The 263602-nt window shown below is 45.9% G+C and overlaps 2 protein-coding genes and 1 pseudogene across 4 annotated transcripts; 2 read left to right on the forward strand and 1 right to left on the reverse strand.

Moving 5' to 3' along the window:
- Positions 1-14444: 14444 nt before the first annotated feature.
- LOC117079075 lies at positions 14445-27037 on the forward strand (annotated as a pseudogene).
- Positions 27038-38197: 11160 nt separating this feature from the next.
- ZHX2 (zinc fingers and homeoboxes 2) lies at positions 38198-229232 on the forward strand. Of its 3 annotated transcripts, none has more exons than XM_033202836.1 (5): positions 38198-38794; positions 123702-123764; positions 199301-199457; positions 209274-212010; positions 227960-229232. In XM_033202836.1, exon 4 carries the CDS (start codon positions 209493-209495, stop codon positions 212004-212006), a length of 2514 nt encoding a protein of 837 aa, XP_033058727.1. In that variant the 5' UTR covers positions 38198-38794; positions 123702-123764; positions 199301-199457; positions 209274-209492; the 3' UTR covers positions 212007-212010; positions 227960-229232. The 3 variants fall into 3 exon arrangements, with proteins under 3 accessions (XP_033058727.1, XP_033058729.1, XP_033058726.1); XM_033202838.1 differs by having other exon boundaries at positions 199301-199415; XM_033202835.1 differs by lacking the exon at positions 199301-199457.
- Positions 39035-81124, reverse strand: LOC117079076. Its single transcript, XM_033202698.1, has 6 exons — positions 81039-81124; positions 60053-60169; positions 59544-59692; positions 59376-59449; positions 40226-40318; positions 39035-39809 (listed from the first exon to the last, which is right to left on the reverse strand). The coding sequence occupies exons 1-6, from the start codon at positions 81122-81124 to the stop codon at positions 39213-39215; spliced, it is 1116 nt and encodes a 371-aa protein (XP_033058589.1). The 3' UTR covers positions 39035-39212.
- Positions 229233-263602: the final 34370 nt, after the last annotated feature.

Below are 263602 nucleotides of genomic sequence, written 5' to 3' on the forward strand. Positions count from 1 at the left end.
GTTCTTTGTTCTACCTCACACAGGGTGCAGCCTGGAAGGGGCCGCGGGCAAAGAAAGGATTGGCTGCTTATGGAGTTTTTAGGGGAGAGATATGGGCATTTAAAAAAGAAATATCTCCATCATTTCCATAAAGCCCTACTCTTCTGGTGGAATTCCACTTACTCAAATTTGAGTTGAGAAAGCCCTTGGTAATCAGAAAATTAGTCAATTTTTTATTATGTGCTGGACCATTAACAAGGGCTTCATGGAGAAGATGGGATTGAATTTGGTCTTGAAGAACGTAGGATTGGGGTGCATGGGGAAGAGATGAGCACAGCAATCCCAAGAGAAGATTCCTTCATGCTTCTACTAATCGCTGTCTCAGCTTAGCACCCTTTCTTAGATAAGTCGTTTCTGGTTTCAAGTTAACAAAAATCAACTGAGTCTAGCTCAGTGAAAAGAGGAGGAAGTGTGGGAGAGATAATGGGTGTCTCACAAACTCTCACCTCTGTTCCAACCACTTGCAAAGACTTTGCTCAAGGTCTCCCTCTTTCAATCCTAGTTCTCAGAAACAGATCTGATTGACCCACCTGGAGTCACAGGTTCAATCCCAGCCAGACAACTCTTACTAAAGGTCTGGATCTCATGGAATCAATCTTGCTGCTTAGAGGCCTCCCCCACCCAAAAAAAAAGTCAGCATAAGCAAATTCACTGTAACCAAATTCAGTTCTTTCAGGAGGAGAGAGAATACATCCTTGGGGTTCCTTCTGTCCTAGAGTTCAAGATGCAGCTGAAACTTATGACCAATTAGAAATCTTAATTTGGCGTGGAAAATAGGGTTGCCAGAATCAGCAAATAAAAATACCAGATGCCCAATAAAATCTGAATACTTAACCTAAAAGTGCTTAGTAAAAGTATGTTCTATGCAATATTCAAGACATACTAAAAAATTCTTCATTGTTTATATGAAATTCAAATTTAACTGGGCATCCTGCATTTTATCTGCCAACCCTAGTGGAAAGGCAATACTTTTGCAGGACTCTGAATTCTCGACATTTCCAAAATAATGATCACAACTCTGGGAATGTAAATGCCTGAGACAGATGTAGGGGTTTGCAATATGCCAAATTGAGGACACCGAGAGTGAAGCTGGCACCCTGAGAGCGAGAGGTGGATCTGCATAATTATCTGTGAATTAAATTGCTTTGTTGCAGAGAGTCAGCTTATTAAATGTGCATTTCAATTTTGGAGTGGTTGGCTGAAGAATTTGAGTATCAACAGATGGGAAATCCCTTGCTGCAGCCGCAACCTTTACCTGTCATGCTGGTTCACAGGATCACATGCAAGAAGACATGATTATTATTATTATTATTCTCCCAAGTGTCCTTCTCCGGAGGCTTTGGATAGGGAGCACGAGGCTCCCCTTGGGCAGGCTGGGCTGGGAATGTGGCGAGCCACATAGCTACCTAGATGGGCACATGGCCTTGTTGGCTTATGCTAATCTTCTCATATGACTCGGCTCTTCCCTGTCTGTGAAAACGACACTGTTCTTAGTTTTTAACAAACTTGAGTCCTGGTCCTGCCACTGTCTCTCACAAACTTTATGAGCAGGAGCAAATCACAAAACCTCTCTGAGCCTCAGTGTCTTCAGTTGTTAATTGGGGAAAATGCTACCCATCTAACAAGGTCATTGGCTAGAGTCAATGGCTCCCTGCCTATATAATTGTACCAGTCCCTCAAACTTGCCCTAATCTCCTCCTATTGTCTGTGTTCCCAAGGTTAGCCATTTTAATAGTGTCCTCCTAGCCACATTAAAAGGCATGCTTTGTTAAGCTCTAACTGTAGAGATTTATTATTCCACTGTCTCCACCTCTGAGCCACCCAGCTTGCTGGCATCAAATCATAAAACAGATCCATGTTAGCCAGCCCCAGCAGGGCTCTCCCTGAGCTCAATCATCCTTTTACTCTTTTCCAACAGGGCCATAGCTCAGAGCTTTTATGGCTAAAACACAATGTGAGGTTTTGTTTGCACATTGCACACATGACCAGGAAGAGGAATAGGTTCATGGGATCTTGCCCTGGGAGCCTTATCTAATCCCTAAGAAAAGAAGCGCTTCAAGAGGAGATGAGAAGACTGCCTTAATGAGGGATTTTCTGAGGCATGGGGGCCCTCATAGCACTGCTTTGGAGCCTAGGTGACAAAGTATAACTAAGTGTGTGATAGACGCTAAGATACACCAGGATCCAGTTCCCAGTCCCCTTGTACTTGAGTGAGTGAAATGCTGTGTGTCATCCCCATACACTTAATTGCCCATACAAACCCCTCCAAAATCCTCTTTCTCGGGGAATATCTACAGAGAGGCTGAGCGTTCCAGATGGTGCTGCTCCAGGCCAGTGGAGGCTCTGTGACCCTGGCTTGCAAAGTTGTCACTGAGTTACACAGGATCCACAGCAGGCATTGCAATCCACACACAGATGTAGGTCTGAAAGCGTCATCAGACTAAAGTTTCCAAAATGCACAGTTTACCTTTATTATATTCATTGTGCTCTAAGGTTTTCTATTTTATTTCATTTTGCTTTTTTTTATATTCAGGTCAACTCCACTCAGTAGATTTCATGATATGTGCTGGGACTTCAGACTCCCACTCTATGACTCCCACTCTGCTACTCTCTCTAACAGCACTGACCTGCATTCTGCTGGTCACCCTCTGTAATTTCAGATCAGTTTATGTTCAATTGTTCAGTGTCTGCTTGTCCATCAGGCTGTGATCTCCACAAGGGCAAGGACCACGTCTGTGCTGTTTGCTCCTCAGACCCAGCACTGACACTAAATGAGCCCCCCTAAAACCTTAATGGGCAAGTTAAAAAATATATATATATATATATATATGATATTGCTGCAGTGTCTGTGAATGTATGAGTTAGGGTTCTCCAGAAAAACAGGAGAGAGAGAGGAGATTACAAGGAACTGACTATGTAAGCTGAAAAGTCCCAAGATCTGTAGCTGAGAAGCTGGAGATCCAAGAGAGCTGATGATGTAAGTTCCAGTCCAAGGGCAGGAGAAGATCGAAGTCACAGCTCAAGCAGTCAGGCAGGAGGTATTCTGTCTTCCCTGGGGGAGGGTCGGCCTTTTTGTTCTATTCAGGCTTTTAACTGATTGGATGAAGCCCACCCACATTAGGGAGGATGACCTGCTTTACTCAGTCTACCAATGTAAATGTTAAGTTCCTCCAAAACCACCCTCACAGACACACCAAGGATAATGTTTAAACAAATATCTGGGCACCCTATGACCTAGTCAAGTTGACTGTTAACCATCACAGTGGACAATGTTAAATTTTCTATTATGGACATATCCTGTGGTAGGAAGAATTATGGGCCCCTAAATAGCCACATCCTACTCCCTGGGCCTTGTGAATATGTTACTTTTTATGGCAAAAGAGACTTTGTAGATTGGATTAAGTTAAGGACATTGAGATGGAGACATTATCCTGAATTTTTTGGGTGAGCCCAGTGAAATTATATAGATTCTTAAAAGCTGGAGAACCCTTTCTCAGCTATAATCAGAGAAACTGTGACTATGGAAGAATGGACAATGAAAAGCAATGTGGCTGGCTCTGAAGATAGAGGAATGCCCCTGAGCCAAGGAATGTAGGCAGCCTCTGGAAGCTGGAAAAGGCATGACAACAGCAACAGAAGATTGTCCCCAGAGCCTCCACAAAGGAAGCCCCATCAACACCTTGATTTTATCCCAACAAGACCATATCAGACTTCTACGGAACTATAACATGTTAAATCTGTGTTACCATTAAGCTTATAGAAACTGCTTATGGCAGTGATAGAAAATAATACATATTTATAAGTCTAAATTGTAGCCAATAAATACTGAGCATTTACTGGGTACTTCTCCAAGGGTTCTGCATGTTTTAACTCATTTGATCCATACAACAACTCTATGAGGGCAATGTTAGTTACTATTATCTTAATTTTACAGATGAGGGAACCGAGGCACAGAAAGGCTTCATAACCTGTACGAGGTCAGTAAATGGCAAATCCAGAATTTAAACCAAGACGGTCAAGCTCAGAAACCTAGTGCCTTACCACAAGCTGTGCCTCTACTCTTACAGTGCTAAGAACAGAGGAGACAATGGCAGTGAAAGCCAGTTGTGTTCTTTGGCAGGTTTTTCATTGGAATCCAAATTATTATTTATATTTTACATTATAAATAATATGTTTTATAGCATATATTACTATTACTGGAGTGGGAGCAAGGCATAAGTACAGAGTAGGAAATCATGACATCTAGGCATTATTTTGAAGTCAGTTACTTCTTCTTTTTTTTTTTTGAGACACAGTCTCGCTCTTGTCCCCCAGGCTGCTATCTCATCAAGTTCTTCATCCCAGACCTATGATGTCTAAGTCCTTGGCCTGTCTTTAGCCACATCTTTGATGTCTCCTTTTAATAATTTTCCATCCACTGGCCCTGTACACTGTTCCTTGCTATAAATCCCCACTTGTCCTTCCTGTATTCAGAGTTGAGCCCCATCTCTCTCCCCTATTGCAATAGTCTTGAATAAAGTCTTCCTTACTGTTTTAACAAGGGACAAAATAATTTTTTTCTTAACAGTTAATTTATATCAACTGAGGCTTTTTTTCTTTTTCTATTTTTTTTTTTTTTTTTTTAGTATGAGGAGGCCCAGACCCCACCTAAGACCAATAGAACCAGAATCTTGGGGATCATTCTAATGTGGACCCAGGATTCAGAGCCACTGGCCCAGACATTCTGCATAAATCTCCATCGTGATGGGGAATCTGAAAGCTGGGCTGACTTGCAGACTGGACGACCCTGTAAATTCTCACCAACTAGATTGATCTTCATTCCTTCCCTATATCAGTGTAGTAGTCCATTTTCATTCTGCTGATGAAGACATACCCAAGACTGGGCAATTTATAAAGAAAAAGAGGTTTCATGGAATCGCAGTCCCATGTGGCTGGGGAGGTCTTACAATCATGGCAGAAGGTGAAAAGCATGACTTACATGGCCACAGGCAAGCAAAAGGAACTTCCCCTTATAAAACCATCAGATCTCATAAGACTTATTCACTACCACGAGAACAGTATGTGGGAAACCACCCCCATGATTCAATTATCTCCCACCAGGTCCTTCCCACAATAAGTGGGAATTATGAGAGCTAAAATTTAAGGTGAGATGTGGATGGGGACACAGCCAAACCATATTTATCAGCCTATCCCCACTTGAAACAGGCTCCTTCACCCAGCTACAACAGGCTGCATCTCCTGAAACGCACCATGCTCTGTGTTTCCTTCATATATTTGCTCATACCACCTCCTTTCCCTAGAATGACTGCATACTCCCTACCACATGGGAAAGAATCACTTCTAATTAATATCTCAGTTCAAGCACCCCTTTCTGTAGGTTGTCTTCCCCAATTCTTTCCAAGGATACAGTGATCTCTTTCTCCTTTCTGTCCTCACTGCCTCATCAACAAGACACCATCACATCCTCCTCCATATCACACCTGAAACATTGATTGCCCCTGTGTCCAAATCTGACTGTGTATAGAGCAAACCACTATGCTCTATAGTGAGCATAGCTGAGCTCACTAAAACCAGAAACACAGCTCCCCACCAGATATCCTGGCTAAGGGCACGGTAGGACTTAATATTTATGGGAATGAATTTTCAAACATCACTCATCTGAAATTAATACCAACAACATGAGAAGATAATAACAAAAGCTTTCATCAGATGAAATGAATCTTATTATTTCTGCCAGGAAACCACAAACTTGGGTAAAGCTCTATATTGAACACATAAATTGTTGTTGATATCATCAAATATTAGGAATCCTACAACATGGAGCATTAGATTTACAGTCCAAAAATACCTGAACTATAAATTAACTCAGCAATTTTCTAAATCCGTAACTTTGTGAAAGATACTTAATCTCTCTGAGCCTCAGTTTTCTCATCTATAAAATGGGGATTATAACACTTCACTCACTTCCTCCAACAGGTTGTTTTAATCATTAAATAAAATAACTCATAACAAAACATATTTTATTTAACTCCAAAGCCCTCTACAAATGTAAGAAAGACTTTTAATACTTTTCCTAATTACTTGTGTTTTTCTTTTTCTTAATTAGTATCAACAGTTTTACATTCGCATGAAACAGATTGAGATGTCCATTCAGGAATAATTAAGAAGAAAGGTTTATTTTAGAAGGACTGTAGGATGTTGTTAGAGGAACCGTATTTTTTTTTCTTTTTTCTTTTTAAGGAAAGTATATGCAAATTGCTTTTTCTTGCTAAGATTCTTCCATACAAACTGTGATAAAAAATATGTTGCACCTAAACAATAGTTATATTTAAATTATAAATAATAACTAATGGAAAAGAATAGCTAAAGAGAGTAAGCAAGGGAACTGATGTGTTTGGTTCTCCTACCTCCTCATTCATCATCTCTCTGGGTATAAGCCAGTCTTTTCTTTTCAATAAATAAGGGGTGTGTGTTCACATACATGCAGTGCATATGTAGATGCATGTGAACGTTTATATGAGTGCTTTTTTCTTCTAGTCTTTGCTTGATTGTTTGGTTTGTTTGGGGTGGAAGTAGTTAATTTTATTTTTGACAATGTAGTACACACATAAAGCCTAGAAGGACTGTCAGTACTACAAGAATACTGCTTCACAATTCTTTCTGGGGTTAGACTAGGGGCTCCAGGGGACATAGACTGGTTCCAGATGACAATTCTAGAATTCATAGAGCTAACAAGGGAGATAGCTACTTTTTTTTTTTTAAGTATTCTTGAGCAGAAAGGAGTTTTAAAGCTCATCTTTTCCAACCCTGCGTTTTCCCTCATTTTACAGATAAGGAAATCAAAAATGACCAGAGAGGAAGAGTGACTTGCCTAAGATCACACAACTATTATTTTTACAAGCCTTTCCTAAGCATCTACCATATGCAAGACAATATTCTATTGAGGTGGCTCCAAGAAGAATAAAGCACAGTCTCAGCCAGGCACCATGGCTCATGCCTGTAATCCCAGCACTTTGGGAGGCCGAGGCAGGTGGATCACCTGAGGTCAGGAGTTCGAAATCAGCCTTGCCAACATGGTGAAACCCCGACTCTACCAAAAATACAAAAACTTAGCCGGGCATGGTGGCAGGAACCTTCAATTTCAGCTATTCAGGAGGTTGAGGCAGGAGAATCACTTGAACCTGGGAGGTGATGGTTGCAGTAAGCTGAGATCGCACCATTGCACTCCAGCCTGGGCAACAAGAGCAAAACTCTGTCAAAAAAAAAAAAAAAAGCACACCTCTGTACTCAAAGAGTTGTTAGTCTAATAGAGCCGCATGTAAGTGTCCTATGACACAGGGCAGGATGAAATCAGAGCTAAAAAGAAGTACTTAAGAATGCTGAAAGAACTGAAAATAATTTCTGATTGGGAAACTAGAAAGAGTTTCACCAAGAACATAGCTTCTGAGCTGGGCATTAAGGATAGAAGGATCCAGGTCATGCAGTTCTATACACGTAGCTCCTATACTGGAATATTTTTCATTGTCACCTGCTGTCTCGGGGTACCCCTCTTGGAAAACCACAGAAAAAATACCAGCCCCAAAAAAGATTAGGGCACAAAAGGAAACTGAGAAGAAATACAAGTGGGAAAAGGACAAGTAGAAAGCAGTCACCTTGAGAATGAAAGGCAACATCATTAGGAAAAAACACAATGCACCTGCTTGTGTATAGCATCAATTAAAATGCAAAAAGCAAATCAAAGAGTAAGTATTCCCTGATCACGCTACAAAGTTAAAACAAGTCAGTAGGGTTATTCAACAGATGATTATTGGTGCACTAACCTTCTTACATGTACAAAATATAGACTAGATCCATACTTCACTTGGAGCAAGGCAGGGGAGATCAGATAAGAGAAGAAAGAGAAGCAATTTTAAATTAGAGTCCCAAATGTATAGAGGCTAGAATACATGCCACTGTGCATACTGGAAATGCTAAGCCTCATCACAGGAAGCCAGGTCAGTGCAGAAACAGTAATCTGAGAAATTAAGCAACATGGATGTCATCACCCTAAGTGATTATTAAAAACATGGGGTGGTGAGATGACACAACAAGAGAGTGCAGGGTGAGAGAAGAGCTTGAGCCAATATTCTGGAAACTTTCAACCTTTCAAGGACAGGGTGTAGCAACGAAGAGTCGGTGATAACTTGAGTGATTATGATTTCATGGTGCAATGGGAGTGCAGGGCAGAACACAGTGGGTTGAGGTAGGTGCAAAACAAGGAATTACCCTTAAACCTGTACTCCAGGTAGTTCCATAGAAAGCAGAAGCTACTCTACTGTCTTGCAAGCAAGAGTGTAGAGTGAGTAGATGCAGGGGCACATACTACACAGCAGGACAATGGAAGCTCCCTCCACACAAAGGGGAAAATCTCTCACATAGCTCTTGAAAAATGTTTCATCCCAAGCTGTAGAACTTCACTGAAAGCTTCACTCACCACTCCATTCCCAACCGTACCCTCAGAAATAAAACATTTGATTAGGAGACCAAATATCCCAGTTTACACCTGTTGTCCTAGCATAATAATTGATGGCTTATGGCATCCCCTTCTACTCCCAAAAGTATCCCAGTTTGGAAAGTAGACTAGTGGTTGCCAAGAGTTATGAATGGTCGGGGAAGAGTGGGTAGATGTGACCATAAAGGGCTAGGTAGCAAGAGGGAGATCATTGCTTAAGTGATGGAATAAGTCTATATCTAGTTTGTGGCAGTGATTACACAAATCTGCACATGTGATCAATAACATAGAACAATGCTCACATATTGCTCCCATGTCAATTTTTGAGTTTTGACGTTGTACCCTAGGTATGTCATATGTAATCATTAGGGGAAACTGGGTGAATGGTACACGTGTCCTCTCTATACTATCTTTGCAACTCCTGTGCATCTATAATTACTTCAATATTAAAAAAGAAAAAACAGCTCCAGCAATATTCACTGAGTGCTGGAGCAGGACTTTGCAGACCTATGGAGATTTGTGCAGTCAGTATTTGCTTGGATCCGTACAGTTGCTAATAGAAACGTAGATCACTGTTGCTATAGACATGATGTTGGGGAAGACCCTGTTCTTTGAAGTTTGGAATTACAAGACAGAGAGGCCAAGAATTTTCTGTAACTCTTTTATTAGCTCTGATGCAAGATAGAAACTGTTCCAGCATGAATCAGCAGGGAGAGATGTAGCATGTGGAAATGGATCAGTGCATGCCTCAGAAGCAGCTCAAAGACAGCAAAGGAGATCAGGAAGGAGAACAAAGACATCCCCTGTCTATCAGTTTCATCAATGTTCAGGAAAGGAGAGAATTAGCAGCGAACACCAAGCCCACATCATAGTACAGCTATAAACACATTTAGCTTATTCTATATAGCGACTCCTGTCATTCTCAACCACTCAGTTTATTTTCTCTTTAGTGTCACAAGTTAAAATAATCCTATCAGGTATCTTTAATAACCACTTTTTTATTGAATGTTATGTATCTACATCATTCACGTGTCATTTCACTTCGATCCTCACATAAACTTACAAAGTGTATATTATTACCCTCATTTTTCATATGAGAAAACTGAGATCCAGAGAGGTTAAGTAACTTGCCCAGTGTCACATGGACAATAAGGGGTAAGACCAGGATGCAAGCCCAAGTCACTCCAATGCCAAACGTATGTCATTCCACCATGCTATGCTGCCTCTTGTGGGATGAGATAGTCAAGGGTAGCCAAAGTGACAGGGTCACCTGAGCTGGGTAGAACCACCTGATGACTACAGTCACAGTCCCATTGGTAAAGTGGGCAGAGAATGGCATCTGAGTATTCCCTGTGTTCCATCCACCCCTGGTGTTGGAGGAGCAAGGATTCTCTCAGTTTCTTCCACCTTTCCCTCTCTTCCTTGAAGGTCTGAGTGAGGAAGAGGAATCCTGCCATCCATACCTGGAGCCATGTGCTGAGCCCCTTCTTCAGAGAGCTCCTGCAGGTCCTATGGATCTAGCGCACCCCCACCCCACCCCCACCTGTGCCAACTCACCTGTGGACGCAGGAGCATTAGGCGCTGCATTCATCCATTTTCATGCTGCTGATACAGCCATCCATGAGACTGGGCAATTTACGAAAGAAAGAGGTTTAATTGGACTAACAGTTCCATGTGGGTGGGGAAGCCTCGCAATCATGGTGGAACACAAGGAGGAGCAAGTCACGTCTTACGTGGATGGCAGGAGCAAAAAGAGAGAGCTTGTGCAGGGAGACTGCCATTTTTAAAAACATCAGATTTCATGAGACCCATTCACTATCAGAGAACAGCATGGGAAAGACCCACCCCCATGATTCAATCATCTCCCACTGGATCCCTCTCACAACACGTGGGGATTACGGGAGCTAGAATGAGATGTTGTTGGAGACACAGAGCCAAACCTTTTCAGGTGCCATAAGTTAAACTGAGACCCTCAAGGGATGGCCAATGTCCTCAGCAACTATGAACAGAGAATAGAACCAGAGAAACCAAACTATGAAGTCTCTTTCTCACATCCTTTAGGTGGATGGCATCTGCCTTGCGTTAGAGAACAAAGAACTTTGCTGGCCCGAGGACATCTCCAGCAAAGGGTGCAGCTGGGAAAAGCCTGCAAAACCCACTCTCACAGCAAAATCCGAAGTCAATGGGCCAAGTTATTACATCAGAAATTATGAAGTCAAGACAGCGAGGAAAGCAGCAGAGACATGGCTGACATCTTGACTAAGAGGTTTGGCAAATAGTGCCAAGAATTTTGTCCTCTATTCACAGGACTCTGACAGGCAAATGAGATATCTTCGGGTCAGATCAGCGGAGTGGTAAGGTGAAGTGAAGCAGGTCAGAGGCCTCTCAGTCTCCCCTGTCAGATGCAGTTACAGAAGAAAGAGAGGGACCAGGAACAGTTAGTGGCCTCATAAGATGTGCATAGAAACTAACAGCTATGATTCATTCAAGTTTACACTGCAGTCCCTGAGATAAGTACTTGATACACATTTATCTCACTGGATTGTCACAACAGTCATATAGGTCAGTACAATTATCATCTCCATTTTACAGGTGAGGAAACTGAGGCTGAGAGAGACCAAACAATTTGCCTAAGATTTCATTGACATAAGCAATACAAGCAGAATTTGAACCCAGACAAACTAAATTCCTGAACCCACACTTATAACTACCCTTATTCTGTCTCCTACACAGTTAATGATGGGAAGGGAAGGGGTTTGGGGTGGACAGAACTAGACTCTAGGTCTGTCCAGCTGTAAAACTCTGGCCTACTCAAAACATTGCATACCTGTGGTTTCTTGGAGTGACACACACACACACACACACACACACGCACAATAGCATGCAGGCAATGAGCATGTACCCCATCTCTGCCTTCAACATACGTCCATCTTGCTTTAATGTCCACCTTTTGTATGCATGTCTTTACAATGTCATCTTTGAGGCTGCATGTCCAGGAATCAGAAAAACCGGGAGTTGGGGTCTCAGGGTTCCCTCCATGTGATTTTATATGAGAAGAATCACTGGGTATGGAAGGTGAGACATACACCCCACCTAAGCCACGAGGTAGTACCCCATGAATTCTGGGGCAGGGTCACCCCCAGAATGGGTAAGTGTTCATGGAGGGATCTAAGTCCAGCCAGTCCTGGGACTTGCCCTGGCCTCCCCACCCCACCGCCACACACCATCCTTTTCTGCTGTATGGTACTGGGAAAGTTACAGTCACAGTACTCAAGACCAAAAATTTGCCAGGTTTTCCAGTCAGATACCTAGCATGTTTTGAAAAATCTGGACTCTGAACAAGTGAGGCAAAGCATCACTGAAATACAAGCCTCAGGTATTATTTGTAAAAAATAAAACTCCTAGAAGAGCAGCCGTGGGGTAAGTAAAGTATGGATGACCCCAAGGGGAGGGGAATGGAGAAAGAAACTGATGGCAGAAGAGAAGCCCCAGCTGCATGAGCCATGCACTCCTAGAGGCAGAACTGGGGCACCCCAGGTATGACAACAACAACCTAAAGAAGAACCAGCCAGGAACACAAAACCTGCCCAAAGTGGCACCTGGGAGGTGGACTTTATTAGTTTCTACCTTCCTAGCCTCATCTTAGGACTCTGTGCAAAGGCTTCTCATACAGGCAGAGAGGTTGTTCATCCCAAACATTAGTCTCATGGGTGCAGTGTCATTGGGGCTAACTCATGCACACCTCTTCAGCAGCCCAGGAGTCAGAGGCTACATGCGTCACATTACAGGGGGACAGTGGTGAGACATTCAGGGATCACATTCCTCCTTACCATGGAGCCCCAGGGAGGAGCTTTGGCCTAGGTTAAGGCCCCAGTGACTTCATCAGTGGATCTGAACTGGGTTGTATCAAGTTGTTAATAGTAAACAATAAACAAGACTCATTAAGAGCTTAGCATGTGCCAGTTACTACTCTAAACAACTCATTTAATCCACATACAAGATGGAGATGATGTAATCATTTTCATCACGTTGTGAATATTAAAAGAGATGACATACAGTGTGTGATTTTGCTTTTTGTGAAATTGATGATAACGATGATCATGATACTGATGCTAGTGATGGTGGTGGCAGTGGCGATGATGGTAGTAATGAAGGTGATAGTGATGGTAACATGCTTTATAGTATAGTGAGTAAAGATATTGATTTGGAGTTACACCAAGCCCTAGTTCAAATCCCAGGTCTACCACTTAGTCATTGTGCCACCTTAAGCAATTATCTTTTTTGAATCTCAGTTTCCTTATCAGTAAGATAATATGATGTCTCTCATGGTATTGTTGGAAGAGAAAATGCATGTCAATGCATGTCTTAGCACAGTACCTGGTACTTCATACACTAGTAGCTACTGTGGAGAGAGGACAGTGGCAACAATGGCTGTAGCAACAATGGCAACGATGTCAGAGCTTCCTCACAGTGGAAGGGGAGTTCCTGATCACACTCTACACAGCCCTTCCAGCAGAGACAACCCGAGGAGCCTCCTCTCTAGGGGAATGTGTGTGTGTGTGTGTGTGTGTGTGTGTGTGTTATTTTGTTTGTTTTGAGATGGAGTTTCACTCTTATTGCCCAGGCTAGAGTGCAGTGACACGATCTCAGCTCACTGCAACCTCCGTCTCCTGGGAGACAAGAGATTCTACTGTCTCAGCCTCCCAAGTAGCTGGGACTACAGGCTCGTGCCACCATGCCCGGCTAATTGGGAGAATGTTTTTCACCAGTCACGTTTAGTCCCAAGTGCACAAGAAGGTCTTCTATGCCATTGCAGGCACCACTCACTTAACCATTAACCAAGCTGGCCCTGGCCACACTGGGAAACAGACAAAGGTTATCTCTGGCATTATTGCATCACCTTCTCACCCCTTGCCCTGACTTCCTGGGGCCTTATACCGACCCCTGTCTGCTGGGTCTAGAGTCCCAGCCTTACCACATCTCCTTCTCCTTCCCAGAGCATTGCTTTTATCCTTCTGTGTCCCGTCAACATTTGCCATTTGGGGTTCTATGGCCTTGAAGTTAATAACAATAATAATAGCTAACAATAATAGCTAATGTATATCATGTGCTTACATTGATAGGTTTATGTAATCCTCACAACCACTCTATAAGTTGGGTGAAGGTATTAGCCTTATTTTACAGGTGAAGATGCTGAGACTCAGAAATAGTAAGTAACTTTTCTTGGTCACACAGCTTATAAATTTCAGAACTGATACCTGACTTGAGATGTGTTTGATTTTGGAGCCCAGGTTCATTCTACCATATGATGCTGCCTACCTTAAGCAAAGGCTTAACCCACAGGACTGAGAGTATTGAACACATAGGATGAAGAAGAAGCTGTTGGTGGAATAATGCATTTGACTGGTTCTCAAATCCTCCTAGAAAGGAATCCTCCACCACTCGCTTTTCTCGAGGCCCTGTGCCAGCATTGTCATTGTCCAACTCTCGTGGTTACTATAAATCTTAGAAATGGTGTGTCAGCTCCACATTCTAAAACTTGCTTGCCTATAAAACAGATTTAAAAAAAAAATTTCAACACATGCTTAGTTCCAGTAGTTCCACTTCTAAGAGATTTTGTAGAAACTGAGCAAGAGATAACAGTAAAAAGGGAGCGAATTCAAGCACTGGGACCAATGTTTCCTACATTGGACATGGTCATGACAATTGCTATTGGTAAGATTTAAGAGGCTTTTGTGATCCTGACATCAGCTCTGCCATTTGACCTTCTGGGAGCCTTTAGGATAATAACAGCAAAGGATGATTTCAGCCTCCAGGTAACAGACAAGCTGATGGCGTCGCAGATGCAATGTTGGCTTCTCCAGGCAATCCCAGTGCTCAGTGTATAAATAGAAGGCCCAGGTCATCAGGGAGCATGCGGGGGCTGAGGTCATCCTCCCTTGACACCATCAAGGCAGGCCCCAGGCGAGTGCTGGGTCCACACCTGCTCCCCACAATCAGCCTGAGTCAGAAGAACATGATAGGTGGTGAGCGGGAAGCCAGCAAGTTGACTGGAGAATATCACCTGGGAAAAAGGAAAAGCAATCAGGATGATTCAAAAATGATAGGCAACCATCTACTGTGGACCAGGTGTTGCTTCAAGCTCTTTATATGAATTGTTTCATTTAACTCTCATAATCAACATGACTACTATTATCTCCATTTTATAGATGAGGACAAAGGAGGGGGGTAGTAATTTGCCCAAGGCAGTACACTGAAGAGTCAGGCTTCCCTTGCAGGTGAGTCAAGAGCTTCTAAACTTAACCACTGGGCTTTACTCTATCGGTGTTCCAGCCCTCAGGGAGAAGTGAAGACTGAGAGTCATTAAATAACAATGTTTAGGCCCCTTTGTTATTTCCCCTCAAAATCTCCAGTCATGGAAATCTTTTGTCTACAAGACAGCACTTATTATGTAATGATGGATTCATTGTTTTCTTGAAGTATTGTGTGGCTTTGATCCATGCCCATCAGCATGCACCGCCCCTCCCCCACTCCCCTTCCCCCCCGCCCCCCCCCCACACACAATGCATTTTCATCAAGGACAATTGGGATTTCCACTGGGCTCTTTTACAACCTGTGAGTGATTCTCAAAGCACCCAGATCACCCTTTGGGCTCCAAACTGAGAGTCATCGGCCTAGAAGCAGAGCTCAGGCAGTGTCCAGTTCTCCCCGACACATTACCAGGTCACCTTTTCCACTTAAAACCCAGCCAAGTAGTGTGGGCACAATTATCTGCCTGAGAAATAGAGGTGAGACACAATGTCAACAGCAACAATTATAATTATCATTTATTAAGTGTTACGCCCCTGCAATTTAACTCTACAACAACCCCATGCATTGAAGAAAGTTAGTAGGTATTATTATCCCTGTCTTTCCCATAGGATGCAGAGAGTCAAGGAGCTGAAAGTACGTGCCTCAAGATCCCCAGAGAAAAAGTAGCTGAGTAAGTATTCTCACTCGGGACTGCTTGACTCCAAAGCCCTGCTCCTAACAGCAAGGCCATGGAGACTCTCCTAAGGAGTAATAGGAATGTCCCAGAAGCAGCTCAGTTCAATAGATATTTATTGACCATATACGACATGCCCCATACCATATTAAGCCTTAGAGATTAAATAAGACAGAAATGGTCCTTGACAAATAGGACTTAGAGTTCAGTGAAGACAACTATGGAATTTACTCATCCAACAAATATTTATTGAGCATCTACTACATGCTAGAGCCAGACACAATTCTAAATGTTTGAAGATGCAACAGGGAACAGACAAGGTAGGGATGCTGCCTTCATAGGTTAGGACATTTCAAAACAATGGAATTGAGCATTTTCGACAGGTAGTGAATGAGTTGAAAAAAGAAGAGAAATGCAAATCAAAACCACAATGAGATACCATCTCACACCAGTTAGAATGGCAATCATTAAAAAGTCAGGAAACAATAGATGTTGGAGAGGATGTGGAGAAATAGGAACACTTTTACACTGTTGGTGGGATTGTAAACTAGTTCAACCATTATGGAAAACAGTATGGCGATTCCTCGGGGATCTAGAACTAGATGTACCATATGACCCAGCCATCCCACTACTGGGTATATACCCAAAGGATTATAAATTACTCTACTACAAAGACACATGCACACGTATGTTTATTGCGGCACTATTCACAATAGCAAAGACTTGGAATCAACCCAAATGTCCATCTGTGACAGACTGGATTAAGAAAATGTGGCACATATACATCATGGAATACTATGCAGCCATCAAAAAGGATGAGTTTGCGTCCTTTATAGGGACATGGATGCAGCTGGAAACCATCATTCTTAGCAAACTATCACAAGAAGAGAAAACCAAACACCGCATGTTCTCACTCATAGGTGGGAACTGAACAATGAGATCACTTGGACTCGGGAAGGGGAACATCACACACTGGGGCCTATCAGGGGGAGGGGGGAGGAGGGAGGGATTGCATTGGGGAGTTATACATGATATAAACATTATGCACATGTACCCTAGAACTTAAAGTATAATAAAAAAATAAATAAAGTAAAAAAAAAAAAAGAAACAAGAGTCCTACACTCAGCCCCAGCTGGGATGTGCTAACTGCCTTTCCAGCCCTCCGAGGAGTCATCATGCTCCCAGCTGGAAACCTGACCTGCGGAGGGGTAGTCACCCACCCTGGCAGCTCCTGAGTTCCATCCTGGGAGGGGACTGAGAGGGGCTGACTGGTGTATGGTGCTATGTAGCTAATCCCCAGGTGTGCTGGGTCCTCAGAAACTCTCCAATGAACACAGGGGGCCATGAAGTTCTTCTCCTCACAAGTGCTCCCAAGGAGATGAATTTTAATTCACTTTCCTTTCAAGAGTAACTGTGTTGGCAAGCAACATTTTGTCACGGGAGGATGAGCAGAAGGTGTGTTAAAGGCAACAGGATGATGTTAAATGTTTGCTCCACAATGTTTAGGAATAAGGGAAGCTTTTTTTAAATTAAGTGCCTTAGAACTGGAGGGAGGGAGGAGGGGCATGGTTGGAAGTTTTCGCGTGAACCAACAACAGATGTTCTGTCTACAGTCCGGGGAGTGTGAACTACCATGGAGGCTACGTGGAGCATGTGGCGTCTGTGTTTGGAAAGCTTCATAACCACCTGCTGTGCGCGGGACATGCTTCCTCAGCATCTGAGTTAGGGTCGAGAGGTCAACCTGAACTGATAAGCCCCAGTGATCATTTCTTTCAGGCTGGGCCTGAAACCTCAGAGGGCCCCATGACTAAGTGCTGGTCCTGCGTGTGCTGAGTCAGCACAGCCATCCTCCTGCCAAAGGGCACACGTCCCACAGCAACATGAATTTTCCTCTTTTAAGTGAGTCCATTTGGAGCAAAGTCTTCCGTAAATGAAGAAGCAGGAGGTACTGTCACAGCAAACTCAAGCTGGTGCTCTGTAAATGGCAGAAGTGTAGAAACTCCGAGCTGGTCCATCCTTGTCTTCCCTGAGTTTAAGGTGGAGAAACTGAGGCCCAGGAAGTTGAAATGGATTGCTCGAGGACACACAGCAGGCTACACTGGCTGAATCTTTCTTGGGGCTCTTTTCACATGTCATACTCGAAGTTTCAAACTTTCCCGAAACTTTGCAAACTCAAAAGACAAGCTTGGACACCCTGTGTCAGTGCTAATTGACATGTTCCTTGATTTCTCTAAAAGGGACGTGACTTATGACCCTTTAAAGATCCAGATTAAGCCAAAAGCAGGCCTTCCAGCCAGGATGTCCCTGAAGTGCCCAGTTCCCTTCCTAAGAGCAACTGAATATCCTTTATAAGGCAATGCTAGCATAATCACCATCAGACAGGCTCAAAGTGCTTATGGTAATCCTAGAATCCCATTGTTTGGAGCTTCTGCCTGCAAGATACAACTAAAAACCCTGAGTATTATATGCAAAACAAACATTAAAAGACTCAGGCTTGGAGAGAAGGAAGTGGACCAGCTAGGAAACTTGGGACCTGAGGAACAATGACCAAATGGGCAGTGATTTCCCTGGGTTTTCTCTTGCCTGATACACTCTGGACTTGGAGTTGAAGCCAACTACCTGCAAACACTAACAGGCACAGACAAAAAAAGTCCCAGCAAAACTCAACCAAAATCCACTCTCTCCAGCCAAAGGACCAAGAAAGGGGCAGCCTAGCAAGACAAAAAACTTTTAGATAAAAACCACTCCTCTCCAGCCAATCACCACAGAAAAACACTGTGGTCCTGCCCCCACCCATGCCAACAAAGGCAGACTAAGGAACTGAGACTTCCACCCTTGTGGGGCTATACTAAGGATAGTATCAGAAAAGGCGAAGAAAAGATCAGGACTTTTATCACCATTCATCTCAGTGGAGACCATGTAGAGAGCCTGGACTTCCAACTTCATCCAGTAGTAATGAGGTGTCCCTCCTCTTCCCACTAAAGTGGTAGAGAGGTGAGAGTTTCAGCATAATCCATCAGTAACAAAGTCATTCCCATCACGGTGTCACTGAATACCTACCTGGGCACAGAAGTAACAGGTAGTTCTTCCCTTAGGTACCTACAGAGGCCAAGTGGAGAACCTGGACTTCCGTCATCACCTGGCAGTAACAAAGCAGAGTCCCTCTTCTTTCTTCTGCCAGAGTGATGTCAGAGAAAGCCAGTTAAAGCAGAAGGTTTCAATAAGATCGGAGTCTCATAACCTAATCTTAAAATTCCCATGTTTCAAAAATCACTTGTCATACCAAGTACCAGGAAGATGTCAAATTGAATGAAAAAAAAAAAAATCACTAGATGCCCACATAGAGATAATGAAATTATGTTAGAATTCCCTGGCAATGATTTTAAAACACCCATGATAAAAATGCTTCATAGAGCAAATATGAGCTTGTTGCAAACAAATAAAAAAAAATAGAGAGCCTCAGGAAAGAAATAAAAAGTCTTTGCAAAGAGCTATACAAAATACGAAAGTAAACCCAGTGGAAATTTTAGACCTGAAAATAAAACCTCAGTGGCTGGACTCAAAAGTACAATGAAAGAGCAGAGGAAATAATCAGTGAATTTAAACACAGAATAACCTGAACAAGACAGAAAATAGATTTTAAAAATTATAATAATAAAATTCAGGGACCTGCCAGATGGTAGCAAAAGATCTAACATTTGTGTCATTGGGGTCCCAGAAAGCGATGAGAAACAGAATGGGGATGAAAGATTACCCAAAGAAATAATGGCTGAAAACATCCCAAGTTTGTGAAGAAATATAAAACTAGGGATTCAAAATGCTGAGTCCTGCGTTTTGGACTCAAATAAGATCGTTGTGTATGCACCAAGCAACAGAACTGCAAAACCTGTGAAGTAAAAATTAATAGGATGAAAAGGAGAACTAGACAATTCCACAATTATAGTTGAAGACTTCAACACTGTCCTCTCAACGATTGATAAAAACAATTAGACAAAAATCAAGGATATGGAACTCAAAACACTGTCAACCAATAAAATCTAATAGACATAGCTAGAACACTCTTCTCAAGTAACAGCAGAACACACATTTATTTGAGTGTCCATGGAATATATACCAGGATAAACCATAGACTGGGCTTCAGAAAAAAACTTTAACAAAGTTAAAAGAATGGAAATCATAAACAGTATATTTTCCAAACTCAGTGAAGTCAAACTAGAAATCAATTATGATAAGATAATGGAATAATCTCTAAATGCTTAAAAACTAAGCAACATACTTCTAGATAATCCATGGGTCAAAGAGAAGGTTTCAAAGGAAATTTCTAAAATTATATTGAATTGAATAAAAATTAAAATCAAACATGAAAATTTGTGGGTCACAGCTAAAGCAGTGCTGAGCGAAATTTATGGCATTAAATGCATACATTAGAAAAGAAAGAAAGAAAAGTCTCAAATTAATAAGCTAAGCTTCCATCACAAGAACCTGGAAAAAGAAAAGAAAAGTAAATTCAAAGCAAGAAGAAATCAAATACTAATTGATATGGTTTGGTTGTGTCCCCTCTTCAATTTCATCTTAAACTGTAGCTCCCATAATTCCCACATGTTGTGAGAGGGACCTGGTGGAAGATAATTGAATCATGGGGGCGGTTTCCCTCATATTGCTCTCGTGATAGGAATAAATCTCACAAGATCTGATGGTTTTATAAGGGGAAACCCCTTTCATTTGGTTCTCATTCTCTCTTGCCCGCAACCATGTAAGAAGTCCCTTTGCTCTTACTTCGTCTTCCGCCATGACTGTGAGACCTCCCCAGCCATGTGGAACTGTGAGTCCATGAAAATTTTTTTATTTATAAATTACCCAGTCTTGGGTATGTCTTTATCAGCAGCGTGAAAACGAACTAATACACTAACATAAAACCAGAAACGGATATAATAAAATTGAAAAGAGAAAACCAACAAAGAAAAATCCAATGAAATAAGGAACTAGTTCTTTAGAAAGAACTATGCACTGAAGAGCTTCTGCACAGCAAAAGAAACTATCAACAGAGTAAACAAACAACCTACAGAATAGGAAAAAATGTTTGCAAACTACACATCTGACAAAGGTCTAATATCCAGCATCTAAAAGGAGTTCAAACAAATTTATATGAAACAAACAAACAACCCAATTAAAAAGTGGGCAAAGGACATAAACAGACACTTCTCAAAACAAGACATACATGCAATCAGCAAACATGAAAATAAGTTGATCATTAGAGAAATGCAACTTAAAACCACAATGAGATACCATCTCACGCAAGTCAGAATGGCCATTATTAAAAAGTCAAAAAATAACAGGTGCTGGCAAGGTCCAAAGAAAAAGGAACACTTATACACTGTTGGTGGGAGTGTAAATTAGTTCAGTCATTGTGGAAAACAGTGTGGCAATTCCTCAAAGACCTAAAACCAGAAATACCATTCAACCCAGCAATCCCATTACTGGATATATACCCAAAGGAATATAAATCTCCCTATCATAAAGACACATGCACACGTATTTTCATTGCAGCACTATTCACAATAGCAAAGACATGGATTCAACTTGAATGCCCATCAATGGTAGACTGGATAAAGAAAATGTGGCACATATACACCAGAGAATACTATGCAGCCATAAGAAAGTATGAGATCATGTCTTTTGCAGGAATGTGGATGGAGCTGGAGGCCATCATCCTTAGCGAACTAACACAGGAACCGAAAACCAAATACTGCATGTTCTCTCTTATAAGTGGGAGCTAAATGATGAGAACACATGGACACAGAGAGGGGAACATACACTGGGGCCTACCAAAAGGTAGAGGGCCAGAGGAGGGAGAGGATCAGGAAAAATAACTAATGGGGACTAGGTTTAATACCTGGGTGATGAAATAATCTGTAAAACAAACCTCCATGACACAAGTTTACCTACATAACAAACCTGCACATGTACCCCTGACCTAAAAGAAAAGTTAAAAAAAGAAAGAAAGAGCTATACAACTGTAAAACCTCTAACAAGACTGACAACGGAAAAAGAGAGAAGACACAAATTACCGATATCAGGAATGAAACAGAGGATGTCATTACAGATCCTGAAAACATCAAAGGCATAATAAAGGAATACTAGGAACAACTCTACACACATAAATGTAATAACTTAGACAAAATGGTCCAGTTCATCTGAAAACACAAGCCACCACAGCGCACTCAATATGAAACAGATAATTTGAATAGCCCTATGATATGAAGAAAATTGAACCAATAATTTTTAAACTCCAAAAAAAGAAATCTACAGGCCCAGATGGTCTCACTAAAGAATCTACCAAATGTTTGAAGAAGAATTAACACAATTCTGTACAATGACTCCCTGAAAAATAGAAGTGGGGACACTTCTCAATTGGTTTTATGAGCTAGTATTACCATCATCTCAAACCCAAGGACAATACAAAAAAGAAAACTGCAGACCAATATCCCTCATGAATAAGGATGTAATATTAGACATAGTCATAGAAATTCTTAATAAAATGTTAGCAGATAGAATTAATCAGTATATGAAAAGTGTATGGTGTATACATGACCAAGGGGGCTTTATTCCACAGATGCATGACTGCTTTGATATTTGAGAATCAATGTTCAATCGTGACATAATAAACATAACCCACCATAGTAACAGGCTAAAAGAAGATAATCATATGATCAAATCAATAAACACAGACACCGCATTTGACAAAATTCAGCAGCCGTTCATAGTTTAAAAAAAACCTCTCAGAAAATAAGAATAGTGGAGGATTTCCTCATCTTGATAAGTAGGATTTGCAAAAATCCTATAACGAATATTATGCTTCATAGTGAAAGACTGAAAGCTTTCCCTCTATGATTGGGAGTAAGGAAAGTGTCCGCTCTCACCACTCTTATTCAACATAGTGCTAGAAGTCGCAGCTAGTACAAGAAGGCAATAAATGGTATATATTAATATATTGAAAAGAAAGAAATAATACCATTCCTGCAGAAGAAATGATTGTCTATCTAAAAAAAACTGCAAGGAATCTACCAAACAAATCCTAAAACTAATAAATGGTTCAATAAAGTTGCAGGATACAAGATAAACATACAATCAACTATATTTTTACATATTTATACTAGCAATGAACAAATGGATACCAAAATAAAAAATACCAATACTATGTACAATCACTCAAAACTAATACTTAGGTATAAAAATAGCAAAGCATGTAAGGACTTGTATGCTAGAAACTACACAATGCTAATGAAAAAAATCAAAGAATATCTAAATAATGTAGAGACATACTGTATTCATGGATTAGAAGACTTAACCTAGTAAAAGTGTCAGTTGTCCCCAAATTGACATAGAGGTTTAATGCAGTTCCTATCTTAATCCCAGCAAGGATTGTTATAGACCTAGACAATATTATTCTAAAATATACAGAAACAGACCAAAAAATAGACTAGCTTAAATAATCTTGAAAAAGAAGAATAAAGTGGGAGGAATCTGTTACAAGACTTCTTCAGTTTCAATACTTACTATATAGCTATGGTAATCCAAACTGTATGGTACTGGTATAGGGATACACACATAGAATAATGGAACAGAACAGAGACTTCAGAAATAGACCCACACCTGTATCCCTAACTGATTTTTGACAAAAGTGCAAAATCAATTCAATGAAGAAAAGAGTTCTCTCAATAAATGTCTGGAGCAATTGGACATCCACAGGTGAAAAAGGAACATCAACCTAAATCATACAAAGATTAACTCAAAATGGATCACAGACTTAAATGTAAAACATAAAAACTGTAACACTTTCAGAATGAAACACAAGAGAAAAATCTTGGCCAGGCTCAGTGGCTCATACCTGTAATTCCAGCACTTTGGGAGGCCAAGGTGGGTGGATCATGTGAGGCCAAGACGTGAAGACCAGCCTGGCCAGCATGGTGAAACAAAATCTCTACTGAAAATACAAAAAGTAGCTGGACATCGTGGTGCATGCCTGTAGTCCCAGCTACTCAGGAGGCTGAGGCACGAGAATCGCTGGAACCCAGAAGGCAGAGGTTACAGTGAGCTAAAATTGCGCCACTGCACTCCAGTCTGGGGAACAGAGCAAGACTCTGTCTCAAACAAACAAACAAACAACCTAAAAAAAAAATGTATACAAAATAAGAAAATCTTTAGGATCTAGGGTTTAGGATCTAGGTCTAGGCAAAGAGTTTTTAGACATGACACCAAAAGTATGATACATAAAAGGAAAAAATTCAAAATCAGACTTCACCAAAATGAAAACTCTTGCTCTGTGAAAGAGCATGCCAATAGTATGAAAAAGCAAGCTACAGAGTAGAGAAAATATTTGCGAATCACTTATCCAAGAAAGGACTAGTATCTAGAATAAATAAAGACTTCTCAAAACTCAATAGTATAAACAAATAATTCAATTAGATAATGGGCAAGAGACATTATTTTTCACTTTCAGAGAGACACAGATGGCAAATAAACACATGAAAAATGTTTAACATCATTAGCCATTAGGGAAATGCAAATTAAAACCACAATGAGATATCACTACATACCTATCAGAAAGGCCAAAATAAAAAATATTTACAACAAAATGCAGGCAAGTTGGGTGACTCATGCATTACTGGTGGAAAAGTAAAATGATACAACCACTCTGGAAAATAGTTTGGCAGTCACTTGCAGAATTAAACATGCCTTTACCATGCGACCCAGCAATCATGCTCCCAGGCATTTATCCCAGATAAATGAAGTCATAAGTTCATACAAAAACCTGTACACAAATGTTTATCACATCTTTATTCATAATAAACCCCAAATAGAAATAATTCATTTGTCCTTCAACACATAAATGGTCAAACAAACTGTAATACACCCAAAACAGAGAATACTGCTTAGGAATAAAAGGGAACAAATTACTGAAATATGCAACAACCTGAATTTATCTGCAGAGAATAATCAGAGTGAAAAAAACCCAGTCCTAAAAGGTCACATACTATATGATTCCCATTTATGTAAAATTAGTTCAACCATCGTGGAAGACAGTGTGGCAATTCCTCAAGGATCTAGAACCAGAAATACCATTTGACCCAGCAATACCATTATTGGGTATATACCCAAAGGATTATAAATCATTCTACTATAAAGACACATGCACATGTGTGTTTATTCCAGCACTGTTCACAATAGCAAAGACTGGGAACCAACCCAAATGCCCATCAATGACGGACTGGATAAAGAAAATGTGGCACATACACACCATGGAATACTATGCAGCCATAAAAAAGAATGAGTTCATGTCCTTTTGAGTTCATGGATGAAGCTGGAAACTATCATTCTCAGCAAACTAATACAGGAACAGAAAACCAAACACTGCATGTTCTCACTTATAAGTGGGAGTTGAACAATGAGAACACATGGACACATGGAGGGGAACATCACACACCAGGGCCTGTCGGGGGTGGGGAGATGGGGAGGGAGAGCATTAGGACAAATACCTGATGTAAATGACGGGTAGATGGGTGCAGCAAACCACCATGGCACGTGTATACCTATGTAACAAACCTGCACATTCTGCACATATATCCCAGAACTTAAAGTAAAATTAAAAAAAAAAAAAGATGTCTGAAATGACAAAATCATAGGAATGGTGAACAGATTAATGGTTGCCAGTGGTTTTGAAGGGAACAGGGATGAAGAAGTAGGTGTGGCTATAAAAGGGCAACAAGAGGTACACTCTGCTTGTGAATATGCCATTATCTCAAAATAAAAATCTTAATTAAAAACATAACTACAGGCCCAGCTCAGTGGTGGCTCACACCTGTAATCCCAGCACTTTGGGAGCCTGAGGCGGGCAGATCACGAGGTCAAGAGATGAAGACCATTCTGGCCAACATGGTGAAACTCCATCTCTACTACAAATACCAAAATTAGCTGGGTGTGGTGGTGGGTGCCTGTAGTCCCAGCTACTCAGGAGGCTGAGGCAGGATAATTGCTTGAACCCGGGAGGCGGATGTTGCAGTGAGCCAAGATCGCACCACTGCACTCCATCCTGGTGACAGAGCAACACTCCGTCTCAAAAAAATAAAAAATAAAAACTACAAAAAACTCAAATTTCAAAGAAGCAAAAAGTAATTTTTTTTAAAGAATGCATCAAAAACCAGTGAAATCTAAATAAAGCCTGTACTAGTCTTCACCAACATCAACTTCCTCATTTTGAAAACTGCACTGTGGCTATGTTAGATGTTATCACTGAGGAAAACTGGGTGAAGGGTACGTACGATCTCTGCATACTATTTTTGCAGCTTCTTATGAGACAAACTATTTCAAAATGAAAAGCTGTCACTTAAAAAAACACATTTCAAATTAGCTGGGCATGGTGTTGTGCAGCTGTAGTCCCAACAACCCAGGAGGCTGAGGCAGGAGGATTGCTTGAGCCCGGGAGTTCGAGGCTGTAGGGAGTTATGATCATGCCACTGCACTCCACCCAGGACAACAGAGTAAGACCCTGTCTTTAAAGAAAAGAATAAATTAAATAAAAATTTAAAAACATTTAATCTTCTTGAGTCTTAAAACAGAGCCCACAGGGGCCCCTGCAGCCACCGCAATGTAGAATACGAGAAACTGGAGAAGACTGGGGAAGGCACCTACAGGACAGTGTTCAAGGCTGAAAACCGGGAGACTCATGAGATGGTGGCTCTGAAGTGGATGAGACTGGATGACAATGATGAGGGTGTGCCGAGTTCCGCCCTCCAGGAGACCTGCATACTCAAGGAACTGAAGCACAAGAACATTGTCAGGTTTCATGATGTCCTGCACGGCGACAAGAAGCTGACTTTGGTTTTTGAATTCTGTCACCAGGACCTGAAAAAGTATTTTGACAGTTGCAATGGTGACCTCGATCCTGAGATTGTGAAGTCATTCCTCTTCCAGCTGGTAAAAAGCCTGGGATTCTGTCACAGCTGCAATGTGCTACACAGCAACCTGAAGCCCCAGAACCTGCTAATTAACAGGAATGGGGAGCTGAAATTGGCTGATTTTGGCCTGTCCTGAGCCTTTGGGATCCCCATCCGCTGTTACTGAGCTGGAGTGGTCACACTGTGGAACCGCCCACCAGATGTCCTCTTTGGGGCCAAGCTGTACTCCACATCCATTGACATGTGGTCAGCTGGCTGCATCTTTGCAGAGCTGGCCAATGCTGGGCGGCCTCTTTGTCCAAGCAATGATGTTGATGACCAGTTGAAGAGGATCCTCCGGCTGCTAGGGGCGCCACCGAGGAGCAGTAGCCCTCCATGAGCAAGCTGCCAGACTATAAGCCGTACCCAATGTACCTGGCCACAACATTCCTGGTGTATGTCGAGCCCAAACTCAACGCCACAGGGAGGGACCTGCTGCAGAATCTTCTGAAGTGTAACCCCGTCCAATGTATCTCCGCAGAAGAGGCCCTGCATCACCCCTACTTCTCCGACTTATGTCTGCCCTGAGCCCTGGGACCCCCAGCCACCATGCTGGAGCCTGGCCTATTTAAGCCCCATCTTGGGAGGGGTGGGACTGTGGGGTGCCCAGTGTACTGAGCTCCAGCTATGCTGAGCCCAGCCAGGGTGGGATGCCTGATCCCAAGTTTCTCACTTCCTTTGTAGACTTTATTTAATTTCTTTCTTTCTTTTTTTTTTTGAGACGGAGTCTTGTTCTGTTGCCCACGCTGGAGTGCAGTGGTGCAATCTCGGCTCACTGTAAGCTCCGCCTCCCGGGTTTACGCCATTCTCCTGTCTCAGCCTCCCGAGTAGCTGGGACTACAGGTGCCCACTGCCACGCTCGGCTAATTTTTTGTATTTTTAGTAGAGACGGGTTTTTACCATGTTAGCCAGGATGGTCTCGATCTCCTGACTTCGTGATTCACCCACCTCGGCCTCCCAAAGTGCTGGGATTACAGGCATGAGCCACCGCACCCGGCTGACTTTATTTAATTTCATAAATTGGCTCCTTTCGTACACACACACACACACACACACACAAAATTTAATATTCTTATTTTGCTACCTTTGATCAATTCTTAAAAGACCACAGGCAAATCCTGGTCCAAGTGCCTAGGTTTCCATGTGACCACTATGTAGATACACCCACTGCCCTGGGAAGCACCCTTTCTGCTAAGTGCTCATCAGTTATCAGTCAGAATCCTCAACTCACATGTGCAAGGCTTACCACTTTCTTTACTTTCTATGATGCAACTTCATTTCTGTGTTAAGGTCCTATTCAGCCAATGTCATGAAAATGATCTCAGACAGTTCAACTCCTATCCCTTGCTCATTTCCCCAGGGAGATGGTTCAGGTTCTGGGACACAGACAGAGCCTGATATCAACATGGGAGTGGGTGGTAGGGAGAGAGAGGGGGCAAGCACCCTCCTATGCTCAGAGTGTCATCTGTGCACCCTGCCATCTTGAGGATCCATCACCCCATCATTCCTCATCCACACCATTTGGATGAGTGTCCTATGCCTGCTGTGAGAGATTACCACAAACGTCATGGTTGAAAATGACACAAATGTACGCTCTTATAGTTCCAGAGTTCAGAGATCTAAAATGGGTCTCATCGGATGAAAATCAAGGTGTCCGCAGGGCTACTTCCCTTTGGGAGGCTCCAGAGGAGAGCCCATTGTCTTGCCTTTTCCTCTTTCTAGAGGCTGCCTACTTTAACAGGGTGTGGTGACGTGTGCCTGTGGTCCCAGCTACTGGGGAGGCTGAGGTGGGAGGAACATTTGAGCCTAGGAAGTGGAGGTTACAGCAAGCTGAGATCACACCACTTCACTCCAGCCTGGGTAACAGAGTAAGACCCTGTCTCAAAAGAAAAAAAAAGGTTTAAAGGCTGCCTACATTCCTCACTTGTGGCTGCATCACAGTGACCTCTTGCTTTCATGGTCATGTCTTTTTCTCTAACTCTGACCTTTTGCCTCCCTCTTATAAACAGCCTGGTGTTCATGTTAGAACCACCGGATAATCCAGGATAATCTTCCATCTCAAGATCCTTAACTTAATTATATCTGTGAAGTCTCTTTGCCATGTAAGAGGATACACGCACAGGTTCCAGGGACTAGGACATGGACCTCTTTGGGGCCATTATTATTATTATTATTATTGAGACAGAGTCTTGCTCTGTCGCCCAGGCTGGAGTGCAATGTCATGATCTCAGCTCACTGCAATCTTTGCCTTCTGGGTGCAAGTGATTCTCCTGCCTCAGCCTCCGGAGTAGCTGGGATTACAGGCATGTGCCACCATGCCTGGCTAATTTTTGTATTTTTGGTAGAGACAGGGTTTCGCCGTGTTGGCCAGGCTGGTCTCAAGCTCCTGACCTCATGATCCGCCCACATCAGCCTCTCAAAGTGCTGGGATTACAGGCGTGAGCCACTGCACCGAGCCTGGGGCCATTATTCTATGGACTACACCACCCTGGGCACTTGGGGTCATCCCACATTCATCCCTCACACTGGTTACTCTTGCTGCATCACACACCACCCCACAACTTAGGAGTGTGAGACAACCATTTTATTATGCACACTATTTTGTGGCTCAGGAATTCAGACAGGACACAATGGGAATGGCTTGTCTCTGCTCCAATGATGTCTAAGGCAATAGCTGGTAAGACCTGATCCTTGGGAGTGACTCAACAGCTGGAGGCTGTAATCATCTGCTGGGTTCATCGCTCCCTTGTCTGGTGGTGGATACCAGTTGTTGACTGGGACCTCACCTGAGGCTGCTGACCTGAGGCCTCTTCTCACGTGCTGAGGTCACCTTACAGCACAGCAGCCTCTAGGGAAATGGACTTCTTACACAGTGGCTCAGTTTTCCAAAACTCAAGTGTCCCAGCAGGCACAGCAGAAGCCACATTGCCTTTTGCAACCCAGCCTCAAAAATCACATAGAATCATTCATTTCTGCTGCACACTATTGTTCAAAGCACTCACAAACCCAACCAGGTTCAAGGACAGGGGAAATAGATCTTATGTCCTGATAGAAGGTGGTAAAGTCACTTTATAGAACAGCCAAGGGGAGGGAAGGCAGGGTTTTCTCCACCTGCCTCACTAAGCAACCACTTTTTCTCTGGTGTCTCTCTACCCGCCCCCAGAACTCTACCCGGAAGTGGCTCAGGTCTTCTGATCTGATCCCACAGTCCTGGGGGTGGTGTTGTCACCTCCTTGGGGTTCATCCAGAGAGAAGGAATCTGCAGCATCCTCATTACTTTCCCTCCAACTTTCTCTCTTCTCCTAAACGAAGGCATCCATTCCAGGTGTGGGAGAGGCAGCAGTGAGGCTTCTCTTTTTTATGTTCTCTCTAAACCTTATTACCCACGTCCTAAGTTCTTTCCATCCCCCTAGGGATCCACATTTTTAAAACTAGAAAGCTAAGAATTTGCTCAAAAATGCAATTTTTACCTCGTTCCTTCTCTGAGGGGAAAAGCATCAAAAATTCTTATCTCTACTTGGATGGGGTGAAGAAGAAGGTCAAGGGGTACAAGGATATGGATGGAGGTGATACTATCACTAAACATTTGCAAAAATGTTATCTTGCCACAGGTACAATTCCCACAACAACTTGTGCCTTCTATTGAGGTCTCCAAGGGACTCTCCCCTGAATAAATAATACCCATTTTCCCAATCCAGTATGCAAATAAAATAAGGAGTACATATGGGGTCCAATGAATCATCTATCTTCGTTACTGTTAGTAGCCATGCTGAAGGAGGGGGTCATAGGTCTGTACTGTGCATTAAATGTTTGTGTCCCCTCGAAATGCATATGTTGAGGCCCTACTCCCCAGTGTGTTGGTGTTTGGAGATGGGATCTTTGGGAGGTAATTAGCATTAGATGAGGCCATAAGGTTGGGGTCCTCATGATGGGATTAGTGACCTTATAAGAAAAGATACCAGAGAGCTAGAGAGCTTGCTTGCTTGCTTTCTCTGTTTCTGTCTGGCTTTCACTCTCTCTCTCTCTCTCTCTCCTCTCTCTCTCTCTCTCTCTCTCTGTGTGTGTGTGTGTGTGTGTGTGTGTGTGTATCTCTCTCTGTCTCTCTCTCTCTCCACACACACACACAAAGTAGTCATGAGAGCACGTAGCAAGATGGCAGCTGCCTAAAAATGTTGTTTAAGCTACCCAGCTGGGCATTTTTTATGGCAGCCTGAGCTGAATAATATCATCTGTTAGCCATGTGGGCTGCAAATACACAACCCAGAATGAGGCTGGCATACCCACACAGGTGTAGGCAGTGCTGCGGGGAATGCCCCAACCCATGCTAAGATGCAGAACAAAGGAGACTCAGGGTCTCAGGGGAGTGCTCCGGGGAGGAAGGGTGCAGCTGAGCCAGACACTTCCAGAGTCAGAGAGAAGCTGAAATATCCTCTGGAGAAAACCCCTCCTCCTGGAAACCAGGAGTGGGGAAAGGTGGTCCCCTTAAATGTCATCTATGGCTGCTGAAGGATGCATGTTTTCATTCACTTACTCATTCAGCAAACATTTACTCAGTATCTACCCTTTATCAATTGTTTATTTCTATGGGGGGGGGGGACCTGCCAAAATCCTAGTAGCATAAAATGCCACAAATTCACTATCTCACAATTTCTGTAGGTCAGAAATCTAGTCATGGCCTCACTGGATTCTCTGCTCAGGGTCTCACTGGACTGAAATCAAGGTGTCAGCCAGAGCTGCACTTCTCATCTAGGTCTCAGGGTCTTCTTTCAAGCTTATTGGTTATTGGCAGAATTCATTTCCTTGTGCTTGTAGGACTGAGGTCCCAGGTGTCTTGTTAACTGTCAGCCAGGGTCTGCTCTCAGCTTATAGAAGTGGCTCTCAGGTCCATCTTAGCAACAGAAAACCTCCCTCGTGTAAAATCCCTCTCATTCTTTGAATGTCTCTGACTTTCCCTTCTGCCACCAGCCAGAGAAACCTGTCTGCTTTTAAAGGACTCATACGATTAGATCAGACCCATCCAGATAATCTTCATAATCTCCATATTTCAAGGGCAAGTGATTCGGCACTTTAACAACATCGGCAAAATCTTTTCACAGCAATACCTACATCCATGGTTGAATGAATAACCAGGGACTGGGAATCTTGGGAGCCATCTTTGAATTCTGCCTGCGATATACCCCATGAGAGGCAAGAAAGAAGGACACAAAGATGACTATGGCGAAATACTCATCCACAAGGGATGTATAGTAAAATGGATACAGCAAATACAGAGAAGTAACTAGATTACTGGGCAATAATTGCTAACTCAAGGTTAAGTGCAAAGTTCTGTAGGACTTCAGAGGAGGCAGGATTAACTCTCTTTGGGAGAGTACAGGAAGGCTTCCTAAAGAAAGTGACATTTGATCTGTGTCTTGAAGGACCGAGGAAGAAGGAAGCCATTCCAGGTACAGGGTGCACCGTTTACAAAGATGGAAAGGACCATGGAAAATGTAGGGAGTGACAAGGAACCCAGCGATGCTAAATCGTGGAGGACAAGATTAGAAGAGGCAGAAGACTGGGCTGGGAGTGCTGGTTTGGACAAGTTTACGCAAGATCACACCTGCCACCCCAAAGAAGTAGAAAGCAATAAAAGATTGTAAGCAACGAGGTGACCAAGCAAGATCTGTGTTTGGGTGACAGCATGAATAGTAGAGGTAAAAATTGGAGCCAGGGAAATGAGTTAGTTGGTATTTACAGAATTTCAAGTTCCTTGAACTGTCTTAGTCAGGTAAGGCTGCTATAGAACAAATAACCAGAGACTGGGTGGCTTAAACAAGAGACATTTCTCACAATTTTGGAGGCTTGCAAGTCTGAGATCAGGGTGCCAGCATGATCAGGTTCGGGTGACAGCTCTCTTCCTGGCCATCTTCTTGCTGTGTCCTCACTTGGAGGGAAACAGGGAGAGAGAAAGTGAGTTCTCCGGTGTATCCCTTTATAAGGGCGCCAATCCCATTAAAATGGGAAAAGTTCCCTTGTCCCCCTCACAGGGCATGCAGTGAGGGTGTGGCTTGCTTCTTCAGTGCCCCACTGTTCAAACCTCTATGGGAGTGTACAGATGGGCAGGCCGTGAGGCTTCTGGGGTGAATGTTTGTAGCTCCTAAAGCCCCAGTGGGTGGGTGTTAGAGCGTGCTCTTTTAGTTTAGCTGTCTATAGGCAGCTTGTGTTAACCAGCTCAGTTAGACCCCCTTCCTTATCACAAGGACAGAGGAATTTCTGTATTCCAGGGTTTCTTGCCTTGGTATACCAGAAGAATCTGATCACACGTGGGCTTGGAGAATGAGTGCAAGGTGTTATTGAGTTGAAGTAGCCCTCAGCAGATGGGGGAGCCAGAAGGAAGATGGTTTTCCCCTGGAGTCAGGCTTCTCAGTGGCCCAAATCTTCTCCAACTGCCCGTCTAGTGTGGCTGCCTGTGTCTACCTGAGTCTCGGGTTTTTATAGGACCAGGATGAGGGTGTGGTGGTCCAGGGTGGTCTTGGAAAATGCAACGTTTAGATGCAAAACCAGGAGTGCCTGTCCTCACCTAGTCTGTAGGGGTGGAGCCCTGGCCAGGGACCCACCTTTCTCTACCCAGCACTCCAGTATCACCATCATGAAGGCCCCACCTTCATGATCTAATCACCTCCCAAAGGCCCCACCTACTCCCTAATATGATCACATCGAGGATTAGGATTTCAACATATGAACTGGGGGGCAAGGGAGCACAAACATTCAGCCCTTCAACCCATGGCACTGATTCTTATGCTCTCAGACGGAGCAACATTGTAATAGATTCATACATGAAGAGCTGTGGCAAGCAGCCAGGTGTCAGCCATGTGAAACATGTACCGCTAGTAGCATATGTGGCCATGAGATGGTTTTAAATGATGTGCAGGTATAGACAAAATAGCTCTGACTCAGAGAAAGTTATAACTTTTCAATTCTCTTCCCATCCTTTTAATTAGCTCAAAAAAAGAAAAAAAAAAAAAACTCAGTTTGGTGCTACCCTGTCTCTAATAACTTTCTAACACCTTTCCTCTCCATCTCTACCTTCTGCAAATAAGAGTATCTAGCTAGCTCAATAGTGCTGGGCTTTTTTCCTCGTGTTTATTTTCACTGTTACCTTTCATTGGTTTATTTGAAAATTCAATATTGGATTTTCCTGTTTCTATTGTGACAAAAGGCTTCTTTAGTATTAGTATGAAATAAGTGCATTTAAGTTTTAAAAATGTGAATCAATGTAAATAAAATGTTTTCTTTTCTTTTTTATTTTTTTATTTTTTGAGACGGTGTCTAGCTTTGTTACCAGGCTGGAGTGCAGTGGTACAATCTCGGCTCACTGCAACCTCTGCCTCCCTGGTTCAAGCAATTCTCCTGCCTCAGCCTCTTGAGTAGCTGGGATTACAGGCACTCACCACCAAACCTGGCTTATTGTTTTGTATTTTTTAGTAGAGATGGGGTTTCACCATGTTGGCCAGGCTGGTCTCCAACTCCTGACGTCAAATGATCCACCTGCCTCAGCCTCCCAAAGTGCTGGGATTACAGGTGTGAGCCATGACCCTGGCTGAATAAAATTTATAGGTAGTACCTTTGCTGCTGGGACAAAATTGGTGAAGGTGGTTTGCACATGAGTTAATTTGCAAGCCACAAGTATAGTGGGAAGCAGGCAGGATTTGTAATCAATCAAATGTGGGCTCAAGACCTGCTTCTAACTTATCAGCTGTATGGCCCATGGATAGTTCATAAACTTCTATAAACTTCTGTTTCCTCCTACAAATTAAGGAGATAATATACTATTCAGAAGGCTGTTTAAAAGATTAAATGACATAAAGAAGCACCTCCCAGGCAGCCATGTATATAGTAGGCACTTGCAGTCCCCGTCACAGTGTATATCCTTAAATAATGGAAACCTCTGTTTTTGGCAACACCAAACAGGAACTTAACTCCAGCACCTACTGAGTATCTATGTTTGATAAATGAGTTCTTATTTGCTTAGGATCTGGGACCTGTGGCGGGGGATCCTTCATGAGCAACAACTAAAATCAAGAAAAGCTTTGATTTGGAGAGTGGGCCAGCTCAGGCATCATGCACCAAGAGGCCTCTCTACCCGCTTGTCCTGGCCTCCAATACTTCACAATGCTACCTATACCCTGCAGAGCCCAGGGGGGAGTAGATCTGGAATATTCAGATATATGTATAAATAAAGACACGGATAATAACTCCCATTTTATTTATCTATCACTGTGTAATAAACCACCCCAAAAGTTAATAATGTTAAACAACTACAGTCTTATGATCATCTCATGATTCTGTGGGTTGACTAGGTGGAGTTGGAAGGTTTTCCTCTACATAATGTCAGGTGAGACTAGAGTCAACTGGGAGATCAATTAGGCAGGAGCATCCAACATGGCTAAAGTCTGTGTATTAACCAGGATCTCAGGTGGAGCTATTGTCCCTGTCACCTTGGTTTTCGCTCCATGTGGCCTCTCCATGAAACTTGGGCTTCTCACAGCATGGCAGCAGGACCCTAAAAGGAAGGAAACAGAAACTGCCAGTCTCTTAAGATTTGGATTTAGATGTCTCAGAATATCACTTTCATTGCATCCAAAGCAATCACAGGACAAGTCCAGATTCCAAGGGAGGGGAAGTAAACTCCACCTCTTAATGGTGACGTATTTTTCAAAAAGGGAAGGAAAGGATTGAAAAAATCCATCTTAGAAGACTACCACACCTCCTAAAGCTTTCACTTTTCGCAAAAGGTTTTTATTCTTGAAATATGTGTATATTTCAACCAAGCAAATATGTACCTAGGAATTTATCCTAAGGAAGTAATCACAGATGATTCAAAAGATTTGACACAAGGTTGTTCATTGGAATAAAATTGAAACTACCCAATGCCCAACAACAGGGAACCAATTAAGTCTAAAGGTGGTTGAGGACAGTGTTTTAAAAGTCTACTATCTGGGAAGCAGGTAAAATTAAGCTTAAATCCCAACTCCATTACTTAGCCTCTGTGTGATGTTGAGCAAGGTACAGTACTTAAGCTCTTTAAGTCTCAGTTACTATATCAGTAAAATAAAGATGAAATATAGATTTTTGTGATGATTCAATGAGATGATACATATAAAAGGCTCAGCACATGGTAAATGACCAATAATTGTGAACTGCTATTATTATTTATGATAGTCGTTAGTGCTATCATACTAGTGCAAATCTTTCCCATTCTCTCCATTTCCAGGCACACAATACTTCCATGGATCTTTACAGTTAACTTTTAGTTCTGACCAATGAGTTGTAAGCCAAAGTGGCATATGTTACTTCCTGGCTGAATATTTACTTGTCCAACATTATTGATTCTGAAGCTCCTAAATCCTGTCAGATAAGGGTCTGTCTACTCCATGGATATACTTAAAGCAAACGGGGATCATACCACATAAAGCAAAAACCACCTTTGTCTTATTCCTCGTTGTTTTCTCTTTATACGGTGCAAGTTCAGTCCATGCTAAACTCTGAACAATTTAAAGACACTGCAACACATCAGAAGCCCCTCATCCTTGCTAGTGTCCATGAGCTCCAAGTGCTCTGAAGATATGAGAACCCAGCAGACCATTTAGACGGTTACCCAGCTTCCCTCTGGCCTGGCCCATTCCACCCTATGTACAATCTGTCACCCTGCCAGAAGCAGGTGGCAATGAGGTGGCAACCAGGGAAACTTGGCTTATAGAAAACCCTCCTAAGTGATTGATCATCCAGAGGAGGTGCAGCCTCAAAATAGGAATAGCTTCGTTAAGGTTTGGGTAATTTCCATGGAAACAGACAGAACTAGACTTATTTTAAAGGGGGAGGGGGCAGGGAGTGGAATGGCCTGGAAGGGGCATAATAAGGTAAGCGATGTAAAAATCTTGAAGTTGGTGTGTCCGGGCGGGACGGGACAAGAGGGAGGAATGGGGGTGGGGGTTCCCATATTTTTTTCTTTTCTTTTTACTATTGTGGTTCACCCTGGGTGAGGCGGAGGTGGGGAGGAGATCAGCCATCGGTAAATTCTGATGTTGATGGCAAGTAAATTAGGTTCTTAGATAGCCGGTACCAAATGAGATTGAGAAAGACGTGGCCCAAGCTGGATTACAGTCATCAAGAAGTTAACAGAATCCTGTAAGAGCCCCTCCAGGTCGCCTTTCAGGCCCGAGAGCATCACGCAAGAGACTCCTTCCCAGGATAGAATCTTGTTTTATAGGCGGCTAAAATGCCAACAAACAGACCCTGCATCAGCAATAACCGAACAAACAGGTGCAGACCAGTACGAAAGTCTTGCCCATGAGCTGTTTTTTGTTGCAAAGGATTTCTGGGGAGCCAAGCGGTATGTCAGAAATTAGAGCCCTGGGGCAGAACTTACAAAAACCTTTTAGCTACTTCCTTCTTCCCGGCCTCGGAAATGAAAAAACCAAAAGGTCACTCAGCGCGTCCGCCACCCAGTCAGCCCCAAGGCCAACGGTCCTCACCCCAGTCCGGGTCCTCGCCACTGGCCTCTCCGCTGCACACGGCCACCTGTTGATGCCCTCGCGCCCAGAGCCGAGTTGCAAACGGCCGCTAGAGTTCGTTCTAATTCCCCAGAGCAGAGCTGGCCGGGAAGCCCCGACGCGACGCGCCTGCTAATCTGCAGGGCGGGCGGGGACTTCGCAGAGCCTCTCAGCCCTAGGCTCCCTTTGTTTTCTCGCTGCGCTCGGAGCCTCGAAACTAGCCCCCAGACCGCATCCCCTCGTCCCCGCCCAGGAGCTGCCCAAGAGCCCACAGGCTAGCCCAGGGGAAACAAGGTCCATCTGGGCAGGAATGCGCGGTGCAGACAGGTTGCCGCGTGAGATCCCGAAGTGTGCCCGGATCCCGAATTCCTGAGAGCTCTTTAGCCCAGCACTGTGGCAGGAGCGCGGCGTCCGGAATACAAGTTCATGGTTCCGAGGCCGCAGGCGAAGGGCAGCGCGATCCCGGGCCGCCTTTGCTCTAAGGCGCCGAGGGGAGCCAGGGCGCTGCCGCGGTGAGAGCTCCGCTCCCGCTGGGAACATTGGAGTCCTCCTAGTTGCGAAAGCGACCCGCCTAGCTTCCGAGGGACTTCTCTGCGAGCACCGCAGGCGTGTGCATTTCTTCGAATCTGAGAATTCCAGCGAAAGCGGGCTCTACCAGAGTTTAAGTCGGCCCCTGGGGCGTCTGTTTGTTTATTGGCTCTTAAGGGAAAAAGTTCCAGGATCTTTAACCAGCCTCAGACCTGGCGCAGGCGGAAATCCCGGAATCTCCCCAAGCAAAAGTGATCTAACTTCAAGTCGTTATATAAGTGGGGGCTCCTTCTTCCCCTCCCTACGCCGAGCCTTCTCATTATCATTCCGGGAGTAAAATGTGACTCGCTCAACACAGTTTTAAAATCGTTATTATTATTTTTCCGAGCCTGAAACCGGGCCAAGCCGCAGGCAGCGCACAGGGTGCGTGGTGGCCCCACCCGCGTACAGCCCCTTGCAGAGGGTCCCGGGGCCCTGGTGCCGCCAGAGCCCGGCCTGCAAGCGCGCCCTTCGGTCCCACAGTCCGCCACTCCACGTGGTCAAGATCAACAGTTTGTTGAGCTCATCAGTGACACCTTGAACTTTTCATAAAGAAAATGGGTATTGCACCGAGAGGGTTTGGCTGCGGCCGCCGCGCGGGGTCGTGCTTAATATTCAATGATCTCGCTCGCGCCTCCCCCTCCTCTTCCCGCAGAAATTCCACCGAGTCCGTTACTGGACTCAGACTTTTAAGTTAATTTACTGCCCCCCTACCTTGGCCAGTAACCAGCGCCTTTAGGGCTAGCCTCCCCCCCAGCTCCTGTCTGAAAAATGACATTTCGCCGGTGTCTCCGGAGGGGGCTGAATTTCACTTTGTAACTTTCTGTGGAACCCGAGCCCGGGTGGCAGCTCGGGTGGTGGTATCGTATGCAAATACGCATGCTGACGTTACAGATCATGTGGGTTTTGGCGTAGATTCCCCACTGATCGAGGCATTTTTTTCCCTTTTTTTTTTTTTTTCCTTTTTTTTCTTTTAAAAATTTTGGCCACCGTTCTCCGTACGGGGGCTTTTTCTGTCTGTCTGTCTGGCAGGCTGGCTTTCCCCCTCTTTCCCACGGAGCCCGAGCCGGGCGCCCGGTGGGGAGTGGGGAGTGGGTGGGGGGAGCCAGCAGAGTTCCATTTTGGAACGCCCGTGCCGCGTCTCCGCGTTCCCAGCCCGGGTCCCCGCGTTCCCAGCCCGGCGCAGGTAAGAAACTTCGCCCCGGCGCGGAGCCCCCCCAGCCGGCGCCGGCAGCCCCGAGCCCCGCACGCCGGGCGCCGGCCACTCCAGCCCAACTTTCCCACCGCCGTCGTCGCCGCCGCGGTTCCCGAAAATGTGTTGTTAATGGGACTTGGCCGGGTTTGTGATTGGAAGGGGGGTACGGAAGGGGGGGTGTGCAGGCTCTTTTTGCGGGTGGGAGGAAATGAGCGGATACAGAGAGGGAAGGAGATTTTTTTTTTTAAAGAGTTTTGATTACAAGTTTGGATAAATGGGAGCCAGAGCGAGGAGGAGGAGGAGCAGGAGGAAAAACATGTCTACGTTTCCCTATGTCGACATAAGCCACAAAAAAATATGGCGTCCGCTTTCGACAGGGCGTTACGTAGACCCGACTGTTTTTATTTATTTATTTCGTGGCCGTCTCCCTCCCTTCTTGGCCAAACTGCGGCGCTTTGTGCAAACGGGGCAGGTCCCGCGGGGACTCCACCGGGACGTGGCCCCGTCTCCGCGCGTTTTGGCAGGCGGGGGGCTGCGTGTGTCTGCTCCCCTCCCTCCCCCTCTCCCCTCGCTCCCCTCTCCCGGTGACGATTCGCCGTAATGTGGTGGCAGGAAGCATGACGCCGTGGGCCGAGGCTGCCTCTGCTCTCGTCGCTCCCGGCGGCTGCAGGCAGCGGGCGCGCAGCGCGGGCGGCAGCCGAGCTACCTGGCGGGGGCAGGGCCGGAGCGCGGCGCTGTCCTCACCCCCGCTCAGGTGCAGGGGGAGTCCGCGCGGGGCGGGGTCCCAGGGGGGCCACAGGACCCCCGGCCCTGCTGTCCGCCGCCGGCTGGCCGGAGCCTCTGCCAGCCCGAGCCCACGTTCGTCCCTCTGAACGGCAGCTGGCGCTTTTCGTCTGCCCCACAAGAGGTTAATCTTTGTTGGTGTTGCAGCTTCTTTGTGGCTTCCCCAGGACTCGGTATCCTCGGCTTTGCAAACTTGCCCTTTTCCCAGCCGCTTTGCAGGAGGCTGCGGAGACGAAGATGAGCGGAAAGTTGGAAACCAGCAGGCATCACAGGACGGTCCCTTTGGCCTCGTAGCTGTGCTGAGCCTGGGAGGCGGAGGAGGAGGTGGAGGCGGCGGAGGAGGAGGGTTTGTCAGGCTGGGGAGAAAACTTGATGGGGAAGTCAAATTGTGATTTGTTCAGGTTTCCACCTGATTGATAGGCTTCAAAGCCAGTGGGGTCTCTACTTTCAACTGTTTCGCGGTGGCCTTTTGTTTGTCTGGGGCGTGGAGAAGGAGGGAAGTCGATGCATAAGGACTTTCCCTCGACCCCTCCCCTTTTAAAGAGTGGTTGCTCAGCTTGGCCCCCTGGGAGACTGCCTTTTAGGCCCTGGAGTTCTTCCCCAACCTGCTCTCTGATCACTTTCTCTCTCTTAACTTACCAGATCCCCAGATCTCAGGCAGGCCCCGATGAGCAGAATGGAGGAGTTAGGAGGAGAGGATTCCTTCCCCAGCACTTCTTGAATTGCCCAGACCTCCCACAATTACCCTCTTAAAACCACACACACAAACACACACACACTTACTCACTCTCTCCTTTATATATGGCAGAAATTAATGCCTGTGGAAGTGAAGGGGGTGAGGTTCTGAGAGCTCTTCAAGATTTGAGTCAAAAGGTGATTTTCTGTTTATGAGGGCGGCGAGTTTAAGCAGTTCACTCCCAGGGCAGTAATGTCAAAAAGCGTTTGGATGACGACCAAGTGGAATAAATATCTTGTAAAATGGCATGTTTAATAGTAAAAATAGATTAATGGAGCCGTCAAGTGGTTGAATGGGACTAGCATAAAGGTTTAAGATTAAAGGGAAAGTTACAGAAAGCTGTATACACAGCTGCTTTTAAGGCCAGAAGGGAAAAAAAATCTACAAGTAAGGCTGAAATGTGTCACTGACAATAATTGGACTGGTGATGTGTGGAAATATCATCGCTGTTTAAATGCTTTGCTCCGCGATTGTTCTCTTGTGCTCTTGTACCTTTCCTTCTAGCCAGGTTTGCTGTCAGCTAAAGGATGCACCTGAAGATCGTGCTTCAGGGGAAAATGCAAGAAACCAAGATTTTGGGGCACATCAGCTATATCAACTAATGTCCATTTAAAGGGGAAAAATACCACTGTTTGTTGGCACTGAAGAAAGGGTATTCCTGTGATGTAAGTGCAGTGTATCTTGACTTGCTGAAAGGTGGCCCCACCCCGCGTTTCTCATCCACATCAGGACCATGTGATTCAGCTGGGTGCTATGCACTTATCAAAAGGAATCGTGGCAATGTTTGATAGCAGTTGCTAACACTGTTACAGTGTGTGAGGCACAATGCTGTATATTTTACGTGCTTTGTCATTTAATCCTCACCACAACCCTGTGAGCTAAGTACTACTATTATCCTCCGTTTATGGTTGAGGAAACAGGCTCCAAGAGGTGAAGAACCTTGCCTGAGCGACCCGGCAAAAAGCAAATCCAGGCCTAACTTCATAGCCTTAACCAGTCTATTGTAGCAGCATCCAGCGTCATAGTTAGAATAAAAAAGTAAAGGGTCAGGTCCAGGCAGAAAAGAGGGAAGAGTAGCCACCGTCCCGAGGTCTGAACTCCAGAATTTACCTGGATTTTGTTCCTTTATTCATTTATTTAGCAACTGTGGGTTGATTTCATTTATTCGCTCAGCAACTATAATGTTCATTATACTAATAAGAACCCATAGCCATTAAGCATTTTTGTATGCCAGGCACCATCCCAAGTGCTTATGACTAGACTATTTTGTCTTCATGACAACTCTGATGTAAGTCCTCTCATTCTCCTTTTTCTAGATGAGGCACAAGTCCAGAGAAGTTAGCTAACTTGCCCAAGACCAAACAGCTAATACGTGGAGTGGCAGCCCCCAGAACACACGCACTCTGCTGTTGCAATGCAGAGCGCATAACCAGGTGGAAATGCTGGGGAGACAGAGCCCCCCTGGCAGAAACACAAAGCACTGCATGCTCCAGACATTATGGAGATGCTGGTGGGATACAGACTCCCTGCCCTCTAGGAGTTTGAGCTGACTGCAGGGAAGCACTCATTAAACCAAATCAAGCAGGCTTAGATAACTGCTATAACTGAGAAAACTAACCACTGTGGAAGCACAAGGAAAGGCATGATTCTTCTGCTCTGAGGGGATCACAGAGGGTCTCCTAGAGGTGGGAGCAGCTGAACTGCCCCATGAATGAAGAGGAACAATGTCTGGAGGTGTAGCCAATATCATTGCATTCAGCTGCTAGCAGCAGAATCTTGACTACCAGTGACTTAACCAGATAGGGACTTTTTTGTGTCAGACAACAATGGGGCGGGGAGTAAAGGGGGATGATGCCTCAGCTGTACTATTGGGAACCCAGACTACTTCTTTCTACTTTGCCATGCTTAGAGTGGAGGCCTTGGCCTTAGGTTTATCATCTCGTAGTAGGAAAGTGGTTGCTACGTCTCCAGGCCTCATGTTTGCATTCCAAGAAAGAGAAAAAAGGATGAATGAGGCTCAGAGAGCTTTTTCCCAGTACAGCTTCACTGCTATATCTGGGAAGGGGCACCCCTCTCAGAGACTTCTGTCCTTAGCTCATCGACCAGAGCTGTGCTACGTGGTGACTACTGCCAAGGAAGAGCAGTCAAGTATTTTTAGGTGGACCCGTTGCTGTCATGAGCAAATTGGGGTTCAACTTGTAAGGCAGAAGGGGTGAAAGAAGGAATGGTTGTTGAGTTGGCAGGGAGGGCATGTGCTGCCTAAGATGAGAAAGAAGGGTCCTGGGAGCGGTGGACAGGTACCCTGGGGAGGTGGAGAGGGGGATGCAGGGAAGACTGTGCAAAGAGATGATGCCAGGCTTGGAGGTGGACCAGGAGGAGGTTGGCTTTTAATCTCTAGGTACTGGGAAGCTATGGCAGGTTTCTGAAGAGGGATTGTCACGTGTTTGGGGAAGGGAAGACTAAGACTGACAGCAGAGTACCTTGTGCAGACAAACGAGCTTAGTTCCTATTTGAAATAAAACGAGTGTTCTGGAAAGTTTCAGGCCAGGGGACCAGTTTTGCCTCAGGGCAAAAAGAAGACAGTGTGCAACAAAGAAGTGAGGGATGATTTTCTTTTAGGTCCTGTCAATAAGAATCCAAACTTAACCTGATGTGAGTCAGCTGTTACAGGGAGGCAATCAGCTCTCCTTTCTGGATAATTCAGTTAGCGGGACTGGAAAAACTGGAAGGGGGTGCCATTTACTCTCCAAACACTACTTTTTCCTGACCTTGGGGGTTCCTGGGCCCTAGCTACAGCTGCACCACTCATCAGCAGGATACCTTCAGCCATGACCCTCACCATTGCTTTAAATCAAGGAGATGATATCAGAGGATGCCAGAGGCCTTCCCAGCACCAGATTCCCCAGACTGGATTCCTCCAGCAAGGGCCAGCCTCTCTGATTCTCTTTGCTCAGGGTATTACCTTTATGATTTTGAGCTATTACTTACCTCAGTTTTCTTATCTCTGAAATGGAGATGATTTTAGTAGCTGCTGTATGAGTTGTTAGGAAACATAAGAAAGTTGTAAAAAGGCTTAGCACACACCTCACATATGAATTGTGCTCAACAAATCATCGCTGCAACCACCTCAAGAAAGTGACTTTATTGTAAATTTGAGGTGCCAAGTAATTAGCATGTGTGGATTTCATCATCAATCCCAGGACGCTGACTGTCCCATCTCATTGTCATTCCCCTTCTGCCTCCCCCCACCCCCAGTACACACATGCACTCATTTTGTGGCAAGTCTGAGCAACTATTGAAATGGAAACCTGACCCTGGAATATCACAGTGAGATGCTGGTGCACTGTTCAGATACCATAATGTGCTGTGTCATAGCCACATCCAGACAGCGCAGCTCAGGAAGGATGCTTGGCTGTGCACGTGACCCTTTGATAGACAATAAGGTAGACATTATTTTCTGTAGTGACACGATTATTTCATTTTGAACTGAAAAAAATCCTGATTCCCCTCCCCCACCCTTCTCTAATGCCCCCACCCTACACTGAACAGGTTGTGATTTTAAGAACATCCACCCACAGTCTGCTTCCTGTTCTTACACTTGTAATCATGCAGTTAAGAGGGGCTGATTGGCAGTGGTGTATGTGTGTGTGTGTAACAGACCCCAAGGAGAAAAACAGTCCTGACAACAGTATATCAGTTTCCACCCAAACTTTAAAATGGAATACAGACACCAAGGCCAGAACCTGTTTTCTTGCTGATACCTCTCTTTACCCGCTGGTGGACAATATTTTCTTGTTAAAAGCCACAGTTCACACCCTTTCTTCCTCTTTCTCTCTACCCTACTCCCTAATGTTAGAAACACCTAGTGGAGATTAATCTTGTTACACAATGTTTCACTGCAATGGTATTTAACACATAACAGAATCTGCAGTGAATGAAATTCTTGTGCTATTGATCCATAGGGGATCAATATGAAGGAATGTGAGCCAGGCATTCATTGTGGTGTGAGAGATTTGTGATATATTTTAGGGGTGCACATACCTAGTTTGGGATGGAAGAGCGGGAAGCCCACGCGGAGTTTACCTTTCAGAGAGAAATCAGCAAAATCCAGAGACCATTTCCTGTCAAGTTCAGGGTCAGAGAATAGATTCATGGATCTCTGGGGCTTCAGGGAGTAGCTAGATTGAGTCAGCTCTTTCTTTGAAAGGAAATCTCCCTGTTGGGGGCCCAGGGGTCACTTGTGAGAGACAGAAGGAACCTACTATTGAGGCAGAGAGGAAGAAGGTTATGAATGAGAGTTCCTGGGCTACAGCCTCTCCTTGCCCTGGTTGGATGCCTGCAACTGCAGCTGCTAGGCTCAAAAACATCTGCAGAAAACTGAGGAAGGACCAAAAGTCTAAGTTAAGGAGGCAGCGGCAGGCACTCATGCATGCCTGCGTACGCTGTGCAGAGGTGACCGTTTAAACTAGTGTTGCAGAAAGACTCAAGAAAAACACTCCTCAGCAGGCCTGACATTTGTGCCCCCACAGCCATCTCACCCCCCCGCAGCCTGGTACACTCTGGCTGGTGAAACTGAACAAATACAAAACTCCCTACACAACCCAATGCACAAAGCTCCCCATATACCCAGACACAGCACAGGCACACGGTGTTCACCATGTTAAGAACAGCAACAGCCCCTGAAAAAGCATCTACTATGTGCTAGGCACTCTGCTAAACACTTTCCCTTCACGGTGTCATTTAATCTGACCCTGAGGAGTAAATTGAGAGTGGTGGTGTAATTCCACTTAAAAGGTAGGAAAAATGGGCTAGCGTGGTGGCTCACACCTCTAATCCCAGCATTTTGGGAAGCCGAGGCAGGTGGATTGCTTGAGTTCAGGAGTTCAAGACCAGCCTGGACAACACGGTGAAAACCCATCTCTACAAAAAATAAAAAAGTAAAAAATTAGCTGGGTGTGGTGACACACACCGGTAGTCCCAGCTACTTGGGAGGCTGAGGCAGGAGGATCGCTTGAGCCCGGGTGGTCAAGGCTACAGTAAGCCATGATCATGTCACTGCACTCCAGCCTGGGTGAGGGAGCAAGACCCTGACTCAAAATAATAAAAAATTTAAAAAGATAGGAAACTAAAGCTCAGAGGGGTTAAGTACTTATTCAAGGTCACAGAAAGAAGGTAGCAGAGACAGAATTCAAACTCAGCTCAGTCTGATTCCAGAGCTTTCTGATATTGTACATAAGTCTTCTGGAGGCCTGGCCCACATCAGCCTGGAAGACGTGTGGGGAGAAGGGACGGTTTTAGATCATGCTTTGGGATAGTCTGATTGCTTTTCTGGTAAGGGGTATAGAGGTGCATGCCTGCCTGCATGAATGTGCGTGCACATGTGAGCATGAGAGTTTAGTCAAAACAGGAGCGCATTACAAATCCGTGCCTGTTATCTACAGCTCCCCCAAACCACCCCTCCTCAAAAAGAGGCCACTGTAAAGCCTCTGTTAATGTCTCCAAGAGAACATTCTCCAGGGACTTTGCGCCCTCCGCCCTCTCCTCCCCGATCAGGAAGGAAGGAATCCCCGTGGGCCGAAAGCTGCAAAGTTGGAGCTGGAGGAGAATCTGGGTGCTCCTTTCAGGATGCAGAGTGGCCTCGCCAGCCAATGGGGGAAGGGGGTGGAGGAACCAGGCGGAGGGAGGGTGGAGAATGGCTGTGTTGCTGTTTTTATACAATAAAAGAGGATCATTGTAATTGGGAGCCTTTGAATCATAACACGTCTGCCTATGGCTCTCCCCAGCTGCAGAGCCATTTAGTTAAATAGCGCACAGAAAACTCCTTTCAGCTGATATTACGTTCCCGCTGTTCTTAAAATATGAGACTGGGCTGAATTGCTCTAAGGACAAAGCCATCTCAGGCGCCCCCTCCCCCCCTCCCCAGCCCCTGGGTGCACCAAGAACCCCCCAGGGATCTCCATAGCCTGTGGAGGAGGAAGTTTAGAACTTATTTTCATTTGCATGGCACCCTATCTTTTTGAAAATAGATTAAGATATTTGCACACAGCCTGGTCAGAGTTGGATGTCATAGTGAAGTTGTTTGTGGCAGTGGTGGTCTGGAGGGAGCAGGGAGAAGCCAGGAGGCCAGCACTGGTGGTGATGGGGTGTGCCTTTGCTCTTGTGTAGGGGAGGCAGAGAGGTAGATAATGCAGGGACGTGAACTGACAGTTAGAAGCTAGAGAAAGAGACTGCCCTCTGGCCAAGACATTTAGGGGAAAAGATGGGTTCCAGGCAGAAGAGGATTGAAGTGCCAGCTCTCCCCTAAGCTCTCCTAATAGAGAACTCTGAGGTTTCATTATCTTGTAGAACTGCCTGTTACTTTCTTCTGGGGAACTTTATGCTAGAGAATTGATTCTGAGCATGTGGTGAATTTCTGCCAGAGATACGTAGTCCAGGAGAGCCCGAAGACTTCACGTTATTTCCAAGAACCAGGGCTCTTGGACAGAAAGAGCCACAGAACTGAAACGGTCTTGATCACTTCGCAGTTAATGGTAAACATTCTAAAGAACAGAGAACTTGCATTTGACAGTGTGAACTTGGACAGTGCCTGACTTTGGCGCTTTTAGAATGGGATTTATGGATTTCCTGGTACAGGATATATAATGTCCTCTGGAATCACTGAAAGAGGATTTTGAGAGGATGCGTCTGATAGCAACATGGTGCATTGGTAGGATCCAGGAATGCTCTAGCCGAAAAAAATTTTAGGGATCACGTAGCCCAGCTTAAGGAAACTGAGGCTGGGAAAGGTAAGATAATTGGCCCAAGGTTATACAGTCCTGTGGGCATGTATTATTTTTCTTCTTCTCTACAGTCTAGCTAAGGCCCTTCTGTTTCCTGGGCCAGCCAGCTCATCACAGCATCTTCTCTCCCCACTTCCATTCCTCTTTCCAGTCAGCACTCACTGAGCGCCTGCCAGAGGAAGAAAACAATGTTCCTGCCTTCAGAAAGGTCACAGTTATTGGCACTTAGCCACAACACCTGCTGCCCATCCTCATGCTAGCCCTCACTGACATCACAAGCACAATTCTACGTGTGTTTTGTGGGTGTGCTCGGACAATCCTAAGAGAGGTTGGGATTCTGTTTTGTTGTTGTTGTTGTTGTTGTTGTTGTTGTTGTTGAGACAGAGTCTTACTCTGTCACCCAGGCCGGAGTGCAGTGGTATGATCTCAGCTCACTGCAACCTCCGCCTCCCGAGTTCAAGCGATTCTGCTGCCTCAGCCTCCCAAGTAGCTGGGACTACAGGTGCGTGCCACCATGCCTGGCTAATTTTTGTATTTTTAGTAGAGACGGGGTTTCACCATGTTGGCCAGGCTGGTCTCGAACTCCTGACCTCAAGCAATCCTCCCTTCTCGGCCTCTCAAAGTGCTGGGATTACAGGCATCAGCCACCATGCCTAGCCTGATGTTGAGATTCTGTTATCCCCATTTAACAGACAGGAAAGTACAAAGTGGGGAAGTCCTTTATCCAAGAGTTCTGGAAGCCAGACAGGCTTATGCCACACCTGATGTTCATCAAGCCTGGGCACATTTAACCCCTCCTGCTCTCCATGCACCTATAGCTCCAGCAAAAGGGCTGTGGTCCCTCCTACATGGATTAGAACCTGTGGCTGAGCCACAGTCCAGCATGGAGGATAACAGCAAGGATGGGTGTGCATTCAGTGTCTTCCTCTGCCAACGGTCTCCCTCACCCATGATTTCCCACAATTTATTAGATGCTTCAAGTATCCTCGCAGTGTAGCCCATGTCATTTGCACAGCAACCCTACAGAGTAGATAATACGAAGGTCGGAGCCAGAACTCAACACAGGTCTTTGGAATCCAAGACTTGAAGAGTTTCACCCACATCAAGCAGTTGCCTGCAGCACTCGCTGCAGCCAGAGTAGCTGATTGGGAGACCTGTGTGGGCATGGGCAGGTCACTTAGAGACACAGGATCTTGGGTGACTGCTCACTTTAGTTCCCCAAAGTCCCCCTAAAAATAAAGGCACTTCAAGGGAATTTAGGCAACCTTTCAGTGAGCAACAGATACTTATTTGAGCATAATAATAAGGGTTAAGATGATGTATAGGGGCCAGGCGCGGTGGCTCACACTTGTAATCCTAGCACTTTGGAAAGCCAAGGCCGGTAGATCACCTGAGGTCAGGAGTTCAAGACCAGCCTGATCAACATGGTAAAACCCCATCTCTACTAAAAATACAAAAATTAGCCAGGCGTGGTGGCGCATGCCTGTAATCCCAGCTACTTGGGAGGCTGAGGCAGGAGAATTGCTTGAACCTGGGAGGTGGAGATTGCAGTGAGCTGAGATCGTGTCACTGGACTCCAGCCTGGGCAACAGAGTGAGACTCTGTCTCAAATAAATCAATACATAAATAAGATGATGTATAGGATACTCTCAGGCATTGGGCAATGCTGTGCCATAGGTTTTATCATTAGCCCTATTTTCTAAAATAGCATAATGGAGATATAACTTACGTACCCAAGCGTCACCCACTTTAAATGCACAATTTATTGACTTTTAGTATATTTACAAAATTATGTAACCATTACCACAGTGTGACTTTAGAACATTTTTATCACCCCAGTACGAGACTCTGTGTACCCGTTAGCAGTCACTCTCCATTTCCTTTTTCCACTCCCCACCCAACTTAGCCCAAGCCCTACACAGCCACTAATCTACTTGCTGTCTCTGTAGATTTGCCTTTTCTGGACATTTTATATAGGTGAAATCATATACCATGCAGTCTTTTGTCTGGCTTCTCTTCTTTCCCTTTTGAGGTTCATCCACGTTGTAACACGTGTTAGTATTTTGTTCCCTTTTATATCCTGTTGTGTGGATATACCACATTTTGTTAGCCATTCATCAGTTGATAGACAATCGGGTTGTTTCTGCTTTGTAGTGATTATGATGCTGCTGCTGTGAACATTCATATACAAGTCTTTATTTAGAGATGTGTTTTCATTTCTCTCAGGTAGATACCCAGGAGTGGAATTGCTGGGTCGTATGGTAACTTTATGTTTAACTTTTTGAGAAACTGCCAAACAGTTCCCCAAAGTGGATGCATCATTTTTGTGTTCCCACCAGCAGAGTATGAGGGAGTTCTGATTTTGCTGCATCTCTGTCCACCCTTGGTATTGTCATTAGCCCTATTTTACAGGTGAGGAAACTGAGGCACAGAGAAGGAAGGGTCCCATGGCTAGGGTGGAGGAGCAAGACACACACACCTGCCTGGTCAGTGGACTACCCAGGGCCAGGACTAGAGAAAAGCAAATGAGGTACCCAGCGTGCAAAATTTAAGGTGACACCCACTCTCGGGTTCATACAAGTGCAGGGTGGCACCTGAGAGTGTGTCCTTAAATTTCACTTCCTGGGTAACTGATTTGTAGCGTATCTCACCCTGCCCCAGGCCTTGCCACCACCCTGCTCCTAGTGTACTGTGCTCACTGTTGTGGGGGTGAACACAGAGATGGCCACACCGCTGCCCTTCCCTGGAGGTACTCAGTCTGACTAGAGAACCCATGCATCTGCAGCCCCCATAGCTAGACTGGCTGGACTTGCAGAGCCCGAATCACTGCTCACAGGGTTGCTGTGAGAATTACAGGGGATCATACCTGTGAAGCACTTAGCACAGTGCCTGGCACCTACGCATGCCCCAGAAGTGCTGGCTGGTGTCATTGTTGTCATTGGCGTATGTCTGACCTTACCTCCTGTGAGGATGCCTCTAAGTCCCTATAGGTTGAGGGACATCCCTATGCCTTTCATCTGTGATGGGTGGCCCCATCCCATGAAAGGATAGGACATCCCAGGGACCAGGAAGTGGCCTAGGATGAAGGAAACTGGACATCCAGACCCTTCTCAGCCCCACTGATCCTGACCTGGGCATCACAAGTCCCAGCCACAGAGCCCAGCACTGGCTCCAGTTGAGCTCAGGGGTTCTGCTCTGGGCTGTAGGCACTCCAGGCCTGGCTCTGTTATCTCCAAAGCCGGAGTGCATTGCTGTGCTCCCCACACATGAGAAAACACCTGCCGGATGCTACTTGGGGCAGCCATGGTAAGCCAAGTAGGGGCCCTATCATGGCGTTTTTTGTAACCAGCTTAGTCTGCTGGTCTTCAAGAGTTCAGTTCAGGGAAGGGAGGACTAATTGATCTGTCTTAGGAGATTTGGGAAATCGACTTTGAGAACTCTAGATGAATAACAGATGTGTTGGTTACAAAAATGATAGAAATGATGAGAGCCTTCTTTCCAGTTTGGCCAAAGGCTACGTAGATTCCGCACATGGCTCAAATAGACTCACCCCTCTTAATCACAGAAGCTCAGGAGGCCCTACCTCTGGGAAAGACTGCTTGCTGGCAGGGCCATGGGACCAACGGCATCAGACCTCCTATTGCCGCTCTCCCCAGACCTGTGCACACACCATGTCCTGGCACCCACCTGCTGGCACACCCGGAGTGTGGGCCATCTGTGCTGTAAGGTCCCCTGTTGGGAGATTCCTTTTGTCTTATGCTGTCCACCAGTCATCGTACGTGTGGGTTGGTGCTATGATGAGTCCTTGAGTTTGCTGAACTCTGGAGTTTTATACTTTGATTCTCACCTCCCTACCCTGACCCTCTGCCACCTGAACACCTGAGCACCCAGCTGTCACTGAATGATTGCTCAATAAATAGTTGTTATATTGATGCATAGAATTCAAGAAAAGAGAGTCTGGGTATGTTGAAATAGGAGTGTGACCTCATGTTGGTCCTGACTGCACAAAAGTGAATAGAAACTCTCCCAGAGGTGACTTTTTTTTTCCATCTGTTTTTTTTTTTTCGTATTTTGTTTTTCTAACAAGAGGGAAGGAGGAAATCTTATTGGAAGGAATACATGTTGTGTCATCTGTCACCAACCTCTCCCTTCCTCCACGCTATTGAGGTTCTAAAACACCAAATTTGTTCATGTTTCACTAACCGCCTAAAAACCTCTCCTGGTCACTGCTTTCCTAGGGGTCAGAAACCCAAATGCTTTCAAGAGCTTTGCAGGTAGCATAAAAGAGTAAAGGGGTCAAGTGTAGAATAGTAGGAAGCAGTGGGAGTGGGTCAGACTAGAGAGCATATCTCCAGTCTAAAGATATTTAGATTTTTTAATGGACTCTCCAGTCCACTACAGACTTCCTATTATAATTTCTGAACCATAGGATCAAGTCCACATTCAGGACCCTGGCATGGTGGCTCTTTGAGAGCTGAGCTCTACCCACCAGGCATGTTTTGCTCTAAAAACTTCCACCCCTGCCACATACCCCACACTTTAGTCATATCAGACTGACCCCTGAACCCCAAATGCACTGTCCTCTTTCCCCTTTCATTCCTTCTCTTCAGAAAGACTCCTGTAGTTCCTTCTTCCCAGAAAGAATGTCCCCAAACTTAGCAAAACCTACTTTTTTCTACTCTAGAGATATTTCTTCTCTCCTCTAAGAGGCCAGTGTACCATGGAAATAGCCTGTTAGAAATCTTAGCTGATGGATTTTGATCTGTACATCTGCATCCCTGAAATACTATGAGCCACTCCTCCACCCCAAGGGAAAGCTTCCTGTTTGTCTCCGTGTTCCCAGCACCAGCACAGGGCTGGCCCACTTCATAGGCTTGAAAAGAATGTCTGTACAATGACTGGATGGTTACATGAATGAGGAAGTGGCTCTTTCACTACAGCCTATAGGGAGTTCTAGGCTCCCGGTTGGCACAGGTGCAGAATGAGTTGTTGCTCGCTGCTGCCCCTGGTGGCAGGTCATTACCACAGCCTGGAAGGACCGTCGCTGGACTATTTTAACAGGAAGCATTCAAGGCAGTGTCTATCCCAGGCCAGCTTTATCCCAAGTTCAGGCGCTCTTGGCCTATCTTGGCCAACCTGCCTGCCTCCCTGGCCTACCATGCTCCCTTGTCTGGACCCCTGGCCTCTGGGCGCAAGCTGGGTCCACTTCCTCCCTTGAGCTTGGCCTTATCCCTTGTTTCCTCTTGGGAGTACCATCTCCACCTTCCTTTGTGGCACAGAGAGCAATATCACAACTGTCCTTGCAGGATCTTTCTGCTACTTCCAATAGTAAACTTTTTTTTTATAGAGTCTGAACTTGAGACCAAATGGTATTTTAATGGTGGTAGGAAGGCAGGATGTAAATGTGTTAAGTGTCAGCCATGGAACCAAGCATGTTGTATACTATACCTTGTTTTATATTATTTAATCCCAACTACCCACTTTGGTAGAAAGTTTTGTACTCATTTTACGTATGAGAAAATTGAGGCTTCAAAGAAATTAACCTGCCTGAGTTACACAGTAAAAGGCAGGGCTTGTACACAGTAAAAGGCAGATGCAGGCTGGGCAGGGGGTTCCTTGGCAAATTCCTGGATTTGAAGCCAGGTCTTAGTGACATTTGAGGCTATATACTTGTCCTGTCACATTGTTGGACTGTTATGTATTAAGATTCTTTGTTAAGGCTGGGCGCAGTGGCTCATGCCTGTAATCCCAGCACTTTGAGAGGCCGGAGTGATCACCTGAGGTCAGGAGTTTGAGACCAGCCTGGCCAACATGATGAAACCCCGTCTCTACTAAAAATACAAAAATTAGCCAGGCATAGTGGCAGGCACTGCTGGAGGCTGAGGCAGGAAAATCGCTTGAACCCAGGAGGCAGAGGCTGCAGTGAGCCGAGATCGTGCCACTGCACTCCAGCCTACACGATGGAGTGAGACTCCATCTCAAAAAAACAAAAACAAAAACAAAAAAGATTAAGTCCTTTAGCAAGTAGGATATGTAGACACTGGCCCTGTCTTCCCTGCCAGAGTTTAAGATTTTGTTTATGAGGCTTATGAGAGACCGCACAACCGAAACTAGTAACAGCAGCATCTTTTTCCTTTCCCTTTGGAGGCACTCCTTGGCACTAACACAGCCTCTAATAGCCTCTAATCTAACAGGATTCCTGAATCCAGGCCCGCAAAAACACAGCCTCTCATCCTCAAGACCCTGTCCTCTTGCAGTTTTGTCACTAGTGAGATGGTGGGATTATTAAGATTTAGTAAATCTTAAATCTTAGTGTGCCATCTTGTGTAACAGGAAAATGGGCTCGGGACTCCAGTCTAATATTTGTGTGTGCACATGCACATACTTAAGTGATAGAGAGTAGCAGACCATTCTGTAACAACTGTGTGTAGGGGAGAAAACTTAGTTTCCTTTCTTTCCCTTTTTAGGTTCTTTGTGGAGACGCTCTCCTGAAAACAAAAGTCAGATTAACAGAAGAAAAACAACCAAATGTTTATTAATGCATGCTCTGCCCATCACGTGGGAGAGGCCTTAGTTTAAAAGTGTCAAAGTGGTGGCTTAGGGACCTTACTTAAATAGTATTTTAACAAAGAGCCATAAATCCCGTATAGTGACAAGACAAAGAAGAGAGCAGTTCTAGTCTTTGAAAAGGCGGGAAAATGTGGGAAGCCAGTAAAATCTGTTCCCAGATTCCTCAGGTGCCTGCTGGTGCCTCCTTTGGGCTGCTAAGTCCGTGCTGTCTCCAGTAAGGAAAGATTTGTGTCCTCCCATCAGGCAGATGCAGGCTGGGCAGGGGGTTCCTTGGCATTGTCAATGTCCTTCACTTAACAATCCTCAGTAGTTTGGAGAAAAGTATTTTGGTTTCCTTCAGGTGCAGGAAACCTCTGGGATAGGCATTGGATGAGATAGTGAGTAGTCAGGTTAGGCTAAGCTATGATACGGTGATAGGTAAACCCTGATATCCCAGTGGCTTCATAAGGCAGAGTTTATTTCTTCCTTTCATGAAGTCCACTGAAGGACTACAGCTCTGGAAGGCAGCTTTCCTCCAAGCTGTGACTTGGGGATCCATGCTGCTAAAATTTTGTAGCCACTTCGTTTGAAACAACTGGCTTTCAGGCTGCTGGAGGGGAGGAAGAGAAAAGGAAAGGGGTACATACCCACTTTCTAAAGTTGCCACTTCCGCTCACACAACCCCGCATAGCTGCAAGGAGCCTGGAGACTGTGGGGGAAGCACATGGCCGTCGGACCAGTAGTGCCTGTTTCTGCCCAGAGAACCTTGGGCTGGCTGTGCAGCTTCAGCAGGTATTGTGCCCTGTTTTCTCTTCTGCTTAGCGAGGCAACCAGTTTCCCTTTTACCTCTAACAGGATTCCTGAATCCAGGCCCACAAAGAGTTTCAGGGCAAAGCCCAGACCCAAACAGAAGCTTCCTGACACTTAGTCCAGTACCGTCTTTGACACTAAGGACAGCGCTCAATTGTCCCTCCCAACGGGATATGGAGGAGCAGTCGTGGGCTCTGAACGGCCACCCAGACATTCAAAAAAAAAAAAAATTTCTTTTACAGCCTATTTGCCTTTCTTACATTTTGTAGGATACCATTACTATTTGGTTTTACATTGAGCATCCAGTCTGGCATAAAGAAAATTAACATTTAATGAGCCTCTAATTACTGCCAGCACTAATGATACTGAGCATAACAATAGTCATGCTAATGGCTGACAGTTACCAGGAGGGTTCAGCGTGCCAGGCCGATTCTCAGAACTGCACGGATTAATTAATCTGTATACTCCGCCCAGCTCCTCTGGGAGGGCGTCCCTGTTGTTCTCCTCCTGAGAGAGGCCTGATTATCTCTATGGAATAGAAAAGGAAACTGAGTCTCAGAGAAGTGAAGCAACGCAGCGAGGAAGGGCAAGAGCTAGACTGGTCTTGCTGATTCTAAACCCAGCACTGGAGGGTGCGAGTATGTTGGGGGATACAGAAAAGGCCAGCGCTTGAAAGCTTTCTGTGTATTCTGCTACGCCTATACATTCGGGGTATATCAGAAGTGTTAGGGATGCCGGACACTTTGTTCATTCCTGCAGGAAATACTCAAGCCTCTACTATGTGTCAGGCACCATGCTGATCAGGAGGGACCCTACAGTGCTGAGGGAGATAGTGCTTTCAGTCTAGACTTGTTTATTCTCCATTGAAGTTCCTTGATTTTTAAAAATATCATTTAAAGGTAGCTGCAGAACTTTGATCTCACATCCTGCCAGAGAATGGTGGTGCACTGGAATTTTGACTCTGAATACATTGCATGGGGCAGATGGACTCAACTCAAAAAGTAAGGACCCAGCCGAGCACGGTGGCTCACACCTATAATCCCAGCACTTTGGGAGGCCGAGGCGGGCGAGTCACTGGAGGTCAAGAGTTCGAGACCATTCCAGCCAACATGGTGAAACCCTGTCTCTACTAAAAATACGAAAATTAGCTGGGCATGGTAGTGTGCACCTCTGGTCCCAGCTACTTGGGAGGCTGAGGCAGGAGAATCACTTGAACCTGGGAGGCAGAGGTTGCAATGAGTGGAGGTTACAGTGAGCTGAGATGGTGCCACTGCACTACAGCCTGGGGACAGAGCGAGACTGTCTCAATAAAAAAAAAAAAAAAAAAAAAATGAAAGAAAGAAAAGTAAGGACCTTCTTCAACCAACTGACCCTGTAATTAACCATCCAAGCATTTGTTGGTTACCAGTTTTGCACTAGTTCCTGTGGTGAACTGTCAGCCAACCACTATGAAAGCCAACATTTGAATCACCTAGTCCAATCCCCTGGGGCTTTATAAGAGAGGAAATGAGGCTCTCTCTAGGTTGTGAATTGCCCAGGATTCCTCTGCTACTTTAAAATGTGCCCACGTTAAAGCTCGCTCCAGAACAACAAACCATACCCGTGACACAAACAGCACTCCCCCCTCCTGTACACTTACATGAAGGAGCGAGCATGACAGAATGTTTCACCACTCCCAGCCCTTTTGATGATAATCCTCTACTTTTGATCCTGATCACCACCTACGGTGTGCAGGGCAAGAGAGTCAGCCCAAGCCTCATCTCCCCACACAGCTGCAAGGTTTGAGGGAAGTGGGTTAGGCAGTGGCAGCTCTTCCCTCCATCACAGAGAAAGAAAATGACACATACAAGATCAAATGCTAACTAGCCATGGAACCTGAGGTAGCACCCTTTGTTTTTGGCTTGTGCGCCACAATTTTTTTTTTTTGGCTTGTTTTTTAGTATTAGAATTTCATCCAAAGTTCTCTGACAAAGATCGTTATTTAAAATTGGGGGGGGGGAGGTGAAAATGGGGGAGATAAGAATCCAGAGAAGTTGTCTATTAAATACCTTTTTGGTGAACTTCAACTTTCTTTTTTAGCTTATGTTTTAAATTCTGGAATTTTGTTCCCAGAAAATAATACTGTGACTTGATTATCTCCACAGAGTAGAGGACTTGGTTATAGCTCTTAGCCCACCGATAATCCATGGAGAAAGGCTGAGGGCTCAATTTCTGTGACTGAGGAGCTCCTGGGCAGGTGACCTGGCAGCATCCTGACACCCAGGAAGCATCCTTTTTTCCCAGATTCTGGAGGAGAGTCCTGTCCACCTGACTCTCAGCCTTCTGACTTTGCTTTGTAGGAGTAATGGGCGTTTACATTTACTTTACTTTTCTTTTACCTTTCTTTCTTTTCTTTTTTTTTTTTTTTTTTTTTTTTTTGAGATGGAGTTTCGCTCTTGTTGCCCAGGCTGGAGGCAATGGCATGACTTCAGCTCACTGCAACCTCCACCTCCCAAACGATTCTCCTGAATCAGCCTCTCGCGCAGCTGGGATTACAGGCATGTGCTACCACACCTGGCTGATTTTGTATTTTTAGTAGAGGTTTAGTAGGGGTTTCACATGTTGGTCAGGCTAGTCTCAGAATCCTGACCTCAAGTGATCTGCCCACCTCAGCCTCCCAAAGTGCTAAGATTATAGGCGTGAGCCACCGCACCTGGCCTAAATTTACTTTTGAGAGAAGAAAATGTTTTTTGCTCCCTCCTAGCTCATCTGGTACAGCAGGAGTCAGCTTGTCCAGCAGTTCAGATGGCCTTGATGGCAGAAGACACCAGTCACCGTTACGTCCCTTTCATCCCAGCCCCCATCCCATCTTCTGCCCTCTTCCCCTGTGCTGGATTCACATAGTAGCTATAGCCAGAGTCATGGTCGTCCCTAGTGTTTCTGCTGTGAGGCGCCCCCGCAAGGAAGCCTCAGTGCGGTGCCTTCAAACCCTAGCTTCTGCAAAGACTGGAAGGGAGTATCTGTGTCCTGGACAGCATAGGAGAGCCCCCGAGCTATAATGGCCACCCCTTGTTCAGAGTAGGTGATCAATAAATATCTGTGGAATTTCTGAGCCAGGCAGTGTTGATGGACCCACAGTGACACTTATCCAGGACACAAGCAGTTGGAGACTTGGCACATTGGGAATTTGTTCTGGCAACTGAAGAAACATCTTTGCAACATGTGTTATCAGTAACCCTAAATTCCGGTTAACAGTGAGTGTTTGATTTAATCATGAGAATAGCTGTGGCCACTAAAAAGCCAAGTATTTTCCCAAGGCGGGGGGCAGAGAGAGAGAGAGAGGATGCAGAAGCAGAAGCTAAAGAACTAAGAACATTTTTCTTCTTACAAAACCATGTGGGGAGCTTGCCTGAAAGAGTTGTCAAAACAAAACCTACAACTGGAGTTATGGCTTGTGTAGACAGGTGCACGTGCATGCAAACATACAAATACACAGAGCCAAAACACGGCACAGCTCAAAAGTTAAATATTTGTTAGCCTTTTGCTTGACAGTATATAGGTGTTTGTGTATAACTTTAACAGCATAAAAGGCACATGAAAGCTGATGATCAGTTTTGTAAGTTCCAAGTTGCAGATACTCAACTCTGCAAATCAAGGCTTTCGATGAGCAAAGAGGCTATACATTTTCTGTAGTGTTTGGCAGTTTAAAATAACAACCCATGAAAAAACTCGTAATTCTAGGTTCGTGGAAAGAGACCGTTTATTGCTGATTACCTGCTTCATTATAAGTATCTGTAATAAAATTCTCAGGGCATATTGTACAAATTATCATTTTAATAAAATAATTACTTAAGTAAACATATTCCTGCAAATTTCCCATAATGACTCTTTCTGTGACATGGAGTTTCATAAGTTAGGACTTGACAACTGTCCTCACGAACAGGTTTTTGACATGGGTCTTATATTTGAGGACCCTGGGAACACAGGGGGATGTTTTCCTATCAGAAGATGAGTCAAGAGACTAAGAGGCCCGGCACGGTGGCTCACATCTATAATCTCAGCATTTTGGGAGGCCGAGGTGGGAGGACTGCCTGAGTACCCAGGAGTCTGAGACTAGCCTGGGCAACATAGTGAAACGCCATCTCTACAAAAAAAAAAAAAAAAAAGCCAGGCTTGGTAGCACACACATAACATATGGTTCCAGCTACTTGGGAGGCTGAGGTGGGAGGATCACTTGAGCCTGGGAGGTAAAGGCTGCAGTGAACCATGATTGCACCACTGCACTCTAGCCCAGGCAACAGAGTGAGACCTCATCTCCGAAACAAAAAGAGATTAAAGAGGCAGAGACACTTCGTAATATCCTCACTTGCCCTAAACGCACATCTGGAGGAAGATGACTGCCAGTTCTGGACACTCTGGCTTTCTGTTTGGATGCACTGACTTGGAACTTTTCTACAATTCTGAAATAAGTATGAAGCCTGAGAGAAATTCCACATGCAGACAGGGGTCAGAAGACCTGGGATCACCCTGCCCAGCCACCCACGGCTGCTGACTTTTGGTGGGTCATTTATCCCCTCTCTGGCCTCAGTTTGTCCACTTAGAAAGTGGAGGTGGTTGTACAGTTCCTGGAATCACCTTTCTTTTTTTCTTTTGGCAGAGTCTCACTCTGTCATCCAGGCTGGAGTGCAGTGGCACAATCTCAGCTCACCTCAGCTCATCTCAGCCTCCACCTCCCGGGTTCAAGCGATTCTCCTGCCTCAGCCTCCCAAGTAGCTGGGATTACAGGCATGTACCACCGCGCCCAGCTAATTTTTATTTTTTTAGTAGAAATGGGGTTGCACCATGTTGGCTAGGCTGGTCTTGAACTCCTGGCCTCCAGTGATCCACCCACCTCGGCCTCTCAAAGTGCTGGGATTAGATGCTTGAGCCGCCACACCCAGCCTCGAGTCACTTTTCTTCTCAGCAGTCTGCAGCTGCGTTCACTCTGCCCATCCCCAGGTAGCAGGGTTCCTGCAGGTAAGGCCTGTTGCTGTCAGAGGCCAGTGACTGCCCTTGCATAGCCTGTTGACTCAGGCCTCTCTGGACCTTGTATGTAAGGACTTACCTTTCCACCCAGATTGCCCCCACAGAACTGTCATGATGTTTCCATGGAAAGCCCACGTGGTGTTGAGCAAGCAGGCTGCCTGCGTGGCCCCTGCTCGTCCAAGCCAGGGGATACCAAGGCAGTGGGTCTGCAACTGATTTACAGGGAAGCTTCAGGAAAGGGAAAGAGAAAGGGGACAGGGGAGCGGGGCAGGAGATGTGTTCCGAGTCCCAGCACCTGGCTAGTAAAGTGCATGGGTTGTGTCTGTGACGGGGGCAAGGCTGGCAGGGGCTGCCTTTCCACCCTTCTCCTCTGGGATGCTGTGTTTATTTACTGCTCTGGGCATCCCTGTTTCTCTTGGGAAGTCACTCTTGCCAGAGGTGGAGGAGGCTGGCAGGCTGTCGCCCAAGAATGCTCCCCTGCATCCCACTGCCCCTACTCCCACCCCACCCCACCCCGCCTGCAGTTAGAGCTCTAGGGGACCAGCGGGTTGCAGCAGGAGATGTTTTTGGAAATAAAGAAGAAGTGACCCTGCAGGTGGTGGTGGTGGCAAGGTCTGAGTGGTCAACCCGAATTGAAACTTCCTCTCCATCCCCTGTTCCTGTTCTGAGCCTGCAATGGGGGTGAGGACTTGGGGATTTGGAGACCTAAAAGTAAAGGCAGCAAAGCAAACGCAGCCAGATTTCCCCCTCCCTCTCCCCACCCTACCCCTAACAGACAGCCCCCACTGAAGTAGTGGTGACGTGAGCCAGGCTTGGCAGTGTCACCACGTGGCACCTTTTCATTAAGGACCGTTATGGTGGCCCTGGCCCCACCTCAGACGTGCCACTCTCTGTTGCTCCTCCCACAGGCTTTCACTAGTGGAGTCTGTGTCTTGCCTCTTCAGTCTCAGCTCTCCTGTCACCTCCACCAAGAAGCCTTCTCTGAAGCACACCCTGCCCTGTCTCTAGACCAGAATTACTCCATCTCAGCCCATTCCGGCCTGGATCATTCTTTCATGAGGAGCTGTCCTGTGCGTTGTAGGGTGTTTGGCAGCACCCCTGGCCTCTGCCAACTCCATGCCAGCAGCACCTCCCCTCCAGCTGTGACAACTGAAACTGTCTCCAGATTGTGTCAAATGTGTCCTCGGGGGTGAAACAGTCCCAGTCTCCTCTTCCCCCATGGAGAACCCCTGGACTAAATCACACTCTCTGTTCTGTGTTCTTCACTGCCTTCTTCACTCTCTGAAATGGTTTGGTTTTTCTTCTCTCTTGGTCTCAGTAGTGCACCCCCTGGCAGCTCATTATCCTCACCTGAGCTTTTGAAACTCCCAATGCCCAGCCCCACCCCACATGATGAAATCAGAATCTCTGGAATATGGGTGCACATTAGAGAAGTTTCCCAGGTGAGCCTGCTGGGTGGCCTGTTTGAGGCTCACTGCTGTCTCCCCCCGGAGGAGAAGCCATTAGATGGAGGGCCAGGGCAGGCTTTGGTCACTACATAGAATAGTGCCTTGTGCCTGGCAAGGACTCAGCACTGTAAGAGTCAATGAATAAACAAACACTGCAGAAAACCCATCGTCACTGGTAGATGTTTGCAGGGATTCTTTCATCTTTGCCATTTATTTATGTATTTATTTATTTTTTGAGACAGAGTCTTGCTGTCACCCAGGCTGCAGTGCAGTGGCAGTCTCAGCTTGCTGCAACCTCCACCTGCTGAGTTCAAGTGATTCTCGTGCCTCAGCCTCCCGAGTAGCTGGGACCACAGGTGTGCGCCACTATGCCCAGTTATTTTTTGTACTTTTAGTATAAATGAGGTTTCACCTTGTTGGTTAGGCTGGTCTCCAACTCCTGGCCTCAAGTGATCCACCCACCTCAGCCTCCCAAAGTGCTGGCATTACAGGCGTGAGCCACCATTCCCGGCCCCATTTATTCAGTCATTCATTCAACAAATATTCATTAAGGGCTTGGTAAATGCCTGGTGTGATGCTGAATGCTGGGGAGGCAAGGATGAGGAAAACCTGGCTCCTACCTTCTGGGAGTCTCCAGTCTCCTGGGAGGCACATAGGCGGATGCACAAGGTGGCCCATATAGTGAAATAATTGCTAGGCTGGAGGTATGCAAAAAGCAATTAGGACATAGAATAAGCAGTGCCTGAAAAGACACTAGAAAGGAGCCCAGTGTCTCCCAGTGAGGCGTTTTACTTGCATTCCACACTTGAACGTCATCAAACCCTGCACCATTTCCCAGCTAAAGAAACTGAGGTTCTGGGAGGTCACCTAACTCCTTGGGGTTACCTGCCCGTCTGTAGCCCAGCCTGGTCTCAAACCCAGGTCTGTCTTGCTCCAAAGCCCGTATTCTTTCCAACATACAGTGCCAAAGCTGAAACTAGAATGCAGGGCCGTGGATTCCCTTGTGCACACAGCGGCCACTCTGTTGCCTCAGTACGTGCATAGCATAAAGCCAGCAGCAGCCATCCCCCAGCTGTAGACTCCATGTGTGTTCCTGCCCATGGTAGGTTACCTCTGAAGTCCCTTCATCTAAACTCTTGCATTCTGTGACACTAAGAATCAGGCTGTCTTAGTTTGGAATACCCAGATGCAGACCCCAAGGCAAAGCTTCAAGTGCAAATAGTTTATGTGAGAAGTGAAGGAAGATCTGGGTTGGGGGTTGGGGGTGGCAGGAAGTGAGACCTGGAGAGAAGGAAGCCAGGAAATAGAGCGTTGTCAAGCAGGTGACCACAGTGGGGAGCTCTGGGTGCCAGCACAGATCACACGCCTCAGCGCTGTCCCACTTGAGTACTGAGACGGGCATGGAACCTATTCACCAACTCCCATCAGTCACTGGTCGTGGGCCGCTCCCTGAAGGGGCGTCATTCTCCCGTACTTCAGGCCTGGCATGTGGGGAACAAAGTGGCCACTGAAAATCAGAGACACCCCCACCCCAGCAAGGAAACACAGGTACCAACTGTTAGAAGTGAGGCCGATGTGCACTGAGGTGGGAAGGACAGGGGGTCGTGGGCTAGCCCCACAGCATCTACTACGGACTCAGAGGAACACCTCCTGAAGATCTTTCTTTTTTTAAAAGTTGTCAGTCCCACTTATGGAGCACCTGTGGTATACAGAGCTCCATGCCAGGTTTAAAAGTTCGAAATGAAACATAAGAGCTTCTGTCCTAACGGAGCTGGCTGTCATGGGTAGATTGCCAGAGCAGCTCCGTATAGGCATCACCTCTCTACAAACATTGACATCGAAATGTCTAAGTCGCATCTCCTCAGCCCAGCAGTTGTGGCTCCTCATCACTGGGACCCGGCCTCAGCTCTGTCATTACTCCTCCCTGTCCCCTGCCTCGAGTTCTCTGCTCTGGGATTTTTGAACTGCTTTTAGGTCCTGAACAAAAAGTCCTTCTCTGTTTCCCTCTTCCCTCTAAACCTTTGCATATTCCAGTTCCTCTTCCTTGTTGCCAGAATAGTGCTCCATCTTTCATGAGTCTGGTTAATATCACCTCCTCTGGGAAGCCTTCTCTAACTCCCATTCGCATCCCTAGTTCCCAGGTGAGCTTGGCCTTTGCACAGTTTCTTGTTCTTATTCCTATCAGATTAATCATTACACACACACGACTGTAATTGCCTTTTTACTTACCTGCAAGCTTTCAGGAAATCAAGGATGAATGAGTCACTTTCAATGGCGTTAAAGTAAGGCTTGGGAATGAAAGCTCGGCCTGAATCTGAAACTCAGCTTAACTACTTCCTAATTGTGGGGCTTAGGTTGAACTGTGTGCCTCAGTTTTTCTATCTGTAGAAATGGGCCCAGTAAGACTTCCTTTACAGGGGCATTTGTGGAATTTCTTGGTCCCTACCCAACAGAGCGACCTAGAAAAGCAAGAAGAAACCAGGGAGCTGACAAAGTCATCACAAGTTTTATAATCCAGAAAAGGGATGCATCTGCCCAGGTCAATTTGTATGCATTACAGAAAACTCATGAACACTGCCCAGAACACAGTGTGTGCAGGCACCAATGTTAGGGTCCCAGCAGGAAAGAGATGGTACACACAGAGTAGCGAGGACTGAGTAAATGGAGAGCCTGATTACAGAGAAGAGTGGCCACTGGATCTCAGACAAGGTGTAGCTGTGGGAGAGTGACTGTCCCACATGACACTGAAGAACAGTCATTTTACACAGCTGACATTTACCTTGTGCCGATTATGGCCAGCCATTGTTCTAAGCACAGTAACTCATGTCAGCCTCATTTATGGAGTATTACTCTTTGCCCCATTTCACAGATGGGAAACCTGAGGCACAGAAAGATGAAGTAATTTTCTCTAGGTCTGATGATAGGGGAGGGGGTGTGGGGATATATACCCAGACCTCCCATCCTTAGACCCTCTGATCTCATGCCAGTTCATCCCACTGGTAGAGCTCACTGGTAGAGGGTGGAGGGCGAGGGTGCACTCCCACAGTCCACAGGGTGGAGACGGGTGGACAGTGGAAGGGGATCTTGGTGAGTGGGAGCTCCTATTTTCCCTGCTGCTGCTGCTGTTGCTGTTGTCATTGTTGGATCATCAAAACCTGGGACAATGCCTGGCTCCTACTGGGCAGGCGCGGGTATTTTCCAATCAAATGAATGAACCATTGATCTATTAACCACAAATTATAGCCACATCACTTGCGCCCTGCATAATGTATTTATTGAAAAATGAAATTGAAAATATTATCCTTTTAAGCTTCTGGTAATGGAGGAAATGGTTCATTCCTAAGAGTTTTAATAATATTACATTATTTATTGACTCAGGGAACTCTTTTTGACATTTATTCAGGATTTCTAGACTACATGGGAAGAAAAGCAAAAACACTGTAATCAGCGTTACAGGTAGAAATAAAAAAATAGAGTTCTTTTCAAATTGAAGTGTTAGGCACTTGAAAATAGCCTTTTACTTTAGATGGAGAGCTTAACACTCTGCCTAAGACACCTAACCGGGTTTGTGGAAACCACGTGTTATGCCCTGAGCACAGTGTCAGGACTGAGACTGTGGTGGGTGATGAGCAAAGGGCTTAGGACTGACAAAGGGTGTTGGAGGCCAGGCTGGCCACATACAAGTCAGGAATAAGAACTGATACTTACTGTGCACTTTTATGTGCCAGGCCTTCTCCTCAGATATATAACCATATATAACCACCTTCTAGGGTAGATACTGCCATTAGACCCATTTTGCAGATGAGCAAACCGAGGCACCGGGAGAATAAGTAATTTGCTCAAGGTCACTCAGGTAGTAAGTAGAAGACCCCTAACTCTGGACACTATCTCTTAACTGCTGTGCTTACTCCCTCTTTATTAGAGAATGGTAGAGGTGAGGTCTCAGCTTTACCCCTTTTATTTTACAAATGAGGCTCAGAGAGAGATAGTGCAACTTGTCCAAGGTCACCCAGCCTTGTTGTTGGGAGAGTTCAAATGGCCTTAGTGCCTGCTTCTAATTCAGAACCATCCTGTCACCGTGGGCAGGTCACTTACCTTTTTTCAGTTTATCTGCTCATCTATAAGATGGGGCTAATAATTATGCCTTTAAATACTTTTAAGAGATTAATGATCATTTCTGTCTTGATGCCACTTAGATGTGAGCACCAAATATATATATATATATATATATATATGTGTGTGTGTGTGTGTGTGTGTGTGTGTATGCCTCAGGTCAACTTCAGGGTTTTAAACAACAACAATGCTAGTAGTGTATTAGTCCATTCTCATGCTGCTAATAAAGACATACCCAAGACTGGGTAATTTATAAATGAAAGAAGTTTAATTGACTCACAGTTTAGCATGGCTTGAGAGGCCTCAGGAAACTTACAATCATGGGTGGAAGGGGAAGCAAACATCCTTCTTCACATGATGGCAGGAAGGAGAAGTGCCAAGCAAAAGGGGGAAAAGCCCCTTATAAACCCATCAGATCTCATGAGAACTCACTCACTATCACTAGAACAGCAGCATGGGGGTAATCGCCCCCATGATTCCATTACCTCCCACCAGGTCCCTCCCATGACATGTGGGAATTATGGAAACTGCAATTCAAGATGAGATTTGGGTGGGGACACAGTCAAACCATATCAAATACTAAGTAGTAATAGCATATAGAGCGCGGGCTGTGGTCAGGAGAGTTCAAAGCACAACGGTTAACCCATGTAATTCATTATTTATAATCCATCATTCTCGCCACACTCCTTCCAGATTTACAGCTGAGGAATCCATTACGGAGAGGAGAGTGACCTGTCAGATTACCAAAGATAGTAAGTGAATGCCCTTACCAAGATTTGAACCTGACTAGTTTGAGTTGGAGCTCCAAAGCACTAGCTAGACAATTAACAAATATTGTCAATGTTGTTTCATTTTGTGCTGCATGCACTTTTTCTCCAGCAATAGCTATAGTCACAAAACCAAGGGAGACTCATTTCTTATAAAAGCTGAATCTGGAAGGGATGGGTCTTTTTTGCAACCTCTTAACGGAGATGGTGATAAATGCCATTAGTTCCATCTCACAGGAAGAGAGACCAGAAGCTGTGAGGTTCTTGGAAAGGAATAGAAGGGCCCGGGAGACTCAGACCCTGAAGTGATGTTGGCAGTTGTATCATAACAGAGAGATGGGAGATGTCTGCAGTGGCTGGAGAAGAACAAACGTGAAGACACTAGAAAGAGGAGTTGGGGCCAGGTGCAGTGGCTCACGCCTGTAATCCCAGCACTTTGGGAGGCCGAGGTGGGCAGATCACGTGAGGTCAGGAGTTCAAGACCAGCCTGGCCAAAACGGCGAAACCCCATCTCTACTAAAAATACAAAAAAAATAGCCAGGCATGGTGGTAGGCACCTGTAATCCCAGCTACTAGGGAGGCTGAGGCAGGAGAATCGCTTGAACCTGGGAGGCGGAGGTTGCAGTTAGCCAAGGTGGTACCACTGCACTCCAGCCTGGGCAACAGTGAAACTCCATCTCAAAAAAAGAAGAAAGAGGAATTGGCAACTAACCTCACAGGGAAAAGAAAACTCACTTCTGCATAATCCCATGCTGGTATTTAGTTATGCCTGCTGTGAGTGCTTTTAGACAACAAGCAACCCAGAAACCAGTGTGCCTGAGGGGCCCGAGCCACACCCTTGCCCCACATGTCACGCACAGGCCCTGAACTGTAAGAACAGGACCTGGGCAGAGGCAGAAGTGAGTTTGAATCCTGGCTTTGCCCCATGCCAGCTATGTGACGTTAGGCCACTCTGCTGCCATTTCATCATCTGTAAAGGGAGATCATCATTATATCTACGTCATCCAAATTGTTTGAAGCTTACAATAAATCCTGTAGTTAGAGAAGTCTCTACGAGTTTTCAGAAAGAGTTAGAAAAGGTTGACTTTGGGGAGTGTGTTGGGTAGGGGAGGTGGAGGGCTACTTTTCATTAGAAGATGATGGTTTTCATTATAAGCCCCGGTAGTGCTTGATTTCTTGACCATGGGCATGTATTCCTCTGCTAAAAAAAAAGCCTCCGAAGAGATCATGTAAATCCAGCATGGTGCACAATCTTTGGCAAAGAGTAAGAGCTTAATAAATGGCATAAATGAAGACCTAAGTGCCAGCCCTAGAGGCCGTCCAGTGTGCAGGCTTAAGAACTGGCTCAGCTACTTATGAACTGCAGTGACACATAAATACCCTTCATCTCTGTAAACATCAGTTTCCTTTTCTGTAAAATGGGGGTTAGTAACCCCTGCTTCCTTGGCTTATTTTGAGTATTAAATGCGACAATATAGGGAGAATGCTTGGCTCAATACCTGAGACCTTGTACACATTCAGTAAGTGGTCACTATCATTTCACTGTGGTCAGAGATAATGTGAAGCTGGGAGCGATAGTGAACATGTTGGATGACAGATACAACTTCCTAAAGGATCTCAGCAGACAAGAAGAATGGAGCAAATGCAGCATTTCAGAGAACAGAATCGAGTCCCACATGAGCAGGAAATGTGGCCCTGAGATGTCACGTCCTGTGTGGGTGAGGCTCTGTGGACGGCAGGCCCTGGAAGGGCCAGCAGTGAGGGGCAGGATGTGTATACCTTTTTAAACAGCATCAGCAGCAGAATGGTGTCCAGCCAGTAGCAGCCCCTTTCCCCTGGGGTCACAAACCTCACTGCAGAGTCATGCCCATCAAAATGGGCACGCCAAAGAGTGTTGTATGTGAAGTGGAACATCCACAGACTAGCATGTCAAAAGGGAGTGGCCGGGATTATAGACAACTTGGATCCAGAGTACCGAAAGTTTTACTTTTTAAAATTGGGAATGTTTGATGTTAGAGTTTTAGGGGTCAGTAAATGGCACAGCCTTGTTACCTGACTAGGTTCAGAATCAATGGAGACAGACATAGGAGTTGAACAGGTGGAAATCAAAATATCCACTTTGGGCTGAGTGCAACTTATACCTGTAATCCCGGCACTTTGGGAGGTGGATTGCTTGAGCTCAGGAGTTCGAGACCAGCCTGGGCAACATGGCAAAGCCCCTTCACTACAAAAAAAAAAAAATTAGGTTAGCTGGGTGTGGTGGCACATGCCAATGGTCCCAGCTAATAGGGAGGCTGAGGTGAGAGAATTGCTTGAGCCCAGGAGTTCGAGGCTGCAGTGAGTTGAGATTGCACCACTGCACTCCAGCCTGGGTGACAGAGCGAGACCTGTCTCAAAAAATAATAAAATAAAAATATCTACTTTGTTACTGATAGAACCAGACTAGAGAATATGATGCAGGTTTACTGGCTTGGTGGTCTTTCTAGTGTTTCCTGCCCTGCATCCACGCCATGGAAGAACCCGACAAGGGGAACTGGGAACCTGGAAACCAGACACACTTACCCAGGGCAAAGGCTGCTGCCACCCTCTGATAGGGGCAGACAGAACAGAAAGAGAGGGCCCATCCGTGATGCTTGCAGGAGAGTAATGTTTGAGTTGAGAAATGGTCCAAGAGTGGCCGACACCTGCCAATCAAGCCTTTACTCCACTTTCAGGGGTGAAGAGAAGGAAGGCGGGATGGTAACAGGTCCAGAGCCTTGACATAAGGACCCTTTCTCGTGGAAGGAAAATGTGTGAGGAGTAAGAATCCCCCTTTCACATTTAAGAAGGCTGCCAAGAATTTAATAAGTACTCGCTTTGTGTATCCGTGCTCTTCATGCATTCATTCAATAAATCATCAAATATCTATTGATCACCTATTTTGTTCCCGGTTCTCTTCTCAGGCTCTTGGTTTCAAAACAGAAAGAGATTCCTTCTCTCACGGAACTTACATTTTTGGCCTGGGGAGAGACAGACAGTAAGCAATAATCATAGTAAGTGAGGAAATCATAGACTATGCTAGAAAGCGATCATTGTTATAGAAAAACAATAGTAACCTAAGACTTGAAGGAAGTGGAGGAGTGAGCCCTGGGGCTTTCTGGAGAAAGAGAATTCCAGGCAGAGGACAGCTGGTGCAAAGACCCTAAGGTGGGAACGTGCCTGAAGGGTGTGAGAAAAGCGAGGAGTCCAATGTGTGCAGCAGAAAGGGCCATGCGTTCTGGAGATGTGGGAGCCAGATGGAAAAGAGCCTTATGGGCGATGGTCAGGACCTCATGCCTTTCAGTGAGTGATGTGTTATGTGGTTCACATCCCGTAGCAACTCTGTGATAGTTGTCCTTACCATCCCTTTCTTTACGTGAATACACTGAGATACATTGCCAAAAGCCCCGTTTATTTTATAACTGAGAAAATTCATACCCGGAGTAGCGAAGCAACTTGCCCAAGGCCACAGAGTGGGAAAAATGGCACGGAGCTGGGGTTTGGGTCCCCTGATTCTTGGTCCAGAACCCTTTCTCCCACGTCTCTGCTCCAGAAATGTACTTCCTTTGAAGGAAGTGACTCTGGGCCTCTCTTGAAGATTCAGATATAGATCCTGGAGCTCTTAACACTGTGCTTTGCTGCCAGATCTTCTGTGTTGACTACAATATTTCCTTCCTAGGAAGAGGTTTAATGTGGAAAACCTGAAAGAGGCTAATGCATTAAACACGTATGTTAGTAAATCCTGGAGGAAGGAAGGAAGGCCATTGACCGGTGACATGGTGGTGACATAAGTCATAGTAAATACTGATACCAACTGATTGCTTCCCATGTGCCTGGCCCTGTTGTAAGCTGGTGATGTGTGGCAGTTTAAGTATTCCTTACCACTACTCTAAGAAGCAGGTTCTGGGCCAGATGTGGTGGCTCGCACCTGTAATCCCAGCACTTTGGGAGGCTGAGGCAGGTGGATCACCTGAGGTCAGGAGTTCAAGACCAGCCTGACCAACATGGAGAAACCCCATCTCTACTAAAAATACAAAAGTTAGCCAGACATGGCGGCACATGCCTGTAATCCCAGCTACTTGGGAGGCTGAGGCAGGAGAATCACTTGAACCTGGGAGGCAGAGGTTGCGGTGAGCTGAGATCGCACCACTGTACTCCAGCCTGGGCAAAAAGAGTGAAACTCCGTCTCAAAAAAAAAAAGAAGAAGAAGAAGAAGTAGGTACTGTTACTACCCTCATTTTACAGTTGAGGAAACTGAAGCAAGAAAGATGAGCTAATGTGCCCAAGGTCACTCTGAAAGCCATAGCCAAGAGCATGTGTCCATTTCCCATGGGTGTCTGGGAATGCATCAGAGCCGCCTTTCAGTTTCCTGTGTTGTGACCTGAAAGATGCACCTCCGTTATACCCTCCCATCAGACACAAAGACTTTCAGAGCTCGACTGGCATGATGACTTTCAGACACCTCCCATGAAAGAAGTCGCCGAGTAGATGCCATGTCTTATCCCCTCTGACGCAGAGCATGACCATTTGCTGTTATTTGAGTAGAGAAAGAAGGTATCCCATGGATTGAAAATAGGACTCAGTACAGGTTGAATATCTTTTATCCAACATGGTTGGGACCAGAAGTGTTTCAGAATTTGATTTTTTTTTAAATTTTGGGATATTTGCTGAATACATACCAGTTGAGCATTTCTAAACCAAAAATCCAAAATACGAAATGCTCCAATCAGGATTTCCTTAGAGCATCATGTCGGTGCTCAAAAGTTTTGGATTTTAAAGCATTTTGAATGTCAGATTTTTTTTATTAGGGATGCTTAACCTGTATGTGCTAATCTGCTAATTATGATGATGATTGGCATTTAGGTAGTGCTTATTCTCTCCAACAGACTATCACATACAGTCATTACGTCATTCAGTCCTCCAAGGATTCTGGGCGGTAGACATTCTTGTCCCCATTTTATAGATGAGAAAGCTGAGATGAATTGGTGAAGGCTAAATGATTTGCTTAGTCATACTACTGATAAATTTCACAGAGAGAGAAGACTAGAACCCCAATCCAGACCCAAAGTTCGCACTGCTAATCTATGCTGGCTGAACAGCTGCACTCTGAATATAGCCCTTGCAACTCCCAGAGGCAACAGGTCATGAAGAGCCAAGGCAGCTTCCTGGGGGTATCTACTTAGACTCAAAAAAATATTAAAGAAGCCAGTTGCTAGGACTGGCTCTCTACTAAAAAGGTTGTTTTTATTCTCTGGGAACTGGCTGGCTGCATCTGTTTCACTGTTGGGTTGCTGAAGGGTTGACACCCACTGGCCACATTTACGAGTTCGTGTTGATATTACTGTTGTGCAAAAGCACATATTGGTCCTCACCATCTATATGACTGTGATTATTTTTCTCTCTTCCATTTCACGCAACTTTTGCTCACAGCCTACTTGGCATAATTGACACATTGGCTCAGGCCACCAAGACTGCCAACCTGGAGCCTTGGATTACTTAGCTCAGTTATGACAGATGTGATTATTTACAAGAAAATAGAAGTCACTATAATTAAACCTTCTAAGGAGTACATTTGGGTGGAGAATGAGAAAGCACACGTTGAATCTGGCATGATGTGCTTGGATTTCAGCCCTGAGCAGGTTCTTCTCTAGCCCATGAAAGGAGGTGTTGGGGTGTCTGACACCCTCTGTAGACACTGCCATCTCTCAATTCTCCTGACACAGCTATTGATAAATGGAAAGACCAGGTGGTAGAGCTAGCATTAGATGGGGTACCCAGTAGAAGTGTATTTAGTTCTCAGCTCAGCCACTGGTCCCTGGCATCAATTTGTTTTTTTAATCATAAATGGGGATAAAAACATAACCCCTACCTCATCCTGGATCTGGGAAAATTAGCAGTGATAAAGTAAGACAGGTATCGAGCATTGTGCCCAACATAGGCACTGAGTATTAGATGTTCCTGCCTTTCTTGAGCCTACAACTGAATCTCCTTGAGTCTCATTTTTCCATCAGAAAATATAGATGATAAGCATCTTATACAGTGGATGTGAGGGTTGGAGGAAATGAGGTATATGAAACGGGCTTCATAATCATTTGTTGCTGTTTCACACCTGTCTTTCTGTTATTATTTTTATACATGTCTCTTAATAGTTCCCATTTATTGTATGCACCATGGGCCAGACACTACAGTGGGCAGGGTTGGCTTCTCCGCTAGGTTCAATAGGCACAGTGCCCAGAGTCTGTGATACTTTGAGGGGCCCAAAAAATGCTCATTTTTATTGCTCTTAAAATCAGAAGGAAAAAAGTGAATATAATAACAATGAATATAAAATCAAATATAAAAATAATAAATACAGGCATACCTCATTTTATTGCACTTCGCTGTATCACGCTTCACAGATACTGTGTTTTATAGCAAGAGAACTAGAATTAGAAGTGGAGTCTGAAGATGTGAATGAACTGCTGCAATCTCATGATAAAGTTGAACAGATGAAGATTTGCTCCTTATGAATGAGCAAAGAAAGTGGTTTCTTGAGATGGAATCCACTCCTGGTGAAGGTGAAGATGGTTGTGAACGTTATTGAAATGACAACAAAGGATTTAGACTATGACTTAAACTTAGTTGATAAAACAGCCGCAGGATTTAAGAGGATTGACTCCAATTTTGAAAGAAGTTCTACTGTGGGTAAGATGCTATCAAACAGCATCGCATGCTACCGAGAAAGCTTTTGTGAAAGAGTCAATCAATGCAGCAAACTTCATTGTCGTCTTATTTTTAAAAATTGCCGGCTGGGCGTGGTGGCTCATGCCTGTAATCCCAGCACTTCAGGAAGCTGAGGTGGGCGGAACACCTGAGGTTAGGTGTTCAAGACCAGCCTGGTGAAACCCCGTCTCTACTGAAAATACACAAATTAACCAGGTGTGGTGGCGCACACCTGCAGTCCCAGCTACTAGGGAGGCTGAGGCAGGAAAATCACTCGAACCCGGGAAGCGGAGGTTGCAGTGAGCTGAGGTCACGCTACCGCACTCCAGCCTGGGCGACAGAGCAAGACTCCATCTCAAAACAAAAAAAAACAAAAAAAACAAAAAAATGGAAATTGCCATAGCCACTCCACCCTTCAGCAACCACCACTCTGATCCGTTAGCAGCCATCACCATTAGGGCAAGATCTTCCACCATCAAAAGGCTAAAGGGGCAGATTACTATTAGCATTTTTTAACAGTGAAGTATTTTAAATGAAGGGTGTGCTTTTCTTATGTATACTACTGTTGCTTATTAGACTATAGTACAGTGTAAACATAACTTATTGCACTAGAAAATTAAAAAATTCATGTGACTCACTTTATTGTGATACTTGCTTTATTGCAGTGGTCTGGAACTGAAGTCTCAAGGGCTCCAAAACATAATAATGAATCTGTCTTTTGTTTGTTTGTTTGTTTGTTTTTGAGACAGAGTCTTGCTCTGTTGCCAGGCTGGAGTGCAGTGGAGCTATCTCGGCTCACTGCAACTTCCGCCTCCTGGGTTCAAACGAGTCTCAATAATGAATCTGTCTTATATCCATCTTTATACTGATACAGTTGTAAAGCCTCATTTTTATTTAGTTATTCTTTTTTTTTTTTGAATAGAAGAAGGCACCTACAAAATCAAAGTGCCAAGGGCTCACAAAAGTCGTATGCAGCCTTGGTTGTAGGAGCTTTACAAATATTAGCTCAGTCATTCTCAGAAAGGTTTTTCTAATTCTCATTTTAGAGATGAGGAAACTGAAGCTCAGGGAGGCTAAGAAACTTATCCAAAGCCTATTAAGAGGCTATGTTAGTCAGACTGGGCTAACAGCTGTAACAACCCCAGAATTTAAATGGCTTAACACATTAAGAGTTTATTTGTTATTGCCATAACAATTCAGGGTGTATGTTTGGCAGGCAGTATTCTACACAGTGATTCCGGGACCCAGGCTCCTTTCCTCTGGGGGCTCTTTCTCCTTCGAGTCCTGGGAGCTCTGCATGCAGATGGTGGCTGGAGAAAGAGAGAGAACAAAAAGTGGGGGATTTTTATAGGTCAGGCCTGGAATTGGCCCACATCACTTCCACACACATTCCACTGGCCAGAATGCAGTCACATGATCATAGCTAACTGCAAGGAAGGTTGGAAAATGTAGTGTAACTGCATGCCTGGGCTAAAGAGAGGAACACGGATCCTGGGGAGTATTCGCAGTGTTAGATTCCAGCCCAGGTCTTCTGCACACAATGCCCACGTGCTTACCACACCCTCCTTAGCTGATTCTTATCACTCTTAGCGCCCACAAGTCCCCTTTAGAGGCCCTTTTATCCTGCCCCACCTGCCCACTCACTGTGCCCAGCACCAGACCTTTGCCCACTCAGGATCAGTTGCCGTTTGAGGCACTAGGAAGAGGCATTGGGGAGCTTCCCAGGCCAGCTTGAGGAGGCTGCAACCAGCTGTTTGTATCACCCAATCCCAGGCCCACAAGGCACTGCTGGGCACATGCAGAAGCCAGGGACTACCTCCTCAGCATGGGAAAAGCGGGCTACAAAGAGGGTTTCAGAGGGCCCGGAAGGAAGAGGTTCAAACTGAAGTCTTGGCTGCACTATGAACCTTGGGCAAGGCATCAGCAGTAAGGGGACAGTGCCAGATGATCTTGCAGCTCTAAAATACCACAGTCCTGGGATTACTGCCTCTTGCCAGAAGTGAACTGTGTGGCCCTGCCCCAACCCATCAAGTATGCTGCCTTTGGACACCCATAATCCTACAAGACAAAGCTGCAGGAGCCAGCTGGAGGCTAGATGGCCTGTGAACATTTCAGATGACTATTTTGCCCATAGTCATCTGAAATGTTCACAATCGTATCCTCATGTCTGCAAGGCGAATATGACCACGTTTCATCCCCAGGTCTGTGTTGGACACAGCACAGCCTCAATCAAACCCAGTCACCTCCCTTTGCTGCCATTTGAGATATGGTCGATGCTGGACCTGCTCCCTCCTCCCTCTCTGCCTGGTTTCTTGCCCCTCAGATCAGGCTCTGACTGTGGCTAGCTTGAGGGGTGGCCAGGAGGTCTAAATGAGGGTGGATCTATATGGAGACAGCACTTGGCCCGGGGCTCTCCCACATTCCCTGTTAGTCTCTCACACAGGCACAAAACCTTGCTTTAAAAATGTGTCTTACGATGAAACTTGGCATCCAGGACGCGCCCCGTGAGGAATTTGTTTTTGTTTTAATGCCGAGGACGTTTGCATGAAAACAGGATCTTTGTTGCTTAGGAATTGATCAACTCCTGCTGCTGCTTTCCCCTGCTGAAGCTCCAGTCCCATATTTGTCACAGGCAAACGAGTAACTGTAGGGATGGCTGGGACCTCCACAGATGGAAGACAGCGGCTGCTCGGGGGGACGCAGAGGCCACGAAGCCAAAGGAGAGAATCAGGAACCCATCTCAGGCAGAAGCAAGCTCACAGGTAGCCATGTCCTTAGCCATAGGACTACAGCAGGAGTGGAGATTTTTTGTGGGTCTAGTTTGTTCTAGATGCTCAGGGGAGAAGAGAAGGAAGAGGGAAGGCATTAAGAAGCAGCCTCCACCTGCAAGGAGTTTAAGGCCTTCTTGAAGGACAGACGGGAGGCCAATGCATGAGAAGACAGTGGTTGGACCCAAAGTAATGATGAAGACCCCAAGCAACTGAGAGGAACCAGTGCCTGCAGCAGGGAGGCTGGGAGTGAGACTGGGATCTGCTACCTACCCACGAGGTCACCTTGTGCAGGCTGCCTGATCACTCTGCACCTCTGTTTCCTCACCTACAGAATGGCACTCTCCCACGGGGGCCTTATGGGATGCTCCGTGCTAATTGCATGGCATAGAGTAAGCACGCCAGCAGTCCAGACTGTTACTCCCAGCATACATGCTCGTACTAGATGCTCTCCCTCCTCAGGAAGAGATACCCAGAAGGCTTTTTAGAAGAAGGCCTTGAACTTGGTTTGAAAGGAGGAGAGAAAGATGAGCAGAGACCTGGGAACAAGAGTGCTCTTGGTGTTTGAGTGGTCAGACCAGGACACATCTGCATCCACTGCAGTCAGTTCCTAAGGAGATTTTCCAGGCACTATCCAAGAAACCAAAGTAGAATTGCCCGCATGAAATTGGAGGGGGTGTCCTGCTCCATGGGGATCCTAGCTCATTTTTGGCCTCAGCCTGGCCCCACAGGCATTGGCATAGAAAGGACAAAGTTGGCCGGGCGCAGTGGCTCACGCCTGTAATCCAAGCACTTTGGGAGGCCAAGGCGGGCGGATCATGAGGTCAGGAGATCAAGACGATCCTGGCTAACACAGTGAAACACCGTCTCTATTAAAAATGCAAAAAAATTAGCCGGGCGTGGTGGCAGGAGCCTGTACTCCCAGCTGCTCGGGAGGCTGAGGCAGGAGAATGGCGTGAACCTGGGAGGTGGAGCTTACAGTGAGCCGAGATCACACCACTGCACTCCAGCCTGGGCGACAGAGTGAGACTCCGTCCCAAAAAAAAAAAAAAAAAAAAGAAAGGACAAAGTTGAGGAAAGCCCAGACTGGGCACTCCACTGGGTCAGGCCCTTCCTTTGCCTCCAGGCTTGGCTTCCAGAAGGCAGTGAAGTGGTTACATCCAAATACCCACAAGAGGCCGGACACCTTTCTCTCCTGTATCCTTAATATATGCTAATCAAAGCTGAGAGCCTACAGAAAATATCCGCTTGGCCAAAGCCCCACGCCCTCGCCTTGGCTGGCCTGCCCACCCTCTCCAGGCCTCCCCTCCCATCTGCCTAGCTAAGGGCGTCCATAAATCCAGCTTTCAGAGCTTTCAGGGGTTGGCGAGACTGCCGTGGCCCTCAGTCACATCACGATGGAAACAATTGAAAACCACTTGGCAAAAAGAAGGGGTGATCTAATGTTTGATAGCAAGAATACAGTTTTTTTCCTTGCCATTCTTACTCAAACCCAGGGGGAATAGCCGGCTGCTCTCCAGTCCCTGTCAGACCAGTACCCCCAGGGTCCCTGACTCTTGCCCTCTGTTCCAGAGGAAGTCCAGGCTGTGGGGCTGGCTGTGGCCTCCTCGCAGGTCAAGGAGGAGCAGAGCTGGCCCTGCCTTTCTGACTGGCCAGGCTGCCTTGGGCCCCTCAGAGGCGAGGAGATGGCCACAGGGGCCTGCGGAGAAACCCATATATAGAGCCTGGGGAATGTGGGCCTCTGGCAGGCGGCCTGGAAAAAATGGCCGTGTTCTGAGGGTGAACGCCGCCGAATTATAAATAGCACCCGCCTCCCTCCCCTTCAGGCTTGCTGTGTCTGTCACTGGAGAGTTGACAGTTAAAATTCAAGAGGACTGAACAGGACAAGGGAGCGGGAGCGGGGGATGGGGGAGATGCCGGATTGTGCAGGAAGCTCAGCTGCTGTCTTGGGATTGATACGGAGAATTGTCACCAGACGACGGGGCTGAGAGAGGGATGCATTTGGGGTGGCAGAATGACTCCTGATTTTATGCATTTTTATAAGCTGAATAAGAATGGAAGGAAAACTAAAGGAAGCTTCAACTCCAAGAGATGGTTTTATGAGTGCTTTAGAAATAAGAATAAATAAAATAAAAATAAGAATTTAAAAATAAGAATAAAAATCAGCTGCCTCCAAATATAAAAGGTGTCACTCTGGTTCCAAAAGGTCAGCCACCCTGGCTTCCAAATCAAAGCCTACGGCCAGGTGCCCACACAGGCCCATGCCTTGAGCCTCCTGCCAGAAGGTTTCTTAGTGTGTTTTTATGTCTCCCTGACATGGAAGCAGCAGGGGTGTTTCCACCTGCTCCGAAAACCTCTGCACGTTGTGCTTACCCAGCAGAGGATGATGATTCAGGAGGCATCAGAAATGAAGAAAGGAAGGAGTGTGCAGCTGTCGCTGTGGAAAGCCACACAGCCATTCACACCTGGGTAGCAGGGAGGGGTGGGCAATGTTCCCGCAAATTCTAGATTCTGGAGGAGGGTGCGCTGGTTCTGCAGGGACCAGGAGTCCCTCTTTGTGTCCTTGGCTCTTCTGGCAACTCCTGGGAACCAGCTGCCAGGCTTCCTGACTTGCTGCCCAGCCCTGCATGGACGGGAACTAGAGTTCTGCTGGGCACTGGGATGGGATGCAACGGAGGTGCCCGGGGGCTTGTTGGGGACTGGGCCAGCTCCATGGGCATCTGTGCCTCCTCTATGGGTATGCTAAGCTATAGTAAGAGCTTATGGCCTTTGTTTGAACTGTTGGCGCTTTGGCTTCCATAGCAATGATTTGCAAATAGGTTAATTTATTGGCTTCTCTCCTCCTGCCTGGATAAATTTCATATCTTACGTCCTTTGAAGCCTCATTTGAAATCAAACACTTAAAAAAAAAAAAAAAGAAGGAGCACGCAAGCCTTTGTTATCTTTTGGACACTTCTCAAAAGAAGGTCCCTGGACCCCACAGGATGCAGGCAACACACAGATGTGAGGTGACAGTGGGTAGACATTGGAACTTGACACACAGTGATGCTACAGGCATGACTTTATTTATTTATTTATTTAGAGATGGAGTCTCACTCTGTCACCCAGGCTGGAGTGCGGTGGCGCCATCTCGGCTCCCTGCAACCTCCAACTCCTGGTTTCAAGTGATTCTCATGCCTCAGCCTCCCGAGTAGCTGGGATTACAGGCATGCACCACCACGCCTGGCTAATTTTTGTATTTTTAGTAGAGACGGGGTTTCACCAGGTTGGCCAGGTTGGTCTTGAGCTCCTAACTTCAGGTGATCCACCTGCCTTGGCCTCCCAAAGTGCTGGGATTACAGGTATGAGCCACTGTGCCCAGCCTAGTATGACTTTAAAACTGTGCTTCTAGGAGCTGTATTGAGAGAGGATGCTTCAGAGGCCCAACAGAAAGGAGCCTTCCAGACCCTCGCTCCTATGTCAAGCAAAGCAGCTCTACTCTTACTGCTATTAGGTAATAGATTGCATTTTGAAAAAATGAATTTCGTGCCTTAAAAAGCTTGGAAACCAGTATCATAGCTTACCCCATGATTTCAGTGCTAAGTGAACAAAGGCCCAGCGAGGGAAGGGGATTTTCCGAAGGTCAAGACCTCCACTTGGGTTGCTGCTGTGATGGCAGGTCTTGTTTTGGGAAGGGAAATTCCAGAGGTTGGAACCAAAAGGGACCCGAGAGAGCATTTTATCAACCCCCTCCCTTCAAAACCTGAGGCCCAGGGGAAAACGGGATTTGCTCAAGGACCAGCGAGTAGCAGACCTCAGACTCAAAGCCATCTCATAGGAGGCATGCTCATAAAAGGAGGCCTGATGTGCTATACAATCTCCAAATGGCAGGATTTGCCCTGATGGAGACAGCTTCCCAGAGGAAGTGGTAACTGAGCTGAAAAGATGACTGGTGACAAGAAGGTGAGGAGAGCCTCCCAAGCAGAGAGACTGCTCCCGGGTTTGGTCCAGTGCTCATCTCCCCACTCCTGGGAAGCAGAGGTCTGGAAAAGATGACAGCTCTCAGTGGGTAGACTGTTCCCATCTGTCTCTGCATTGACTTCTTGCCGGGGGCAAAGTGGGAAGCCAGCGACATCACCACCTGCCAGGTAAGGCCTGTGCCTGGGCTATCGGAGTGGTCCCCTGGTGGTGTTGGGCCTGGCGGATGGTGAATGGAGACTGCTCCCGAGAGAGGCGTTTCTGCTGGAGCTGGGCAGGCGGTGGCTCGGGGTGGCAGGCTGGAAGGCTTGCTGCAACAGGACTTGAATACATAATGTACCTCATCCGATTTCAGCTGTGAGAAAGTCCAGACAGCCTCCTCTAGACAGGAAAGGACATTGCAGGGACAGGTGGTTCGTTTTCTGTAAAATTCCCTATGAGTTCCTTGGGGAGAGTGTTAGTAACTCTCTCAGGACGTGTCCTTCCCATGAATACAGCATGTGTCCTGGTCTGGGTCCCAGATCTTGTGTCTGCTCTTTGGGTGTCAAATTTATTCCTTTATCAAGACAGAAGGAAATCTTGGGCAAAGATCCCTGGAATTGGGGACCTTCCTCATTGTCTCTTGGCCACATGTTCTTTACAACAATGTAACATCCTAGGAGAAGGAGTCCTGTTCTTATACTCAGCTCTCTCTGACATGTGAAAACCTAGCATCTGCTCAGGCCTGCAAAGGCCGTCTCGTCTAACCATGGGTTAAATGTACTCTCCATCTTCGTGAACCCTGCAGAACCAGCGTGAGTCCAGGGCAGCTGGGGAGAGTTTGTGCAGTGCTTTGCCAATCCTGAAGTCAAGCAGAGACCTCCCAGTTGGGGGTGGATGATAAGCCTCCTATATGAAAGGTCTTACTTTGCATTTGTGAGATTCAGAGCCTCCATTCTAACATGAGCACCCGGGTCTTGGGAGTATGAAGATCTCACTTTCTACTCCGACTGTCTCTGTGCCCACGTTTCTCAAAGCATGTTCTCAGAAGCAGTCCTGCAGGATGCTCTGTCACAAAGAGGTTCCCTTGTCATTTCAGTTTGGGAAATGCATATTGATCTAATGTATATTAGATCTCTGCTCAGATATGGACACCTCTGAGGGGTCTTCCCAGACCAGTTACGGCCACTGTTGACACCTTCTATCCACTCATCCTGCTCAGTTCTTCTTCAGAGTACTTTTACCTCCTGATTTCATATTTACCTGTTGACTTTTGCATAATCTGTCTTCCACACAGTAACGAAGCTCTGCGCTATAGGGCACTTTCCTGTTTTGTTCAGGACTGTATCCCTGGTACCTCGAACACGGTCTGATTTAATAAAACACTGTGTCGATTGAACACATGAATCAATTCAGACATTCAAACCCTCAGAACTCCCCCACATATAATTCTGTTTAATTTTGTTGAGCTCAATATATTTTCAAACTTCGTTCCCATTTTCTTTCATGCCTGTCTCATCTCATCACTTAGTCCTGAGTCAGATCTGACCCAAGGAGGCTGGCCTTGTCTGCCCTGTGGAAACCTGCTCTTTCTCATCACCAGGACGCATTCTCTTTTTGGCATTAATGACTGGCAGAAATTAGCTCGTGTGCTTAGAAGTTCACCTGTGCATTGGCTGACTCCCTGATCTCAGCTCCATGAGGACAGAGGACAGAGCCTGTCCCATGCACCATTGGCTCTAAGTGCCTAGAACATGCAGGGCCTAGGAAATGCTCAGTAGTGATTTGCTGCATGGAGAGATCTCTTCGAATGAACCCTCACCCGTAGCCCATAGAATGGAAATTCCAACCAAACATGCTCCGGGACGTGCTGTTCTCTGTCAACCCTCGCAACAAGTTGTCAGCCATTGTACAGTGGCTCTTCCCCTCTTCCATCAAAATACAAAATGTCAGAACTGGAAGGTACCTTAGATACCATCCAGCCCAGTGCTCATATTTTTCAGAGAAAGAAACCGACGGTCAAAGAGGATCACTGGTAGCAATATAGGGCCAGTCCCCTAGGTCCCCCATCTCTTGGTCTGATTCTCCTCCGGTATTAATTTTCTATGGCTGCTGTGACAAATGACCACAAACTGATGATAGAAAACAACAGAAATTTGTTATTTGACAGTTCTGGAGTTTAAAAGTCCAAAATGGACCTCACTGAGCTAAAATTAGAGTGTTGGCAGGGTTGTTCCTCCTGGGGGTCAGAGGGAGAATCATTTTCTTGCCTTTTCCAGTTTCCAGAGGCTGCCCATGTTCTTTGATTTACAGCCCCTGTCCATCTTCAAAGCCGGCAGTGATCAGTTGAGTCTTTCTACAGCCACATTATTCCAACATTGACTCTCCTGCCTGGCTCCTTCACTCATAAAGATCCTCATGATTACATTGAGCCTACCTGGTTAAGCCAGGATAATCTCCCCATCTCAAGATCTTGAAACTAATCTCATCTGCAGTCCTTTCTGCCATGTAAGGGAACATAACTGCAAGTTTTGGGGATTCGAATGTGGACATCTTTTGAGGGTGACGGCACTATTCCGCCTGCTGCACCTCCAGTCACACCATCTGCCTGTTGGTATATCCTCAAGCACATGCACATTCTTCCCCGATGACCCCCACACCTTCTGTGCCCCATTGTCGCAGTACTTGTCACGTTGTTTTATAGCTGGCTTAGTGCCTGGCTGCCTGGCTGGGTCATGACTCCCTTATGGCTGGGGCTTGGTCATCGTTATACTCAACCATCGGCACATCCCTGGCACTTGGTAAGCATGCAGGTTGTTCTGGCTGCCTTGGCTGAGCTAGAAATGCCCTGTCTTCCTACACCCCATCCCTGTTCTTGTTCAGTGAACTTAAACCGCCTCCCTCCAATTCCTGGTTTTCTAGCTCTGCCGTGGGATCAGACCTCTCTGAGGTCAAGAGAGATCCTGGCCACCATATTTTAGTCTATATTTTTAGTCTCCTGACATATGAAGGTATGAAAAAATATTGAAACCAGATTACAAAAATGGTGGGTTTGTAAAATATTTAAATCAACAAGCTGGCTCTTTTGACATCTAAAGTGCTATGCAATAGAATGGTGCTGTGGACTAGTTTATCACAAGATTTATATTTAAGATATATTATTTAGGGTATCCTCTAGGTGGTATTGTCCCAAATTCAGACTGCTTCATTCAGTTATGTCTTGCATGGACTGTGTCAAAAGTTTAAATTCATGTCATTTCATGAATGAGAGATCCAATCCAAGAAGCTCTCCTATTCACATCCCCTGTCCTCGGGTCTCTGGCACTCTGAGAGGCCCTGCTTGGAATCTCTATTTTATGCATTATGTGCTTTTCTGTGTCTTTATTCTACTTTACAATAAAAATACATCTTAAAAATCACGAATAAGCAACACTGAATAAATGGAGCTTCAGGTCCTAGAGTAAGCCAAGAACCCTCCACTTCTTTCCTGAGCTCTTTTGGGCCTGCTCTTATTCCACCCTTTTCCCCCAGGCCTCCTGCCCATCACAAGCCCCTCCATACCCTACAGCATCTATGGCCTGGACTTGTCCATCTATTCATTCATTCGCTCATCTACTCATCAGGTAGTTATGATGGTCCTCCTGTGTTTAATGTGCCCTGTACCCCGCAGGTTGCCCTTGATGACACACACTGTGATATAATAAAAATTACACAAACCCAGATGTCCAACAGAGAGAACTGTACTTGTCTTCTCTCTCTCTAGTCCTCAGATTCCTCATCTGCAAGGTAAGAAGCCTATCCTAGGCCAGGCAGGCAAAATCAAATGCATACAAGGGCCAGGTACATCAATGGCATGAGTGAGCCTAGCCAGGGGTAAGTAATAGGGAGTGGTGTTGACTTTGGCAAATTAGAGAGCCCACATCTAGTCCAAAAGGGACGATTGCCACTGAGCCCTGGCTGATTGTTTCCATGCAGTAATGTGGGCTCAGTGATGCCAGATAGTCCCTTTTTATTTTTTTCAAGAAAAGATGGAAATCTTGATTTCCATGAGACATGTTCAAAATGTTTAAACCATTGGCTGAGGCAGGTGGATCACCTGAGGTCAGGAGTTCAGATCAACCTGACCAACATGGTAAAACACTGTCTCTACTAAAAATACAAAAATTAGCTGGGCATGGTGGTGGATACCTATAATCCCAGCCACTCGGGAGGCTGAGACAGGAGAATCACTTGAACTGGGGAGGTGGAGGTTTGCAGCGAGCCAAGATCGCACCATTGCACTCCAGCCTGGGTGACAGAGTGAGACTCTGTCTCAAAAGAAAACCAAAAAAAAAAAAACATTGAACAGGTCAAAGAAAACTTGTCCAAGTGCTAAATTCAGCCGCAGTCACCAGTTGGCAAGCCTTGAGAGACTTGGTAGATTGCAGTCCGGCTTTCCCCCTCTTTTGTGCATACCTCACTTCCTTTTTACCTGGATGTGTGTCTCTCCCCCAGCAATCAAGGTATATAGTTATGGTTAAGCATTTAGTTGTCCTGGGAATATGCTCAATTGACCAACTTATGCCTGGTGTTCCATTATTGGAACGCTAAGTATGTGGAGTGATTTAGATCCTACTGCTCAAGGTCATCGCCAAGGTCTGATTTTTCACTAATGCAAGAGTTCAAAAAAATTGCTATCTCTGGCATAAATGGGTTAATAATGGCTACAAAGGCCTAGATGTACATGTACTCCTGTGTTATACACTCACCACCAAGATTAGTTCAGTACTGGGTATACAAAATAGTACCCAGTAGTATGTGCTTATTAAATAACAGGGAGCTGCAGCTTTTAGTTGTAGAATAAAATGGGTTAAGGCCAGGCGCAGGGACTCACGCCTGTAATCCCAGCACTTTGGGAGGCCAAGGCGGGCAGATCACCTGAGGTTGGAAGTTCGAGACCAGCCTGATCAACATGGAGAAACCCTGTCTCTACTAAAAAGACAAAATTAGCAGGGCGTGGTGATGCATGCCTGTAATCCCAGCTACTCAGGAGGCTGAGGCAGGAGAATCACTTGAACTCGGGAGGCGGAGGTTGCAGTGAGCCGAGATTGCACCACTGCACTCCAGCCTGGGCAAAAGGATGAGACTCCATTTAAAAAAAAAAAAAAAGGGATTATAAAATAGGTGCAAGAAGTGCATGGTTTTTGGCAAAATGGCTATAATATTTGGTAAGGAAGCTGATTCACCTGAAACCTCAAAGAGAGACTCCTGGTCTGTAATTTATCCTTCTCCATATGCAGGTAAGTGAAATGGAGGGCTACAAAAAGCAGGACTATGTCATCTGTCAGAAACCACACTGCACCAACCCCTTTGGACCTAAATTAATGTATTCCATCAAGCCATAAATTACCCTCTCTTCCTCTCTTTATTTCCTCCTTCATTACCCCCTGCTCCCCAGGAGGAGTTAACAGACAACTCAAGGATACATCTCACTTACCAGGAGCAGGACTTGGGCTCTGCGCAGAAAAGAAGCCCATTATTCCTGAATCTGTGACTCTAAGGGTGATCACACCTTCTGCAGCTGAAGGGAGTACAAAGAAACACTTGAGCCTAGTGGCATCGGCCCTATTTTCTTCACTAGAGGGAAAATGGGCCATTATTCTCGCCGTGCTCCATTCCCACCAGCCCTGGGTTTAGCAGGTTCCATGCTGGACACTCCAACAACATATTAGCATATTTTGCATTTAAAAAGAGCTTGGAAAATGAATTAAATGATTGGCATGGTGTTTCCAACGGTTTTTCCCAAACTACTAGTAATTGTGTGGTTTTGAAATTTGCCACTTCTGCCTGCCATGCCCTCAACCTGGCAGCCAGTTTAATCAGGAGACACTGCACCAGGCGGGGGCATGTTTTAAGGCTCGTGATACCCAGTGATTGTCAGAGCAGTATCTGGAGACTTGCTAAAGAGAAACTTGTCCTAGTTTTTCAGCAGAGCTTGCAGTTCATTTTCCTTCCTTACAGAGCTGAGGTTTATACCAGTTAGAATCTTCTTTTTATGAAAGGGTCTGGGTCAGCCCTTTGAGGTTGCTGAGGCGCCAGGCAGTGTAGACACCATCCAAATCCTGACACGGAGCTAATAGAGGTGCAGCTTGGGGGCGGTGCTAGGGTGTTCGCTTGTTCACAGCGCACGGCACTGCTCTAACCAAAAGGTCTGTGTGTAGGGGGCCATTGTCTTTGAAAAGGTGGAAGCTTCTGGAATGTGTTTGGGATGTGTTCAGGTCCAACTTCTTCATTTTTCAGGCAAGAAAGATGGAACTCAGAGAGACTGTTACACGTGCAGGGTCATAGCCATTTTTACTCTTCTATGACAGTAGAATTCAGATTCTTCTGACTCTTAATGTAGGTTTAATTTTATAAGTCCACAGAAAAGAAAAATTAACCAAGAGTTAAGAGTTTTAGGTTGAATAAGGTTCCTAGGCAGAGGTGAGAAAGCCTGGGATGGACAAATTTAGAAAATGACAAGCTCTGAAGGCACCTTAGGCATTTTTATTTTTATTTTATTTTGAGGCAGGATCTCCCTCCCAGGCTGGAGGGCAGTGGCTCTATCTCGGCTCACTGTAACCTTCAAATCCAGGCTCAACTGATCCTCGCACCTCAGCCACCCAAGCAGCTGTGACTACAAGTTTGCGCCCCCATGCCCAGCTAAGTTTGGGGATTTTTTGGTTGTTTTTTTCCCCTATAGAATCAGGGTTTCGCCGTGTTGTGCAAGCTGGTCTCAAACTCCTGGACTCAGGTGATCTTCCTGCTTTGGCTTCCCAAAGTGCTGAGATTACAGGTGTGAGCCACTGCACCCAGCCTACATAGGCTTTTTTAAAACAACCGAGGATTGCTATTAATGAATACAATTAATGATGATAACAGTAGTAATACTTGCTAACATTTGTGTGCTTTCTCAGTCCCAAGCACTGTGCCAAGTGCAGGACATGTATTAGATCACTTAATTGTCACAACAACTCTGTGAAGAAAGTTGGTACTAATAGAGCCCTGTTTTACAGATGAGAAAACCGAGGCTCAAGAAATTGAGTAACTGACCCAAGGTTACCCAGATCTGTCTGACTTCAGAATCAAAATCTTTAGGGGAAAAAAAGGAGAGAATCTGACTTCAGAATCAGCATATTTAGGGGAATAAAAGGAGAGAATCTGTACATAAATAATTAAGACATGGGATTCTTAAGGCCGGCAGCCCTCTTTAAAGTATTTAGGTTGGTGCAAAAGTAGTTGCAGTGAAAAAACCACCATTACATTTGCACCAACCTAATATTAAATACAGAGACAAGATGAAATAGAGAAGAGCTGGATGCGGTGGCTCATGGCTATAAGCCCAACACTTTGGGAGGCCAAGGCGGGAGGATCCCTTTGAGCCCAGGAGTTCAAGACCAGCCTGGGCAACATGGTGAGACCCTGTCCCTACAAAAAATTTAAAAATTAGTTGGGCATGTTGGTGCACAACTGTAGTCCCAGCTACTCGGGAGGCTGAGATGGGAGGATCACTAGAGTCCAGGAGGTCAAGGCTGGAGTGAACCATGATCTCACCACTGCACTCCAGCCTGGGTGACAGTGAGACCCTGTCTCTAAATAAATACATAAATAAAAGAGAAAAGCTGGCTCACAGGAGAGACCCAAGGGCACCAAGACAGCACCGGCCAGGAGAGCAGAGGTGAGTGCAGCGTACATGGAACAAAAGCACCCCTGTGGAGTGGACAGAAGCACAGACTTAGGGCTTAGGAGAGGAATGAAACAAAAATTCCTCTGTTTTCAGGAGCTGAAGATAGAGAAATTATCTGTACAGTGCATGTGCGTGTATGTTAGTGATATGGAGGAAGAGGATCTCACTCACACACCAGGAGACTGGAGGGAGGGTGCTTTCTTATGCTAGCTGAGCATAAGGGCCATTACGTGGTCACTATGTGGATAAGAATGACAGAAGAGAAACCAAAACCCAGGAAGACAGGGATAACTGAGGCCCATGAATACATCTACCAGCGTGCGACTAAATCCGTGGCAGGAGACGCTGTCCCTGCGACATACCTTGTTGACCAGAGAGCCCCTCATGCTCTGTGTAATAACTAGGTGGGGCCTTGGGCTGTGGGGGATGTGCTGGCGGCAGCCCTGGTGACCATGGGCACTGAGAAGGGACTGCTCTGAGGGAATGAGTGGTTCATTTAATCGCAGGTGTGTTCCCACGCTTCACAGGGCTGATGGATCATGCCTGTAAAGGGGTTCTTGGAAGGCTCATTCCAGGTTGTTCTCATTGGGAATATAAATGAAGTACAGTGGGTTTGGGCTCTACCCAGGGTGTTGTGGGTTTTTATTTTATTTTATTTTACACAGAGTACCCAGGAGATGGCAGATAATTCATTTATTTACCCACTGCCAATTGAAGACATTGATCTTTTTTTCAGTTATTAAAACACTGCATTTCACCAAAAAGAAAACATTTACTTAACTCTGAGCCACTGATTAAATAGACTATTATAGAACAATTTGAAGGTTGGTTATGAAGACTGTGTAATAGTAAGGGTAGCTGCTTGCATGGAACACTATGTAAAATGGGGAATATATGTAATGTATGTGTAGTGGAATAACATTTTCTGAAGGCATACAGATATGCCCAGAGTCAGAGAGACTAAGCAGCTTGCCTGCCTAAAGTCACACGGCTGGTTAATGGCTGAGCCAGGATTCATCAACCCAGGAAGAATACGTCTTCTTAATCACAGCTATGCTAAACTACCAAGGCCATCTTATGATACATTCCAACTTCAAATCTGCAAATCCAAAATCATTTGTTCAACTCTGCAAAAGTTTCATCAAACAAGACCTGTTTCCTTTTACTGTCATGAAAGCTTCAAAGACTTATAACAATGCTTAGAGTTGGGTGATGAACTATGCCAGTTTTTTCTTTACTTTTCAAAGTTTATTTAATGTGCTTACATTCTCTTTATAACGACATGGACATACCTACATCCATACAAATTATGGAGAAAATGAGAATAAGAACAATATGAAAACTTGGCCGGGCTCGGTGACTCACACCTGTAATCCCAGCACTTTGGGAGGCCGAGGTGGGAGGATCATGAGGTCAGGAGATCGAGACCATCCTGGCTAACACGGTGAAACCCCGTCTCTACTAAAAATACAAAAAATTAGCCGGGCGTGGTGGCGGGCACCTGTGGTCCCAGCTACTCGGGAGGCTGAGGCAGGAGAATGGCGTGAACCCAGGAGGCAGAGCTTGCAGTGAGCCGAGATCCCACCACTGTACTCCAGCCTGGGCAACAGAGTGAGACTCCGTTTCAAAAAAAAGAAAAAAAAAGAACAATATGAAAATTCTCCCACCTCATTGTAAGAGTTGGGGGAAAACATATTTCTATTTGAGCACTGTTAGGAACCATGCATGAAAGACGGGTCCCGCCTTCAAGTGCTGAGGAACAGGGTAGAGACCAAATACACAAGCAAGTTTCTGTGACAACAGTTGAAAAGCAATAGCTGTGAGAGTTGAGTGCACTGAATTTTCAGAGTGCCAAAAGGATATAAAATCAATGACCCCAGACAGAATTCATCTTGACAAGCTTTCTGCCTATATAAGGTGATTTTGGAGAGGCATTTGGAAGTAGTGGTGGCCCTCCCTCGACTGGCAGAAGGAATGGCATGGGCAGATTGTGAAGTGGAGCCCTGTTGGTGATGAAGAAGCGGGTGTGTCACTAGGGAGAATCTGAATGTGCCACATTGAGGGATGTAAGCATGTTAAGTTTTCAATATTGTCAGAGATATTTGAACCAGAGCAACTCCATCTTGAATGGTGGTTGGGTAAAATGAGGCCGAGACCTGCTTGTGAGGTTCTTGTATCAGTTCAAACTCCAAAAGCGCGCTGACAGACAACACCAGGCAGCATGGAGCAACACGCTGTTTTAATGAGTGCCTGGGTGCAGGCGGGCTGATACCTAAAATGGCGTCAGCACCAAGTGAGGATGGGGCAAAGGATTTATAGTCTCCTGTAAACAGGAAGTGTCTTAGTCTGATGGAACTGCTACGTTGTACCCGGATGGCCTCCTTCTTGATCTTCAGGGGTACGTGTCAGCCAGGGTAGGTGTCTTCCAGCCAGCTTTCTTCCTGCTTCTGCTATTTTGCTGGCACAAGTAGCCTTGCGCTTTGGGACTGGGCCTGAGAAGGGAGGAGTTTTTCATCCCCTTAAGCTTCCAGGCCCCGGGGAGAATCTTACATTCCTGTCCATTTGGTTATAGAAAAGGGAAAAGGGACGACTTTCTTAACAACTACTTCAGGCGGAACATAGGGGGTGGCTTGGGCACCTTGGAAAAAGAAAACCTTACTTTTTTAGGTATTCTTGAGAGACGGGTTGGTATTCACCGTGTCATAGCAGGAGCATCGTCTGGATTGTCTGGAAATATGTCTGTGCCCACAAGACAGTTATGTTGAGAGGACAAGGAGGCGTCAACAGGGAAAGGCAGGGCCTCATCTGCTGCTTTATGAATAAAGGACCGTGTGTGGATTAAGGAGGGGAGGTAATTCCCACGTGGCTGAGTCTGGTAAGGATGGAAGCCCTAAGACAAAAGTTCAGCCATACATGATTTTAAAGGGACTATAAAAAGAGGGTGCCTTTGGTGTTACGCTGAGTTTCATGAGGGCAAAAGGGAGATATTTTGTCCGTGACTGGTGAATTTCCAGAGCCAGCTTGGTGAATCGGGCTTTAAGGACAGAGTTAATATTTTTCAACTTTGCCTGAAGATTGAGGCCTGTGGGGTATGGGGAGAACTTACTTTATTCTTAAGGATGAAGAGACGCCTTGGGTAATTTGGCTGATGGAGGTGGGCCTGTTATTGGACTGGATGGATGTTGGGAGTCCAAAACAGGGAATTATATGCATGATAAGAGTTTGTGTGACGATATTTGTACCTTCTGAAGTTGTTGGGAACGCTTCTACTTACCTGGAGAAAGTACAGGTAAAGACCAGAAGATAGCAGAGCTGTTTATTGGGCGGCATGTGAGTGAAATCTACTTGCCAATCTTGCCCAGGTACCTGGCCCTGCCCTTGGTGGGTAGGAAAAGGCGGCGACTGGAGGGAGACCTGGGGTGACACCGAGTGGCAGATAGAGCAGGACTGTGTAATTTCTCAAACACGGCTGGAAGGATGAGGACAAGTGAGGATAGGGCGGAGAAGTTGCAGGAGAGGTTTGTAACTGACATGGAAAGAGTTGTAGAGGCTTTGGAGGTGAGGAAGGCTTTGAGAGTGAGGAACAAGGAAGCACCCTTCCTTGACACACCATGGTCCTTGCTTTTGAAGGTTTTGGGCTCAGAAGTCCTCCTTTTCTTCTGAGAAGTAAAAAGGATAGAACAAGGACAGAGACAGAAACTGGCCTTGCACGGGTTGTAGGGCTACTTTTTTGGTTACCTGATCTGCTAGCACATTTCCAGCCAGTATAGGATTGCCTGGGGTTTGGTGGCCCCTGCAATGAATAATGGCAACTTTCTGCGGGAGCCTGGCAGCTTGAAGGAGCTTGCTAATGAGAGAGCCATTTATGACAGGAGTGTTTTTTGCAGTTAGGAAACCCCGTTCTTTCCAGATGGACGAGTGTGAGTGCACTATGTGGAACACATAACGAGAATTTGAATACATGTTGATCTGTTGTCCGGCTTGGCTTCAATAGTGTGTAGTGGGGGAGTGACACTACAGCATAGCCAGCATTCCGGTGTCCTTGATGTAGGAAGGAGCTGCCATTTACAAACCAAGTAAAGGAGGCATCTGGAATGGGTTGATCTGTTAGGTTTGGAAAAGGTGTAATAAGAAAGGTTTGAACGGTGTTTACACAGAAGTGTGTAGGGTCTTGGGCAGTTGTAGCTTCAGGTAAGAGCGTGGCCGGGTTTAGATGGGAGCTGGTTAGCACGGTGATGTGGGGCGTTTCTACAAATAGAGCATACAGTTGGAGGAGCTGTGGCACAGAGATGAGACAGTACACTGCGGTGAGCTAGCATGTCTTTGATGTTATGGGTTGAATAAACTGTTAGGTTGGCATGGAGAGATAGTTTTAGGCTTTCAAGGGTGAAGACAGCGGCTGCCACCAATGTTCAGAGGCAGGCAGGCTGTCCAAGAACTGTGACTTCAAGCTGTTTAGAGAGGTAGGCAACAACCTGGAGGGTGGGTCCCTTAGACTGGGTTAGATCACCAGTACAACTCCACGCCATTCGTTGGTATAGAGGCAGAAAGGTTTGGTGAGGTCTGGGAGAGTGAGGATGGGGACTGAGGTGAGAGCCTTCTGGAGTAGACGGAAAGGCTGGGTAATAGGCTGTGCAGGGTTTGAAAGCTTATGGAGAGGGCCTTTAGCAGCTTGGTGTAACGGTTTGGCAAGTACAGCGAAGGAGGGAACCCAGAGCCTAAAATATCCTGCTAGTCCTAGAAAAGAGAATTTCTTGCTTAGTTTGCGGAGGCGGGAGGGACTGGAGGAGGGATATGCAGTTCGTTGTGAGCCCTTGGGTTTGCAGGGTAAGAGCCACGCCTAGATAGGTGACTAAGGGGGTGCATATTTGTGATTTCTTGGGGGAGACCTAATACCCCCATTCTGCCAAAAAGTTTAAAAGAGAGAGATAGTATGGGCGTTGCAGTCTCTTTGAGAGGGGCTACGCAGGAGCAGATCATTAACACATTGAAGGAGAGTGGACAGTTTTAGGGATAAGATACAGAGGTCGCGAGCAAGGGCCTGTACGAAAAGGTGGGGGCTGTCTCTGAAACCCCAAGGTAATACACACCAGGTGAGCTGACGTGAAATGTGGGTGTCAGGGTTTTCCCACGTAAAGGCAAAGAGGTTTGGGGAATTCGAGTGTAAAGGAATTGTGAAAAAGGCATTTTTTTAGGTTTAGAACAGAAAAATGGGTGGTATTGGAGGGAATCATGAAACATAAGGTGTATGGGTTAGGAACTACTGGACGTGCTGGGAGTACAGCTTGGTGAATGAGCCCGAGGTCCCGGACTAGGCGATAAGTTCCATCTGGCTTTTTAGCAGGTAGAATTTGTGTGTTAAAAGGGAAGTTTGTTGGGTGGAGTAGGTGAGGCGAGGAGGCGAGAAATGATAGGCTTTAGGCCTATGAGAGCTGCTTGAGGGATGGGATACTGCTTCTGTGATAGGAACTGGGTGGGCTCCTTAAGGGGAATGCGGATGGGGGTGTGGTGTTCTGCGACTGAAGGTGTAGAAGTATCCTAAACTGCGGGGTTAACTACGGATAGGGGATAAGGAAAAGTTGCATGTTTTAAGGTGGGAGGTTGGAGGAGTAGAAGAGAGTTAGATGCCCCAGAAGAGTCTGGGTTGATGTATTGGGTACTACGGGGAACGTGGAAGTGGAGAATAGTGTGGAGTTTTGAAAGGACGTCTCTGCCTAGGAGTGGAGTTGGGCATGAGGGCAGAGCTAAGAAAGAGTGAGCGAAGGAAAAGGTGTCAGGGAGCAGAAAAGTGGAGGGCTGGCTCCGGGTTTGGAGACTTGTCAGTCAGTTCCCACAACGGAGACGGGAGGACTGGGTGGGCCCTGAAAAATTAGGTAAAGCAGAGTAGATTGCCCGGTGTTAATTTAAAAAGAACAGGCCGGGCGCAGTGGCTCAAGCCTGTAATCCCAGCACTTTGGGAGGCCGAGACGGGCGGATCACGAGGTCAGGAGATCGAGACCATCTGGCTAACATGGTGAAACCCCGTCTCTACTAAAAAATACAAAAAACTAGCCAGGCGAGGTGGCAGGCGCCTGTAGTCCCAGCTACTCGGGAGGCTGAGGCAGGAGAATGGCGTGAACCCGGGAGGCGGAGCTTGCAGTGAGCTGAGATCCGGCCACTGCACTCCAGCCCTGGCCACAGAGCGAGACTCCGTCTCAAAAAAAAAAAAAAAAAAAAAAATTTAAAAAGAACATACTGGCCTATCTGCCACCATCAGGTTACCCTTGGCTTGGATGAAGTGATGGTAGTTGCCAGGGCGTCTGTTCCAGGGCACCATCAATCTTCAGCAGCAAGGCCGATGAGATCAAGTTAGAGGTTTTATCTGGCTCGGGAAGGGATTGAGGCAGTCCTTGCTGGGGCTGCTCATAGTCTGACTTCCAGTGGGGTCCTCCGCAGAGGGGGCACGGCCTGGTGGGCTTACCTGGGTTTGGACATTGTCTGGACCAGTGGCCTTCATTGCCGCACTTGAAACCGGCACCAGGTGGAGGTGGATTGCTAGGAGGCTTCTGTGTGGAGCTGCGGCCCCGTGGGCCTGCAGGGATCATGACCGCAGAGGCAAGCATTCGAAACTGTCTGTTTTTGCCTTTTACTTGCCTCATCATGATTGTTAAAGACCTTGAAGGCTAAATTAAGAAGGTCTCGTTGTGGGGTTTGAGGGCCGTCGTCAAGCTTCTGAAGCTTGTGCCGAATATTGGGGGTGGATTGGGAGATGAACCGAAGGTTTAAGATGGTGGTTCCTTCTGGGCTGGCTGGGTCTAGGTTGGTATATTTTTTAATGGCTTCAGTTAAATGAGAAAGAAAAAGGACTGGGTTTTCATTAGGACCTTGGGTGATTTCTGAAAGTTTTTCATAGTTTCCCACTTTATGGGCACCCTTTTTGAGTCCTGCAAGGAGACACACAATTATGTGGTTTCAACGGCAGCATCCAGAGGCCCCATCTTGATAATCCCAGTGGAGGTCCTGGTTGGGGAGTGCCTCTGCACCACCAGTAGGCTGGGCGGGAGCTTGGTGATGAATGGTATCAGCATGTGCCTGAGCTAGGGTCTAGATACAGTCTCGGTCTTCTGGGGTGAGGGTGGAAGAGAGGATAGCCTAGAGGTCACGCCAGGTTAGTTCATAAGACTGGGTGAGGTTCTGAAATTTTCTAATATAAGAGGTAGGGTCTTCTGGAAATGAGAGAGATCAGTGAGGGAGAAAGGAACATGAACTCTAACAATACCTTCATTTTCTGCTACTTCCTGACGGGGGCATTCTAGCACAGGCGCTGAAGTAAGAGTGGGCCATGGGCCCAAAGATGGCGCCCCAGCGAGTACCGGTGGGAGAGAAGGAAGAACCTGGAAGTGGTTCCTGCTGAGGGTTTGAAGGGGGAAGGGGGATTGAGTTGATAGGCAGTGGAGGATAGGGCCATAAGGTGGTGGGATGGGTTTACAAGCCTCAGGAGAGGGCAGTGGGGGAGTAGAATGGATACAGGCAATACTAGAATTGTCCTGAGGAGAGGACAGTGTAGGAAAAGAAGTGGATACTGCTGACTGAGAACATGGCGGCTGGGAAGATGGCGGCTGAGAAGACAACGAGGAGGCTTGGGGGGGTTAAAGAAGACGGCTCTGGCTAACACGGTGAAACCCCGTCTCTACTAAAAATTACAAAAAACTAGCCGGGCGAGGTGGCGGGCGCCTGTAGTCCCAGCTACTCGGGAGGCTGAGGCAGGAGAATGGCGTAAACCCGGGAGGCGGAGCTTGCAGTGAGCTGAGATCCGGCCACTGTACTCCAGCCTGGGCGACAGAGCGGGACTCCGTCTCAAAAAAAAAAAAAAAAAAGAAGACGGCTGACAGGAAGAGGTAAGGGCTGGGAGGGGTGGACAGCAGTCTGCTGGATTTAATGAGGAAAAAAGAGGTAGGGTCGGCAGGAGAAAGGCAATCAGGGCGGCAAGAATCGAGAAGGATTTGAACAGGTAAGCAAGAATTGCAAAGGTTGGGTTGTGATCTGAGTGTAAAAAGGCCTGGAGGTAAGGAACTTCTCCTCATTTATTCAGTCTTCGGCAATAATTGCTTAAGTCAGTTAAAATTGTAAAGTTGAATGTTTCATTTGCAGGCCATTTGGACCCATTATTTAATTGTATTGTGGCCAGACTGAACTGCAAAAAAGACAAGGCACTTAGGGCAGATATCTTGCGAGAGGCCTAAGGTTTGTAGGTTTTTTAATGAGGCAGCCAGCCTAGAGGGCTGTCCTTTGGAATGGAAGACTGGGAATTTCCCACAACAGAGGGTAGGCTCAAAAAAACAGGAAAAAGGAGACCATCCTGGACAGGGAAGAGGAGATAGTCCTGGACAGCCAGAGGGAGACAATAAAAGGAGCAATTGTCACTGCTGCCATTTTTTCGTTCCCAGAACAGGATCAAATGACTTAGAGGCGTCCCCCTAAGAACAGATGATCAGCAAGTGCCTGGCACACACCAGAATCTTCTTGGACCAACGTTGGATTTTTGGACCAGAGAAACCAAGAGAGGCCGTGTGGATTTTCCCCTGTTAACAGGGCTCCCGGGAAAACTTATCAGTAGGCGAGATCAGTGACCGATGTGCATGCACAGAGAGGTGACTAGAGGCTGAGGAGCTTCCTTTGTCTGTCTGCTGTGGCCTGCTCTCCCGGGTGGAGGGGTAGGTCCACTGGGGACACAGACCTGAGCCCCTCCCAGGTTTTGGCACCTGATGTAAGGTTCTTGTATTGGTTGGAACCCGAAGAGCCCGCCAACAGACAACACAAGGTGGTGTGGAGCAACATGCTGTTTTAATGAGTGCCTGGGTGCAGCCTGGCTGAGGCCTAAAATGGCGTCAGCACCAAGTGAGGGCGGAGCAAAGGATTTATAGTCTCCTGTAAACGGGAAGTGTCTTAGTCTGACATAACTACTACATTGTACCCGGATGGCCTCTTTCTTGATCTTCAGGGGTAAATGTCTTCCATCCAGGGTAAGTGTCTTCTGGCCGGCTTTCTTCCTGCTTCTGCCATTTTGCTGGCGCATGCTGCTGGTGCAAGTAGCCTTGTGCCTTGGGACTGGGCCTGAGAAGGGAGGAGTTATTCATCTCCTGAAGCTTTCAGGCCCCGGGGAGAATCTTACACTACTGGGCTGCATTTCCAGACGATTAGGGCATTCTAAGGCACAGGATGAGGCAGGAGGTCGGCACAAGATACAGGTCATAAAGATCTTGCAGATAAAACAGCTTGTGGTAAAGAAGCCAGCCAAAACACACGAAAACCAAGATGGCGACGAGAGTGACCTCTGGTCATCCTCACTGCTATACTCCCTCCAGCATCATGACAGTTTACAAATGCCATGGCAACATCAGGAAGGTACCCTATATGGTCAAAAAAGGGAAGGCATGAATAATCCCCCCTTGTTTAGCATAAAATCAAAAAAAAACATAAAAATGGGTAACCAGCAGCCCTGGGGGCTGCTCTGTCTATGGAGTAGCCATTATTTTATTCCTTTACTTTCTTAATAAACTTGCTTTCACTTTATGGACTCGCCCTGAATTCTTTCTTGTGCAAGATCCAAGAACCCTCTCTTGAGGTCTGGATCCGGACCCCTTTCCAGTAACTGTATTACTGACCATCAAAGGAAACCCCATCTGAGCAACGGGCTCCAGACCCCCATCTCTAATCAGAGCCCCATCCTGGAAGTCACTTGTAATAAGGAAAGTTATTCCATAAGGTGGGCCTGCCACTACCCCTGCAGGTTTCAAACACCCACCCTCCTTTCCAAAACCAGACCCAGGTTAGTGTGGTCACCTACTGGTGAGTTCATTTGCATCTGGTGGTCAGATCTAGTCAGGGTGTAATTCAGCTAAATTAATAGTGCAAATTCCTAGTGAGTTTTACAGGTGGGGAATAGAGGGTGAGAATTTGGGATTTTAAACTTGCATTTCAGAACGGCTGTCACATTAGAGCTTCATTTCAATCCCTTGGGGTGGCCACCAAGTAAACAGCTCAATTTCCATCCCTCCTGGAGGTACAGAATGCAGCATTCACACTTGCCAACAAATTGTCTCCTGTCTTTGTAGGTGCTTAATGGCTTTTAGTAGAGTTAAGGCTGAGAAGAAAGACTGACTTCCTCTTATTGGGTAAAATGGAAACACTGGGGAGACAATTCCATTTCAGACAGACCCTTTCCTTCTCAGATTACTGATCCACAACCCAGCCAACTCCCTTTCAACTCATTCAGGTAACATGGAAGACAGAGGCCACCCGCCTGGGGGAGAGGAGGGTAGAAGAGCCCGTTGAGCTTTGTGTTTGGGATTTGTCAGCAGAGAGGAGATTTGCATTTCTAATAAGAGCCCCGTCTGGGTGTGCTTTAGCCCAGTGGCTGCACATCTCTGTAGCTCTCCAAGTGCTCTCGGTTTGCAGAGCAATGGAAGAATCTTCTACAGAAACAAATAGCTGTGGGAAGAGAGTCAAAAGCACAGGATAGTGGGGTGCCAGGGGCACTTCCTGGGTATCAAGGAGCCTTTAAAATGGTATTACAGCAAACCACCACCACAGACACCCTGGCGAATATTCCTCGTGTGCCCATCCCTCACATGCCCTTTGTCTCTGTAAGAGAGACTGATTACATGTTCTACTCTGAGATTTGGAGACATATTGTTATTTCTCCAAAAAGAAGTAACCGGGCATGTCAATCCCAGCATGTTTATACAGCAGAAAACTGGGAAAAGAAAACAAAGTTCAACAAGAGGTGAATAGTACGATAATTCAACAACTAAATAAGCAAATGGTTAAATACGTGGTAGAAACCCTTAGGTCATATATGAAGTGTGATTTTTTTTTTTTTTTTTTTTGAGACAGAGTTTCACTCTGTCACCCAGGCTGGAGTGCAGTGGCTCAATGTCGGCTCACTGCGACTTTCACCTCCCAGGTTCAAGCGATTCTCCTGCCTCAGCCTCCCGAGTAGCTGGGACTACAAGCACGTGCCACCATGCCCAGCTAATTTTTGTATTTTTAGTAGAGATGGAGTTTCACCATGTTGGCCAGGCTGGTCTGGAACTCCTGACCTCATGATCTGCCCGCCTCACCCCCGCAAAGTGCTGGAATTACAAGCATGAGCCACCACGCCCTGTCAATGTGATTTTTTTAAAGTGGTAAATGTTAAATGAAAAATGTAGGGTTCATACTGTATATATAGTTTTTATTTAAGAAAAACACATAATGCATGATGAAATTACAGCAAAATGTTAACAAAGTTGAGATCTTTAGAGATCAAATCAGAAATTATTTTTCTTTCTTTCATTTCTAAATATATTCCAAAGAGTTTTTCATGTATGACTATAGAAGTTATATGTTGGAGCAGAGACCCACACTATACCCTCATTACTTTTTTTTTTCCTTCCTTCTTTTTTATCTTGGGCACACACTAGAATGTGGCATTGCTGTCTGTGGGCGCATCCACACTCCATTCAGCCAAGCTTTCTATTGCTACCAGAGAACAGAACAGGTTGCAGAAGCAATGGACAAAGTCTGAACATTTCCAACTTCCCTCGCCCCATTGTTCACTCACCCGTGAGTTCATCTAAACCCTTCTTCCACTTGTTTATATTTTTAGCTGGTACAGCCTCTCGGGCCCAATGACTTCCATGTGTTTTCCACCCTCCGTGTGAAGTGGCAGAGGCCTGCCCGGCTCGTATCCTCAGATGACCTCCTCTGGACTCCGAGGGGTCCTCCCTGTTTTTTACATTTCCAGCATTAAGGGAACAAAATAAGAACCTCAATGATACTTTTGCAATTAGCAAAGCACACTTATGGACATAATTTTGTAGAACCGTAGAACTTGGTATTGGAAGAGGCCTTAGGAACAGTTTAGGCCAATGTTTTCCTGAAAGTCCGCAATATAGAGAGTATTTCCAGAAATCACTGCAAGTTTACAGTCCCCAGGATATGGTGGCACGGGATGCCTAAAAATATCATAGGGTCATAGGGGGTTTTGTTTTGTTTTTGCATTGGGCTGCAATTGGATAACAATGGTTACCTTGTTTTGTTCAGAAACTCCAGCAGTTATACATATGCCTGGTTATTTTATTAATAGAGACGTTAATTAATGTGTGAGAGACAGAATCTTTCAAACCTTGTGTTGTGGAGAAGGTGGACACTGATGGGACTCTATTCTGAGCTAGATCTGTGAGTGGAGAGGGTACTGCCTGAAGAATGAGAAATATATATTCTGGCACTGCCTGAAGGGTGAGAAAATGGGCTCCAAAGTGGCTCCCTGACCTCAGCAGAGGAGGCTCGTGCATGGGGCCATCGGACTAGAATCCAGATTGTCTGACTTTAAGTGCCGGGCTAGCTCCAGGGCACCTATTCTACCTTTGTTTAAGCCAGCTTCCTGAGACGTGCTTCCTGCACTAGGAATAATTTAGTAGTTTTTGAATTTGTGCATGCTGCAAGTGTGATCTTTCCAGATTGAGTCTTCTGTTTAGAAATGATTGTTTTAATTGCCTAAGTCCTTTACTCTTTCTACAGTTACGTTACTCTTTCCTAACTGTAGAAATACAGACTTCCAAGTTTGGTAGAGTGTCGTGGGAAAGAAGGTAGGTTCTAGAATCAGACACCCTGGGTTCAAATCCTGGCTCTCCCACTCGCCAGTCCCTGATCCCAGGTTTAACTTCTCTGTGCATCAGTGTGCCCAACTGCAAAATGGGAATAATGATAGTATCTACCTTAAAGGGCCATTGTGAAGATTAACCATTGTGATGAGCGCTTGTCATGACATTGCACAGAAAAAGTGCTTTACGTTAAAAAGTGCTTTACATTACACTTGTCATTATATTGCACAGAAAATTCATTACAAGCACAGAAAAGTATTTGTCCCACGCCTCATGCTCGATGCATGCTCAGTAAATAAGAGTTGTCACCATTGTCATTGTCGTTGTCATTACTGTTGGGTTTTCATGGAAGGACCCTAGCCAGAACAGTGTCAGAGTAAACTCATTTTGCTTTGCTGGACCTGTGGCTGTTACTTCCTTTTCTGTGTTGTTTGCTTTATCCTTTGGAGGAGAACAGTTAAACCTCTCCCCATTGTCAGTACCCATTTTAAACAGCAAGACCCTGAAATCCAGTGTCACTTGCTGAAGGTCACTCAGTTTGTCAGGGCAGAGTGGGAGGAAGAGCCCAAATCTCCTGTTCACCTGCCAACAGCTCTTTGCGCCATGGTGCCATGCTTCCTCTGCATGCCTCCGTTCATCCTCCACACCCGGAAAACGGGGAGAAACAGGAGAATCAACCAGATACATGAAAACTCTTGTTTAGAACACTGAGTATTGACTGTTTACCTGGTCCTTGGTTCTTGTCTTTCGTTTTAGTAGCAGCATTACGTACTGCTGCCCGGTGGAGCGCTGTTGGTTCCTGCTTCCCCTTCCTCCCTGCCTGTCGTCCCCTGACAGTTCCCTGCAGGAAACCACCAGCCCTAACAAGAACTCTCAAATGGTGAAGTGGATGACAAAGGCTCTAGAGGCCTGGGGATAGCGGGGAGTCGGCTGGTGGCTTCGGCCTGGTTTAAAGCCCTTGTCCTTCCTGTATTCAATCCAGTGGCGCATGATAAGAATTCCCTGAAGCATTTAGCCACCTGAAAGGCCTTCTCTAAGGCCTGGAGATCTCCCTATTCACCACTTTGTGAGCACACTTTGCAGGTGCCAGACATTTTGGGGTTGCAAAACCCACTTCCTGCCTCACAGTAGGGAATCAGGGACAGACCGTGAACCAAAATGCAGGGTTCTTGCACATACAGGGCACTTGGAGGGTCGGGGGTGAGGGGCAATCCAGGCAGAGGGGCAGCCTGAGCAGAGGCACAGTGTGAGTTCACAGCATGCAGCTGAACGCTTAATTGTTCTCTGATTGCTTTGAGGGTGTTTCAGTTCACCAGCTAGAACTGGTTCTGGCGAGACTTGGTGATGAAGCCTCCCAAGCCCCTGCATTTGTGGAGCTGATTGACAGCTTGGAAAGCCTCTTCAAGGATATGATTGCATTTGAACCGCTCAGCATCTGTGTGAGATCAGATGTTATCCCCCATTTTACAGAGGAGGAAACTGAGGCCCTTAAATGGTAACTTGGTGGCTCAGCTACCCAGTGACAACCTAAACTTGTACTGAGATCTGACATCTGACTCCAAGTCCACCCTAGCTCTCTCCCTTATGGTCAGCTCCGGGGAAATGTGTGCAGATGTAGTGCTTGACTGTACAGCCCACTCTTCATGTTCAGAGACACGAAGACGGAACAAACAAATGAGCACGAGCTCCTAGCGCACAGTGGGAAGGGCGCTGGCTTTGGAAGCGAGACCTATGACTCAAGTTTCAGCTCTTCCAGGTATGAGTTGCATGGACTTAGGACAGTCATGTCTTTTTATGTGGGACTCAGTTTCCCTAGTTGGAAAATGAGAAGGTTGTAGGAAATTCATCTCATAAATCTATAGGCCTGGGATTGAGAATATTGGTCTTTGGCACCTTCCCCTCTCTCAGGGCCCCCAGCCCTGCCAGGCCTGCTTCTCCAGCCTACTTCCTACCACATCCATCCCCAGGTTCTTTCCAGGAGCAAATTCTCCTAACAAACTCAACCTCTAGTTCAGTGGAAACATCAGGGAACTTGTTAAAAAGCTGACTCCTGGCCGGGCATGGTGGCTCACACCTGTAATCCCAGCCCTTTGGGCAGGCGGATAACACAGTGAAACCCTGTCTCTACTAAAAATACAAAAAAATAGCCAGGGGCGTGGTGGCGCCTGTAGTCCCAGCTACTCTAGAGGCTGAAGCAGGAGAATGGTGTGAACTTGGGAGGCAGAGCTTGCAGTGAGCCGAGATTGCACCGCCACACTCCAGCCTGGGGAACAGAGCGAGATTCCGTCTCAAAAAAAAAAAAAGCTGTCTCCCAGGCTTCACCCCAGAACCTAAAGCCTCCAAATTCCTGGGCGTCAAGGCCCACGGCTTTTCTCCCCTGAACACTCCCAGAAGTTTTGATGATCAGCCAGATTTGGCAGTCTTTGCCTGCGCTTTGGGGTTCTCAAACTCAGTGGGCAGTGGAATCACCTGGGGGCATGTGAAATGACTGGGCCTCACCCCCAGAATCTCTGATTCAACAGATTGGGGCAGGTGAGGCCCCCAAATCTGCATTTCTAACAAGTTCCCAGGTGATGCGGGCATGACGCTTTGAGAACCATTGCCCCGCCGGGCGCGGTGGCTCAAGCCTGTAATCCCAGCACTTTGGGAGGCCGAGACGGGCGGATCACGAGGTCAGGAGATCGAGACCATCCTGGCTAACATGGTGAAACCCCGTCTCTACTAAAAAATACAAAAAACTAGCCGGGCGAGGTGGCGGGCGCCTGTAGTCCCAGCTACTCGGGAGGCTGAGGCAGGAGAATGGCGGGAACCCGGGAGGCGGAGCTTGCAGTGAGCTGAGATCTGGCCACTGCACTCCAGCCTGGGCGACAGAGCGAGACTCCGTCTCAAAAAAAAAAAAAAAAAAAAAAAAAAGAGAACCATTGCCCCAGCTCATTTTCTGAGAGCCCAACTAGCAAACCATCAAAGGAACCTTTACTCATGGGCCATGGTCGCAGTGAAGCATCCCTGACAGCATGGGAACTTTTTAAACAGAGACCCTTGAAATGATTGAGATAATTACAGCAACAACTGCTGTTTACTCAGAACTATTACATGCCAGACTCTGTGTTAGATGTCCTAAATCAGTATTTCTCATTATTTTACAGAGCTTCGAGATTCCAAAATCAAGGATCAATGAGATTAAGTAATCATCTAAGAGTATATTTATCACAAATGTGATCAGGATTTTCTAGAGCAAAATGTGGACTATTTTCTTTAGCTCACTAGGCCTCTCTTTGTCATCCGAGCCATGAGCGGCTCTATTGTGGGAATTTCAAACCAGGTTCAGACAGGGGTCATTACCCAGGACTTTTTGGTTAGAGGAGCCTTTCATCAGTTCCCCACAAATTGTATCCTACTGGTAGCGGCCTTTGGCCCCCGCTGTGAGACAGCACTGCTGAGCGCTCACTTTTAAGAGACCCCCTCATGTAAACAGGGATTGTTGCATCTACAGCATTCTGAGCCCTTTGGGTGGAAATGGTGGACTGCTGCTGGATCTGGGGACACCCCACCTTAGTGGGTTTCTGCCTGGGTTCTGGGCTGGCTGATGTTCTGTTTGGCTGTAAGGACCTTGGGAAAGAACTGTTGGCACCGCATCCCAGGGAATGTTCACCAGCTAGACAGGAAGGAGCTTATGTCATGACTGAAACACTTCCAGCTGGTGGGTCTTAGTGGGGGAGCGTCCTTCTCCCTATTTGTAAAGATTTGTCTGGCGTATCATAGGAAGCTCATAGATTTGTAAAGAAGTATAAAACACAGAGTAATTAGAGAAGAAATACAGGTGGCTCTGAGAGCTTTTTCTATGCTTAGCTTTTTGTTCTCACCCTTCACACACACACACACACACACACACACACACACACACACCATGCTTCTGATTTTCTGCAGTTAGTTTTACATCCGCAGGGACGTCAGGAAGTCCTTCAAGCCATCTATGCCTTTCCTGGGGCATCTCCTACCACATCTGCCTGTGTTCTTCCCTATGCAAAGATAAGGAAGTGGGGAGGAGGGAAGGAAAAAGTGAACTGCGCTGCGGGGATTGATCCCTTGGGGTGGCCAGAGGCCTCCATGCAGAGCTTGGAGATGCTGAGGCTTCAGAGTGCTCATTCTTTCGGTTTTGAAAGGGTAGACACACGTAGGTCCTAGACAGTCTCCATCCACACCCTCGAAGGCAGCTGGCAGCTTGGAAGAATCAGCTGATACTGCAACTGGTGTTGAAACTTGACGACACTAGTCCAGGGTCCACTTATGAACCATGCCACCTTCACTGAGCTTCGCATTGCCAATCTGACCTGCTCTTCTCCCAAGAGAGACTGTGAAGGCAAAAGAGATCATGATATAAAAGTATCCCTCCAGTCTGGGATCTGGAAAGAACTCTGGAAATCTAGAGGTTTTGATTTACTAATGAGAGAACTGGGGTCCAGAGAGAGGAGGTAACTTGCCTGACGTCTCAGGTGAGTCAAGTGAGGAGGGAGGTACAAGAAGGTCAGGGTGGAGGGAAGACTTCTGGGAATCTTTCTAGGCAGAGCACCCTCATCAGCCTCTAAAACAAAGCACTGGATGACTGCTGTTTCTCACTGAGTCTCTCTCTCTGTCTCTCTCTCTCTCTCTGTGTGTGTGTGTGTGTGTATCTGTCTCACATGCACATTTTTTGGTTTAAACAGCAGAAAGGCAATGACTGCTCTTTACAGGAGAGAATCACACTCTTTTGCACTGACTACAAGGAAACCCACTGGGCATCATTCAACTTTGCAAGTTAGAACATAAGACATGAAGTAGTAAAGGAAAACACTAAAGAGAATCTGCTGCCCAAACTACCTTTCGTGTGTGGAGCTTGGTGGCCTTACAGTGACCTACTACCCCCGGCCCAACCATATTATCCCTATTATTTTCCACAAATAAACACATTCCTGGTCCCCCTGCACCCAAACACACATAGGGCAGAACCAAAAACATGGGCTACAAACACAGACAGAAAAAGAGAATTGGAATTTTATTTCTCACCAGCACTGTGACCTTGGGCAAGTTACTTAATGTCTCTGAACTTCAGCTTCCTCATCTGGACAATAATAACACTTCCTAATGTTGTCCTGAGGATTAGCAAAGGTAAAGCATAAAAAGTGCTTAATACAAGGGCCGGCACAGAGTAAGGTTAATAAATGTTATCTGCCGCTGTTGAAAATGTTGGAGACGATATTGAAGATCACATTATTGTCATTTTCATAAGAAAATTAACTCATTTATAATTTTAATGAGATCTCACTAGGCTTCTAGCAATCTTGACTGCATAATTAAAATTTTGGTTTTCTACCCAGGAAAGAACTAATATTGTCCAGGTTTTAAGCACACCCTAGCTGGGCTGTTATCTCTGAAATACTGAGATGCTGTCACGTGGTCTCCAATAATACCTTGTGTATGTAAATATCCTTATATCTGAAAAACATATAAAATTACAAACAATAAAATGTACAGATAAAATGGAACTAGAAAGCATGAAAACAAGAATGTGAACACAAAAGCCCAATTATAAGCGAGGTAGAAGTTAAAGGTGCTGCACTTTGCAGTCTACAAAGTGCTTTTTATGTCCCCACTCCTGGTGGCCCCACAGCCAGCCTGGAAGGTAGACATTACTCTGCCCATTTCACAGGTGAGAAAATCAAGTCTCAGCCAGGTGGCAGGACGAGCATCTGGAGAGTGATAGATGCTGAGCCAGAAAAGATAGAAAAGAGCCACAACACATAGGGCCTGGAGGACTTGGTAGAGCAATTTCGATTTTGTTTGGGGTTCAGTGGAAAGCCTTCAAAGGTTTAAGCAGGAGAGTGCTGCGACCTGATCCACATTTTTAGAAGATCACTGGCCAGAGTGGAGAAGGCAGAAGTAGAGCCAGGGAAGCCACTTGGGAGGCTGCTTTGGAAGTTCCAGGAAGAGATGAGGGTAGTGCTCATGGAGATAAAGTGGATGGATTCAGAGATAGGTAGAGGGTCCAAAGATAGCCTTACTGAGGATTGGATGTAGATGCTGGCAGAGAGAGGAGAAGGCAGTTTCTCAGTGGTTTGCTGGGTGGTTGATTTAGGACGTCATCGTCAGGAGGAACCTGTTAGAGGTTGTGGGAAGGGGAGTTAGGGGATCCTTGCAAACTTGTCAGGTTACAGCGACCTAGGCACACACTTTTGCAAAGAGTCGAGTTCCCCAAACATGCATCCTTCTCTGGTGGAGAGCAGGTCTTATTCTCTTGCTCCTGGGCATTGAATAAATGCTTTTTGTGAACTGTGTGAGCTAGAATGTTGCCACTGGCTCTGAGAAGCCCTGTATTCCTTCTGCCGCCAGGGAACCAGGGAGCAAGTAATGACCCTTCTCAGAATGTTGGGCCTGATACAAGAAACAAACAAAAACTCCTGATGTCCTACCTTCTTATGTTTCAGACTTTGGGTAACTTTTTCTTTTGCCAGTCTCCATGGCATCTTTCCTCTGCTCATGTTTGAAAGTGATTCTTTTTTTTTTTTTTAATGTTGTTACTCAGGCCTTAAATAACCTTTGTCCTATGATGGCTTCTGAAAGGATGAAGCCTGGGCTAGTGCAAAAGTAACTGCAGCTTTTGCCACTGAAAGTAATGACAAAACTGCAATTACTTTTGCACCAACCTATAGAATTACAAGATCAACACCAACAATAGGCATTTGTAGAGTGTCGTTCCATTAAAAGACCTCTCTTATGTACATTCCATAATTTTAGCCTTATGAAAATCTGAGGTAAGATAAATGGTGTGTTTAGCTCTATTTGAGAGGCTAAGGAATGTAGCAGCCACGAGCATGTAAACTACAATAATAGCATTATTACATTAAAAGAGTTGAGCTAGATAAGGTACTCAGAACAGGGCCTGTAACATGAATGTTAGATGATGTTGTTATTGCTATTAGCCTCCAGATAGAGAAACTGAGGCACGATGAGGCTGTGATGTCCCCACACTCAGTAGTGGAATCAGTTTCAAGCTGTGTTCCCAGATGCCACCCTCAGAGGGAATCTGTGTTCCAAAGGGACATGCATTTGCACAGGAAGCCTCCTGCCAGGGCTGGGTCCTTGTGAAATTCTTCTTTCCTCAGTGTGAGCTTCCTCCCCTCTCCCGTAGCCAGAAATCTCTGTACTTCTCCTGTCAAATCTGCCTCCCCACTGAGGGGGGTTGAGCCCACTGTCCAGCACTCTACCCTGCCCTCCCCACCCTGCCTTCTGCCCCAGGTGGCCTTCCCTCTGCCTGTCACCTTCCAGTCCTCCACCCAGTGACCTTCTCCAACAGGTTTCTCCAGTCGGGAGTACCCCAGGCCCTGACGACAGGCACGTGATGTCATTGAGTCAAGGTCCATGGGATGCTGCCTACCTCAAGGGTGGGTCTTGGCAACAGAGGCCTTGCCTTGTACCTTGTCACTCTCCATCCCTATGTGCCAGGCCCAGTGCCAAGCCCAGACCAGGTGACCTGACACACTGTACAGCTGGCTTCTAAAAAACAACAAAGGTGGTCACCAGAACCCACCTTCACACATGGGGGATGTGCTCATGATGACTGTCCCCTTGGGGAACATGTCAAAGCGGGCGCCAGGGCCCAGGGCACCCCAAGTTCCTGGAACTCCTGAGAGTACCTCACCACCACCACCCAGCACCACACTCTCCTCTCTGGTGTTGGCCAGTCTCTGCCCTCTGAAGGTGGCTGCAGTCACGCCTGAGAAACCAGGAGTGTGACTTCCCTTCAGAAATAGTTGAGAGGAGATGGGTCCTCAGCATAGGAGACCCTTAGATGGTAATGAACCAGCTTTACTCTTTGCCTCATAGTACCACTCTGAAGACAGCTGCCAACATGGCCTTCCAAACTCATCTTAGACAAGGGCCACATCACTGAGGTGAATAAAGGTAGAAGGTCCACCGCAGGGAGCTCTTTCAAACAATGGCTCTTCTTTGGCCAGCTCAGTTGAGAGAGCATGTTTACGTTTTGCCCTCAAAATATATTTTGAGGAATGAATGAGTGAGTGACTATCGCGGTGAAACCTCATCACCTCATCACCTTATAACCGAGTGTGGGTTTGAGAGACAGTGTGTGTGTTGTTGCGTCTCTGTGTGTGTGCACCTGTAAGAGAGAAGGGCCTCCGAACCAGAGACGGTCTCTTTTTCGGAGGCAGCCCCCAGACCGCAACACCTCTTTTCAGTTGTCACTGAAGAAGGCGAAGAAGGTGGCCGGAGTCAGCCACAACGCTCATTCCTTTGCTGCTTCCTCTCCCCCACAGCCTGCAAATTTGTTTCAGCCCAGTGGCTCCCTCCACTGACCTGAATTTAATTATTTTATTCTTTATAAACGGAACAGTTCCCCCATCCCCTATTCGCAGCCCCCCACCACCCCCCAAATTAACTGACTGCCCCTCATTAAGGGTTCTGAGAAGTCGGTTTTGTGTGGGAAGACGTTTGGGTGCCATTCACAGACCTTGTTTGCAGGTCCCACTGTCCATCTCTGTTCAAATAATGAAGATTTGACCAGGCAGGGGGTCAGGGAGGATGTTTTGCCTGGATTCCCAATATTTGCTTTTCATCCAGTAAAATATTTTCCTGGGCATTGGTGGGAGAGGAAATGGACAATCGCCGTTTCTTCAGAGAGCAATTTCTAGTCGGCTGGCAGCGGTTCTGAGGCCGCCAGTGCGCCCTGCCCCTGGCACTCCTCCGATCTCGGTCCTCATGGCCAGGGTAGGGCTGGAGCCAAGAGATTTTCAGCATGGATATCATGGAAAGAAGAGGCTGTTTCGGAATCCAAACTCTACGCAATTCCCGAGTGATTGTGATGAGTGCTGAAGTGCCACTGAAACCTGTTTACCGAGGCTGCTACCCACCAGGGTCCCTTCACGGCCGTTTGCCTGTGAACTAAAACCATCGGGTTGGATAGAATTCTCAGCAAAGCCCTGAATCCACTTGGTGGCTACCAAGAAGCATGGGATGGCCAGTCAGGGACCTTTCTGGGTTTTTCAAGGTGGAACGGTGAGAATCGATAGTGGGGTGGGCCTCTGGCCTCCCTCTTGGAGGCCCAAGAGAGCCTGGCACTGTCATTCATCAGCCCTGTACCTTGTGGCTCTGAGTCTCCGTTTGCCCGTTGGAGACGTGAAGTTGATGCTGCCTACCTGTGGGGTGAGTGGCTCTGGAGCTGGACATTCCCAGCTCTGCTACTCACTTGCTGTGTGACTTTGGGCAAGTTGCTTACCTCTCTGTGCCTGGTTTTCCTCATTGTATTAGTTTCCTGGGGTTGCTGGAACAAATTAGTACAAACTGGGTGGGTTAAAGCAATAGAAATGTATTCTCTCACAGTTCTGGAGGCTGAAAGTTTGCAATCAAGTGCATGCAAAACCCTATTCCCTCTGAAGGCTCTAGGGAACATCTTTTTTTTTTTCTTTTTTTTTTGAGACGGAGTCTTGCTCTGTCACCCAGGCTGGAGTGCAGTGGCCGGATCTCAGCTCACTGCAAGCTCCGCCTTCCGGGTTCACGCCATTCTCCTGCCTCAGCCTCCCGAGTAGCTGGGACTACAGGCGCCCGCCACCTCGCCCGGCTAATTTTTTTGTATTTTTAGTAGAGACGGGGTTTCACCGTGTTAGCCAGGATGGTCTCGATCTCCTGACCTCGTGATCCGCCCGTCTCGGCCTCCCAAAGTGCTGGACATCTTTTTTTTTGCCTCTTCCGGCCTCGGGTGCTGCTGGCATTCCTCGTAGCTGCATTTCTCCCATCTCTGCCTCTGTCTTCACGTCACCTTCTCCTGTTCTATCTGTGAGTTTCTCCTCTGGATGTCTCAGGTGGACACTTGCCATTGGATTTAGGGCCTATCAGGATAATCCAAGATGATCTTATCTTGAGATGCTTAACTTAATTACATCTACAAAGATTCTTTTCACATAAGTTCACGTTCACAGGTTCTAAGGACTAGGACATGGACATATCATTAGAGGAACCACAATCAAGCCATTACACTCATCTGTCAAATGAGGATGATATCGGTGCCTACCGTGTTATGGAATTTACATGAGCTAATGTGTCTCATGCCCCGCACACAGCAAGTGTTTGTTCTTTTCATAATCTGTACTGAGCCACAATTTCATAATTACCACCACCATCATCACCATCATCATAATCAACTTTCATTGAGAGACTTTCCAAACTTAACACGTCTAAAATTAACTCTTGACTCTTTCCCAGTCTTCAACAGCTCAGTAAATAGTACCTCTATTAACCCCAATGAACAGGCCAACATCCTGCAAATTATCCACGTTTCTTCTTTTTCTCTCACACTTCATTCCGTCCGTAAATCTTGGCTGTTCTGTCTCCAAAACAGATCTCCAACCCAACCACAGCCTCGCAAGACGCCCGTGTTGCACCCCCCAGGCGCCCTGCATGTTTTGATGGTTGTGAGTGACGCCCCTGGATTTATATAGGACACACGTGAGCAGCTACTTCAGTGATGCTGCTTCTCACCGCTTCTACCACTGTCCCCCATTCAAGACACCACTACCGGCCGGGCACAGTGGCTCACGCCTGTAATCTCAGCACTTTAGGAGGCCAAGACGGGCAAATCACCTGAGGTCAGGAGTTCGAGACCAGCCTGGCCAACATAGTGAAACCCGTCTCTACTAAAAATACAAAAACATTAGCCAGGCATGGTGGTGCACACCTGTAATCCCAGCTACCCAGGAGGCTGAGGCAGAAGAATCGCTTGAGCCCAGGAGGCAGAGGTTGCAGTGAACCAAGATTGTGCCACTGCACTCCAGCCTGGGCAACAAAGTGAGACTCTGTCTCAAAAAAAAAAAAAAAAAAGGCCACCACCGCCTCCCACATGAATCATTGCAGTAGCCATTAGCTGTCCTCTCACCTTCATCTCTTGCTCCCCAACACCCCCTCATCTCCTGCACATACCCATGACTGTCTACTCTCCTTGGAGCTAATTTTTAAAAACATGGATCAGATTTTGTTTCTCCTCTGCCCCAAGCCTCTACTCATTCCCCAGTCTCACTCAGAGCAAAAGCCAAGTCCTCCCAGTAGCCCCCAAGGCCCCACATCCTCACTTGCCCCTCTGTCACTCTGCTGTAGTGCCCGGACCTGGGGCTCACTCTGGGACACAGGTCATCTGTCTTGGCATTTGCACTGGCTGTGTTCTCAGCCTAGAACACTCTTTTCCCAGCTGTCATTGTGGTCTTCTCCCTCACTGCGCTAGCTGCTCACATGTTTTGCATGGAACTCCCGGCGTGCCATTCACACCCACCAAAACGTGAAGGATGCCTCTGGGGGTGTGACACAGGGGTCCTGGAAGACTATGATTCAGTTGGAGATCTATTTTGCGGACAGAATGGCCAAGATTTATGGATGGAATGAAGTGTGAGAGAAAAAGAAGAAAAGTGGATAATTTGTAGGATGCTGGCCTGTTCATTGGGGTTAACAGAGGTATTATTTACTAAGCTGTGGAAAACTGGGAAAGAGTCAAGAGTTAATTTTAGACGTGTTAAGTTTGGGCAGTCTCTCAATGAAAGTTGGCTATGATGATGGTGATGATGATTGTGGTGATTATGAAGTTGTGGTCCTGCTTAAAAGATACTGCCTTCAGCAGGCTCTTCCCTCACAATCATAGCTCAAACAGCACCCCATCAATCTCCATCCCTTTATTCTGGTTTTTCTTCAAAGCACTTAGTGCAAGGTCAGATTGTCTGCTTTCCCCATTACACCCAAGCTCCATGAGGTGAAGGACTTTGTTTTGATTCCTCCAGGATCCTCAGTACCTGGCACACGTGAACCACATCATCAACATTTCCTGGATGAGGGCATTATTATGGTCTGGGAACTGGCTTTGTATGCATGACCTCGTATCTCCCAGCAGACATACGAGGTCGGTACTGTAATATCCTTATTCGCCCCAGGCTTGGGGGCTCAGAAAGAGTAAATAAATGTTCCCTGGCTACCCAACTAAGTCAGTGTTAGCAGCAGGATCTGAACCAACTCGTCTTACTCCAGAACCCACTCTCTGAATCACCATCTGTCATGAGGCAGAAATGAAAGACTGTAAGTGAAAGACATTTGGAAATGGAAACGCATTGCGTGAAAGTACCAGAAGGACAGCGGCCGTGCTTGCACGTCTGAGCAGATCCCTCCGAATTGATTTGTTCTCCTTCCTGTTTAATTTTTTAAATTTTGAGAACTATTTTTGCTGCCTCCTGGATGATACAACTTGAGGTGGTAAGAAAGGTGTCTGCAAAGCGTCGTTCAGTGCCTGTCAGACTTTGATGGCCCGGAATGCTCTAGAAATGGGGCATACAGGCTGCATGAATGTGTCCATTATGCCAAAAACAGATCAGTTTACTTTTCTGCCTTTAATAAACGTGGCATACTGATTAGAATAAAATATTTCAGTATAGAGGGTGTGCAGAGAGCCTTCATCTGAGTCAAGATTCATTTATTCCCAGCTCTATCACTAAAATACCTTGTGGTTTTAAATAATAGTGACTCTTATTTCTGAATCCTAGAAGGTGCTAGGCACATTCAAAGTGCTTTACACTTATTAACTCATTTAATTCCCCAAACCACTCTTGGAAGTAAGTACTCTTATTAACACCATGTAATAGTCACCGAGGCACAGAGATACTCAATCACTTAGCCAAAGTTACGCAGCTAATCACTGGCAGACCCAGGATGGGAACTCAGGCAGTCTTTCCTGGGGACAGTTCCTAACCACATTGGTTCCCTATTGTGAACCTTCTCAGCTTCTGTATCTGTAAATTTCAGGGAATGTACTCTGTCATAGTTTCCAGCTTGAAAAAATCCATGCTTTTGAGACTGAGAATCTGGTAGGAGTTTTGAGTCATGGGCGTGAATGCAAAAGGAGAGTAAGAGAACGGGACGAGATGGGGCAGAGCTGAGAATATTACAAAGAAGGGCTAAGCTATGCTTCCTTTCTGTCTAGTTCTTGCTTGAATCTTGCCATGCTGTCATTTGCTACTTTTCTTGCCTCAGTGGTTTGTAAAAAATAAGAGCCCCGGGTGCACATGTCCCCTCATTCACTCTGTGTGGGCAAAGGAAAATGAAACCCTTATGGTCACCTGGTGTTCTTAACTTTGAAACAGCCTCATATCTCTTACTTAATTCACACAGAAATCCTGTGTGCAGAGCCAAGGATGTGTCCATTTTATAGACAAGGAAATGGAGACAGAGGTTGAGAAAACTGATCTTCCGGTCACATTTACCTCTTCCTGCCTCCTACAAGTGCTTCCTGGGTCCTATCCCAGGGTTTTTTTGTACTTTACTGATTTTAACAAATACAGCCTTTGATCACTCTCAGCTACCTCCCACACTGGTGTCATCACTAGGTGAGTTATAAAGACTCATCATCATGATACTATCCATGACTGGGAGCCTTCTATGTGCCAGGAATTTTTCTGGGGGCTTTTCACATTGTATTTCCTTCTGATCCCACAACTCCCCTTTGACATACACAGTGCTATGATGTCCATCGTATAGATGAGGTGAGGTGCTTAAAGCCACATAGCCCCAACCAACACATGCAGACATCACATAGCTAGGAAGTATGAATCCAGCATCCAAATGCGTTAGCACAGAGCATCCCCTCCCTGGCTAAAGCCTTCTGGAACTCCCAGTCATGCAAGACAATGTCCAAATTCCTCAGTGTGGTGTGCGTGCACCCCTGCAGCCAATGCCCTACCCCTCGAGCTGGCTCCACCTTCCCTCATTTCAGCCACACTCAGCCAGGCTGCTCCTCTCAACCGCGCCCTCACTCTGGACCTCACCCCTCCGCTCCCCTCCTTGGAATTCATACTCTCCCACCCCTCTCTGGCTGGTGATTTCCACCCATCCTTCGTGGACCAGGCCAAACACCGCCTTCTCCATGCAACCTCCTCCCACCCGCCATCTCCTCATGCCCTTTTCCCCATCCCACTGTCACCCCTCCCAGGGCACCTGCACCACTTTCAAACAGAGTCACAGGCACCTAACACAGCCCATACTCCTTGGGATATTGAACAGTGAGGAGCAGGGAATGCCTGCTCCACATAAGGGCATCTGATGACTCTTTTTTTTTTTTTTTTTTTTTTTTTTTTTTAAACACATCACTCCAGCACAACAAAACATCTCTGTGGCATGTATTTGAACCACAGGCCACCAGCCTGAGGCTCCTGGGAGCGCCTCAGTGAATGGTGTACTTCTCTACATGGTCAGACCGAGCCTCCCGGGCCCCTGAGGAGTGGGAAGGGCCACTGCACCAGCTGAGGCATGCTGGGTGGCCCTTGGTCTCCCCTCCTCTCACGGCATGCCTGGTGTCTCCTGGACTTCTGATGCAGGGCCACATACCTTTTGAGGAGTGGGAAAAGGGTCTGCACTGTGATGTGGAACCCTGAGTCCTCACCCCCCACACTTGGATTCAAAGCCAAGGATTTGTACGAATGTAGCTTTTCTGGCCCTTGTTTCCATCATCTACAACATGATGGGATAAACTGGGAGCGCTCCAAGGTTGCACCCAGTGGAAGGATTCAGGCACTTCCTTTTTATTTTTTTTTTTTTTTGAGATGGAGTCTCGCTCTGTCGCCCAGGCTGGAGTGCAGTGGCGTGATCTCAGCTCACTGCAAGCTCCGCCTCCCGGGTTCACGCCGTTCTCCTGCCTCAGCCTCCCAAGTAGCTGAGACTACAGGTGCCCGCCACCTCGCCCGGCTAGTTTTTTGTATTTTTTAGTAGAGACGGGGTTTCGCAGTGTTAGCCAGGATGGTCTCGATCTCCTGACCTCGTGATCCGCCCGTCTCGGCCTCCCAAAGTGCTGGGATTACAGGCTTGAGCCACCATGCCCGGCCAGGCACTTCCTTTATTTCCCTCCTTGTAGATAGGAGCAACTGAGGCCCAGGAGCAGGGGACTTGCTCAGAGCCAACCCAGTTGGAGGTGGGACTGGAGCTCCCACTCTGGCCAGATCTGCAACCCTCCACCTTGCTCCAATGTCCTGCCTCTTCTCCCCCACCTTCCAGTCCCTTGATGCCTCTTTCCTTCCTTCCGCCCTGCCTGTGCTCCTCACCTGTGGGACATGAAGATCAGCCATGCCAAGAGTTGGTCTTGAATCAGAACCAAGATGGCAACTCCCGAGGCACTGGTCACCTGAGTGAACTCACTATCATTAAGCAGGCAAGACATCCTCTAGCTACCTCCTGTTTGAATCCTATGCATCTTTCAATCCAGCTCCCATGGCACCTCCAACCAGGCGGCCCTTCCAGGGTACCCCACAAGAGACATCATCTTAATAAGCCCTCCCATCCATTGCACTGTATGGTCTCCCTGTTGGCGTTTTCACTTACTTTTAAATACTTGTGTGTACATCATAGCTCCTCTACATGATTTCAAGCTCATTCAAAGCAGTAACCAAATTGCCTCCATTTTCTGATGCCTACCACTAGCCTCCACTTCAACACCTCATACAGTATTCTAAGTGCTCGATACATATTTGGGGAATAAATGTTATCTTCATTCAGAATAAATGGTTGGGTATATAAGCATCCATACATTCCAGGGTCAGACTGGGTTGAATCTTAGCTCTGGCCTCTATGCACCGTGGGACCTTAGTCAAGTTATTTAACACTTTAGTGCCTCTGTTTGCTCACTTGTAAAATAGGGATAATCATAGTGCCTAACTGGGTGGCTCTGTAGATTAAATGGGCCATGCATGTAAATGACGTGCTTAATAGAGTAGCCAGCATAAAGTTGACTCCATATGTGAAGCTGTAACATTTTGGCAATTCTACATACAAGTTTGTGTGTGATTTTTTGAAAATATATTATACCACCTTGCAGTTCAAGTTTGGCTTAAGCTAGCTGCCAAGCCCTTCCCATCCTTACATTTCCTGCAACTGCCTCACATAGGCACTGGCCGGGTCAGAGCATGCCCCTAGGGCAGGGAAGGGAGAGACGGATTCCCAAATCTCTGTCTTAACTGCCTGCCAGTTTGGGGCTCGTGGCCAGATTAAATGCTCTTACTCAATTCATGTGACTTGACAAATTTGGAATGTGTTAGGGAAAGAGAGTTTTTCCAGCTATGAGTCAGTACATTTATGCGCTCACACACACACACACACATTTTTTTCCTTTAAAAAAAGAAGTTTAGCGAGAATCATTTATGAGTATGAAGTGGAAACCTCTGGAAATTTTATTTAGACCCAGAAGGCAAGTAGTATTTAAGACATTTAATAAAGGGTTTGAAACAAGATAAAATTGGGAGAAAACACAGCTAGCTGCCTTCTTCTGTCTTCTCAGCTACCATGTTGTACATAGGAAGATCCAAATTACAGGAGTTTAATCTCATACCGCTTGAATACTCAGATTTTTGCTAAACATGGCCAGGAAATAAGAGATGTGTAAAAGCAGGGAAGCCAAACCAGCGTCTCTTAAGCACCTAGATGTACCAGAGAGCCGTGAGTGGGGAACATATCCCAGTTTCAAGAGGCTCTATGGGGGGAAAATGAAACAATTTGATTCAGACAGGCTTGGGTTCAAACCACAGCACCTCACTTTCATAATATTATCTAGTCTCCATCATATTCCATTTTATGGATGACAAAACTGAGGCTCAAGAGAAGATCAAATATTTTGTTTCTGGACACAAAGCTCTTATGTGGTAGAAATTGCATTCTAAACTGAGTCTGTCAGTCTCTAACCAAGAATATACTGTCTCCCAATGCTAAAGAAAGTGGTTTCAAATTATTCTTCTTCAGAGTGGAGTTTCCATACCAAGCAGGGAGGCAGACACACCCACTGTCAAAGATGATGTCTGCAGATCCTAACCAGGCACGGCTTTCTGGGAGACCAGTGTCCTCAGCCACTTTCTGACACTTGCCTTTGCTTCCTGCCTTTTAGGGATTATGAAGAACCTGGTTCCCCCAGGTTGATCTTCTCCTTACTGTTTATTTTAAAGAAGGAAACCACCACCCACCCAGAAGGTTTCTGTTTTCCAGTTCACTCGTATCTCTTTTGTGAGGGCTCGCTTTCACAGACTCCCAATCTTAAGGGAGCTGTGTCTTTCTCTCAGAAACAGGAGCCGTAATCAAAGGTGTATTCATCCGTCTCACACCTGCCAGCAGCCGTGCTGGAGCCAGAGTTCCCTGAGGCCTGGCAGAAGGAGGCGCAGGCCAGGTACCTGGGAGAATTTTTCCCTAAATGAATCCGATCGCCCTATGGTTGCCCTTCTAAAGATCGCGGGGTGCCTGGTGGTGCTTCTCAGATTGCTGGGGGATCTGAAAGGGGCCCAGAGTTGAAAAGGACACTTCCTTCCATCTTATAAATACTTTTGAGGGCCACCATGTTCCGGGAACCACAGACACAGAATCCAACTCTTCAGCGACTTCCCATCACTCACAGGTAAAGACAGAACTTCTTGAAAGGACTCCAAACCCTGGGAAGATCTGGCTCTGCTCTTTCTCTGGCCTTCTCGGCTCCAGCCACTCCGGCAGCTGCCAGTCTCTGGGGTCCACCGTGTCCCACCCGCCACGGCCCACACATGCCCTTTGCTGCTCGTTCAGCTTTTCTTCCTCTCCCTGCCTGGTGTGCGCTGCCTGTCCTCCAGGTCTCGCTGCAATCTGCTATATCCTCCTGTGCCTCTCTATGCAATCTTGCCACATTGCACGGTGCTTCAGTTAGCACAATAATGTCATTGAAGTCTTTATCTCTAGCCTGACTCTAAGGCCAGGGTTCACCTAATCTCCCCATAGCCTGGCCCCTAGTCAAAGCCCCATAAAGAGTTGTTGAAAGAATGAAGAGACATCAGTGAGCAAAATAGACACTGCCCTTGGCAAGTGACACTGTCACAAACAGGAAAAAAAAAAAAAAAAGATGCTGCCCTTCCCAATGCTGGACACATACATCTTCCTAGAGTGTCAGTTGTCAAATTATACTTGACAACTTTGAGGGAGAAATATTTTGAAACAAATACGGGTCAATTCTAGAGTTGAATTCAGTATTCTCATAAACGTCCAAGATGTCAAGCTGCGTCTACACACCCCAGGGCAATTGGGAACACAGGCTCTTCTGTACTCTTGGGGAATCTCAGTTGAAGTTAGGTTGTGGCTGGAGAAAGAGATAGCCCAGTTTTCCACAACTCCAGTTACATAGCCAATGTTGAAGAGGCTTTGTGGGGAAGAAATGGAGCGATGATTCAGTCAGGCCTGAGTTCAAACCTCCATGTTGAACTTTCTACTCTTATGACTCTGGGCAACATTTTTAATCTCACAGGTTCAGGCTTACCATCTGTAGAATGGGTATGTGAATGCCTGCACTTCACAGTTGCTGTGAAAAAGGGAGATAAGGCTTAAGACCCAGCCCAGAGCCTCCCGGCACAGAGCATGTGTTCCGGAAGTGGTAGCTGTTATGTGAGCAGTTTTGCAGATGAGCAAATGACATGCATTTTATTCCATATGACCAGCATTTTCTGCCCTTCTGAATGAAAGGCTATTGTTAGGGACCAAGGTGAAATATTGCCTGGAACAAATGTCACTGAAGACTACACTTCCGGCTTGTGGAGTGAGGGCCAAGCTCGGGCTCCACAGAAGTCGCTTATAGCTTTCCACCTTTTTTGAGCTTGACCTTGCTCTTATTTCTGGTCTGGGCTGGCTCCAGCCAGGGCTGGCTTCTCCCTCCTGTATGCTCCCTGGCTGCATTCATGCCTTTCCCTCAGTTTGATGCTATCACCTTAGGACATCATGGCCTTTTTCCTAGACCTGGAGCTTCTTACTCATCTGGTAAATGTTTGCTGAATAAGAAGTGGAATAGGATAAACTTCGTAAGAGGGAATGACCCTCAGGGAGGACACTTCTCTTCCACAGACCGTTAAAGTCGTTTCCCTGGTTCTCCCCCTTCTGGTGCCTGGCAATCCAACAGGCTTAAACTAGGCCAAAAGGGAATATGTGGGGACTCATGGGGAAAATGCCACTGGCTTATTTTTCCTTATAGTGATTTTTCTCCATATGACCAGTAATTTCTGGCAAAGGGAGTTCTGAGCCAGGAAGGTTGGAAATGTGTGTGCACGTGGAGCTCGGAGGGCACTAAAAAGCCCTATGATTCAGGTTAATTCATTTTTTTTCTTTTTTTTTTTGAGACAGAATCTCACTCCATCAGCTAGGCTGGAGTACAGTGGTACAGTCTCGGCTCACTGCAACCTTCGTCTCCCAGGCTCAAGCAATTCTCCTGCCTCAGCCTCCTAAGTAGCTGGGATTACAGGTGTGTGCCACTATGCCCGGCTAATTTTTTTTTTTTTTTTTTTTTTTGAGACAGAGCCTTGCTCCATCGCCTGGGCTGGAGTACAGTGGTACAACCTCGGCTCACTGCAAGCTCCGCCTCCTGGGTTCACGCCATTCTCCTGCGTTAGCCTCCCGAGTAGCTGGGACTTACAGGTGCTTGCCACTGTGCCCAGCTAATTTTTTTTTATTTTTTTATTTTTTAGTAGAGATGGGGTTTCACCATGTTGGCCAGGCTGGTCTCAAACTCCTGACCTCAGGTAATCTGCCCACCTCGGTCTCCCAAAGTGCTGGGATTACAGGCATGAGCCATCGTGCCCGGCCCAATTCAGGTTAACTCCTGATGAGAGCCGCTGCCTTCCAAGTGCAGGAACCGTAAGCTCCACTCGGCATGCACTGTGGCCTTGGATTCCCCTCCACAACCCAAGGAGGTAGCTCTGGTTAGAGTCCTGCCCGGCTGAGAAGGAAACCAAGGTCCTGGAAGAGAACTGATTGGCATAAGGACACAGAACACGTGTGTGAGAAGCGGGACCAGACTCGACCCTGCAAGACTAGCGCTCCTTCCACCATGCTGCTTAGGATCTAGTGGGGTCTAGTGGGGTGATGGTGCAGCACTGGGTTCAAGGATAAAGGGAGAAAACAGAACTGATTAAGTGGGAGTCCCCAGCTCTGAGAATAATTCACTGTGCAGCCCCAGCCAAGTCACTCTGCCCCGTGTACTCCAGTTTCTGCCTAGTCAAGGATAATAATAGGTATTGTCAATAACAAGAACACCTAACACCTGCTCACACTCTTCTAAGTCCTTTATATGTATCACCTCCCTCAATCCTGCAGGGGAAGGCGGCGTTAATTAATTAGGGGAAGAGTGAGGCAGATCATTTGAGAGAGGGACTAGCATGGCTAGCTATGTGGCTATGGAGCATGATGGGTTCAAGAAAGGAGAAGCAGCCAGTGAGCCAGGAACACAGTGGGGGAATGGGGGAGGGGAGGGGAGTGGGGAGAGATGAACAGGCACCAGCCTCACAGCGCTGCAGAGGCCGTGGGGTGGGGAGCGTGATCTTTGTCCTAACACAGATGAGGAGTCTGTTAGCTGCCCCTGTCTTGCACCCCTTCTTTATACATTGTACCTTCTCCCACTCGGTCTGTTATTTGTCTTTCTCCTCTTTTATGCCATGAGTTTCTTAACAGTAGGGACTGGGTTTTATTTATGTCTATCTGGTGCATAGCACAGAATCAGATATATATGGGTACCCAATGAATTATTGTTAGATATTTAATATACTCAATCCTTAATATTAACATGTTCAATGTTTAATAACTATATATAATATATTTAAGTTCTAGATTGACATCAGTACCTGTATCAGTCCATTTTCACACTGCTATAAAGAACTGCCTAAGACTGAGTCATTTATAAAGGAAGAAGGTTTAATTGGCTCACAGTTCAGCATGGCTGGGGAGGCCTCAGGAAGTTTACAATCACGGTGGAAGGGGAAGCAAGGCACCGTCTTCACAAGGTGGCAGGAAGGAGAAGCGCTGAGCGAAGGGGGAAGAGCGCTTTATAAAACCATCAGATCTCGTGAGAACTCACCACTATCATGAGAACAGCTTGGGGAAAACCACCCCCATGATTCAATTACCTCCACCTGGTCTCTCCCTTGACACATGGGGATTATGGAGATTACAATTCAAGATGAGATTTGGGTGGGGACAGAAAGCCTAACCATATCAGTACCTATAATGTAACTTGCATTATGCAAGCATTTCTGCTACTAAATGATATATGCATTTCTGTAAATCCTTGGATTCTGAAAAATTCAAAATTCACAGAGATTTGGGAGACAATAAGGGTGTAGCGCATGACTCAGTTCATGCAACTCTGTAACAAACCACAATCCTAGTGATGATTACAGCACAGTTACAATGACATGCTAAATTTTGAATTAAAAATACATTAGTAACTTTAGGACCTGAGTAACCGTAGGGCTATATTTTACAAACCAAAAGGGGAACTTAAAGGCAAGTGGCTAGAGAAGGTTTGAGGCAACCGAGTTATGGAGGCAGGAGTGGACAGATCTTCATCGGAAGTTACAGGTTCAAGAGCAGTTGCAGGCTTTCCTAAAATATATCAGAGAGGGCCGGGCACGGTGGCTCATGCCTGTAATTCCAGTACTTTGGGAGGCTGAGGCAAGCGGATCATGAGGTCGGAGATCGAGACCATCCTGGTCAACATGGTGAAACCCCATCTCTACTAAAAATACAAAAATTAGCCGGGCATGGCAGTGCATGCCTGTAGTCCTAGCTACTCAGGAGGCTGAGGCAGGAGAATTGCTTGAACCTGGGAGGCGGAGGTTGCAGTAAGCCAGGATCATGCCACTGCACTACAGCCTGGAGACAGAGCGAGACTTCGTCTCAAAAGAAAAAAAAAACTATCAGACAGGAGTGGTCTAACATGGCCTTTGCACAAATATAAGGGAGAAGTGAGCAGCAAACTCTTCTAAGACAGCATAAGGCCACACTGAGCCAAGAGGAAGAACATGGAGTAAGCGGGTGTCATGGACAGCATGGAGTCATCTATGGCTTACTACACTCAGCTGTGTCAGGGATCGTTGCATCCAGATGCTGTTACTTGGTGATCCAAAACATTAATGTGCTGGGAACATTTGCCTAAGAGCCAGTACTACTTCCACATTTTATGGACATCATTCCACTGTGTATCTTAACTTAGCTGAACTGTCTTATGGAAGCAAGTGCAGTAGAACGAATGATGTCTAATATAACACATGACTCATTAAGTTGATAATGCCAGCTGCCTAGTTTACATTGAAAAAAGTACTGGTCCTGCACCCTGCATGGGTTGTGGACTGTTTTCCTCTCGGTCTGTGAATCTATTTAGTAAATTCACCTTACAAGCAGAGCATGGAGCAAGAGCATATGGAGTTGGGAGACGCTAATTTAGAGTATCATACATCTACACTGTGATGTCCCCCTCCTCATAAGGAGCAGCTAGACTACACTGGTTGTACCTCTAGACTCAGAGTCAGAGGATAGTCACCCCAGCCTGTCTGATAACTGTGTGACCTCAGGAAAGTCAGTTAACCTCTCTGTTTTCCCAACTGAGAAATAGGGCTAGTGACATGCCCCTTAAAAAGTAAGGAGCTGATTCGCTGGTGGATAAAAAGCTCTTTCTAAGCTATGAAGGACTCTGGAGAGTACTGTTCTTCTCGCAGGTCAGTGCCTGGAATGCTCAGGTTAGCTTGTCTCCTGGGGTGCCTCCTCCCGCCGGATGGTTAGTTCTAAAGGACAGTGGACAAAAGCCCTCAACTTCTTGGAATCAAAGTAAATTAATCACTGGGATTAACTGCAGAAGCTTGAATTCCCCTGCAGGAAAGAGGCCCAGAACTTTCAGCTGGGGAATTTGGCTGGCCTTTGACAAAACTGAGGAGGAGGGAAGCCTGTGGCCAGTATTCACTGCCTCCCTCCCTGAGTGCTCTGCCCGATACCCCGAGGCCACCACTCACCTCTAGGACTCCAGTCACCCAACACCCGTGGCTAGGACCCCTCCCTTAGCCACTCCCACAAAGCCAGGTCTGACTGCTCCTTCCCCCAAATAGTGCAGTGGAAAGGAACACAGGCTCTGGAACCATATGAACGTGGCTTTGGATTAGCCCGACCACTCACCAGGTCCACAGTCATGGAGGCCAAGTTGTCACTTCCGGAGCTGGTTTCCCCACGTGGAGAATGGGCTGCAACTTCCTTCCTTCCATGATTAAAAGAATGATACACCAGCACTTTGCAGACTTTAACCTGCCCAGGAGTCACCTGAAGGTCTTGTTAAAATGCAGGCTGCTCTCATACCATAGGGGCTTGGTGGGGCCTGGGACTGTGCGTGTGCAGCAAGCTCCCAGCCAGTGCGATTGCACGGTTGAATAGCAATGCCCCAGATCAGGTGTGTGAGGGACGTGGCGCATTGTAAGTACTCAGTCAACAGAATCTGCCACCTGAAAGTTTTCTTTCCCCCAGCCAAAAGGTTCTCCTTTGAAAACAGGAATGGATGGAAAGATAAAGCTCTGCCCACCTCAGAATTCTCAGGGAAACAAGAAAAAACAAGTTTGGCTTTCAAGACGGGCTGGGTGTGGGGAGTGAGAATGGTGTGCCCTCCGCGGCAGCTCCCTGGCTCAGTGGCTGCTCCGTGCACATGTGTGCTGCAGGTGGCCTCTGCCCTGTGTGGTTAAACCTCTAGGGCTCAGGCCCCAACTTGCCGTGCTGTGAACACATCCTCAGAACTGGGCACATGCCTTTTTCTTCCAGCTACAGCTCTCCCGAGGAATTTTCAAAGCACACGGGGTTCGCTTGGCAGGAGTCTCCCAGGATATAAATACGCTTTGGGGCTTTTGTTTTAAGGACTGCAGTATCTTTTCGACTTGAGGCCTGAGCACAGAGCTTTCCCCCTTCGCCCTCACCAAAATGCAACCATGAAGGGCCGCTGCCAGGAAGACTCAAGGAGACTCTGAGTGAGGTTAAAGAGAGGCCTCCCGCACCCCTTCACCCGCCGATTTTGCCTTTCATTTCGCTCTTCTAGAAAGCCTGCTTCTCCACAAGCTGCTGACTCATCCAGGGCTAGGGTCTTTTTTTTCTTTTTTTCTTTTTTTCTTTCTCAGAATCACCACAAAGCCCAGAGATTTTGAGGTTGGTTTAATGAGCGGCTCAGTCCTCACCATTTCCTTTTCATTCATCTTCCCCACCTCCATCCCAGTCCCCCATTGACTCCATCCTGCTAGAAAAGAGATGGACACCCAATTGCTCTGCCCTGCTTTTGATAGTGAGTTTCTGTCCCCTGTAGGTCTGGACATACCGACTGCTCTTGGAGTAAAAAGATTCCCAGGATGTGAGCAACACGGGACCGGTGAGTACCGTCGCGTTTGGCAGTCGTGGGGCCTAGGCTGGATTTCAACAAGGGGAAGGAGAGGGATGGGAGGGGCAGGGGCAGCTGAGCTCTGGCAGCTCTGAAACTGTATTTCCATGCACATGTACCTGGAAACAGCACAGAGCCGAGAATCTAGGTGTGAGTCCCTTGGAATCCACTGGGTTCCTGCCAGTCCCTCCCCAGGAGTGCTGGAGCCTGCAGGTAGCTGGGCTGTCCTCCCTCTGCTCTGATGACGGCAGCCCAAACTCACCATCCAGAGGGCATGTGCTCAGAAGTGTTTCCAGCAAACATCTAGCCAGGGCTAGGGAAATATTCTTAGAACAGAGAGGGAGCTACCTGGCTCACACCAGCTGGGAAACCATGGCCCTGAAGAGACAGTGCTAAAGTGAAGCAGGAAAGCCACCTTTGCACATTTGAAGGACTGTCATGAGCAGGACAGAGGTGGGCAGCTGTTGACTCCACCTAAGGAAACCTTCCTAACAGAAGAGCCATGCAAGTGTGCAATAGGAAACCTGGGGAGTAGAGTGAGTTCCCTGTCGCTGGCAGAATTCAAGCAGAGGTTGGAGAAATGTCTGTGGGACATGTCAAAGGGGAGAGTGCAATGTTTACAGACCCTGTTCCCTGGTGATCGAGAATGCTGTGAGGGACAGGCAGTGGGAGGAGGGAGAGGGTGTAAGGAAAGTCTGAATGAGGGAAGCTTTTGAACTCGTGCCTGCAAATGCTCAGTACTGCCTCCGTTTTAGGTGCAGGTTCTGCTATAAAACTGTTTGGAAGCCACCAGATGAGATGACCCTCGGGTCTCTCCTCCGTTGTTGCCCATTGGCTGGCTGTACCTGAGCTAATGCCAGACAACGCACGTATCATAGGCATGAGCCCAAACACCTGCTGTATGTGGTGCGGGGGCAACTCTCAAAGCATGATGACAGTGTCGCGGGAGCCTCTCTCGTGCCTGACCATCAGAAGAGTTACTGGCTAGTCATACCATCAAGGGACTCGGCCCAAGATCCAGACCACACAGACAAGAGGAAAAGGCACGGGGGAACAGGTGGCAAGACCCACCCACCCCCCACTCCCCAGGGCCCCAGAGAAGGCAAAAGTGGGTGTGGCCCAGGCAGGTGGCTTGGCCTCACCTGGAACCGTGGGCCCTTGGGCAGGGGCAGTACCACATGCTCCAGTGGCCAAAACCTGGCCCACTGAGCGTGAGAAAAATTGCACTCCAGACACAAATGGGGAAGTTACGCAGGAGGGACACCCATTGCGCTTGGGAGGGTCTGAATAATGAGCACGCGGGTTCCTTTGTGCTTTATAACTAGGTCTTCTTCCCCTGGGGTCTGGGTCAGCTGCAACAGTAAATATTTATCAAGGGCCCCTGAGGGCAGGGCTCTGTGGGAGGCCAGAGATGGTGTTTTTCTTTAAGAAACTGACAGCCTGGATGAGAATCGAGTTTGACAGTGGTTGTGCACAGGCTGTATATTCAGCTGAGCTCTGTTTGCTGTCAGGGGGGCAGGGAAAGGAGGGAGAGGAGAAAACTGAACTGTGACTTGGCATGTTCTTGGCAAGTCTTTAAGCAGGAGTTGAGTTTTGAGGACAGGTGCTGTGTGCTTGCATTCACAGAACCTGGCATGTAGTAGGTGCTCAGTAAATAACTGTCAAATATAGTGATGAGGAGGCAGCCCAAGGAGGCGATGTCTGTGGTTCAGAGCATGGCCCCTGGAGTCAGAATGCCAGGTTCCCATCCCAGCCCTTCCACTAGCCATGGGGCCGCATGGGTCAGTCTCCTCCGAAGATGGGGATAGTGATAGTTCCTACCTCATAGAGGGGTTGGGAGGATTTAATGAGTTGATTCACATGCAGCTGTCAGGCTCTCATGCTGGGACATAGTAAGTCTCAATAAATATTAGTCCTTATTCTTATTCTAGACGTGAACCCAGGTTAAGGCCCAATAATGGGACAGGAAAAAGCAGTGTAGGCTGGAGGACAGAGCACTGGGCTGGGAGTCAGAAGCCCTGGCATAGCTGCAGGGCAGGGTCGAGGAAGCAATCCCTCCCAGTTAGTGCATCCTCTAAGCTGGAGATGCTGTGGAAGGCCGTCGGGGTAGCACTGTTTTTCCTCCTGGCTCCCTCTGGTCCCTCCTGGTTGAAAGCAGAGGCGGCTCTGCTATTTATTCCTAGCGTGGGCCTCCTGGAGAGTGGTGTGACCTCTCAGAACACCCCTTTTTCCCAATGAATGGGGACACCCTTACTATCCTTCTTCCCTCCAAGAAGTAGTTGTGAAGACTGAGAAACACCAGCACAAAAGAAAGATTCCGTTGATACAGATGGAGAATCATTTAAGATCCCAGCTTGGGTAGTGTGGTCTCAAGTCCCACAGTTCCCTGTTCCTTCCCCAGTGAGGTCTGGCTGTCTCCATGGCTGGAAGACAAACAGTGTGTCGCCAGATTCCCATAGTGATGATTCACTTTGCAAAAGGCACTCCCCACCACCCCAGGATTTGGAGCATATTTCAGATAAAAATTGCGTTCGCCTGAAATACTTGTCAGGGTTACATTTCTTACGTGAGTGGTAGACCTGGAGTTACAGAATGAGCTTGCTTAGTGGCCTGCCTTTGGCTCCCTCACCCCATCTCACCCAGACCCTAGTGGATAGCAGGATTATAACGTAAGCCAAAATTGTATATGATACAAACACAGCCCCTGAGACTAGAGGATCTAAAACTATTCTAGATTCCTTTGCCCATCAACCCCCCTGACATCTGCCAGGTGGCCACAGCCTCACTTCCAACTTGGGTGGGAAGACGGATGGCATGAGGGGATCAATTGGTCATGGCTGCCAGGGGCACTATGCTGAGAAGGGTGTTGAGGCATATCCAGGAAAGAGTATGCTGCAGTGGATTACTGATGTCTGCTGAGGAGGGAAGAAGAATGATAGCATTCCTGCCACTTTTTGGCATCCCTAGACAATACTATTTATTTTTTATTTTTGAGATTGCGTCTCACTCTGCCACCCAGGCTGGAGTGCGGTGGCACGATCTCAGTTCACTGCAACCTCCACCTCCTGGGCTTAAACAATTCTCCTGCCTCAGCTTCCCAAGTAGGTGGGATTACAGGTGCCTGCCACTATGCCCAGCTATTTTTTTTTTTTTTGTATTTTTGGTAGAGACAGGGTTTCACCGTGTTGGCCAGGTTGGTCTCGAACCCCTGGACCTCAAGTGATCCATCCACCTCAGCCTCCCAAGGTGCTGAGGTTACAGGCATGAGCCATCGCACCCAGCCCCTAGACAAAACAATTTCTAAGTCTACCTTCCTACATCATACTTTGTGGTATTATGTCAGCAACCTTGTTTTATATCAGAGGGACAAGGTGTAGGCAAACCTCATTAATCTGGACCACTTTGGGAGCAACCCAAGTGAGTGAAAAATCTTCAGCCCAGGTGTTTACTGCAGGCAGGTGAGCCTTCTTACTTTTCAGTCCACAGACTCAGCTCAGCCTAGCTAACCAACTGGTGCTAATGCAGGAGCCACAGAACCTGTGCTTGGACTTACTGTCTTTGCATGCTTAGGAATTAATACAACTGAAACTCTAACAAAAACAGTGTGTTTTTTGAAGTAGAAAATCATTCAATGGGCAGCTTTGCTTCTATTTCAAATTGCCAGGGAACATGAATTAGAGAAACTTTGTACTAGCTGGGAATAAGCTGTTTTTCCAGAGTTATATGCAGAAAATGAGACAAAATAGTCCAGAACTAGGTTTCCCCTGAGTTTCCCGAACTGTAAAATGGGGGAAATAATACATCTCACAGGGTTATTTGGGAGAGTAAATGAGATAAAATGTGGAAGAGACGTAGCATGCAACCTCGCTCACAAAAGATGGTCAAGAAACGCTGTTTCTTTTCCCCCGTACCACCTCCCATCTATCTTCACACTGAAAGCATAGCTTTTTTTCTTGCAATATGTTCAAGAAATGATGTTACAGATAGATTTTTTTAAAATAGCATCATACTTTTCAAATGACTCCTGTTAGTTTTTCAGAGGCTCTTCCTTTTTATTGCTGATGATCCTTCAATGGGAAATATCCACTGAATTCTTCACCTTGAGTTCCTCTGCTCTAATCTTCAGGGTGGAATAGCTCCAAGGGTCCTGACATGCATGTGGACGAAGGTCTTTGTAACATGATTGAGCCTTTTAGAGGGTTTCTGTAGTAGAGACTGAGTCATATGGTGATTTGGCTATTCCACATCTTTCCTTCAACACAGCAAGTGTCCACACCTGAATTCCACTTCCATTGTTGGGAGAGTCAGGACAAGAAGGGTGACCTAATGCCAGACTGACACCAACCATGTGTCAGGAGGATAAGCTTTACTTGTTAATAACAGGTAGTAAGTTTGCAATGAAAATCTTTCATTGTAAGTCTCTGAGAATCTTCAGGAGAAAGATTGTTTCCACTTAAAAAAAAAATCAAGGCTGGGCACAGTGGCTCACACCTGCAATCTCAGTATTTTGGGAGGCTGAGGCAGGAAGATCACCTGAGCCCAAGAGTTCGAGACCAGCCTGGGCAGCATAGGGAGATCCTGTCTCTACAAAATATGCTTTAAAAATTAGCCAGACATGGCGGGGCCCACCTGTGGTCCCAGCTACTCAGGAGGCTGAGGCAGGAGGATCGCATGAGACCAAAAGATCAAGGTTGCCATGAGCTACAGCCACACCATGGCACTTCAGCCTGGGCAACAGAGTGAGACCCTATATTGAAAAAAAGAAAAATCAAGACTAATGAAATTTATGTGAAGCAGGGAGAGGGACCTGCGTGGCTGGAGGAGCAGCAGCCCTGATCACAGAAGCTGAGACTCATTAGGACTCCTGGGTTACTGACTAAGAGCTGGGGCTCTAAGGCAGACAACAGACAAGTGCACCTTTATTCAGCCCCCAATCCTCTCTGGCCTGCAACCTGGTGAGCTGGGCTGCTCAACCCTCCTCTCCTCTCTTGTCCTCTCCCCTGAGGCCTAGAGCCGAACTTCTCCGCAGCCTGTGCTCTGCCCTTACCTGAGGAGCCCCCTGCCTCCTTCCCAGGAGAAGGGGTGGCCAATAATCTTCCAAGGCTCCATGGGCAGGGCAGAAGGAGGAATATAACCCCATCCCCCCCTCCAGTTCTCCATAGTGTGGCCGCCCTGTGGTGTATCCCTCTCCTTGTCCTTTTTTGTTTTTTGAGACGAAGTTTCACTCTTGTCACCCAGGCTGGAGCGCAGTGCCGCGATCTCAGCTCACTGCAACCTCCGCCTCCTGGGTTCAAATGATTCTCCTGCCTCAGCTTTCCAAGTGCCTCTCTTCATTCTTATCCACCCTCAGACTCTTCCTTCCTGAGGCTGGAGCTGGGGGACACCATGGGGCTGGAAAGAAGACCTTGAGATGAGAGTGTGTGGCCAACAGGCTCCTTCAGGGAGCTGTCGCCCGGAGTCCCAGGCAGGGGCATGACAACTCCGTGCAGGTCCCACAGCCTCCTCTGAGGCTCTGGTCTCCTCTCTGAGCATCCGTGGATCTTACAGTCGACACATCCAATGTGAGGCAATATTGCAGAGCCATCGAGAGAGTGCACTTTGGAGCCAGACTGGCTCCCCAGTTAGAATCTCAACTCCACCTTTGCTAGTCCTGTGATTCTGGATGAGTTATCTAACTTCCATGTGCTGTGCCTTCCTCATCTATAAACTGGGTTCCCTCATGGGATAGTTCTGATGACTAAATGAGTCTGTGGAAGGTGCTTGGGGTAGTGTCCACCACAGAGTAAAAGTGTTAGTAAAAACAAAATTAATAAGTAAATGAACACAGAAGTCAGTATGTCATTGATCACTGGATTGACCTCAGCAAGATGGTAAGTTTCCTACCCACAGAATTGAAATCTTTCATTCTGCCTGTGGGTTCAGGGAGGCTTTCAAGTAGACCCTGAAGAAGGGGCAACCTGGGCAGAGGGGGCAGAGGTAGGCAAAACTTGGACATTTGGAGGCTTTGGGGAGTCTGAGGTTGCTGGAGCACATGACAGTTGAGATGGGCAAGGTCAATGAGGCAGACTGCAGAGGCCCTCAGGTGCCGTGCTCAGGATGGAGCTGTTTGCAGGAAGCAATGAGTGGCTTTCAGAGGTTTTTAACCAAGGGAGTGATATGATGCAAGCTTAGGCTTAGAAAGGTGAGCTGGGGCTAGGCGCGGTAGCTCACACCTGTAATCCCAGCACTTTGGGAGGCCAAGGTGGGTGGATCATCTGAGGTCAGGAGTTCAAGACCAGCCTGGCCAACATGGTGAAACCCCATCTCCACTAAAAATTAAAAAAAAAAAAAAAAATTAGCTGGGCGTGGTGACAGGTGCCTGTAATCCTAGCTACCTGAGAGGCTGAGACATGAGAATTGCTTGAACTCAGGAAGCAGAGGTTGCAGCAAGCCAAGATTGTACCACTGCACTCCAGCCTGGGTGACAGCGCAAGACTCTGTAAGAAACAAAGAGAGAGAGAAAGAAACAGAGAAAAGAGAGAGAGAGAACTGGTCAGAGTGCAGATGACATTGCAGGTAGGAAAGGTCAAAGACAAGGAAGCAGTGAGGAGGTGGTGGGTGTTCTGATGGCCCCAGAGAGAGGGAGTGACCCTCTCAACTGAGCCAGTCACAGAAGAAATGGAACAGGGAACTCACTCCAGAGCACCAATTCAGAGAAAGAATGGACTGGATGTGAAGATAGAAAGTGAGAAAGGGCAGGTCCAGAGTGAGCCTCAGGTTCCTGGCTTGAGAATCTAAGAGACTGATCTTGTTAACCAAGTAGTGGACAAATGCAGTAAAAGTGGCAGATGGTGTCGAAGGCTCTGGGAGCATTGCATTTGATGAACTGGTCGAGCGGTAGGACGGGGAGCAGCATGGAGTAGCAGTTAAGCAGGTAGGCTCAGGAGTCCACGTGGCTTCAGTCCACATCCTGGCCCAGCCAAGCACTAGCTGTGTAACCTTGGAGAGATCGTTTAACTCTTGTGAGCACCAGTTTCCTTATCTGCATAATGAGGATTGTGTAGTGATTTTTACCTACCTGAGAAGGCTTTTAGGATCAGCACATGTACAGTGTTAAGAACTATGTCTGGTACAGAGGGAGCGCTCCTAAGTGTGAGTTTCCATTACATTAGTATAGCATTGAAACTGATTTTAGGATTAGTGTTTATCATCCTAGCGATGTCCAACATAGGCCTGGAGCACAGAAACAAGCTTGGGAAGGGATAGATGTATTGGGAATCAAAGTACATACAGGCCGGTGATTGCCAACCTATAGGTGTGTTCCTAAGGAGGAAGAAATGAGCATCACCCAGGTTCTTTTCAAAGCGTATCATCCTACCCAACTGTGCTACAGCCCCGACCCTGGCCCCCTGCAGCCCTGCTGTCCTATGAAAAAATCAGCATAGGCAGGTATCACCATTACCAAAGGGTACATGCTATATCCTTCAGGTCTGTGGGTGAAGAAAAAAGATGCACAGACAACTGATGGAGGTGACAGATGAACTTATGGAGTGATTGAATTTGCTCAGGGACAGCTCAGAGAGGGAAGACTGCTGGGCTCAAGACAGAACCCTGGGGCAGCGTTAGCATTTAAGACGCAGGACCCAAAGCAATAGCTCCATCAGGACATAGAGCTACAGCTGCGCCACGTGCCACTCGTATGAAATTCACTTCGCTCTCGTGGACTAGACATGAAAACCCCATTGTAGGCATTTGGTCCATCTACAGATTCAGATGCAAGTTCAAACCAGGCCCCATTCAATGGCATATGAGGCTTCCTTTGCCTCTTCCTCCAGTATTAGGAGTGGACTCAGTGTGGCTAAGCTAAACCGAAGAAATAAAGAAAGAAGTGAGAAATGCCACTTCATCCTTCTCTGTAGTCCAGCTAAAACTTTGTCCTAAGTGCCCTGGCCTAACCCCCCATTCCATGATATTTCAGAGCTCGAAGTTTCTTGGCCGAGGAAATGAAAACACCTATAACTCGTAGATGCCAATACTTAAGTGGGTATTTGATTATATTAGTCAGACTTTTGGTTACAAGATGGAAATCCAATTCAAATTGACATAAGTGTAAAACAAAAAGGCGGTTCGTTCGTGTAATTGAAAAGTCTGAGCTGGCCTGGCTTTGCGCCCAGCTGGATCTAAGCAGTGTCTGCAGGCGTCGTGTCTCTCCATCTCTCGGCTCAGCTTTCTTCTGTGTGGGATTTACTCAGACAGGTTTCCCCCACCGACAGCCAGCAGCTTTTCTCAGCAACCCCCATAGAAAGAAGGCTGTGCTTCCACAGTGCTCCCAGCAAATGCCCTGGAATTGAGAGACTCAGGTCACATGTCCATCCCTAAGCCAACTGCTGGAGCCAAAGGGTGCACGGTGCCAACTGGCCAGGCCTGTGTCATGCACTCCCATCGGCCATTGTGGGACCACATGGACCAAGCATGGGTGGTGAGGAAATTGGGGAGAGGGAGGAAACCAAAGCCAAAGTGCCAATATGTAAGTCCTGCAGTACCTTAAAAGCCTAGTCGTTAAGAAAAAGGAGTGACCATAGCGGTAATTCTCAGAGCAGACTCAGTGGGGAGCACTGAACCTGGAGCTGGCCTTTGTGGTCCAGAACACATGTGAGAGTGAAGGTTAGGCAGTGGGATATTTTCACGGAAGTGATATTCCACATGCAGGTCCCGCTCTGTAGCATGCTAACCCCACATGCAGGTGTGTCATCTCTACTGGGGACTCGGGCAGTGTCCTCTGTATGCTTCCACTTCTCTCCACTCCCCTGCAGCCCCTGGGCTGGTACCTGCCCATATTTGGCCCCTGTACAGCATTCAGTAGATGGTCACTGGTTGAGCGGCATCAGAGCGGGCATGTAGAGAAGGGCCCCTCGTCCTGTGGCCAGTGCAGGACGCCATCTTTGCTTCAGGTGATGCTCCCCCTCTGGTGAGTTCTCTGGTTTGTATTGCAGACAACAGTGTATTTGATCTGATAGCTGCTATAACAAATTCCCACAAACTTAGGCTTAACACCAATTTATTATCTTATGATACTAGAGGTCATAGTCCGAAATGGGTCTCTGAGCTGAAGGTGACAAAGTATTGACAAAGAGTATTCCTTTCTGGAAGCTCTCAGGGAGAATTCATCTTCTTGCTTCACAGCTTCTAGAGGCCTCCTGAATTGCTTAGCTCAGGGCCCCCTTCCATCTTCAAAGCCAGCAATGGATGGTTGAGTTTTTCTCATGCTGTAGAACATGAAAACATGCAGTTTCTCAGACTCTGACGTTTATCGGCTTCCTACATCTTTAAAGGACTCTTCTGATTACCTTGTGCCTATGCTGATAATGCAGAATAATCTGTTTATCTTAAGGTCAGATGATTAGCAACCTTAATTCCATCTGCAGTCTTGTCTTTTTTAGACTAGTCGAGTGCAGTTATGAGAAGGGGGAAAGAGTAAACAAGGAGTTGGATCTGTAACTGACTGTGAACCATCAGTTGAGATTACTGACTACCTTCCAACCAGCCTCCATCTGCAATCTTCATTCCCCTTTGCCATTTAACATAAAATATTCACAGGTTCCAGGGATTAGGGCATGGGCATCTTTGGGGGTCTATTACTCTGCCTACCACAGCTGTTGTTATAAGCATCAGTTCTAATATTTATCCAACACTCACTCAATACCATTTACTAAGTCCTTGACAAGAGTTTTGCTCTTGTCACCCAGACTGAGTGCAATGGCACGGTCTCAGCTCACTGCAACCTATGCCTCCTGGGGTTCAAGCAATTCTCTGAGTAGCTGGGATTACAGGCATGCACCACCATGCTCAGCTAATTTTGTATTTTTAGTAGAGACGGGTATTTTCACCACGTTGGCCAGGCTGGTCTCGAATGGCTGACCTCAAGTGATCCACCCACCTCAGCCTCCCAAAGTGCTGGGATTATAGGAGTGAGCTGCCATGCCTGGCCATTTAATCTTCATAACCAGCAAGAGGTACAGTGAACATCCCCATTTTACCACTGAGAAAACAGAGGCACCTGAAAGTCAATTATCTCCAAGATAATATCCACAGACCCAGTGAACAGTAGATCATAGTTCTGCCAGACCCTAAAGTCTGAGTTTCTAGCCAGACAGTCAGCTGATAGAGGGTGTCAGGAGACTCAGAATAGAAGAAAATGGAGATTTCTTTTCTACATTAGCAGCGGGAGATGGGGCAGTGGGGACGTTCTCAGGTGCCAGACCACCTGGGTTTATATCCCAGCTCTATCCCTTACTAGCAGTGTGACCTTGGGCAGGTCACCGCACCTCTGTATGCCTCCCTTTCCTTGACTGTAAAATGAGCAGACAAGGCTATAGTGAATCACCATGGCTGGTTTTATTTTTATTTTTAAAGTCAAACAAATTCCTGGATCCAGATTTCTCTTTTTTATGCATATCTTTAACCTGCTTTTAGAGGAAGGAAAACCCATATATACATATATATATGTATATATATCCTTTTACTTTGCCTTCCTTTTCTCCTGTCTTTCCTCAGAAGGCAGCAGGGCAGGGACCAGCCAACTATGCCTGTCTCTGTGTGGCCTGTGGGCTAAGAGTGGTATTGTATTTTTAAAGGGTTGTAAAAAACAAACAAAACAAAGAAGAAGATATGCAACAGAGGTTGCGTATGACCCACAAAGCCTAAAATATTTACTATCTGGCCCTTTACTGAAGAAGTTTGCTGACCTCCGAAAGAACACAGGCAGTAGTGTCAACCAGACCTGGGTTTGGGTGCTCTACTGGATGGTCAGGACTCAACTGGACCTTTAGGTCATGAAAGCACCTTGGGGCCTTCCCACGGTGGTGGCTTTCGTAACATTTATAGCAGCAGCAGCAGCAGTGCCGGTAGCAACAGCAGGTGCAGTAGTAATAGACATGGTAGTTGGAATTTACTGAGCATCGTCTGCTTTAATCCCCTCAACAATCCTCTGCGATAACATGGCTATAAGCCCCCTTTTACACATTTGGAAACAGAAGCTGCCTGGGGGAGCGGGTCCCCCGCCCACCCATGGTTACACAGTGAGATGGGACAGAGCCAGGATTGGAACCTAGGCAGCTTGACTCTAAATTTTTCTACATTGCCTCCCTATCATTGCCATCAGCTCTCCCTTCAGGCAAGATAAATCTTTGCCTTCTCTTATTTTCTTCCCTGACCCCTTTTCCCTAATTCTCTGGCAAAATTCATTTCCACTGTAAAAGGGCAACTGAAAAATAGAAGAGCTTTCAAAACAGCTCTGACACAGACATCTATAATTTTGGTTTTGGCATCCATCCATCCATCCCATTCATCCATCCATCCCTCCACCCACCCATCCATCCATCTACCCACCCATCTACCCACCCATCCCTCCATCCCTCCATCCCTCCACCCACCTACCCACTCATCCATCTATCCCATCCATCTACCCCTCCCTCGATCCCTCCGTCCCTCCATCCATCCATCACAACACAGCACCAGGAACTCATAAGAGCCCACATCTTTGACACTGACAACTGGGGCAAACCCCAAGCTTCTGGGTCCTCCAAATTCATTGTTACCAGGAAGCAAAGAGGGAAGCTCATTAAATAGTACCAAGTACTTGATTAATATGCTGCAATTCGGGCAGCACCAGACGATTTCAGCACCCCCTCCCCTTACCCCGTTACCATGACAATATTATTTTAACAAACAGCTCCTTAATATTTAATGAAAATTATGCTCATGACAGACGAGCAGAAGAGCAGCTGAACTACAAAGGGCTTAGAGGATCCGCCAGGACATTTTTGCATGAAGCCATCAGTTTCCCCTGATCCCTGGATGCCATTTGTTGCCAGAAAATGCAAGTGTTCTGGAGGCTGGGAGCCAACGTGATGCCAGGCCTTGGTTACAAGCAGCAATTGAGGGTTGTCACTTTTTTAATACAGAATGTCACAACGGCTCCGTGAGGACGGGGTAGCGTGATAGCATTATTAAACACTCCTTTGTACACCGATCTGCTAATTTCACCCCTGCTTGCCCGAGGCTGCTGAAAGCCTTGTTTGCTTCCTGTCTTGAATTGAGCTGGATTGTAAGACGGGGTGTAGAGAGCCCTTGCCGCTGTGCACCAGGGTGAGAAGAAGCCCATCATTTTTCCTCTGCAAGGAGCCATCTGTCCCACCCAGTCAATTCAGCAACAAGCAGTTGCAGGGATTGGGGGACCCAGGCCTCTGCCCTCAAGGGGGTGAATGTCGAGAGAAAAGACCATGGACATACAGGCCACTCTGTGGTAACCTCCGTCAGTATGTTGGTGGGTTTATGTGCCAGGCACTGTGCTAAGCACTTGAAGGCAAAAATTAATGACACATCCCAGATCCCCCATGGCAAAGATGAGTGAATAACTATAGTAAAGTGGAGAGAGGATGGCAATGGCAATGGGTGGCCTATTAGCTGTGTGACCTTGGATAACTTACTTAACCTCTCTGTGCCTCAATTTTCTCATCAATAAATTGGGGATAATAACACTATCTACATTAACCATTGCCATGAGGTTTAAAATGAAATAAACACATAAGAAGCACTGGGACAGTACTTAAAATACTTAAATCAGTAGGCACATGGTAAGCAGTAAATAAATGCTAGCTAGGACTGCAAGTTCCCATGGTACCATGCATACAATTATAATAATGGCTAACATGTAGTAAGTGCTTACTCCACCCCAGGCACTAGGCGAAGTGTCGGAGTTGTACTACATCGTTTAATCTTCACGGGCAACCCTGTGAGATAGACATGATATCATCATTGTTATCCTCACCCTGCAAATGAGGAAACTGAGGCTCTGGGAGTTGGGGGAACTTGCCTTAGGTCCTGAGGCTGGGAAGAGGGGATTTGAATCCAGCTTCACCTGGATTTGCTGCCTCATCAAAACACGAACTACAGTATCACGAAAAGCACGCAAATGGTGGTGCTCTGGGAACACGGGGACCTCACTGGGGAGGCCTGTCCCGGGGAAGTGGCTGGAGGTGCCTTGAAGGCTGATGCATTTTCATGGACTGAGAGGATGGGACTGGAAAGTGGAGGAGGAATTCTAAGAAGGAGGACTCGGGGAAGCTAAGACCTGTAGGAGGGGAACTATGGGCTGCATTTGGAGAAGGAAGCACGATCTGGTTTGATTGACTTCAACAGGCAGATTCTTGGTACCGAGTGGGAGCTTGTCTTAAACAAATATGACCTATTTATTTAAAATATACATTGGATTTTTATTTAAAATAAATAGATTGGAAGAGGAAGAGTGAGACATAAGGGGGAGAGCAAAGCTTGTAGAAATTTCCATTCCCTCCTAGCAGGATTTCACTGGGTGGACTAATATGAGAATGTCTGTAAAAGTTCTCTGTGTGTGTGTGTGTGTGTGTGTGTGTGTGTGTGTGTGTATAAAATAAAAACATTTCTTGCCAGTACCTCCAAAAGCAAAGATACAGGCAAAGAAAGGAAGGCTTGAACAGTGTAGCAAATTACAATCAAAGCCATGCTATGTTACATTTAAAAATATATGTGTGTGTCTGTGTGTATATGTATATCAGCCATTTATTGCCACAATAGTGCTTCATGACAACTGCCCACAAACCTCAGTGGTAAACAAGAAGAAACACTTATTTAGCATGAAAGTCTACAGGGTTCAGTCAGTCTCAGCTTGGGTTGGGATCGCTCACATACCTAGCTCAGTGAGGGGGTCCTGCTAATCTCAGCTGGAGTCAGCCATATGTTAGGGGCTTTTCTGGATGCTGGCTGATCTAAAATGACCTCTGTTTGGATGACTTACTTAACCTCTCTATGCCTCAAGACACAGAGAGGATGAATGATGTGTGAAACTTTGTCAACTCACAAAAGATCGCACCACTGCATTCCAGCCTGGACAACAGAGTGAGACTCCATCTAAAAATAATGCCAGCAGTCTCGCCCAGGCATGATTTCATGTTAGTGACAGAGGAGCGAGGGTGCTCTTGCAGAAAGGTTCAAGAGCTTTTTCAGGTCTTGGCTTGCATGACATCCTTATTATCCAATGAACCAAAACAAATGACATGGCTGAGAGTCCCTGTAGAGGGTGCATGGAGTGTGGGGACTCTACAAGGTGACATGTCAAAAGGCAGGAATACAGAGAAAGGTAAAGCACTGGGATTGTTATCACAACCAGTAACTTGTTTCTAGAAGTCTGCTTGATGACACCTTCAAGCCACATGGAGGAGTCCTCAAAGATGTGCTTGGGACATTCACATAATTTCTCCTGCTCTAAGAACCATGAGGTGAACTTGACCTCAAAGTGAGACCTTTACATGGGCATTTAAGTCAGTATCTGTGTCTTCCGCCCAACACCTGATCCCTGACCCAAAGTGTCTACAGAGACTCAGAACCCATTATTAGAGGAATGGGGACCTAACGCACTCTCCATAGTGCCAGGGCTGGATGTGTCACTTCTCCTAAGCAGTCTCCCTGCAGAGCAGCACAGCACTGCCTCGGAACTCAAGGTTAGCCTCATGCCTCTCGGCAGAACCTGCTACTCAAGGTTTCCTGAAAGGCAGTCTGCCTAGAAATGGAGGTCAGATGAAAGAAAGGGCTAAGGTTTGTTTTGTTTTGTTTTGTTTTGTTTTGTTTTGTTTTGTTGAGACGGAGTCATGCTCTGTCACCAGGCTAGAGTGCAGTGGCACAATCTTGGCTCACTGCAACCTCTGCCTCCCAGGTTCAAGCGATTCTCCTGCCTCAGCCTCCCGAGTAGCTAGGATTACAGACACCGCCACCACACCCAGATAACTTTTGTATTTTTAGTAGAGATGGGGTTTCGCCATGTTGGCCAGGCTGGTCTCAAACTCCTGACCTCAGGTGATCTACCCACCTCAGCCTCCCAAAGTGCTGGGATTATAGGTGTGACCACTGTGCCCAGCCGTTATCTCATTTTTACAGGTAGGAATCTGAGGCTGGTGACACGGAGTGACTCCCAGAGGTCCCCTTATGGTGGGGCTGGGACTCAGCGGCAAGCTGGTCCAGAGCCTGTGCACTCTGCCCTCTCCCCTCCTTCCTGTGGAAAGGCCCAGCAAGGACACCGGAAATACTCCCTACCCTTGTCCCTTTAGAACCTTGAGATAGGGATGCTCGTGAGGGGCCTGGCACAGTGGCTCACGCCTGTAATCCCAACACTTCAGGAGGCCAAGGCGGGCAGATCGCCTGAAGTCAGGAGTTCAAGACCAGCCTGAGCAACATGGTGAAACCCCATTTCTACTAAAAATACAAAAATTAGCCAGGCATGGTGGTGCACACCTGTAATCCCAGCTATTCAGGAGGCTGAGGCAGGAAAATCACTTGAACCCAGGAGGCAGAGGTTGCAGTGAGCTGAGATCTCTCCAGTACACTCCAGTTTGGGCAACAGAGTGAGACTCCACTTCAAAAAAAAAAAGAGAGAGAGAAAGATGCTTGTGAGCAAGAACATGCCACAGTGGAAGTCCATGTGACACCCTGGACATTACCCTAAAGAGCATCTAAAACAGATGCTGCCCAGTCACCCGCTCACTTTGACGATAGGAAGTCAAGTTAGAGAACCCCAATTTCATGTCCTAAGAAACCACAGGAGAAAAGAAACCCACCCAGGGTTTCCGTGCAGTGAACCTGAGTGACTGAGAAAGCGGTGGCATCATCTCTCCAAGTCCTAACACTTGATTCATGTCCAATGACCTACGTGACTGAGTGCCTGATACAGATGTGATATCACGGACAGACCATTTGCTGGGAATGTGAGCATGGCTGCAGGATCCGTGCGGGGGCACTCTGGCCCTCCCCGCTCATCCTGAGGCATCAATATCTATAGAGCCCCTCTAAGCACCTTGACATTGGAGCCTTTTAACTCCTAGAGGGAGGTCATAGGGAAGATGAGAGTCTGTATTTTACAGATAACCAAACTAAGGAGGTAAAGTTTGTAAAATACTAATTAAAACTCTATTAGTAAAAATACTAATTAAAGCTCTATTTCTTTGCCTTTGATCAAAATCTTAGGTTCATATTTGTGGCCCACCATTTACCATCTGTGAGAATTTGGGCCAAGTTGTTGACTTCTCTGTGCCTCCATTTTATCTTCTGTAAAATGGGGATAATTGTATTTACCTCTTAGAATTGTTTTGAGAATTAAATGAGTTAATCCATATTGTTGCATTTAGAAGAATAGCTGGAATAAACGTAGGAAGCATTTGGTAAATATTACCTATTTAACATTAATGTGTGCATTTTAATCATATGTAGAAATGAAGTAGAAGTTGATCAATATAGTTAGGGACATGGGGATGAAACCACAAAAGGCATCTCATGATGAACACATTTATGAGTCCATTGGAATCGGTGACTTGTCCAAGGCCACCCTGCAGGTGACAGACCGCATAGGGACTAGAAGCCAGCTTCCCTGATTCCAAATCCATACCCTTTCTGCTTTTCCAAGCTACTTGACTTTCTGGGAAGGGGCTTCTGTTCCATCCCTAAATCAAGCCACTGCGCGACTCTCACAATCCAAAAGTACCTGTATTCATATGGAAACCCCCATTTCCTTAAAACTTTCAACCGGCAAATTTAGTGGCCCTGTGCACCCAGATTTGCATTAACCATGGAAGAAGGATACAGTTTGTTTCTAAGAACACTTAATTAAGCACTAGGTTTAATTAACTTAAATCAACCTCTCTCCCTGCTCCCATGCCCCCCTCGAAAAAGAGGGCTGCTTTAAGTATAGTCCCTAACTGGAAGTTCTGATTTTAGCAGTTTCTAATCAGACTCAAAATTGCCAGCTCCTTGTCTTAATCTGCCCCTGAGATACCAGCCCTCCCTGTGTGATTAATCTCCCCCACCTTTTTTGGCCACATTTCAAACATAGGCAAGCTTTGCACTGCAGTTTATCATGTTGTGGTTATTGTTCCTGAATGGAAACAATAGCCTCTACTTGCATTGTTCTTCAAACATACACACACACACACACACACACACACACACACACACATACACACACACACACACACATACACACACACACACACATACACACACACACACACACATACACAGAGACAGAGAGAGACAGAGAGAGAAAAAGAGAGGGGGGGGGGAGAGAGGGAGAGAGAGAGGGAGAGAGACAGCTCTCTTATTTCCCAAGCCAGTAGATAAGCTTTGACCTTCTGCAGCCACCGTGAATGTGGTCCTTTGCCTCTACTCTCGAGAATCTTCATGAATTATTTGCAAGTTTTTTTCTTCCTCTCTTTAAAGAATCATGACCCACCCCAAATTGGACAATAATGAAATATACAGAATTGGACCTTGGGTCCCCTAGACTTTCTCCCTTCCCTCCCAAATTCCGAGAAACAACAGCAGTGTTGACCACTTCCTGAGCGCTCCTCAGCCACCCTGCCTGAGTGGTCTGCCCACTCCCAGCCTTGCTGCTTGCAATCTTTTCATCTCACCCCAGCCAGGGTTATCTTTTAAAAGATACCAAGAGGCTTGGCATGGTGACTCATGCCTGTAATCCCAGCACTTTGGGAGGCTGAGGCGGGAGGATCACTTGAGGCCAGGAGTTCGAGACCAGCCTAGCCAACATGATGAAACCCAATCTCTACTAAAAATACAAAAATTACCCGGGTGTGGTGGTGCACACCTTTAATCCCAGCTACTCAGGAGGCTGAGGTAGGAGAATCGCTTGAACCTGAGAGGCAGAGGTTACAGTGAGCCAAGATGGCACCACTATACTTCAGCCTGGGTGGCAGAGTGAGACTCTGTCCCCCCCAAAAAAAAACAAAAAGTCACATCACTCCCAGGGATTGTAACCACCTGAGAGCTTCTCACTGCACTTGGCCTGATGTCCAGACTCTTTTCTCTGGCTATCCAAACCCCCCAAGATCTTGCCCTTCCCTTCCTCTCCACCCTTGTTTCCTCCCACAACCCCTCATCTGCCGTGCAGCAACCATGCAGGCTTTCTCTTGTTCTTCAGATACACCAAGCCTGGTTCCATGTTATGGTTTTGCATTTGCTGTTCCCTGTGTGTGCAGTGCTCAACCTGAGGCCGGGTTCCCTGGAAAACAGAGACTGATGCCATACTCATAACTCCTAATGGGGTGGAGGAGATGGAGGTGGGCGGGAGAATGTGTAATCCCAGACAGCAGCAAGAGTGAAGGAGAAGGGAAGCAAGAGACAGAAAACAAAGGCTGCAAATGAACTACCCAGCTGACCCATCACTTCTTGAGAAACTCTAGCCAGTTGCTCTGACACATGGGATTCTTTGGAGCGGCAATATGGAACACACTTGTACTGTAATGCAACATATGTGTTCCCCCAAACCACCACGCTATGCAGAATTGCACTTTACAATCACAGGACTTATGGGGAAAATGTTGTTAGGAACACAATACTGGAAAAAAAAAAGAGATAATAAAAGCAGTAGCATAGTTTTACACGTCACATATGGTTTAGAAATACACAAATAGTACAGTAAATGTGGTACTTTACCTTGCAGAAAGAAAGACCCGTTTGTTGGTGGAACCAAACGTCAGAAGGGTTTCAGCTTGTGAGTTTCTGTGAAGTAGTTGAAATCAGATGAAAGTTGTAACACCAGGTGTGGACGGGTTTGGCTCATAATGCATGACATAAATTGGGGTAGCTGGCAGACATTTGAGACAGATGCATGTGTGTATTTTGTGTGTAGTCATGTGCCACATAATGACGAGAGTACGCTCTGAGAAATACATTATTTGGCCATTTTGTCATTTGTGAACATCATAGAGTGAACTCACACAAACCTAGATGGGGTAGCCAGCTACTCACCTCGGCTGTGTGGGATAGCCTATTGCTCCTCGGCTGCAGACCTGTACAGCATGTTACTGTGCTAAACACTGCAGGCAACTGTAACATGATGAGAACTATTTGTGTGTCTAAACATATCTAACTATTTTAAAGGTATAGTCAAAATATAGTATCCTAATTGTAGGAGACCACCGTAGCACACGTGGCCTGTCATTGACTGAAGTACTGTTATGTGGGGAATGACTGTTTTCCTATATGGCTCCATTCAGTCAGATAAAGTTTTCTGTGCTCACCTGCTGTTTCTCACTGATAAAGTGCATCACAAGCAAATGCACGATTCATGGTGTATTCAACTTGTTTTCTAATTTGTCAATCACATTGGAACAGATTTTTCAAGCATTACAGCAGAACTGACAGTGCTGTGTCTCAGAAGAAAGTTCACTGCGGTGGAAAGAGGGAGGAATTTGTCAGCTCTTCCCTTTTGTGCCTCTTGCTGGGGTCACAGATCCCCTCCACCAGCACTACCTTGCCTTCGCATTCAGGAGCCAGAGCCCTTGGGTCAGTCAGGTAGAACCTGAGCGCAGAAGCTGCAGCAACTCCTGTATGTATCGTGGGCGTCCGCTGGCCATGGAAGCCTGGTCTTCATCGAGGGGAAGAGGTGACGGAGGAAACTGGTGGAATCAGGAACACGTGGTAGAAATGCAGGGTGCAGTGGGCCAAGCTGACCTGTGGGAGCATGTGTGCCCAGTCCAGACCTGCCCTTTCAGGAGCCTTACACGTCCAGCTTCCAGTCCTTCAGAATTCTACTTTAGGACACCCCTTCAGAATATGGAGGCAAGCGCCATAAACAAGATGGTAACCACACCACAGAACTCATCCATGGGGCTTTGGAATTTCAAAAAAATGGGAAGCCATTGGAGCCGGGGAGTGATGTGATCTGATTTACATTTTTTAGATATTGTGCTGGGTCAGTGTAAAAAGATGGATTGTTGGAGAATTAAGGTCAAAGCAGAAGGCCAAGCAAGAGGTGATGATGGCTTGGACCAGGATTAGATAAGCAGGGTTGGTGAGACACAGTCAGATCCAGGATATATTTTTCAGGAAGAGCCAACAGGAGCTGCTGATGGCTAAACCAGGGTGAGTGGAAGAGCCAACTGTGGCCTGTCAGGACTTCACCAGTGAGACCTTTGTGGGTTAAGGAAAAGTCACTGGATTGCAGTCAAGAGACAGGCCCGACCTCAGCTAGCAGAATGATCTTTGGCAAGTCAGTGAAAGCTTAAACTCATCAAGATGTTGAATTTGTCATCTTGAGAGAAACCAGCCAGAGGCCAGTCTGCATGCTTCAGCATTTGGTTGTGATCAAAGCAAACACACCCAGTAAGAGTGAAATGCGGGGAGCCATCAGGGGATGGTGGACACCCTCACTCTGCCTTGTACAGAAAAGGCCCTCTCCTCGAGCGTAGGAGTTTTCTTGGAGTTTTTGGGTGGCGTGGAAAGTTCTCATCATAACAGCACTGACAATAACAAAATATTTAACAGTGGTTCTCAGTAGTGGGTTGGGTGACAGCGAGGGATCAATTTTACCTCCAAGGAGACATTGGGCAACGTCTAGAGACATCTTTTTTGGTCACAATTTGAGGCAGGGTTGGTACTGGTACCCAGTGGGTGAAGGATTTTAGCATGCACTAAGCTAATCCTTCTACACCACACATGACAGACCCCCCAACTAAGACTTATCTAGCCCCAAATATCAGTTCTGCCAAGGTTGAGAGACCCTTGAGACTATCATAAACATTCAACATTGGAGGAATAGGTAATTCTTTTGAAGCCTGCTGTAAAAGTCCATAGTCTGTAGCCCTGGCTGTGTGGTCTAGTGGGCTCTGCTAGTGTCTACACCTGATCCAGACCTTTCTTCCTCTATATGTTTGGGAGGCATGCATGAAGAATTGAGTACACATATATTCGGGTCAGGGTTTTTGAAAGGCTGCCAATTCAGGGAAAAAAAGAAAATTATACCAAAATGCCAATACAAGTTAGGTAATATGTGCTAAAAATGAGAAACAATGAGAATGCCCTTCAGTAGGTGAATGGATAAACTGTGATACATCCATCTAGTGGGGTGTTATTCAGCCGTAAAAAGAAATGAGCTATCAAGCCAAGAAAAGACACGGAGAAACCTTCAATGCATATTGCTAAGTGAAAGAAGCCAATCTGAAAAGGCTAGATACTGTATGATTCTAACTATATAACATTCTGGCAAAGGCAAAAATATGCAGACAGTAAAAAGATCAGTGTTGCCAGGAGTTCAGGGGGAGGCATGAATAGACAGAGCACAAAAGATTTTTAGGGCAGTGAAACTGTTCTATGTGATACTGTCACAGTGGATACAGGACACTATGCATTTGTTAAAACCCATAGAACTGGACAGGACAGGGGTGAACTCTCATGTAAACCATGGACTTAAGTTAATAATAATGTATCCATATCGGTTTATCACTTGTAACAAACGTACCCCACCATGCCAGATATTCATAATAAAGGAAACCAGGAAAACAAGAGGAGAGGAATTATGTGGAACCCCTCTGTACTTCGTGCCCATTTTTTCTATAGACCTAAAACCACTCTAAAAATCAAAGTGTGCTGATTTTTGTTTCAAGTTAAGCAATGTGATATAACAGAATTAACAAACTTATTGTAATCAACATCATAGCAAACACTTACTGAGTACTTCCAAAGAGACAAACACATAATAGAAATTATTGTTGGAGAGGATATAACAGAAAAACTAAGAGAAAGGAACGAGCACTTCCTCGGGTCCAAGCAGACAAATATTTGAGCCTTTTGTATTTGGTCCGTACGACTGCCCTACAAGCAAGGCCCTATTACTATATTTTATAAGACAAGGAAATGGAGGTTCAGATAGGTTAAGTCATATGCCCAGGGTCACAGAGCATTAGAGGCAGAATTTTAACCAGATCTAATTGACTGCGGGGCTCATGTACCTGCCACTGTGCTCTGCCACTGTGTGTGTGTGTGTGTGTGTGTATACATGAGTGAGTTAGGAGTGTGGAAGTGGGTGTGAAGTGCATGAGTGGGAGTGTGAGGGTATGAGTACGTGTGAGTGTGTGACACAGATGGAGATGGAGTGGTGATTCATGAGTGTGGGTGAAAAGAAATAAACTTCAGCTGGGCACAGTGGCTCACGCCTGTAATCCCAGCACTTTGGGAGGCCGAGGTGGGTGCATCACTTGATGTCAGGAGTTCAAGACCAGCCTGGCCAACATGGTAAAACCCCATATCTTCTAAAAATACAAAAGAAAAGTAGCCAGGCATGGTGGCAGGCGCCTGTAATCCCAGCTACTTGGGAGGCTGAGGCAAGAAAATAGCTTGAACCTGGGAGGCAGAGGTTGCATGCAGTGAGCCAAGATTGCGCCACTGCACTCCAGACTGGGTGACAGAGCAAGACTCCATTTCAAAAAAAAAAAAAAGAAACATCAAAAATGAAAAAACATATATACATATATACAACTGTATATGTACATAACATAGATATGTTGGTACAAAGGTAAAGCGGTTTTTGCAATTACTTTTCATTGCAAAAATGTGCTAAAAATTAGAAATAACCAAAGCAAAGAAAAGAAAATGGAAAACCAGAGGTAGTAGAAGGAGCCCCCGGAAAAGGGCAAGGAGCCGTGTGGCCTGGAGCTGCCTGGAGTCGCAGGCCTGGGCCTTGGGCTGAGAAAGGTTTTTCCAAGTGGTCTCTGTCCCACTTCTCCCACCCACCCCCGGCCCTGTGTCTGAGTCTGTTCCTGTTGGTGTTGCCACCCTCTGCCGCGCTTGCCAGCCAGGGCTCATCAGGGGACAGTGTGCAGCAGTGACCCAGGCTGACCAGTGTTTGCGTTGGGCTCTGGCCAGCCTGAGAGCTGTACTGCAGCCGGCCTCCTGCCGTGGGTGGTCCTGGATTACTTCTCTCACCCCAGGTTGTCCGGAGGGTTCCAAGCCACACAGCAGCAGCCCCCTCTCCACCCCTTCCCCAGGGGTATTCCCTTTTTAAAAGGGACTAAGAGGACCAGGCAGCAGTCATCTCATTCTTCAGTGGGGCCAAGCAACTCAGGATCCACCGAGCTGCCTCTGCCTGTGAAACTGCAGACAGAGCCTGTGGAGTTCAGAGTCCAGAAACACAGAAACGGCCCTTTTCTGGATTTTGTTTGTTTTTCTTTGTAAAAAATTATTTTAATGGACACATAATTATTGTACATATTTATGGGGCACAGAGTGATATTTCTCTCTATATATACAATATGTGGGAATCAAATCAGGAGAATCAGCATATTCATCACTTCAAACATGTACATTTCTTTGTGTTAGGAACATTCAAAATCCTCTCTGCTAACTATTCAAAAATAAACAATTGTTGGGGTTTTTTGTTTTTTGTTCTTTGGAGATGGAGTTTCGCTCCTGTTGCCTAGGTTAGAGTGCAGTGGTGCAATCTCGGCTCACTGCAACCTCCGCCTCCCGGGTTCAAAACGATTCTCCTGCCTCAATCTCCTGAGTAGCTGGGATTACAGGTATATGCTACCACGTCCAGCTAATTTTTGTATTTTTAGTAGAGATGGGGTTTCACCACGTTGGTCAGTCTGATCTCAAACTCCTGACCTCAGGTAATCTGCCTTCCTCGGCCTCCCAAAGTGCTGGGATTACAGGCGTGAGCCACCGCGCACAGCCATAAACAATTTTTGTTAACTGTGGTCACTCTACAGTGCTGTAGAACACTAGAACTTAGTCCTCCTATCTAGCTATGATTTTGTGTCCATTTACCAACCTCTCCCTATCCCCTCTTTCCTACCCTTCTCAACCTATAGTAACCACTATTCTACTCTCTACTTGTATGAGATCAACTTTATTAGCTCCCACATATGAACAAAAACATGCAGTATTTATCTCTCTGTGTCTGACTTATTTCACTTAACATTATTTTCCCAGTTTCATCCATGTTGCTGCAAATGACAAGATTTCATTCTTTCTCATGACTGAATAGTATTTTTGATAACACACTTTTTTTCTTTCTCTGTTGATGGACACTTAGTTTGATTTGCTATCTTAGCTATTGTGAATAGTACTGCAATAAACATGGGAGTGCAGATATCTCTTCAGCATACTGATTTTGTTTCCTTTGGATATATACCCAGTAGTGGGATTGCTAGATTATATGGTAGTTTTATTTTTAGCTTTTTGAGGAACTTCCATACTGTTTTCCATAGAGGCTGTACTAGTTTATATTCCTACCAACAGTGTACAAGGGTTCCCATTTCCCTGCATCCTCACCAGCCTTTGTCATTTTTCGTCTTTTTCATAATGGCCATTCTAACTAGGGTGCGATGATATCTCATTATGGTTTTGACTTGCATTTCCCTAATGATTCATGATGTTGAGCATTTTTTCCATATACTTCTTGGCCATATGAATATCTTGTTTTGTGAAATGTTGATTCAGATCAACTGCCCATTTTTAAATGGATTTTTTTTTTTTTTTGCTGTTGAATTTCTTGTATATGCTGAATATTAATCCCTTGTTGGATGAATAGTTTGCAAACATAGTTGACCCTTGAACAACACAGATCTGAACTGTATAGGTCTACCTATTCACAGATTTTTCTTCAACCAAATAAAAATAGAAAATACAGTATTCACAGGATGCAAAACCTGCATATTCCAAGGGCCAACTTTTCATATAGTGGATTCCTCAGGACTGATTGCAGGACTCAAATATATACAGATTTTGGTATAGGTGATGGAGGTTGGGGGGTGGGGGAATCAATCACCTGCATATACCATGAGAGGACTATATTTTCTCTCATTCTGAAGGCTGTTGCTTCACTCTGATTGTTTCCTTCACTATGCAGAAACTTTTTAGTTTGATATAATCCCGCTTGTCTATTTTTGGTTTTGTTGTCTGTGCTTTTGAGGTCTTATCCATAAACTTTTTGGCTAGACCAATCCTGAAACATTGCTCCTCTGATTTTTTCTAGTAGTTTTATAGTTTGGAGTCTTACATTCATATCTTAAATCCACTTTGAGTTGATTTTTGTATATGGTGAAAGATAGGGATCTAGTTTCATTCTTCTGTGTGTGGATATTCAGTTTTCCCAGCACCATTTATTGAAGAGACTATCCTTTTCCTGATGTGTGTTCTTTGTGCCTTTGTTGAAAATAAGTGGGCCTTAAATATATGGATTTATTTCTGGGTTCTGTATTCTGTTTCATTGGTCTATATGTCTTTTTTAATGCCCATACCATACTGTTTTGTTTACTATAGCTTTGTGGCATATTTTGAAGTCAAGTAGTATGGTATCTCAAGTTTTGTTCTTTCTGCTTTAGGACTGCTTTTGCTACATGGGGTCTTTTGTGATTCCATATGAATTTTAGGATTTTTTTCTATTTCTGTGAAGAATGTTATTGGTATTTTGAAAGGGGTTGGACTGAATCTGTAGATGTCTTTATATAGTATGGTCATTTTAACAATACTAATTCTTCTAATCCATGAAAATGAAATCTCTTTCCTTTGTTATGTATGTCTTCTTCAATTTCTTTCATTAGTGTTTTATCATTTTCATTGTACAGATCTTTCACATCCTTGGCTAAATTTATTCCTAGGTATTTTATTCTTGCAGCTGTTGTAAATGGAATTGCTTTCTTGAGTTCTTTTCCAGCTAGTTCATTATTGGTATATAGAAACACTACTTTTTATTTTATATGTTGATTTTGCATCATTCAACTTTACTAAATTCATTTGTCATTTCTAAGAGGTTTTTAGTGGAGCCTAGCTTTTTCTATATGACAAGATCATGTCATCTTCAAACACTGATGATTTTACTTCCTCCTTTCCCATATGCAAATCATATGCTTGTATTTTGTTGAGGATTTTTGCATCCATGTTCACCAGGGATATTGGCCTATAGTTTTCTTGTTGTTGTATCCTTGTCTGGTTTTGGTATCAGGGTAATGCTGCCCTCATAGAATGAGTTTAGAAGAATTCTCTCTGCTTTAATTTTTTGGCCTAGTTTGAGAAGAATTGGTGTTAGTTCTTCTTTAACAGTTTTATAGATTTCAGCCATGAAACCATCTGGTCCTAGGATTTTCTTTGTTGGGAGACTTTTTATTGTTGATTTAATCTTCTTCATTATTGATCTATTCAAGTTTTCTATTTCTTCCTGGTTCAATCTTGGTAGAGTGTGTGTGTGTGTGTGTGTGTGTGTGTGTGTGTGTGTAGTGTCTTTTAGTCTAGCTAATGTTGATTTTGTTTACCTTTGCAAAAAGCCAATTTTTCATCTTTTGTATTGTTTTCTAATCTCTGTTTTGTTTATTTCTGCTCTGATTTTTATTATTTCTTTTCTTCTACTAATTTTGGCTTTGATTTGTTCTTGATTTTCTAGTTCCTTGAGGTGTATCATTAGGTTGTTTATTTGAAATTGTTCTACTTTTTAGATGTAGGTGTTTATTTTTGTAAAATTCCCTCCTAGAACTGCTTTTGCTGTATCCCATAGGTTTTGGTATGTTGTGTTTGTGTTTTCATTTGGCTAAGAAATGTGTCAATTTCTTTCTTAACTTCTTCATTGAACCAGTGGTCATTTAGGAACATGTGGTTTAATTTCCATGTATTTGTTCAGTTTCCAAAGTTTTTGTGGTTGATTTCTAGTTTTATTCCATTGTGGTGTGAGAACATACTTGATATGATTTTGATTTTTAAACTTATTGAGATTTGTTTTGTGGCCTAATATATGGTCTATCCTGGAGAATGTTCCATGTACTAATGAAAAGAAAGTGTATTCTGCAGCTGTTGGATGAAATGTTCTGTGAATGTTTGCTAGGTCTATTTGGTCTACAGTGTAGTTTAAATAGGATGCTGGTTTGGTGATTTCCTGCCTAGATGATCTGTCCAATGCTGACCGTGTGGTGTTGCAGTCCTCAGCTATTATTATATTGGGGTCTCTCTCTCTCCCTTTAGGTCTAGCAATGTTTGCTTTTTATATCCGGGTGTTCCAGTGCTGGGTGCATATATATTTACAATCATTGTATCACTTTGCTGAATTGATCCCTTTATCACTATATAATGACCTTCTTTGTCTCTTTTTATACTTTTCAGCTTAAAGTCTATTTTATCTAATATAAGTATAGATACTGCTGCTTGTTTCAGATTCTGTTTTCATGGAATATCTTTTTCTAGTCCTTTATTTTCTGTCTATGTGTGTCTTTACAAAGTAAGTGAGTTTCTTATAGGCAGCATATAGTTGGGTCTTATGTTTAACTCATTAAGCCAGTGTATTTTTTTAAATTGGAAATTTTCATCCATTTACATTCAAGGTTATTATTGATAAGTGAGGTCTGACTCCCATCATTTTTTAAAATGTTTTCTGGTTGTTTTATAATTTTTTGTTCCTTTCTTCGTCTCTTATTGTTTATCTTTATGGTTTTGTAGTTTAAGGTTTGTTTCCTTTCTCTTTCTCATTTGTGTATCTGCTTTACCAGTGAGTTTTATACTTTTGTGCGTTTTCATCATGGTAGTTAATCATCCTTTTGCTTGCAGATGTAGGACTCCATTAAGCATGTCTTTTTTTTTCTTTTTTGAAACGGAGTCTCCCACTGTCACCTGAGCTGAAGTGCAAAGGCACAATCTCGGCTCACTGCAACCTCTGCTTCCCAGGTTCATGTGATTCTTCTGCCTCAGCCTCCCAAGTAGCTGGGATTACAGGTGTACACCACCAAACTCGGCTAATTTTTTGTATTTTTAGTAAAGACAGGGTTTCACTATGTTGGTCAGACTGGTAGCAAACTTCTGACCTTATGATCTGCCTGCCTTAGCCTCCCAAAGTGCTGGGATTACAGGCATGACCCACCATGCCCAGCCCAAGCATGTCTTATAAGGCCAGTCTAGTGATGATGATTTCCCTTATTTTTTGCTTATCTGGGGAAACCTTTATTTCTCCCTTATTTCTGAAGGGTAGCTTTGCTGGCTATGATATTCTTGAGTAGCTGGCTTTTGTTCTGTTTTGTTTTGTTTTTCTTTCAGCACTTTGATTATATAATCTCATTCTCTCCTGCTCTGTGAGGTTTTGGCTGAAAAATATGGTGTTAGTCTAATGGGAATTCTCTTATATGTGAGTTGATGCTTTTCTCTTGTTGTTTTTATAATTCTTTGTCTTTGACATTTGACAGTTTGACTATAGTGTGCCACTGAAAGTACCTGTTAGGTTGAATGTACTAGAGAACTTTTGAAATTCCTAGATCTGGGTGTCCAAATCTCTCCCAAGACTTGGGAAGTTTTCGGCTATTATTTCATTAAATAGGTTTTCTGTGCCTTTTTGCATCTCTTCTCCTTCTGGAACCCTATACTGTGAATATTTGTTTTCTTTATGGTATCCTATAGGCCCTGTAGGCTTTTTCATACCTTTTTATTCTTTAGTTTTTAAAAAAACAAAAAGTTTGACTGGGTTATTTCACAGACCTGTTTTAAGTTTAGAAATTCTTTTTTCTACTGGATCTAGTCTATTGTCGAGGCTCTCAATTGTAATTTTTATTTTCTTCTTTGAATCCTGTAGCCCCAAGATTTCTGTTTGGCTCTTTTTTATATCTCTTTGTTGACTTTCTCATTGAGATCATGAATTATTTTCCTGATTTCATTGAATTATCTATCTGTATTATTTGTATCTTGCTGAGTTTCTTTAAAATCATTATTTTATATTTCTCTTCAGACATTTTGTAGATTTTCTCTTCTTTGGGATCTGTTACTGGAAAATTATTGTTTTCCTTTAAAGGTGTTGTGTTTCCTTGTTTTTTCTTATTTCTGTGTCCCTATATTGATATCTGTGCATCTAGTGGGACAGCTGCCTCTTCCAATTTTATACTCATAAGCAAAGACTTTTTCCTGTAGATGTGTCCTATAGCATTGGTTGGGTAGGTGCTTTGGCTTTGGTGGTAGGTGGATGCAGTAGTATAGTCTCCATGTGATTTCTTTGGCTGTAATCAATGTAAGAAGTGCCTACAAATGCTTCAGTGGCCTAGACTGCAGGTTTTTGTAGAGATAGTGGCATGGTCCTTCTGGGGGCAGGGGATGCCAGGCAGGCTGATTCTTGAGCTATGGGGGTTATGTACTAGGTGCTAGGCAATGCCAGTTGAGAAGGGAGGACACTGGCCTTTTCTCCTTTGAAGGTGCTAGAATAAATTGCCCTATATCACCCAGTTTCCCAAGGGCTTCTGGCCAGGTCACTCTGTATGAAACCATGAAATAAAGATCCAACTGCCCTGCCTGACATTTTCACATCCTTTATGCATGGAAAAGAAGGTAGCCATTCATCTCTCTCTTTAACCATTTTTCTGATTCTGCTTTGTCAATTTTAAAAATCCATCTCAGCATCATGACCCCCACCCTTCACCCACCCACAGGGAAGCCCACTTGAGGACACAGGTTTTGTCTTGGACATCTCTGTCCCCCTCAGTGTCTGGTATAGTGACTGATGCACAGCATGTTCTCAAGAAATGTTTGAATCACAGCACATTGAATCAGTAACAGTCTGACTGAGCCCCAGGCAAAAATTCAGAGAGGCATTTTTTCTCTGTATTCCAGATTTCAGCTGTAGCCTCTTATAATTCTCATATTGTTTTTCAATCACCAGAATTGATTTCCCTCATCCCTCTCCCCAGGGTCATCTCCAGTGAACTGTATTAAATTGCAATTAATGTTGACATTTGTTTTCCTCTTGCTCTCTCCCTTCTTTAAAGGGGGCACACGGGTGGTAAAAAATTGAAGAGCCAATAGTAATCACATCATAGAGGAGGTGTGAGCATTGGCAAGGGCATTTGCAATTAAATTAGGTGACACTTTTGCTGGTGGAGAAATGCACTTTCTGAGGAAGGAACCCCAAGTGGGTGTTACCGGCTTAAGGCAAGCTGGCTTCTCTTCAGATGAGCTGCCAGGAGATGCTACTGCATAGCACAGGAAGAATGTGTGACCACTAGGATTATTTCCAGCACAATTGGCTTTGCATGGCTGAAGTTTTAGCAGTCAATTTCTATAAGCCCTTTTAAAATTGGAATTCATAAACAAATCTGTGCGCTCTCACCCTATGGCTCTTTTTTCTGCTCTTTTTGTTGTTTCATTGTTCTTCTCACTGCTACCTAGCTAGCATCCTGGTGTCAGGGAAGTGGACCAGATATTCTCACACCCGTTATGTTCTGGATGCTGTGTTAAGATGTAGGGCAACAAGGTAGATGTCATCCTTGCTCTTTAGACATCTACAGTCTAAGACCCAGGCAATTTGGATATGGTGTAGGAAAAAAAAAAAAAAAGATAAGCATAGAAGAGAGGAGTATTCTGCAATTGGACCATCAGAACCATTGCAAAAAATCTCCCCTTAGATTCTAATACCTCCAGCCCTCCCACCTGCCAACCCAGACCCTTCCCAAAGAATAAGCTTTATTAAGAGTTTCAATCAGCTCACTCTTATTTTTTTTTCTTTCTTGCAATCAGTGATTCATCAGCCTGCAATTCATTAGGATTACCATTATTGTTGATAATAGCGCAGCTGGGCACTCTATCTCAGTCAGGAGCTCTCTGCTGACAGGAGGGGCTGATGGCAAATGCAGAGGTGGGGAGTCCATCCTGCCTGAAGCTGGAATGCCTCAGAGGTTGAGGACTAAAAGAGGCCAAAGGACCCAACAGTACTAATCCAAAGTTCCAAGTCCCATTGCTCTTCTGTTCTCCCTGGGCTGACTCTAGACCTTCCTATATTTCCTTACTAGGACTCTTTTTTTTTTTTTCTTAAGGGCATATTGTTTTTAAAAGGGATGAACTCTTCTCTAAGAATTATTTTACTCCCTGCCCTCTTCTCCAGTTTGCTCCTGCAGAAAAATGAGCAAAGCAATACGTATTTCATGGGATTCTTGGGATGATACAACAGGATAATGAATACAAAAGCCTATGACACAATGATGGAAGTAATTGGCATTTTTGAGCATCAGTTCTGTTGTGCATTGTGTATACCATATCTTATAAAATCTCTACAGAAACACTGTGAAGTAATTTTCATTTATTCTTAAAAATATATTTATTGAGCATCTATTACATGCTCAATATGATGCAACATGCTAAGGCTCCAGCCCTGAGCAAAACAGTTTTTCTCCTGACAAGGAACTTACATGCTAGAAGCTGCTGTTATACCATTTAATAGACTAGGACACCAGGGTTCAGACACATTAAGTCACATAGCCACCTTTCCGGCTCTGAAGCCAGTCCCTGCTCTGCTGCCCTCTACCTCCCTCTGTTCCTGGTCTAAGCACAGTACTAGGTATGAAGGGAGCTTTGTAAACATCTAAAGCTTTCTCAACCCTTGTTTGGTTGTGCTTAAACTTGGATATATGTCATCAGGGAAAGAACAGTGTCTAGGAATTAGATGAGAAATGTAGATGACGTGTCCAAACTCAGAAAAGTTGTTTAACTTTCAACAGCCTTAGTTCCTGTGGCTGTGAAATGGGGATAAGTATACTATTAATACTTAAGGTTATGATGGATTTCCAGATACCTAGGGTATGGGAATGCACTTTAGAAACTGATGTCCTGAGCCAGAATGAGTTTTTCCTTGGCAACTTGATAGACCCTGGGTGTCTTGGGAGCCTGCTCAAATAGGAGCCTGGGCTTCCCCTGGCACTGAGCACTGGAGTCACTTCCAGATCACGATAGGCAAGACAGCATGGTAGCTATGAACCATGTTAAAATTCCAGTGTCTCACTTACTAGTTATGTTACTAACCTCACTGTACCTCAGTTTTGTCACCTATTAAATGGAAAGAAAAATAGTACCTACCTCATAGGGTTACCAGAATGAAATGATCTTTGGGGGATAACAGTAACCACTATGAGTCAATGCTTTTGCGCACCATAGTTTCATTGTTAAGTTTCATTCAAAACCCTACAATCCTAAGATATCACTGATGATTACATTTTTTGGTGTGAAAGTCAAGTCTAATTATTTCTGGAGAACACTGTGTCCCACTCTTTGGTTTTAGATTTATCCCTTGCAAACTGAGAGGCTTTTGTTTTGTCTGTTTATTTTCTTAATGTAGTGTTTAGAAATTTAATGGAGTAATTTAGTTTCCATTTACTGAAGTAGATTATCAAAGGAACAGAAACACTAAAGACTAGGTTAGCAGCCCGGAGTATTGCCTCACATATGTGTGACTTTTCATGTTTTCCTGACAAAAAAAAAAAAAAGAATGAGAGTTTCTATTTCCTTAAGCTGGTTCATGGCAAAGCCTCTTGCCTCTTGCCTCATGCCCAGTCAACTCTCTGGATAACTAAATGGTTGGAAGTGGGGCTAAGAGGGTCACACAAGGACAAATCCCCACCCAGCGTGTCAGGACAGCTTTGTTCTTCTTGCCAGATATGGTGGCCCAGATCACTAAAACCCACATTTTTGGCTTAGAGGCCTCAAGCAGTATTGCTCAACTGGGAAACCAAAATTCATGAAGAGAAATAATGGTGGTCCGCTCCCTTCAAGTGAATGAAACACTTCAGGACATTAAAACGGAAATCAGCAAGGTATGGTGACTGATTTGTCCACACCATGAAAATAAGCCACCATTTATTCAGATCTCCATGCAGGTGACAATCCTTGTCTAGGTGCCTTGTAGTTTTTACAAGAAACCCATCTTATAGATGAGGAAACTTAACCTCATAGAGGTGAAGTGACTTGTCTAAGGTCACACAGCTTTGAAGTTATTGAGTGGGGTCTTCTTTGTTTCAAAGCCCTTGTCATTTTGTCAAATCGCTGGAAAGAAATTGGGGGTGAGGAAAGAGTAGAAAAAGCCTCAGGGAAAGTTGATGGTGATGGTGGTGGGAGAGGTGGTGGTGGTGGGATTCATCAGTGGTAAATTGCTGTTCATCCTGATAGTGGTGATATCATTAACTACCCATTTTCGGAAAAGGATCCAACAGTCACTTAATAGGTACATATTCAACTCTGTTTAAAGAAATGAAAAAAAAAGGAGTGAAGTTTGCAGACCTAAGTTTCCAAAGTCAGAGGCAGAACTAAGCCTCATTCCCCCACTTCTAATTGTCTTCCCGTCTCCCCTTCATCCATCTCAAGCTCCACATTGTAGGATTTTTTTTTTTTTTTTTTTTTTGCTTCAAGTCCAAATAGGAGCTAGCAATCCTAATATGTCTCGGCCACAGAAAAACGCTAAGAGCTGATACTTATTAAGCACTCTTTGTGACCAGCATTGCTCTAAGCACTTACTTGTGTTAACTCATTAAAGCTTCACAATAATCCTCTGAGATAGATCCCATTATCATAATAATTTAATAAATAGGGAAACTGAGGTGCAGAGAGGCTAAGCCACTTGCCGAGGTCACTCTGCTGGAGAGTGGCATGCTGGGTGCATGCCCAGGCAGGCCAGCCCCCAAGTCTGCCCTTCCCCACTTCACTTTTGGGCTCCTGCTCTTATTCAGCAGAACCCACTCCCGGCCTTGTTCTTCTGGTTATAGCAGTGGTTTTGCACAGACTTGCCCAATACTCACTCACTGGAGCTTCTCACAGTTTTATAGAAGTCCTGGTGTCTAGGGTTAGGGATTCATTCAACAGCCATGGAACACCTATGCAGCAAATGTGTATTCCCTCCTGGCCCAAGGCACTGAGCTGGGCACTGTAAATCCAAGTTCTCATCCAGGTACTTGTGAAATTCCAGGTTTCCTGAGGGCTGGAATGCATTTTCTATTTTTTTTCTAATCTCTGTCCTCAGAGCTACAACCCCCTCTAACTCCTACAAAGATCCTCTTACACCCTCTCTAGCTCTCCCACTTAATTTTTCTTCATAGCACTGGGAACATTTCCTCTCCCAGACATGTATTTTATCTGCCTTTCTTCCCCACTCCTACTCAGTGAGAGCAGGGCTTTGTTCTCAACTCAGAGCCTGCGTGGCTCATAGTAGGTGCTCAGTAAATACATATTAGTGGTCGAAGCTCAGACCTCATATTATCTTTTCAGTTGGAGCCAAACGGGATTGATTTACAACTGCACAAAAAGAGAAATGTTTTAAATAACAAGCCCTTTGAGGCAATAGAAAAAGGTGTATCCATTTATGGCTACACTCAAAACACCCCCTTTCCCAGATCTTTACCCCAAAGAGAAATGCTGTCATGAGTTTTTTGCTGCATTTGTCTTACCTGAGTCTAAGGGTATTGTGTCTTACCCTCCTCCTAACCCAATTCCAGAGTCACACCTCGCATCCCACTTGCTGGTCTCCTGTCTTACATGGAAGATCAATGTATTTCAAGTAGGAAACAACTAATACAGAGAGGTTTCACCTGAGGTGGAAATTATGCAGGCAGCTTAATGCAAATTGGAGGGAAAAGCCAAAAATAAAGTGGTGTTAGCTAATACAAGCATGCTCATAATCTCATGCTACTGCTTTCTTCACTGGGTTTGTAGCAAGGTGGGCTGTGTGCAGAGCCCAGTTAAAACTCACATTATGTTGAGTTTAGGCATTTTGGGAAAGGATGTAAATGGAAAGCTGAACTGCTCACATTTATCCTGATTTGTAGCAGAGGCATTAAGTTTTTTGTAGCTTTCATTGTATCACGCTTCTCCTTCTATTAATACTCCCCATCCCCAACCTATAAAGGGTGCTCTGGGAATAGGAGGATGATAATAGTGGCTTAGTCCATTTTGTGTTGCTATGAAGGAATATCTGAGGTTAGGTCATTTATAAAGAAAAGAGGTTTATTTGCTCACAGTTCTGCAGCCTGTACAAGAAGCATGGTGCCAGCATCTGCTTCTAGTGAGGACCTCAGGCTACTTACACTCATGGTGAAGGCCAAGGGAAGACTCATGCTGTGGGCAGAGATCACATGGCAAGGGAGAAAGCAAGGGGCAGGGGGATGCCAGGTTCTTCTTAACAACCAGCTTGTTGAGAATTACTAGAGCGGGCCGGGCGCGGTGGCTCACGCCTGTCATCCCAGCACTTTGGGAGGCCGAGACGGGCGGGTCACGAGGTCAGGAGATCGAGACCATCCTGGCTAACACGGTGAAACCCCGTCTCTACTAAAAATACAAAAAAAAAACTAGCCGGGCGAGGTGGCGGGCGCCTGTAGTCCCAGCTACTCGGGAGGCTGAGGCAGGAGAATGGCGTGAACCCGGGAGGCGGAGCTTGCAGTGAGCTGAGATCCGGCCACTGCACTCCAGCTTGGGTGACAGAGCGAGACTCTGTCTCAAAAAAAAAAAAAAAAAAAAGAGAATTACTAGAGCGAGACTCACCCAGGAGGGAGGGCGTTAATCTATTTGTGAAAGATCTGCCCATATGACCCAAACACCTCCCTCTAGGCCCCTCCTCCAACCTCGGGGATCAGATTTCAACATGAGGTTTGGAGGGGTCAAATATCCAAACCATAGCAAATGGAAACCAGTTTCTAGTTGCAGTGACTTCTGCTCCTCACATGTGGGTTCTGATATCTGAGGCTCAGTGACATTCAAAATACATTGGCCCTTAATTTTGTCCTGGTTCTAGATTTAAGATGGTTGTTTTCCAAAGTTCATAAATGGGAGTGTGTGGGGCTGTCAATGAGGCCACATAATACCACTGAGTATGCTCAAGCATGTAAGCATTTGCTAACTATATTCTTCCTCCTCCAGGAAGCAGGAGGATTGCCATCCATTGAAGCTCTGAAATTCAAATGCAGAGCCATGTATGCCTGCCTTACAGAGCATGCACTTACCATTAGTAGCACTCTCCTGGCAGACTGTAGTTGCTTTGCCATAATATACTGCTTCCCATGTGTTGCATGTCAATTTTGTGTGGCGTGGGCAGATACTTTTTATTCTCATGGTAATATATTCTCAGGAGTATGAAGAAAAATTATAATTAGCTGATGCCCAATAAATACAACTATGATTTATTGGGTATTGTTGCTTAGAAATATGTTAGAATTTACAAAGTGATTTGATTTTTTTTTAATTATTAAGCAAAGAGTAATGCACATGGTATTTGTCTAGAGCACGACTCATAATGGTGCTGTATAAATGATGGAAGTTGAAGAAATCATGCTAGAATGTGAGAATTTTCAGTTAACTTTTTAAAAACCACCATGCATATGGTCTGTCTACCACTACTCAAACTACCTCCCCTACTTCCAGAAGAAAATGTCAGTGTGCCTCTGGATCACCTGGGGGTGTCCTAAAAATGCAGATCCCTCCTACTCTCCCCAAGAGAGTCTGCTTCAGTGGTTTTGAGGTGAGACCCAGAAATCTGCATTTTAATAAGCTCCCAAGCTGGGTTTCTAGGAGGAGGTTCTAAGGCCTTTCTTCTCAAAGCACTGTTTCAGAATGTGCTCCCTAACTAAGATGGTTCCTTGGCATGGAATGCTCACTTTCATTTTCCCCCGGTGATCTTTGTTCTCTGGGAATCAAATCTCGTAAAACCTAATTTAATTGTTCGGCAATGCTTCCTCTTTAAAACCACTTGTACATGCCGATCTGGGGGCTGCTTGGCCAATCCAGATCTCTCAACTTCAACGTTACTGACATTTGGGGCCGGTTAGTTCTTTGTCGTGATAGATTATCCTTGCACTGTACGATGTTTAGAAGTGTCCCTGGCCTCCACCTACTAGATACTAGTGGCAGTCATATCCCAACCCCCATCTTGTGACGATCAAAAATGTCTCCAGACATTGCCAAATGTCCCTTGTAAGGGGGTAAAAATCACCCAACATTGAGAAGCACTAGGCTAAGCTGGAGTAACTGAAAACTCAAGTATCCAGATGTGAAAACTATGCTCCAGTAGAAATCATTCATAGTGCCCTTGAATTTGTATTCTGCCTTTTTTTCAGAAGCCCCAGTCCTATGCTATGTGAAAAAAAAGAATGTTTTATGGAGTGAGTAACGCAGAATAAGTAGCCTGCAGCCTAGCATAAACCTACTTTAGATGAGCTTGCACATTTGTCTTCATGGAATCGGAAAGTAACTGGAAGAGATCAGTTGGCTAATGGGTTCCCCTTGTAGGGGAATTCAACTGGACCAACATGTATTATAGCCTTTCTCTGTACTAGGTACTGCAGAAGTTGTCGAGGATATAAAAATGAGTAAGATTGAGTCTTCTCCCTCAAGAGACTTAGATCTATTAGAAAAAGTCAGGCAAGTGCCCCAAAAGAGACAGCATGACATAATGGTTTTTAGTGACATTGCCTGGGTTGAAAATCAGCTGTGTGACTTTGAGCAAGTTGCATGACCTCTCTGTGCCTGTTTCCTCAGCTATACATTGGGGATAGAAATAGTACCTACCTCAAGGAGTTGCTTGGAGAGTTGTATAAATTCATATACATAAGGACCTGAGGACAATTACTGGCACATAGAAAGGGCTATCTTAGAAAGCCCAGTGCTGAAAATCAGGCCTTGAGTCAGGAGACTTGGGTTCAAATCCCAGCTCTGAGCTTGGGTAAGCAATATAATCTCTTTGAGCTTCAAGTCCTTCATCCATGAGAAGGGATGATCATATATTTACCCCATAGGATGATGGCAAAGATAAAATGAGATGATCTAGGAAATGCCTAGCCCAGTCTGATACATAGTACTGAATAATATTTTGTTGTTGTTATTGCTATTGCAAATAGGTTTATGCCAACCAACCAAGCTCATACCAGAGGCCTGTCTGTTTGAAATGAAAAACAAGTCTGCCATGAGCCCAGACAGTTGCATCTTTGGGTCAGTTCCCTAACTATACAGAAATGGTAATGGGAAGCTGGATTCCCAAGGCCTCCTGGGTAAGCACAGAATCCACTCAAGAGCTGGTGAGACTCATGTGCACAGGGTCTCAAACTGGGCATCCATACCACAGGTGGGGCTGTCTCCATCTCTAGGACCCATGGGCCTTTCCGCAGGTCAGGACATTCCTCCTCGCTGGGTGACTGCTTCTCCTAGTCCTCTTCTAAACTTACTCCTTTTTTAGATATATTTATAACTTTGATTAGATTCTCCAAATTCTGCCTACTCTCCTGCTTCTTTCTTACTGGTGTTTAAGATAACTTTGCCCATAGCTAATCTTATCTTCTTGGCACTGGATTTCTGTTTAATTCTCAGAGTTCTGCCAAGAGATTCACACTGACAAGCAAGGGCCTTTAGTTATTCTTTCCAAAAGAGTATTTATCAGGTGCTCATGTATGCTGTGAGACAAAGAAGTATCAAACATGATCCAGTCCTTTAATGAATTTAAAATAAGTCTAACTGACCTTCAGTAATTATCAGTAAAAGGGCCAAATCCTGAATTGGGTGTCCATTTCAGCTGGAAGGTATTATTGGAGAATGTGGGCATTGAGAAATGGGTCCTGTGTGCAGGGATGGAGTGAAGGGGGAGCAGACATGCCAGGCAGAAAATAAGCATCTGCCTACAAATGAAGGGGACCTCTGGGTGAAAAGAACACAGAGGCCAGAACTCTGAAGTGTCCATTGCCAGGCTAACAAGTTTGGACTTTGGTCTACAGACAGTGTAGATTCATAAAAGACTGAAAGGGGAATGGCACGTTGCTCTGGTATCTCTTAATGTTGGCTTTCCTCCAAAACTAGAAGGGTGAAACTGGTGTTGACATAGTGGGGGTAGATAGATGTACACAGGGATAAAGAGCAAATGGGAATGGTTAGAAATGGGGCTTCAGTAGGACTGGAAAGAGAGGGGAATGAATATTGCTAATATTGATGAACCACCACTTCCGAGAAAATGGAGTAGATACACTTTCTCTATTTCTCCCGCTGAGTACAACTAAAAACCTTGGGCATTATTTATAAAACAAGCATAAGACCCTGAAAAGTGGAAAGAAGAAGGCAGACTAACTAGGAACCTCATAACCCCAGGAATGACATAGTGATGAGTTCTCTGGGTTTTTGTTTCTTGTCTTTGTTTGGCTTGGTTTGTTTTGCCTTATATATCCCAGACTTAGAGCTGAAGAGGCCATCAACCACAAATGCTAAGGGACCCAGACCCCTCCCAACAAAAGCCCCCCCAAAAAAGCCTGCTCTCTCTAGCCAGAGGATCAGGAAAGGGGAAGCCTGGCGAAGCAGAGAACTTTTAGACGATAACTGCTCTGCTCTAGCCAAAGGTCACAGAAAAAAACTGTGGTCCAGCCCCCACTCCCACCAGCAAAAGCCAAATGCGGAACCTAGAATTCCACCCTCACCAGGTTATAGCAAGCCTCCCCAATCTCCCCCTTCTGTACAGCAGGGTGGTGTCAGAGAAGGCCAAGTGGGGAGTAGACTTTCACGACCCCACCTAATGGTAACCTGGACTTACTCACTCCCTCAGTGTCAGTTAGGATCATGTGGGAGCAGTAACAAGACACTCCTGACTCCTCCCAGACAGAGAGAGGTATCAATGGAAGCCTTGTCAGGAGCTGGAACTCCCATCGCTGCCTAGTAATAAGAAGGCTCCCCTTCAAGTGTCAAGGCCAAATGGGGAACCTGGACCCCTACTTAGCAATAATGAAGTGGCATAAACCCCCTACCCATGTTGGAGCAGTGTCAGGGAAAGCTAGCTAAAACAGAAAGTTTAGATAAGATCCAAAATCTTATAACCAGGTTTCAGTTTTCAAAATCACTCATACCAAGAACCAGAAAGATCTCAAAATGAATGATTAAAGACAATAGATGATAAAACTGAGATGCTACAGAAGTTAGAATTTTACAGATTATAAAGCAGCCATCATAAAAATGTTTCAATAAGCAAATATAAACATGTTCAAACGATAAAAAAAAGAGATTCTCAGCAAATAAATGACAACCATATGGACATTTTAGAACCGAAAAATACAGTAACTGAAATTTAAAACTCACTGGATGACCTCAACATCAGAGCCAGTGGGCCAGAGGAAAGAATCAGTGAACTTGAAGATAGAACATTAGAAATAACCCAGTCTGAACAACAGAGAGAAAATAGACTGGAAAAACAAGAACCACTGAAAGAAATAATGGCTTAAAACTTTCCATATTCACCATAAACCTACAGAATCAAGAAGCTGGGTGAACTCCATACAGGATGAATCCAAATAAATTTACAACAAGACACATCATACTCAAATGTTTGAAAACCAAAGACAAAAAGCCCTTGAAATAACTGAGAGAGAGACAGCCACTAATGAGAAATGCAGTATGCATGGCAGCAGATTTCTAATCAGAAACCATGAAGGCCAGAAAGAAATGGCACAACATTTTTTTTGAAAAAACTGTCAACCCAGAATCCTATATCCATCAAAAATTATCTTTCAGGAATGAAGGGATAGTCAAGACATTATCAGATGAAGGAATGCTAAGAGGATTTTTAGCCAATAGCTCTACTATAAAACAGTGGCTAAGAAAGTTCTCTAAACAGAAAGGAAATGATAGAAGGAATCTTAGAACATGAGGAAGGAAGGAAGAATATGAGGCTGTTTCCTATTCTGTGCTAAAAAAAAAAAAAAGCGAGGATGAGAATTTTGAAAAAGGAAAACAGTCTGAGTCTCAAGAAGTCTATGAGAAGGAAGAGAGGAATGACTTGGTCATGCCCATGACAGAAAAGTGGTTTAGAGACCTGATAAGAGAATACAATATGTAGATAATACACTAGAATTCTTGTCCTTTGAATTAGTATTGGGTTGGTGCAAAAGTGATTGTATTTTTGCCATTGAAAGTAATGCAAAAACTGCAATTGCTTTTGCACCAACCTAATAGAATAAAATGATTTGAGCTAGAACAGAAATGCTAGGCTACCCAGCTTCCTCTCTTTTTTATATGAAGCTAGATTTGCACAACTTCTCCTAGATAGTTTTATTTACCTTATGCCATGTAGTTTCCTGCAAGAACAGAGCCTCATTTACGGAATGAGTTAGAAAATGTGGAAAAGTATTATCAATCAGTTCAAAAGTACCTATCTAAACCCAATTTCAGTATTGGATTAAACAATTATTATAAACCCCAAACTATGGAAAATAATTTGTTTTCATAATGGTCAAAAGACTGAGACATCTTTAACTCTTACAGCTATTTTTTTTGAAATGAGTATTTGCTATAGAAATTGAATTGAGGCTGTCGATTAAATAAAACTATAAAATAAGGCTAAAAATAATAGCTAATGTTTATGACAGTTTACATCTCAAGGATCTGTTGCATTTAAAATGACATTTGGTATAGAATCTATGAGAAATCGGAGATAACCTGTGAGTCCATCAATAGGGGAATGGCTTATGCCACATTGAGACAATGAAATCTGTTCAAAAGGATAAGCAACTCTGTATGTGTTGATGGGGAATCATAGCTGTGACACATGGTTGAGTGAATAAAGCAAGTCATGAATAATGCATCTTGTGCCATCCCTTTTGTGAAAAATAAACTGCATATGTAGGTGTGTTTATGCATGGGAAAAGCTTATACATTAAACTGTTAAAAGCAGTTACTTCTGGGGATTGGAAATAGAGAAGCAGAGATGTGAGGTACTTTTACTTTAAACACTTCTGTATCACATACTTTTCTTTTCTTTTTTTTTTTTTTTTGAGGCAGAGTCTCGCTCTGTCGCCCAGGCTGGAATGCAGTAGGGCTATCTTGGCTCACTGCAACCTCCCCCTCCAGGGTTTACGTGATTCTACTGCCTCAGCCTCCTGAGTAGTTGGGATTACAGGCGCATGCCACCATGCCTGGCTAATTTTTGTATTTTCAGTGGAGATAGGGTTTTATCACATTGGCCAGGCTGGTCTTGAACTCCTGACCTCAAGTGATCCGCCCACCTCGACCTCCCAAAGTGCTGGGATTGCAGGCATGAGCCACTATACCCAGCTATAATTTTCATAAAAATCACATGGAGCTTGTGAAATTTAAAAATTTAAGTGGTTTCAACTTAAAGGTGATAGAGCAGAAAGGCCTATTCCATCGCAGTGGTCAGTCATCAAGTTGCATAAACCCACCTGAGCCTTAGTTTCCTCATGTGAACCCAGAAAATCTGAGACAGGTCTGTTAATTTAGAAAGTTAATTTTGCCAAGATTGAGGACGCACCCGTGACAGCCTGAGGAAGTCCTGACGACATGTGCCCAAGGTGATCGGGGCACAGCTTGGTTTTATACATTTTAGGGAGACGTGAGACATCAATCAATATATGTAGGAAGTACATTGGTTCGGTCTAGAAAGGCGGGACATCTTGAAGCAAGGGCAGGAAGACTCCAAGCAGGAGGGAGCATCCAGGCCACAAATAGGTGATACACAAATGGTTACATCCTTTTGAGTTTCTGATTAGCCTTTCCAAAGGAGGCAATCAGATATGCATCTATCTCAGTGAGCAGAGGGGTGACTTTGAATAGAATGGGAGGCAGGTTTGCCTTAAGCAGTTTCCAGCTTGAGTTTCCCTTAGTGATTTTAGGGGCCCAAGATATTTTCCCTTGACATTCAAAATGAGAAACCTCCCAGGGATACTGGAAAAATGAAACTGGTAAAGCTGCTTCCAAAGTGCCCAATCAGCATGAAGTCAGTGCTGCCCCAGTCTCTTTGTTTGAATGTCCAGAGCTCCTGAGTTAGGTCAGAGGATGTTTTCCCATCTATAAAATGGCTTAATGACACTACCCCATCAGAGCATTGTGAGGATTAAATGAGATCAAAGATGCACCAAGTACCTGGATCTCTCAGAAGTGGTAGTGATATTAGTGTCTTTAGGCCACTCCCAGCCCAGCACCAGGCTCATGATAGGCATTACAGAAGGGGTTTTTTTTGTTAATCTGAACTGAACTGATTCCAATGCCTATTGCTGCATTTCCCAGATATGTGATCTCCAGACAGTTTAGAGGTTTGCCTTGGATAACATAATATAATGAGAGGGTAGCCAGCAACAGACAGAAGACCTGTGTATATCCTTGCCCTGTGCCTCTAAGTCAGTTCACGGGGCTGTGAGTTCTCTGTGAATGAAATTGGAATGACAATCCTCGCCCCCTCCAACCCAAAATCTCCCAAAGGGCGAGAGTTGGAGCGTTGTGTCAACTATAAAGTCCTTGGTTTTTTTGTTTGTTTGGTTTTATTTTATTTATTTATTTTTTTGAAATGAAGTTTCGCTCTTGTTGCCCAAGCTGGAATGCAATGGCGCGATCTCAGCTCACTGCAACCTCCACCTCCCGGGTTCAAGAGATCCTCCTGCCTCAGCCTTCCGAGTAGCTGGGATTACAGGCGTGTGCCACCATGCCTGGCTAATTTTATTTTTATTTTTATTTTTAGTAGAGACAGAGTTTCACCATGTTGGCCAGGCTGGTCTCGAACTCCTGACCTCAGATGAGCCACCCACCTCGGCCTCCCAAAGTGCTGGGATTACAGGCATGAGCCACTGTGCCTGGCCTAAAGTCCTTGTTTTACATGGACCACAGTGGTGGTCGATCATCAAGCTGCTTAACCTCATCTGAGCCTGTAGTGGTCCTTGTTTCCATAGTATGGAAAACCCTTGTTATCACTGTCTCCTCTTGATTTTGACCTGAAGCTGTAACAAATGCCTGTTTCTCACGCCCACTCAGCATCCAGGCATCAGAGACCGGCTCCACAATTAATTTTTCAGCATACTGAAAAAATACTTGCCAGTTAACAACTGTGGCTAGGGTAAGAACAATGAAGCAAGAAGGCAGAGGGAAGACGCTTGCACCTTCCAAAAAAGAAGATGGTTCTTTTTCAAAAGTAGATGTTGGCTCCAGCTCTGAGCACACTTCCCAGGCTACCTGAGCTCCGTGGGCAGCTGGAAACTTGCCCTGCCCCAGGGGCTGGTGGATACATTACCTTTTCAAGTTTCCCTTGTGATTGCCTCCCTTCCATCGCTGCCAGTTAGTTCTAACTTGTTCTATAACTTAGAACTTCTACCAGGTCCCAGAAATGTGTGGTGAGGCACTGAGACGATGGAGGTTAGAACTCAAAACACATGGTGGCTTAAATAAAGATCATCTGATTTAGGTGTAGTAGCCAAGCAGCGTTAGCTTTGGTTTTAAAAAGTGAGCCAGGTGTGGTGGCTCATGCCTGTAATCCCAGCACTTTGGGAGATTGAGGTGGGTGGATCACTTGAGGTCAGGAGTTCAAGACCAGCTTGGCCCACATGGTGAAACCCCCCCCCCATCTCTACTAAAAATACAAAAAATTAGCCAGCCATGGTGGTGCGTGCCTGTAGTCCCAGCTACTAAGGAGGCTGAGGCAGGAGACTGGCTTGAACCTGGGAGGTGGAGGTTGCAGTGAATCAAGATCATGCCACTGCACTCCAGCCTGGGCAACACAGCAAGAATCTGTCTCAAAAAAAAAATTTTTTTTTTTAAGTAGGGCAGGCATTAGGGGACAACTTTGTGAATACTCGTTGCTCTTTAAGTTAATTTTTAGACTTTGCATCCCTGGAGGTTTCTAAAAATAGACGAAACACCCAACACTCTTATTCACTCGCCTTGGGGCTGGGCAGATAAGGCCCTCCTCCTCCTCCTCTTCCCCCTCAACCTGTTCCTCCTGATTCTCTCTCACTCAAGCAGAAACCTGGGAGGTGCCAGGGTGTGGCACTCACACTGGCCTCCACACTCTCTCCAGCCTCCAGAGTGATCCTGGGCTTCTGCGCTCCATCCCCACTGCTGCTGCCCTGTGGGCTGCGCATCTCACATCTGGCCTCTTCCGGAAGCCTTGGGCTTCACCCCCTCCCATCCGTCTTGCACCCTGAAGCCAGGGCAATCCTGGAAGGCACGGGTCTCACCATGCTGCTTGCCTGCCTAAAACCCTGCTTTCATTGGTTGCCCCAGGAACCCAGGTTGCCCAATTGCCCCTCCCACCAGCTCACCTCTCACTGGAAGGGCAGCCTCTCAGAAGGAGAGGTTTACTCTGCTTTCTTTAAACACGCCATGCCCCTGAGCCTCTGCTGTTCTGTCTGCTCAGACATCCTCCTTCCCTCTCTTGTCCACCCAGTAAACCTCTGCTTGCTTCTCAGAGCCCAGCTCAGAAATCTCTTCCTCCAAGAAATCAAAGGGAGGAAAAAAAAAAAATCAGAGCTGGACAAAAGACTGTAGAGACCTAGTAATAATCATAATGACTTTCTTAGATTCAGGGCACTGCCCCGGACACATTGCATCACGTTGTTCAGTCCCCACTACTACTCTAAAGGTAGGCCTCAGCATTATCTTGGTTTTCCAGATGAGGACACAGGACTTGAGGGTTCAGGGACGTGCCCCAAAACACAGTCAATTCATTGTAGAATTGTGATGGAAGCTTAAGTTCACCTGATGGAGGTTTGCATTTTTGTCAGCTGCAATGCCCTGCTGGCTAATGCAGTGTTTCTCAAACTGCCAGTCGTGATGCGTCTGTGAGTTGTGAAATCGGTTTAGTAGGCAGGGCCGGTTGCATGATTCTGTGTGGGGCTCAGTGCAAAATGAAGATGCAGGACCCCTGTTCAAAAGGCAGGGAAAAGGCTTTTTCCTTTCTTTGGCAGTCTCTCAGCTTGTCGTGGTGTTTTTTATGTGTACTTTAATGTCACATTCCCTCAGGCACGGGGTTACTGATGGGGGAGTACAGACCACCCCTCACTCTGGAGGCTCACCCGATCAAGACCTTTCCCCAGCCAGTGTGCAGGTCCCTGCTGGAGGGTGGGGGTTGGGGAATATAGCCACTGACACTAACCAGAGGCAAGGGAATGGGATGGGTGGCCCAGAACCCAGGAAGTGGGGCCATGCATCGCGTCAAGACCTCAGTTACAAAGCACAAATTCAAAGAAAAAATGATTAAGAGTTTCAAGATGGTGACCACAGAGTGTTAAACCCCAGGCATGGGGCCCCTTCCAGAACATCACTCCTGCCCACTGCACTGGCTACATGTTCCTGTTATATGTCATGACAAGAAGTGGTTTCACACTGGAATAGAAAACAATAGGAGGTGTTGTAATACACCCTGCATAGTGAAAGCAAGTATGACTTTGTCCACTTGGGGTTTTGTGCCTTGGTCTACACACACACACAGGATGGCCTCATAAAACATACTCTCACTGTGGGTCTCAGAAACCTCTGAAAACCAGCAGGGCGGCCCCATAGTCCTGTCGGGCCACTGGTAGGATCTCTGCCAATTTAAAGCTGTTCACCTTCCCTCGTGGTTCCTGAGGGTGGAAGGGGGCTTTGCAAAGATGGGGTGGGGGTGGGAATGAAGGTGAGGTGGGTGGAGATGCGTGGGGCCAGCAGGCAGCCTCCTGTCTCCTCAGCCCCTCCTTGTCCTGCAGAGGCCTTCACACCCTCTTCCCCCACCATCCAGTATGCCTGCCCCCTGCTTCCTCTTCTCTCCTCCCCTCTACTTTCCACCTGGGGCCGGGGCAGGAGGGGAGACTGCTCTACAAAGAAAGCCAAGGAGACCCTGGTTTCATGGGAAGGGAACAGCTGCCGCCGGCCAGAGTGGAAGCATACAGAAAGGAAGAGACAAAGAAATATTAGTGGGACTATTTCCCTGAACAAATATTTATTGAGGGTCTCCTGTGTGCCAAGCTATGTGCTGAGCCCTGGGGACAGAGCAGTGTACAAGAAGGACCGAGGTTTCATCCTTATAGCACTCACAGGATAGTGGGGGAGAGAGGCCTTAGACAAATAATCATAAATAGAGCATGGCAGGGAAAACCCAGAGCTACGAGCCTGTAGGGCGGGACTTACCCCCATCTGGAACAATCAGAGCAGGCTTCCATGAAGATGGTCCATTTCAGCTGACTCCTGAGAGATGAGAGGGGTTGCAGGGGAAGCTGTAGGGTGGGCTGGAGGGTGGGAGTGAGCCACCTTCCAGGGGCAGGGAATGACTCCACTAAGGCTCCGAGGCCTGGAGGGGACACGCGCTTGAGCAGCTGCCCCCGGGAACCCCTGCCTAAGGCTCTGGGGGCCCAGGCAAGAAGAGGAGAAAGAGACAGGCACTTGGGGTTCTAAGTTTCAGGTGGCCGGGAAGACTTTCCCCACATTTTTGCAAGTTGGGTTCGTGAGGATGGTGGCGGGACTTCCAGTGGTCGTAACCTTGACCCTCACCCTGTTGAATGTTTTGCCAATGTTGTGCTCTTCCCGTGTGTTCCTGCTAACACATAGCACGGACTCAGAGCGAGAGACAACCCTGAAGGGTAGTGGCAGACACGGCCTGGGATGCCTCTCCAGACAAAAAGAAAATACCATCTGTCATGTCCACCCGCCGCAGGCTGGCCTGGGCACTGGGCACGCTGGGCACGCTGGGCAGCACAAACATGGCCTTTCAAAGCAGCTCCTCACAGTCCCACCAGTGACATCATGTAGGCTGCTCGATGTGACATCTTGGCCATTCCCTCCAAGATGGACATGTAATAGGAGGTGGGAGGTGGATGACTAAGAAACAGAATCCCCAGTAGCACAGATCCTCCTTCAGAAGCCTCATCTATGGCACTGAGCCACACATCCAGAAAACTGCCCTGTAGACAGCACTGTTATATTCTGAGACCCTGCCAGGCACCTTAAATGCCTGGTCTCCTAATCAGCAGCCCTTTGCAGAAGGCATTTTAATCTCCATTTTACAGATGCTAAAACTGAGGCTTAAAGAACTTAAGTGGCTTTCTCAAGGCCACATACTTATTTGTTAGCAAATACTTAAGCACCTACTATGTCCCAGGTCCTCAGAATACACTGAGGGGCAAAGCAAAGGGTTTTTTGCCCTGGTAACCCTAGGAGGAACCAAGAAGAGGTAGGAATTTAGATTTAAGAAAAAAAAAAAAAAAAAACAGCTTTATTGGGGCATAACTCACACACCATATAATTAATCCATTGAAGGTTTACCATTCAGTGGTTTTTAATATATTCATAGAGTCGTGCAACCGTCCCCATAATTTTAGAACATTTTTATCACCCCAAAAAGAAACCCTATACCCACTGGCAGTTACTAGTCTGTTCCCTCCAAACTACCCTGCCTCCAGTCAGTTCTAGGCAACCACTCATCTATTTCTGCCTCTGTAGATTTCATATGAATGGAATCATAGAATAAGTGGTCTTTCATGACTGGCTTATTTCACTTAGCATAGTGTTTTTAAGGTTTGTACATGTTGTAAGCGTGTATCAATACTTCATTCTTTTTTGATGCCAAAGAAGATTCTATTGTATGGGTAAGGCCACATTGAGTTTAGCCATGTATCTGTTAATGGACATTTCCACTTTTTGACTATCATAAATAGTGCTGTTATGAACATTTATGTACAGGTTTTTGCATGGTGGGAACCCAGATTTCAACCCAATTTTACCCTACTCCAAAGCCTAACCACCGTACTCCTCAGCAGCTCCCACGTCCCAAAAATAGTGCCTTCCAAGGAGCCTGCCAACCTTGAACATAGGCATGTTTGGAAGGAAAGATGCCATGATCACATGCCATGGCCTTACCAGTCGAGCCTGGTAAACTTATTGGCAGGTGGGAGTCTCCCTTTGAGGCCTGAGGAATGAGGCAGTAGGGAAGTTCTCCAGCATTTGTGTTGCTCCTCATGACAGGAACAGGCAGAGAACAAAGGCTGAGGCCTTCTGTCCTGAGAAACCCTAAACTCAGGGGATTCAGGGTCTAATTTAGAAGTTTGGGCAATGGAGTTTAAATATGACACCCTTCTGGCTTGGACTTACTCCTTGACCACAGAGCACATGTTTCATGTCCATTATGGCTCTTTCCTGAGCCAGTATCCTCCTTACTTGGTCCTCTCTTATGACAAAGGAAGGGTTATGACACCATCAATTGTTGATAGAGAGGGGCATGTGTACCTAGAGCCCAAGCCACCAAGTCGTGAGTGAATCCATCCTATAACAATGGCCTTCCTGAGAGCAGCTGGCTCCTGGGCCAAGCCTTTTCTGATCTCCACCCCCATAGACTCCATATACTCTTTTCTCTAGTCACCAATAGTATTTTCTACTCCCTTTGTTCACAGAACTTAAGCCATTCTCATGTCTGTCTGAGTTTTTATCTACCTCCCTCCTCCTGGAACCCCAGGAGAAAAGATTGCCTGTCGTCATATTCCAAGTACCTTGCATGGTCCTTGGCACTGGGAAGGTTCTCAAAGAAGTCTGTAGAAGGAAGCAAGCAAGCCAGCAAGCCCTGCTAGGGAGCTACTGCTCTCATCCTGCCTGATCCTGGCAGCCCATGCTCTGCCAGGCGGCCTGAGCAGAAATGGCCATGTGTACTAAGCCAGAAGGGACAGAGAAGCACTGAAGGCACTCGAGTCCCATAAGCCCAGGTCACCATAACCACAAATGGTGAAGTGGGGGGAGAAAGGGGCAGAGTGGGCAGGAGCTAGAGCAGATGGCATTTGCCTTCGACTGACAAAGCACAAGAGCCCTTTCGGTGATTTCTCAGCCACGCCTCCAGGCCCCATTTCAGCCCTGGCCTAGTTTCAATCTCATTACCCGGTGCTGCCAGAGTAAAATACTCGCCCTGTCCCTGGTTCCCAAGACCTGCCCCTTCAGGCCCATCACTTGGCATTTTACCACTTCCCAGATTCGCCACTTGTCAAAACCCCAACTAATTAAAACTCACAACCAATTTTCTTTCTTTATTCAACAGCGGACTTCTATTTGCTAATAAATCTCATGCGCTCATTCAGACACTTCCATCAGTTCCTGGAAACGTGCTTTTCTCTTTATTGCTTTGTTAACTGAGCTTTTTCATCTCCTTGGACTTTTCTGATGTTCAGGGTCTGTATCTGTAATTGAGTCATTCCTAGAGTTTTAAACTGCTTGGGGTGGCTTGTCTCACTCTTTAAGATTGTTCCTGCTACATTCAATATTTTAATGTTATTCCCAAAGGGGAGCATCTTACCTTCCTTCTTTGCCATCACCAAACCTCAATCTAGGCTGCATCTGTCACATCTAGTTCCTACAGCCATAACAAGACCTGCTGTGGCCCTCCACCCCTCTTGGTGACTCTCAGTAGCAATGGTGCACTCGCCTTTCTTGGAATAGCTGTTATCATCTTGGAATTCTAGGCGGTTGGAGCTGAAGGACCTGAGAGATCATCCCATCCAATCCCTGAGCTTTACAGGTAATGCAGTGAAGACCCAGAGCAGGACAGGCCTGCAAGGGGCCATACAATTTGAGTGACAACACTAGGAGGAGCATCTGAGGCTACCGATGCCCCTTCAGAGGCCTTTACCATGTGGATGCCTATCCAGAGTTAGAATGAATAGAAGGGCCTGAGATCTTATCAACATGGCTCAGTCATGCTATGAGGGTGGACACCCCTTAACCCATCCTGCAGCTGCTCCCTCCCACTTAACTCTGCTGCCTGTGGACTCCCCCACCATCTTGGTGTCTCACAACCCCAATGGACAGTGTGTTCCCTTTAAAACTTGGAGAGCTCTCTGAGTACCTCTTCTAGATCATTTGTGGGAAATAATAAATAAATAATAAGAAATTTGTTAGAGGTCCTGTCTTGATCCTTTGGGGATTTCATACGGAAAATCATTCATCTCTTTCTGCTTTTGATTTCTTGGCTTCACACTGCAAGAAAACATTTCCTCCTTCAGTTATGGGTGATTAATAGGACCACATCCAGGCTTTGGGTTCTAGCAGCATTGCGAAATTTCTCAGGAGAGCAAGAAAAAGCAGAAAAGGCTCCATGTTGTGGGTCTCATTTGCAACAGACTTGTTATTTGCTCAATTCTAGTGGAGTGTTATTTTGTGATGGCAATGGGAAAGGATTTGTTTGTGGTGCTGGGAACTCTTCCCTACCGCACAGTGGTCTGAAGACCAAAGAAAGTGATAAATAATGTTTTGCAGGCAAGGAAAGAGGGTGATGGAGCTTTAGCTCTCCAGCTCTTCCTACAGGCACATCCCAGGCCCAGGGCTCTGGTGGCTGTCTTCCTCTCCCTTCCTGTAGCCCAGGGAACACACAGCCAGCAGACTCTGGTTCCCGGGCCGTCTCTCACCCAAGTCCAGGCACCTGGGGGAAGGGCAGATGGGCCTCTTGCCTCAGTGGGTTTCAACGGCCTGCCTTGAAGTGCAAACGGCAGGTGTTGGCTCCTCCATCCCTTTCAGAGCATCCGCCTGGCTCTTTTATGAGATTACAGACACTTTCATCTCAGCTTTGGCCCGGATTTCCTCCTTCCCAGCAAGGCTCCAAAGACTGGCAACGAGGCGAGAACAAGAAGAGGAGGCTCATTCCTGGCCGCGTCCCTGCTGGGCAGGGCGACCCGGCCTGCACATCTTCCAGCCGCATCCTTTTGAGCCATCGAGGCTGAGAAGGGAGCACAGAGGACCAGGTTAAGAGGGGCCCTTCCCCTTGGTGCCTGGAGGAAGTTGCATTGCATCCTGGGAACGCTCTGATCATCCCCTCTGCTTTGTGCCTTCCACTTCAATCCAGTGGAGAGGGGCTTCGGTGCCTTTCTTTTTCTTTTTCTTTTTCTTTTTTTCTCCCTAGAGGTACTTTTATGAGGCTCAAGACTGAGAACATACCACATCTCTTGCACTTTTGCTTTATGTGTATGTGTACACACACACTCTCAGTTCTTTGCTGTATTTGCTCGTAATCTTGCTTTTCAGGTTTCCCTTTCTTTAAAAGCCCAAGTAGTTTCCTTCCCATATTGTTCTCAGTGAAAGGAAAAGGAACGTCTCTTCTCTCCTAAATCCTAATTCCTTCCTTCCATCCATCCTATCGTTTAAGCTTTTCTTCTGGAGCCAGGACTTTGTGTCTGCTCCTAACATCCACATCCCTTCCAGATCTGTCTCTGCACTCCCCTCCCCTTCTGGCTTCGTCTCCTGCCACTGTCTCCTGACCTCCATCCACCCAAATCCGCACCCTTCCCTGACCCAGCCTTCCTTTTCATGCCTCTGTTCTTTTGCTCATGCATTTCTCCTGATTTTCGAGATCCACATTCACAACTGTGCCTGGCTCAACTTGTATCTCTGTGAAACCCTCCAGCACCTCTGTCCCCAGTCCCCCCTCCAGACAGCCAGTGATGTCCTCCCTGTCATCCAGAGCATTCATCCCACGCGGTGTTATAATTATGACCTGCGTTTCTCAGGGCTCCTAGCCTTGGGCTCCAAGTTGGGTCACTGTGCAGGAGGCTTTGTCTCCACCCACTGTGGCGCGGCCTCCAAGCGGATCACAGCCAGTCCCCTAACTATTTCTGGGAGTCCTCAGGGAGCATTGCAGGTGTTCTTCACTCTAAAAAGGCACTGAGAAACCATTTCCTGCCCCTGCTGGAGTTGGGAGTCCTGTCCCTGTCCCCATGAGACCACACAGCATCTATACCATGACCTGCCAGAGCCCCTGACTCACCACAATGTCCTCCATCCCCACCACACCCAAGCCCACAATGGATTCTGCTACCATGAGAATCCCTCTCCCCCAACTCCTCAGCTCTCCCCACCCCATGTTACTTTCTACCACGGAGCCCTAGCAGTGCTGCCTTGCACGGTGATTTTTACTGAGACAACTCTATCCAATTATACTTGTCCCATCCTCTTGAAATCAGACATAGATCTTTGAAACCTAGGCCAAAGGATGACCTGATGAAGATCAGGCACCAGGCCGCAGTCAGAACTGCATTTCTGTCTGATGACTAACATGGTCTTCTTAAGTCAGGGTATGTGCCTTCCTAAGGATGAGTTACTTCACCCAAAACCCCTTGGGCCTTGGAATTTAAACAATCACTATCAAGCCTGTGTTGCCAAAATTCCAAATGTGCCATGACATGTCTGGATCCTCAAACAAACAGAATATAGGCTACAGAGGCACACAAACCACCACTGCGCATTCCTCACCCACAGCAGACATCACTAGTCAATCACAGCACAGGTTCTGCCTAGTAAGGCCATCAGGATTCTTCTCAACACACTGCAGACCTCACCTCTACTCTGAAGGCTTTCTGCATCCTCTTGATAGAAATGATTCCACTCTTTTCTTACTTTCCATAGCCCTCAAGACTCTGCTACTCTTGTCTGGACTCATCTAGATTGTAGTAATAAGACTAATGGCTAATCTTTACTGAGCTCTCACTTTGAACCAGGCACCATTCTAAGTGCCTCTTATTAAACTCATTTAATCCTCACAGTCATGTGAACCAAGTACCAATCCCATGTGACAGATGAAGAAACTGAGACACAGGAATTACACTGTTCCAAGTCAGAGGCTGTGTCCTGACCACCTTTGTCATTTCAGTCATTCAACCAACAATTTTATTAGGCACCCATGTGTGCCAGCCACTACAATAGGCCCTGAGGATGAAAGTTGAACCTAGCATAGTACTGGGATACAGCCCTTAAAAAATCATTTCTTTTGAGAGTTGCTTTCATGGGGAACTTAATTCAAGAATGGGAGAGTTTAATTAGAGACTGAGAGAGAGGAACACTCATGCAGGAGTTTAAAATGAATGGAAGAAGGCGGGGCGCAGTGGCTCATGCCTGTAATCCCAGCACTTTGGGAGGCCAAGGTGGGTGGATCACCTGAGGTCAGGAGTTTGAGACCAGCCTTGCCAACGTGGTGAAACCTCGTCTCTACTAAAAATACAAAAATTAGCTGGCCCTATTGGCAGGCACCTGTAATCTTAGCTACTTGAGAGGGTGAGGCAGGAGATTCACTTGAATCCAGGAGGTGGAGGTTGCAGTGAGCCGAGATGGTGCCATTGCACCCCAGCCTGGGTGACAGAATGAGACTCCATCTCTAAACAAATAAATAAAATGAACAGGAGAGGAGACAATAAAGCTGGAGTCTGACTAGTGACTTTTACTCTCTCTGACAGTCTTTTACTCCTTGTTGAACCTCGCTCCTACCTCCTACCCACCAACACTCCCATACCCAGCTGTTGGCATCGGAATTTTTAGAAAGAGCCAGTGCCCCCTAGGGTTGGGGAGTATTAGAGGAGGGTCTTCACCATCACATCCCCCTCAGCCTCACTGTTCTGACAGAGGCAGCTTCTCCCAGCCTTGCACGGGATGTCAGAGCCACTGCAGGTGACTCTGTCTTGTACCCTTAGCGATAGAACCATCACCCTCAGCCCTCACCAGGATTGACCGTAGGCTGATCCAGATTCACAGAACCTCTGCCTCCCCAGCAAATTGGGCAAAGCTGTTTTGCTTCTCAGAAAACAAGAACTTTAATCCTGGCTTCCAAGTCTCAGGGTGTCTGCCTCCTTGCCACAGCCACCCCCTCAGTGCCTTACGCATCTTGCCTTTGCCTTGCCCCTCATCCCACTTCTGTTGCACTTCTCACCTCATCCTTGGAGGAGACCGTGGTTGGTTCAGACTTCTTGGCCGAGACATATTTTAGGATGGGCAGGCCAGGTCTCTGTGGCAGCTATTCAGTTCTGCTGTTGAAGCATGAAGGCATTCATGGGCATGGCTGTGTCTCAATAAAACTTTATTTACGGCCGGGTGCGGCGGCTCACAACTGTAATCTCAGCACTTTGGGAGGCTGAGGCAGGTGGATCACAAAGTCTGGAGATAGAGACCATCCTGGCCAACATGGTGAAACCCCGTCTCTACCAAAATTACAAAAATTAGCTGGGCATGGTGGCGGCGTGTGCCTGTAGTCCCAGCTACTCGAGAGGCTGAGGCAGGAGAATTGCTTGAACCTGGGAGGTAGAGGGTGCAGTGAGCCGAGATCACGCCACTGCACTCCAGCCTGGTGACCGAGCAAAACTCCACCTCAAAAAAAAAAAAAAGAAAGAAAAAGAAGAAAAAAACTTTATTTACAAAAACAGGAGACAGGCCATAGTTTGCCAACCCCTGTTCCAAACTGTTCTCCCACCGGGAATATCCTTCCTCCACTCTCATTTTGTAACATCTTTGCTTCCTGGCCTTTGAGGCTCAGCGGTAGTCTCACCTAGCCAGGCAAGCCTTCCTCCCCAGCCCTACCATCAGCACAGCACTTGCTAATCTCTCCCTTCATCCAGTTCCTCTTTCACTTTCATTTTGCATCTGTTAGTCATCTCTTCCTACTTCAATGGTTAGCTCCTTGAGGTGTGCAGCTTAAGTTTTTTCTTATGTACATTAGCTGTAGCTATGTGCTGGATTCAGAATCGGTGCACAGTAGATGACAGACAGTTTTGAAGATTTGTTTGATTGCAATGTCTGGGGAAGGCAGTGGTTCTCGGTCTATTTTTTCTGCTCCAACACATGGTGGGGAGTGTGACCGTCATTCATTCCTCATGTATTTATTGCGTACTCACCACATACTAAGTACTCCTTTTGTTTGCTTGTTTTTTAATAAATCATGTGCTAGCTTCAAGCTGTTACCAGCACAAATGTGTGATGGTACCACGCTTGCAAACCAATGGATTAAGATATAAAGGAAATTTTCAAAGATGAGAGGGTGGTGGTAATTACTAGTCAAGCTGTATCTTCAAATTTATAAAGTACTTCTGTATCTATTGTCTTATTGAATCATGACAACCGTCAGAGGTGAATGGGAGCATCCCATTTTGCAGATGAAGATACAGGGCACAAAAGTATGTGGCCTGCCTGAGGTCACGCAGCTTCTGAGAAATGGAGCTTCACTTCAAAACTGTGCCACCACGCTTGCTCTCCTAAAACAAAATAAAACCACTTTTCTGATTCTATAGGGAATGATCCAGGTTATCATAGAAATTGTTGAAAATATATCAAGCAGAAAATAAAAATTTATGGGTAATTCCTACACCCATAGATAGCTGACGTTAACAGCATCTGCATATTCTTACAATTTGCATGTTTTTACAGAAATTTGAATTGAGTCTGGGCGCAGTGGCTCACGCCTGTAATCCCAGCACTTTGGGAGGCTGAGGTGGGCAGATCACCTGAGGTCAGGAGTTCAAGACCAGCCTGGTCAACATGGCAAAACTCCATCTCTACTAAAACTACAAAAATTAGCCAGGTGTGGTAGCACATGCCTATAATCCCAGCTACTCTGGAGGCTGAGGCAGGAGAATCGTTTGAACCCAGGAGGCGGAGGTTGCAGTGAGCCAAGATCGTGCCATTGTACTCCAGCCTGGGCAACAACAGCGAAACTCCATCTCAGAAACAAAACAAACAAACAAAAAATTCAAATTGAATCCTGTTGTATATACTGGTGTGTAGCTGCATTTTTTTGCTTTTTTTTTTTTTCTTTTGATAACTTTGGTACCAACTCCTTTTTAAATTAAGATATAATTTACATATAATGAAATTATACTTTTAGTGTACAATTCTATGTGTTTTGATACGCCCGTGCTGTTGAATAACCACTACCAACATCAAGATATAGAACTGTTCTATCACCTCAAAATCTCAACGCCCACCTTCAGACCCTGGAAAACAATGGATTTGTCTGTATGATTTGCCTTCTCCAGATGTCACATAAATGGATTTTTCACTTAGCATTGTAGGCATGTGTCCACATGAGGTTATATACTCTTCAGAAGCATTGTTTTTTAATGACTGCCTGCCACCCCGCAGGCCACGTGCTCTCCAGTTCACAGCCACAGCCTCTCTGAGAATAGACATGAGAAGTAGAGAGCCGTATTGGGAAGCACAAGAGCAGGATTGATGTGACGAGCACAGGTCACCCGGAGAGGAGGTGCTGGCTCTTCTGCCTTCAGGCCGAGGGGGCTGAGCTCCATATGGGCGGGCTGGACAGTACCCGTGCACAGCATCGAGGTTTGCATCCTGCTTTGTGCTTTTCGATCCCTTGCTCATATGTGGCACCTTCTGGATTCTTGGTTTCAGAATGAGTTTCCTCAAGGAAGTGGAGATAAGAATGTTCACCGTATAGAGCCATTGTGAGGATGGAAGGTGTTTTTTTTTTGTTTTTTTTGTTTTTTTTTGAGATGGAGGAGTCTCACTCTGTCGCCCAGGCTGGAATGCACTGGCATGATCTCTGCTCACTGCAACCTCCACCTCCCAAGTTCAAGCAATTCTCCTGCCTCAGCCTCCCAAGTAGCTGGGATTATAGGCGCCTGCCACCACTCCTGGCTAATTTTTTTTTGTATTTTTAGTAGAGACGGGGTTTCACCATGTTGGCCAGGCTGGTCTTGAACTCCTGACCTCAGGTGATCCACCCGCTCAGCCTCCCAAAGTGTTGAGATTACAGGCATGAGCCACCATGCCCGGCCTTCTCCCATTCATTTTAAACTCTTGCATGATCGTTCCTTTCTCTCAGTCTCTAAATCAAGTGCCCAAGTGCTGACCAGAGTGATGAGCACTCAGGCTGGTTTTTCTTCTTTCCCGTCCCCCCCACCACTGCTGCCCCTCCCCTGGGGGTTTGAATCTGCAGATCTTAAGTGCTCTCACCACAAAAAAAAAGAAGAAAAAGAAGCGTGGGCTTGGTGATTCATGCCTGTAATCCCAACACTTTGGGAGGCCAAGGTGGGAGGATCTCTGGAGCCCAGGACTTTGAGAACAGGCTGAGCAACACAGGGAGACCCCATCAAGAAAGAGAGAAAGAGAGAGAGAGAAAGGGAGGAAGGGAGGGAGGGAGGGAGGGAGGAAAGAGAAAATGGCAACTATATGAAGTGATAGATGTGTCAACTCAATTGTGATGACCTTTTCACAATGTATACCTATGTCAAAACAAGTTGTACACCTAAAATATAGACAATTTTTCTTGTCAAGTATACCTCAGTAAAGCTCGGGGGAAAGAAAGAGAGATGAGTTGATGTTAACCCAAAGTGTTAAAAACAGATGTCACCTAGTTGAAGCTGTTTCCCTATGTCATCAAAGGGATTAAAAGAGAATTGAAGAAAAAGAGCACTGCAGGAAGAACAAATGATAGGCTGGAAACAAATACACAGGGACCTCTAGAACCTGTGCCTGCTGGTGAAGAAGGAACCCCCCGAGGACAGGAGAGGAGCACAGAGCTGGGATGACACTTGTAGCTCTTTGTGCTAAAATGGCTCAGGCAGCTTCTGCATTCATTTTAGGTGCTGAAGTTTTAGAACTGTTTTCCCCACCCCCACCAACACCTTCTTCTCCCTCCTCCCGGGTCTTTCTTAGACTTCTCCCAGCAAAGAAGAGTCCGTATCCTAGTGTGTTGCTATGGAAAGAATGGCAACATCACTTGTGAGTTCATGAAAAAAAAAAAAAAAAAGAAAAAAGAAAAAAATAGGACAAGCGGGATTTTTTTTTAAGTGTTATGAAACTGGAAGAAAAACTGTTCCACCACTAAATATATCCACTTACAAAATCAGCAGATGTTAGGGAAGGGCTCGGACAGAGTCAGTCCCTCTGCCCTGCAGAAAACTCTTAGCAGAGCATTTTCACAGCCATTGCTCCTGTGAGACTCTGAGAAGCTGTTAGGTCTCCGGGCTGGTGGCTGGAACCTTCCATGTTTGCCAAATGGATCATGTGGCAGTCATGACCTGGGGGACCTTTGAATAACTAGGCTCCACTTCGTTTTAGGACCTTCCTTCTGTTCCTTCTCCTCCATTCCCTGTGTCAGATCACCCCAACTTTGACCTTTCTGGGTTCCTTCAAAAAGCACAGCTTTAGAGCCTGGGTTTGAATCCCAGCTTTGCCTTGCATTGGCTGTGGTACTTGGTGTACTGCTCAACATCTCTGAGCTTCCAGTTTCCATATGCATGAAACACTTACTGTCAAGGGGTTGTAAAGTTTAACAGTAACACGTGAACCACCTAGCAGAGTGGCCAGCATAGAGCTGTTAGTAATACTGTGCAATAGAGATTCTCTTCCCTTCTAGTCATATTTTCCATCTGCCCAGTGGGCTGCTGGGGACTGCAAAGGGGGCATTTCAGCCTCTGTCATCCAGCTGACAGAGCCAACCAGGTGACCCCATCAAGTGTGGACTCCACCTCAGCCTCAGACCTTCCTCAGCATCCTTCATGTCTTCCTAAAATTACCTGTCAGTGTCAAAGTCTGGATAGAGAGCATCTTCTCACATTCCTAGTTGATACATTGGGTCAGCCTCTGTTCTGGTGAACTATTGCTGCATAGCAAACCACAGCAAAACTAGGAGTTGAAGACAGAAGTTTACGATTATTATATCTCACAGTTCTGTGAGTAAGAAGTTTAGACAGACTGTAGCGTTTATGACTTGTCTACTCCAGGAGGCCTAAGGGCCTCAAGTGAGATGGGCCTAGAGCAGCTGGAGACTGGCTGAGCATCTGTCTCCCTGCTTGGGTAGGCTGAGCTTCCTCACATCATGGTAGCCTCAAAGTAGTCAAGCTTCTGACTCCTCCAAAAGGAAAGAATCAGAAACTGCATGTCCTCTTAAACTGTCATAGGTTCTTAAACATGTCCAGAACTGTCATGATTCACTTCCAACATATCATACTGCTCAAAGCAGTCACCGGTCAGCACAGATTCAAGGGAGGTAGGGATGGGAACATGGACCCCATCTCTCAATGAAAAAAGTGTCACACAATTTGCAAACACCTTTAATCTGTCACAGTGTCTGTCACAAAGTCACCACACCCACCTGCCTGCTGGTCCTGGAAGGAAAATCTGAGAAACTGATGGTGGAAACTGAGAGCAGACTGAGGCAGAACCAGCATCACTCATCACAGGCAAAGGCAGAGCTCAGTGCACCTTTCTGGGTAGCTGGCTTTTTAAAGAGTTGTATGCAAACCAGAATTCTGGGATGGCCCCTAATTATGAATGCTCCGTGGGTGTGCTCCCTGACAGATTCTTGTCAATAACCACCACCCCTCAACTTCTCAAGTTTAAATGCTAAGCGTTTATACATCACATTTGCTAAAATATAAGGCATTTCCATTCCAAGTCATTGTGCTCTGTCCTGATGAAAGGTGGGTCCAGATTGTCAAAATTGGCAGAATCAGCCAGGTAGGTCTTCCCCAGCAGGTTATCCAGGCCATGATTACCTGGAAAGAAAGATTCCTGCTTTGCATGGTATATCAGTTTCCTAGGACTGCTGTAACAAAGCACCACAAACTGGGTAGCTTGGGAGAGATTCATTGTCTTCTAGTTCTGGAGGCCAGAAGTCCAACGCTGAGGTCAACAGGGCCATGCTCCCTCTGAAGGCTCTAGGGGAGGATCTGTTCCAGACCCATCTCCTAGCTGCTGGGCACCTCAGGCTTCCTTGGCTTGCAGACGGCCATCTTCTCCCAGCGGCTCTTCGCATCATCTTTGCTCTGTGCCTGTCTGCCTCTGCACCCAAGTTTCCCCTTTTCATGAAGACACTAGTCATATTGTATTTGGGCTTATGCCAGTGACCTCATGTTAACTTGATTACCTCTAAAAAGACTCTATTTCCAAATAGACTCAAAATCTAAGGTACTAGGGGCTAGGACTTTGACATATCTTTTTAGGGGGACAAAGTTCAATCCATTAAAGCTGTTGAGCAGAGATGGACTGGAGCCAAAGCCTGGCCTCGCGCAACCTCACTTCCAGTCTCTCCTGATTGCCACAGGTCATAACGCAGGCCTGGGTCAGAGTAAGGGACCTTCTAGAATAGAAGATCCAGAGGGCAATAGTCTCAGTGCCCAGAATAAGGCTGGTGTGATATTAGGCCCTCAGGACATACTTTACTGAATGAATGATTGAATGAACCGATTGGCCAGTCAGTGAACATCTGGTGACCAGACAGAGAACAAAAGGTCCACCATACCCCATATATTGTAGCTTCTGATCTTTAAGTGGCCAGGTATTTGAGGGTCTCTGAGTTGTGGTCTCAGTTGTGTTGGGGTCTTGCAGTTATTGCTGTAGTTACTTCTGCTGCTAATAATATGGGAGAATTCACAGGTCTCTCCCCGTCCTTTGAAGTTGAGTCAGTGACATCTTGCTATTAAGAAAAATACAGGAGCAACTACATAACTTACTCTGCTGTCAGCTGTTAGAAGAACTCCTAGAGAGGAAAAGGAGGACCCCACTGAAAAGCTTACTAGTTGGCTCTACAAAAGCAGTCCCAGCATCAGCCTGACTTCTCAGCGTTTGAGATTTGTGTCTTCACCCCAAGATAACTTTAGAGTATGTTAAACTGATTTGGATGGAACTGGTTAAACAGTTGTGGCATGAATGACTAGTTAACTGTTCCCCTTGAAATCAAACAATTGCCAAGTGAGGTTCTTGGTAGTGTCTTGTGCAAATTGCACTAGATACCAAGAGATATGCAGCATAGAGGAGGACACGCGATGGTGTGTGATTGATCTTCCGTAACTGCTGACTGACCACCTGCTGAGCAGGCCCCAGTGCTTAGTGCTATGGAAAACACAGTGATGAACAGCACCAGGTTCTTCCCCAAAATGAGCTCTTGACCCACTAGGGGAGAGAAACACCCCCACGGTGTAACTCTAATAGATGTTACAGAGTAACAAGTTCAAACTGTGTTCTCTGCTAGTAGGGGAGGGAGTAAACAATCTGACAGAGGGAATCCAGACACACTGTTGCCGGAGAAGGGATATGAGTGAGGGTTTGAAGATACCCTAGAGGCTGGCCTTTGATAGGAAGATTTTGGAGAGAGGGCTGGTTCAGGCAGAGAACAGCTCAAGCAAAGCCTAGAGGTGGAGGAGGGCAGAGCGGGTTCCAAAATAGCCAGCACACACTGGGTGAATCAGAAGTCCAGGTTCTCTAAGCAGGGCTTTGAAGACGAAACGGAGGAACTTGGACAATATTTGGGGAGCGCTAGTGAGCCAGGGAACTGTTTTCCCTGGCTCCCTAGGGAAGGGTTAAGAGAAGGGAGTGGTGTGTTCCAATAGATCGCAGGGACAGAGTGGAAGGTTGATTGGGAGGCCATTGTGACTGCAGGTAGAGAAGAGGACATGGGACAGAGGTGGGGACACACACCAGAAATGGACTTTCTGGTGATGGCTTAAGTGAGATGACAGCCCAGATTTACAAACCCACCTAACAGAAGAACCAATGGGAATAACCTCTCCTATCGGTGTCCTTCACAGAAGCCACACACATGCGCCCCAGCTCGGATCTCCTGGGAAGTGACTGGCCTGAGACCAGTGCTTCTTAAGCTGGGCTGCTCCCTGGAACTGTCCAGGAGCTTTAAAAAGATGTATAAATGCCTGGGCCCTACCTACAGAGAAACTGTCTTAATTGGTATGGGGTGAGGCCTGAGCACTGGGGTATTTAAAAGCTCCTCTGCTGATGCCAGTGTGGAACAAGTGTTGAGGGCTTTGCCTGGAGAAATGTCTTCCTGTTAAAGGCAAGCTGTCTGGCTGCTGTCAGTTTGCCATTAGATATTAATTTCTGTGGTTCCTTAATTAAAGGCTATGTCCCACACTAGATAGTAAACTCCCTGAGTATAGGAATTGTAATACCTTCCTGTGACTGCTGTAACTGAGCCTCTAAAAGGCCATTTTGTCGTTCTGTCAAGCCAGCTGCTTCAGGACAATGGGGAATGTGGGAAGACCAGAGAGTTCCACGGCCCGTCGCTGCACTGTAGTTGCAGTTGTTCACTGTCAGGTGGTGAGTGCAGCTATGAACCATCTGGAAGCCAGGCCCCAGTGTGTTTTCTTCCTCATTCAGCTGGTCCTAGGGAACTCCTTACGAGGCACAGGCATCAGCAGGGCCACACTCACTGAGAAGCTCTGGGGGAACATCTGTTTCCTTGCCTTTCCAGCGTCTAGGGCTACATTCCCTGCATTCCTTGGCTCACAGCCCCTTCCTCTGTCTTCAGTGCTAGTGTGTAGCATCTTCTCTCTGACTCCTCTTCCCCCTGCTGCTGTCACGTGGCCTTCTGCTCTTCTGTCTGGAATCTCCCTCTGCCTCTCTCTTAGAAAGACATTGAGGATGGCATTTAGGGCCCACCCAGATCATCCAGAATGATCTCCCCACCTCAAGATCCTTAACTTCATCACAGCTGCAGTATAAGATAACATCTTTTTTTGGCATATAAGATAGCATTCACAGGTTCCAGGGGTTAGGACCTGGTGTCTTTTGGAGGACCACGATGCAGCCCATCACAGGGATTATGTGTTTTCTTTGTAGCCTCACAAGCTAGTACAGCACCTGGGACTGGGTTAGCTGGTGACATAGAGAATGAATCGATAAATAGTGTTGTATTAGTCTGTTCTCAGGCTGCTAATAAAGACATACCCCAGGCAGGGTACAGTGACTCATGCCTGTAATCCCAGCACTTTGGGAGGTTGAGACAGGCGGATCACTTGAGGTCAGGCGTTCGAGACCAGCCTAGCCAACATTTTGTATTTTACAAAAATTAGCCGGATGTAGTGGCATATGTCTGTAATCCCAGATACTTGGGAGGCTGAGGCAAGAGAATCGCTTGAACCGGGGAGGCAGAGGTTGCAGTGAGCTAAGATTGTGCCACTGCACTCTACTGGGCGACAGAGTGAGACTACATCTTAAAAAAAAAAAAAAAAAAAAAACCCAAAACTGGGTAATTTATAAAGGAAAGAGGTTTAGTTGACTCACAGTTCCACATGACTGGGGAGGCCTCACAATCATGGTGAAAGAGCAAGGGACATCTTACATGGCAGCAGGCAGGAGAGCTTGTGCAGGGGAACTCCCCTCTATAAAACCATCAGATCTCATGAGACTCATTCACTATCACAAGAATAGAACGGGAAAGACCCACCCCCATGATTCAGTTACCTCCCACCGGGTCCCTCCCATGACACACACGTGGGAATTATGGGAGCTACAATTCAAGATGAGATTTGGGTGGAGACAGAGCCAAACCATATTGGCAGATAAAGATCCCATTGCATTAGAAATCAAACTCATAGGAATCCAGAAAGAGCACTGGAGGCAAGCTAGGGAACACCAGGCACAGGGGGATTTAACTTGGTGGCTTCTGAAATGCTTATCAATTTGTGCCACTCTCCATTGCCCTCAGGGTAAACACTACTGAGTTCCTGCTTCCCCTCTCCTCTCACCACTTTCATAAAGTTCCATACTGCCCCTAAAATTGGCCCTAGCACACTTGCATTATCAGTACTTCTGTTTTCTTTTTCTCCACTAGACTTCAGCTTCAAGAGGACAGCTCCAAGCCAGGCTCCATCTCATGTATCTCCCCCATTCCCACCAGGACAGAAGCTGGCACTTAATGGGTGCTCAAATATCTGTTAGATGAATAGAGGAACCACTCATGAGTGGATAAGAACCCAACAACCTTGCTTTTGAGAATACTGGCTTATCGAGGGAAACTGGATTGTTTTGTTCACGACTGTGTCCCCAGTGCCTACACCAGGGGTCTGGCTGACAAATCATCAAAAAATATTTGGCAGAGAGAAGTAGGGGACATTCAAAGAGCCTGTGGGTCTTGGGGCAGAGTGTTCAGGGAGAAGAGTGTGTGAGGTTTGGGAAGAGCCTTGGAATTATGTCTTGGGAGATGAGTTGGGATAGAATTCAATGAGAATGGGGAGCCAGCACAGATCATTACTGAAAGAAGAGATGGGTATGATCAGAGATTTAGGGGAGATTTGCCTGGCAGCAGGCACAGGGCAAATTGGGATGGAGAGACTTGGGAAGGAAGGAAAGTCATTTGATTCCCATAATCTAGGCAAGGTGTCAGGATGGCTGGGACTAGTGTGGAGTCATCTGGAATGTTACGAACAAATGACGACAGAGCTTAGATTCAGATTATAGGAGATAAACCAACTCATGAGCTAAGGCCTCACACCCTGGGCCAGCAGGGGGTATCTGAGGTGACTCTTGTGTTTGCCAACCTGAGTGACAGAGCTTGGTGCCCCTACAGGTTTGGGAAAGGAAATGAGGAAGCCAGGTGATCATCTTGACTTGGGACAAGGTGGGTTTTACATAAAGATAGGACATCCTATTATTTTTATTGTGGTTGTTACAATTACTATCATTATTATCTTGTTGGTTAACATTATTGAATATTTCCTATATACCAAGTGGCATTGTGCACTTTTCTTCAATCAATATTGTTTGATTCCACAGCAATCTCGTGTTAGTTTCTATTATCTCCATGGTGAAGGTGATCCTACGAAGGACCTTCCCTTCCCACCTTTTGGTACATCCCACACGTGTCCTGAGTGACTTTTTTTTTTTTTGAGATGGAGTCTTGCTCTGTCACCCAAATAGCTGGGATTACAGGCACCTGCCACCACGCCTGGCTAATATTAATTTTTTTTTTTTCAGTAGAGATAGGGTTTCACCATGTTGGCCAGGATGGCCTCAAATCCTTACCTCAGGTGATCTGACTGCCTCGGTCTCCCAAAGTGCTGGGAATACAGGTGTGAGCCACTGTGTCCAGCCTGAGAGACCATCTAAAAGATGGAGGATGGGAGGATGGGGGTGCTGGGAATATTGTCAGACCCCTGGGAAGTAGGGGGACTGGCTGGCACACTGGCACCCACCACTTGTTGGTCCATCCACCACGACATCACACCAGGAAGGTCAACCAGAACCATCCCTTTTTCGACCCAAAGTTGGTCCTGGTGTTATCATAGGAGGCCTCCCTGGCCTGAGGGCTGTTCCAGGTCCAGATAGGGCACGTCTTCCACTAGGCTGTCGGAGGTCACCTGCCAGTAACCCCCTAGCCTATGTACCTTTGCATGGGCCATGATACCTCTCTGATCTTTATAAAATGAGTGAGGCTCAACAACATCAGGTCCAGACTTGCAGCCATAATTCGCCTGGCCTTCACCCTGCCTGACCGAAGCTGTTTTGTTGTGTTAGGACACAGTCGTGCATGAGGCTCCCTGCCTGCAGCCTCCAGGAGTCACGAGTATTATGCAGGGCTCGTACACTGTTGCCTGCGTGGGAAGGGCCAGAGTTTGTGCAATAGGCCTCATGTTTCTTCCCATTAGCCTTAGGCCTGCAGAAGAACCTACTACAGGACACTCATCTCATATAAGACTGAAGACAGGACAGAAAGGAGAAAGAGAGAGAGAGAGGGGAGAGAGCAGGTAGATAATGGTGCACTCCTTATGTCATCTGATCCTCATTACAGCCCTAGGAAATAAAAAGAAAAATATCTATTAGTTCAGCTTAAAGACAGATTTAGCTCCAGCAGCTTCAAAGTAAGATCCTTCACCTCCCAAAGCAGAGGTTCTACACAGGGGTGTGTAGCCGAGGGTGTAAGTCTTGTATGTACCCCGTCATTACACGCTGCGGTGTCAGAGTCTTCAGGAGGTTCTCACTCCAGCTGCCCATCGGGATCACCCAGGGAACTTCAAAACCTACCGATACCTTGCCCTACCCCAAGATTCTGATGTAATTGGTCTAGGATGTGGCTTGAGCACCAGAATATTTAAGCAGATGTGATTTCTGATTTTAAAATATCTTTCTGGAGGATTAATGAATGGGAGAAGGAAATGAGCAGGGGCCCAAGAGAAACCAGGCAGGAGGCCTAGATGAGAGATGATGGTGCCTTGGATCGGGGTAGTCACAGTGGGAAATGAGAGCACTAGATGAAATGTGGACCTAATTTGGAGGTGGCATGGACGGTATGAGCTGGTGCGTGTCTCTCTAAAGACTAGCATTTTCAAATGTGGAGCAGAGGCAGTCATCATCCTAACTGTGGCAATTTTGTGGAAACTGAGAACAACAGCAGATCTTGGCCTTCTGAATCTTATGGGTTCAGGCTGGGAGTTCTAGCTCACTGCCCATTCCCAGGAAACAGCAGCTCAGCTTCTCCAGGGCTGCTGGAGGAGCTTCCTAAGACGTGGAGCAAGAGGAACGACACAGGCTGCAAATCGAGCTCAGCTTGACCACTGTATTAGTTTCCAATGGCCACTGTTAGAAATTACCACAACCTTAGTGGCTTAAAGCACCACACATTTATTCTCTTAAATTTCTGGAGATCAGATGTCAAACATCAGATGCACTGAGCTAAAGTCAAGGTATTGGCAGGCTGACTCCTTCTAGAGTCTTTGGGGAGAATCTGTTTCCTTGCCTTCTACAGCCTCTGGTGTTCACCTGTGTTCCTTCTCCATCTTCAAAGCGCATCACACCAACGTCTGCTTCCATAATCACATTGCCTTCTCCTTTGTAGTCAAAACTCCTGCCTCCAGAATCGCTTGAACCCAGGAGGCGGAGGTTGCAGTGAGCTGACATCATGCCATTGCACTCCAGCCTGGGTGACAAGAGTGAAACTCCATCTCAAAAAGAAACCTCCTGTCTCCCTCTCATAAGGACACTTGTGGTTACATTTAGGGCCCACATGGGGAATCCAGGATAATCTCTCCATCTCAAGATCCTTAATCACACCGTCAAAGTCCCTTTTCACACCATCCAAATCCCTTTTGCCGTACAAAGTAAGATTCTCAGATTCCAGGAATTAGGACTTGGATATCTTTGAGGACCATTTTTCAGCCTACCACACCCTGGGTCCTGTGCAAAGAGATGCCGAAACACAGCCTCTCGATGTGGTTTGCATCTGAGTGGTTTTTGTCTGGGATTTAACTGGCTTCAGTGAATGGCTTTGTGGAGGACATTCTATCACAGAATAAGAGTAAACCTTCACCCTTTATCCAAGGCTTTGAGATAAAGGGAAGTCTCTTCGAGGTAGAGATGAAAGGGGTTCAAGGGAAAGCTGCAAAGGGTGTCCTGGAGGCGGGGATGGAGGGTAGAATGGAGAAAGATCTGACAGACAGAACCTCAGAACTGCTGAAAAGCCGTGTCTCGCCCTGATCCGTGCCTGGGGAGCAGAGAAATCTCATTCCTCTCCTGGCTCCAGGAAGATGGAGTGTGCACGAATCACCCACGAGGAAGGAAATGAAAAGGTGACGCCAGGAATTGTCGATATTATAAATCCCTGTAGTCTCACAGCCTCTCTAAATGTTTTGATAGCAGAATTTGATGGATTGTAAATCAGAGCAGGCTTGTCTTAAACATTTGATAGTGCCTTATTTATTTACGTATGTGACACATAAAACCAGAATTGATTCTTTCTTCTTTCTGTCTTACCAAGATATTTTTTTCTGCTTTCAGAAACGCATCACTTTTCTCTTAGCCCTGGTTTTCCGTGTTTGTGGGCGTGTAGGTGCGTGTGCTTATACATGGTGGCAGCTATTATGATTCTTTCCACACAGAGAAAGAATACTTTGCCTGGGAGAAGACTATAGCATCAGGAATTAACTGAAAAAATAATAAAGCTACTTTGCTTCAAAATATGTCTTAATCTTACTGCTTAAAAAAAAAAAAAAAACAAGATTATTGTTCAGAGAAAGAGGGAGAGTAATGGTGTTACAATGTGATCGATTTATGATTTGAAACAGGTAGATGCACATACAAAGACAATTTCCTGACTTTCCTGGCTCAGGATGTAGCGTCATGAGTTACCTCCATCTCCTCAAATGGATCGAATTAGCCTCATTATCATACTCTTTCTCACACACTAATTTCAGGTTTACAATACATCTAGGTCTGGGCACAATGGCCCACGCCTGTAATCCCAGCACTTTGGGAAGCCAAGGCGGGAGGATCACTTGAGCTCAGGAGTTCAAGACCAGCCTGGGCAACATAGTGAGACTTTGGCTACATTAATTAATTAATTAATTAATCAATCAATCTATTGGGGTTGCCCTTGAGTCATCATAAACATTGCTGCCATTTATTGCACATTTGCAGGTACCTGACACTATAATGGAGTCTTTACAAGCATTATACCATTTAATCCTCATACCCCTATGAGGTGGTCATTAGCTACAGATACGTTTATTTATTATAAATAAATAAACCAAATCTAGAAGCCATGTAGCTTGCCAACCTCCTACAACTGGAAGTGTCAGATAGAGCTGCAATTCAAACCATTCTGTACTGATTCTAAAACTAATGGACTTACCCACTCAACTGACGTCTCAAGAATCAGTGCAGTCTAAAACACCCTGACCTTGACATTGAGAACAGACAGCCACCTCTGGAAGACACTTCACTCACCTGCCCAGACAGGCCACAAACACCTTGTAATGGTGGTGAAGGTCCTCTCACCGTACTTATATTCTGTTCCTTCCCAAATCTTGTGGTTGACCTTGACTAATGAATAGCGCAGGTCACCTCTAAGAGTCTTCCCACTCCAGTGCCCTATGGACCTTATTGATTCTGGCTTTTCTCCATCAGCTTCTCCCATCAAAGATGGAGCATGACATTTGGGTGCAAAGTTCTGTTTTTTATTTATTTATTTATTTATTTATTGAGATGAAGTTTCACTCTTGTTGCCCAGGCTAAAGTGCAATGGCACGATCTCAGCTCACTGCAATCTCTGCCTCCCAAGTTCAAGCAATTCTTCTGCCTCAGCCTCCCAAGTAGCTGGGATTACAGGCGTGTACCACCATGCCCGGCTAATTTTGTATTTTTAGTAGAGATGGGGTTTCACCACATTGGCCAGGCTGGTCTTGAACTCCTGACCTCAGGTAATCCACCCTCCTTGGCCTCCCAAAGTGCTGGGATTATAGGCGTGAGCCACCGCACCCAGCCTCAAAGTTCTTTTTATAAGCTGTCAAGACAGTGCATCATTTTGACTACTTCAAAAAGCCGTGTGCTATAGTTTTTTATCCACTTTATAACAACTATTATTTGGGATTAAAATTTCTTCTAATATTTGATCTGGGCTCACAGATGACTTTTTCCTGTCTCTCTCTTTTTTTTTTTAATCTGTTTGAAGCTCTTATCTCATATTTATCTCTTCCTGAATTGTCTTAAGTAGGAGAAAGAAAAGCTTATTTCCATTATAAAACCATTGAGGAGCTTTGTTTTCATGTTGAAAAGGGAAAAGTACATTTCAGTGAAGCTTTTTAAGACTTTTCAAAAAAGTATCTTTGGGGAGAATGTGAATTTTAAATAATAACTGAATAATTTGAAAAGTATTTGCAGTGAACATAAAATTGTCACAGGTCGCCAGTGAGCCTCCTCCTCTGTTTTCACTGCCACTCACGAGTGTCTCAAGACTGTTCCTCACATGTAGATCTCAGCTGAGATACCCTCTCCTCAAAGCGGCTTTCCCTGATTATACCATTGAGAGTAACTTTTGTTTTTTTGAGATGGAGTCTTGCTCTGTCGCCCAGGCTGGAGTGCAGTGGTGCGATCTCGGCTCACCGCAAGCTCCGCCTCCCAGGTTCACGCCATTCTCCTGCTTCAGCCTCCTGAGTAGCTGGGACTACAGGCGCCCGCCACCTCGCCCGGCTAATTTTTTGCATTTTTAGTAGAGACAGGGTTTCACCGTGTTAGCCAGGATGGTCTCGATCTCCTGACCTCATGATTTGCCCATCTCAGCCTCCCAAAGTGCTGGGATTACAGGCTGACCCATCGTGCCTGGCCAAAAGTAACTTTTTTGTCACCATCACATCATTTTTAAAACCTCTCTGCATAGCAATTACCACTATAAGTTCTTTGTTTCCTGGTTACTTTCTGTCTCCCCTCCTGGATGGTGGACTCCTTGAAGGCAAGATTCTTATACCTTACTCCCTGGGTATCTAAGGCAGCGCCTGGCACATAGCAGGCACTCGAGAATGAATGAATGAATGAACGAATGAACGAACGAACGAACAAATGAATGCCTGAGCTATGCTATGTTTATATTTCTATTTCTTTTTTGTTGTTGTTGTTGTTGTTGTTGTTGTTGAGACGGAGTTTCGCTCTGTCGCCCAGGCTGGAGTGCAGTGGCCGGATCTCAGCTCACTGCAAGCTCCGCCTCCCGGGTTCACGCCATTCTCCTGCCTCAGCCTCCCGAGTAGCTGGGACTACAGGCGCCCGCCACCTCGCCCAGCTAGTTTTCTGTATTTTTTAGTAGAGACGGGGTTTCACCATGTTAGCCAGGGTGGTCTCGATCTCCTGACCTCGTGATCTGCCCGTCTCGGCCTCCCAAAGTGCTGGGATTACAGGCTTGAGCCACCGCGCCCGGCCTATATTTCTATTTCTAAAAAAAAAAAAAGGCTGGGCACAGTGGCTCAAGCCTGTAATCCCAGCACTTTGGGAGGCTGAGACGGGCGGATCACGAGGTCAGGAGATCGAGACCATCCTGGCTAACATGGTGAAACCCCGTCTCTACTAAAAAAATACAAAAAACTAGCTGGGTGAGGTGGCGAGCGCCTATAGTCTCAGCTACTCGGGAGGCTGAGGCAGGAGAATGGCATAAACCCAGGAAGCGGAGCTTGCAGTGAGCTGAGATCCAGCCACTGCACTCCAGCCTGGACAACAGAGCGAGACTGTCTCAAAAAAAAAAAAAAAAAAAAAAAAAAAAAACAGATCTTCTGCTGTAGATCCCTTTTAAAACACCAGGAATGTTTGAGGAAGGCAACAGGGTGGTAAGATGCAGATTACTGGCGATGAGTGCCTCTCACAGCTCACTCCCAGAATGTGCAGGGAGGTGTTGAAGACAGGGATGACGTGATCAGATTCATGTTTAGAAACATGATGTTCAGTCATGGCATCGGTTGTGAGGTATGGGGCAGTAAGCAATCTATTGCTAAAAATAAAGGCTTGAAGTTTGTGAGTGGCTTACTTTTCTTGATTGGCAAGGACTGGATAGACAAGGTTATTCCTATTAAAATGTCATCCCACTCATGTCCTGAGAATCTTTCTTAAGGAAGAGGGAATGGTGTGAGGTTAGAACCAACCCAACAAGGATGACAGGTGACCCTGAGAGAATGTTACAAATAGGCATCCCAGCAACCATGCTGTCATGGCAGGAAAAGGCTGAGAACTGCTGTTTTAGAAAGGAATGGTGGCAGCAAGGAGGCTGGCCTGAAACTGTGTCTGTCAGGATGTTTTCAGTTACAAGTGACAGAAAACCCCATCAAACTGGTTTAAACAAATTGACACCATGGAAAAATCTGTGAGTCTGTTGGACTGGGGCTCAGTGGGATTCAGTGGGACATCATCAGGACTGGTTCTCTGCATCTCTCAACTCAGCCTTCAGCTCAGCACCCAGGCATGCTCTCCTCCATCGTGGCGAGATAGCCTCTGGTGCCTCTTGGCTTCTATCCAATGCCCTTAGCAACTCCACCAGAAAGGAGCACATTCATTCTCCCAAGGGTTCCAGTAAACACTCCAGAATGGAATCCCCCTGATTCTGACTGCTCTACTTGGATCGGGCTGTTCCTTAATCACTCACTGTTCCTGGAGGCAATGATGTTCTCACTGGGCAGGACCAAGTCACATGTGCAGTGCTGGGGATTTGAAATGGGCCAGGCATGTGTAGGGGTCTTTCTCTAGAAAAACTGGATGGTCATTGCCAGAGGAGGAGGGAAAGGGCACTAGATCGGCAATGCCGGCATCCAGCCGGGGAGGCCCAGGGCTCAGGCCAGGTGCGGCACTCACTGCAGCTGTGGAGGAAAGCCCCTGAGCAGGGCCTGGGGCAGAGGAATGAAGAATTAGGAGACCTCATGGAAGCAGAGTCAGGAAGGCCTGGGGCATAGCAGACTCCAGGATGGGGAGGACATGGAAGAGCCAGTGCAATCCCAGTTTCCAGCCCGAATGACTAAGTCGACACTGGAGCATTTGTTTGGAATAAGGAGCATTACAGAAAGATAGGGTTTGGAAGCAGGTGATGAACTCGATTCTAGATGTGTTAAATCTGAAGTCTATGTGAGAACCCCTACTCCTTCCCCCAGTGGTGATCATAGATGCACATGGCATGCACTTGAAAGAGACTCTTAAAGCCACCCAGCTCAGCTGCTGCCACGTTTCCCCTTCTCCTGGTGGGGATAAATGAGTAGACCTTGTTCTCCAAGTGGAATTGGATCATCTATCATCTATTTTTTTTTTTAGACTCAGTCTCACTCTGTCACCCAGGCTGGAGTGATGTGGCACTATCTCGGTTCACTGCAACATCTGCCTCCCGGGCTCAGGCGATTCTCCCACCTCAGCCTCCTGAGTAGCTGGGATTATGGTGCCCACTACCACACCTGCCTAATTTTTGTATTTTTAGTAGAGACAGGGTTTCACCATGTTGACCAGGCCGGTCTCGAGCTCCTCCTGAACTCAAGCAATCCACCTGCCTCGGCCTTCCAAAATGCTGGGATTATAGGCATGAGCAACCGTGCCTGGCCGGATCATCTATTTTTTTATTCATGTATTATTTTTCCTGGTTTTCTTTTCTTTTTTTTTTTTTTTTTTTTGAGATGGAGTCTGGCTCTGTCACCAGGCTGGAGTGCAGTGGCAAGATCCTGGCTCACTGCAACCTCCGCCTCCTAGGTTCAAGAGATTCTCCTGCCTCGGCCTCCTGAGTAGCTGGGACAATAGGCATGTGCCACCATGCTAATTTTTGCATTTCACCATGTTGGCCTGGCTGGTCTCGATCTCCTGACCTTGTGATCCGCTCGCCTCAGCCTCCCAAATGCTGAGATTACAGGCGTGAGCCACCATGCCTAGCTTATGTTTCCTGGTTTTCATAAATTATTCTGACTTTGTTAAGCTTTCAGTGGAGAATGGCCACTCCAGCCTTTGTCCAGTTACGAATCATCTAGTCCCTCCTGTCTTCTTGCCAGCTGCCTGCAGCTGGGAAGGAAAGTCTGGGGCTCTGGAGAGGAGCGGCCAGGGCTAGGAAGGTTGGTTTGGTAGATATCTGCAAGGATGAGCAGATCTTTGGGATGGATGAGTTCACCAAGAAGGATGGAGAGGAGAGGGATGAGAAGAGCCAAGTGCATGGCAATGCACCCACTGAGAACAGAAAAACAGAAGAGGAAGCCGAGGGGCCAGGCATGGTGGCTCACACCTGTAATCCTAGCACTTTGGGAGGCTGAGGCAGGTGGATTGCTGGAGTTCGGGAATTTGACACCAGCCTGGGCAACATGGTGAAACACTGTCTCTACTAAAATACAAAAAAAGTAGCTAGGTATGGGGGCATGCACCTGTAGTCCAAGCTACTCAGGAGGCTGAGGCATGAAAATTGCTTGAGCCCGGGAGGCCAAGGCTATGGTGAGCTGAAATCACACCACTGCACTCCAGCCTGGGCAACAGAGCAAGACTCTGTCAAAAAAGAAGAAGAAGGAGAAGGAGAAGGAGAAGGATCGAGATCAAGAAGGAGCAGCCAGTAGGGGTGTTTTGAGGATGACAGTTTGCCCTGCAGAGTCAGTGATGGGGGATATATTTGGCAGTTTAAGATAAAATTGTCAACAGAGCTGGGAGGGCAGAATCCACAGAGGTGAGGGGCAAAGCATGCAGTAAGAGAAGCGGTGAGCAGGTGTAATCATAAACTTCCTTTGAGAATTTTGACGGTAAAATCATTTTAACAACAGGTACCCTCTGTTGTGAGCTCCAAGCTCATCAAGGATCAGGCACAGAATCAAATATACTCAAATTAGCTCACTGGATATTCTCGGCCACCCTTTGATGTGGCTACCATTTTCATCCCCATGGTACAAACAGAAAGGCTGAGGCTTCAAAGGATTGGTGGAACTTGTCCAGGATCTCTCACCCGTGGCGTGGAACCAGACCTCGAAGGCACGTCTCTCACTCAGGAGCCTGAGCTCTTCACCTCTGCCATGGGATGAAGGAGCTGATATAATGATGTGTAGATGGTAGTGGAATCGAGCTGTCATGAGAGATTTAGCCTTGCTTTTCATGTTTGCTTTGCTTTGCTTTGTTTGCCTTTTTATGGAAACGGCAACCTGAGATGTTTGTAACCCAAAGGGAAGGGGACCCAGTGGAGGGAGACAGGAGTTGACAGAACCCATGAGTGCTGAGCTAGAGGCCTGGTAGAAGGATTAGCCTTTTAACAGGGAGACCAACTACCTCCTCCTAACCAACTGGAAAGCAAAGAGATGCTTGGAGATGGAAAAGATGAGCTGGATCTCAGCAAGAAACAAGGCAAAATCTACTAAAACAGAGAGGCAAAGTTGGGAAATTCATATTGTAACAGTTACATAGGAAATTCGAGAGGTAGGAACAAAAGATGAGTGAGAAAAAATCTCAGAGTGGCGTGACCAGGTGAGATGAGCTAGCGAAAGTGCGCAGCACCTGATATAGCGGCTGGCCGCTGAGAGGCGCTGTGGAGGAAAACAGGGTCTGATGGGAGAAGGGGTGGAGCAGTCCTTCTGAACATCAGTTTGCCAATCCCCTCACCACTCCCACTAGCTTACTAATCAAAGTCACCCTGTGATTAGTCCCAGAACATACCAGTGTCAGAGGTCTCCATTCGGGCCAGTTCTGCAGGTGAAGGATCACCCCATTTTACAGCTGCAGGAACTGAGATTGGCCATGGTGAATTAACATGCAGCATTTGGTATTCTCTGGCTTGCATGTGGGTTTGGGGGTTGTGAGGTGGGCAACAAGGCTGTGGCCAGAGAAGAGTAGACTCCTAGTAAGTGATGAAGCCAGGATTCAAACTGGGGGTGCTGGCTTCAGCCTGTGTCCCACTTCCACTGACCTGGTGGGCACTAATGCTGAGCACTGATGGAGAACAAGACCCCTGGAGGCCAAGGCTTTTCCTGTTGAAGAGCTTTGGAATTCATTGGTTCAGAGTAAATGAGTAAATTTGGGGCTCCAGGTTCACATGGGTCGAGACCCGGTCTTCCTTCTCAGGCATCAGTGGCTTCCTCTGCCCCTGAGTGCTGACTACCCTGTCTGAAGCCACCACCCCATCCCACCTCTGGCAGGACACCCAGCCTCCTCTCAGGGCCCTGTGTCACCCAAATGTGTGGCGATGCTCACACGGCAGGCGCCGTGAAGTAGCTGCAGACCTCACTTCAAACTTCCATGGGCCACTGATGTAGCTTTTTTGGTTAGAAAGGATTATGTCAGCTTTCTTCCTAACAAGAGCTTTTCAGAACAGCTCATTGAAAAAGACATCGCAATTCAATTAAAATCTTCCTCCTTTGAACACTCCCAGAGGGGCAAGGCCACTTGGAATTTGTGAGAAATCTAATTTATAGACACGGTATCAGGAAATAGAATTGTTAACAATGAACAATTGTGTATCATAGGGATCAAGCAGCAGGCGTGGAGCCAGGATTATCTGGATTCTACCCTCTTCAGCAAGCCATTGAACCTCTCTGAGCCTCAGTTTCCTCATCTGTAAAATGGAGATCACAGCCATCGGTTGGTGTTCTGGGAATAGTAGAGATTATGCATGTAAGCCAGGTATTGTGGCTCCCACCTGTAATCCCAGCACCTTGGGAGGCTGAGGCAGGGGGATCACTTGACCCCAGGAGTTTAAAACCAGGCTGGGTAATATAATGAGACCCCTATCTCTACAATTTTAAAAAATTGTTTTAATAAGCTGGGCATGGTGGCATGTGCCTGTAGTCCCAGCTACTCAGGAGGCTGAAGTGGGAGGATCACTTGAACCCAGAAGTTTGAGGTTATAGTGAGCCATGATCATGCCACTCCACTCCAACCTGGGTGACAGAGTAAGAACCTGTCTCTAAATAGAATACAGTTTTAAAAGATTATGCGTGTAAACAACATTTTAGTACTATCAGGTTTCCTTGATCAACAAACCCCATCTTTTCTTTTTAAAAATGTGTCTGTTTGAGCAACTAAGCAATACAAAAAGTTAAAACACAAACGCAGATAACAGGAAATCGCTTCTTACATCTCAGCTTTCCCAAATCACCAACCCTCTTTCTGTGGATCTTGTTTATAAAGATGTTTTAATGTTATCAAGCAGCCAGCATTCTGTTTTCTTTTCCAGGATTGTACTTTTGTACAATTCTTCCCCCGTTTCTACCTCATCCTCCAAATTGTCTGTCATTCCCTTTGGGAGTATTAATACAGTATTGTACTCTTTGGTACGGCAGAGAGCTTTGGTTGTTTGTAGTTTTAGCTGCAGAAAAAAAAAAAAAAAAAAAAAAGCAGCAGTTATGAACATTTCTGTGTCTTCACGGGACAATGTGTTTCAGCCCAACCAGTTCTGAATTAGAAGAAGCCAAGTGACATCTTGATTCCAAAGGTAGCAAACAAGGCTACACAGCAGTTGCGTGACTTCTGATTAAAAATATACATCCCCAGGCTCTGCACCTGGAGGCTTGGGTGTAGTAACTCTGGACTGAGGTTTGTGAATGGTATTTTTACAAAAAGCCCTCCAGGTGATGTGTGATGGTTTGGAAGCCACATTATAGGCCCAACCCCAAAATTCAAATTTGGATTTAAGATAAAATGGGGAAAAATCAGAAAACTCAGGAATTCACTCTTGGTCACCAGTGGCCTCTCAGAGGCAATTTTGTTTAACAGATGAGAAAAATGGAGACAAGAATGGAAACAGATGAGAAGAGAGCTGGGTTGCTGGAGCTCAGAGCAAAGCCCTGGCCCTCCGCTTTGTAGCATCTAATTCCTCCTGCCCTGCCCCCACCCGCCACCATTGCCATGACATATCTACCCAGCAAAATGCCTTCTGCGGGGGTGTCATGTTGTGATTTTAAAACACAAAGGAACAATTCCTGCCCCCACCCCCTCGAAAAAGATCTACCCTTGATGAACTGAGGCAGAATCTGTTAACAGCCCTGTCAGAAGACCCCACAAAGCTAAAAGCATCCTTTTTGGTTTTGATGTCTTGACAAGATGCTTCCTTTGAAAGCTCCCAGACAGCCCTGTTATTTCTTCTGACAGCCCCAGTGAAAAGCTCTGCCATGAGACATGGCATCCCTGTCAAAGCCCGGAGGTGTGATTCCCTGAGAGCGAGCAGCTCTTGAGCATTCCCTGGGCTCAGAGCACTGCCGCCCTCTGGATAGACCCCTGGGATCCAGGTTCTGCAGCTCCCTCTGGCTTCTGAACCCTCAAGCGCTACAGATCCACCGCTGCAGGAGGCCTCTACAGTCTGACTCCTCACCTCCCCCAGATGCCTCCCTAAGGAGGTCAAGAGCAGAGCCATGTACCATCCTGACAGCCAGACTGTGAGCCAGCCACCTTGAGAAGTTTCCAGGGGCTGCTGTGGCAGTTTGATCCATTTTTTCCTTCTCCCAGGGGCCGCAGGCCACTTGCAGGGAAAGGTCAGGAAATGCCACCACCTGTCTCTGGAACTGATGATGGGAAGGAGAAAGAACAAAGGATGCAGAGGAGGGTGCTTCTTGGGGAGCCTTACAGAGCCCTGTACCTTAAAGCTTGCCACACCTGCGTAGTAGCATCCTTACCTGGGAGCCTGTTAGAAAGGCACAGTCATGGCCAGGCGCAGTGGCTCACACCTGTAATCCCAGCACTTTGGGAGGCCGAGATGGGTGGATCACCTGAGGTCAGGAGTTCGAGACCAGCCTGGCCAACATGGCAAAACCCCGTCTCTACTAAAAATACAAAAATTAGCCAGGCATGGTGGCACATGCCTATAATCCCAGCTACTCGGGAGGCTGAGGCAGGAGAATCGCTTGAGCCCAGAGTGTGAAGGTTGCAGTGAGCTGAGATTGCGCCACTGTACTCCAGCCTAGGCAAAAGAGCGAAATTCCATTTCAAAAAAAAAGCACAGTCATAGGCCCTATGCCAGACACACTGAATCAGCATCTGTATTTTAGCACAATCCCAGGTCTACACATAAAGTTCATATCCCAGTTTTACTGCTCCAGGCTGTGTGACCTTGATCAAGCTCCTTAACCTCTCTGAGCCTTAGTGTCCACGTAGGGTTTCTGAGAAGTGAAACTTAGCACTTAGGATATTGGTGAATGTTGGCTGTCATTATTGTTGGGGAATTGATTAAGGGAGAATCAGAGCTGTGACATACAAACCCCAACTGTTCAGCCATTCCGTGGTGGGGAAGAGAGGCCAAACCAAATGGGAGAAAGTTCCAGATGAAAAGTGAATAGCTCCCAGCATCTGCTTAAAGGAGAAACTTGGAAGTGGAAGGGAAGGATATCTCAGCAGCCTGGGCCTTGACCATTTCATTGGGGGTTAGCTGCGATTATTGTTCAGCTGCCTGGTTTGAGGGTTTGTTCTTCATTGATGTACCTCTTTTCCTGCCAGCCCCACCCCACACCTTGAATCCAAGACCCCTCTGTTTCCCAGACCCTGCCCAAAAGGCTTTCACCCTACCTTGCCTGCAGACCAAAATCCCAGCTCCCTGGCTCAGCATTCCAGACTCTTCGCCATCTAGCCCCAACCTAAGTTGTTCAGCCTCCTCCCTGCCTCTGCCCTCACACCCCTGCCCCTTACCTTCAGTCCTTGTCATTCCTCAGATGTTTTCCTGCCTTCTAACTTGCTCATGCTGTCTGCTCCGCCTGGGAAGACTAGGTTCCTTTGATAGGAGTCACTCTCACTTTCCTCTACCTCCCAGAACTCTACTCCCCCCTTGAAGCCCTGCTTATCCAGGAGAGGCTCTGTGGTAGTGTGCCAAGAGCACAGGGTTTGGACAGACTTTGGTCAAATCCCAGCTCTGCCATGAACTAGCTGTGTGACCTTACGTAAGACACTTACTCTCTCTGGTCTTGGTTCTTTCATCTGCAGATTGAGGGTAGTCACACCTGCTCTGCAGAGTTGTGAAGACTCACCAAGAAAGCATGGAGAATTTTCGTTAATAGTAGCTTTACCGTTTTATTTCTAAGAAAAGGAAAGTTACCTCCCCTGGAAAGCCTTTATCTATCCTCCCCCAACCCTGCCCTATAAAATTAAGTACAGCCTCCTCTCTGTTTCACAAACTCTTTCTCCTTCTTGTATTTGCAACATCCACATGTTCCACTGTCACCTTCTCAAGGAGGAAGTCCCTGACCACCCTGCTTAAAACCACAGGTGGCCCCGCTCTACACTTTTAATGTGTTCCCTGCCTTACTCTTCCCCATGGTGAGTTCTCCACGAGCCACAATTTCTGTCCATCCACCACTGTATCCTCTGCAACTAGAACAGCATCTGGCACCACTAGATGCCCTATCAGTGTTTGTTGACTGTCTGAACCAGTCACTTTGTGTGCCATCAAAGGGTGTTTAGATGGCGGTGCCCTGCCCAACTGTTGTAGGATGAACTATGCTCCCCTAAAATCCATATGTTGAGGTCCTAATCCCCCATGCCTCCGAATGTGACTGTATTTGGAGATAGGATAATTAAGGTAATTAATTACTCTAACTTCAAGGTTACATGAGGTCATTAGGGTGGGCCCTAATTCAGTATTACTGGTGTCATTATAACAAGAGGAGTTTAGGAAACAGACTCCCACAGAGGGAAGACCTCAGAAACACACAGGAGGAAGACGGTCATCTCCAAGCCAAGGAGAGAGGCATCCGAGGAACCCAACCCTGCTGGCACCTTGATCTCAGACTTCCAGCCTCCAAAACTGTGAGAGAATAAATTCTGTTGTCTAAAGCCACCCAGTCTGTGGTATTTTGTCATGGCAGCCCTAGCAAACTAATATACCAGCTACGAACTCCTTGAGGACAGAGCTATGGCGTCTTCATCTTTGCGCCCCTAGCTGTTCCCAGGGTACTGGCTCATACTCATACTCAGTAAGCAAGGGTCTAATTGAATTGCATTCCACTTGCAACAGGGAAGGTAATGATGGAAGAAGCACCTCGTGGCGAAGGGGAGAGCCTTGCACAGACACCAGAACTGGCCTCTTTGTCATTGTCTATGTAGACTGGTCATTTCTCTTTTATATAAACCTTGTCTCTGCAAAACAAACAAACAAACAAAAAAAGGCATGTATTCCAAGGCAATTTATTCCGAGGCGTTGTTATGGTCTCATTATGGTTAGGGTTTCTTTGAGGTGCATAGCAAATGCTGCAGTGGATAAGAGGAAAACTGAGTCAAGATCAAAAACATGTAAAGGCAGCAAGGGTGTATTTGGAGCTCCGGGTTCCTTTCCATGTGACAGTGCTTGTCATACTCTCGGGTATCCCATGAGGACCAGGACTTCAGACAGAGAGGGGCAACGCAGAGAACAGCTGTCTTACCTCCCCTCCCTTCTCTTGGGAACCAGAATCTTAAACAAGTGTGCTTAGTTCTGACTTGTTCAGGCAACCTCCCGAGGGCAGGGATGTTTCTTGCTCCAGATAAGGGATGGTCTGTCTACAGCCATACTACCCTGAACGCGCCTGAAATCGTCAGACAGGGGATGCTATGATGACTGGCTGGAGTCTCCCCTCTGCTGGGCCCTGGTTGGTGTAGCCCAAGAGAGAACTCCCTGCTCCCTTTAAGTGTTTTCAGGTTGGCACAGGATGTGACTGTGCCCAGTTCAGACGTGCTGAGACACTGGCCCAGGGCAAGAACCACGACTTGCAGCAGGTCTGCTGGGACACGTGGCACTCACTATGGAAGGGACTGTGTTAGAGTTTATTCTTAATATGCATTTTATGTATTCATTCATTCACTTATTTTTTATTTTTGCCAACTTTGACCTGGGCATATCGGACCCGAAGACTTTGCTCAAAACAATTTAGCCTTCATTCCAGCAAGTACCTGGCTTCATGGTGCTGGTCCTCACCTTGCTGGTGGCTCACAGGCTTTCAAAATGACAGATGCCAACATGCTACTGCCCTTCAGACACCCAATCCCTGGTGCCAGGGTCATCCTTCTAAAGGCCGTGTTTCTTGCAGATCCACCAAGAGAACCCTAAGAAATAGATTCTCAAAAGGCTCTGTGTTTTCTGAGCTCTCCTCCTTCTCTCTTTTCTTCCTTCCTCTTTTCTTCTTTTTCATCTTCTTTGGTTTGGACTCCTGGTTGCTGAATGAGTTTTAAAAGATGCTTTTATTTTCAACCACAGTTTTTGAAACACTGAGAACCTTCCAGGCCATTTTACCGCCATTCACCTCATTTCAGGGACTCACTTGTCAACAGATTTAAATAATGCGGGATATGGGAAGTTTTGGTAAAAAAGATATTCCCTCCCCTGAGTCTGCTCCTGCCTGATGCCTTTTTTCTGCAGGAGGAAAGTGTCTTTCCCCCTCTGTTTTGAAAAATTTAACTCAAATGTCCCAAGCCCTTTGGCCAGTGGGTGCAAATTTAGCCACATTCTGCTGTGTTAAATAGTACTCCCCACAGAACTGTAGAATCTCCCTTCCCTTACAGAGTTCCTCCACTCATGTAACCCCAACACACATGTTCACATGTCTGTTAATTTAATTTGTTAATTTAATTTGTGATGCTGGGTGTGGTGGCTCACACCTATAATCCTAGCACTTTGGGAGATGGAGGCAAGTGGATGACTTGAGCCCAGGAGTTCGAGACCAGCCTGAGCAACAGGGTGAAATCCTATCTTTGAAAAAACAAAAAAAAAAAAAAAAAAAAACAATCAGTTCAGGCATGGTGGCTTATGCATGTGGTCCCAACTTCTTGAGAGGCTAAGTCAGGAAAATCGCTTGAACTGGGAAGCAGAGGTTGCAGTGAGACAAGATTGTGCCATTGCACTCCAGCCTGGGCAACAGAGCAAGACTCCATCTCAAAAAAAAAAAACCTTTCTGCCTTGACGGAGTTTCTGTTCTTGAATGGTGCTGTCCAATATGACTTCCCACCATGATAGAAATGTCCTTTGCTGTATTAGACAATAGCCACCAGCCACATTTGCTCCTTGAGCCCTGGGAATGTGACTAGCATGACTGTGGTACTGAATTTTTAATCCTATTTCATTTTAATTAAACTCAAAGGCCACATGTGGCTAGTGGCTACCATATTGGGCAGAATGGTTCTGGAGGGAGATGCAAATGATGAACAAGTGGATGGAAACTTGTTCCTCTTTTAACCACAAAACATCAAAGTGTGATGTCAGCTATTGAAGAGTGCCGTGAAGAAAGCCACGCAGGGTGAGGAAATGGAGAGTGCTGGGGAGGCATTATTTTGCAGAGGGGCGGCTGTCAGCAAAAGCCTCCCTGTGGGAGGGTGACTTTTCAATGGAGACCTGAAAACCAAGCCACTCTCTCAGGGTGGGATGTTCTGGCAGAGGCGCTGTGAGGGGAGTGAGGTCCTGACAGAGCCACTGGAGTGTGAAGGGCGGTGGGAGAGAGGAGCCGGGGCCGGAGCTTGCCTGGTCTTGGTGGGGCCATTGCTGGAGATGAACTCTGGAGGTGTGGAAAGTATTTGAGAGGTGAGATCAAGACCTGAAGATCACGGCAGGTGGAGGCTGGAGGTGGCAGTTTAAGCATGGTCAGTAAAAAGAAGCAGCTGCCCTCTTCTCTGGTTTGCCCCTGTCCTCTCCTCACTGCTGTCCGAGGAGCCTGCACCCCACTGCTGATGAATTTGACCAGTCTACACATGCCGGTGCTTTCATCTCAGAGGGGCCAGGTTCTGGGTTCACCAGTGGGGGAATGGCCCTCTCCCAAGCCCTGCTCAACTGTGTCACCTGAGCCCCTAAGCAGGTGAACGTGGGCCTAGACTCTCAGAGTTGTTTGTGAAAATAAGTTCTTCATTTCGGCCTTTATGCCTTCTCTTCAGTGGGACTCAAACCCAGGCCCGTGGGAAGTTGTTTTAGAAGCAAGGCCTAAGTGCAGTACTCAATAGCTAGATGAATACACAGATTAGATAACCCAGAACCAACCCTAGTAGATACAAAATTTGTGTATGATAAAAGAGGTGGCTCAAAAATTAGTTAGAAAGGAAATAATCATGCACGCTGCTGAGATGGTTGGTAACTCTCAAGAAAAATGGTTAGACTTGTCTTACAGCTTAACCCAAGATAAATTCAATACCAGATGAGTTCAATGCAAAAATAAAGTTAAAACATTCTTAAGAAAATGTAGATTAATGAATTTCAGCTATCAAGACAGGGAATCACTTCCTAAATATAAAATCACAATGGAGGAGGCTATAAGAGAAAAAAATTGGTAAATTTATTAGCTAAAAATTAAAATTTCTACATGTTAAACATTACAAATGTATATAATATGCACAACTGAAAGACAAATGATAGGGCCAGGCATGGTGGTTCACGCCTGTAATCCCAGCACTTTGGGAGGCCGAGGCGGGTGGATCACCTGAGGTCAGAAGTTCGAGACCAGCCTGTCCAACATGAAGAAACCCCATCTCTACTAAAAATACAAAATTAGCCTGGCGTGATGGTGCATGCCTGTAATCCTGCTACTCGGGAGACTGAGGCAGGAGAATCATTTGAACCTGGGAGGCAGATGTGGTAAGCCAAGATCACACCATTATACTCCAGCCCGGGCCACAAGAGCAAAATTTTGTCTCACCAAAAAAAAAAAAAGGTAAATGATAGACTGAAGAAAGTTTTGCAACAAACTAAGAAAAGCATTAGTATTATTTATGTAAAGAGAACTCTTGCAAATTCATAATAAAAACCACAGAACATCAAAATATAAAAATGACATAAGCAGACAATTTACAAAAGAATATAAATAGTGAGCAAATCTTTGAAAACAATTAAACCTTATTGTCAATCAAGAAAAGCATATAAGCATATTTAAAGAGTTTTCTTGGCCAGGCAAGGCTTATGCCCATGATCCCAGCACTTTGGGAGACAGAAGCAGGTAGACAACTTGAGCCCAGGTGTCGGAGACCAGCCTGGACAACATGGCAAAACCCTGTCTCTACAAAAAATAAAAATAAAATGATTAGCTGGGCATGGTGGTGTGTGCCTATAGTTCCAGCTGCTCAGGAGGCTGAGGCAGGAGGATTGCTTGAGCCCAGGAGATAGAGGTTGCAGTGAGCTAGAATTGTGCCACTGCACTCCAGCCTGGGTGAATGAGCCAGACTCTATCTCAGAAACAAACAAAAATCCAAAAAACTGTTTTTCCCTCTCTAATCAGCAAGACTTTTTAACAGTGGTATTTTACCTAGGCTGGATTGTGAATCAAGCCCTCTCATACACTACCAAAGAAAAGACCAACTGAGGCCAACACTCCACCATATATATGGGTCAAGAGAACCACTTCTAGGCATCCATCCAAAGGTAGTTATCAGGAATAAGGATTAAGGGTATTCGCTGCAGTTTTGTTGATAAGAGTCAAAAACTGGAAATAAATGTTCAACAAAAGTCCAATTGCTATAAAAAAGAATGACTTTATGTCCTGCACAGGGACATGAATGAAGCTGGAAACCATCATTCTCAGCAAACTAACACAGGAACAGAAAACCAAACACCACATGTTCTCACTCATAAGTAGGAGCTGAACAATGAGAACACATGGACACAGGGAGGGGAACATCACACACTGGGGCCTGTCAGGGGGTGGGGACAAGGGGAGGGAGAGCATTAGGACAAATACCTAATACATGCGAGGCTTAAAACCTAGATGACGGATTGATACGTGCAGCAAACCACCGTGGCACATGTATACCTATGTAACAAACATGCACATTCTGCACATGTATCCCGGAACTTAAAATAAAATTTTACAAAAGAAGTCCCATGGCTGAACACATCATGTGTGGTATATCCCTATAATGCATGTTATTACATTGTAGGGATAGACCATGCCTGACGATTTCACCATGTGATGAAATAATGATTTTTAAAATCATCATTTTGCTCACTATTTTTGCAAATGGGAAACTGTTTAAGTGAGACGAACAATAAAACTACAATATTGGGGGGTGATTGCTTTTTTTTTTCTTTTATACTTTTCTGCGTTTTCTGGATTTTCTATTGTGATTTTGCCTTTATGATAAGCAAAATGTTCTTATCTGTTTTCTAACGCCTGGATAAATTTCACTTGCTAGCCCTGGGGACACATCTGGCTTCCGAGGTACCGTATCTAAAAGTGGCTTGCAAGCACACCATCTGCGACATTCCCTCTCACCACTTCAGAAGATTTTAGTACCTGTCTACCTTTCCTGTATTCCTTTGTCTCTAAACATGAAATGGTGACCCTCATCCACCTTTGCTTGGTTTGGACCTGTTTTCACCTCCTTCCCAAAAAAAGGAAGAGAAAAATAATGCGATCTTTCTTGTTTATAAGCACTTTCACGCCATCTGGGCATACATAGGTGTTTGATTTGGGTGCCAGTTGGGATGGGTCATGGGAAAACTCATAAAGAAGTGCCAGTTTCTTTTGCCTTGTGAAGAGACACTGACCCTGTCTTTGTTCTTGCCCACAGATATGATGCTTCCTGGTGTGTTTAGTGGTTGGTGCCATTGCAATTTTCTGTGCTGAAACCATTCTGAAAACTCAAACAGTAGACTTCAGCATACAAGGAAAGCCAAAGCCATTTGAGGGAGAATAAAGCCAAAAGCCCTTCACCTTATTCGTTCCAAGAATATCACTATCCCCTCCCTACCCCCATCCAAAACTAAGCCATTGCACACAGACAGGCAACATGGCTAGCAAACGAAAATCTACAACTCCGTGCATGGTTCGGACATCACAAGTAGTAGAACAAGATGTGCCCGAGGAGGTAGACGGGGCCAAAGAGAAGGGAATCAGCACACCACAGCCTGACATGGCCAAGGACAGTTGGGCAGCAGAACTTGAAAACTCTTCCAAAGAAAATGAAGTGATAGAGGTGAAATCTACGGGAGAAAGCCAGTCCAAAAAACTCCAAGGTGGTTATGAGTGCAAATACTGCCCCTACTCCACGCAAAACCTGAACGAGTTCACGGAGCACGTCGACATGCAGCATCCCAACGTGATTCTCAACCCCCTCTACGTGTGTGCAGAATGTAACTTCACAACCAAAAAGTACGACTCCCTGTCCGACCACAACTCCAAGTTCCATCCCGGGGAGGCCAACTTCAAGCTGAAGTTAATTAAGCGCAATAATCAAACTGTCTTGGAACAGTCCATCGAAGCCGCCAACCATGTTGTGTCCATCACCACCAGCGGCCCTGGAACTGGTGACAGTGATTCTGGGATCTCGGTGAGTAAAACCCCCATCATGAAGCCCGGAAAACCAAAAGCGGATGCCAAGAAGGTGCTCAAGAAGCCCGAGGAGATCACCCCCGAGAACCACGTGGAAGGGACCGCCCGCCTGGTGACAGACACAGCTGAGATCCTCTCGAGACTCGGAGGTGTGGAGCTCCTCCAAGACACATTAGGACACGTCATGCCTTCTGTACAGCTGCCACCAAATATCAACCTTGTGCCCAAGGTCCCCGTCCCACTAAATACTACCAAATACAACTCTGCCCTGGATACAAATGCCACGATGATCAACTCTTTCAACAAGTTTCCTTACCCGACCCAGGCTGAGTTGTCCTGGCTGACGGCTGCCTCCAAACACCCAGAGGAGCACATCAGAATCTGGTTTGCCACCCAGCGCTTAAAGCACGGCATCAGCTGGTCCCCAGAAGAAGTGGAGGAGGCCCGGAAGAAGATGTTCAATGGTACCATCCAGTCAGTACCCCCGACCATCACTGTGCTGCCTGCCCAGTTGGCCCCCACAAAGGTGACGCAGCCCATCCTACAGACGGCTCTACCATGCCAGATCCTGGGCCAGACTAGCCTGGTGCTGACTCAGGTGACCAGCGGGTCAACAACCGTCTCTTGCTCCCCCATCACGCTTGCCGTGGCAGGAGTCACCAACCACGGCCAGAAGAGACCCTTGGTGACTCCCCAAGCTGCCCCCGAGCCCAAGCGTCCACACATCGCTCAGGTGCCAGAGCCCCCAGCCAAGGCGGCCAACCCCCCGCCCACGCCAGCCAGTGACCGCAAGAAGACAAAGGAGCAGATAGCACATCTCAAGGCCAGCTTTCTCCAGAGCCAGTTCCCTGATGATGCTGAGGTTTACCGGCTTATCGAGGTGACTGGCCTTGCCAGGAGCGAGATCAAGAAATGGTTCAGTGACCACCGGTATCGGTGTCAAAGGGGCATCGTCCACATCACCAGCGAATCCCTTGCCAAAGACCAGTTGGCCATCGCGGCCTCCCGACACGGTCGCACCTACCATGCATACCCAGACTTTGCCCCCCAGAAGTTCAAAGAGAAAACACAGGGTCAGGTGAAAATCTTGGAAGACAGCTTTTTGAAAAGTTCTTTTCCTACCCAAGCAGAACTGGATCGGCTAAGGGTGGAGACCAAGCTGAGCAGGAGAGAGATCGACTCCTGGTTCTCGGAGAGGCGGAAGCTTCGAGACAGCATGGAACAAGCTGTCTTGGATTCCATGGGGTCTGGCAAAAAGGGCCAAGATGTGGGAGCCCCCAACGGTGCTCTGTCTCGACTCGACCAGCTCTCTGGTGCCCAGTTAACCAGTTCTCTGCCCAGCCCTTCGCCAGCAATTGCAAAAAATCAAGAACAGGTTCATCTCCTGAGGAGCACGTTTGCAAGAACCCAGTGGCCTACCCCCCAGGAGTACGACCAGTTAGCGGCCAAGACGGGCCTGGTCCGAACTGAGATAGTGCGTTGGTTCAAGGAGAACAGATGCTTGCTGAAAACAGGAACCGTGAAGTGGATGGAGCAGTACCAGCACCAGCCCGTGGCAGATGATCACGGCTACGATGCCGTAGCAAGGAAAGCAACAAAACCCATCGCCGAGAGCCCAAAGAACGGGGGTGACGTGGTTCCACAATATTACAAGGACCCCAAAAAACTCTGCGAGGAGGACTTGGAGAAGTTGGTACCCAGGGTAAAAGTAGGCAGCGAACCAGCAAAAGACTGTTTGCCAGCAAAGCCCTCAGAGGCCACCTCAGACCGCTCAGAGGGCAGCAGCCGGGACGGCCAGGGCAGCGACGAGAACGAGGAGTCAAGCGTTGTGGATTACGTGGAGGTGACGGTCGGGGAGGAGGATGCCATCTCAGATAGATCAGATAGCTGGAGTCAGGCTGCAGCAGAAGGCGCAGTGGAACTGGCCGAATCGGACTCCGACTGCGTCCCTGCAGAGGCTGGCCAGGCCTAGACAGGTAATTCCACTTGCTCACCCAGGCAGCAGCGGAGAACGCAGCTTGCTTTCTTTTCGTTGCCAGGGTTAGTATAGATTGTAGGGTACAGAGATGTTGATGTAGATGGTGGCTTCTTTTTCTTGTAATTAACAAATAAGAATGGTGTATATTGATCACGTACAACATGATGTTTTGAAATATGTTTACCTAGTGGGATGGCTCAATCAAGCTGATTCAGGTATGCATTACCTCATATACTTATTCTTGTAGTGGAAGGGTCTGGTTTTGGTTTTGGTGTTTTGTTTTGTTTTTAGTGACAGAGTCTTGCTCTGCCACCCAGGCTGCAGTGCAGTGGCGCCATCATAGGTCATTGCAGCCTCAAACTCCTGGGCCCAAGCGATCCTCCTACCTCAGCTTCTTAGGTAGCTGGGACTTCAGGCACCTGCTACCACACCCAACTAATATTTTAAATTTTCGGAAGAGGCAAGGTCTCACTTTGTTGCCCAGGCTGGTCTCAAACTCCTGGACTCAAGCAATCCCTTTGCCTCTGCCTCCCAAAATGCTGGGATTACAGGCATGAGCCACTGAGCCCAGCTGATGAGTTATTTGTAAAGGTTCTTTGAAAAAGGAAGAAAAATGGGGGCTGATGGAACCTATGCCCTCATTTGTAAGGCTGTGCCCAGGGGACAGCACCGCTGGCTGTGGCCTGTTTGGGTGCCAGCCTTCAGGCCTGTCCATTCTGAAGTTTAGTTGTGACTGTTAGAAAGCACATCCTCCCTCTGTGTTTTATGTTTGTTGCTGTAAAAACACCAAACATGAAGTGCTTGTTTCTTTTTCTCTCTCTCTTTTTTTTTTTTCCTTTTCTCTTTGGATTTTTTAAAAATACGTATCCATGTTTACTGAATCAAAGACTTGAGGTTATTCTAATCGGAAAAGACTTTGAAAGTGCTTGATATTTGCCTTGTCAGGGCTAAAGGAAGGTGCCACTGTGCTTGGGTCCCCATAACCCCTTCAAATCTGGAAGAGCCGGCTGTAAATTAGGCCTGTAGAGCCACACAAGCCATGGGGAAGGGCAGTTTCCATGGTTACTAATGGCCGTGTCATCCCCATAATGGGACATGCCACTGAAGCCCTTGGTGTTCTGCTTCCTAAGAGGTCAGTGCAAATCCAGGCCTGAAGCACAGCAGCTCGGTGGTGAGTTGAGAAATGGGGGCGGTGGCAGGGGGAGGGCTGCGGGAGGGAAAGGAAATATTACAAGGAGGAAGATACATGGTTTGCCCAGGTAGGCTTCTCCAGAGGTCACTCAAAAGACCACAGAATGGGCCTCCCCAGTTATCTTTACAAAGGATAAGATAAATGTAAGAACCTCCTGAATGACTGATAAGGTCCCAAAGGCAGCCCTGGAAATTACCACACCTCTGTCTTCCTGTACTTGGACAACTTTGGCCAACCACGTTGCTCATTAACTCATTGATTCAGTAACAAAATGAGGCAGCTGACAAATAAATGAAATTCTCTGGAAACCTTGTTTTAGCCAGTTCCATCCGCTATTAAAAGAGCACTTTAATGAGCAGCCAGTCCCAGAATGCCATCATTCTCCATTCTCCTTTTTGCTCCCACTTGGAGGAGGAAATGCCTGTGTGTCACGGGTGCGGGCACAGCCCAAAGGGGAGGGCACGAGTGAAAGGAGGGGGATAGAAGTGCATTGAGGCCACAATGACAGCAACCTCCGACCTCTACCTAGCCACCTCTGGCCATTTTCCCACCTTGTAAGAACCTACCGGTCTAGCCCATACCTCCCTCATTAAAATGAGGGAGTGATTTTTTGTTTGTTTTTGGTCCACATGAAAGCTCCTTGCTTGCCCCATCTTTTTTGTTTGTTTGTTTGAGACAGAGTCTCACTGTGTTGCCCAGGCTGGAGTGCAATGGCACTATCTCAGTTCACTGCAACCTCCACCTCTTAGGTTCAAGAGATTCTCCTGTGTCAACCTCCCGAGTAGCAGGGATTACAGGCATGTGCCACCCCACCCAGCTAATTTTTGTATTTTTGGTAGAGACAGGGTTTCGCCATGTTGGTCAGGCTAGTCTCAAACTCCTGACTTCAGATGATCCACCCGCCTTGGCCGCCCAAAGTGCTGGGATTACAGTCATGAGCCCCCGCGCCGGGCCTCCCATCTTCTATCCTTGATCTTTTCCCGTTCATGACACTTGTCTACATGATTGCTTTTTCCTCCCACCCCAGAGAGGACAATAGGATTCAGTTCCATTCAACAGTGCCTTCTGAACGCCTATTGTGTGCCTGCTGCTACTCCAGGTGCTACAAACAGTGCCATGAGAGAGACAGACAACACAGTATCCATTCACTGGAGCCTGGGCAGGCCAAGAAGAGAGGAAATCGCACTTTCCTTTACTCATCACTGTGATATGTGTTACAATGGGGAAGGGCACAGCTCTTTGTGGGGGCTCAGAGGAGGAACACCCAGGTCGGGGGTTAGGGAGCTTCTTGGAGAAAGGGACATCCAACCCATGGGATGAGAAGGAGTTAGCCAGGTGCACAGACAAAGGAAAGAAGGGTCCAAATGGAAGAAGCAGCACAGGCCAAGGTCCAGAGATGAGAAAAGGAATGGCACTGGTGAGAAACCAAAAGAGGTTGGGCATAGCCAAAAGGTAGAGTTTGGGTTCAGTAAAGGATAAGAGGAGGCAAACTGAAAGCAAACTCAACGGTTTCCCGTAACAGGCAAAAGCTATTCTGAACAAGTTGTGTTTCCTGAATTTGAATAGAAAGATGCTCAGTGTCTCTGTATTCCAAGGTAAGCTCAGATGGCATTTCCAGGGCCCCATGGCTGAACGGGAGGTTGTCTAGGGGCAGCAGTTCTCCAGAGGCCCCTGAGGCCCCCGTCCCCATCTCTTCTCTCCCAAGCTATTCCACCACCACCAGTAGAAAATGCTCATGGGGGTGGGATGTTACCCTCCCTGATGCCCCAGTGGCCCAAAGAAGACAGTAATGAGGGAGGGAATGTTAAAATCATACAGAAAACCTTTGGGGAAGAAGGATGGAGTGATGAACGAAGGTTGCCTGAATAGCAGAGGTCGAGGTAGGTGCTCTGCTCTTATTTAATTCTCCTTGGGAGGTAGCTTCTCTATAGTTTTATAAACCCAGAAACAGACTCAGAAACCAAAGAACTTACCCACATTCACCCAGCCAACACATGAGTTTGTCTCCAGAGTCCTCACTCTTCCTCCTGCCGTCTTTACCTCGTTATTTCTGACAGAAATTCTCCATTTCTAGTTGATACCTCCCTTCTCAGGACAGGGACTAGCTGTGTCTGGAAAAAAAAAAAAGGAGCATACAGGAATCCCACTCTATGTTTCATTATGGTAAATGCCCCAACCGTAAGCTAGAAAACATCCCTAAACAGGATGCTAAGATCTGTTCCACACGTGGCAACATCAGATATCCCTGATGGCTCCCTGATATTTTGGAGGTCCATTGTTTTGTTTTGTTTTGTTTTGTTTTGAGACAAAGTCTTCCTCTATGGCCCAAGCTGGAGTGCAGTGGTGCCATCTGGGCTCACTGCAACCTCCGCCTCCCAAGTTCAAGCCATTCTCCTGGCCTCAGCCTTCCAAGTAGCTGGAACTACAGGCACTTGCCACCATACCCAGCTAATTTTTGTATTTTTTTTTTTAGTAGAGATGGGGTTTCACTGTTGGCCAGGCTGGTCTCAAACTCCTGACCTCAGGTGATCCACCAGCCTCAGCCTCCCAAAGAGCTGGGACGACAGGCCCACCATGCCCCACCATTGGAGGTCCATTGTATTGAGAAAGGGGCTGCCGTCCGCACTAGGGGTAGCATTGAAGGTTCTCCCACATCCTGGACAAAGGCACTCCTTAAAGGATTCTTTCAATTTAAAGGGAAAAGATATCTCTCCAAATTACTTCACAGTTTTCATGAACCAAACACATGAGTCTCTTGAATTCATAAATATTCAGTGATGTCCCTATTTAAGTACTTATTTATTTAGGAACCTGCAGTTCAGTTCAGTTATGACACATAATAATCCTGAAATAATTCATGGTTTTGACTTTATAAAAGGTGTTATGTGATGCGCAAGAGGGTGAAGGGGGAGGAACTTGAGCAAGCAGCTGAGAGCTGGCTCTAGGACTAGATTTCCTCTGTAGGCGTCAAGCATTTCCTGCAACCAAATCTCTCTAAACTGCAAGGCTTAGGACAGCATTTGACTCGGTCCAGACTCACCTCGGCCCTGAGGTTAGGCACAAAGATAAGGAGTACTTCCCAGCCTTTAAATTGTGTTGTCTTGATTCAGTCCCTGTGTCTGAAGAATCTCTGAGTCATTCCATTGAGGGACCTGTCCTAGGAAAAGGCTGAAAATTAGGTTTGTTTTTTCGGAAAAATGAGTCAACGTAGTTGAGCAAGACATTGTCAGACATCAGCCTTGATGTTTGGTCAAACGGAATATTCTGTTACTATTGCTAGTGAGGGTACCCATTGACTGACACCCACTGTGTGTTCAGTTGCCTTCTAAGCACGTCTACTAAGTCATTTCAACTTCATGCCCACCCTGTGAGGTAGGTACAGGCTTTTCCCCATTTTACAGAGGGCAAAACTGAGGGTCAGAGAAAATGAGTGACTTGCCCTGTGTTCCTCAGCCAACAGCTGGAAGACCTTGGAAGCCACCTCTCAACTGTCAGGCCAGTGCCTGACCCCAGCCACTTTGGCCCTGCCCTCTCCAACAGTGGCACCCACCACCACAGCCCAGAACAAACAGAATGTGGTCATTTCTTGATTTTGTGTGGGAGTGGAAACTAATCCACAATGTATTCTTTCAGCAAGAACTTTAGAGAGCCCTCTTTGTGCCAGGCACTGTGCTAGTCTGTGTAGATTTGCCAGAATGACCAAGACACAGCCCCTACCTAATCTCAGTTAATAAAGGTGAGAAATGGACATAGAAACACCAGTTTCATGAGAGCAGTGCACACAGAAACCGGAGGAACTAGGAGGAGAGGTGGCTTTTCCAACATGTTGTCTGATTCAGAACCTTCCCAGCAACCCACATGTGCAAGCTGCCTTCCCATTTATTTTAAATAAAGAATTCTGAGGCTCAGGAACCTGCCAGAGTTCACTCAGCCAGTGTCTAAAATTGACTCCAAAGCTCCAGCCACCACCTTCGCTGCCTCCCAATTTCTGTCAACAATTTCCAACTCCTGATGATTAGGGATGGCTTTGGAGAAGAGAAAAAAAAATTGTGCAATGCCAGAAAGATATTTTCCATGGTTCAGCTTGTTTACAATTTTTAAGGCTGTTAAGCGTTGCATTCTGGTTATGATTTAAGATCCAGAAGAGGTATGCCCTCACACTCTGTTCAGATTAGCTGTCCAAATGCAGATGTTTGAATTAATTAATTAATTAATTAGTGAATGAATGAAAATATTGTTGTCATCTGTTTCCCACTCTCCTGTACCAGACCCTTACAGGCAGGGACCATATTCCATTAATCTCTGAATCCCTAGTTTAGATTCTGAGCAGATGCTGAATAACGGTTTATTGAACCAACCAGAGAATTTTAAAAGATAGTTGGGATCTGGTGTTTCAGTCCTTTTGCTTGTCCTCGTTTTTTCCCATCACTCATTAACCCCAGTGGTTGACAGCAGCGAGAGGAGTTGGGTGCAGTTTGCTTCCTGTGCGTGGGGAAAGGTTGTTGGAGAATCTGTCACCGGATACTTAATGGTGATGCTTCTCAGGGACTGCCTGTTAGTCTGGCTTCCCTCATGCCTAATGGGGAGTTAACTGATACCCCTTCCATGTACTTAATTCTGGAGCTTCTCATCCTAGGAATTCTCACTGTGCTTTGGGCAGCTTGTGGAGGCTTAGCCACCATGAAATCCAGCCCCCTCATTTTCAGAGGAAGGATGTAGGCCCCGAGGAGGTGAAGTCACTAACCCAGAGACATTCCTAGTAAGTGACTTGGTTCATTCATCGATCAAATATGTGTGGAATGTCTGCTGTGTGCCAGGCTCTGGAAGGCAGTGTGCCCAGCATGTCCCTGCCCTCATGGAGCCCTTGGTCTAATGGGAAATGAAGTTTTCACCAATCTTTAATCAAACACAAAGGAAAATTGCTACACCGACATGTTCTTTGATGCCATTGGAGTATAGAATACAGGAATTTGAGGATTTAAATAGCGGATTGAAGGTTTAGGGAACACTTCCTAAAGAGGTAATGGGGCCAGGCACAGTGGCTCATGCCTGTAATCCCAGCACTTTAGGTGGCCAAGTCAGGCAGATCACCTGAGGTCAAGGGTTCAAACAAACCTGGCCAACATCATGAAACCCCATCTCTGCTAAAAATACAAAAATTAGCTGGGTATAATGGTACATGTCTATAGTCCCTGCCACTTGTGGGGCTAAGGCAGGAGAATCACTTGAACCCAGGAGGTGGAGGTTACAATGAGCCAAGGTCACACCACAGCACTCCAACTTGAGCCACAGAGCAAGACTCTGTCTCAAAAATAAATAAATAAATTCATAAAGAAATAAGAAGAAATAATGGATGAATTGAAAAACCAAAGCTTTAGACCAACATGCAGGAGCGTGCTGGGCAGAGGGGACGGGAAGAACATTCCAGACAGAAGAACTGACATACTCAAGGGGAACTGAAAGGTGGCCACGGTGGGCGTGACTTACCTGGGTTCACACCTCAAGAAACTAGAGAAACAAGAGCAAACCAAACCCAAACCCAGCAGAAGAAAAGAAATAACAAAGATCAGAGCAGAACCAAATGAAATTTAAAAAAACACACAAAAGATAAATGAAACAAAAAACTGTTTCTTTGAAAAGATACACAGAATCAATAAACCACTTTTGAGATTAACCAAAAAAAAAAGAGAAGAGAGAAGATCCAAATGAAGCTCAATTAGAAACAAAATGGGAGATATTACAACCAATACCATAGAAATATAAAAGTTCATTCAAGGTGTTCATTCATGAACACCTTTATGAGCACAAACTAGAAAACCTAGAGGAGATAAATAATCCTGGAAATATACAACGTTTGGAAAATATCTGTTAAGTCCATTTGTTCTAGGGTATAGTTTGCGTCTGTTGTTTCTTTGTTGACTTTCTGTCTTGATGACCTGTCTAGTGCTGTCAGTGTAGTGTTGAAGTCCCCACTATTATTGTGTTGCTGTCTATCTCATTTCTTAGATCTAGTAGTAATTGTTTTATAAATTTGGGAGCTCTAGTACTAGGTGCATATACATTTAGGATTATAATATTTTCGTATTGAACTAATTCTTTTATCATATAATGTCCCTCTTTGTCTTTTTTAACTGTTGTTGCTTTAAAGTCTGTTTTGTCTGCTACAAGAATAGCTAGTCCTGCTCACTTTTGGTTTCCATTTGAATGGAATATCTTTTTCCGCTCCTTACCTTAAATTTATGTGAGTCCTTATGTGTTAAGTGAGTCTCTTGAAGACAGCAGATACTTGGTTGGTAGCTTTTTATACGTTCTGCCATTCAGTATATTTTAAATGGAGCCTTTAGGCCATTTACATTCAATGTTAGTATTGAGATATGAGGTACTGTTCTATTCACGTTCTAATTGTTGCCTGAATACCTTGGTTTTTTTTTTCACTGTGTTACTGTTTCATAGGTCCTATGAGAATGAGATTTATGCTTTAAGAAGGTTCTATTTTAGTGTATTTTGAGGTTTTAAGATTTAGGACCCCTTTTAGCATTTCTTATAGTGCTGGTTTGGTAGTGGCGAATTCTCTCAGCATTTATTTGTCTGAAAAAGACTTTATATCTCCTTCATTTATGAAACTTAGTTTCACTGGATACAAAGTTCTTGACTGGTAATTATTTTGTTTAAGGAGGCTAAAGATAGGATCCCAATCACTTCTGGCTTGCAGGATTTCTGCTGATAAATCTGCTGTTAATCTGATAGGTTTTCCTTTATAGGTTACCTGATGCTTTTGCCTCATAACTCTTAAGATTCTTTCCTTCATCTTGACTTTAGATAACCTGATGACCATGTGCCTAGGTGATGATCTTTTTGCAATCAATTTCCTGCGTGTTCTTTGAGCTTTTTGTATTTGGATATCTACATCTCTAGCAAGACCAGGGAAGTTTTCCTTGATTATTCCCTCAAATAAATTTTCTAGACTTTAAGATTTCTCTTCTTCCTCAGAAACACCAATATTCTTATGTTTGGTCATTTCACATAATCCCAAATTTATTGGAGGCTTTGTTCATTTTTTAAAATTAGTTTTTGTCTTTGTCAGGTTGGGTTAATTCAAAAGCCTTGTCTTCAAGCTCTGAAGCTATTTTTTCTACTTGTTTGATTCTGTTGTTAAAACTTCCTAGTGTATTTTGCATTTCTCTAAATGTGTCTTTCATTTCCAGAAGTTGTGATTGTCTTTTCTTTATGATATCTATTTCTCTAGAGACTTTTCATCCATATCCTGTATTGTTGTTTTAATGTCTTTAAATTGGTTTTTACCTTTTCCTGGTGCCTCCTTGAGTGGCTTAATAATGAGCCTTCTGAATTCTTTTTCTGGCAATTCAGATTTCATCTTGGTTTGAGTCCATTGCTAGAGAGCTAGTGTGATCTTATGGGAGTGTTTTAGAACTTGTTTTATCATATTGCCAGAATTACTTTTCTGGTTCCTTCTCATTTGGATAGACTGTTTCAATGGAAACATCTGGAACTCAAGGGCTGCTGTTCAGGTTCTTTTGTCCCATAGGGTGATCCCTTGATGTGGTGCTCTCCCCCTTTCTTTCTGGCTTCCTGAGCACCAGACTGTAGTAGTTGTTATTGCCCATCTGGGTCTTGCCACCCAGTGGGGCTACTGAGCTCCAGGCTCGTGCTGGGGAATGTCTATAAAGAGTCCTGTGATGTGATCCATCTTCAGGTCTCCCAGCCTTGGATGCCAGCACCTGCTCCAGTAGAGGTGGCATGGGAATGAAGTGGACTCTGTGGGAGTCCTTGTTTGTAGCTTTGTTTAGTGCACTGGTTTTCTTGAATGCTGGTTACACTAGCAATGAAATTGCCACATGGACAGACTCAGGACCTCTGGTTAGCCAGGGTGTTGCAGGCAGTGGCATTAGCTGTTGTTTGCTCCTTTGAAGCAGGGTTGTTCTGTTATGAGTTGCTGTAATGGCTTGAGTTGGTTGGTCTCCAGCCAGGAGGTGGTGCTTTCAGGAGAGTGCCAGCTGCAGTAGTAGAAGGGGATATAATCCTGCCCTACATTGACCAGGATGAGTACTTGGGTTTCTTAGGCGATGGGCAGGGCCATAGTGTTTCCAAAAGATTATGTCTTTTGTCTTCAGCTCCCAGGGCAGGTAGAGACAAACCATCAGGTGGAGGCAGGGTTAGGCGAGTCTGAGCTCAGACTCTCCTTGGGCAGGGCTTCACGTTAGTTTCTTTATTTAGGGCTGATGAGAAGGCAGTGCAGAAAGGTAGCTCATGCAAGTCTTTGAGGTAAAAAGTGGGTTAGCTGGAATTCAAACCCACTGACACATGTAAGCACTTTGGGGAATCTGCCCAGTGAATTTAAAATACAATTCCATTTGCTCTGATTCTATTAAATTCCCATGGCCAAGGTGCACTGATAGGTCAGGAGCAGGAAAGGCATTCCTACTGCCTTTGAGCCTCCCTGCAAGCAGCTTGGGGAATATATACCTGGCCTGTGGGTCTCAACAAGTTCCCCAACCCTAGAGGCCCTTCAAACCACTGCAGGGAAGGAGAGCTTTGGCGGGATGTGGCCAAAACTGACCCAAGTCTAGTGTACGGACAATTTGGGATGACACAGAGTTTCTGTCATCCACTGGGAAGTTGCTTAATCTTCCTCCATGCCAACACATTTTCCCTTTTTCAGTTCTAGTTAAAAATCAGACTGTGCCCCCACCCTCAATAAAAGAAATTAAAGTTTGAACTCAAATATTATGAAGCAGGCCAGGCACGGTGGCTCATGCCTGTAATCGCAGCACTTTGGGAAGCCAAGGCGGGTGGATCACATGAGGTCACAAGTTCAAGACCAGCCTGGCCAACATGGTGAAACCTCATCTCTTCTAAAAATACAAAAATTAGCCAGGCATGGTGGTGAGTGCCTGTAATCCCAGCTACTTGGGAGGCTGAGGCAGGAGAATCACTTGAACCTGGGAGGCAGAGTTTGCAGTGAGCCAAGATAGCACCAGTGCACTCTAGCCTGGGCGGCAAGAGCGAGACTCTGTCTCGGGAAAAAAAAAAGAAATATTATGGAGCAGACTAGATGCAGTGGCTCATGCCTGTAATCCCAGCACTTTGGGAGGCCAAGCCAGGTGGATCACTTGAGGCCAGGAGTTCGAGATCAGCCTGGCCAATATGGTAAAATCCCATCTCTACTAAAAATACAAAAATTAGAGCCGGGTGTGGTGGCACATGCCTGTAGTTCCAGCCATTCGGGAGACTGAGGAATGAGAATCGCTTGAGCCCAGGAGGTAGAGGTTGTAGTGAGCCAAGATCATGCCACTGCACTCCAGCCTTGGCGACAGAGCAAGACTCTGTCTCAAAAAGAAAGGCAAGGAGAGGAGAAGGGAGGGGAGGGGAGGAGACAGGAGGGAAGTGTGGGAGAAGGGGAGGGGAAGGGAAGGGAAGGGGAAGAGGAGGGAAGATTACGGAGCAGTATAGAAGTGGAGGGGGAGGGGAAGGGAGAAGGGGAGGAGAGAAGGGGAGGGGAGGGGAGGGGAGAGGGAAACGGAGGGGAAGGGAAGGGGAGGGGAAGAGAAAGGGAAGGGGAAGGGAAGGGGAAGGGGAAGGGAATGGGAAGGGAAGATTACGGAGTGGTATAGAAGTGGAAGGGGAGGGGAGAAGGGGAGAGAAGGGGAGGGGAAGGGAAGGGGAGGTAGGGGGAGGGGAGGGGAGAAGGTGAGGGAGGGGGAAGGGAGGGGAAGGGAAGGGAAGGGGAAGGGAAGATTACTCAGTGGTATAGAAGTAGAAGGGAAGGAAAGGCGGAGGAGGGGAGGGTAGGGGAGGGGAGGAAAGATTACAGAGCAGTATAGAAGTAGACAATGAAGTAATGTTGACCAGGGATGGGGCAGGAGGATGTGGGGAATTTTCATACAATAGGTGTAAAGTTGCAGTTATACAGATGAGTAACTTCTGGAGATATGCTGTACAACATAGTGCCTGTAGTTAACAGTAAGATATTTACTTCAATATGTGTTCAGAGGGCAGATCTCATGTTGTGCCCTTACCTCCCCATCCCCCCCAAAAAATAGACACAAGTAAACTTTGGGAGGTGCTTTATGTTTGTTACTGGATTGTAGTGACAATAACATGAGTGTATGCATATGCCTAAACTCACCAAATTACATCCATTGTGTGCGGTTTTCTACAAACCAGTTATACTTCAACAAAGCTAGGGCAAAGAGGGAAAAAAATGCAACCAGAAAGAAAAGACGTTACCTATGGAGAAACTACATTTAAACTGCCAAGTTTGTCCATAACAAAAATGAAGCCAGATGACAATGGAAAAAAATGTTTAGCAGATAACAGGCACTCGGCAAATGAGTAATAAACCTTGCTACACCTCTCAAAGAAAATATTATGGAGAAATAATAAAAATGACTCTCTCAGTGTTTGTTTTCCTTTCTCATGGAGTGCAGTGTTATTCACTCCCAAGTCCCTAGGGCCCTAGGGAAAGTTCTCCTGGGAAAATTAAAGAGAAACAGAAACAGAAAGCTGTCACATGGGAAAACAATTCTGTTTTTGTTTCTTCAATGAGAAAAGTAACAGAGAAGCAGATTTTGCTAAAGAATTAGTACTTCTGGCCGGGCACGGTGGCTCAAGCCTGTAATCCCAGCACTTTGGGAGGCCGAGACGAGCGGATCACGAGGTCAGGAGATCGAGACCATCCTGGCTAACATGGTGAAACCCCGTCTCTACTAAAAATACAAAAAAAAAACTAGCCGGGCGAGGTGGCGGGCGCCTGTAGTCCCAGCTACTTGGGAGGCTGAGGCAGGAGAATGGCGTGAACCTGGGAGGCGGAGCTTGCAGTGAGCCGAGATTGCGCCACTGCACTCCAGTCTGGGCGACAGAGCGAGACTCCGCCTCAAAAAAAAAAAAAAAAAAAGAATTAGTACTTCTTAACATTCCAAGTTTTCCCCAAGACAGAAAGGGAGGGTAGGAGGCGGTGGGTTCCCATTCTGGGATGTGCTCACCAACAGACTGGCCATCACGTGGTAGAAATGTCCCAGGGGGCCATAAGGAAATGCCTGCCCAATGGCCTTGCAGCGTCCTCCAGGGCTCTGAGACGTACTCTCGGATGAGGCATTGGTCTTTTGCAGGGTGACTGTCTCTGACCAGGTAATGGGACTCTGAGAGAAGCCCAGGGGAGTTAGCAAGAGCCTCACACCCAAAGCACTGCAATGCTCTATAGAACAGCAATCTTGAAATGTGGACTTTGTCACCACCCTAGGAGGACAGCCTCCACCCACTCTACCGCACCTCTACCAAGGGCCTTGGGGAAGGACGTCCAAGGAAGACACCCCTGAAGAGGAGGCAGGCCCCTGTCTTCTGTTGCCAGCATCTTCCCAGTCTCCTTTTGAGGGTGATTCCAGCTCCCATAACCCAAATCCTGTCCACTGCTCAATACCCCGGAAAAGGTCAACGGAGAAAGTCCAAGTGGTTCTGAGGGGGTTCCCAGGGCCCATAGCCGTCCATACACATCTGAGACCTCTGCGAAAACCACACAAAGTCAATTTGACTTTGCCTTTTCTCAGGCCATCCTTTTGGCCTTGCAGTCCGTGTGTGTGTTTATTTTAAGAGTTTTGCTCATCATTTGTTAAGGAATATATATGATTGGAGGGTTGTACATGTTTGTGCATAAGAAGTTACACCAGGAATCATAGAAACACACTGCCGGATGGAGAACCACCTTAATGATGAGGTTTATCTAAAAAGCTGGAGTTTTTGCCAGTCACTTGAAGAGAAGTGCTCAGTGTCATTTGTAATGTGAGAGAGAGAAGATGGTTAGACTCACATGCACACAGGTGAGCTCACTTACATCTGAGGCCCCAGCTGAATGCCTGGCCATCCTCAGGAAAAGTGAAGCCATCTATCTTGAGCCCCTGTCAAGTACCAGGACCTGATTGCTTTGACCTGATTAGAGGACTCTGTCTGTAACCCTGCCAGTAGCCCATGGGTTCTGTGCTGTGGAAGTGAGACTCTGGGAGGTTAAGTAACCAACCTCAGCAGCATATAGCCAGGAAGTGGCAGATCCTGGATCCCAGCTTTCTCCAACTCCACAGCTCTTTCCACCCCATCCCTCAGTCCTGTGCTGATCCAACATACTTTAGCCGGGTTGGAAGAAAGAATATCAGTAGCTGTCTCCCCACCTTGGGCCTTGTCTCCTAGGATCTGTAAGCGTTCAGGTGGACATCCAACCAGTGGCAGCCTCCCTCCCAAAGGTTGCAGAAGTCCCCATTTGCTGGGGAAAACCCTGTTTCTTGGAAAGCACCAGCAGAGGCTGGCCATGGGCTACTGTGCCCACCCAGGGAGTACATGTGGCTCTGCCTGGGATCAGCAATAAGGCTCATAGTCCTCACTGGGTGCCCCAGCCTCCTACCTTTGAAGCCATCATGCTGTCTTCAGTTGCCACCTAGCTCTGTGCATGGAGAGGCTGTGCATGACCTGGACGCACAATAGGTACATGGAGGAGCAATTAAGAATCAGGAGGCTCTGAAGTTGGACTGGCCAAGGTGGAATCTGGCTCCACCACTCACTGGTTACTAATGTTAAGCACAACATTTATTCTCCATTTCTTCACTGTGAAGTGGGTCTACCAATCACCTGCCAGTCACTGTAAGGAGTATATGAGATGAGCCATATTACCACTTAGCATGGGGCCTGGTGCCAGAAACTAGCTACTCTCACTGTTGGAGGGAAAGTCATGATCATTCTTGTTTTTGACCATGCCACTGAGCAGGCCATGGCCTGGGAGAAAACACTTTTCCTCCCAAGCTTCCTTTTTTTTTTCCCTGGTGAAATGAGTGATCTTGACAACGTCACCTATAAGGATCCCTGCAGTGTTTATGACTTGGTGACTTTGGTTGGATCACTTTTAGGTAGTCGAGATCCTAAGGACACCCCTGGAATCTGGTTTTGTCTGCAGACTTTTCTTTTATAAGTTGGTTTCTTAACTCCAATATTCAGTCTTACTCCCAGGAGCATCTAGGGAATGTGGGTACGTTTAACATCCAGACGTTAGGCGTCAATGGCATTATCAATGATCAGCTGATGCCTCTAGCTGAGAAGTCCACTCTGCTTGCTGTTGGCCCCTGTACAAAAAAAAAAAAAAAAACACTTCTCAGGGCCTTCTCAGCCAGAGAAGTGGCCAAACGGCCTTCCCAGGAGGGAGGCAAAAAAAAATGGCCAGTGGCTCCGGAAATCTACAGATCTGAAAAACTTCCAGCCCATCATGGGATACTGGCTGTGTCCTCTACAGACCTGAGCCTTGGATCCCTTTCCCAGGATCTCTAGATCTTGGGAGGAGGCAAAAGTAATGATGGAGACCTGTCCTCATTTCCTCAACCTACCACGAAGTATTGCAAACTGAATGGCTCAAAACAATAGAAGTTTATTGCTTCACAGTTTTGCAGGCTAGAAGACAAAAATCAGGGAGTCTGTGATGGCTGCTTCCTTCTGAGAGCTGTGCAGGAATCTGCTCTGTGCCCATCTCCCAGCTTCTGGTGTCTGCCAGCCGTCCTTTGCATTCCTTAGCTTGTGGATGTGTCAGCCCAATATCTGCCTCAATCATCGCGTGACCTTCTTGTGTGTGAATCGTCACATCTCCCCTATGTGCATCTGTCTCTGTGTCCAAATTTCCCCCTTCTGTAAGGACACTAGTCGTGTTGAATGAGAGTCCACCATAATGGCCTCATTCTCACTTGATTTAACTATTACCCCTCTAAAGGCATTTCTAACAGGGTAACATTCTGAAGTACTGAGACTTAGGACTTCAATATATACTTTTGGGGGGACACCATTCCACCTATCACAAGGTCCTTGGACTATTTTCATTACTTCCAAGGGTATAAGAATTAAACATTTCTTCCTACTGATTCTTAATAATTCTGTTTATTAAGTGCACAGACTCTAGAGATTACCTGGGTTTGAATCTTGGCTCTGCCTCTTACTAGCTGTGTGATCTTGGGAAACCTATTAGGCCCCTATGTGTTCAGTTTCCTCAACTGTAAAATAGGAATAATAGTAATATTTACACCTTTTAGAATTCATATAAACATTAAATAAAAACACATTTACAATGCCTCATGTTATCCATCTTCTATATCCTACCACATTTGGAAAAGGCTCCATCTAATAAAAACAGTAGAAATATCTACAGTATTTACCATGTGCCAGGTGCTAGTCCAAATACTGTTGTGTACATCAACTCATGGCACCATTGCAGCAACTTTCTAAGGTCAGTGCTGGTGTCATCCCTGTTATACAGAAGCAAAAACTAAGCCCTAGAGAGATGAAGTCACATAGGTACAGCCCTGCAGCCACTAAGGGGAGAAGTTAGGACCCAAATCCAGATTTGTCTGACTCCAGGGCCTTTTAGGAGCCACTGGGACTGGTTGACTGTCTAGGAATAATAAAAGGGTCTTGTTAGGATGAAAAGAATCACAGGCCACCACCTTCGCTTGCCCCAAAAGTCATTCTGTTTTCAAAGGCCTGATTCTGGAGGCTTTTCCTATAATAGTGATCTGTGCTCAGAAAACACACTCGTTTCCTTACAACAGGCCCCGTACGTGAAGGGCATGTGTCTCTCTTCCAGGCCCCAGGATGGCTTTGGAAGGCCCCCACCCCAACCCAGGAGAGCCAGGAAGAAGCAAACCATGATGTCTTCCCTTCAGGGAACAATGGTCATTTGCCTGACATCTTGACTCTGTGGTTTTGTGTCTTCTAGGGAAGTCAGTTAGAACTGCTGTGCTGATCAAGGGGATGCTCTGTCTTTGAAGAAAGAAGAAATGGTCCCTCCCCAGCCGTGGGCCACCCTCGCCAGTGACTCCAAGTGGAACTGCTTAGCTCGTGTGTGTCTGGAGGGTGCAGAAGCCCAGCGACTCTCAGACGCACCTCCCAGAGGACCGGTGGGAATTGTTCATAGTGCCAAAGTCCTACTACTGCGTTTTCAGTGGGTCCTTGTACATAGTTTGCTCCTCTGCCCTAGCCCTCACCTCTTGCTATACTGGAACTGATTTGTACAATATGGGAATTTTGTTACCTTTTTAATCAAGGGCAACTTCCTTTTCCAGCACTACCATTGTAAGGATTTTTTCAGGAGGGAGGGCTAACCACCTTGCTTTTCTCTTTTCTCCTTTTCTTTTTTTATTTTTGTTTTATTAATTTGGGGAAAGGGGTGTTAGTATTAGTGCCATGATATCTACTGGATTTTAAGTAGGGAGACTTTATTTTTAAAGGTAGGTTGAAATTTGGGAGATTTCTCGGCAGGAAGGGCTGAAATCCAGGCCTCTGTCTCAACCTGGAGAGAGGTGACAGACGACAGATCCTCCAAATCAAATTCCTTTCCAGTTCTTCCCCTGGCTGCCTTTTTGGGGGTTCCCTGCCTTAGTCCCACAGAAGGCTTTATGAACTGCCAAGAGGGGATCTGGCTTCTCAAATTCTTGGCCTCTTGGGCCAGGCTGTGTCCAGCCAGCCCTGGGAGAACTGAGTAGCAGGTGGTTAACTTCTTTAAGCACCTTTCTAAATACCAGCAGAAGAGGCTGCTGCTCTGTTAGCGTGATCAGTACTATTGTGACATTAAAACAACAACGATAAGATCTTCCTATCTGGAGGGTACAAAGGTGAATGGCTTTGGTTTTCATTTCTCTTCTTCACTGCCTTTTCTCGGTGTGGTATTTGACAAGATTTCAGCTCAAAGCCTCACCATGAATTGATTTTTTTTTTTGTTTGTGTGTGTGTTTGTTTTGGGAAAATTTTAGATACCTGAGTGCACTTTTTTTCAGTTAGTCCTAACTTTTAAAAGAAGGAAAACCAAGAGACATATCTGGTGTACATGTTGCAATATGAATTCTGGTTGCAATCCCTCCCCCGTCCCACACTGCCCCCCATTTGGGTACACCGCACAAGTCAAATGCTAGGAAGTTTGAATAAAACCAATTTTTCTAACTTGTCGCTCATTTGTTGTAACTCAATAAAGCAAAGACTAAACATTTTTATAACCTTTTCCTCTACTTCGCCTTCTTTATTGTTGTCTGGCTCCTGAGGGCTTGGTGTAAGGGTTCTGACTTGGATACCTCCGGTTTCAAATTCATAGGGTCACATTTCTCATTTTCCATCTTGGAGGGATCTGACATCACAAACTGGACTTTAAAAGTGGGATATAGGCTTGGCACAGTGGCTCACACTGTAATCCCAGCACTTTGGGAGGCCAACGCGGGTGGATCACCTGAGGTCAGGAGTTCGAGACGAGCCTGGCCAATGTATGAAACCCCATTTCTACTAAAAATACAAAGATTAGCTGGGTGTGGTGGTGTGCACCTGTAGTCCCAGCTACTCAGGAGGCTGGAGAATCGCTTGAACCCAGGAGGCGGAGGTTGCAGTGAGCCGAGATGGCACCACTGCACTCCAGCCTGGGCAACAAGAGCGAAACTTTGGCCCCTCCCCTCCCCCATGAAAATAACCAGATATAAGTGTTGTTGTAGGAATCTTCAGCAGATCTCTTTGACACAGAGAAGGAAGTTATAGGCCCTCCCTTCTCCAGGGTCTCTCAAATAGATTCATAAAATAGTCAAGAGAAGAGCTTCAGAGTGGGCGTGAAAAGCCCTCTGTGTGCAGGCTCGCCCTTGGATGACCTTAGCTCAGTCACTCCCCCTCCCTGGGCTGCTGGCGAGTGGTAGCTGGGGCACTGCCATTTCTCTGAGAAGGTGGCTTTTAAGTATCTCTGCTCTGGTGAGGTTTAAAGAGTCCCTCACTCTTCGCACTTGACACTCATCTAGACCAGTGGTTCTCAAACATGAGTGGGAACCAGTATCACCTGGAAGGTTGGGTAGAGTGTCTGATGGGCATGTCTGGGGTGGGAACTGAGAATGTGCATTGCTAACCAGTTCCTCACCTTGGGAACTTCTGGTCTAGATGCTTCATTTTTACGGGAACTTACAGACTTTTGGCCAGTTTATCTAAACTTAGCATGTGTTTATTCTACAGATAAGGGGAAAGACCCACTTCCCAAAATACAGGAAACACTGAAAAATTCAAGAATCAAAAGGGCCTGGCCTTCTCTGGGGGATGCCCTCAGTCTCCCATCCTGTGGGCTCCAGTGACACCATCCCTATCTCTGCACATAGCCCTGACCACACAGCTCTAGGATTCATTTGGTCAGCTTGTCAATTCCCCCAAGCTGAGAGCAGGGGCCATAGATTCTCCATAACTTTACATCATCTCCAAAATTCCCGTAGTTCTCTTTACCACTCAGCAAAGTTGCATGTAGACAGCTATTCAAAAATAAAAATAGGCCAGGTACAGTGGCTCACACCTGTAATCACAGCACTTTGGGAGACCGAGGAAGGTGGATCACTTGAGGTCAGGAGTTTGAGACCAGCCTGGCCAACATGGTGAACCCCATCTCTACTAAAAATACAAAAATTAGTTGGGTGTGGTGGTGTGTGCCTGTAATCCCAGCTACTCAGGCTGAGCGCTTGAACCCAGGAGGCGTAGGTTGCAATGAGCCAAGATCACTCCACAGCACTTCAGCCTAGGCAATAGAGCAAGACTCCATCTCAAAAAAAATAAACAAATAAAACAAAAGTAAAAATAATAGCTATCTTTTTTTTTTTTTTTTTTTTGAGACAGAGTCTAGCTTTGTCACCCAGGCTGGAGTGCAGTGGCACGATCTCGGCTCACTACAAGCTCCGCCTCCCAGGTTCACGCCATTCTCCTGCCTCAGCCTCCCAAGTAGTTGGGACTACAGGCTCCCACTACCACGCCCGGCTAATTTTATTATTATTTTTTTTTTTTTAGTAGAGATGGGGTTTCACTGTGTTAGCCAAGATGGCCTCGATCTCCTGACCTCGTGATCCACCCGTTTCAACCTCCCAGAGTGCTGGAATTACAGGCGTGAGCCACCGCACCCAGCCTGGCCTACATCTTCTTTTCTTTAAAAAAAGTTAAAAGTGGCTGTGGCTAACTTATCTCCCAGTTCCTGCCTGCACTGCCTTCCCTGCCTGTGCCCCGAGCACCTGGACCTTCCCCAGACCTCGTCACCCGCATACTGTCTTGTCCTCCCTCCCATTAATGAACATTTCCAACACTCTCTCCCTTGACAGGTGGCTGCCTTCCCCTCCTGCCATTTACCACCCTTGCACTTAAGCTTGCCACTGCAAGGCAACTTAAATAAATTTTTCACACACGATGGTATGCGATGCTACCAAATGCTTGAAAGACCCAAAGAGAAAGCCTTGATAATTGGTGGGGATGAAAATACACAGGGAAGATGCATGTGTTCTTTTAAACACCCAGCAAAATATGTCAAGCTATCTTCCTCCACTGGAAATGATTAAAGAGTGGCAGAAACTAGGAAGGAGGTTCTTAGGAGGAATAGATGGGCAGGATTCGTGGTGAGGTGGAAGAGAGTGGTGGGATGGAGTGATCATCCGCTGCTTCTGTCTGCCCTGTACCTCTTGCACTCCTTCTCTTCCTTGAGGATGTACTCCTATCTCCCTCTGCTCATCTCATTCTGAGAGCTTCCCATCATGGTAATCCACTCTCCCTTCTACAGCAGTGACCCACAACACTCTAGTACCTTGTTCAGGGACAGGTACAGTACCATGCATAAGACCCAAACAGGACCAAGTCAGACACTGGGGGGAAGAGCTTCCTTTCCCATTTAGATGGTAAGTGTGATCATGTTAGCTTGGAACCACCAGTGGCAAAAGCCCCTGCCAGGGAGAGGAAGCCAGTCCTTAAGTAGAGGGAACGAGGCCCAAAAAATCAAGAAAAGAGACCAGGGAGTAATAAAGGATGGAGCAAGGGATGATCATGGTGGTGGTGATGACAGCAGTGATGATGACAATGTTGATATCATGTGAATCCCTGGAGCCTGCCATTCCTAAGGCCAACTCCTTGTCTTTCCAGTTTCATAAAAACTAACATATTTTCCTTTTTAGCTTAAGCTTCAAATCTTTTGAGTTGGCTTTCTGTCACCAGAAACTCAAAGAGTTCTGGTGGGTTAATGAGATTATGAGATAAAAATGGAAGGAAAGACGGCAATTGTAAATAGTCGTGTTGACTTGTGGCTTCAGTATTGGATGGTGCGGTTCTCAGTCCTTGCCATTCAAATGTGCTCCTGGATCAGCAGCATAGGTATCACTGGGAGCTTGTTAGAAATGCAGTATCTCTGGCCGCTACTCCAGACCTGTTAAATCAGATTCTGTATTTGACAGGATCCCCAGATGATTCGTATGTTCAGTAAACTTGAAGAAACTCAGCTCTGAAGACACTAAATGGCTCCTCCCCAACCTCCTCCAGCACACTAGAACTCTTTGAGTTTCTAGTGACAGAAATCCAACTTGAAATATTTGAAGCTTAAGCTAAAAATGAAAATATGTTGGTTTTTATGAAACTGGAAAGACAAGGAGTTGACCTTAAGAATGGCAGGCTCCAGGGATTCATGTGATATCACATGATATCCCTGGTGGTTCCAGTGGCCAAAAGTAAAGGGATGGGTGGCAAGTCTAATAACACATCACTGGCCTGTCTGCAGAGGGTAGACCCTAGGGCCCGGGAACAGGGAGGCAGAGGAAGAACAGGGCAGAGAGTGCATGGTCCCCCAGCTGATGACACACTTGTCCTTCTAGGCCACCTGGTGCACAGCCACTTCCAACCAACAGTGCTTGGAAATGATAGCTCTCACTGGCCTGTCACAATACAACCTAGAGAGAACCAGGAATGATGTCATCTCCCTCCTACTAATGCCTGAAAGCTCCTGTCTCCAACATCTCACAGCTGGACAAACATATAAAGCACAGCAGAAAAATTACCATTGCCCTGGGCAGGGGAAGGAGGTTGATCAATAAAAATGAATAAAAAATACTTCATGAGCACATCCCAAGACATGCTGCATGTTGAGTATCCTGTAGCGTGTAAGAGGCATCCTGATCTTGACTTTGAGGAACTTAAAATCAAAGGGGGAGACCAAAATGTTCACCAGTAATTCTGAAACCTTCATCCATAACAAGCCCCCAAAGCACTACAGACAGCCCTAATCCGGATCCTTGCAGGAAAGAAATTGAACACTTACAATGAGTACACTGGGAGTGGTTTATTAAAAATGATTTTTATAAATGTGTGAACAGGGTTTGGAAAAACTAACAAGGGAAGATACAGAAAGACTGGCTTGAAGGGGCAAGGGATGGACAAAAGATGGCAAATACACACTGAACTTTCTGTCATACCCCACTCCACAACCATAGCAGATATTAATGATCAATCAAAGCACCTTCACCTGCTGGACTTGGTCAGGTCTTCATGATACTTAACACAATGCTCCACCTCAAATCTATTAACCTTGGAACATGAGATGAAATATGTGATGGATGCCATTGGTTGCCCAACTAATATCCATCCCCCATCCTTCCTTGCTAACAGAACCAAGATATTCCTCAGGCAGTGTCTTCATCTACTTGTGCTGCTATAAAGGAATAGTTGAGCCTGGGTAATTTATAAAGAAAAGAGGTTTATTTGGCTCATGGTTCTGTAGACTGTACAAGAAACATGGTGCTAGCATTTGCTTGGCTTCTGGTGGGGATCTCAGGTTGCTTCCACACATGGTAAAAAGTGAAGGGGAGCTGACTGTGCAGAAATCACATGAAGAGAGGAAATAAAGTGGGGAGGGATGTCAGGCTCTTTAACCAGCTCTCAAAGGAACTAATAGAGCAAGAACTCACCACAAGGACAGCACCAAGCCATTAACGGTGAATCCACCTCCATGACAAAAACATCTCCCATTAGGCCCCACCTCCAACATTAGGGATCACATTTAAACATGAGATTTGGAGGGGTCAAACAAAACAAACTGTAGCAGGCAGTAACATACTCATCCCCAGGTGAGAAACTCAATTTCCCAGCTTCCCTTGCGGCTAGGTGCAGTTAATGAGACATTACCAGAAGGCCACTGAATAGTTGGTGCTACTCTCCTTTACCTTTTCCTGTTTTGTATGCATTTGGTGATCTTGAGACTGAGTCCTTCTTGAATTCGGAGTCCATGAACAAGTGCTGCAGCTGCCTGTTTCCAAGCTTCTTGATATGTGAGAAAAGTAAACCCCTATTTGTTTAACCCACTGCTCAATGAATTTGTTTAATACATGCAATCAAATGCATTCATAATTAACACAAATCTATGTGCCATCCCTAATGTTGGGTTAGATAGATATAAAGCCTTTCACTTATACATGCATTCATTTATCCCTATACTAACTGCCATGGTAAGATCAGTTAGTCATAATATGTTCCCTACACAAGGAAATTTGATCTATGTTTGAGGAATGAGTTTGACAAGTAGATAAATCAGAGGAAGACACAAGAAGTATAAACAAGGGTATATACAATTTCAGAATTTTAAGTAATAGGCATCCAACAAGCAGTCTATAATGTGTAACAAAAGAAGAAACCATCAATTTTGAACAACTAGTTTTGAAAAATAATCAAGTCACCCTGATTCAAATCTGGTAAGAAAAAACCAGAAGTGTTTATCTACCTGGAAAGAAACTGAAAACTAGCCAAAGAATTATGCTATGAGTTTTTGTGATGGGAAATCAGAAAGTGGTTTGAGATTTCTCTTTTTTTTTTTTTTTTTTTTTTGAGATGGAGTCTCGCTCTGTCACCCAGTGGCATGATCTCGGCTCACTGCAACCTCCGCCTCCCAGGTTCAAGCTATTCTCCTGTCTCAGACTCCTGTGTAGCTAGGACTACAGGCACATGCCACCATGCCTGGCTAATTTTTTTGTTTTTTCAGTAGAGACAGGGTTTAACCATGTTGGCCAGGCTGGTCTCAAACTCCTGACCTCAAGAGATCCGCCCTCCTCAACCTCCCAAAGTGCTGGGATTACAGGCGTGAGCCATCACACCCAGCTTGAGATTTCTCAAAACAAGTAAAATATCATTTAAAAACAAAACAAAACAAAACAAAACAAAAGATGTAAAGTGAAAAAATATATATTTGAGGTTCTATAACTTGGACTTTGCTTCCCATAGCTGAGTTTGTGTCACAAACCTTGGGATCGGATTCCTCTCTCCAAATTTATTCTCCAGCTCCTCCTTACTCAACCTCTTCTTATTGGTCTGCTCATTTATCAACAAACATCCCTTGGGTTGATGCAGTTTTGCTTCTTAGAATGTTCACGCCTTCTCCTTTTCTTGCCTAAATTTTACCTAATTCTTCCAGTCCCAGTTGAAGTTCCACCAGACCAAATAAAGGTAAACATGGGGTGACAGAGAAACTGATTTAAGAAAGACATACATATTCCAACTGGCTCTCAGGGAACTCTGTTCCTCTGAACTCCTGGAGCAATTACCACCAATAAGATTTGTTTAGCTCTAATCACATATGGGTTTAGTTGTTTAATCTCTCTGTGTGAGGCTCCTCCTGGTCAGAAGGTGTGCTGAACATCAGTTTTCATCTATCCAGCATCACTTCCCTCTGTCTTTTAGTAGCAATACACATACCGCTCCCCATTGGAGAGGTCTTCTAAGGCCCTGTTCTTTCCCTATTCCAACTAAACACTGTTGGTGTGGCAGTTACGATTGTCTGTGTCTGTCCACCATATGAACCAAGGACCAGGTCTTTATCATCATATGCTAACATTTAAAGCAAGCATAGATTCAATCATCTGTTGTATACATACATCTGTACCAGCAATATGAGAAGTTGAATTAGACTAGGGAATGATAGTAAGGTATTTGAAAAATATAACTCGTGGGAAAATGCCCATGAGAGGATAAAATAGATTAATGTTCATAAACTTCCTCCCTTCACCTCACCTGCCCAAGAGAACCTCTCATTGACAGCCCAATACCACTTTCTCCCCCACCGCACCAACACAGCACTGCCTAGATTTTTGGAGTGCAGAGTCAGAGTAAGTAAAGAAGGACAGCACCAGAGAGGTGGGATGAGAAGTAGAAGGACACCAAGAAAAAGATTAACCAATCTACCTAATAAAAAAATGGACAGAGAAAAGAGAGGATGTTCAGGAAGTAGAAGCCACTGGGGCTGCTGGCAAAAGAAACAATTCTTCAAAGTTTTGGTTAATAAAGAACTTCAGAGTGTGGGATGTGAGAAAACCCAGCAAGAATCCAGAGTATGAAGAGATACCGTGGATTAAACATGGAAACCTGTTGAATGTCCTTTCAGAAAGATGAGGGGGAAAAAATTCTCTTTTAATCATGTTTTGGCTTATTTGGATTGTGCCTCTATAACTGCTTCTAGGACTGGATCACGTGGGTCAGAGCTGCAACAGAGCTACACGAGCAAGTCATTGCAGTAAATGTGAAATGAAACTGGAAAACCAACTGAAAACATATCCTGCTATCAATAGGATACACCCCATTACCCATTTGCACAGCCCATACTCATCTCCACTTTTGCCCATACTATCCTCTGTCTGGTAGAAATTATTCTGAGCCCTGGAGTAGCCAGAAATACAGTTAAACAGCAGAGGACAGGAGACTTTCCATCATCCCATGAACTATCCACGGCAAGGCCACCCCAGGATTCATGGGCTCTGAATTCTGGCTTCTGTTTTACCACTCATGGGTTCCATGAATGGACAAGTCAATCACTTCCCCTCATCGAGCCTCAGTTTCCTCATTTGAAAAATGAGAGAGTTTAGACCAGATGACCATGAACAGTTCATTATGACTCTGAGACTCTCTGGTGTAGGAGCCTGGGCCAACACACCTCTGCAAAGTATCCAGGCTTCAGTTTCCTCCCTTTATCTTCAACCAAAGCCTTTGGGGGAGTTTTTAGGACAGCAGGGAGTTAAGTAAGCTTCTGGGCAATAGCACTAAAGCTTTGAGCAAAGATTGTCAGCAAGCCCCCCTGGGGAACTTTGAAGAAGCATTTGTGTCCATAAACAGTGTTTAATTAAAAAGCAGTGTACAACAGAATAGAAAACTGGAAAGCAGGCTGTGGAGGAATATATCAGAGATGCAGAACATATCATTCTGCATCTCTCCTCAGACAAGCTGCATCCACAATGGCATTTGTTTCAACACACACACACACACACACACACTCTTTGTTTGGAGTCATTTAACCACCTGCTCTGGAAAGACAGCTGCCCTTGCTCTGTACCTGGACAATCTTCTAGCCTCCCAGGACGCCATCTCCACCCAGAAGAGGTGGGTGAAACTTCCAGGGCCAGCACGAGAACCAGGCTGAGAGTTGGGTTGGCCTTAGCAGGATAAATTTCTCTCCAAGGGATTTTTAAATCTGTGTGTGTTCCAGAGGAAGTTTTACATGGTGCTTCTGCCCTCGTTGTGTGCCAGATCATCAGCATATTGTGTAAGAATGGCTAGGGCTCCAGGAAGGACACACTCCCGTGGAACATTAAAACCTTGATCCCCTGCCTTGGGAAATTGCATAATTTTCCACATCAGACGAACAAAGTTTGGATTTCAGCACACTTCAAGACTGGATTCAGGAATTTGCCCAAAGACACATATCTAGTAAGTGTCAGAGCCAGGATTGAAACACAAATTTCTCTGAAACCAAAGCCCATACATTTAACCACAATACTCTAGCCACTCATCAAGTGGTTGTCATGGCTCAGAGCTAATTACAACACTGGTAACAGCACAGGGTAACACATACGTTCAAAATGGGCCGACATATGGGCATATGTGCCCCAGGTGTTATATCCCCTGAGGACTTCTTCAAACACTTCCAGGCCAGGAGAGTGAATAGTCTTCCTTTGCAGGAGTCTTTCTTTCATGTTTGCCGTCATGGAAGGCTGAGTGGGAATGGGAGGCATGGGCTGGAGACAGCCTTTCAAGGAGCCTTGAAGAGGAATAAAAGCAGACTTGAAACAACGCGGGTATCAAATGACTTTAAAGATCAACTCCAGGTTACTCCTAAGAATGAAGGACCAGGAGACTAAGGGAATTTGAAATCCACATCACGACCTGTAAAACTTTGCTTTATGTGACTGCTTAATCCAATTGCCTCCCTAAACCAATTTTTCTTTCTATTTCTTCTTCTCATCACTTGAAGAAAGTTGAAAAAGGTGATGGAATACCCAGTCTCTGTCTCTGCCAGAATCCTCACACACTGTTTTATAATTATTCATCCACGTGACTATAAGGTAAAGATTTTCTAGCTTGATCTTTCCTTCTACATCAATAGATTTGAAGTTTTTTTTTATAATGACTATAAGGTAACTTATTCATCTTTATGTCTTCATCTTTATGTCATCTTTATGTCTTCTTGATAAATATTAGGGGTGGGAAGGAAGGAAATTATTGACTGGAAGGAGATAAATAAAACAAGGATTTATATAACTCGCATAAAATTAGCAACCAAGAGTAGTACATAAATTTAAGATTTTTCTTATATAAGAACCAAGAGTGATGTGTGGTCTTGACTGGATCCTGGTTTGAACAGATCAACTGTAATTGTAAAAAACACTTAGAAGCCGGGTACAGTGGCTCACGCCTGTAATCCCAGCACTTTGAGAGGCCAAGGCGGACAGATAACCTGAGGTCAGGAGTTCAAGACCAGCCTGGCCAACATGGTGAATCCCCATCTCTACTAAAAATACAAAAATTTTGCTGGGCGTGGTTGCGTGCACCTGTAGTCCCAGCTATTCAGAAGGCTGAGGCAGGAGCATGTCTTGAACCTGGTAAGTGGAGGTCACAGTGAGCCAAGATCGCACCAGTGCACTCCAGGTTGGGCAACAGAGAGAGACTGCATCTCAAAAAAAAAAAAAAAGACAGTTGTACATTTGGAGGTCAGTGGAGAAATCTGAATATAGATGAATCTTAGATAATTCAGGATAATAATAGGAAATTATTATTAATCGGAAATTATTAACTATTAGATATGTTGATGGCACTGGAGTTGTGTAGGAAAGTGTCCTCATTGATCCATAATGAAGGATGAAATGTCATGAGAAATATAATATACAATTTACCTTTAAATATTTAAAACATTTCAGAAAAAATGATGGAAGATTAGTAATGGTTAAATCTAGGTAATGAGTATACAGGTGTTTCTTACAGTATTCTCTTTGCTATTTTGTACACCTGAAAATTTTCATAATACAAAATTCCAATAAAGCAGTTTTCTAACATAAACATGGTACAATTATCAAATTCAGGAAATTATCGTTGCTGCAATTATCTTATGTACAGCCTATATTCCAATTTTGCCAATTGTCTAGTACTGCCTTTATGCCAACTTTTTATTTCCAGGATCCAATTCTGAGTCACGTTTTGCATTTTCTTGTCATGTTTCTCTGCTCTCTTCCAGTCCGAAACAGTCGGTTGGCCTATCTTTGTTTTTCATGGCCCTGACATTTTTAAAGAATAAGGCTCACTGTTTTGTAGAATGTCCCTTAATTTGCATTTATCTGGTTGTATCCTCCGGATTTCATTTCCAAATACTACAGGACTTTTGCAGGAGTACTACATGTAGTGACCTTCTCTCTCTCTCTTTTTTATTTTTCTCTCTATTTATTTTATTTTTTTTTTTTTTGAGACAATTTCACTCTTGTTTCCCAGGCTGGAGTGCAGTGGCATGATCTCAGCTCACTGCAACCTCCACCTCCTGGGTTCAAGCCATTGTCCTACCTCATCCTCCCAAGTAGCTGGGATAACAGGCACCTGCCACCATGTTGGCTAATTTTTATATTTTTCATAGAGACGGGGTTTCATCATGTTGGCCAGGCTGGTTTCGAACTCCTGACCTCAGATGATCCTCCCACCTCAGCCTTCCAAAGTGCTGGGATTACAGGCGTGAGCCACTGCGCCCAGCCTGCTGTGACCTTCTCAGTGCAACACGTCAGGAGGTACCACATGTCAGTTTGTGCTATTATTGGTGATGTTGATCTTGGCTGTTTGGTGGAAGTGGTTTCTGCCATATTTCTCCAATGTAAAGACACCTCTTTTTCTCCTCTGTAAATGATCAGTCATCTATGGGAGAAGCTTTAAGGTTGTATAAACATCCTGTTCCCCAACATTTCACCCAATGGTTTTGGCACCCACTGATGATGCTTGCCTGAATCATTAGTACTCCGATGGCTGCAGAACGGTGATTTTCTAGCTTGATCTTTCCTTCTACATCAATAGATATAAAGATTATTTTGTATAAAAAAAGCATCCTACCATGCTCCCTGTTTTATAACTCTTTATAGCTCTTTTCATTTAATGAGATCTTTCCATTGTATAAACAGGTCATGATTTGTTTAACCAATCCCGTACAGACAGACACACGGGTCATTTTCAATTTTCATGCTCCTATAATCTTTATTTATTCTTCTTTTCCCATTTATCTGATTGTTTCCTTAGGATGAATTGGAGAGAGCCTTTGGCTTCCAAGATCAAAGCCAAACCAGAAGGATTCAAGGCCTGCCTGAGTCATAGGCTGCAGTGTTGGACAGCCTGTTGTTTTTCCGTATCCGTGCCTTACTCCTGCAGCCGGAATAAGACTTGTTAGGAGACTGCCTCCCTGCCTCACTGAGCTTACTGGGTACCAAGTGTGAAAGCCAGGTTTCAACTAATGACTCACACCAATGACTGCCAACCAAAATGATGTAAGACTCCAGGTAGGTACATTGACATTTTCTAGACATAAATTTAGAGCCCACACAGACTAATATCCTGTCTCCAAGAAGCCAGAAAGAAAAAAATATGAAGAATGGAAGGATTTAGAAGCCACTCCGCCTAGGGATAGGGAAGGAGATGGCCCGGAAATGTTGCACAAGGTTAGACAGTACAATGGGGTAATACAAACACAAACTTTGAAGTCAGGTGATTCAAATCCTGTCATTTGGGGCAAGTGACTTAACCTCTTTGAGCCTTGGTTTTCTCGAGTGTAAAATGGGAAGATAATGCCTACATCATGGAGTTTCAAATTGGATAACAAATATAATGTGACCAGGTGTGGTGGCTTATGCCTATAATCCCAACACTTTGGGAAGCCAAGGTGAGTGGATCACCTGAGGTCAGGAGTTCGAGATCAGCCTGGCCAACATGGTGAAACCCCATCTCTACTAAAAATACAAAAATCAGCCAGGCATGGTGGCTGGTGCCTTTATTCCCAGCTACTCGGGAGGCTGAGGCAGGAGAATCCCTTGAAACCGGGAGGTGGAGGTTGTAGTAAGCCAAGATGGTGCCTATACATATATATATAATGCACTGATATAGTGCTGGGCAGTTAAGAGTCCCAAGAGGAAATGTTATTCACCACAGATGACTTGACTGAAGAGACTCCATTACAGGGACATCTTAGATGGGTGGTAGAGTTAAGAGATCAAGCAACGGGTACAGAGGCACCCAGAGACTAGCGACAGTAGGAAGCCATTGTCACCTCTAGGGCTGAAGGAACAAGCAGAAGGAAGATGTCACCAGAACTCAGAAAGAGCGAGAGCCATAGAAAGAGGGCCACTTAGCTCAAATTGCAGTTGTAGCTGCTGCTGGTGAAACAGCATCAAAGCAGAAAGAAAATGAAGAAATGCCCAGTGCTCTCTCTCCTCCTGACCTCCAATCCCTTTGGAGGGCCTCCCAAAGCCAAGTTCATCTAGAAACCAGTTGACAAGGAAAGCAGGGTGATGCAGACCCATCCAGATTCAGGTTCCTGCTTCAACTGGCATGGCATCAGGGACACTGACTGCCTTCAGCAGCACACACAGCAGAAGCCAGTCATCCTCCAAGGCCATGGTAGAACAGGGTCCCCAGAGAAGATATAGCATGAGAAAGGCAAAAACTTAATGATCTCAAGTAGATTCCAGCCAGAAACACAGGTAAACAAGCCATCAATTCAGGGACACCAAAAGGCGTTAAAATTTGTCTAAATTCATCTAACTCAGCCAACCTTGTTTTAGAGATGAGAGAAGAGCAATTCAGCATGGGTAACCAATTTACCTAAGGTCATCTTCTGCTTAGTTACAAATCCAGGACCAGAACTGAAATATTTTGATTCCACAGCCAGCTTTTTTCCCTATAATCCTTAGTAATGCAACCATACATCAGAGTGAGTTGGTTTTTGCTAGAGCCATCAGTGCACTTGTTCCTAAAGCTGCTGAGCCAAAAAGGGTTAATTGTCCCTTGTAAATTTTGCCTGACACAAGCTATAGGAAACCAGAGTGGACTTGTCTTTTGTTGGCTCAAGAAAGTAAGAGGCACAAACAGAATTCAGATCTCAGGGAATAACGAAGGACAAATCCGCCTCCAATTTCAAGTTAAAATTAACAGCCCAAGCTCAAAGTGAAACTTGGTGAGGAGAAATGAAGCTGAGTATCCTTAAAGGTGGTGGTGGATTTGACCCAGCCATCCCATTACTGGGTGTATACCCAAAGGAGTATAAATCATGCTGCTATAAAGACGCATGCACATGTATGTTTATTGCGGCACTATTCACAATAGCAAAGACTTGGAATCAACCCAAATGTCAATCAATGACAGACTGGATTAAGAAAATGTGGCACATATACATCATGGAATACTATGCAGCCATAGAAAAGGATGAGTTCATGTCCTTCATAAGGACATGGATGCAGCTGGAAACCATCATTCTCAGCAAACCATCACAAGAACAGAAAACCAAACACTGCATGTTCTCACTCATAGGTGGGAATTGAGCAATGAGAACACTTGGACACAGGAAGGAGAACATCACACACTGGGGCCTGTCATGGGATGGGGGGAAGGGGGAGGGATAGCATTAGGCGATATACCTAACGTAAATGACGAGTTAATGGGTGCAGCACACCAACATGACACATGTATACCTATGTAACAAACCTGCACTCCAGTCCGGGTGACAGAGCGAGACACCGCCTCAAAAAAAAAACAAAACAAACAAACAAAAAAACAAACCTGCATGTTGTGCACATGTACCCTAGAACTTAAAGTATAACAAAAATAAATTAATTTTTTTAAAAAGGTGTTGGTGTTTGCTTGTTGGTGTCATTGCTGGTCTGCTCATTTCATTTCTCTGTCACTGCAAATTGCAGCCAAGTTTCTTGACATTTATTGAGCACCTACTATATATTCAGCTCTGTGCTATATGCTGGGGATACCAAGATAAATAGGATTCATGTCCTTGAAACATTTGTCTGCCTATTTCTTTATTCTCTCCCTCTCAACACACGTACATGCACACACACACAAAGTCAGCCCCAATAAGCACTCACATCTTTCTACTGATGACAAAAGCAGTCCTCAGCACCCAAGGATGATCACTGGTATGAGTTTGCATCACACCCAATTATTTTTACAATGATTACCTACAGAGATGAGCCTGTGTGTCTTCACCCTGCAGGGCACGGAGATTAGCACTCCTTCCTCTCATTTCCCTTAGCGCTTTTTATAGACCTATGTTATCGCATTTAACACCCCGTCTCCTCCACCAGAGTCCCCAAGGGCAGAAGTCACATCCTGGTTATCCCAGTACCCTAGTGCACTGCTTGGCACATAGTAGGTGCTCAATACATGTTTATTGATTAACTGATGAATGGATGATTGTTGAATGAATAGATCATGAAAACATGGATGGATGAGCGAATGATAAGATGAGTAGGTAGATGAGTGGATACATAGATGTTTAGGTGAGTCAATGTAGGGAAAATATTTGAGTGGATGGATAGTTGGACATTGGGTGCATGGATGGATGGATAAATGAATGGGTAGATAGATGGATGTTTGGATGGAGAAGTAAATGAACGGGTAGATAGGTGAGTTGTTGGTGAATGCATAGACGGATAAATGATTTTAAAGGTATTTCTCTGGCCAGGTGCGATGGCTCAAGCCTGTAATCCCAGCACTTTAGGAGGCCGAGGTGGGTTGATCAACCAAGGTCAGGAGTTTAAGATATTTATCTGGCCAGGTGCGATGGCTCAAGCCTGTAATTCCAGCACTTTAGGAGGCCGAGGTGGGTGAATCAACCAAGGTCAGGAGTTTAAAGATATTTATCTGGCCAGGTGCAATGGCTCAAGCCTGTAATTCCAGCACTTTAGGAGGCCGAGGTGAGTGAATCAACCAAGGTCAGGAGTGTGAAACCAGCCTGACCAACATGGTTGAAACCCTGTCTCTACTAAAAATACAAAAATTAGCTGGGCATGGTGGCACATGCCTGCAATCCCAGCTGAGGCACGAGAATCGCTTGAACCCAGGAGGCAGAGGTTGCAGAGAGCCAAGATTGCGCCACTGCACTCCAGCCTGGGCAACTTAGAATGATATCTACCCTGCCTACCTCCTAAAATAATGTCATACTAAATAAGAGGTTATAATAACTGCATAGTGTGGTGAGAAAAAAGTTTTAGGATCAAAAGCCCTGAGTCCTACCTTGGCCAAAATTTCCCTACCAATTTTGTCTCTTAGTAGCTGTGTATATAATAACTCGAACAAATTCTTTTTATTATTATTATGCCCTAAGTTCTAGGGTACATGTGCACAATGTGCAGGTTTGTTACATATGTATACATGTGCCATGTTGGTGTGCTGCACCCATTAACTCATCATCTACATTAGCTATTTCTCCTAATGCTATCCTTCCCCCCACCCTGCCAACCCACAACAGGCCCCAGTGTGTGATGTTCCCCACCCTTTGTCCAAGTGTTCTCATTGTTCAATTCCCACCTATGAGTTAGAACATGCGGTGTTTGGTTTTCTGTGCTTGTGATAGTTCACTCAGAATGATGGTTTTCAGCTTCATCCATGTCCCTGCAAAGGATATGAACTCATCCTTTTTTATGGCTGCATAGTATTCCATGGTGTATATGTGCCACATTTTCTTTATCCAGTCTGTCACTGATGGACATTTGGGTTGGTTGCAAGTCTTTGCTATTGTAATTAGTGCTACAATAAACATACGTGTGCATGTGTCTTTATAGTAGAATGATTTATAATCCCTTGGGTATATAACCAGTAATGGGATTGCTGGATCAAATAGTATTTCTAGTTCTAGATCCTTGAGGAATCACCACACTGTCTTCCACAATGGTTGAACTAGTTTACAGTCCCACCAACAGTGTAGAAGTGTTCCTATTTCTCCACATCCTCTCCAGCACCTGTTGTTTCCTGACTTTTTAATGACCACCATTCTAACTGGTGTGAGATGGTATCTCATTGTGGTTTTGATTTGCATTTCTCTGATGGCGAGTGATGACAAGCATTTTCCCATGTGTCTGTTGGCTGCATAAATGTCTTCTTTTGAAAAGTGTCTGTTCATACCCTTTGCCCACTTTTTGATGGGGTTGTTTATTTTTTTTTCTTGTAAATTTGTTTAAGTTCTTTGTAGATTCTGGATATTAGCCCTTTGTCAGATGGGTAGATTGCAAAAAATTTCTCCCATTCTGTAGGTGGACTGTTCACTCTGATAGTAGTTTCTTTTGCTGTGTAGAGCTCTTTAGTTCAATTAGATCCCATTTGTCTATTTTGGCTTTTGTTGCCATTGCTTTTGGTGTTTTAGTCACGAAGTCCTTGCCCATGCCTATGTCCTGTATGGTTTTGCCTAGGTTTTCTTCTAGGGTTTTTACGGTTTTAGGTCTAACATTTAAGTCTTTAATCCATCTTGAATTAATTTTGGTATAAGGTGTAAGGAAGGGATCCAGTTTCAGCTTTCTACATATGGTTAACCGGTTTTCCCAGCACCAATTATTAAATAGAGAATCCTTTCCCCATTTCTTACTTTTGTCTAACTTGAACAAATTCTTAACCTCTGTGGGCTACCCTCTGTTCAGTTCTAAAATGAGGGTGATACAGTAGACACTACCCTAAAAAACCTGGTGGTTATTGTGATAATTAAATGAGATAATGTACTAATAGATGTGATAGTGCTTTGTCACAGCAAGCAATTATGGTGATGAGAATGGTGACAATGATGGTTAATATAGGTGGTTGTCATCTGGCCAGTGTCCATAAGGTAGAAATATAGTGTCTTTCCCATTGAGCTTTGCCATTCTAGACCCAAATCCTCCAGTGTCAGCATTCCCAGTTCCCTAGACTAGAGGCGGTCCCATCTACTGCAAGCACTTCATCTTTCTCCTTCCCAGGATTCGGTCATTGTCTGCAGCAGCTGTGCCTGTGGGACCTGAGCCTACTCTTACGAAGAAAAGCAGGGAGATGACTCGGGGAGGGTACATCAGAGCAGTGTGGGAGGAAAAGGCTTCACTGATGAGTTACTTTCTGAAGTACTCTTGTATTTATTGTCTTAGATGTCTGAGAAACACATCCGCAGTGCCAAAACAGTCATTCAATACTTACTTAATGAATGCTTACTTTGTGTCAAGCACTGTCATTGCTGGGGAAACAAAATTGAATGATACTGGCTCCTACCCTCAATTGACCCCGTTGGTCTTTGCCCTCAGGAGGTTGTAGGCACTCCAGGACTTCATCCAGTCACCCAGGGCCCAGCACAACGTCAGCACATGGGAGGTGCTCAGTTCACTTCTGTTGAACTGATGGATGTTAGTCTCATGGGGGAAGAAGACAAATTATCAACAACTTGAGAGAAAATTCGGAAAACAGAGGGAGAGGGCACCTACTGCAAAACAGAGCTCAGATCAACTCCCTAGGGGAGGTGGCAAGTAAGCTGAGTTCTGAGACAAACAAGGATAAACCACAAGAAAAATGAGGTAGAGGGGACAGAAGTTGGCAGAAAGCCATTTAATGCAAACTTAGCTTTTCCTCTCTTCTGGCTTTCTCTTCTACTTAACTTCCACCTGCCTCTCCCTGCACAATGGATGAGGGTTTTGTTCTCCAATGGGAAAACAAGCTTCACTGAATGCCACAGAAACATCACTGTGAAGCCTGCTCTGGTCTCCTGCATGGAAGGCAGGTGGGAAATGACGGTGGGCCTCCCTGCAGGCTTGACAAGCCGAGAAGAAAGAGGGCATCAGATGCCGACAAGGAGCAAGGACAGAGAGCAAGAGAAGGTGGAGAGACTGCGGGCAGAAGCAGCTCCCGTTCCTGCATGCACTCTGTGAGAAGTACAGGGCCAGGGGCAGAGTCCACAGAGTCCCAGAGACAGCCTCTCCTCTGGGTTCAGGTTAACATTGGACAAAGGCAGCAAGCCTTACGTGCCTCGGATTTCAGAGCAGGTGACGCTGCCACTCTTGGCACCTGGCGCCTGTAAATCAGCCTGGAGCTGGGCTCAGGGCCAGCTGCATCTCTCCTGGAGCAGAGCATGTGCTCCTCACTGCTCAGGACAAATCCAAACCCCTCAGTATAACATGAGTGGCCTCCACCTACCCTCCAGCTCCATCTTTCCCCGCTCCTCAGCCTTCATCTACACTCGCCTCCAGTTCCCCAAACACCCCATTTCTCTTCCTCCAGACCTCTGCATGGCTGTCCCCTCCACCTCAGACATTCCCCCAGCCCTGCTCCTTTATGTGGCTGACCCCTGCTCCTCTTCTAGTTCTCAGCTTAGAACTCTCTGCTTCCAGAAGTGCCCATGATTCCACCTGCAGGTCCAAATGAGCTGCCTCTCCTTCAAGCTCCTATCGCATCCTCTGCCTCCTCTTCAATGCCCCTCACATTGAATGTTAATTGTCTCAATACATGCCCCTGTCCTGCACTGGGGCTCCCTCTGGGCAGAAGCCATGTCTTTTTCATCCTTCCATCCCCAGCACCTAGTGCAGTGACAGGCCCGTGTGAATGTGCCAGGCTAAAGGAGCAAATGAATGTTCTCCCTCTTACGGAAGCCATTGAGAGATCAACTGATCAGGACAGAAAGGAACCACGGCTGCACCTCGGTCTTTGTTTGGGGGCCAAGAGTACTTCCTCTATACAGAAAACTATGCCCTTATATTCGCAAAGGGCTTTCACAAACCTGTCTATTCCACTTTCCCACCACCCCCAAGGTAGGTATCAGTCTGTCCACTTTACAGATGGGGAACCTGAGGCCCAGAGAGGCCAGGTGCACTGCCCGAGCACGCACACTGGGAGATGGCAGAGAGAACGCTGGCCCCTGGGGCTGCCTGCTTCCAAGCTCAGCACTATTCTTCCTGGCTCCTTTGCTCTTCCATCACAGGGCTCAGACTTCTGGGATCACTGAGTGGAGCCCGCTAGCCAGAGATTTGAACACGCAGTTGCTGCTCAGAGCCCTCCAGTGACAGGTTAACCACTCCCTGATGACCCCTTAGGGGCTGTCTGATCTGCCTTCTTAGCATGGCGTGAGATGCTCAATTCTCCCATAGCCCTCCACACACACATATATCTAAACTCACACCCCATGGCTCTCGGGATGCCTGTGGGTATCAGTCCATGTCCATCAGGAAAACGGGATGGGGATGATGACAGAATTCCTTGCAAGTGTCAGGAGGGCTGAAGGAGCAAGTGGAGAAAAGTGGCATTGGCCAGAGACCATGAGCGCCACTGACGCTGCTGCTAGAAGAATGACTATGACTTCTACAATCTTCCCCACTTCTGATATCATTGCACACAGGTGTCTTATTTTGTTTTGTTTTATTTTATTTTATTTTATTTTATTTTAGATGAGGTCTGGCTCTGTTGCCTAGGCACGTACAGTGGCACGACCTAAAGTATAATGTCCTTACAGAAAAGTAGGCACATCATGAGCATACAACTCAATACATTTTCATACAATCATCACACGTGTCAATAAGCAGAACCAGTACTCCAGATATGCATCCACATTGACCTCTTCCAGTAACTCTCTAAATGTAATTGCTAATATAACTTCTAATGCCTTAGACTTATTTTGCCTATTCTTGAATTTTATATAAATGGAATCATGCAGTATATGGTATACTCTTTTACAGATGGCTTATTTCACTCATCATTATGTTTCTGCTACTTGCCAGTGTTGCTATCAGTGGCAGTACTTTGTTCATATTCATAACTGTATAGTATTCCACTGTATGAGTAAGCTGCAATTTACCCATCCTATTATTGTCAGACATTGGATTGTTTCTATTTAGGCTTATTACAAATGCTGCTGCTATTTGCATTCTTACACATGTCCTTTTTGAACATTAGATTGTTGGACAGTCATGTGAGGGGAGGTAAAACTGGGGCTAATTCAGATTTTTTTATTTTTTTACTTTAAGTTCTAGGATACATGTGCAGAACGTGCACGTTTGTTACATAGGTATACATGTGCCATGGTGGTTTACTGCATCTATCAACCCATCATATAGGTTTTAAGCTCCACATACATTAGGAATTTGTCTTAATGCTCTCCCTCCCCTTGCCCTCAATGCACCAAAAGACCCCAGTGTGGGATGTTCCCCGCCCTGTGTCCATGTGTTCTCATTGTTCAACTCCCATTTATGAGTGAGAACATGCAGTGTTTGGTTTTCTGTTCCTGTGTTAGTTTGCTGAGAATTATGACTTCCAGCTGCATCCATGTCCTTGCAAAGGACATGATCTCATTCTTTTTATGGCTGCATAGTATTCCATGGTGTATTTGTGCCACATTTTCTTTATCCAGTCTATCGCTGATGGGCATTTGGGTTGGTTGCAAGTCTTTGTTATTGTAATTAATGCTGCAATAAACATACGTATGCATGTGTCTTTATAGTAGAATGATTTATAATCCCTTGGGTATATAACCAGTAATGGGATTGCTGGATTAAATGGCATTTCTGGTTCTTGATCCTTGAGGAATCACCACACTGTCTTCCACAATGGTAGAACTAATTTACATGCCCACCAACAGTGTAAAAGCATTCCTATTTCTCCATAGCCTCACTAGCATCTATTGTTTCCTAGCTTTTTAATAATTGCCATCTGACTGACGTGAGATGGCATCTCATTGTGGTTTTGATTTACATTTCTCTAATGATCAGTGATGATGAGTTTTTTTCCATATGTTTGTTGGCTGCATAAATGTCTTCTTTTGAGAAGTGTCTGTTTATATCCTTCACCCATGTTTTGATGGGATTGTTATTTTTGTTTTTTTTGTTTTGTTTTTTTTTTTTTGTAAATTGGTTTAAATTCCTTGCAGATTTTGGATATTAGACCTTTGTCAATGGGTCGATTGCAAAAATTTTCTCCCATTCTGTAGGTTGTCTGTTCACTCTGATGCTAGTTTCTTTTGCTGTGCAGAAGCTTTTTAGTTTAATTAGATCCCATTTGTCTATTTTGGCTTTGTTGTGATTGTTTTTGGTGTTTTAGTCATGAAGTCTTTGCCCATGCCTATGTCCTGAATGGTATTGTCTAGGTTTTCTTCTAGGGTTTTTATGGTTCTGGGTTTTACATTTAAGTCGTTAATCCATCTTGAGTTAATTTTTGTATAATATGTAAGGAAGGGGTCCAGTATCAGTTTTCTGCATGTGGCTAGCCAGTTTTCCCAGCACCATTTATTAAATAGGGGATCCTTTACCCATTGCTTGTTTTTGTCAGGTTTGTCAAAGATCAGATGGCTGTAGATGTGTGGTATTATTTCTGAGGTCTCTGTTCTGTTCCATTGGTCTATATATCTGTTTTGGTACCAGTACCATGCTGCTTTGGTTACTATAGCCTTGTAGTATAGTTTGAAGTCAGGTAACATCATGCCTCCAGCTTTATTCTTTTTGCTTAGGATTGTCTTGGCTACATGGGCTCTTTTTTGGTTCCATGTGAAATTTAAAGTAGTTTTTTCTAATTCTGCAAAGAAACTTAGGATATTTTAGGGAATAAAAAAGGTGATTTGGGGACAAATGTTTCCTCAAACTGGCTTTAAAGCAAGTAGAAGCTGAATGCAGTGGCTCGCGCCTGTAATTCCAGTGCTTTGGGAGACCAATCACTTGAGCCTAAGAGTTTGCGACTAGCCTGGACAGCATGGGGAAACCCTATCTCTAAAAAAAATACAAAAAGTTACCCAGGAGTGGTGGCACATGCTTGTAGTCCAGGAGGCTGAGGTGGGAGAATCACCTGGGTCCAGGAGGTCAAGTCTGCAGTGAACCATGATCATGCCACTGCACTGCAGCCTGGGGAACAGAGTGGGACCCTAGCAGAAAGAAAAGAAAAGAAAAGAAAAGAAAAGAAAAGAAAAGAAAAGAAAAGAAAAGAAAAGAAAAGAAGAAGGAAGGAAGGAAGGAAGGGAAGGGAAGGGAAGGGAAGGGAAGGGAAGGGAAGGGAAAAGGAAAGGAAAGAAAAGGGAGGGAAGGACCAGGCACAGTGGCTCATGCCTGTAATCCTAGCACTTTGGGAGGCCAAGGCAGGTGGATCACTTGAGGTCAGGAGTTTGAGACCAGCCTGGCCAACATGGTGAAACTCCATAACTACAAAAATAAGCCAGGCATGGTGGTGCGTGCCTGTAATCCCATCTACTCCGGAGGCTGAGGCAGGAGAGTAGCTTGAACCCAGGAGATGGAGGTTGCAGTGATCCGAGATCATGCCACTGCACTCCAGCCTGGGCTACAAAGTCAGACTCCATCAAAAAAGAAAGGAGAGGAGGGGAGGGAATGGGAAGGGAGAGGAAGGGAGGAGAGGGGAGGAGAGGGGAGGGGAGGGGAGGGAAGGGAAGAGAAAGAATCATTTCTCACAGTGGCCTTGGAGGCTGCTTCCCTGGGCCCATAGCATCCCCTATAATGAACGCCACATGCAGTTCAGGCTGGTGGTGAGTGAGGCCACTGGTCCTTCATTGCCCTGGGACAAGGCAGAGTGAGCAGAGTCACTGCCTCCCTCAGTCTCAGTTCCCTCATCTGCAACAACCACACCAACCTCATAGGCTGCTGCGGGAATCAAGCTGATGACTGGTCTGTGGAAAGGGGAAGGAGGCAAAGAAACTAATGTGCTGGGGATGGTCTGTGCCAAATGCTTCCCAGCACTAGCTCGCTGAGTTCTCATGAGAATCTTACGTTCTCCTGAGAATCTTACGAGGTGGTTCCCCTCCTTCTAGAGTTGAGGAAGCTGAGGCTGACCAAGGTTTAATAGCCTGCTGGAAGTTACAGAGCTGGCAAAGGGCGGTGTTCATGTCACCCAGGTCTATTGGACTCCCTCAGCCACGCTGAAGAGAGAAGGTCAGGGTTTAGGTTCTGGAACTACTTGGTTAGGGAGCCCCTGGCCGCCCCTGAGCTCAAAGTCTTCAATAACATGGGGAAAACAGAACCCTCACAGGGTGACTGTGAGGACTGAATGAGTTCCTGGTTGTGAAGGGAAGGAGAACTCACATTTCTGGGGAGAGTCCAGTGATTTACAGGTATGACCTGATTTAATTCTCACAGTAGCCTTGTAGGTGGGAGCTGCGCTTCCCATTTGGAAGTGAGGGCTGGATTGTTTCCTTCTAATTCTGGCTTTCTGGGTGTGTTATGAATCTGTAACACAGAAGACTCAGAGGGAATCCAGCCCCCAGCTGCCCTCACCCCTCCTGGAGTTTCCAGTTCCTGGCCAGAGAAAGGCAGCCCCGTCAGAATCACCCTGCAAAGTGGATGAGGAGGCCTGGTCGGCCTGCCTTCAGGCCAGCTCTCAACTCATCACATTGTCTTTGTTCATACACACAGACACACACACACGTACACACACAGGCACACAGCCACATACACACACACAGACACACTGGCACACACACACATGCACACACAGGCACACAGGCACATACACACATGCACACACAAAGGTGCACAGGCACCCACAAAGGCACACACACACACAGGCACACAGGCAAACGCATGCACACGCACACAGACAGGCACACAGGTACACACATGCATTCATACAAACACACATGCATGCACACACACGTGCACACAAGCACACAAACACACATGCATTCACACACAGGTACACAAACACACATGCATGCACACATAGGCGCGCATGCACACACACACAGGCGCACAGGCACACGCAGGTGCACAAACACAGGCGCACACAGGCATGGACGCACACATGCACACAAGCACACAAACACACATGAATGCACACACAGGCACACAAACACACATGCATGTACACATAGGCACACAAACACAAACACACATGCATGCACACATAGGCACACAAAAACACTCATGCACACACACAGGCGCACAGGCACATGCAGGCGCACAAACACACAGACGCACACAGGCACACACACGCATGCACACACAGGCATGCGCGCACACATATACACACATACACACACATGCACTCTGCACAGCAAGCTCCCCTACCAACTCCCCACCACCTGCTATCAAGAAAGCCATTGTCAAATACTCGAAATGCTAAAAGACTGCGTTTTTATTTTTCAAGGGCCCGTTCTTAATCACAAGAGGCCACTTAGTCTGAGTGGGGCCCAGTAATGTTGATTAATGATTACGTATTTCTCATGAGAGTTGGGAACTCAACTCGTCTCTCGCCTCAGCACCCTCCCAAGGTGCACCATTAATCAGGATCGGCCGCGGGTGGAGTTAGAGCCGTGACCATTAACCTTTTGGCAAGAGCACGCGGAGTCCCCAGCATGGGAGCACCCCGGGTCGCCTCTGCAGTGGCCCCAGTCCCGGACTCCCACAAAGGGCCCGGGTAGGGACTGAGGGAGCTTCCTCCCCCTCCTACTGCCTGCCTCTCCCCACGACAACTTGAATATTAATAAGATCCCGCACTCCTCCAGATAGTTCATCTTAATGATTTTTAAGGGTTTTTCCTTAATTCCCTTTCTCTGTGTGGCAGATACAAAAATTATTAATGAGTGAATGTTCCCAGCTTCTCCCACACACACTGTCTCTACAGGAAATTTGATCTTTGCATATTCTGTGTCCCCCACAGCCTCCACTTCCTTCTGACAAGAGCTCCCTTCTGGCCAGGCCTATTTCAAGTTTGAGGGATGAAGAATCCAGACAATGGGACTGAAAGTAACCAACCTAGAGGTGAGGAAGTAGCAGGTAAAGGGAGAGAAAAGCTCAAATTTAAAAAATTGGGTGTGAGGGAGTTTTCTTGGCAGTGAGATGTAAGGAGCTCTAGCACAGCCTCAGGTGTGAGGGAAAAATGAAACAAAGCAGAATTAAGATTTTAGGAAAACAGGACCACAAAGTATTACATTGGTGCGAAAGTCATTGCGGTTTTTGCCACGTAATACTTGCATCCTCAGATCATACCACCACTTTGGAAAGCTGATAGCTTCTACTACGGCTGAACATGTTGATACTCTGTGACCCAGAAATCCCCACTTCTAGGAATTAGGTACAATTCATATATCCCCACCAGATATGCATCCATATTCTCACTAAAGATGTATGCTAGAATGTTCATAGCAGCACTATCCATTGTATCTTAAAACTACCCAGCCAGGCACGGTGGCTCATGCCTGTAATCCCAGCAGTTTGGGAGGTCAAGGAGGGCGGATCACCTGAGGTCACGAGTTCAAGACCAGTCTGGCCAACATGGTAAAACCCCATCTCTACTAAAAATACAAAAAAAAAAAAAAAAAAAAAAGAGCGGGTGTGGTGAGGGGCACCTGTAATCCCAGCTATTCAGGTGGCTGAGGCAGGAGAATTGCTTGAACCCGGGAGGTGGAGGTTGCAGTGAGTGGAGATCGTGCCGTTGCACTCCAGCCTGGGCTACAGAGCAAGACTCTATATGAAAAAAAAAACAACAACAACAAAAACACAACAAACTACCCAAATGCACATCAACATTAGAATGGATAAATAATGTCATATTCATACCATAAAAGACAATACAGCAACAAGAATGAAAGCACTGCAATTACATACAACAACGTGGGTGACTCCCACAAACATGATGTTCAATATGAACAAAAGAAGCCAAACACAAAAGAATACATATGGTACGAGTCTATTTGTAGAATATTTAAAAACTAATCTATATGAGTACAAGTCAGGATAGATGCTCACTTGGGGGGTTGATGATTGGAAAGGGGTTCAAGAGGCTTCTTCAGGGCTGATAATGTCACCTATTCTTTTTCCTGAGATGGAGTCTCACTCTGTCGCCCAGTCTGGAATGCAATGACACGATCTCAGGTCACTGCAACCTCTGGCCTCCCAGGTTCAAGCGATTCTCCTGCACAGCCTCCTGGGTAGCTGGGATTACAGGTGCTCACCACCACGCCCAGCTAATTTTTGTATTTTTAGTAGAGACGGGGTTTCATCGTGTTGGCCAGGCTGGTCTTGAACTCCTGACCTCAAGGGATCCACCTGCCTCGGCCTCCCAAAGTGCTAGGATTACAGGTGTGAGCCACTACACCTGGCCAATGTCACCTATTCTGATCAGGGTGCTAGTTGTACAGGTGTTTTCTCTCTGTAAAAATTAATCAAGCTGTTGATCTGTTCTTTAGACTTCTCCGAGTAAAGATGCGAATTGCTGTATAATTGGTTTTGTTGACTGGGCTGTATTTATGTGAATGTGATACTGTACTAGGACAATACTTTGTGTTTTCCAAACTTAATTTTCCTCCTATGCATGCAGAAAGACACGTTTCCGGGCTTCCCTGTGGTTCGTGGAACCATGTGATGAGTGCTGGTCAATAGCATGTGGGCAGAAATGATGTATGCTACTTTCAGCCTGGCCCCTTCAGTTTCCTGCACAATTCTCCACTTAATCTTTCTCATTCTGTTCACCACCTGCAAAAAAGTCAGTGGAGACTCTGAGGTCCTGGGAGATGATGGAGCAATTGATAGTTCTTATTATGGCACACAAGAGTTTTAAAAAAAAATTCTCTGCAATAAATGAAAGGAGAGCTGGGCGTGGTGGCTTACACCTGTAATCCCAGCATTTTGGGAGGCTGAGGCACGTGGATCACTTGAGCCCATGAGTTCAAGACCAGCCTGGCCAATATTGTGAAATCCCGTATCTACGAAAATTCAAATAATTAGCCAGGCATGGTGGCGGGTGCCTGTAGTCCCAGCTATTTGGGAGGCTGATGCAGGAGGATTAACTGAGCCCGGGAGGTCAAGACTACAATGAGCCATGATCATGCCACCATTCCAGCCTGGGCAAAAGAGCAAGACCCTGTCTCAAAAAAATAAAAAGAAAAATGAAAGCAGCCTGAGTCCCTGAATAACTGCATGGAGCAGAGAGAGCCTCCTCCTTATTGCACCACCCCACCTGCCTATCCACCTTGGACTGTGATTGATTGATTGATTGTGATTGATTGGTTTTGAAACAGAGTCTCAATCTGTCACCCAGGCTGGAGTGCAGTGGCACAATCTCAGCTCACTGCAACCTCCAGCTCCCAGGTTTAAGCGATCCTCCCACCTCAGCCTCTTGAGTAGCTGGCATTACAGCCACGAGCTGCCATGCCCCACTAAGTTTTGTATTTTTAGTAGAGAGGGGATTTCGTCATGTTGGTGAGGCTGAGCTCAAACTCCTGGCCTCAAGTGATCTGCCTGCCTTGGCCTCCCAAAGGCTGGGATTACAGGTGTGAGCCACCATGACAGGCTTTGGACTCTGATTTAAACAAGAAATAGATCTCTGTTGTAATATGCAATGGAGAGGGGATTGTTTGTTATGGTTATTAGCCTAACTTGACTATCTGACCTAATATGCCTGACTTGGGTCCTGGGTCTCCAAGTGGAACCTTCTCTGTCTCGTAAATGGGAATAGAAGTGAACATTCTTAGAGAGAAATACGTATTCCTTACTCCTTGGGTTTCCAAAGAGAGGCAATTTCCTGAAAAGAAAAAGTAATAAAAAGTTCTTAATTTTTGTCCCAAGGGGAGGCCTGTGTAATGGGTGAGTAGATGAAAGAACTGAGCTCAGACTGTATAAAGCCAGCTGGGCCTCCAGAAGCTGCCTTCTCTACTTTTCCCCATGGTGAGCCTGCTGCAGTAGACACTGTCCTTGCCTAGCTGTGCCAGTGGCCAGGAGAGTCTTTCAAATTCTGGGGTTCAGTCTTAGAAAGTCCACATGGCTACACCCCTAAGTTATTATCTTCCAATCCAGACTTTATCAGAAATAGCACTAACATTTTTTATCTGTCTAATAATTGTGCTTATCTCTCAGTTGATTCCAAACTCAGAAAAAAGGGGGATTATTGGCTCCTAAAAAACCAACAAAGACTAGGAAAGACGCTGTTCCCTGCAGCAGAGGCCCAGAAACTAGGACAAATTAGAAAGAATCCCTTTTTTTTTTTTTTTTTGAGAGAGAGAGGGTCTTGCTATGTTGCCCAGGCTAAAGTTCAGTGGCTATTCACAGGTGCAGTCATAGGCCACTGCAGCTTCAATCTCCTCTGGGCTCACACAATCCTCCCGCTTCAGCTTCCTGAGAAGCTTGGACAATGGGTGCGCAACACCACACCCAGCTTGAAAGAACCCTTTTTAACAAGAGAAGTCAGGAGTGTTTCACAGGATTTGTTAAAGAACAGGGGCATAAAGCGACTGAAATGAGGGTTGGGATGGAGTTGAAACAGCACTAGCCATGACCCCTCTCTTCCTTCCCAATTTAGATCAGCTTCACTTGTCTTTTACCTGTTAGGATTTAAAATTTCATTCAAGCACAGAGTACTGTGTCTAAAAATAGTTTGAAAATCTCTGATTTAGATCATCTTTTTGGTACCCTCTGGCCTAAAGGATCTTTGCACTTATATAAGAAATCCAAATTTTTATTTTTGCAAAGTTTTGCCAATGACAGTGGTCTATAACAAAAGTAGACCAATATTGGGATGTACAGAGAAGCCTAATGGTCAGCTTCTAAATTAGTCAAAGCTTCTTCAGGGAGCAAAGAAGAGATGCATCCAGGCTATCTTTGGTGGTAGAGTGATGGTGCTCAACTCTTTTTTTTAATTCTTTAAATTTTATTTTTAATCTCTTTATTTATTTTGAGACGGGGTTATAAGACTTGCTCATTTTTGTATTTTTAGTAGAGACAGGGTTTCACCATGTTGGCCAGGCTGGTCTCAAACTCCTGGCCTCAAGTGATCCACCCACCTCGGCCTCTCAGTGCTGGGATTACAGGCGTGAGCCACTGCGCCCGGCCATGCATGTTTCTGTGCTGGGCAGAGCGTGAATGGCTCACCTGAAGTGATGAAATGTGACTACCAATGTCCCTTGCCAGAGATAGAGTTGAGAGTGTGCCATGTCTGAAAGGCAGAAAGGGGCACGTTGCATTGAAGGAGCTGAGAGAAGATGGTGAGGAGGTTAGTACACTACTTTAAGGGGTGTATTAGTTTCCTAGGCTGCTGTAGCAAATTACCACAAACTTGATGATGTAAAACAATAGAAATTGTTCTACAGTTGTGGAGTTCTCCAGTTCTGGAGGCCAGAAGTCTGAGCTCAAGGTGTCAGCAAGACCGCACGTCCTCCAAAGGCTCGAGGGAAGAGTCTGTGCCTTGCCTCTTCCAACTTCTAGTGGCCCCGGGTGTTGTTTGGCTTGCTTGGCTTGTGGCCACATCACTCCAATCTCTGCCTCCTTGGCCACATCACCTTCTCCTCTCTACATGCCTGTGTTTTCTCCTCTTCTGTCAAATCTCTTGTAGGAAACTTGTCATTGGACTCAGGGCCCTCCTGGATAATACACGATGACCTGTTCATCTCAAAATCCTTACCTGAATGACATCTGCAAAGACCTTTTGTTTTCCAAATAAGGTCACATTCATAGGTTCTGGGAATTAGGACATGTATATGTCTTTTTTTTTTTTTTTTTTTGACAGAACCTCACTCTTTCACCCAGGCTGGAGAGCAGTGGCACGACCACAGCTCACTGCAGTCTTGACCTCCTGGGCTGAAGCAATCTCCCAGCTCAGCCTCCTGAGCAGCTGGGACCACAGATGTGCACCACTAAGCCTGGCTAATTTTTTGTATTTTTTATAGCGCTGAGGTTTCGCCATGTTGCTCAGGCTGCTCTTGAACTCCTGAGCTCAAGTGATCTGCCCTCTTCTTTAAAGTGATGGGATTACAGGCATGAGCCACTGTGCCCAGCCTGTATATCATTTTGGTCCTCCATTCAACACACTAGAGAGGGTTTATCAGAATCTGAGTAGTAGGTACATAGGAAATAGTCTTTTTTTTTTTGGAAATGGAGTCTCGCAGTGTCACCCAGGCTGGTGTGCAGTGACAGGATCTCAGCTCACCCAACCTCTGCCTCCCAGATTCAAACAATTCTCCTGCCTCAGCCTCCCAAGTAGCTAGGATTATAGGCACCTGCCACCACGCCCAGCTAATATTTGTATTTTTAGTAGAGACGGTGTTTCACTATGTTGGCTGGGCTTGTCTCAAACTCCTGACTCCATAGTCCTCCCGCCTTGGCTTCCCAAAGTGCTGGGATTACAGGCGTGAGCCACCGCTCCCGGCCCTTAATTTTTTTAAAACAAAATCCACCTGCTTCCCTGAACTAGAGTCTTGCTTTGTATCTGGTGAAGAACTCTGATGAGCCTTTCTATGGTGGGTAGGTCCGACTCACTGCAAGGCTTTCGTTTCACTGAGTATAGAGGTTTGGGGCCAGAGAACTAAACTGACCAAGACATTAGATGGAGAGGCCACATGAGGGAAGGATTTGGAGAAGAAAGGGAGGGAGCCAGTTGATAGCTAAAAGGAATTTAGGTTGTAAAATGTATTCACGTCTTCAACAAATATTTATCTCAAAAAGCTCTCTCATGCCAAACTTTCTGCTAGGTGTTGAGGCTGTGATGATGAATGGGACAGACACAGCACCTGCCCTCAAGCGTGGGAAGTCCCTTTCCCTGTGATGTCCAATGTCAACGCTCTCCACCCTCTCCCCCAAAATCTTCAGCAAAGCACACATTGCTTGCAAATGCTCGGTAGACGAGCTAGAGTGAGGAGACACAAGGAAATACTGTCTTGTCCTGGGTTGGAAGGAAGCAAAGCCAGAGGCTCCTAACAGAAGGCCCAACATGTGGCTTGCATGCTCTAGTGGGCCAGGTAGGGCTCCTTAGGCAGCCAACATCCATGTCCTCCTTCTTATGGCAAGAGAACTTTGATTTGCTTTTGGAAAATTTCCTCTCTCCCGTTGAGGGTAGCCATAATGGGATTGTCAGTCAAATGTTTTTCCCTGAATTCCTAGCCACAGGAGAGGCACCAGGTCCAAGCTGGGTCAGTGAGCCTTGGGAGTCAAATCCTAAAAGGGAGAGATACAAGAATAGAATCAAAGATGAAGCTGGTTTAGCCCAGCAAGAGATGTGATGAGATCAATGCCTATTGCCTGGCTCCCTGGTCCCCCATCCATGTGAGGGTTCTCAGCAGGCCCTTAGAATCTGTGCGCTATTTTATATCCTTCCAATAAATTATCTTTGGCTTAACTTAGCGAGGGTCCTTTTTGGGTACCTGCAGTCAGAAAACCCTACCTGATGCCTGTGATCCTGAAAAGTTCCAATCCCTCCTCCCCAGTAAGGGGTCTGGGCACCTCCAAGAGAAAACTGGCTTAGAGCTGATGAGGGCCTAGCTGTAGAGACAGAGGCATCTTATTACATCCTTAGAGCCTACTTCTACATTAAGACAGTAATGATCAAAATCCAAAGGCTCCCTTAAGCTAACAGTGACTGCCCTTAACCAACAAGGACACTTAGAAGATCAGTGCCAGCCCTCAGGAAAAGGCCAACACACTGACAGAGAGAAAAGAGAGATCAGATTCATCTGGGTCAGGTTAAGGCTTTAAATGACACACTGAGCTCATTTCCTAAGCAATCCTGACGCCTAGCACCTAGATTTAATTCTGCACTCCCTGTGGGTCTCTCTGGCCGTGATGACATGGCAGGGGTTTCTCCTTCTCTCTAAATACATGTGAATTTGTGCAAGCCACTGGGGAATTCCTCGGGGGAGAGAAAGCTAAATTTACATCTTCAATTACTCTTCCCAAGTGTTCTTGCCTGCCTTCACTCTGTACCAAGTCTCCTTTTGCCCAAATCACCCCAGTACTCATACCCACTAGCAGATTACACACTGCTGATAAGAGCTGCTTTGCTGCTCATTTTTTTTAAGTATTTTAATTTTGAGTCCGTTCTTCCCATTGTCTCTAACCTGTTCTAATATCCTGTTTCAGGGGATTATGATTCCCTTAGATGAACAACAAAAAAATCATTCAATGCTCCTGGGAGACTTGGCCATTATTAGCTCTCTCCCTAAGCAGGACAAATTCCTACGCAGGCTAAACTTCAGTTCAGTGCAAGAAACACTTAAGCACCTGTATGTGGCAGGCCTGTGCTATGCACTGGGAAACAGCTGTACATAAGATGCAGTCCCTGTCCTGAGGATGGTTACAAACCATGGGAGGGATATTAAGCAAATGATGACAGGTGGGACAAGTGTCAAAGGCAGAGATCAGGGTGGCCAGTGGCTATGTGAGGAGACATTTCACCTTGCCTGCAGGTCTAATAGCCCTCTCCTTGATGAAATGACATTTAAACTGGGCCCTAAAGGCTGGTGATACAATCAAGAGAATTGCTTCTTCTTCACTGGGGCCTTCTGCAAAGCTGTTCCCATTTCAGGAAGACATCATATTTTAAAAGTTCATTTTCATTCAAGTTGATGGATTTGGAGCTCATGTTTTTTCCACAGAAATATACTTGCGAATAGTGGCTAGGTTTCCAGGTTAGGATGCCAGCACCTAATTATCTACAATGGCTGCAGCACCAACAGCCAGAAATAGCATTTTACCCAGCTTGTGTGTGAAACACAGATCCAAGCCCTGGTCGCCAATGGAAACCCCTTCAAGAAAACCCTCCTCTTCCTCACTGAGTGCCAGTAATTCTCTGTCATGGAGGTCCCTCCGATCCAGTCCCCAGTCCCACTGCCTTGGTTTAAACCAACTCTTCCCTTAAACCTGCATCACAGCAACCAATACAAAATGTGGTCATCTTACCTCGTTTCTCCTCTTCCCAGCCTTCTCCTTCTACTCCCCAGAGGCAGCCAGCTACTTTTTTTGTTTTTTGTTTTGAGAGGAAGTTTCACTCTTGTCACCCAGGATAGAGTGCAGTGGTGCGATCTCGGCTCACTGCAACCTCCATCTTCCAGGTTCAAGCAATTTTCCTGCCTCAGCCTCCCGAGTAGCTGGGATTACAGGCATCCGCCATCAGACCCGGCTAAATTTTTGTGTTTTTAGTAGAGACAGGGTTTAGCCATGTTGGCCAGGCTGGTCTCGAACTCCTAACCTCAGGTGATCCACCCGCCTCGGCCTCCCAAAGTGCTGGAATTACAGGTGTGAGCCACCACACCTGGCTGCCAGCTACTTTTTTTTTTTTTTTTTTTTTGAGACAGAGTCTCACTCTGTCGCCCCGGCTGGAGTGCAGTGGCGCTATCTCGGCTCACTGCAAGCTCCGCCTCCTGGGTTCACACCATCCTCCTGCCTCAGCCTCCCAAGTAGCTGGGACTACAGGTGCCCACCACCACGCCCAGCTAATTTTTTTTTTTTTTTTTGTATTTTTAGTAGAGATGGGTTTCACCATGTTAGCCAGGTTGGTCTCGATCTCCTGACCTCATGATCTGCCCGCCTCAGCCTCCCAACGTGCTGGGATTACAGGCATGAGCCACCGCACCTGGCCTGCCAGCTACTTTTTAAAGACCAAACATGAAGGCCTTTCAATGTTCCCCACTGCCCACAGACTGAAGTTCAAGCAATCACACAAAACAGTTTTCCTGATACAAGCCCCAATCTATCTTTCTAGCCCCTTTCCCTGCCACTCCCTACCTGTATTCTACAGGTCCAGGCACACAGTTCTGTCTTCCCCAAAGTTCCTGCTGTTGCTGCTACTGTTTCTAAATCCAGCTAGAATGAGTGACTTCCCCCAGTTTGACCAGAACTCTCCATCAATCTTTCAAGACCTAGCCTCTCATCCAAGAAATTTACTTCCTTTTATTCTGGTAGTTTGGTGAATTGTATTATAATGACTTGTTTGCTTATTCAACAAACACGAGTCCCTACAATGGGCCAAGCTGACTACCTCAGTAAAAACGACACATGATGAAGACAGAGACATTGTCTATTTGCATCTGCTTTGGCTTCCTTCACTGAAAAGCTGCAACAGAGGTCTCTCTACTCAGAGTTGGGTTCATATCCTGTCTTTGGCACCTTCTAGCTTATTTGTTTTGTTGTTGTTCTTTTCTTTTTTTTTTTTTTTTTTTTTGATACGGAGTTTTGCTCTTGTTGCCCAGACTGGAGTGCAATGGCACAGTCTCAGCTCACCACAACCTCCACCTCTCGGGTTCAAGTCATTCTCCTGCCTCAGCCTCCCGAGTAGCTGGGATTACAGGTAAATGCCACCACGCACAGCTAATTTTTGTATTTTTAGTAGAGACGGGGTTTCTCCATGTTGGTCAGGCTGGTCTCGAACTCCCAACCTCAGGAGGTCCACCCACCTCAGCCTCCCAAACAGCTGGGATTACAGACGTGAGCCACCACACCTGGCTGCTGCCTGATTTTAATCAAGAGATTTGAAGCTTACGTTTCCTTATCTGGAAAACGGGAATACTATTTCACAAGTTTGTCGAAACACAAGTTCCCAAATCCAAGTGAACATCAGAATCACCAGGAACTTCAAAAATACG

This window comes from Trachypithecus francoisi, unplaced genomic scaffold (assembly GCF_009764315.1).
Source record: "Trachypithecus francoisi isolate TF-2019V2 unplaced genomic scaffold, Tfra_2.0 Lachesis_group7, whole genome shotgun sequence".
In the NCBI taxonomy this organism is placed as follows: Eukaryota; Metazoa; Chordata; class Mammalia; order Primates; family Cercopithecidae; genus Trachypithecus; species Trachypithecus francoisi.

Coding starts and splice junctions, on each gene's coding strand:
- LOC117079076 (XM_033202698.1), bottom strand. CDS start 81,124: ATGGCTGACAACTTGTTGCGAGGGTTGACAGAGAACAGCACGTCCCGG. Junction 60,170..81,038: donor TTCCATTCTATGGGCTACGG/GTGAGGGTTCAT, acceptor CTTTACTTTTAG/GTCTCCAAATCCCCAAGTCC. Junction 59,450..59,543: donor GGGGCAATCTGGGTGGAAAG/GTAAGTCCTTAC, acceptor CCTTACCTGCAG/GAACCCTGCTACCTGGGGAT.
- ZHX2 (XM_033202836.1), top strand. CDS start 209,493: ATGGCTAGCAAACGAAAATCTACAACTCCGTGCATGGTTCGGACATCA.